Source organism: Labrus mixtus, chromosome 18 (genome assembly GCF_963584025.1).
Source record: "Labrus mixtus chromosome 18, fLabMix1.1, whole genome shotgun sequence".
Taxonomy (NCBI): Eukaryota; Metazoa; Chordata; class Actinopteri; order Labriformes; family Labridae; genus Labrus; species Labrus mixtus.
Window position 1 is genome coordinate 9,788,329 of NC_083629.1, and position 244,306 is coordinate 10,032,634.

The 244,306-nt window shown below is 40.9% G+C and overlaps 6 protein-coding genes and 2 long non-coding RNA genes across 12 annotated transcripts; 5 read left to right on the plus strand and 3 right to left on the minus strand.

The window, feature by feature from the left end:
- The first annotated feature begins 47,255 nt into the window (after positions 1-47,255).
- Positions 47,256-53,279, plus strand: LOC132993424 (uncharacterized). Its single transcript, XR_009676465.1, has 2 exons — positions 47,256-47,753; positions 52,369-53,279. It is a non-coding gene; the product is annotated as an uncharacterized LOC132993424 (long non-coding RNA).
- Positions 53,280-72,994: 19,715 nt separating this feature from the next.
- Positions 72,995-75,595, minus strand: foxa2 (forkhead box A2). The gene is made up of 2 exons (XM_061063028.1): positions 75,290-75,595; positions 72,995-74,587 (listed from the first exon to the last, which is right to left on the minus strand). Exons 1-2 carry the CDS (start codon positions 75,359-75,361, stop codon positions 73,412-73,414), a joined length of 1,248 nt encoding a protein of 415 aa, XP_060919011.1. The 5' UTR covers positions 75,362-75,595; the 3' UTR covers positions 72,995-73,411.
- An 11,070-nt stretch (positions 75,596-86,665) lies between these two features.
- prkd3 (protein kinase D3) lies at positions 86,666-129,855 on the minus strand. 3 transcript variants are annotated; one of them, XM_061062441.1, is made up of 19 exons: positions 128,857-129,855; positions 127,318-127,959; positions 105,365-105,503; positions 100,451-100,582; positions 99,838-99,995; positions 98,785-98,974; positions 98,624-98,701; positions 98,347-98,533; positions 97,868-97,991; positions 97,537-97,614; positions 93,688-93,964; positions 92,366-92,418; positions 91,869-91,941; positions 91,636-91,742; positions 91,300-91,461; positions 89,993-90,091; positions 89,638-89,905; positions 88,966-89,051; positions 86,666-88,316 (listed from the first exon to the last, which is right to left on the minus strand). In XM_061062441.1, the coding sequence occupies exons 2-19, from the start codon at positions 127,588-127,590 to the stop codon at positions 88,143-88,145; spliced, it is 2,658 nt and encodes an 885-aa protein (XP_060918424.1). In that variant the 5' UTR covers positions 127,591-127,959; positions 128,857-129,855; the 3' UTR covers positions 86,666-88,142. The 3 variants fall into 3 exon arrangements, with proteins under 3 accessions (XP_060918424.1, XP_060918425.1, XP_060918423.1); XM_061062442.1 differs by having other exon boundaries at positions 92,366-92,415; positions 98,785-98,977; XM_061062440.1 differs by having other exon boundaries at positions 98,785-98,977.
- A 54-nt stretch (positions 129,856-129,909) lies between these two features.
- On the minus strand, positions 129,910-136,000 carry mocs3 (molybdenum cofactor synthesis 3). 2 transcript variants are annotated; one of them, XM_061062444.1, is made up of 13 exons: positions 135,841-136,000; positions 134,835-134,967; positions 134,627-134,719; positions 133,824-133,944; positions 133,016-133,094; positions 132,746-132,859; positions 132,522-132,630; positions 132,380-132,442; positions 131,681-131,844; positions 131,485-131,532; positions 130,813-130,909; positions 130,615-130,704; positions 129,910-130,107 (listed from the first exon to the last, which is right to left on the minus strand). In XM_061062444.1, the coding sequence occupies exons 1-13, from the start codon at positions 135,931-135,933 to the stop codon at positions 129,950-129,952; spliced, it is 1,362 nt and encodes a 453-aa protein (XP_060918427.1). In that variant the 5' UTR covers positions 135,934-136,000; the 3' UTR covers positions 129,910-129,949. The 2 variants fall into 2 exon arrangements, with proteins under 2 accessions (XP_060918427.1, XP_060918426.1); XM_061062443.1 differs by having other exon boundaries at positions 130,597-130,704.
- Positions 136,001-136,783: 783 nt separating this feature from the next.
- On the plus strand, positions 136,784-144,817 carry qpct (glutaminyl-peptide cyclotransferase). The gene is made up of 7 exons (XM_061062912.1): positions 136,784-137,022; positions 138,942-139,088; positions 140,166-140,447; positions 141,821-141,988; positions 142,547-142,646; positions 143,408-143,524; positions 143,621-144,817. Exons 1-7 carry the CDS (start codon positions 136,858-136,860, stop codon positions 143,800-143,802), a joined length of 1,161 nt encoding a protein of 386 aa, XP_060918895.1. The 5' UTR covers positions 136,784-136,857; the 3' UTR covers positions 143,803-144,817.
- A 2,466-nt stretch (positions 144,818-147,283) lies between these two features.
- On the plus strand, positions 147,284-193,195 carry LOC132992840 (connector enhancer of kinase suppressor of ras 3-like). Its single transcript, XM_061062369.1, has 25 exons — positions 147,284-147,513; positions 162,685-162,848; positions 167,378-167,580; positions 168,726-168,813; positions 172,314-172,355; positions 173,242-173,361; positions 173,584-173,643; positions 174,389-174,457; positions 174,561-174,707; positions 176,115-176,239; positions 176,767-176,954; positions 177,068-177,154; positions 177,604-177,854; positions 180,169-180,206; positions 182,099-182,141; positions 186,746-186,799; positions 187,621-187,660; positions 188,168-188,337; positions 190,043-190,116; positions 190,425-190,496; positions 190,596-190,660; positions 190,775-190,899; positions 191,249-191,573; positions 191,954-192,144; positions 192,295-193,195. Exons 1-25 carry the CDS (start codon positions 147,462-147,464, stop codon positions 192,493-192,495), a joined length of 2,994 nt encoding a protein of 997 aa, XP_060918352.1. The 5' UTR covers positions 147,284-147,461; the 3' UTR covers positions 192,496-193,195.
- An 862-nt stretch (positions 193,196-194,057) lies between these two features.
- Positions 194,058-225,879, plus strand: scaf8 (SR-related CTD-associated factor 8). 2 transcript variants are annotated; one of them, XM_061062366.1, is made up of 20 exons: positions 194,058-194,205; positions 195,451-195,534; positions 214,923-214,967; positions 215,203-215,364; positions 215,726-215,882; positions 216,004-216,131; positions 216,292-216,468; positions 216,554-216,633; positions 216,721-216,841; positions 218,819-218,950; positions 219,044-219,153; positions 219,789-219,982; positions 220,068-220,168; positions 220,524-220,637; positions 220,822-220,978; positions 221,285-221,415; positions 221,625-221,766; positions 221,853-221,900; positions 222,066-222,287; positions 222,459-225,879. In XM_061062366.1, the coding sequence occupies exons 1-20, from the start codon at positions 194,176-194,178 to the stop codon at positions 224,498-224,500; spliced, it is 4,377 nt and encodes a 1,458-aa protein (XP_060918349.1). In that variant the 5' UTR covers positions 194,058-194,175; the 3' UTR covers positions 224,501-225,879. The 2 variants fall into 2 exon arrangements, with proteins under 2 accessions (XP_060918349.1, XP_060918350.1); XM_061062367.1 differs by lacking the exon at positions 194,058-194,205 and adding an exon at positions 199,863-199,957.
- Positions 225,880-233,723: 7,844 nt separating this feature from the next.
- LOC132992841 (uncharacterized) lies at positions 233,724-235,345 on the plus strand. The gene is made up of 2 exons (XR_009676385.1): positions 233,724-234,352; positions 234,409-235,345. It is a non-coding gene; the product is annotated as an uncharacterized LOC132992841 (long non-coding RNA).
- Positions 235,346-244,306: the final 8,961 nt, after the last annotated feature.

Genomic DNA, 244,306 nt, shown 5'->3' on the forward strand with positions numbered 1-244,306 from the left:
ACAACCTAGGAGTCAGGCTTAGTGGAGGTGAGACTGTCACTTCTACTGGCGCCTGGCCTCACCTGGCTGCATTATTGCACCAGCATCAGGCCAACAATTGCAATAACCAAGCACATATTGACTGCATACATAAATAAGCTGCACACTTTCTTATATTTGTCTGTCAGTCTGAGATTTATTTTTATATATACTTTTGCAAGTCTTTCATAACAAGGATGTTTGTTGTGCAGGTTTTAGAGTTAAGAAAATTATTAATATGATTATATTTTAGTGGATTTTAATATCTTCGTCACAACATTTCAGTGACATTGTACTGACATCAGAGCAGCTGAAATAATAATTTAATGTACGAAATGATATTTTGTTTGTCAGTTTGGTTGTTTTCTATCTTTTGGTTGTTTTTTATCTATAAAACATTTTGAAAATCCTCCAGGGATGTTTTTTTTTTAATTGTTTAGTTTTTAACTTAAAAAATTATAAACAAAATATTTGGTTTAGTGTGTGTTAATAGTATCCTTTATTTGAAAAAAAGGCTGACAGTGTGCTGAAATAATGCTTTAACCTAAATATATTTATGGTAATTATGTTTGTGTTTTGGCATGAATGGAGCTGGATGTGCGGCTATATGTTGTATATGCTTTCTTACGTATTGTTCAGTATGGGGGTGTGTGTGTGTGTGTGTGTACCATGAGGGAATGTGCCTGCGTTGGGTAACCCACAAAGAGAAAGAGAGCGGTGGGCCGTGGGCCACAGACTTTAGGCAGCTCTCGGATGAATTACACAGCTTGGTGAGATCCACTGAGGCCGACCTTACTTGCTGAAAGCAAAAACACAAATAAGATCTGGTTTCTGTGTGCTGTGAGTGCTGACACTGGCTGAAGTTCGGAAAATTCCTGATTCAAAATAATTTACCTCTTTCTCCCAAGTAAGACTTAATGTATTACATTATTGAAATGGTAAAATACAAAACTAGTGTCAATAAATTTAGTGATTTTTTTGTATTTTTTAAAGTGGACCAGGGTTTAAAACGATTGTTTCTTTATCACATTTTGTAAAAAGAAAAAAGAAAAAAAAAGAAAATTAAAGATGTTTGTTGGTTGTATCAAAACATTCCTCACTTTTTTTTTTTTTTTCTTTATTGCTTATCTATTTTAGTTGTTCCATTTCACAGATCCTTCACTTCACTGGAGCTGTATCACAAAGGCAAACCAACATCCAACATGCCCCGGCAAATATTTGAATTGATGTTTTTATATTTACCTCGCTGCAAATGAAGCATTGAAATGGAATAATGTCTTCCAGTTGTACCCTGGCTTGACCCTTAATGTCGGCAATTAAGCTATTAACTTGAAAGAAGAAAATATGCTGGGAGATGAACAGAAACAAAACCAAATTGGAACACACTTATCAAGCAAGATGGTAATCTCCATATTGACCTAACGTTCTGAGCACACCATGCACTTTTAGTTTAACTTTTACACAAAAAAAAATATTCTCAACACTTCTTTTACTTTGCATTTTGACACATGAAAAGGCTTAAAGACTAGCTACATCACATGGTTTGAATCGTGAACATAATGAAATAAGAAAAAAAAAGCAGCAATTATTTAGGGTCAGTGACATGTTAATGTTGCTTTTCCCTCTTTATTCCAAAAATGTCTGAGTACTTTCAATGATGGGTCTATTAAACCAGCATCAATACTCCCACCTACTGGCCAGTTCCCTTAAATGTGCAGCCCTCCAGTCCCTTTTCTCCCTCTTCCAACCTTTCACCGCACACATCGAGCTTCCCTTCCTGCTGCACGAATGGTAAAGTGATCTGTGGGTCCCTAAGTGCTTTTTGCTGTCAGCGGTGTTGACGTGGGATGCAATAGAAACCCAGCTGAGACCACCTCAATGAAGAAGACCTGTTGGACTGTGCAGACAGTGAACACATTCACTCTCAGACATGTTGGCTCTTTACTCATGTTTGTTGTCATCTATCCTATTTCACTCCATTTATTATAAATGATCAATTCATTATCATTCAACTTCAGCATATTCTTTTAATTGATTTTATGTCTCGTATTGAAGTTACAATTGTTGCAGCATTACTTTGTGCATACTTTGAAAAGTTGTTTGTTTTACAAAATCAATTAAACTTTTTTGACATCTGCTCTGTGACTTTTCCTGCAAGACTAAATGAAAATGATGAAAGATGGTATACGTACTGTAAATGTGTGTTTTTGTTTCCATCAAGCGCCATCCTGGAAAACAGACATATTCCAAGGCCCTGGAACGATAGACTGTATGGGAAAATCCCCCTGTACTGTTGGAGGAAGCCGTGGACACAAACAAAGGAGAGTTGGGGGACTACCTGCTGTTTAAACAGATAGCAGGGCCTGTGTGGCCATGGCTGCAAAGGCCCCTGAACTTCGCTCCACTTCAGATGTTTAAGAGTCCCAGCGAGGGCATTGCAGGTCTCCTGAGAAATAAGCAACTACTTGGCCAGAACAGCCTTTGGATCCCAGCGTGGACCGCCAGCAGCGATGCAGAAGCCTTTTGCTGATTGGTTAGCAGACATGGAGAATGTCCTCCAGGGAGCTGATGCTTGGGTGGTTCAGGAGATTGCTAAGTAGCCTCACAATTAGCCCAAATAAGCTTGTGGAGGATTATTTAATGGACGTCAAGCTCTTGCTGAGTATACAAATAATATAGAATATCAGCAATTGCATGATTTCACAAGCGATGCACATTGGTGAAATTTAACAAGCAAGCAAAAAAAAAATAATTCTCATGAAATCGAATATAATTAATGATAACAAACAAAACAAAATAACAAGGACACCAATGCTTATGGTTTGTTTAATATAATAGTATAGTAAATGTTGTAATAGCAAAGCACCTGTCCTGTAGGCAGGAGGTCTAGACTTTGTTGTGGGGGCTGGGGGCCATGACTCTTTCCACAGAGAGGCAATGGCTGTCCTGGGACCCTGAAGAGCAGTTGTAAAAATAGACGCAAAAGCAATACCTGCATAGTCATTGAACAATCCCATGTTGAGAGAGTAAGAAGAGCGTAGAGAGGATGAATTAATCTAATTTCGTATAAACAAATCACTGCAGACAAGCCATATTTTTTAAGGAATTTTGTAGCCTCACTTCACGAAGATCTGGTAGACAAGCCTCTCTTTATGAAACACTCGTTACTAAAATGAACAGAAAACTGCCATATTGATTTGTGGCCGCCTCATAGCTGCATGGCCACCTAGGCTAACTTTATTGCTCCCGTTTCTGGTTCACAGGAAATCTGCATTTATTTAGAGACACGTGTAAGTGTCAATATGCAAACATATTAATTTGGAGCCACCCAACCTCGCCTCAATAGCACCCTGTTGTTAATGTAAGCCCCTTACCCCTGCATTTCCTCTCACTGACCGTTCCACTGGGCTAATCATAATATATTAACCGACCATACAGGAAGCCATGTCCCACTGTGCACGTTTAGTTGCAATGTATGCCTTTCAGTTTTTAAAGGCCATTTAAGGATAAGGCTTTTTTTTTTCTTCTTTTTTTTTAACAGGTTCGTTTGTTTGTGGATGCTAGACACCCACGGCCACTGTTGAACACAGCTGCTTTCACCCTAAAACTCCACCTATAAAAGAAACAATTTTATAGAGATGCGGTGACATCATTTACACGAATATGTTGTTTAAAGTCCAAGAATTACCCTCTGTATATTTGATTTGGCCTCGGGCACCTCAGCTGACCAATACATCACATGTCCTGGGCTACGATTATTTAATGTAGAATCTCCAAAACTCACAAATGCAGTGTGACCAAATGTTCCAGAGATGTACCAGTCTACTAAACAGGCCATATATCTCGCTCTCCTCTCCAAACAGAATTTGTTGAATTGTTTGATAAATTTGGTCTAGGTTTTTCCAGCCATCCTTATTGGAGCTCCTACTGTTTTTCTGGCTGTTGGTGGCCTAAGCCCTAATCACCCTGCGTTCCCTCAGAGGCCATAAATTACTCCGATGAGATGGTGCTTTGTGTTCCTTCTGCTGGGGAGCGGGGCGAATTCACAGCGCTGTGTTTTGACAACCCGTTCTTTAAATCAATGTTTTATGACAGATGGGAAAACTTCTGCACTCTCACCGGCCTGATTTATGTTCATTTGGGTCTGGAGGACACTATAATTTGCAAGTAATGTGAAAACAGATGGATAGAGAGATACCAAAGAGTAACACTGACCTATACATTCTCAGTGCAGCTTACAAATGGCATCCATATGCGGCGAGAACTCTTCCAGTTACATCTCCATTACAGTGTGTCCGTGTGAGTGTGTGTGTGTGTGTGTGTGTGTGTGTGTGTGTCTTTGTGTGTTTGTTTTTTGTGTGTGTGTGCCTGTTCTGTTCAGGAGAAAAGATTAATGGAGAAGCCTGTGAAAATGTAGTGTAGAAGCAGTTTTATGTTGAAGGAAGTTGGATATTCTACAGAATTATCTAGAGCATTTATCAACACCCGAATCAGCTGTGTGCTTTTCAGCTCTTGTTTTACTGTCTATGCTGATTTCATATGAAGTGATAGTTAAACTCACACCTTGATAATACGACCTTGGTTTAAAGTGCAGCTTCCCATTTCCAGTGAGGCATGAAAAAATGGAAATGCAATAATTTAAACCATACTGAGCCAGATTTCCTCTCTGGTCAGATGTCAATTCCAAGAAATTACAAAGTTGGGCAGCTTCATTTCCACAGCCTCTGGTCATATAGCTAGGCCATGCACAGATCGCTCAACAAAGCGAATTTTCTGTTCTTATCCACACATCAAAATCACATCAGACACACTCTGTGGGGCAGGTCTCAGTATCATCACAAAGTCTAGGTTCAGATGGCCACTAAATGGAATAAGGACTGGCTTCCTTCAGGAAATAATTCTACTTGGACTTTCAAAACACCAATTATATTTCTTATATGTGACACAAAGTAGTTATTAAAGAAATATAATAATCACTTTGAACAGTCAGATCATATTTAGTTGCACATAAAATAGGAAAAATAAAGAGAGATTGATATATCTCATGCAGTCTCCTGGCAGAGAACCAGCAAATATAAGGTAACTTGTAAGAAAACAGAAATCTCAGAATACATCATGCACTGCCTGGGAGCCCTGGACGACTTGTGTTTTATGGCTTTTCCAATGAGGCAGGACAGTATGTGAGTGAGCAGTGTCTGGTGCAGCCATTGTATTCCAGCGAGAGGGGGACCACCCACATAAAGTCAGTGATGAAGTAAATACTGTTGCATGGCCACGTCCCCTTTTCCTTGCTCGCAGTGTAAACTGCGGGGCACTGCTATCTCAGCTTGCCTCCAGATCACAGTGCAGAGGGTTGAGACGGAGAGGATGATCACACCAGCCCCCCCCCCCCCCCCCCCCCCCCCCCCCCCATCCAGCTGGGAATCCCTCCCTCTCTGCCCTCCCCCTGCCCTGGTCAGGAAGCCGGTTAATAGTGGTTGATGTCTCTGGGTTGGGTTTGAACTTGGCAGAGCCCCATGTCTTTTAAGCTAGAGACAAACCGCTTACACCGCTCTGGAGCCTAAAGGCAAAGCGAGGCCCAGAGGGAATGAGGTGCCTACTGACGCCTGTGTCACAGGACGACGCCCTCAGTTTCCTCCCCTTTCAAACAGGACATCAAGCAAAGTGCACCATGATACTTACTGAAACGATTAGCCTTCCTCTGGTAGCAATGTTGCAATTAAATAGCTTAAACTATATCAAAGAATGAATTTAAACAACCAAATCTCTTGTGTGCTTCATACCAGAGACCCTTGATCATATCCTCTCTTTTTGTTTATTTGAGCTTTTTAAACATCAAACTTTTCAAGTGGGAATAAAATCCCAGAAGTACAGAAAATAGCCAGCCAATTTATTTTCACATTTGGATTCCACAAGCAGAAAAAAAGCCCCTTTTTTACTGAATGTAAAACAGATTACTTCCAACTTCGGCTGCACCTTTACATTTGTTTGGAACTAATTTTGTCACCCGTGTCTTGTGGGAACCGATATTAAAAATCAATCAGCTAAATCCCTGTCAATCAGCTCTGCAGGTGGGTCTGATTTAAGAAACAAGGGCTTCATTTCTGTGTCTTCTCCATGAGAGTTGCCTCAAACATGTTCCACCTTCATCCTTCTTCTCAAACACCAAATCCACGAAAGCCACAGGGGGGGAAATGTCTTCTGACATGACAGCTAGTGACAGTTATATGTGAGGAGGCTGTTCCTACAAATGGGCGCTTTATTGGTCTTAGATGATAGCATCAACCACAATGTCTTTTGCTTTCATAATGATTTACTGCTGCCTGGTGGGATGAGCTCAGTGAATATGTGGGGTTGGCTGCCAACTGCACTTTTTCCTCTGTTTCTTTTTGGTCTTTGTGGGCCCTGGAGGTTTCTTAACTGTTATAGAGCCATTCGAATTGGAGGCCAGGCAGTTTGAAGCTGTATTTGGCAAAGGACCCTACTGCGCCTCCAAAAATAAGAGAGAGCAGGGTGAACATATTTGTCTACGTCTGCGTGTGTGCATGTGCATGTGGGAGAAGGACAGACACACAGTGTAATACTGGTACAGTAAAGCTAGTACCTAAAAATACAAACAACCATTTTATAGTAAACCCAACCTGCAACTTACCAGAACATACAAATTTGAGTTGAGTAATCATGTCCGGGCACGGTTTAATTTGTGTATTCAGCCAAGCCTTTTTGAATGCTAAGAGAGGAGAATTTACAATATTACAAATGTTTAAGAACATTCACATCAAAGTGGTATTTTTTTTTCTCAACCAGCTGTTGTAAGTCATCTACCTGCAGCTGTTCCTGCTGGTAGCCATCTTGAGGAAATGTTGGTAAAAAACAGAGCCGTGACCCAGCCACCGCTGTTGTTTTAGAGGAAGAAAGGTGAAGACCTTCCTCCTGAGGGACCGGTGGTCTGACCCGAGGACCAACAGTCAGGGATGTGAACCACAAAGAGCAGCCGTAGGGCCTTTTCTTTATGGGGGGGGGGGGGGATCAGCTGGAAGGGAGGAAGAAACATGTGGCAGCAGGTGAAAGAAGTAGATTTTTCCCAGAAGAGGGAAAAAAAAATAGTCATGATCACATGTGTATTCTTATTTCACTACTAAAGCATTTCATTTGACTGAAATAGCTGAAATTAGCTTATCTAAATGGTATATTTTTCACTGACTTCATGGTTGAATGTGAAAAATGTTAAAGTTGTAGTTTTTGCATTGTGTGCACTAAGAAATACATTATGTCATGCAAGACAACTCTTAACACATACAAAAGAGTTGAGTGTGCAGGCTTGTCTGACGCAGGCTGATCAGGTCATCAGTGATGTGGCTGTTGCGACCTCTAGTGGTCTCTCTTTTTGCTTCACGTGACTGTGCCATATGGAACTAGTTTACATCAGCGGTTAAATATGCTGCACCACACGATATTGGGCATGCTGTGCAGAAGTTGTGGCAACCCCTACCTACAAATCATATGATCTAAAAAGTTAATGCACAAAGCCAACCCCACTGTTTGCTTATTGTAGGGAATCGTGTAGCAAGGGTCATATTCAAGGGACGGGAACTCGAGCCAAGTCTAAACATTGTATTTATTACCATCATATGCAAGCTGCTCTGTATTTTCCTGGCATGAGTCACCTCTATGAGAAAGGATCCAAACACATAAATTAGCTTGGTTATTGTTCTGTTTGGCTCCAAATGGCAACATGACATAATCGTAGAGGATGTGTTTCAGAGTTGTTCTGCAGCATACCGCAGTTACTTTAGCTTGACAGAAGTCTACTCCCCCTTATACCACCCTGACTGACCCCTTTAATCAGTAAGCAACGAAGAAAGCCGCAAAGCCACTTCTGACTTTCGCCTCACACTAAATTTTATGACGGATGTTCTGAACACAGAAAAGCTGCCCATGGCTGAGACCGCCTGCCTGGTCGGCAGACAAACAGAACCCTGTTCATCTCTGTTTTCTCTGGCTACCCTGAACACACTGCTGTTACCTCATCCATGAGTTCTCTTTCAACAGGAAAGTGCCATTTATGTTGTGTTCGCCCTCCCTTGCAGCACATCAGATAGTGATCACATCATGTAAAGCCATTTGTGTGGAGACTTTTTGTTGATGGCCACCCGTGTTCAAGCCGGGCCCTGGTTTTAGACCTGCTGATGACTTTTCCAATCCTCCCTCATAGGCTGGCAGGCGGACTGGAGCAGAGCAGATGGCCCCCAGTCCAGGAGCCCTTCGAGCCCCAGACCTAGACCTCAGACAGGGCCCAGTGTTCCAGTTTCCAGCTGTCATGTTTGTTCTTCTGCACCTTGATTCCTGTAAGAGTCTACCATCTGATGTACAGGTCAAAGGGAAAGGAAATGGCAATCCCAGCTGAAGACAAGGATATAACCTATTACATTTCTCATCTGTGGGAGGGAAAATGGATCACTCAGTGAGCCTTCTCCTCTAACTGGTGGCTGATTTCCTCTCCCAGAGGACATTAGCAGTTACTGTACTGGGAAGTGAGAAACCCTGCTCTATGTGTGTGGTGTGTTTGCACATGCATATGTTTCTAGAAAAAATAGAGATTGGATCTTGTTAAAGAGGGCAATAATATGCTGTCATTTGAGGGAATCTTTTCCTTCCACATTTGCATGTTTTATTGGTTGGGTAATTGCAGTGTATTCTGTTGAAAAGGAGATAATTATTATTATTATTATTACAATAAAGTGAACTTTTTCTTGTCTCGCTGTAAGTTTCCAACTGCAGATTTGAAAGCTTTTGCCTTCCAAATAAAAGCAGGAATTCAGTGGTGATTTATGATTATTTAGACAAGTGGTTAACAGAGAGATGTCAGATTATGGAAATACTGCTTTCATATGAAATACACAGAACACGTCATACAGGCTTCAGCAACCACTTAAATCAGTTGGCAGGTCAATCCCCCTCCCCCCCTTCAGTTGTCAGATCCACAAGGCTGCTTTTCACTCCTCACACTGAACATCTGACTTCCTTATGAACTTGACAGCTGCATATCTTGCTGCCTCACATGAGTGACACAAAGCCCCATATATCCACCAAGCACAGAAATATGGATGAAAATAGAGCCAGCAGAGGCATTGGTGGGCTAGTGGTTACTTCGCACACCCCTTATACAGAAGCTGTTCCCTAAGCAGGCGGCCTGGGTTCGAATCTGGCCTGTGTGTCCTTTACTGCATTTCCACTCTGTCCCGCTCTGCTTTTAGACTCTATCCACTTACTACTCAAACAAAATGCAATGAAGCCAAAAATAAATCAAAAGCCTAAATCTCAGAAGTAAACGTATAGCTAATATACAAGTAATGCATGATTGTATGAATACAATATAATATAATAAAAAAATCTATAATTATTATTTCTACTTGATTCATTATACTGTACACCTTTGATTGACAGCATCTGTTTTATTTTCTGATGTGATGAAAAGACGGCCATGGAGAGTCTGAGAGGAGGTCACGGGCTGAAGACAGACAGGCCCTCCTCCTCCTCCTCCTCCTCCTCCTCCTCCTCCTCTCTAACCCCCATCACTCAACAACACCGAGGGGCTTTTCTCATCCTGGAGGTGGAAGAGCCACGAGAATGACCAAGGGTCAGACTGACACACAGTCATGAATTTTTCACCACCATATTTTTTCTTTGGGTAAATAATCTGTCTGAGTGTTGCCCAGATGGTAGCTTGTAAATCTTGGATCTGAAAATAAATACTTCTCAAAACAGAAGATGGTTTGGGGGGTTTCCCTGCCAAGTGGTAACAATTGTTTACTTTTTGGGGACTTCACCGCAAATCTGCAAACCAGAAAGACTGTTTCAATGTTAGTTTTATTCCAGAAACGGAGTGAGTCAAAACAAGGCAGATTCTGAATTTGAGTTGTTTTTTAACACCAAAGCAGCACATGAACTCAGTTACAGTATACATTTAGCCTTTATCTGTCCTCTTTTTAAGTGAGTGAGTGCATCTTCTAGTTTGCTTTTAAAATGTTTCATTTTTACAGCTGTAATTGTTTTTAATGACTCAGCCTGCTTTTGCTGAACGGTTATTGTTCTACAATGTCAGTGTTACGGTTGGATATGTCAACAAAAGCTAACCTCATTTACATTCATTGAATCAATACTAGGACTACTAGCAATTAAACTGACAAGAGACTCACATGTTGAAGAGCAGTCACATTGTAAGAGAAGTGGTGCACAGACACATCTGCAACACAATGTGACATTGTTTTTTTTTTTTTGCATTAAATCATATCCATATGAACCCCTAAGGAACATCGGTCACAAATACTTCTAGTTGTTCAGCAAAGGTCACCTTAAAATCCTGAAGCCTATGAAATACTGGATGTAAGACTAGGAGTCTATTTATCCCTTATGAGGTTTTTTATACAGGTATCCTTACCTTTGATTGTGCATCTGCACCATGTCAGGCAGCCATGGCTCTGTGCCAGCCTCTCAGTGGGTTTGTTGGAGTGGCTTGGAGAGGCATTCCTCTTGTAATGAGTTCCTTTAGCAGGGCAGGACAGCCCTGTGGTAGATTCAAAGAGACTTTCATTTCTGCTGAGTTGTCCCCAAAAAATGTCCTGTAAAAAACTGCCCAGCTGACTGTACCTCCTTATTTCTGAAGTTTACAGCTTCTTAAAAGTCTATCTGAAGCTAAGAACCTCCTGAAATCATGCTGAAATCATATTTAGACCTTTTTGGCAAAACATCACACACATTCCTTCTGTGGTATACCATGCTGTTGTGTTTATTAGGTAACAGTAAATGTCAAACTTTGGACATGTCCTGCAGGGTTACAAGCACATGAGAAGAATTTGGATTTAGCTAATAAAAAGGTGTGATGTGTCCATTTCCAGTGAGATGGTTAACCTCTATTTACTTCAAGAACCGGATTGGTTCTCATTCATAATATTCCAATTTCTCAAAAACATCACATTTCCTTTCATTTCATGAGCAAACACACGGGTCTTGAGGATTCATGTGTTTTTGATGACCATATTCCATTTTAGAAACTCTGAAACATCCCGTGTTTGCTTGAAAAGGATAATCACCTTACCCATGAAATGTTGATGAGCAAAATGAGCGGAGCTGTATTTACCGTAGGGAGAGGCTCATTAGAGATCCAATCCCAGTGACGAGTTGCATGAGGTGGCAAGCACCTGCCTTCTGTCTGAGCCATGCCTCACTTATTGCTCTCGCCTTTATTTACTCTCTCACAAATTATTTTTGGCCCTTAGTTGACAAAGATAAATGGGGGGATTAATATATATTGGACTAATCTAGAGTTCTGCAGTGGGGGTTGCAGAGAGTCTGGATAGTATTTCCCTCAGGTAACCAAACGCAGGCCCACTGGATTAAGAGCCATTTGAGGTAAGGCTTAGCTGTGATCCAAAGCTATTAACAGAACATGGCTGGAGGGAAAAAAAATAAGGAGAGGAGAGCTGAGGAGCTTTTTAATTACCTCCTACTGATTGTAATTCAAGGATGGTCTTAAATGCATGATTTCTCATGTTTGAAAATACATGCTTTTAGTTAAATTCTGAATGAGATTCATGATCTGTTTTGATCTACCTCACATGACTTCTACCTCAAATTCATGTTTGAGCATCGACCTAAGATGCATTTTTCCCTATATGTAAGAAGTCAAGCAAAAAAAACAGCTTGCAGAAAAGTATAAATTACATATATTTACTTCATTGATCTGGCTTACCAGGTTTAAGCCAAACGGTTTTATCTGCAGAATATCTATGTTACAGTAGTTTGGTTAGATCATTGAATGCCATCATAATTTTGTCATACAGGGGAATGTCACATGGTGAAAGCACTATTCAGTGTTTTCCACACATAGACTCAAGACCATAGACTGTCAGTCCCAACAGTGTCTGGACATGCCCCTTCAACGAGGAGCCAATGATTGTCTATGTCAGATGTGTGCACATTTGTTTAGTGCATGTTGGCGCAATAGACTGATGTTCATGGATCATATGATTTTAAGGATCCAATTCGACTTGTTGGCCTGTAATTGGTCAGTTCCTCTTGGAAAGGCATTGTCAACACCAACCAATTCTTGAGCATGAATTGCGGCCATACAAATTTGCAATTACAGCAACATACTCAAAAACATGAAATTAAAACATTAATCCTTTCATGTTAAATGTGTCCACAGAGTGCCTCTTTCCATGTATTATTATGGAGACTTTGCAAAGCTTCATTAGCTAAATTTATATCACAAGCAACCAAATCTGTTAGCTGTATGCTTAAAATGATATCTATCATGTTAAATCATACTAATGCATAATGCTATTGATCATAGCATGTCACTTAATTTTTTATAATTTCTCACTTTAACTTTCCATTTTCAGCACAGAATGTCTAAATTGTCCAGTAAAGTTCAATCACTTTACCCCTTTGTTTAGGCTACCAGTTGTATATATCTCTTCTTTTATCTTATCTATTCTGTTTACATTTTTATTTTTATATCTTATCTTACCTTAAATTATCTTAACTTATAGTATCTTATCTTATCTAAAACAGGATGTATTAAAGGATTGAAAGTCTAAAATGTCAGTGCCTCCATTACAGCTATTGGTCTTACATAGTCACAAATACATATCTCACTACTATGCTTCCACTGGCATCAATTTCAGAACCAATTGGCTGTTGTCTGGCAATCTCTGGAAGATGGGAATCCTTTCAGGGTTTCAACTGAAGGCAGCGGTTAGTAATTCAGGACATCCAGTCATGACTTCCTTTTTTGTACATTGCCCTTATATAACGTATACAACAAGCAACCTGACAAGAAAGAATGGAGTTGGTGTTGAGAGACAACATCTGAGCAGATTGTTATTAGATTAAATTAGAAAACTTTACTGATCCCCAGCGGGGAAACTCATTTGTCACCTGGTCAGTTCATACACACAACAAACAATATCTACAGTACATCACAGTACACAACAAGTAAATAAATAACAAACACCACTGAAATCATTTGAATAATCATGTACAGCCATGAGTCAGAAACACAACTAAAAATGTTCATTAAAATATCGGACTGCTGCAGGAACAAAGGACCTCCTGAGCCGTTCAGTGGAACATTGTGGCATCACTAGTCGCTCACTGAAAGAGCTTCGGAGTCCGTTAAAACACTGTGTAAAGGATTGCCTTCAAAGATCAAAATAGTTTAAAGTTTGGTCCTCATTCTCTTATCAACAATGATCTCAAGTGAGTCTGGGCTAATGCCAATCACAGAGCCAGCTTTTTTAATCAGCTTATTGATCCTGTTTTTATCATCCACGCGGATGCTGCCACCCCAACACAGCACAGCATAAAAGAGGACACTAGCCAAGATTCCCTGATAAAAAACATAAAGAAGATTCTTGCTAATTTCAAAGGATCGCAGAATCCTTAAAGAGCCCATATTCTGCCCTTTTTGGGGTTCGTATATTTAATCTATGTACCTACTTTTGTACGTTCACAATAGCTAAAGTCCGAAAAAAGTGTCTGTTTTCATGTACTGCTCCTCCTTGCTCCCTCTACGCTCTGAGTCCGTCAGCTACGCTCTGCTGAGCCCCCACTGCAGAGCCCCACGTGGGCCAAGTCTGCTCTGATTGGTCTGCCGATCCGCTCTGTCGTTATTGGTCAGTTGCTCAGCACGTTTCTCGGAAATTTCAACATGAGCTGCTGGGCTTGCCACAATGAGCCAATGGGCTTAGATCAGTGATCTCACACTGACAAATTTTTATCGAGGGGGGCTAGAACCGAGCGTTACATGCAGCTAATGCTACAGCTAACAGGAGGACGTAGGAGAAGACTTTGAATTTTTGCACATAGATGTGCCTAAACATGCACAGGACACTTGAAAAATACACTAAAGGGCATATAAAACCAGAAAAAGCATAATATGGGACTTTTAAGAAGAAAAGTATTGACTGTGCCTTGAAAACAGCATCAGTATTCTTTTTCCAGTTTAATTTACTGTCCAGGAAGACACCAAGGTATTTATAAAACTGGACAGTCTCGATCTGCTGACCCTTAATGATCACTGGGGAGACCTCGTCCTTTTTTCTTCTAAAATTTATCATAAGTTCCTTTGTTTTTCCAACATTCAGTTTTAAGAAGTTTGCATCACACCAGCTAACAAAAGAGTCAATGTCTTTTTTGTAGGCAGTGTCATTGCCCACAGTAGACCCACAAGTGCAGTATCGTCCAAAATCTTTTGAACGTGACAGGAAGCCTGACCATGCCTATAGTCAGCAGTGTAGAGCGTGAATAAAAACGGAGATAACACGGTGCCCTGTGGAGCTCCTGTGTTAGTGAGGATAATGTCTGACTTTTTATTATCAAGCATGACAAACAAGAGGTAAGAGACAAGCGGTAATCTAAGACCCAAGAAATAGTTGTGTTGTGTAATTTAAAATCGATTAATTTGTTTGCTAAAACATGTGGTTGAATGGTGTTAAAAGCACTCGAAAAATCAAAGAACATAATGCTAATTTAGCTAGCTGTTTTTTCCAGGTGACTGTAGATGCTGTGTAGCATGTAAAGTAATGCATCATCAACTCCCAAACCTTTCCTGTAGGCAAACTGCAAGGGGTCTTGAAATACTGAAACCTGTCTAGTCAGGTGACCCAGGACAACCCTTTCAAAACATTTCATAATGTGTGAGGTCAGGGCTATGGGTCTAAGATTAGTAAGGCAGCTGCTTACATTAGATTTTTTGGGAATGGGCACAATGCAGGACGTTTTCCACATTAATGGAATTTTTGAAGAAGACAAAGACAAAGAAAAAATTGAATGAAGGACTGAACACAACTGGTCAGCACAGACCTTAACGGTGCGTGGATGAACACCATCTGGGCCTGCTGACTTGTTGGCATTAAGGCGCTTTAACTGTTGTCGAACCTCATCCTTATTAGTAACAATAGGTGAGCTACAGTCATCTGGGCTACTCTGTGCAAGAGTTGAGAGGACGTTCTCATGAGCAGAAGAGAAGTCAAATTCATCAAACCTGGCAAAGAACTGGTTTGACTTATTTACATTAATCTCTGACCCAAGGAAGCCAGAGTTACTGGTCCCATAGCCAGTGATAGATTGCATACCTTTCCAAAGGCCTGTTGTGTTACTATTAGACATCTGTCCCTCCACCCTCTCCTTATATTTACATTTACCTTGTTTGATCAGTATTTTCAGTTTCTATCTTCTCTTTGTCACCAGTATAAAATGCATATTTTTTCCTGTTAATAGCAGCTTTAACCTCCCTTGTCCCCCAAGGTTTATTATTGGGGTAAATTTTTACTTGCTTTCAGGGGATGACAGACTCAGCACAGTAATTAGTATAACAAGTGACCTTGTCCGAGATACTGTCCAGATCATTGTCATCATCAAAAAACACAGACCAATCGGTGCAATCAAAGCACCCTCTTAACATTTCACACGCGTCCTCTCCGACCACACACGAACAGATTTCATCGTAATCGGCTGTTTCCAAACCACAGGAGAATATCTCGACGTCAGAGATATGAAATTATGATCCGACTGTCCGAGTGGAGGAAGCGGCTTTGCAACAAAGCTCTCCTTAATGTTTGTGTAAAACAAGTCAATAGTTGTATCGCCCCTCGAAGGACATGACACCATTTGTTTAAAGGTGGGTAGCGTGGTGGAGAGAGAGCAGTGATTAAAATCCCCATTAATAATATACAGTGCGTCTGGGGATGACCGTTGCAAATCATGTGTGACTCTCGATATTGTGTCTGTGGCGAGCTTCGCATTACCCGATGAGGGAATGTACACCACTTGTACAATCACGAGAGAACTCCCTGGGCAGGTAGTAAGGTCGTCAACTCACCGCAAGAAGTTCGATTTTGGGGTCACAAACTTTCTCCTTCACCGTGACATGACCGGGATGACACCAACGATCGTTCACGTAGAGGCAAACGCCCCGCCCTGGTTTTGGTTGCTTTTTACCGGTCATTACTTGGTCTCTATCCATCCGATGTAAAGAAAAACTACCCATATTCACATGGGACTCGGATATCTGTCAGTCAGCCACGTCTCTGTAAAACACAGCAGGCTGCTCTGTCTGTATAGACGGTCGTACCGTAAACAAGCTGTCAACTCATCCGCCTTATTCACCAAGGAGCGGACATTTCCCATGATAACGGAGGGAAACACAGGTTTAAATCCCCGCCGTCTGTTTCTCACCCGGACACCTCCTCCTTCTCTGCTTGAATACTTCGGACCAGTCAGCATCAAGATCCAGTGCACTCGAGGCTGGAGGCCGTAGCAGCAGTAGCTCCTGTCGGCTGTAGGTGAAGAGGTGTGGGCCTGGATCGTTCCCGAATTGGATTGATTGGGTGACTCTCCAAACAATTAGAACCCAGAGCCACAGAAGGCAAACTAAAGTGCGATTCTTAAATGCAGCCATAATCGCGATTCCAGATTCTTGCTCAGGCTAATGGTCATGGATCAAGTGATGTATAAAAAGCTTAAAAACACACAAAAACACGAAAAACATAAACCACAGACACACAGGTGACAGAGTCGCCAGCAAGGGAGCGGCGTTTCAAAAAAAGAAAGTGTTAGCTGCATTTTTAATTAATTTTTTTAGGCCTGAATCACAGTCATGCACAAACAGGACCTGCGGACATGCATTGGTGGAGAGATGCGAGAGTGGGGCTGCTACACACCGCTAAATAAAGAGTGCACCAGAGCAGTTGGGGGTTCAGTGCCTTACTCAAGGGCATGTCGGCAGTGCTCCGGAAGTGCCCTGGCACCTCTCCAGCTACCAGACCAACTTCATATGATGGTTGAACTGGCAACTCTCTGGTTCCCACCCTAAGTCCCTACGGACTGAGCTACTGCGGCCCTCAAATTTGCATTCAGATATCTGTTTTTAAGACATTCATTAAAGCAAAAGCTGCATTTGGTGACTGCCAATCGGTTCCAGACTGCATTTACGCAGATTGTGTTCCTACCCATTGCTCGCAACACACAGAGTTTTCCTGAGTACAGCTGAAGCCTGCTTACATGTTAACAGCCTACATTCTACAAACTAAAACTTCCAATATCAGAATTGAGTCGTGCACCTTTGGATTAAGCATTTTTATGAAAGATATGTTATGAGAAATTATACTGAAATAAGATGCAATAATTACAATCGCCTGTCTTATTGACACTGTGTAAAACAGGAAACTTTTTCACATCACATTCATTATTCGACTTGGTGCTGCATGGAGCAGCAGACAGTCAGCAAGTATATATGTAGCCTACATGAAAGTCTTAATATAGACGCATTTAAATAGTGAAATCATTATTTAAATAGAGGGGGAAAGGTTTTATAATAATGCAGATATTTGTTATATTTTCTGTTGTAAATTAAAAGTAGTGATTTCAGACGGGACTTTAACTCTAGATTAAAAATTGATTCAATTAATCCACGCTTGTTTGTTTTGATTTGGAGGAGTACGTGAAGTGACGATTTACGTTTCATTTCGCACAGCATTGTGGGTGGTAAAATACAATTCATTTCCTGAAAGCACGCATCCGATCCATACTGCATAACACCCGGAAGTTAGTATCCATACTGAAATGTTCAGTCTACTGAGGTGGACCCAAAAAATGCATACTGAATGACCACAAAAGTTCAGTATACTGAAACTCCATACTGAATAGTACACACTGCCTACTGAACTGTGACAATTCGGAAAGGGCCTCTGTGTTTCTTCCCCTCTGTGTTAGATCATTGTTTGTTGTATGTCAGTGTCGAATGTCAGATGTAAGTTTTCCTTGTGCTCCTGTGTGTTTCCTTGTGACTCCCTGTTTTGGACTTTTTGCCTTTTGTTTAATTAAATCATTTTTTGCTTTACTGCAATTGGGTCCAGTTCCCTGTTTCCACCCGTGACAGAATAACAATAAGCGGGACAACAACATTCGGGCTTCCCACCCTGAGCGTGACGTCAAAACATGGCGAATATGGTCTGTTTTTGTTTAATTTTTTAAATCAAAAAGTGTATGCAAGTTACTGGTAATGTGCTGTGACAACAATGTGTCCCATTCATCGTTCAAGTTCCTGTGTGGACCAAAATATGGAAGTTGTTCTGGTAGCTGGAGAGGTGCCAGAGCCTTTCCTGAGTACTGCTGAGGTGGCCTTGAGCAAGGTACCAAACCCCCAACCACTCTGGTGCACTCCCTGCGTAGCAGCCCCACTCTGACATCTTTCCACTAATATACATCCACAGGTCCTGTTCTGTGCATCTGTGTGATTCAGGATTCAGGCCTATGTGTGTGAGAAGCGTGTCTCTCAATAACAGAGTGTGAAACCTAAATTTCCCTCATGGATTAATAAAGTATTTCAAAATCAAAAAAATCAAATATCAAATCATTCCTCATTTTGATACCGCCTCAAGTCCTCATATGCACTCATGTACTGCACAGGTCCTGGTGTTAGCATAAAGGCACAGGTTTTTCCTTGCAAGTCTTGCAGAAACCATGGAAGTCAGCCTTCGTTCATTTGATTTAGCTAACCTGTGTTTTTCTAAAAGTGATGAAAAAGATTATCTTCAGAGGACCTCATTTTTCACTGACAGTCACTGTGTGTTGGGTAATGGTTGTTGCAAATCATACATTGCTTTTCAGAGAAAGTATGTGTTATTTAATGATCTACCCAATCAAGGTTTAGGATCCATGTAATCCAATTATGAAAGTTTATAACTTAAAAACAATCAGGACAACATTAAGAGCTTGTGTGTTATGTTTGATGTTGTTCATGATAACAATTCAATAAGGATAGTTTTTTTTCATGTTTTATAGTCATATAAGTATGACAAAAACATTTTTGAGCCATCGTGCGTATCTAAATTATTAAATAAATTAATATTGACATTTCTTACAACGAATAAACCCAAGTTTGTCTTTGAGAGAGAATATAAAACATTAAAGAGAATATAAAGCACTGATGATGGAGTAAAATATCTTAAATGATCACAACATTAAATCAAATACCAGATAATACTTCAATGAAACAGCAGGGGGAGACAAAACAGAGCTTAAATTCTACATGACTATAAAACGCCTGATCTCTCATCCCTGTTTCAGAACACATTATTGACAGTTCTTTCAGTAATGAGGAAGCCTTAATGATGTGAGAAATTACTTAGTCTTCCAAAATATTGACTATTTTGATACATTATTTTTATGTTTGTAGGCGCCTAAATGCACTTCAAGATTTTATTAATAATCCTGTGTAAATTCTATTTTACACTCAGTTATTGAACACGCTACACACACATAGGCTGAAATACACACAGTTGCACAAACAAGATACTTTAGACATGTACTAATGGAGCGATCAGTCAGGAATACTCTCGTCATAGATTTATTTATTGCACATATGGTTTGTACAGTTGTATTTGGCTGTATTGGTTCTGCTCTTAGCTCTCGGCAGTATCAGTGCAGCATGCCACAGATATTGCTGAGAGCGCAAACCTTTAACTCCTCCCATGAGGACATTGCAAAGCAGAACCTGAATGTGCATGTAATGATACTGACATCTTGCAGACATAACAAGCAATTCATCCTAGAATATAAAATGTGCTGACTGAAGCTGGTAGAGGTTGGGGTGGTCGAAGGAGAATTTCACAGCAGTGTCTAGCAGCAGAATGGATGTGATAAAAGAGGAGTGAGAGGCAGAATGGTTTAACTAGACCGCCTTGTTGTCAGAGTGTGATAATGATTGGTTGGCATTGGGGCGGCTCTCAGATCAGCTGATGGCCGCTTGCGGGCAGGACTGCCGTATTTCGCCAGAACTAATGTAGGGCTCCATATGTCAGAGTGAGGGGGCTGCCCTAACAGCGAGCCCACCTCCTCCTCTCCTGAGCTGGTCGTGCCATTCTCAAGGGCACCTCTGCAGTGCTCAGGAAGTGAACTGGCACCTCTCCAGCTACCAGACCAAATTTCCAGATTTGTCCACACTGGGACTTGAACCGACCCTCTGGTTGTCCCTACAGAATCAGCTACTGACGCCCCTGATGTTTAAGGTTATGATGTTCATGATTTTGTAGAGTTTCTAATTTCTCTCAATCAAGCTGCAATTGTTTAAGCAAAATTTGAATATTTATTAATGCAATACTTTTCTGTGGTTGCATAAAGTGCAACTTCAATATAATGCATGTGCCGTATAACAGGCATGTTATTTAAGTGCTCATCAAAATGATTTGTATTTGCAAAATGTACTTTCTATTTGTTTCAAAATGTGACACGCACACACAAAATAAACATTTACTTGAGCTCGACAGTCAGCACAGTCGTTGACTTTACTTTAAATCAACATCATGTTGAGCTATGTGTCACTGACTGTAAGTTTGTCAGAGTTAGAAACACTTTATTCATTCATAGATGTCGTGGTCTGAGACCGAAAAAGAATGATTTCATGTAAAAGTTGCATATCTCATCATTTAAGAATTGTTTTTTTAAGTACATATTCATGTAATATGATATTTGAAAAACCGATGATTATAAAAATGTTACAGGTCCAGCAGTTTTTAATGTGGAACTATTGCAATACACCATATCAAACACAAGGTGGAGCCACATAATAAGGTGTGATGAGACGTGTTCCCCTCTGTCACTGGACGAAATGCTGAGAGACAGAATTAGCTCGTCCTTGATGTCATAAACAGACAGAGGCTTGACTGACATAATCTGAGTGTTTTAGCAGATATAAACTTGGTATCATACATCCAGACGATGACAGCTTCTCCATTTTTCTTCCTGACCTTTCCTGCTAATCAAAGCCACTGTGAAACAAGTGCTATAAAACATCGGCCAGCTGGTCATAAAGAGTCCTCACATCTAGCAGGTGGTGCTCTCCATGTAACGTCCCATCCATACAACCAGCTTGTTATGGCTTTATTGCCCCTACACATCCCCTTCATATCTGCCTGCTTCCCAGCCACAGCCAGGTAAGACCACCTGTCGGAACAATGATAACAGAATAAGAGGGATTGCATGCAGTGATGGCAAGCAATGGATAAGGCTGTGATAGTAATAAAGTGTGTGTGTGTGTGTGTGTGTGTGTGTGTGTGTGTGTGTGTGTGTGTGTTTGTGTGTGTGTGTGTGTGTGTGTGTGTGTGTGTTTGAATTACCAAGGTCATGTTGGATAGGTGCAGTGTGTGTTCATTTGGTTTGCTAAATAAAGTTTTAAACACATTTCTGAAAATATATTGTTTTATTTTATTCCACTGTGGTATAACAGTTTAAAACATCCACTAGATGGCAGTGTTACTCACTTACTCGCTAATACAACTTAGTTTTATTTCACATCTTTTATCATTTATTAATTTTTGTGTTTTATTCATCAGTGGTCATTTTTTTTGGTAAAATGAATTCAGAAATCTAATAAAATCTTAATTACCGTTATAGAAGGCAGTATTTCTTTTACATTTTCAGCAGATGAACAGATGCTCGTGGCTCAAAGGAAAATATGGCTTCTCTGGTGTCCATTTTTACCTGACTTACAAGTTATCACAGCTGGAGTTGCACACAGTGGTCGCTTACTTGCAGATGTTTGGTTGGCTTAGCAGTTGTACAAACAGGGCCGGCTGATTATTTTTTTTTCTGATTTACCAACATGCCTCAGAGATCAACAGATCAACAGCTAGCTTCTTGAGTGCTCTACCTTTCAGTGTGGTGTGCAGTAAGTCTGAGGATCTCTGTGCAAACAGCCTCTTTATGACAGAGAGCGAGGTGAGTGGCTTCAGACTCTACAAGCCAGACAACTCATCAAACAAACACACTAAAGGCACTGAGTACACTCACTCTCTACCATCTGATTTGTGTTATTAGAACATTTATTGACATTACTACAATATTACAACCTGCTTTCAATCAAACAGTGCTACATTAACACATGTGTGCATGTCTGTTGGGGTTCATTTTAGCCTTAGCACACTCAAATTTTACCTTGTTAGTATTTAGTGTGAGCATTCTTTCGCCATTTTTCCCACCTTCTCCCAGTCTTCATGCAAAGATCTGAAGCAGCCGACTTTATTTCTTTCTTGACACCTGTAGTATTAAGACACATGTTGTGTTTATACTGCACATATAGGGCGGTGCCATCTTTTCTACAAAGGCTTTAGCACCTTTCAGCACCTTGCTAGCTGGCTCGACTTGCTATCTGAATCTCACCTGATGAATCCGCACAACTCCCAGCTGCACAGCAGAGAGGCTTCTTTTCACCGACAAACCTGGCAACAGCTTTAGTGCTAATCTCCCTCCACTGATTTCTCTTTCAGTCATTTCTCTTTATTGTTTCTTGAATGGAAAAGTTGATGACTGATTATTTTAGTGTTCTGCCACCTCCCAAATCTCTTAGCGTGCCTTATCTCGAGATGAAACACGGTGCCTGTTAATGGTTGAAGTGAATGCAGGTGCACATAGTGTTCATTGCAAATCATAGCGAGGGGGAATAAAGCATGTTTTCTAAATCCTTACAACCACAGAGATATCAATCTAGAGCACAGTGTATATACTTCAAAAAAATGGGCTGCAAATGCTGCCTGACAAAAACAAACGGCTCAACATTAAGGCTGCCTGCTAATTTAACTGTAGTTGCTCTTAACATTCATTACATAGCTTAAACCTTTTAAAATTCTTCATGAAAACTGTTACAACTCATGGCTCAAAGCACAGAGCACAGAGTGTAGGCGATGTCAGTTAACTGTAGATGTGATGATTCTTCATAATTATCCTGCAAAACAAACGTTCTTTACTTTGTTTTTTATATATTGAAGTGTTTCAGAACACTTAGATATAAAAAAAACTAAAAAGCATCAGTCCCACACAGCCAATCACAGCACACAATTTGATGACGCTGGTTCCTCCGCAGCATTGTTTTCCTCATATCCATACACGGATGTTTCTAAGCTACATTTAAAGCGTTTACCCAAATTAGTAGTCAAATGAGCAACAACATCTGCCGAACGTTAACGTAACAACATTTTCCAAGGGCTAGATTTTTCAAAAATTGGGCCCGCAGATGTAAATGACTCTGTTCTTTTCAATTCCCGGATTTAAAATGCTTCCATCGCTCGGATGACTATTGTAAGGACTAGGAAAATATCATTCACGGAATAATTATCTATTTCCATACAGCATGAGAATGATAATAGGCCAAAGAGCTTGTGCAGATGGTCTTACAAGGAGCGGCGGTTAGGAGGTGTATCACTGGGTTGTGTCCATAAAAACACACCATACTCTGGTGAATCTTGTGGTCTACTGTTTTCAACAGAGAGAACTGCAGCAACTGCCACAACTGTCAGTCTGATGCCTATAAACCAACCTTGAGCAGCTTTTGAACCACCAGCATCTAATCCGTTCACATTCTTACAGACTTGAACGCTTGTGTTGAATCATTAATGCAGCTCGTTTTGTTCTTTTACAAAATGTCAGTTAATTGAAAATGATTTAAGTTGCAAAAGGGTCCACAATCTTTAAAACCAATCTCACTTGCATATTCACTGAATAACCCCTGAATGGCTTGATGGACAGCTCAGGCAGCACTTGGTGAAAACACTGCTATGGCCCTTTTTTGTTTGGGGTCTTTCCACAGTGCCAAAGTGGGTCTGCTTTGCAGCCATGTGTGACTGGGGCACTTACTGGCTCACACTAATGACCCTAATTGGGAAAGTGGGCTCCGTTTCAGGGTCAGTGACAGACCGACTGGCATGCGAAGAATGTGACCGGGTGGCACCCGCCTATTGTCTGAGCCATTCTATCTATTAGCTGCTTACTGCAATGGACACCTCTCACATTTGCTTGTCTCCACTTTTTCTTTCAAAGTCATGCGGACAAAAAACTGACCAAGCAACAAATTTTGTTTTTTCAGAAAGTTGCAGTAATGTGGCTTTTATCCCAGAATTGTTTTCCTTCTTTGAATAAATATTTAATAGTGGGGTCGGCAGGCCTTGCAGGTAGGTCGTGCACCCCATGTACAGAGGTTATATTCCTTGTCTCTGTGACTGTAGGTTCAAATCTGACCTCAGCCCTTTGCTGCACATCATCCCCCACTCTCTCCTTCCAATGTTGCTGTCTCTTTTCACCCATCCTTTACAATTAAGGCATAAATCACCCAAAGATATAACTTGAAAAAGGCATTAAAAGCACAAGAAAATGTAATCAAAAAGTATATACAACAGTTAAAGTATTCTTCCACTCGTGTCCTCAAAGACTTCTCTGTCATGGGAAACTGGAAAACTCGCCTGACTCCTCTGACTCCCGTCAGTACAGTGCAGACATGTTTTGTCCCTTTGTCACCCAGTGCTGCTACAGATAGACGTGCTTTGTTCCTAAAGGGAGTGGTGGGCTATTTGTTAGTGTTGAACTCTGAACTGCTGTTATTTCTGGCTGCTGCTCTGCGTGGGATGAAGCTTCAGGCAGATTTCAGAAGAAATAAAGTCACTGAGTGAGAAGTTTCACGGTAACAACCTATTTTGCACCTCTTTCAGTATCCACTGTGTCAATTAATCAACTGTTTGATGTGGTCGGATTGTGCTCCACTCCCTCAGAGCCTCCATGAATGAAAGCGTTGAAGCAATTTGTGTCAGACCTTTTTTTTTGTTTTCTGAGTAAGACATAGTATTTGCACTGCTATTTTAGATGTGACTGCATGCTTAAAATATGGATAAGCAGACGTGTTCTTTTCTGTTGGAATGCCTTTGATTGATGGTGACTATGTTTTTTAGATGTGTTAGAATCCATCATTTCAAGAGAACATTTTGACCCGCCAATTTTTAAGACAAGCAAAATGTACTTGTTAGGTTTCCTGAAAACAATCAATCAATCTTTAGTTGTATAGCGCCAATTCAAAACAAATGTTATCTCAAGACACTTAACAAAAGAGCAGGTAAAATACCTTACTCTTTGTTATATATTATCTACAAAGACCCAACATTGATCCATCATGAGCACAGCGCTTAGCAACATTTAGCAAAGTTACAGTGGCAAGAAAAAACTTCATTTAACAGGCAGAAACTTAAAGCAGAACCAGACTCATGCTGAACAACCATCTGCCCAAACTGTGTTGGGCCTGGAAAGTGTGATAGAGGGAGATGCAGAAAAAAAGATAGAGGCAAACAAAACAACAACAACAAATGAGATAGATCTGTAGCTGCAATGTCAAAATAATGGTGAAGTATGTGTAGAATTTGCAGTAACAACTAAGTATACTGATCAGTCTAATAATAACATTAGAAGCTGTATTGATGATGAAAAGGGGAGGACTGATTATGTCAAATATAGAGGTTAAAGTTGAGCAGCTCTAAGATTCACTTCAATATTTATAACAATGATATTAGATGTAAAGCTAATATTAATAGTTGTAGCTCTAAGAGATTGAATGAGACGCCATGTCTTATTTTACAAAACTTAACTTTTTTTGATTTTACTTACAAAACATTTAAAAAAACAAGCTATTCAGGCCTCTTTTGTGTAACATAAGAAAATATTTATTTCTAGACTTGCATGTGAAAGTGGCATTTATCCAGATATCAAACAAATTGAGATATTTTTATTTAGAAATTTGACGTACTTAAAGTCATCTTCGACCTTTTTTTTGTTTACAATCCTGAAGGCATAATGTGTTCAATAAGCAGACCGCTGTGTGAATGAGTGATCCTTCTTGGCTGTGGTATCCATTCAGCTCTCTTTCTGAGGGTAAAAACTGTCCACCACCTGCATCCCTGTTCCACCACTCAGATGTGGCTTATTCTAATACCTGCCCCATAGTCCTCTCATATAAGACTCAGACCAGACATGCCATACACTGGTAGGTTTGCATGAAATCAAAGCCCTCTTTGGAGCATGCAATGAGGACAATAAAACATATACCAGTCTCACCGCAATTCAGAGCGCAGATGGGCACATTGTAGCCAAATGTGGCTGAGGAAGAGAGACGCATACAAAACTGTGGTTTTGTGAATGTGTGTGAACCTGGTGGGAACATCTCTAAGCTTAAATGTGGTAATTTTCCCAAAGCTTGTGTAAGTAACATTCTTAGCACAAGAATCTTTAAAAGAAGTAATCAGCACCAAATTTTGATCGTAAAGAGTTGACATTCAATGATGATTTTTTTTTTTTTACTGCTGAACACAAGTCACTGACAGACATGGGTGTGAGCCACGCGCATTAAGGTATGTGTGTAAACATTGCTGGCCTGGAGGTGAACCCTTGGATACACCTTGTGAGGAGCGAGAAGAAAAGGGAAAGGCAGCGAGAAAGATGGAGGAAAGCTGGGTGTGGCCTGCTAAGTGACTGAGTCGGAGCCAGAGTCTCTGCTGAGTGACAAATCAAATGCCAACTGACAGAGCGCACTCTGGCTCCAAATGCTCCGGCTCCCTCCACTGCACAGGTGGTCTTTGTCTCACACACACACACAAACACACACATACAAATACACACACACACACACACACAAACACAGGACGACAAGCTATGCCGCATTGCAACCTCAATGGGTGATTGCTCTCTGCATTAAACAGGTTAATCTCTGCAGGAAAACAATACTATTTGAGTTTGACAAACATTCCTGATCACACATAGTGAATCAATATGCAACAGGAAAACAGCAACACAAATCACACCCTCTTTTTTTTCTCTTTTTTTTTTTTGCATTATTAAGATATTGTGGGTTTAATCCAGTGCCCTGTGTGTGACCTAGCTGTTGCAACACAACATGCCAGAATCTGACCTCATCCACACACAGCGGAGACACTTGATTAATGGGCTCTGAGGTGAACCCTGTGTGTCTGTCCCAGGTCAGTCTGTTTGTGCTGATCCGTGAAGGGAGTGGTGGAGTGGTAACCGCTAAATTGATGGTGCTTCCAGGAAGGAGAGAGGTAAAACAAGTGCCATATAGAGACACTTGCTGAACCTCCTTTATGTATGGCTTTTCTAGCTGACTCTGTATGTGTGTGTGTGTGTGTGTGTGTGTGTGTGTGTGTGTGTGTGTGTGTGTGTGTGTGTGTGTCTATCTCCCTTACACACACACTGGAACAAAGAGAAACCACTTTCAGTTGTCAGTCACAGTTCTAGTTTACCTTGATAACTTTGGCATATTGTCAAACTTTAATCCATAATAGGCGTGTTTGCAAAGTAAAGAATCCCTAAGAATGATCTATTTGCTCGTTTCTTAGGTCTTGTTTAAATGAACGCATTACATAAACTCTTTCTGTATTTGTTTGTAAACATCCAGGAGATGATGTGCTGAGCAAATTTACTCTCATGTGTGGTCACAAGGGTGCTAGAGTGGCTGCTATTCATAACGGTACCTTACATTTAGGGACTCAAGCATGTTTATATTTATCAAACTGACTTAAACGCACTTTTTTGGAATTTGGAGAAAAGTTTTTAAGTGTTATGAGCAAGCTTGTCCTTGGGTTCAAAAAATGTAATAAGAAAAAAAGTAATCTGATATAACTAGTTTGAAAAGTATATATTAATTGAAAATGTGTAATTGTTTCTTCAGCATGTATAACACAAAAAAATGACAATTTAGTTGTAAGATCAGAGTTGAATTCTAACCCTTAAACATGTTGCACCAGTATCATAGCAACTGCAAAGTCAGATCTGAAATCCAGTGCGTGCCCTTTTTCCTGCATTTTTTGACCTTGCACATTTGCACATCTTTGTATGAAGCAGGATTTCCACTTGCAGATAAAACCCGGCGCTCCACAGCCTCATGCTGATACCATTGCTGAAATTTTGTAAATGTGAAACGCTCTGTCATGCTCAGCGTGTTGAACATCTTCTGAACAGACTTGCCACCCGCCCTCCTGTCTGCTTCGCTGTCTGTACTCCACCTCGGGAGACGGGGATTAGAGGCCTTGGAGGACTGACTGTATGGATGGTGTATGAATAACTTGAGAGAGGTGACAGACGGGACAGATCGCGTCTCATCACCAGTAAAGCCTCAGGGCTCCCATAGGGGACCAGTGCATCACACAGAGAGCTACATAAAGGGCCGCCGCAGACGAAGGCCTGGTCAAGGCCTAAGCTATAGAAGCCCTGACATCTGGCTTTCTTCTATGCTTCACCGCCAACCTGCTACCCCAGTCTGGCAGCTATATGCACTTCATTATTGCGCCTTAATGCGCTCTTGAATCACAGTCAAAATTTAGTCTGGATATGTGTTTTTATTGCCAATATAAATTTATTTCATATGAAGTATCTGCCATGAGATATACAGTAAGTTATACATGCATACAGTATATGAAGCTTGCAGCATGAATATATTGCCCATTTAAGTACAAAATGTGCAATGTGTGTTGCATTTTGGCCAACAAAGTGTAAAGATAAAATTATGATGAAACAATAAAGGCAGGCTCAATCATTTTGAGGGGGAAGATACACAGCAGGTGGTACGAAAAGCTCTGACAGAACCCCTGATTTGTGCAGAATTGTGTTGCTTAAAGGATATGGCCACCAGATGCCCATTTGGATGAAAATCTAGGTTTCAGTCTAATCTGTCAATTTTGGAAGCCAAAAACGTGTCAGCTCCGAGAGCAATGCAAGAAACTTTGGTGTGAACACTGTTCCAAAACACTTTTTTACTTCACTACATTGAGAATTGTCAGGCGTGTGTTAACAATTTTATGATAACAATTATATTTTATTAATCTTATTTACAAATAACAAGCAGTGCAATTTTTTTTTTCTTGAGGAATAGTTGATTGCCTTTGTGCTGGGTGCAAAGGACCTCAGCAGTCCTAGGAACATAGCCATAGATGGCAGTGTTTTGCCTTATTTTTAACAGCCCACTCAGTTCTGAGGCAATGCTGAAATTAAGAAACGGTTGAGATGAATTTGGTTACTTCAGGGAGAGTATATTTAATATTTGTTATTGGACAGCTTTGTCCTCTCTTCTTTAAACTGCCTAAGAGAAATATCCTTATGATGATCAACATTTAATGAAATATAAAAGTCTAATTTGCATCTCCTACATCGGTATGACTTCCACATATGTTGTGTTTTTCTTTTAACATTTAAAATTCTGAGTCAGTTTATTCACTTAACTTGAACTTCATACTTTTTGCTTGTTTGTGCAGGAACCATGTTTATTATTTTATGTCTCATAAGGGGCACAAGGATTATAACACTCAGTTACACTTGCTGAATGTATGCAATAACAATGTGTAAAGATTTTTAAAAAGGGAGTTTTTACCTTTTTTTATATATTAATTTGCATTTAAATTGCGGAATTTATTCAGTAATGTGATTATAAAAATTGTGTTCACACATGGCAGTCTCACATTTCCTTGAAAATGTTTTTAACAGATAATAAATAAAAATGCTGCCTTATAGAACAACATTTTCAAAATTACTTAGGACCAAAAATCTGCAAATAGAGAAAAAATTAAGAGGTGAGCGGGACTTCAAAATCGGAGTTGCTGATGCATTTGAAGAAAAAACGTCCCATTTTGATTTGAGGTGTTATCTTAGATGTGTTGACGAGTTCTACTTGAATAAATTGTGTTTAAACAACAGTAAATTTCCTCAGTCTTTTGCTCCGAGCGGGCCAAGGTCGGTTTTATATTCGACTGAAATCATAAAATGACACTTGAGATAAACAGAATGTTTACCCTCCCCATGTGAGCTGAGGCTGATATGTAAATGCAGCCTTATTCTTTCATCAAATTTGCATTTACCCTCTTAACCAAACACTACAGGGCTCCAATTCAAACAGCACTAATGATGGCTGGCCTTTTATGACCGATTGCCGTATCGGCGAAAAAGGGGAAGAGCAATTTAGCCCGGACTGAAAGGAGTAAAGCATAGTAGCTATCTGTGAGTGGCTGACAATAATTGGATCAACTTTGCAGAGAAATGGATGTGTTTTGATGCTCTAGTGGCTGACTGGCAATCGGCTGGCTTTTCGCCTATTTATCATTCCCCTTTTATCTGCTGCTGCCAGACCTTACCACAGCCTCCATTCCAGGGCCGGCTAATCAAACAACTTTTTAATAAGACTAAACGGCATCTCCACAGCCGGAGAACAGAGCAGGGCTTCACGGCACAGGGACCAGAATCTTGGGATGAATATCAATTAACGCTCAGACAGGCTGTTTTTCTACCACGGGAAGTTTGACACAGTATCAAGAAGATTCAGCTGACTTTGTTTGCTGCTTTTAGATCTCACAGGCAAGCTTTGATTCAAAGGGCCACCGCCTCTTGATGTTGGTCCTGCTTCCAGCAGGAAAACACTCATTTGAGCAGGATTTGACTTTTCAGCTGGACGTCTTCAGAAGCTGCTCTGTTTTCTGCAGCTGAATTCACACCTTTGCTGCAGACATCTTTTAAATACTAATTTGCCTTTCTTTTGCATGTTTAAAATATTACTTTAACGCACCAGAACTTTCCGTGAACCCCTGCAGTAACTGCAAATAAACTAGCTTTTATATATTTTTACAATCAATTCAATAAAGTTTTAAAAAACGCCTTTTCTTCCCAGCACTGGAGTCAGTTTAAATAGTGCTACTTCTCCAATGAGATATGGTATTGCTTATTGTCCTCTAGCACCTTAACAGTACTCTCTGCCACTAATCTGTCCCCGACTCGTGCTGCCTGGCAACATGGACAGACTCCATTACAGTGCGAAGGTTCAAGGTGCTGTCAAAAGCAAGGTTGGCCTGTTTTCCCTCCTTGTCGCAGGACAAAATTGATGCCTCGCAGCCCACCACAAGCTAACCAGCTGCTGCTTGTCCATGCGGCTATAGAGTAGTTAACAAGGTCTAAACAAAACAAGTGACAAAATGCAACAAAGGGCAGAGGGGAGTAAACGGGGCCTAACGGGGCTGTCTTTTGGGAGGATCTCCCCAATGGTCCCCTACCACCAAAGGAGGCAGAAAGGGGACCTTGATTTGAGTCCTTGCTAGGTAACTGAGGGTCTGATGTTTGGAATGTGTCTCCCTACGCCTGTGATATCCCACCCTGCAAGTCCTCTGACCATAGGTCACACAATTTGTCTTTGTTCCCAACGCCTCAATTATGTATTTCCTTTTTGATAAAAAAAAGAAAAAAAAAAAAGAAAAAAGATGTGTTGCCCTTGGAAGAGAACAACAAACTCACATTTTGAGTGTGCCTGTCAAATTGCTATCTAATTGTTGCAGGGCTGCAGGGGGAGCTGATATCTGCTTTTCTCTCGCTGCCGGCTGCCGGCCCCGCCGTTCACAAAGCCCGTGGATGCCACACACATTCTGTTTGTTCTACATGAGCAAACAGATTGTAAACTGGCTGATAATTTTTGTACTGACAATGTCATTTACGGCTGTCAGCCTTTTGTCTGCTCTGTTTGCTTTATTCAAATATGAACCGAGTGGACCTCCCCTCCGCCGCTCACTTCTGCATTAAAATCACATCAATTCACTTCCATTTTGTCTTATCTGAAATTCATTGGAGGCAATCACTTGGTTGAATGCCCTGCCGTTGCTATGGAGACCAAAGGTCCCGTGTGGACTTCAGAAGGATTAGGAACTTGTAAGATTTAAGTCTTGAAGTACACAGTTGCTTTGTTGTGTCTCCCTTTGATATGATGGGGAGGAATTTGCCTTTTCCAACTTTGGACAGAGGTGAAATAAATCTGTATATATATTAGCATCCTATAGCAAGATTGATAAATATTCATCTGCTCGACGTTGCATTGATTCATCTCTACATTAGCAATCCCTTTAAAAGACACTCCTATAGTTATTTGCCTGACCCTGATCTGCATTCATATGGTGCTGTGATCCCAACAATGCACCGCTCTGAAAATGACATTTTATTCCTGCAGAGCTCTGCTTCATTTGTCATGCAGCCATCTTTGTGCTGAAACTATGACAGTCCAAGTGGCATGCAGTGCTGGGTGCCCTGGTGGCACCTCTCTGCCCCACTGGGGGACAATAACTCCAAGTCAGCGAAACGAGCAGGGGTGCACTCTGGGCGCTTGCCTCCCGGGGCATCCCGCTCCTCTCCTGAGGCATCTCCCCCCCCCTTTGTTCACCAAGGTCAGGGCACAAAGTGCTGAGTTATTCACATCAAACTGTCTGGCTGGAAGCGGCTGCAGATGTTACTGTTTTTGTGTTTGGTTTGGTCTCCCCACTCCATCTTTTCTCTCTCCCCTGCATCTTGTCAGCGCTGGCTGCCAGGGCGCTTGGCGTCTGAGTTTTTAAAAAACGTGGCCTGTGAAAGAGAAGTTGAGGCCTTGGCTCCTGCACCTCGTGAATTGGGTGTTTTTTTTTTTTTTTTCTTTGCCTTTACAGCCGAAAGTACAAAGTAAACAGTCTGAAGTAAATGGATTCATTTTTAGTTGAGCCAGGCAGTTTGAACAGAACAGAGAGCTGCTTCTTTTTGTCCTCTTTACCATCAATGCTAACATCTATTAGGCTTCCCTTTATTGTCGGCCATGACAGGCGGTTCTCAGAACTTAAAGCATTCCAAATATTTCCTCCACTTTCTTACAAAGCTAATGGACAAAATAAATCTTTTGAATAGTTTTTATATTTATCTGACAAAATGGTGATCCAAATTAAAACAGTGAGTAACCTTCCTTAAATATGCTGTCGATATATGGACTCATTTGCATCTCATTTCCTTATTGTATTGCAGAGTCGACGTGGGCCAGTTGGGATGTTGGTGAGACAAAGGAATAGTGATGAAGTTTTAATACATGCATATAAATGCAGTTACTTTAATACTTAAATAACATTTTGAGTGTAGCTTTGTGCGCTGTACTTTTTTACAACACAAAAGCATTCATTAATGATGTTGTAAACACTCGTTAAATCAACATTTCAAGAAGAACTGAAATGATCTTTAAACCTCACTCTGTCTTTTAGCACAGACACATCAGCAATATGTCAATAGCGTTTTAGTGCCACTTCAACATTCTGTGAAATTTGAGAGGTAAACAAAAGTTCTCTCTACTGGCATGGTGTAACCTGGAGCATCTAAACAATCAATGCACATTTGCAACTTGGTATTTACCTGCTGTTGACATCAATGGCAGCCCTTTAAATTAAGGTCATTTTGTCAGATATTGCATGACATTACACATGGCATTTTGAAAGGATAACTAGACACTGAATATAAAGTAATGGCATCTATTTCGGTTTCAAAAATTGTGTGTCCATGGAAATGAATTAGTAAAATACCTGAGTTGTTGTTGTTGTTGATAAAATGCATTCAGTAATACCAGATATATGATCCCAGTAAAGGAAGGCAATCATTACAAAGCAAACAAACTAAACATTGTACTACTATCCAAGCTTTAATTGTAAATTTCCTGACTCCAAAGCCAGGTGGCAAGTTTACATCACTTGTTTTGTCATTAACAAGTCTTCTTTTCTCAGCCTTGAACATTGTAGATCTCCCTGAGATTCGCCTCTGGAAAAGGTTTTGACAGAGTCTTGCCGCTGCCTGTCGAGACACTATTTCATCTATGGAAGGAGGATTATTCTCAAATACCAGTCCCTGTTTGAACAAAAGAAGCTGATGATGGCAAATTAGGCTCAGGCTTTTTCTGTTGGGAACAAGAAGAGAAACCTCTAAAGTCTAACTTGGTGGTCTCCATTTATTTATAATGATATATTCAACCACAGTTTATATGATTATAAAGGGGAACCCATCAAAGTAACATTAATGGATGGTTAAATCTGCATTTTATTCAATGGATCATTGCACCATCAACTATCCTTTTACTGGGTTAAAAGCTTTAAAGTAGACACGCTTAAACAGTGTGGGTTACACTTTGGTCAAGGACACATCTCAGTGGTTCGTTGACAGTCTTTATTGTGCCAAGAGGGAATGGGAAATCAATGCAACTGACCTGTCCAATCCAGTGTACCTATAGGCTGACTGAGGTCACTGTCAGGAAAGATCTGGCTCAGCAGAGTACACAGAAAACTTTGAAAGGTCCCCAGGGACATTTTCAACTAAATGGAGATATGGCACATCAATACTGCACCTCAGCTGCAGTTTCTGGCTCACAACATGGACCACAGAAAAGTTCTGTTTAAAGGCAAAGTGCACACAAGTAGATCAAAGATACAGATCTGACATTGTGTTGAGTCAGATCAGCTTTATCTCCTCGGTCTCGCAGCTCTGCGCCGCTTCTGCCGATGCCACTAGCTGCTGCACAGTTGGCCGTGCGCTATTGATCTCACTGAGGCTAAAGACACTTCATGTACCCTGAAAGACGGCTACACAAAGCGGTGACATTGATAGGGCCACACTGAGGTGGGTCTTTTTGTTCCTGCCTGTGTGTGGGACGTGGACTAAGGATGGGGGTGGGGGCCGTGCCTTAGAGCTGACCCACACAGGACAACACATAAACTTCAAGCAACTCAGAAGCTGCTTAGGGGTTAAACTGAAATGTTGAGCTGTCTTTTAATCTCTCCAACACTTTTTCTATTTGACTCATTTAACGTCATCAGATTTGTATGATGAGTAATCCAGATAATCTGCTTTATTGTCCAGACTTGCCATCCCCAAAATACCAAGCCTTAGATATTACTTTTGAAAAAGAAAATGCAGTATATATATATATATTCTATATTATCACACACATAAACAAAGCATCTATCTGAATTTCTGCCAAGTTCAATGGCAGTCGTGTTTTTTCATTTTGTTGGGAGTCTAAAGGGTTAAACCTTTCTTTGCACACTATCTGAAAGGGAAAGTCAGTTTGCAAAGCGATGGCTGTCGACAAGGCTGCCTTCCGTCGTCACATACAAGTAGCCTACATGTAGCCACATGAGACTCCTGCCTGCACATCTGGCCTTTATTTTCGTAGCTAAGAAGTATCTAAACAGTGCTGAATCCATAAACGGCTTTGTTTTTTTAGGCCCAGGTGGAAGGGATGTCTCTCGCTGCACGAGGATTTCTTATCGCATGCTGATTCTGCCTTCCTGCATTCCATGCGAAACATATAACTGTCATTAATGGGCTCTTCTTTTTTATTGTTTTTCTTATAGGAGTCCATTTTGATAGGATTAGCCATAGTCTAAAGCTCTTAGCTTGTAGACTTAGTTTATCCAAAAGTAGGAGCCGTGGCCACCCACATTTCTGGAGTTGCAGGGGATGACTGTGCAGGCAAGGCGTGACTGATACGCCTCCCAGAGGAGAACAACAACTTCCGAAAGGCAAATGGGTAATTGATCTGATGCTTTGTTAGAAGCACATGGCTAATTGGGCATACGGAGAGTGGCAAGATTAAGGAAATAAAAGAATGCACATCAAGACAAGCAAGAGGGCTCAAAGAAAATCACTTCGCCGCCTGATAGGGATAGCACTGTTCCTTTTCTTACTGCGGTTGGAGGATGAGAATATGACATGACACCTATTAACTTTTCATATTCCTTAATGTCAGGAGTGGCCTCTTTGTGCCATCAGTCTCCAAAAAAAAAGACTCTTATCAAGTACAGTCAATGAAAAGGAACATTCATTTATATATTTGAAGATATATAAAGCGGATACTATCGTGTAGGTTTCACATCTTATTCTAATTCAAATCAGCTTGTCTCATTTACCTCTGTGGTAGTACAGCTTTGAGTCAGGATTAAACCAAAGCATTACATTCAGCCTTTAGTTTTCCACTATCATTTGAATGCCAAGCTCTGCTGTTTACAATGCTCTGGCATTTCACTTCAGTAGTAGCTTCACAGGGTGTCCCTAATTAGATCATAATACTGATCTGTTGTCCTGATTAACATTGAATAGACTTTGATCAGCATGTATTATCAGATTACTGTGATAGCCCACCTTTGGATTAAGACAAGGCCCACGCGCATTGTGCTCTCTTACTGAGGAAGAATGAAGGGGGTGTGGGCTGGCTGAGGATTAAGCCTGATGCCGCCTTTGTATGCGGGAAATACCACTTTATCAGGGAGGGCTCTGTCGAGCCGCAGGGTCCGGCAATGAGAAGGGAGAAGCGGGCTGCTCTTTCAGGGAAAGCAGTCTTCTGTACCTTTTGCTTCCAGCCTCCTTTGTGGAGGCTCAGTGACCAGCGAGGCACACAAGGGATGACACACCCCAATCCGGCCTGTTTACTCAGGAAATAATCACTAATTTTGGAATAATCACGCCTCCCGCTGACCAAGACTAATTGAATGGTGGCATGCCATGGAGGCTATGGACCAGCTTTGCATTGCCTCTGCCTTGTCAATGGTGTTTGGCCAAGCAGCTCAGAGTGATTGATCCCCAGGGCCAGCAGCCACCATGGAGCTCTGAACACAGAAAGGCGGAGCAGGAAGATATAGAAACATAATTAGACATGAATATGCCTGCGTACCCCTGCTGTGATGATCCTGAGATTTTAGGAGTGTGGAATGTTGGATAACCCATCAGCACTATTTGGACAAGATGGCTGAATTGTGTCACACAGGAATAGTCCGAAGAAATACGTGACCCAATCGAACCCTCCCTCAAAATCCAAATTCATATGTAGAGGTTGCCTATTCAAAAAAGTTGAGAGCACTTGCATTCTTTATAATAATGTGATGCTCCAATCTTATTGCCAGCTTTAGAAAAGAAAGAACCATCCCTTGCCAATAAAATGGGTCATTCCTGTTGACATTTTTCCCAGCATGAGCCATTTTGATCACCCAAAACATCACTGAGTTCAGACTCAGAGAAAGAGGGAATTAAGGACTTCATTCTTTCATTCTACTGATAGACAAGGTATCATTTCATCCCCCCTTCAATTATTTCACCATCGGGGTAATTCACTGAAACTGAAAGGGAAGCTTTGAATGAAGTAATGGAAAATTACAATCCATCTTTTCTCACCGACAAGCCTTCCCTCTTTTAGACACAGCTTAATGCAACAAAAGAAGCTGATGCGTGTGTTTCATGCTATGTTCTGCTTTTGTGAGAGAGAAAAAAAATGCCTCTACTTTTGGATTATGATGAGAGGGAGGAAAAGTCCATTTGGAACAGAGTCAAAGAATTTCATATAAAATGTAAATCTCAAAGCTAGATGTGGGTTACTACTCCTGTATCCAGCTTATTTAGAAGCTTTTATCTTTTATCTTGTAAATGAGAGTGCCCAAAGGTTCATGGATTTTGCAGCTTTTGTGACCTAATATCAGGAATAGGGCTGAGAAAATACTAAAGCCTGCAGCAGTATGGAGGTACAAAAAAGAAAAAAGCTGGAATCAAGACCTAAAGAGTGCCCTATCTAATTAAAAAAAAACCTATGCAATATGTGTCTTTGGCTAAAGCACTTTGTATGTAAAATAATAATAATTATAATTGTTCGAAGGAAAATACTGTCAATGGCATGCAGTCATCTCTATTTCTAATGGGAGAATGGAGCATACCGTGGAATGCTAAAACTGAAATTGGATGTAGAATATTCCGGATTATCGTCAGGCAAAACAAACACGCAATATGTGCTTTTAAATATTTTCCCAAACACATTTGCCACAAATGTTCCAACACAAGCACACACATAAGAGTACACAGACACGGGGAAAAACTGAATGGCTGATATCAAGGTTCCCATCTGCTGTCAGATCAATATTTTGTGCAAGCCATGTAGGCCTGTCTGTTTACCCTAGGCATCTGTGCCTAGCATACCAACCCAGCGCAATGTTTGAGCATGTGACTGTGTAATAATGGCAGATAGGGGAACTAATAGCCACTGCAATATCTGTAGCTTGACCCAGTGTGCCTCTCCCTAATTGATCTATAGATTAACATCAGACACATCAGTCAGGGGTTAACCTTTTCTGTTAGCTGCACTGTCTTTGCTGTGGATTATCAAGCAATTGGAAGGCTGACAGTGACTGGCAAGAGGGAAGCCGACCAAAGTCTTCATTTTAATGCATATTAAAGAAGAGGTGAAAAGGAAAAAAAACTGGAATCATTATAACCTATATGGATAGTCAAAACACATTTTTTTAACCTTCAGCTGTTTTTATTTCACTTCATTATATTTTCCTTTTTTCTTATTTGTGTGGACGGAAAGTCTATCCTCAAATAATATCCCTCTTTGCGATGGTCTTTGAGTAATCTTCCTCCTCTGTGGCTTCTCTCACAAAGTGTCTATTTCACTGGCTAGACTCACTGAGGTCAGGCCAGAGCGGCTCCGCTCGGCCCCACAGTTCCCTCGCCCTATATGTACACTTGGTTCGGCTATGTAAACTTTGACATGTGGGTGTCAATCTCTCCCATATTTACCATGGGCTTTATCAGACCATGATTAGTTTTCCGAGCAAATTTGGAGGTAAAAAGAAAAACACCACTAGCAGTTTGTAAGCCAACAGTGCGTGTGCCACTGTTGGGCACTGCATATTTACAAGGGTCCTGCTTGTTTTACTAAGGCTTTCTCTGTAGGTACATGTCAACTGAGGGCTTTTGGAAGAAGCAGGGGTTTATCAACAAGCAAGAAAGGGTGCGTTCATGCACGCTGTCCAGCCCGGCAGGTTCATGTTTGTTAGTCGTGCTTTTCCTCTACTTCAACTGTAAATACTCAAAGTGAGGTGGATGTCAACTAATGAATATCAGTAAAACATCACAGTCACAATAACAGATGTTGGGGAAGTTCATGACTCTTTATTAAACAAGACAGATGTGATTATTTTCATTTATTGTATTAGGAAAACAGAGGCGCAGGACATCCTAAGATTGAACTTGATAGGATTATATTTGTGGACACTGGTCAATGACATACGAGGGCCCTAAGTGTTTGCCTCAAACAAATGGTCCCCACTAAACGTGTACTCAAGCCAGAGTAAATTTGATTGTGTTGAATGGAGAGAGGAGGGGTGGCTCGGCCATTCCTGTAAACACAGGAGAAAGAGAAACATTTGCTATGACACGGATAAAGCAAAGATGATAATAGCATGCAAATGTTGGCAGATGCAACAAAGCAGTTTGCTTTTATGGACCTTGAAGACTCCTCGTAGAATAATGATACTGACCTTAGTTTGTACACTTGAGTAGTGCTGCAGTCTGCTTGCAATGATTTCTGAATAATCCTGAAATAATTCTTATTTTAAAACATGTTTTATGTGCATAAACCTTGCAACTGTATTATTGCAAATCACACTGACCTACAGAACGGAAGGAAACTTGCAGCCCTATGAACACCCCCCGCCACTATGAATACTCCTCCCTGTGCTGAACTTAATCCACTGTCAACTTTACTTATCCATGTTCAATCTAATAACCATCGACACACTTCTCAAAACTTATTAATGTTCGACTTCCTGACTCCCATGTTACCTTCTAGTCTGGACCAATCCTATTCCACGCTGTATGGTGTCATGGTAACCGAGGGAACACTTGGTCTCTGTTTAATAAACGTGGTCGGACCGGTGCGATGGTCCCATATTGACCACTCAGGAAGAGATTAAACGCTGGTGACATTTCGGAGGTGGAATTTGCAATTTCCACAAATATGAGGGCGTCCTCCAGCCCGGCATGACAGCACATAAAATCAATACAAATAACCTGAATCCCTAATACCTTGATCCCTGTTAGTGGAGGGATGCATTACAACTAAGACACTGGGAAGTGGGAGACACAGCCCTCCATAGGCCCCCTACCACCTCCACCAGGCTCACTGCTGATTCCTATCGACTGTCTCCAGGCCAAACACAGACGCAATAACAATTAGGTGGGACACTGGCCCCATTCTCTCCCTTCACAAAAACACACACATATGTCATAAACACACACTCATACAACACTATATACATCTTTCAAACAGCACAAATAAGAGAAACCATGTATGCGGTCTGAATTAGCTGTTTTCTTCATCAATATAAACGTAAGGAAAGTGTTCTGCAACCATAAGAAACTATTAAATGCCACACAATATGCTTCCCAAAGCCAACATAAACATTCCTATTGATATTCAGACTGTGCAGGAGATATCTTTGGGAACACATTGGCCACACCCGTTGTGAGTCATCACACCAGGCAGGATTAGCGGGCTTACCCCAGATTTAGCCGAGGGGAGACACTGAAAAGAAAACAGCTCTCTGTCTTTATAGCCTCTTTTCTGTCTGTTGCAAGAGCCAAAATTGGGGGGATTTTGAAGGTGTGCTGCACTGTACAGTAGCTACTGGGCAGGGTCTATCGCTGACACTGGAACTTGTGAGTTTTTATTCTCTAATCCTTCACAGAAGGGCAGGTGAGGCGAGGCAGGTGGCTCTTTTACAGCTTGGAGAGCAGTTGGCTCCTCTTCAAAGCAGGGGCCCGTAAATGTCACACCACTTTGAGTCTACATGGAGCGCTCATAAACAAAAGGCACAGAAGTTGAGAAATTTTCCCTTATCATAAATCTTCTGTGATTGCTACAAAGAGTCAGAACGGAGAGACAGCTTCTATCACTCAGCGGGTCAGAGTCACATATTAGCGTTTTTACGTTTAAAATGTTGTGGCCTGTTGTAGAGTTAGCTTTCAAGCTGAGCTGTGCTGCTTCATTTCCTGCTGATTGTAATGTGGCTCCATTACCTTTCTATAGAGGTGATAACAGTGCACCTGCTGTCTCTGCTTCCTGTGTCTGACCACAGCCGGTCCTGCTCCTCCCAGACAGAGCTGCTGTCTGCCTACAGGTGGTGATGGAGCTACCAGCCCTGAGGCGCTGCCAGATGCAGACAAATAGTCTTATAACAACTGTGTTTTTATTTAGGATTAGCTGTTTATTTGACTATTTACCTATCTTACAATGGCCTTAAAGGGATACTCCAACTATTTTACACATTAACATACATCCACTCGTCTAGGAGGGAGCCTGTGGGAAAAAGAGTTATTTCTGAAGTGTAACTCTGACCATGTTGTAAACTTAAATCATATGCATAATTGGAAATGTTCACACACTTTTTTGGAGCTTGACTTATAACAGCTAAAAGGTCTGCCTCTGTTATTTTGATTCTGACTTAATACGTTACCTTAACCCTCTTCAACTTGAAGAAAAACTCACACGATGCAAATATCTAAACAGTTTGCATTTTTCCGATGAGTTATTTCTTATACATTTTCAATCATGCTACTTTTTTTCAATAAACTTACTGCAGGCATTATATGCCAATCACAATTAAGAATCAAGAAAGGATCATTTTAATCGAATTGAGGATTTCACCTGGTTAAATAAAGGATTTCTAATCATGTTTATGTCACTGCACTATAGATTGAGTCATTGATAGTCAACAAATAAGTTTTGCCGAAGGGACAGCCTTTGTCCTACTCAGGATGTATTTGTTTCTAGTCTGAAAGGCAAAAACACATACAAAGTGAAATGTAAATGTTGATATTATAACCATTAAACCTTCATTCATCCTGAGAGTCACACAAATGATATGAGTAGTGTTAAAACTCAAAACTGGTTTCACATATTTAGGACTAGACTAAAGCCTAGAGCAGTAATACTCAACCCGCAGCTCTCGAGCCACATGTGGCTCATTTGGGACTAGTTGTGGCTCTTTTAGGTCCTACTTGGGGAAAAAAATCCAATGTAATTATTTAAAAAATGGAAACATTGTCAGCAGACTTTATTCTTTGCAAGTCATGTCACTGTGTATTTTAGTGTGGCAATGTGGCTCTTAAGTCTAACAAGGCTGAGTACCACTGATCTAGAGGTTTTGATTCTACATGAAACATCTGCATGTTTAAATAAATATGTAGCTAGCAAATATGTAAAACAATATTTAAGTGCCACTAAGTTTGTTGCAGAAGTAAAAATACATGTACACGATAACACTTTGTATTTTTTGCTGTTTTTATTTTTAATGGGCGAACATGAAACATGTCGTGCTAAATAATAGCTTAAAGTGATACAGAAATTTAAAGGAACAAGGCAAAAATAAAAAATTCTCCTCAGCCTCTGTAACTCAACCAACTCCCATATTTTTTTAACAGACAAACACTTATGTGTCACATTTTAGGAGAGTGGTCCTTTATCCTTCCCCTGTGCACATCTACCTCATGTGTGCAGTGACGTCCACATATTTATGTGACTTGTTTCTTTTTCCGACTCCCTGAGATGAGGGATCACTGACGGATGTGAGAATCGCAGGCCTGGCTCTAAAGCTTGCCTGTCAGGAGGCATTACAGCTCCGCGCTGTGCAGGCGGACAGTTGGAATCCTTCAGCACTGATATCTTAATCTGCATCTTTCAGGAGTGTGACTCCCGATGAAGTGGTCACTGGAATAGGAGGAGGGGGTCTCTGGGAATCAGGTGACCTGTGACGTTCACTGGCAGGTAATACGGCAGGTAAAAAAAAAAAAAAAAAAAAAACATGCCCCAACACAGCACCTTTTTCCTTGTAGCCAGGAACCTTTGCTTCTTACCCTGCATTGGAGCAGAGTGTTTGCAGGAGAGGGGTTTTAAAAGCTGTGCCCCATGTAAAGCCACCATCATCATTACACTAAGGGGTTGAACTGTGGCGGCGTAATGTGTGTACCGAGTTACTCTGTCTGTTTGAAGGGCCCTCAGCAGAAGTGTGTCTGCTGTTGACACTCGCCATTTAATATTGTTTGAATTTTTCATCAAGATCCCAAGCCCTGTTACAAGAGCCCTTTGTTTTCAGACTTGTTTGTACATTCTTTGTGTGTGTATAAGGGTGTGTGTGCATGTGTTTGCAGAGACATTACAGACATTTATTTAGTTTGAAATGTAGCAAACTTAGTTTGGCTTAACATGTCTCTGCACACATTCTTGTGTCAATTATCAAATCGTTTATCTTCCATTTTAATAGTTGTCCATTGCAGAGTTCTGTGTTGGTCTTGTGGGGAGTTATGGACTGGATATCCAGCTGCAGACATCCCTGTAGCCCACTACTCCAGGATCTTTTGTGCAGGGGACCCTGACGCAGCCTTGAATACAGGTCACTGCAGGTTACTGACAAAGCTCGGTGAAAGGGGGGTTTTGTGTGTGCGCCTGAAAGCAGTGCACACGATTAAAAATAGCCTGCCCTCCTGTCAATGCATCGCCATTAAAAACAGCTGGGCCGGGCTCCTGCCTGCATTCAGCCACGTGAAAGTTGATTCTTTCTTTGTGCCGCTATCTTGTCACAACTCCCCCTTTACTGCCGCCCTTTGTTGGCTGCTTTGTGTGAGCGCCATCACGGAGGCAAAGTCAGCCTCATAAAAAGAGTTCATTTTGGATTCACTGGCCTCCGATGAACACTGGGAACTTTCTTTTTTGTGCCTTCATCCATAAATTGGTGCTCACTCACTGGGCCCTGTCAGTGTGTCTCAAAAGATTCTTTATGAAGCATTTCCTACTTCTTCCCTCGGACACGTTTTGTCAATTCACCCATGTAGGTAATCAGCCTAATCACACTCGGCTGATTTTGAGGCTGCCGGGACACCGACCATTCAGCCACCATGCAGCTGAAGATAATTTGATTAATGCAAATAGGGGGGAAAAAATATGGATTTTATTATTTTATTACCGTTTATCACAGTGTTTACAGTGACGTACTTAAATTAATTGAGCTCAATCTCATCAGGTACTCAGATGATCTCGTGGGCACATGACAGTGTTTTCATTCTGCTGTCACTTATGACACATTAGAGCTTTCATTGGCTTTAGAATGAGTCCTCTAAGTCTACAGGTAAAAGTAAACACACAGGATCCCACCCATGGAGCAGCTGTCAGAGCCGTCAGCTCTACCTGAGCAACCGAGCACTCCAGGGGTTAATGGAAGAGGAGGAGGACCGTCTTCTCTCCACAGCACAGCCTCCTCTGTTAGATGTGGTGCGTTCAGGAAGCCCTCCTTTGCCCGGCTTGTCATTTTCCACCACCCCTTATTGTTCCACCGCTTCTCTCCCTCTCCTTCCTCCTCCCCTAGGCCGTCTCTTCACTCCAGTCCAAGGCCTTTTCTGATGCCAATAGAAAACACATAAGCAAGCAGCAACATGCACCGTCACATCGACACAAACTCAGAGGAAAACCCAGACGAAGAACAGACACACACACACACACACACACACACACACACACATGTACACACAATCAGAAAGTCTCTAAAGGGCTTGCTTATCTTATCAGAAGTGTCATCGCTTTATACACAATATACAATCCTCTTGTCTGCTTGACCAGCAACTCCTAAAAAGAAGGTGCAGTTCATACTTGAGAGAAGAACAAGGATTAGAAAATTATACAGGAACCATGATTTACAATACACACATATATGCCAATTTAATTCACAGGAGGGCAGAGGTTAGTTGTGCTTATATAAAACAAACCAAAAAAAAACTTGTTTATCTGTGATACAAGTGTTGATGAATTGTATATTTAGTTGCCCCATGTAAAGTGACCTGGAGGGCCAACTTTCTAAAAAAAAATCAATTAAAGAATCCTGATTTGGTTTTTTTTGTCTTGAGGTTATATTTTAAGTGGATCTCCTTTTTTTAAATTAAGAAATAATACAAATCCGGAGGGCTTAATCTGAATACTGTACTATACAGCTGTTATTCAAATGGAACGTTTGCATAATGATAGAAATTTGCTGAACTTTTAAGCATGATTTGTCTTATTACCACTTTAGTTAATGCTGCCAAATATCTTTAAAGTCTATGGGATATGGGGGCGCAGGTGGCGGAGTGGTTAGTGCACACGGGCTGTACAGAGGCTTTAGTCCTCCACCTGTGGCTCCTTTCCTGCAGGTCGTTCCCATGTCTCTCTCCCTGATTGCTGACTCTTTCCACTGCACTATCTCTACAATCAAGACATCAAAAAGCCCCCCAAAACAATCTTTACAAAAAATAAAGGTGTGACACACCGAAATGTGTTGTCACATTTTGTTATTGTATTTGGTTATTTTGTATGAATATTATACAAACGTATCTGTGTTTTGGTTAAAGAAGTTATTTTGAAGCTGTTCCTGTATATGCCACAAGGGGGCAGCACCTCCCCTGCTGAGCGGGCTGTTTATTGTCTTTACTGCGCTCTGCTTCAGTCTGGCAGAAGCGAGAGAAGAGTGAACAACTACAGTCGACTCAGTGTGTTTTCTTTGTCTTTTACAGGTTAGTAATTGAAGTTTAAAACACAGAACTTTCACAATATGATGCAGATTTAATCCCACTTAAAGTTCTATTGGTTCTATAACACTTTGTGGGTCTTATGTTTGTAAAGAGAGTAAAAACGGTTTTGAGTGCTAGCATGCTAAGAAAAGTGCCTCGTGCATGACCGTAACTTTCAGTTTCAATTCCCTTCTGATTTTCAGTTGGTTAAAAACGCTCATGATACTGTGTAAAATAAATAAATAGGTCATTCATTCTGTTTATGTACAAAAGTAAGATTGTTGTATCAGTTAAATGTTATTTGCTTATCTGGTAGCTCTGTTAGTTAATATGGGTTTTTCCCATTGAAAATCTTGCTAAGAGGCAAAATGCTAGTTTAGGTAATTTTACCATAATGAGCTTGTATTTACATGGATGTTAATTCGAACAGTAAAATTAGATTTTGTATTTAGTGAATTAATCAGAGTGTCTGAAATGCACTTAAAGAAGTAACATATTTTGTATGTTTTGGTATTTAAACATTTGTTTAATAAAAGTCTGGCAGAAGCGAGAGAAGAGTGAACAACTACAGTCGACTCAGTGTGTTTTCTTTGTCTTTTACAGACATACTTTAAGCTGTAAGCAGGTTCCATCCCGTACCTGTTACAGTTTTATGGGGGCTCGTCCGGGATCACTTCTGCCCTGCGGCTAGAACTGATCTACTCATACCTGATACCTTGGGCTAGGAATGACCAGAGGATCCCATCTCATGGTTCCCTTGCTGTCGTCTGATGAAGATTTTGTCGTTGCTGCCTGCTTTATGATCATGCTGAGTGCAACAGATGAGAAGTAAGAACTGCACTGCACCTTAACACATAAAGAGGAAAGAGACTGGACAGAGACCTACATTTCGTGACTAAGAGTACGGAAGAGGGAAGCAGCCATGGCGGATGATGAAAGGAGAAGCTTGGTGTGGAGCATCAAGAAAAACCTGCTCAGTCTATCTGCTGATGAACTGTTCCAGATTGTCAAGGCTCTAGGTCCGATGGCAGGAGCGGACCAGTCTCGTCCCAAGTTGGGTGATGAGGACAGTTGCTTCGAGTACATCAGCAACTTCATGTGCAGTAAGCCCTTGTTAGAATCCGAGGATCAGGGTTTGTCACATTTAATGGATTTGAAAGATATTGTGCATGAAGTCATTCAGAGTCATGTTTCTGATTCACAATTACAGACAGCAGCCAAAGTCAATTCAAATGATCAGCTAAATGATGACAGTATTGAACAGAGTCAAGCTAATGGTAATGTCAAGTTAGCTTTACATGAAGATGATGATATTGAGCCTGCTTTTAGTAGTGTAACCAACCATGCAGATGCTAATGGTACGGTTTCAAATGACTCCGAACTGCAGAAAATACTTAAGAGTTATGAGGAGCTCAATCAGAAAATTATGCAGTATATGCCCACATCCACTGATCAGTCTACATCTCTGCCACCTGTAATGACACAGTCCAGGTCACAAAGTAGACAAGAATCACAACATTCAGCTAAAGGTCCTGTTGAACACTCAAAACATGTAACACATGACAATGTGTTTTCCTTAAGAGACTTATCTTACCTCCATCGTAGAGAGTTTAAGATTCAAGGGGGTCAGATTGGAGACCAGGGGTCAGACATCAGTTACAACAACATTTGTCGCCAGATCGAAGAAGCTTTCAAAGAACAGTTTAGCGATGCTGAGATTGTCAGAGCTGTCCTCAGAGTCATCAAGCCTGGTAATTTCAAGGACATGCTAATGAACAAAGATGAGCTAACAGTAGAGGAGCTTAAAGACTTTCTCCACTCCCACCTTGATGAACAAAACAACACCGAGCTTTTCCAAGAGCTAATGTGCACAAAACAAAGCGACAATGAGACACCCCAACAGTTCCTATATAGAGTCATAGGACTGAAACAGAAGATCTTACTTGCTTCAAAACACTCAGACTCAGATGTAAAGTACTCTGCCAGCACTGTTCAAGATGTTTTTCTCCACACTGTGTATCAAGGCATAGGGCACAGACATGGTGACATCCGTAGGGAGCTAAAACCACTGCTTGAAGATACTACAGTCACTGACGAAGCTATCCTGAAACAAATGAAAAAAGTGATGAGTGATGAAAGTGAAAGACAGCGTCGCCTTGGTCCTGTCACTCGCCAAAAGAACACAAATGTGCACAGTACCCAAGTTGAAATAAATGCAGCACAGTGTCCTAATGTGAAGGAGGAAAGCACAGGAAGAAAACCTAAACCAGACATGATACAGCAGTTGGCAGAGAAAGTTGAAAAGCTGGCAAGTATTGTTGAAGTAATGAAACAGTCACTACAAACACAAAAGCCAGAGCAAAACAGTCAATACAGAAAAAGCAGAGTAAACTATCAGAGAGATAAACCATATGGATGTGAACGGTGTGTTGAGTTAAATCGTCCCGAGTGTCCTCACTGTTTTCACTGCGGTGAAGAAGGACATAGAGCAGTTGGTTGTATGAAGAAGACAACGCGTCAGGGAAACTGGAACCGGTCTCTGCCAGGGGACAAACAGTGACCGGGTCCCATTCGCTGTCCCAATCTGAAACAAGTAACAGTCACAAACCTGTCAGTGAAAGTGCATCAACATGTAACATTCAAACGAACAACGATGTGACATCACACCAAAGACTGAAAAAGTCTGAGTTTTCCCCTCTTGACTTACCTAACAGTAAGAGTGAAAGACTAGCTCGTCTCATTGGAAAAAAAGCTCTCATGCAGTGCAACTTGAATGGCCTAGCAGTCAGTGCTTTGTTGGATACTGGTGCTCAAGTAAGCATTGTTGATCGTGAATGGAAAAACAAATACTTACCAGTCACAACTGTTAGACCTCTAAGTGAAATTATTCTTGATGAAGAAGAGTTAAGGATTTATGCTGTGAACGGTGACATTCTTCCTTTTGATGGGTGGGTGGCCATTACAGTAAACTTGATGGGAAATGAAGATCCTAACTTGTCAATCACTGTGCCTTTTCTAGTTAGCAGTTTCGCATTGGAGAGGCCACTTTTGGGTTTTAATGTGCTGGAGGAGTTGATACGAGAACAGCCACAGAAGTTCATCCCAGTCCTCATCAACCTACTCTGCAAAGCATTGTCACTACCTACAGAGAAGGCAGAGCTCCTGGTGAACTTCATTCAGTCTGACAAACCTTCAGTGCAGTGTGAACGCCTACGGACTGGCAGGTATGACACCATCATTCCAGCTGGTCAGGTTGTCTGGGTTAAGTGTGCCGTCTCACCTGATTTCAACCTGTCCGAGTCTGTCTTCCTTTTCGAGCCTGAGATGAACAACACACAACTTTCAGACCTAGATGTTTGCGAAGGTCTACTGGCGATACAGAACACAAAGAAACCATATGCAGAAGTACCTATGTGGAACAACACAAAACACACAATCATGATACCAAGGAAAACAGCCATTGGCAGCATTCATTGTGTTGAAAAAGTGATAAACATGGACCCAGTTGAAAAGTCAGAGCCCACAGTAACAGTCAGTAGTGCTGTTTCAACACCTACTGATACAGACTCATCTCCATGGCAACCCCCAGTTGACCTCAGTCATCTTAATGATGAACAACAGGCTAAAGTTAAAAAAATGCTCTATGAAGAAGCTGGAGCTTTTGCTCACGACAACACAGATATCGGATGCATTCCCAGCTTACAAATGTCGATCAACCTAAAAGACGATGTTCCTGTTCAGAGAAGCTACTCATCTATTCCAAAACCACTTTTTAAAGAGGTGAAGGAGTATATAGAGGAACTATTACTAAAAGGGTGGATAGTTAAGTCCAAATCGCCATACTCTGCTCCAGTAGTCTGCGTCAGAAAGAAAGACGGCAGCTTACGGCTATGCATTGACTACCGCCTCCTGAACAAAAAGACTGTTCCTGATCGACATCCCCTGCCCAGAATACAAGACCTGACTGACACTCTCGGTGGGTACACCTGGTTTAGTATTCTGGATCAAGGAAAAGCGTACCACCAGGGTTTTGTGGCTGAGGGCTCACGCCAGTTCACTGCCTTCATAACTCCTTGGGGTCTCTACGAATGGGTCCGTATCCCATTCGGACTCACAAATGCCCCTGCCACATTTCAACGGAGCATGGAGGAGATGCTAGGGCCCCTCAGAGATGAATGTTGCATCCCTTACCTTGATGATGTACTGTGTTATGCAAAAACTTTCGACGAACATGTTGATGCGATTCGGAAAGTTCTCCAGGCTCTCCAACAACACGGTGTAAAGCTAAGGCCAGAGAAATGTGAATTTTTCAGACAGGAAGTGAGGTACGTGGGCCGGATTGTATCAGCTGAAGGAGTCAAAATAGACCCACATGACCTAGAAGCTGTCAAAACTCTAGCATCTAAGACCCCACAGACGGTGGGTGAGGTAAGGAAGTTGACTGGGTTTCTGGGCTATTATCGCTCATATGTTCAGGATTTCTCCAGGATAGCAAAACCGATCTATGAGCTCCTCCAGTCAAAGCAAGGCCAAACGCAAAGTCCAGTGCAGAGTAAAAACAGTAAACGACAGCAGCTGCCTTCACGAGAACTTGTAAACTGGACAGCTGAACATCAAGAAGCTCTAGAACAGTTGATCACTCTCCTCACCAATCCCCCTGTTTTAGCTTATCCTGATTTTAGTTTGCCTTTCACACTCCACACAGATGCATCAGATCAGGGTTTGGGAGCAGTCCTTTATCAGAGTCAGAATGGCAAATTGAGAGTGATTGGATATGGTTCTAGAACGTTGACACAAGCTGAACGCAACTATCATCTACACAGTGGAAAGCTGGAGTTTCTCGCGCTGAAATGGGCTGTGTGTGAAAAATTTAGGGACTACCTTTATTATGCCCCCCATTTCACCATTTACACGGACAACAACCCATTGACTTATGTTATGAGTACAGCCAAGCTTAATGCAGTTGGTCATCGGTGGGTTGGAGAACTCTCAGACTTTCGGTTTGACATCAAATACAGGCCTGGAAAATTAAACATAGATGCAGACACTCTTTCTCGCCTTCCTTTGGATATGGAGAAGTATCAAAGAGTTTGCTCAGAGGAGTTTTCAGAAGAGGCAGTGCGTGCAACATGGGAGGGAAGTGAGGTAGCCAAAAAGAAAGATGTTGCTTGGGTGGCAGCACTCAACATCGCCTCCCCAGACTCTCACCAGCTACCTGTCTCCAACCAGTTTAGTATTAGCCATAATGATCTGATAAAAGCTCAAAGAGATGATCCAGCTATCAGCCCGATAGTTCAGTTAAAAACAATGGAAACAAAGTTGACAGATGAGACACGTAAGACATTAAATGGAACTGCAAGAAAGCTCTCCCATGAGTGGTGCAAGTTGTACCTTGAAAATGACCTCCTGTACAGAAAATCAAATGAACGAAGACAGTTGGTGCTCCCTGCAAAGTACAAGAACTTAGTTCTAAAACAGCTACATAATGACATGGGTCATATTGGCACAGAGAGAGTGTTATATCTTGCAAGGGAGAGATTCTTTTGGCCCTTCATGGCTAAAGATGTTGAGGCCTACGTCACTCAAAAATGTCCATGCATCATGTCGAAGAAACCAGTCTCACACAACAGAGCTCCCATGGGTAGCATCACATCCAACTTCCCTTTAGAGCTAGTGTGTATTGACTACCTACACTTGGAAGCTAGCCGTGGAGGCTATGAGTATATCTTAGTTGTAATTGACCATTTCACTAGATTCGCGCAGGCCTACCCTACAAAGAATAAGAGTGGAAAAACAGCTGCTGAGTGTATTTTCCAAGATTTCATTCCCCGCTTTGGATATCCATCCAAACTACATCACGATCAAGGTCGTGAATTTGAGAATGAACTGTTTAAAACCTTGCAAAGCCTGTCTGGAGTTGGCCACTCAAGAACATCGCCGTACCACCCTCAAAGTAACCCGGCAGAACGTTTTAATCGTACGATACTCCAGATGCTGAGAACATTAACAGACAATGACAAATTGCGGTGGAAGGATCATCTCCCGCATATTGTACACGCGTACAACTGTACACGACATGAGTCTGTTGGCTTTTCACCATTTTTCCTCCTTTATGGACGACATCCACGTCTACCAGTGGATTTGCTGTTTGGATTCACAGATGAAGAGGAGACACACTCACCTAGAGGATATGCTGAGAAATGGGCTAAAAGAATGTCAGAAGCATACAGGATTGCCAGTGAGAACAGTAAGAAGTCCAGTGCAAGGGGCAAAATAACATATGACAAAAAGGTGAAAGGAGTTGTACTCGCACCAGGAGACAGAGTTTTGGTAAGGAACCTCAGTGAACGTGGGGGACCTGGAAAGCTGAGATCGTATTGGGAGAAAAGGATTTACATCGTCAAAGAGCAAATTGCAGAGAGTCCAGTGTATATTGTGTATGCGGAAACTGGAGACCGGAGAAAAACAAGAACCTTGCACCGAAATCTCCTGTTGCTGGTAAACGACTTACCTGTGGAACTCACCCTAACTAATGTTACACCATCTCCTGCAAAGAAAACATGCAACAGACAAAGAAAAGAAAGAGCTGCATATAGACAGACACAAACCGACATGAGCGAAAGTGAAAGTGATGCGGATGAGGGATACAGTTACTGGTTGAGAATACCTACTGACAAAACAGTGGAAGGATGTTTTCATCCTAAGCAACAAGTACCCCATTCTAATACAGTCAGAGAACCTGTTGAAGAGACAACAGACTTGCAAAATGGACAATTACTGGAACAGACACGGAAAAGGAGAGGAACTGTACCTGAGTATCTACCTGGAGGAAAGGAACATGTAAGGGAAAACTCACCTGATGAAACTGCAACGCTTCTTCAAAAGGAAACAAAAGAGAGGGAAAATATTCCTGAAAACCAACTTGTCTTCACAGAAGAAGCGGACACAATCGAGGAACTGCAATCGGACTCAGATGTGCGACCCCTGACCCCCCCTGTAGAGCATGATGACGGCCAGGTTAGGAGGTCCACTCGTGACAGAAGGCCGCGTCAGTTTCTCACTTATGAATCATTGGGTGAGCCATCAGTCCAATCACATCCAACATGCAATTTAGTTGGAGGGTACCTAGCACCACACCTAACTATCACAGATGCATTGTCTCACACTCTACCTACACACCCACTAATGACATATGTCTCACCTATGAATATGCCATTTTCACAAGCAATCTATTACACTCAAACACCTTACACTTACCATGCACCTACATTGTTTGTTTCTTAGGTAGTGATTCAAATACAGAGGTTTACGGTCATTGACAAGAGTTTATAAGGGCAAAGGTTATAGATTATGGAAATGTCAGGAGCTATTCTTTATTTTTGTCGGGGAGTGTGTGACACACCGAAATGTGTTGTCACATTTTGTTATTGTATTTGGTTATTTTGTATGAATATTATACAAACGTATCTGTGTTTTGGTTAAAGAAGTTATTTTGAAGCTGTTCCTGTATATGCCACAAGGGGGCAGCACCTCCCCTGCTGAGCGGGCTGTTTATTGTCTTTACTGCGCTCTGCTTCAGTCTGGCAGAAGCGAGAGAAGAGTGAACAACTACAGTCGACTCAGTGTGTTTTCTTTGTCTTTTACAGGTTAGTAATTGAAGTTTAAAACACAGAACTTTCACAATATGATGCAGATTTAATCCCACTTAAAGTTCTATTGGTTCTATAACACTTTGTGGGTCTTATGTTTGTAAAGAGAGTAAAAACGGTTTTGAGTGCTAGCATGCTAAGAAAAGTGCCTCGTGCATGACCGTAACTTTCAGTTTCAATTCCCTTCTGATTTTCAGTTGGTTAAAAACGCTCATGATACTGTGTAAAATAAATAAATAGGTCATTCATTCTGTTTATGTACAAAAGTAAGATTGTTGTATCAGTTAAATGTTATTTGCTTATCTGGTAGCTCTGTTAGTTAATATGGGTTTTTCCCATTGAAAATCTTGCTAAGAGGCAAAATGCTAGTTTAGGTAATTTTACCATAATGAGCTTGTATTTACATGGATGTTAATTCGAACAGTAAAATTAGATTTTGTATTTAGTGAATTAATCAGAGTGTCTGAAATGCACTTAAAGAAGTAACATATTTTGTATGTTTTGGTATTTAAACATTTGTTTAATAAAAGTCTGGCAGAAGCGAGAGAAGAGTGAACAACTACAGTCGACTCAGTGTGTTTTCTTTGTCTTTTACAGACATACTTTAAGCTGTAAGCAGGTTCCATCCCGTACCTGTTACAAAGGCATAAAAAGTCCAAAATAGACCTGTTAAAAATTATACATGGGCTAGGCTCTCGTTTTTAACATAAATAAGCATTATGAAGGGTTACAGACCTTCTTGTATCTCTGGTATCACATTGTGGTATCAGTGTTCATAGAAAGTGTTACCAACTCCTCATCTCCCCATGCTCACATTTTCTCCCTCACGTCTCTCCGCCCCTGCGCTCTTTTGTTCTTTCTACTGTCTGCTCTCTGCCTCTGCTGCTGCTGTGCTGCTGCTGATTGAAGGGATTGTCTGGTTTTATTAATATGACAGGTGAGCCTGCCCAGCTGCTACCTGAGTGTGTCGGTGTGTGAGTGTGTGTGTGTGTGAGTGTGTGTGTGTGTGTGTGTGCGTGTGTGTGTGTGCGTGCGCGTGTGTGTGTGCTCTATGCATGCATGTGTGTGCCAAAAAGCAGCAGCTGTCTCATACACGCAATGCACACATGGTCTCATATGAACCCATTCACACACAGGCATTATTGTGACACATGGACTTTCATTTTTTATGACATATTTTAATTGTGCATTTAAAGATGCTATGATCATCTTCCTGTCAAACCGGCGTAAAGCAGCACTGGACAGATGCTCTGCACACTAGAACCATATTTGAGTGTTATTACTCTCATATATTACCACTTTGTTTACTTCCTGGCCTGCAATTCACCAGTGTAATTTTCACTGCCCCTCTCAGTTGGCCATAACATCCCTGCTCTTGTATATACACTTTATGATTTGACTCATATGTTGGGGTTCAATACATCCATATTGACTTAGATAATTGAACACAAGGGACGCGGGCAGTATTCATAAAAGCGGCAGAGAGACAATTCAGTGAATAGAGGGTTATTGGAACAGCGGGGAGAAGCTGTTTGGTCGACGCAGGTTTTTTGTGCTTCTGGAGAGGCGTCAGGCTATATGTCTGTCATTGACTGCAGTTCAGGCGTGGAGATGGCAGCACAGAGGTCTTCCACCTGAGCGGATTGTGTTCCCAGATGCTCCATTACCTGAGTGGACCACCTTTGTCTTATAGCTCCATGTGGAAAATGAACACACACTAGCAGGCAACAGAGGGAGTGTATGTTTGTGTGAGTCAAGAACAATGTTGAAGGTTTGTGAATATATGGATCTTTTACAAGCAGCAACACCTGCTCTTTGGGGTTTTTTTCTTCTCAAATCACAGAGAGATAAAAGCGTCATGAGGGTACCACCAAGCTGGGTAGCCAGCTTTAAATGTCTGTAAAGTTGTAGATTTTTAAAAAGCCTTTGTTGTATCATTCAGCTAAGTGACAGAAGTTAATAGAGGCCCGCTCGCCACAATAAACCAGCCTCTGAAAGTAGGAGACAGGTATATTTTATTAGCGTTATCCTTGGAGCCGACAGACTGGCTGGCTGATGGGCAGAGATAGTGCCGGCCCACTTAGTTAACAGAGTCTGGGGACAGAGTCGTCCCTGCACTGACCCGTGACAGACAGAGGTGGCTGCTGGGTAATCTGTCAGCTCCTGCACCCTGCCATTAACTTTTTTATCACTCTTCATAAAACAAAGGAGAGGGACTTTGAAGAACTGTTCAGTTTGTGGCATGAATCACTTTGTTAGACAAATCTAAAATGCATGACTCATTAAGGTGCTTTTCTGCATGGATAATAAAATCACATCTAATATAATATATACTTGAAGAAGTACCGATGTTATGAAAAAGGAGGAACATAAGGTAACCTTTGTAAGAATACACCAAAAAGGCTGCTGGCATGACTTTGAATACAGCTGCGTCTGTGACTTGATAAGCCGTTTTCGTAAAGAAAAGCAGGTAGATTTAGCACCCTTCAAGGAGGCCATTACTCATGATTCTATTTTCCATCCAGCAGAATATTACTTCTAGCTAGGTGTGCGCCTGTCAAAAGACAAGGTTAATGCAGTGCATTGCTGCTTAAAGCACACTTTGCTCTTTTCAAAATTTGACCATTGTGCCTGGCGAGATCAAAAGGGCCCTTTCAACGTGTCCCCTTGTTCAGTGAGCTTTCATGTCTTACCTCATTACTGGCAAACTTTTCTTTGATTGAGGCGAGGTCTGAGCCGAGTTTGGTCAGACAATGGGGCTGGACGACTTTCACCGGAACACAATGAGGAGGCAACAAAGATATGTTGTCTCCAATCCTTCTCAAGATGTTAGGCCCCCACTCTTTACTGCGGCCAACAGGCTTGTGAATTACAGTAAGACCCCTAAAAGTGAGGATTTGTAACTCCTCTGATCAGACTCAGCTCACGGCCAGTCGGGGCTAAATCCCTGCAGAAAAAGCAGCAGAAGCAGAACAGGGGATGAGATGAGCTGATGTGGATCCATGTCTGCACATTTAAAACCCGACAGTTCTTGTAAGAATGCTTTAAAGAATTATGTTCATGTTTAAAATATGCCCATTTAAAGAAGCTGAGTTAACTATGTGCATTCAAAGTAGTGTTGGCATTAAAATCATTGTGGAGAACAGTACATTTAAATAAGACAAAGGACACCTTCTCTTTTAAAAAATATATTTTATTCATGTTTTTTTGCACAGTAGCAATAACTTTTTAGTTCAGAGAAAGTTTTAACTTTTACTGCCAGAGCACCAATAAGTTTTCCAATCACTTTTTGGTGATAGAGCAAACAAAGCCTGAGTGAATCCTTGAGTATACACACTCCTCTCAGACTGTGAGAATTGGGCTGCAAAAGTCAAAAACCCAGACACAAGTAGTGTTTCACCAATCAGAAGCAGGTCTCTGACGAAGCAACTTTGACCTTTTTTTTTTCTCAATCTCCTCCTCTCTCACACAAACACCTTTTTTTTTTTTTAAATCCCTCACCCAGTATATATTTTTATTGTGTTGTTTTCTGAAACAGTCTCCCTCACTTTTACAACTTCATTTCCTCTCCTGCTGATTTAAATTGTTTGTTTTAAAACACTTTTATCATCTTTCCAGTGATAATAACAGCTTTATAGGCACAGGTAATTGCACACTGTGAAAGCAAAATGCCAACGAGAGACAATATAAATATTTGCTTGATCGGAAATAAAATCTGTTCCTGTGACCTGGGATAAGTACAAAATTGAAAAAGAAATAAACTGTGCTCATTGTGATTGTTCCATCCTGATAATTCTTCCTTTCTTCAGAGGAGGCAGCCAATACGTGCCAAGCTTTTGTTCCTGTTATCACACACTGTTCATTTGTCTCCCAGCCGGAAAGCCGTGTTAAGATAACGCCATCCTATCATCTGATTGTCTTATCAAAGTTGAGCGACACAGCAGCCTCAGTCACTGTGAACAATCAGTCAGCCTGGATTATGTGGAAAAGGTTAAGTGCTCCACACATCTCAAGTTTTTGCTCACAACGTTTTAACAGCAAAAATAAAACTTTGTACTAATTTCAAACAAACAATACCTTCAGGGTTATTTTGTCAAATCCCTTTGAGGTTGGAACATGTCAGGTTCATGTAGACCAATGCTCCAGTCCTGTTTCATTTCTTATGGCCTCCTCTCAGCATTTCAAGTGCAAGAGTGTGCAACCCTTATACAGCGTTTGACACCGGGGTCAGTGCAATTGCCCCACTTGAGCTAAAAGACATTTAGTTTGGTTTGGAAAGTGAAAACTGGAACACCATTAATTTGTTTGCTCTCCCACTAGTCATGACCACAGCAAATGCCATCACCTCAAAGAAGTGGTCGGCAGTCCTCACTTTTATTTGTTTACTTCTTGTGGAGAGTGTGAGAAGTCGTGGAGCGCGGCCGTGGTGGACGCTGGACTTGTGTAGGGGGGGACGTGGGGACTCTCCGGAAGGAAGGCTTTGCTGGGAGAATGCTATATGGCGCTAGCAAACAAGTTAGCTAACGACAGAGAGTAGAGAGGGGGGGCGGGGGGGGGGGGGGGGGGGTGATGGCGTTGGGTGGGGTGGGGATTCATTTAGCCAGGCATAGCTGCTCTTGTTTGTGGTTGTCCCTGACAGCGTCGGCAACGCTGCTCCAAAGCACCTGTGTTTGCTCACTAGCTTTCCCCCAATCTGCTCGAAAAACGCTGTGAGCATGTCACATGGTGGCCAGATAGCCCGGGCACCATGGGAATACAAAAGCCGGGGCTTTTAGAACAGTTAATCATTAATGGAGGCCTCTCTTTTGTTCCCATTCAGCTCCACGCTGACAGAGGCTTTGATATTACATATGGCAGACAGGTCAGACGGAGACATAGTCATCGATGGGGACAAGTTTTCAGCTTCCTTGATGCAGGATGATGATGGGACAGGTTGACAGCTTTTGGAAAGATGTGTCCTTCAAGTGGAAGCCATGTGATTCTGTAGAGGACAGGGAGAAAGCGCAGGTCAATCTCTAACATAATGATACGACTTCATGTTATTTTACATTTATTGTTGTTTTTACTGCTATTGATTATGAAGTGTGCTTAATAACACTGGAAATCCTGTACTGCAAAAATAGAAGAAAAAAAAAAGGACTTCAAATTCATGATTAAACTGATGTTCCTGACTAGCAGGACGGCAACAAAACAGATCAAGTCTTTCATGGGACTGGAGGCCACTTTACCAACCCCACAATTAATTAACATGCCCTAATCTGAGTTTGCTCTCCATCTTGAACTGTCAATGAAAAGTCCAGGACTCATTTCACGCCTGTCAAAGTGGGCTTTAGAGCCAAGAAAAAGGCAATGCATGAACTTGCCTTCAACAAAGCAGCTCCAAATTTATCTTGCGGGGAGATTAGGTTTGCACAGCCACATTCTTATAAAGCACTAAAGGGTCAGACACAAACTCTTATCTGCCATTTACCTCAGCATGCCAATAGTTCTTTATTGAAAGTTAGTGGTGACCCCACCTTCACCCCCACAGTGCTAATAATACTGTATGGGAGTTGGAGAGGAGAGTGGGATCACAAACATTTACGGCTGGAAACGCAGCACAAGAGCGGGCAAAGTGGCCACTCAACGCAGGATGCTGTGAGCGCTGAGAGTCAATCATTAACGTGGCACTTTTAGTGATATCTGTGCTCTCTCCGCTCCGAGGAGAAGTCGAAAGATAAATGAAGGTTGTGTTTCAGAGAGCAAAGTGAGGCTCTAACTTAGGTGCTTTAGCAAACATTCCAACCCACATGGTTGTTTTATTTCAGCCAGTTCTCAAGCTGGCCAAGAGCAGCGTAAACGATTCTTTTTGTTGATTTTTAAAACACAAGACAGCACTTCCTGAAATCCATGGAAACTTTACATCAAATACACTAACTTCTCAATTTGTTAAAGCCTTCCCTGTTTTTTTTAAATTAGCTGACATTTGTGTAACAAAATGGTTTTCATGATTTATAGTTTCACATCATGTTTTTTTGTCATAACCTACAAAGAATAGAATGATTTGGGACCAGAATAACTTAGTCCCAAATCATGTAAGTCAATCAATATTTCTCCACAAATATTAAAATAAGCAACATTTCCTTTATATTCTTTCTTAAGCATGATGCAGAGGCTCACACCATAGAATAAACATTTCATATCCTTGTCATCATGTGAGAGCGTCATACAGTCATAAATCTTATGCTTCCAACATGCAGCTTGACTTCACTGCAGTGTGTTTATTTGCTAACCCTGGTCACATATGATAAGGGCCCATTTGTGTCCCCAAACTGTAGCTTGCAATCGCTCTTTTGCAAAACACACGTCTATGTTTCCACCGACACGTTTGCACTGTGCAGCCCCTCAATAAGAGGAAAAGAAAGAACAAAACATAGGTGCTAATAAATTAGGGTTGAGCGGAGTCAAAGGATGGGCTTAACAAGTGTGTGCTTCAAACAAAAGTTCCTGTTTCAGGAGGGAAGGTGCATGGGTGATGGATGGCTTGGCAAACATAGCTGACATACCTGGCCAATGCCATGGGCCGGTCACAACCCAGGACTGAGAGGGACATTGTGTGAGTGTTTGACTGTGTGTGTGCAGCTCTTCTGCAGCTATCCTTCCTCCCTCTGAGGCTTCCTCTCCCTCCTCTCCTCCTCTCGGGCCGTGGGGATCACTTCAGTCAGCAGAGCCCTGTTTGACAGAGACTCAGCCTCCATATAAATCCCATCCTCCTATTTATTTGATGTGCAGTTCTACTAGGACGCCTTCGATCCGTCCTCAGGGAGGCCGCATCTCAAAACACTCAAATAGTCTGGGTGTGGCGATAAGCACGGGGCTGGAATTATACTCCCAAATTCCCAAATCCGTATAGAGCATTGTTCCAGAGCATTTTAAGTCACATACACAAGACGGAAACTGCCAGAAGTGGACCGAGAAGTCATTGCAATTTCTTCTTAGGACTGTGAAAAAAAAAAAATATATATATATATATATATGTAAAGGTAGTAAAATAAATGAATTTCAAAAATTCACAAAGGGAAAACCAAATGAGTGAGCGCAGTTCAGAGAGTGGGAAACGGGTCAGTGCAGTCTGCTGGATGAGTGCTGGACCTTTATGGGGAACACCCAGGAATGTTTAGTTAACTCGCCCGTCGCATTCAAGCATGTGTGTCAAAGGTGTTTACAGGGTGTTGACATTCACACATTGGCAGAGAGGTAATGGGAACGCTAAAACCATGTCTGGCTGGTTGCAGGGCCCTGAAAGTGTTCAAATAATTGGAAGTGTGCACCCATTCAAAATGTTTGAGTACACAGGGTGGCATTTGAATGAAGAAGTTTAAAACAATTCTGTAATTTACTTCTGTAATTCGTTTTTTCATGTCATGCATTAGTGATGTTTTTTCTTACAGCAGCATTTTCAGCCAAAAATCTCACAAATTATCTATTTCTTAAAGTAAATTATAAGTCATTTATAAATAAGTTATAGAACATAAATGACAAAGGGAATCTTAATTTCATAATATATTTGGTAATAAATGTTTTTTGTTAATACTTTTCTTAATAAATTACTTAACCATTTTATTGTATTTTAAAATGAGAGTGAAATATATGTCTGAATTATTAGTTAATTTTTTTGTTAAATGTTACATGATTCATTATACTGCTGCATTTAAAATGTGAAATATGATTTTATATATATATATATATATATATATATATATATATATATATAGGATTTTCTTTGTATTGTTGAATTATTAACCATAGAATTCTATAAACATAAATAACAAGTTCTATAAATAAAATAAACATAAAGATAAAAAAAATGAAAGAATAAAGCTTTTTTTCAAAATCAAATATATATTCTTTATTGTTTACAAAAATACATTCACATTTGTATGTTCTAATTTGAGCCATTTGATTTTTCAGAACTGTTTACCTTCTTCCAGAGTTTTTAATGCATATTTCTTTTATGTGGTTTTAATATAAACAAAGCATATTTGCTCTGATTGTAAACTTCATGATGCAGTAACATGTGGAGCTGCTAATAAAACTAACCTGATCATTTGCAGTTTAATTTCCCTTTATGCGTTGGCTTAGTAATAAAACATAATTATCCAGTCGTATATCCACTCATTGTAACACAGTGCACACAAAAGATATAAATGTTGATCTGTTCCACACAGCACCATGTTCCACATGTTTTTTTTATAATACAGTTTTTATAATGTGTTGATATAGTAAATCTGACCACTGAGCATAAATAGTAGTTAGGTTTTTTGTTGTTGTTGTTTTCTTTTTCTTAAAAAATTAAGACTTTGGAGTTCTAACAAAAACAGTTGTGATGAATATCAAAGATCTTTTTTCTTTTTTTAAAGTATCTAAAATATTTATATTAATTGTATTTTTATTTTAAAATCTAACTTTACCTCACAGCACAATTGTTAAATGCATCTCTACTTTAAAAAACAAAACACATGCCAAATGTGGACTTAATCTTTTACTCTACGTTTCAAATCCAAATGCCTGGAAACATCACAACAGTCACGTTTGAGGAGGCGACCTTTTCTTCTGCCGTGGGTTGCCAAAGAGGCAACCAGTGCCAGCAAGCACAAGTCAGCATGTCATTCTGTCTGTCTGACTGTCTGTCTGTTAACACGGCCACCCACTGAGAGCTGTGGGGCATGAAGAGAGCCGCTCTTACCACCTCCTGCAAGCTCTACACTGACCTGCAGGTGACAAAACACCTGACCAGTTAAAGTGCCTACATCCTACTATTACTTTAGGGTCACATCGCATTTAGAGCCTGAAGCACGCAGCAGAACACTGCAGGTATCTCTCAGACCGCCATTGTTTAAGGTAATTGGAGGGGTGTTGTAAGTTTCCTATGACTCACACGGCTCTTTTCTCCACCCATGAATGCTGAAGATTGTAGGTCATAGTGAACTTAAAAAACGAAGTCCTCTCAACTCATAAATTACACGGCCACGGACAACCTTAAGCGGTGTTGAAATGCCTGGAACAGAGCTTTATTTCAGCGTTGGCGGAGCGTGAAGCTGAGAGCACCACCCCACAAGGAGCTTGGCTCACACAGGCACAAATAAGACAGCTATTTATCTTGCCATACCTGAGGTCTCACATGCTGGCAAAACACTGGTGGTGCACCAAAGGTGGATGTGAAAACAAGCACTTACTGTTTCTTGATGTCGCTCTTTGAGTTATTGCTTCCGTAAAAGGCCGCAGCTTTTTTGTGATTAAGGCTCTTGTGAATAAAGTCTGGTCTTAAATTTAAAATTTTCTGCCCCAAACAAAAGGGTTTTCCTTCCTGGGACCTGTCTTGGCACAGCTCGCAGCACTTTGAAATCTGATCTGATAGATTAAGAGCTTAGCCATTAGAATAAACCATTGTGGAATCATCATGGGCTGTGTTTTCACTGCTGTGGAAAAAAACAGTTTTCCTTCAGTGCAGCGGTGTGTATCAAAGAGTAGTAGTAACCCTAAAGTCCCCTTTTTTAAAACAGCCTAAAAGAAAAGTTAAATACAACACGTTTATTTCTATCCCATTATTCAGATGCGGCATTTAAAAAAAAAAAAAAAAAAAAAACAGGACAAGAGAAGCTGTGTTCTTAAAGGTTTTCCTTCACGGCATCATATTGTGTTGAAATCATCCTCAGTCTGACCACCCAGGGGGTCTCTGACACCACAACCTTTACAGAGGGGGATGGGCATGTTTGTGTTTAGGCAAGTGTCCCCGCACATACATGAATATGCTCCTTCGTCCTGTGATATCCCAATAAGCATCTTTTTCTTTCTGTATTTGTTAGTTTGTCTCAGATACATTCACCATTGTTATTTTATTCCCAGCAGACTTCAGCAGGGAAGCATTCTGTTTTCCATTTCCTTCCATGCAGACAACATAACATGTATTGAGTGTGAATACACATTCGGCAGGGTACTGGTCAATGTAAATGCAAACACAAACCAACAAACCAAAACAAAAGAACACAATATGGATCCTTCTCACAGCCAGAGCCACTACACTCACTGTGTTTGCCCTCTCCTCTGGCTGGAGTTGCCATTAGGTCATATAATGACCGCATCTCATTTTTTCCCTCAAGAGCCCCCCGAGGCTTTCTTCCTTTGGCTGGAAAAGTACATCTTTGTCGGGCACTAGGAACTGGACACTTCACCAAAAATGTTGCGTCCCAAATATAGTTTTTTATTTTCATTTTCTAATACGAATGATCTCAACTGCTCTGAAGTGATAATTCAGTCTTGTTTGACAACCACTTGGATATCGTTATCGCACTTTGTGCTTGACTTGTGCTGCCTCCTCTAAGAAGAGAAGAGGGGTCAGCCGTTATCCCCCCTCCCTGGCGTCAGCCGGGCTTTTTATTGCAAAGTGAGCGCGATTCAACCCCTAAACGAGTACACATGCAAAGGTGAACAACGATACACACGCGATAACCCGTTCAATTAGAAAACAGCATCATGGCAGGCAGAATGTGCCCAGATAAATGACCATACAGTATGCCATACAATGGGAATTAAAAGTATAGGGCAGCTGGGCTCTTATCTGGCCGTGGAAGAAGAAACCAGGCAACAAAGGGAGGCCTAAGACTAAGAGGCTTGATGCATGGGAAAGCCATCGGCCGGCCATTGTGGCTGCCCTTCTGCTGAGCAAATAGTCCAAACTGTTCATTCCCCATCTCCCATTCTCTCGCCGGTACATTGTTTGTGTCCTTGCATTTCATTCTGACTGGGGAAGATTGCTCTCAGGGCCAGTGAGCAAACAGTCCAGAAAAGAGCCAGCTATCTCCTGCCGTTCCCAGGAGAACTAGCATTTTTATTTCAGCTCCAAGCTGTCAAAGGATTGGAGAGTTTATGTCAGGATCCTGAATTAATTGCTTTAAGCCTTGGGGCCGACGCCGGCGTTTTTATCACCAAATGTTCGGTAAAATGTTTCCTAGCAAATTATTCAGCCCCCGCCCCAACCACCGCCTTTCTCACTGGCCAAACATTTGGTATTGGATACATGCAGGATGAGTTTCTGCAACACAAATGATGTGTTTAGTTGTTGTGACAGCACAATGGTGTGAATAGTGATGGGCTATAGCACGGCTGTCAAGGATTTGGTGGAATGAGAGCAAACAGCAAACTTTTGTGTGGGTGATTTTTCTCTCCCTCTCTCCATGACGGTGGGCGCACGAGCCAAGCTTGGCAATAAAATGTGTAAGCTTACAGATGCCTCAATAAACCATAGCTGTTCAGACATTTGGTGGACCGAGCTTTAAAGGCTCCAAACTGTCCTCTGAACTGCCAAAGTGACTTCAGAACCGTCTGTCATCCTCACATCCGGCCCATACTTCTGCTTACTTAAGAACTATACACAGTAAATCATATATTTGGATCTGTAAAACTCATATGCATGCAAACTATATAGCTCCATATAGCAACTTCTGCATCATCTTAAATGACCGTTGACAATAAATATGTTAATATCTTAATTTCTAATAGTGAGAATCACTCATTTGTTACAGTCAAATAGTTTTTTGGCTCCTTACACACTTTTCCAACCAGTGTATCAAGCTCATAAATCCCATTTATTCTATACAGAGATACTTTTTAAGAAGAAAACTGCTCTGGTTTTTTTTTTTAAAAAAGCATAATGATGTTGGCATATCGGGATGTTGTGTTTTCATTCTCTGTTGGCTCCTGTAAGAAAGAGCCAAAAACAACACAGGAAAGGGCGCTCCAGCAGCTCCAGTCTTCAGAGCCACACACCAATAACTGAACCTGGAGCCACCATCTGGACTTTGCTTTTCTTCACACAAATGCATCTGACAACAGTGTGGGCCGTCATATTTGCATCTAAAAAGCATTAGCAATATTTCGACATGCTGCATGATACTGTGCTATTTGTATGAATAAGCCCTTTAACAAACTACCTGTCACTCACTCAACACCTTTGACAATGAACCATGGTGGTGGTTCTCAGATCTATATAATAATAGGGAAACATTTCCAAATAAGATGCAACCACTTTTCACAGGAAAGTTTTGCATATGAAAGGAAAGTCAGTGTGGAATTTGCATTACTACATACATGCAACTGTCTCTGACACTTTGACCTAAAGCTGAGTTTTTTTGTGTGACAAGTCTGAACTCACATCTTATTTAACTGTCACCAAAGCACCCACAAATGAATCATGACACGGCAGAGGCCCCTTTAATCAAAGATTATACTTCCAGAGAAGAGTATCTCAGCTCGAACCAATAAATCTGCCAGTTGACTCCTTGATGTGAAAGGATATAAAGTGTCACTCGTGGTGATGTTTCTGTCAGCGTCAAGCAGGCGAGGGTTAAATAGTGTGTATCAGGGGACTACTCTGCAGAGGGGGGAAACATACAGGCATCATCCTTCATCATAATCTGCTCAACAACCCTGTAGACACCCCCCAGATTTCCTCAATCCTTCGGCAGAGCATCCGCCTCTCCATGATAAATAACCCAGCCATTTATACGGGATTAGATTGGGGATTAATTTGATTCAAGTCAGGGTATGGGAATTCATTAGCAGGCTGACAGTGGCACTATACATGGGGGGAATTTAATTTGAATTCCCCCAAGGGAAGCACTATGGGGCACTGTTGAAATGGAGGTCTTAAAGACAAGGGGGGATATTGTTCCGCACTTTAGGTTCAGACACTTGTAAGGTGGGGATTTATTGCTGTTAACGGGTTGTTATCAAATTGAGGCAGCAATGCTATTAGGTGAGAGAGTCCTGAAATGAACAGACCAAGCTGTAGAGAGAGAGAGAGGGGAGCTAACACTCAGATCTGGTCTCCTCTATCTACATGGATCAAGAATTGTTCTTGACACTGGCATGACCATGAGGAAGTAAATACAGGGTTTTCACACAGATTTGTCTCCCACTCATATGGTATTAAAATGAGCACATTATTTGAATGTCAGTGATTCTCATGAATGTTGAAATGGCATCCACCGCCGCCATTCCTGACAAGCTGAATGGTGTAAAGTAAAGGCATTAAATTCAACTCAGACGCAGATTACAGAATTCACCCCTGCAGAACACCATCCTGCCATTCTCTAAATTGGACAAGTCCCATTGTAAGAGCCTATCACCGTGCACATGTCTGCATGGGTGAACATATGCAGGACAAAATATTCCGTAGTTTGTTATTCCGAGGACGGCACTGGGGGCACACGGGCTTGTTTGCCTTTGCTGGGAGAGGAGATTGGATTGGGGGTTTAAATGAATCGCTGGCGCACCACGTTTATAGGTTTCATTAACTTTTAATGAGTTGGGTGTCCTTCTGTGTGATTGGCTGGCAAGGGGCTGCTTTCACTTCCTGGATCTGGGGCTAAGGGGGGAAGTGAGGAGATGATTGCAGCATGTTGGCTTCTATGTTATGGCCATGTGCTGCTAAATGTGCCACGCTGGGGGAAATGGGTCAGAAAGGAGGAAAGAACGTGGTTCTGTTCCAAAGCAGAAGCCCCAGATATGTATCAGCATTGGCTACTTCTGAATCTAAAACCTGGAGGTATCCAGCCTCAAGGGGAATAAAGAAAGCCTTGGCAGATCAATCACAGTCCAAGCAGGCATCCGTTTACCACAGCTGACTGACATATCGTTTTATGGTTGCTTTGCCAACAAGGTTTGATCTCAAATACAGGCAGACCCATGGGAAAAAGCCTGTAGAATCACCAAAGAGGAGCTAAAGGAATGAGGACATGCATACAGAGAAATGTTTCCAGCCATCAACCCAAGCAAAACGCTAACTTCATACAGTATGGGGCATGCATCTTAATCTCCATCCAATACAATATGTTTCAGCATGGTTGGTCACACATCTTTTAACTTGCATGGAAGGTTTTTTCTGTACGCTTTCTCCTTGAGGAGCTAATCCCCTCCTCCAGTGTGCGCTGAGCCTCACTTCAGCACTCCCAAGAAACAAAGGCCTCTCTGCCTGTCATCTCCGTGTTATCTCCTTCAAACCAACACAAGATGGAAAGTCGCTCCTCAAAATATTTACAGTATCTCCATCGACCTTGATTTCCAGTCAAAATGGTGATTGGTTTGGTTAGATGAGGACTCTACTCCTCCATGTAAAAGCTCACAGACCTGTGTTGCAATACTTCACAATGATAAACAGCCACCATCCATCCACTTCCATGCGTATAAAAGCAGCAGGCTGGTGAGAGGCACCCTGTCCTGGCCTGAAAAGATTGCCTTTAGGTCACTGCACGTCCCACCAGCTGCTGCCTCACAGCCCTCAATGGGCATTGTTGGTGGACCTCTCTCTGTCTCTCTCCGTCTCTCTCTCTCTTTTTCAGGACATGAAGGAGTCTTAAACTGGAATGTCACATAGTCGTGTCAGAAGAGTGCGAACACATCACAGTCTGCGGCCGCATTCTCACCCTGTCCATCCTGCCATATCTGCCCCTCTCTCTCTCTCTCTGTGTTAAACACACACACACACACACACACACACACACACATACACTTTCCATCATAACAGAACCCCAGACTGACCTCCTTACAGCTAGACTTGCAAAACTTTTCTTCTTTACTTTATTTCAAAGTAAAGCATTTATAAGAGATGAACAGTAATAAATATCTACTGAGAGAAAGGAGAGAGGGGACGAGATGAGGACATAGAAGTATGTAAGGCTTTACACATCTGTTCATCCCTGATTCAACTCAAATGAAGAGAAGAAGACGGACTGTCATAGAGTAAGTGTTTTTTAAAAGCACGTGTAAAATATTTTCCGTACACCAAAGACGAGATAATAATTTAAATATGTGGTAAAAAAATATATATAAAAACAATGTGCAAATGCTGAAAATTGTAACTAATCAAAAATCTCATCCGAACATATTTTTTAACTCAAAGGACAGTGACGTAAAACAGCTCATTGAAAGCTTCAAAAATGTTAAGAGCATTGGAATTTATTCAATTGAAATAGTATTTTGCTTTGACTTGTATTACTGTCTTAATTTCTTTATCATAGAAAGAATATTACTCAGGGAGATTCAAGCTATAATAGCTAGTCAGGCTTTTATTTAAAGGCCCTTTTCAATGTAAACAATCAATCTGTGGGGGCAAAATCTCCAGCACACAGTAACAGTCAGTCTGAATTTCGTTGCTGTTTTTCCTGAAATATTTGAATAATATACAATTTATGTTTGGTTTATGTTTTGTTTTGGTTTATGTCTTCTCTTTTTAAAGTTAAAATCAGTAAGATGACGACACACATGTCTGAAAAATAGGCTATTAATAACATAGCTTTTAATCCTAATCTAATTGTATTTATATTGCAACAGGCTGAATGATGCATTTAGCTTTCAATAAGAAATAAACAACTCAGTTAATTAAAAGTTTGAATTATGGTGTAGGCCAATTCATTTCACATACTAGACTATATAAGCTGCTTTCTACTAGCTTAGTTTATTCACACATTTCTTTATTATGAGCCAGTTTATGCTAGACAAAATGATTGGCAATAACAACACAAAATGAATTCTGCAGAAATAGGCTGCATGTCAATAAAGCTGCAGTAAATACTGCACAAGAATGCATTTTAAGAATTCGAGTCAGACAAGTTTACCTTTTATATTAGGTTCACATCTGTGTCTTTAATAGACAATTTGTTTTATTACAGGCAGTATCACCCTTTAGGCTAATTCTGTAGCCTAAGTATTTTATTAAATCGCTTGCCTCAGCCATTCGTTTTTTCACACATTAATTGCAAATGTCTGCTCATAATGAACAAGTGTATAGGCCTAATGATCTGCTGTGGAAGAGAGCAGACAGCGGGAGGATGGAGCGTCACACCGGGCCGGGCCGTGCCGGGCCGGGCCTCCCGCTGAGAAATCATGGGTGGCTTTTGACTTTGTGGTCCTTTAATATACTGAGGGACGGCAGTTAGCCGTGCTAAGATATGGGATTAGGAGTATTTCTGCTGAAAGAGGAGTTAAGTCGGGCTACTGTGGACGGTCCCTCCCCTGCAAAAGGCTGAGACAGAATTACAGCTTGTTGGACCGGTGTCCCGCCGTCTCCATGGAGACAGATCTACTTGGGTGTTCCAGTCCGTGGGCTGCAGCGCGGAGCCCAAAGGTGCGGCAGGCGCGCTAACATCATCTTACTCCATGAAATAACTTTACACCCGATTCATATCATCCAGATTTAAAGCCCGCGGAGCTAATTAATGAAGAGCTCTTAGAAAACGAGTGGAGGAGTCATAAAGAAATGACGCAGAAGTGACTGATCCAGCTGCTGATCCCCTGGGATTTTTTTTTTTTATAGACTAGGCTATAGCCCATAATTTCTAACAAATTTATTATTTTCACATTTTCACACATAAAAATGTTATTGAGAAATCGTGGTGCCTTTACCTTATTGTGTTCAGCTGACGCCCATGGGTGGTTTTGCGTTCGGCTTATAGGATATTGAGTCATTCCCTGAAAATAGAGGCCCAAACTCGCCTCAGCATTTAAATGAACCGCTGTAGGGGAAATATCTCATTTTGTTAGTCTGGAACAATTAGATGCTACTTCAAGACATGACTGGAGTAAAAATAGGGAATTGTCATTTGCTGAATAGCAATAGATTTTATTTTTAACAAAATAATCTGAAGCAGTCTATTCGCCATAGGCTATTATTTTTTGTTATTTAAATTTTGTACATATTCTTTTTAAACATAGCCCATCTCATACTGTTTCTAGCCCGTTTGTGATTTATTGTAGATTTCTGACTACTAGCAGTGAGAGTCAGACTGGCGTCTGAAGTCTTGTGTCTAAGTTCTGACAGAAGAGGTCTGATTTCCAGGCCTTAAATCAAAGATTTATGCAAATACAAACAAAGAAAATGCAAAGAAATTAGGTTAGCGGAGTAAAAAGGATCAACAGGCTATACCATCCTTTATCCAGTTGCTATAACAACAGATGTGTAGGTCTGTGATGTCTCTTCCTCCATCATGGAAAGCCTGCACAAAGTTAGGAGGAGATTGGGAAGGTTCAGAGATGTGGCCTTTGCGCACTTTTGTCCGCCAGTACAGATTGAGGTTGGTTACCTTTGAACCGGTCGGGCTCCAAAAGGCCATTCCCATCTCAGAGCACGCTGGAGAGGTCTTGACTCGGGTTATCCCGCCTACAAAGGATCGGATGAGAGCCGCGTCGGGATGCAATTGTTTAATATTGGCTGATGGATATTTTGGAGAGCTCTCCATCTGCTTAAGATTTAGAAGAAGGCCTTTAAATAGTGCTTAAAAAGTATTTATGAATAATGATAATAATAATTATTATTATTATTATGATTATGATGATTATTATTATTATTATTATTAATATTATTATCAGACTTTTATTAGGCTATTATTATGATTATTATTATGATATCATTATTATTATTATTATATCATTCTTATTATTATTATTATTACTATTATTAATATTATTGTTGTTGTTGTTGTTGCAATCTTCTGTCTATAATCCATTTGTCTTAGATTTGCCTTAATGGCTCTCGATTTTATCTTCACTTATTAGGCTACAAGGTTGTAATCACAATCACAAGTTTCATATTTTTGTATATTTAATGATTACAGATTAAAATACAGCAAGGAAAACAAACAGATTGGTTTTAAACGATCATATTATAAAAGCGGTTGCAGGGTCATTGCTTCAGAAACAAACCTATCAATCAGACGCACACTGCAAAACATATCAAACTCGAAGAATTTAGCATCCATCCAATCCAACATTTCTCTCCACAAGTAAATTCAAGTCTTCTTCACCTGCGGTGCCGTTTCAAATCAACATGAAATGTATTACTTGTATTTTGCATTAGGAGCTCGTGCCTGCAAGCTGATGTTTTTGAAATATAACCATCCATCAAGACACAGTTTCTCTTCACTTTTTTACAAGTTAAAGGTGCACCTTAATGACAATGAAATTGGATCCCATTCGTGACTTCTTTTTTTTTTTTTTTTTTGCAGAGTATTAAAAACTCTCTCCACCACACAACTCAAAGACACAGAAACTTTCAGCAGCCTCCATCACACATCCTGCAGATCCCCTCAGCTTTGCACCACCCTGTCATGAAATCCAATACGTCTCCTTTCTCATGAATTTAGGATATCAGCCTCTGCTGCCACCACCAACACCACCACCACCACCACCACCACCACCACCACCACCACCACGACCCCCCCTCATGCAGCCCAGGAACATCGATCAAACCTCCTCTCCCTCCAATGCAGAATAAAGATTTTTAAAAGAAGAAGAGCGTTATAAAAATTAAAAGCTTCATACCTGTGCAAAATAGCCGGAGCTTGTTGTTGGCAAGCCGCACAGGAGCCCATTGTAGAAGCTCGCCTTCTGCCTTCTGCAAAGGGCTCCAGACATCACGGCATTTATTTGAGCTCAAACTCTGTCACTGTTGACTTTAGCACAAAGCAAAGATTTCACTGCCCCGCTAGTTAAAAAAATGATTATTTTACAGAGATATCGATCAGTGTGCTATAAAAAAAATCAGCTTAGCATTATATGTCTAAAATGAATAGAACGAAATTTAATGTCTGTGTAAATTTACAGAGCTGCAGCGTCCTATTCAAAGTTTACACTTGTGCAATTTGGTTTGTGTGTGTACTCTCCCTATATGTGGGCATAGCCTCCACTCTATTGTTTACTGCCTTTGTTTATTCGCAGATCACACTGTTTAAAGTACGATCTGTAAAGAGGGTCTGGAGAATAAACGCACACTTTAGGCCCTACGTGTTCAGAAGGCGAAGGGGTGTCGTTTGGTTCTGAAGGGAGCAAAAAAAAATGTCCCCTGGCCTTGGATTTGAGCTCAGCAGGGAATGAACAGGCAAGAATGAGATGGTTTTGGAGGGGGGGGTTCGATTCATTTGGGCGACAACTATAGCCTATCTTATCTAACAAGAGGGGAGGGTCCAACTACTTTAAAATAGGGGGTAGACAATGGACCCCCAGATTGAAGGGAGAGAAGTTAGAGCATCACATTCAGACGGCTCTGTTCCCAAATCAGCCCCCTTTTCCACCAACTATTCTCCTTCGCCGCGGGAGGCTGTTTTATGTGACAATGACACTTAATCTTATTCACTCATCTAAACTTTGCTGTGTGTGAGAGAGAGGGAGAGAGTATGTGTGTGCAGTGGTTGTGTGCGTCTGTGTGTAAGGGGAGATCAACCTGGGTGAGTGGCAGGCAGACATGGTGTTTTAATGACAGTGTAGATGGGATGGAATCATAATGTGTCTGACTGTGTGGGGGAATTTAAATGGCTGATTTAATGCATTCATTATTATTTGACCTGAACTCTTTCTACACCCGTTAGCATGCATCATCTAAAATGTTAGGGAAATAAATGTGTCAAGTGTGTGAAAATGTACTATTCCTTAGATAAAGTGAATGGAATAAATTGCTGAAATAAATCACATTTTTATTAGAAGCCTTTTTGGAAATGATTTTGTATTTCAGTAGCAGGTCCTACTTTCTGTTTAAAATGCTTCCGCGCTTCTGTAGAGGGTCTACTTCTTCATCACTTTACTCGTCAAATATTAATTCGTGGCTGAATTGTTAAAAAAAAAAAAAAAAAAACCTTTCCCCCATCAATATCCCAATTTGTGTTTGGGATTAATAAGCGTGTGTGTGTTTTGTTTGCATGTTGCCGCTGACAAATTGAGAGCATTGTGCACAATATTGTCCAGCAAAGCTATTAATCCCTGCTGAAAACATGCGCCTCATTATGAACAGCACGCGGGGATAAGGACCATTTTTTAAATAAAAAAAAACCTAGCCTACAGATATCGTGACACTTAGGTTATTTATGTTAAAATAAATATTTCTTAAACCCTCTGTTTCTTTAATAGCCAAAAGTAGAGCAATTGAAATGGTTGAACTTAACTGTTTGCATAAATTCCTCTTTGCAAATTATCGGGGTTTTTTTTTTTATTATACCTTATAGTCATAAATATTGCATTTTTATTCATCTTAAAATAACAGAGATTATCTTGTTTTTTTCCATTTGAATTTTTTTCCCTGTACTATCCTTTTTTGTTGTGTTCATTTGTATTATTTTTTTAATCACCCCTTTAAAGAACTGATGTTGCTGTAAAAATGTGTGAATGTATTGCTCGAGACGTTTGTTTCCTCAGTTGGGTTACTGTTGTTGCATAATAATCATAACAACAATAATAATAATGGTCAAACACTGATATTCAGAAAACAAACCCAATAACACTTTAATATAGATTCTGTTCTTGTCACTACAAGAATACACATATACAAGCCATAAATAGAATTACACAAATGATTGAAGAAATCCTGTGAGGCATTAAAATGCATTTAGGAATCCAGATATGCAGATGTGAAATATTTTACAGAAAGTTGTTGTTGGTCTTTGGGTCCTTTCCTGAAGCCGACTTCTGAACAGATCTCGTCACATTATCATTACTTTTAATTATTAATATCAACATCCTCTCAAAATAATTAGGCTACTAACAAACTCGACAACTAAAACGGTGGGAAACGTCAAAAATATTTGAAATACATATTGTACACAAACTCTATATTTTTTTTACAAATGTACAAATTGCAGGGGGAGAAAGTCCACATCGGATGGCGGGGAAAGAGTTTATGAGGAGTTCATGATTGGCCGGGAATAAACGCCTTGGTAGTAAGTCGTGTCAGGTATGGAGGAAGAATCCAGGCCGGCTTTTCCCGCCATGGAGCCCATGGAAAGAGCCCCGGCCATGGGGGAGCCATAGCCGGAGTAATGCATCACCTGCTCGTAAGTCTTTAGGTCCATTTTGTGGTGCTGCTGCTCCGAAGACATGAGGTTATTTATGGAGAACGGGTGGTTGAAGGAGTAGTGGTGCTCCGGCTTCAGGTGCGCTTCGTGCGCCAGGACTGAGTGATGCTGAGACATGAGGTGCTGCCCCTGCGACACCGGGGAGGCGGCGGCGTGCTCCGGGCTCAGGGCCTGACCCGGCTTCATGTCCGACAAGGATCTTTTGTGCTCGCCGGAGGACGAGTTAGAGTGCGGGGACTCGTTGCCGTTACAACTTTCTGAGCTGCTGTTGGAGGAGCCGCCGTCTCCGCCTTTACGGCCGGACTCCTTCATGGACTTCTTGTCGCACTTGAAGCGCTTCTGCCTCCGCAGGTAGCAGCCGTTCTCAAACATGTTCCCGGAGTCAGGGTGGAGAGTCCAAAATGAGCCTTTCCCTGGTTTATCCGGAGACCTGGGCACTTTGAGGAAACAGTCATTGAAGGACAGAGAGTGGCGGATGGAGTTCTGCCAGCGCTGCTGGTTCTGCCGGTAAAAAGGGAAGAGATCCATTATCCACTGGTAGATCTCAGCCAGTGTCAGCATCTTACTGGGGGACTGTTGGATGGCCATGGTGATCAGGGAGATGTAGGAGTATGGCGGCTTGGCGTGCGTATAGCTCCTGCGGTAGGTCTTGGGGTCTCTGGACCTGTTTATGTTAGACTGTCCGTAGATGGGGCTCATGGCATTCATATTGGTGTAAGATGTCAGCGCGTTCATAGACGCGGGCTGCGCCGTCATGGGGCTCATACTGGGGCTCAGCGCTGCGCTCATGGCTGTCATACCTGCTGCACCCATGCCGTTCATGGCTCCGGTGCCCGGTGACATGCCGGTCATAGAGGGGCTCATGCCCGTGTTGACGTATGACATGTTCATGGAGTTGGCGGTCATGTTGGCGGAGGTGTTCATGCCGGACATGCTCATGTAGGTGTTCATCGAGTTCATTCCCAGGCCGGTGTTCATGTTGCCAACGGAGGTGTAACACTGTCAGGGGGAAGAGAGGCGATCATCAGTGTCATGGCACAAAGTATTACAATGAGGAATTAAACCGACTGTAATAACTCAACACAGGGGTCAGATTTATTTAAATATTTTAAAATTCAAAATAATATTCATTTAGATAAGAGTAAGCTCACTTTTTGATTAAATTACGCACGGGCTTGTTTAAGTTAAAATAGACATGCAGACTTCTGCCCTAGAATGAATTAGTTCTAATGGAAAACAAACCCGATTTTAATTTATTTGATAATAGCCAACATTAAGTGTCACCAGTATTGTAAGGAAAATAAGTCGAACAATCCGCTAAAAATGTACAATGTCGATGCTGACACCTGTCACCTAAGGCTGTGCTCACACACAGCGACTGCAGCCCAAATATTTGAGTCCATCTCCCTAAAATCAAACAGCTCATGTGTTAACTGAGCAGAAACAAGACAAAAAAAACAATAATCTGATCAAGTAAAGATACGTATAGATTTATGAAATCATAATCCGAGTGAAAAGTTTCCACCCCGACATGTCAAGCAACTTTGTTAGGATAGTGCGCTGCGTGGAGATGGGGGAGGATTTGGAGGCGCCTCAAGTCAATATTTGATCACAAAGTTAATATTATCTCAGGGCTAATATTGAGTTGTATAAAATGGGATCGGCTTTAGACAGAAAAAAATATATATTTAAGGTACCCACCTCAGGCTCTCCGTAGTAGGTGCTCCAGTCGGTGTGTTCGTGTCCTTCCATTTTAACTGCTCCGAGCATCATGGAGGACTTTTACCAAGCGTCTCCCAGCAGAGGAAAAGCCGAAAGTGTCTCTAATAGCAGGTGACTGGGGACCACTAAGTATGCGGGTCGTCGGTGTGTCCCTTCGTCGAGAACTGGCGCATGTGTGTCTTGTGAAGGCAGCCGTGAGATGCGTCTGTCAGTGACTGGAGTTGAAATGACGCTCTGTGCTGCCTGTTAACGCTGTGATATAGCTCTGTGCGCTAGGCAAGCCTCCAATCCCTACTTCTACGCCTTGGGCCCTATTTGAATAATCTCCTCGCACCTAGGCGTGAGACTCCTCAGGCTCCCCCTCCCCCCAGCCCCAATTGTACACCTGCACTGAGTGAAAAGAACAGTTTCTAATGAAAAGCTTCATTATAAACATCTTATTGTATTTTGGCTGAGTCAAAAAAAGAGCCATAAAAGGAATGTTTGGCGCTCTTCCTTGGTGTGCTTTTCATTACGCACATCCTCCAACGTGCCCATTCTACTCCAGCTGAGCTAAAGTCATGATCCATTTTTATTGTGATGCTTTCAATGAATTTATTGCACTATCTCGAAGATTGTTGACATTCCTTTAAAAAAAAAAAAAACACTTTAGAACACGAACATATGATAAATAAAAAAATATAATAACGTTTGGTCTATGCGCTTACAGGAATGTATTCATGCATATGAAGCCATTAATTACTAGATGTAGATTACACTGTATAGCGAGGGGTTTGTTGCACAAAACAACACAAAACAATGTCAATGGATCACTCAAACAGTAACATTAATTTGCTTTTTAAATGACAGTCTTAACCTGCTGTGACCATTCATCATATTTGTTATGTGGGCCTGCGTGTCTATGTGCACATAGGATTCATGAAAATGAAATAAGTTAGATCAAAAATGGACATTTTAGAGAAATATAAAGACATTGCATCACTTTCCCCGAGCTGTTAAACAATGGTATTCCAGTTCAAATCAGCGAATCTACTTTACCAGTCAATTGCGCGCATTGTTTCTAAATAATTCCACCAATGCTTGCAAAATTCGAGATCCATTTATATTAACATGGATAGAAATAAAGAGCGTTTCTAAACGTTTTTAATCAGTGTTGCATATGCCTCGCACAGCTTTAGAGCGCCCTCTCTCGGTTATTTCCCTCATCTGGTTTTGTTGTTTGTTGCACATAAAGCAGCCATATTCATTCAAATTAAACGTCTGAGGAAAATGATCGATGGTATTTGTGAAGGTTTTCTTAATATTTGAGACAAAAATGATTCAAAATTGTTTACACAATAAACATTGGTGCTGTGTAGGATACCTAACCCTATTCTTAATAAAACACGTTTTTATTTCTTGAAATAAATGTGGGCTATTGACCATAACTCTTAATTGAGCTAAAACAGACTGAGCGTCGTGGTGTATTTATTTGTATTCAACCATACTGGCTTTTCCCAGAGTCTTTTTTAATAGAAGTGCACTCTCGTTTCTTCATTTATCCACTGTCTCAGAGTCAGACGGCCGATTTCTGGCCTGCAGAGGCCCTTTAATCCTCGCAGCACGTACAGTATTTGTATGACACAAACATCAAGGTGAGGCTGCAGTCCGGTGCCAGCCACGTGTCAGCAGTGGTACATCTATTTGACTCCATATTTACGCAAGAGCATAACTATCAGTATAGAGAGCCATTAGTAAAGGCGAGTAAACCTGTCGTGTTGACGAGGGACTAACAGAGTCTGCTTAACTTGGAAATGAGATCATGAGAAAAAGCTGTGTGTGTGTGTTTGAGGATTGGGGATTTCAGCACAGAGAGCTGGAGGTGGTCAAATCTGCGCTTTCCCGGCTTCTTTCGGTCAACACGAGATTTTCAGGCTTTCATTTTTTTTAATGATTTAGGCTATAATACGTTAATGATGGCAAAACAGTCCAGTCAAATTGCAGTGTGCACCAAATGAAAGATTCACATTTATAGGCATATTGTATTTGTTGTAGGCCCTCACGTAATTATTATTTAAAAAATAACGACGATAAAATCAAATGAGTTTCTCACACACATCTGTTGCACAAAAGGGAACAAACTGATGTCGGGCTGTTTGAATCTCGACGACATCTATAACAAAAGAAAGTTTGTGATTTGTGTTAAACAAGCATGTGTGGTATTGGCAAAGTCAAAAAGAAAATAGAAGACTTTTTACACAACAGTGTGAGATCTCCCAATGGATATTTCCAACGTTGCCTGTTTCTAACCAAACCAGTCGTATGTATGGAATGAAAAGTACATTTTCATGTTTTTCCCCAAATTACAGACACCCAATCCCCAGAGCTCGAAAATAGTCCTTGACCTGCATGACATTATGTTCCTGAATGAGACATGTTGCTAATTCCACAGTTAATCATCAACCTGCCACAGTCCTCTGACATGGGTGAAGGTCACTTTTTGGATTTAGTCAAAAACAAGAACTTTAACTAGGCCTTGTGCCACTGCTCTGTCACCCATATTTTGGATCCTTTTTTTAAAATCCTTGTGCAAGGTATGAGTTTAATGATTCATATCGGTGTAAAGGGGAGACACTCCAAGATAAGAACTGACCTAAAAAACTTATGACTGGCCTAAAACACTTTACACATACTCGAATGGGGTAGTGTGTCTTTAGAAGAATGTCACTGAAGGGCTAGTTTTACATGACTGGAGGATTTGAGACACACTTAAAATGGCAATTCAATTCAAATTATTTACTTGCATGAATGTTTAAGAAGGTAAATTAAGGTAAAAGCATCAAATAAAAAAAAATATCACACAATGCTGTAGGAGAAAAGACTGAAATAGAAAATTCAGTAATGTCCACAATTTTGAAAATTATTTTATTGTTTTTGTTTGATGTAAATGCAAAAACTCTGGATCAATCATTTATGCAATAATAAAGCCTAGGAATTAAAAACATCAGAATGTGGATCATTAGGAGTTTGTACAACACATGATATTAATATTTTGCCTCGTTAGTGAATGCCTTCGCAGAGTTAGAAAAATTGTACAGGTAATTTCTACAGCTTCAAGATATGTTGCAACATAAAAAAAGACCAAACTTGCAGCTTTTGGGGAGTGGTTGTTGTTGTTGAAGCTCAGATGCGTCGGCTTTGTTTGGCTGAATTTCAAACAATTCCTCAAATCATTGCTAGTGCATTACTTGGAATTTGCAGAAATGAAAAACAATCTAAGTAAGGCATGATGAATGTTGAAATATAAAGGTTGCATTTCAGCAACAACACAAGCTGAAATGGAAATGGGTGTCCGGTGAACAGCAACACCATTTGACCAGCATCAGTTATATTTTTGAATGTTCTTTTTTTTAGATAATTTGATCCCAAATGTTGAATCATAAGAATTTCAGTGTTCTTACGGTGCTTTGCTCAGGAAAATTAAAGGGTTTAAGGTGGGTGAGCAATGTGCCCCCCTTTTATAATGTAGGTGGAGAGTTAGCCAAACACTAACAATATGCTGTTTCATTTCATAAACATCCCCTTTTGATTGTACGCCTGTAATAGTAAGCTTAAAAATCTTTCTTTTATACCCAAAATGAAATAAAATGTGTTTCCTTCTACATGCTCAACAGCCATTACTGCAACATATAGGATAAAAGATGCACAACCCTGTGTGTACACTTTAGATGACAAGAGAAAGTATGAACTCTCTCTCACAAGGACGAGTCAAGAAAAACAAAACAGAAGGCTACACTGTGTTCTAGTAAAGATGACCTTTTCCTACTGAGTATTTTCAGTCCAGACAAGCGGTGTTCCCCATCTCTCCTCTTTCAGCGCTACTTTTGCCACTTTGCTGATCAATTAGCCCTCATGATGATCAGTGTTACAATTCACACTTCAGGTGTCATTCCTTCGCTGGTTATGACAAGAGCAAACACTAAATGATGAAAGTTTAAATAGTCAGTTAAAGAAGTGAAAGAAACACCTGCATGAGCAAGGCCCTAAAATCACACCACTATAAGGTTTTGCTGGTTCCAGATGCTGTTGGGTGTTGCGGGGGGGTTTCTTGGGTGCAAGGGCAGGGGTGCTGAGAACAGGGTGCTCTCTGCTCTGTGAGAGGAAGGCGGAACTCTCGAGCATTCCTTCAAACACCCAGGAGTTGTTGGCAGGAATGTGTTAACTTGAAGGGTTCAGCTTTCAAAGTGAGGATTCTTTTTCAGCCGAAACTTTAAGATTCACTTAAGAATGCCTCTTTTTGTGCTTTTGTATCTTTCCGTGAGGACAAAAGTCACACTGAACAGCACGGGGCAGGAGAGGTTAAGCATGTAATTCATCAAAATAAAATTAATAACAAGAAAGTCTTCCTCTTAGAAAGTGCTGGAAAAAAAATGTTTGCTGCCAACTTGCCTGTGGTGACAGTAAACATTCCAGAGCCGGGCTGGAGTTTGGACTTGCCATTATCTGCCACAGCTGTGACAACGCCTGTTGGCTGCAGGTTTGTGGCTGGCCACACTGTGTTTACCTGGAAATGAATCTGAAAAGCGGCTGGACTGGGAAGGCACACAAGGCAGCTAAATAAAAACTGAGAGTGGTCAGCAACGAGATGCAGGGTGGGAGGGAGTCCAAAGTTATTGCACTGGCCTCAGTGGGTCAGGGCGCAAACACAGGCGTAAACGCACTAAGGAAATCCTCAAATACGCACCTTTTGATATTGAGAGGAATGCGGGGAGGAATGCCATTCGATATGTTTTATGTTGACTGTATCCATGGCAGATTCAATACTTGTCTCTTGTCATGGTAAAGGAGCCTGTGTTGACCGCTGCCCTTCATTTATCAAACAAGGTGACAGTTTATCTATCAGACCACAGGAGGAGAAAGAGGACACTAGGATCCCAGGAGATGCACAGATCAGATGTCACACAATGCAGCAATATAAGGCTCTTTAGACAAGACTTTTTAATTTCAACCTTGTAAGAACACCTCCTATATAACAAGGTTTATGTTGTTACTGCAGTAGCTTTATCATTGATCAATAAAGCATTTTCTCATTCTTAATAAAGCTGTTGTAAGCATGAATAAGAACAATAAATATAATTTATGATTGGATAATCTTTATGATTATGGCAAACCTACTAGCTCTGGTATTGATAAAAACCATTCATCAAGATTAATTAAATCTGCACTAGACTTTTAAACATTTTAAGTTTCCACTTTGGATGAGACATCCTTAATAAAGTGTTGATTTTGTTGCTAATGGATTGTTTACTGAAGACTAAATTATTAAGGATATGTAGCATAAGGTTTGCAAGGTTGTGAAAATGACCTGAAAATGCATGAAATCCGGTTCATTAAAAATCATCAACAAGCAAAAGTGCAAACTGAAGCTGTTTTATTTGCAGGCAGGATATCATACAGAAGTGGTGACCAATTGGATGCACTTTGAGAAACATTTCACTGGTGGTGGATACTTAGTTCTATATTTAACAGCTGGATTAAAAAATGCAGATTAAAGACAATTTAAAAGAGGTTCTATGATGAATAAATGAAGTCAAAATAAAAGCTTCTCATAGTTCATGCGGATTGTGACATGTACTTAACCAAATTTAAATTCTGACATGGATTTGGTCAGATGCCGTGGCTCCTCGTAATGTCTGAACTTTCCAAGCAACGTGGCTGGGATGTGTATTAGGGCCAAAAGATTTAATATCACCAAATCAGCACATTGTTATTCATTAGTGGACCAACTGCAGAGTCAATACACATTTAATCACAGACTGAAGGCAATTAAAACGGGAGGGGGGCCACTAGTGCTATGTTAATTAAAGTGCCGGGCTCCCATGGGAAGCTCTGAGTCTAAATATCACTACCATCAAGCCCACGCCATAATCCACGATGAGCTATTGGCGTTCACACCCGCTTGACTGTCAGATCTGCGTCAGGCTGGACGAGAGGGCAAACCTGGCCTGCTGATTAAAAAGTTCTGTTTCTGTGTGATGGTCTTTCTAATCCTAGAACTGACTCGAGAAACATGGACGCAACCTTTGAGCATTCTGTCCATATTATGTGATATTAATTAATGGGTTTATAATACGGATATTGTAGAAATCTTTTATACAAATTTCCCTCTTGAGCACCAAAATCAACCATTTCTTCACATCCCTGAGAGACCTCATGAGAAAATACACACACATATATATTTACATACATCTCAGCTCTACCTCTGAGAGAGCTCGGCTTTCCCCACATTTCCCTTTCCCATCAGTCTCTCAGTCAGTCAGTGAGTGCAGCTCATATCTGCTCCTGTCTTATCTGTATTCCAGGCTGATGGGAAAATTCAAGTTTGGGATTACCTCTGACTGCTGACCCGAACCCATCTCACACAACTGGCCTGGCCTGCACTTTCATTATCCCCATGCTTCAAAGCGCCGTACAACAAAATCTCACACTCTCTTGAGCAGGCACACGTATCTGAAATCCCTCTGGCTGAATGTGCGATCCTTGTTTTGTATGCATGAGGGTAGAAATTAACAAAAGGCTGATAGTGGAGAATGTATATCTGGTCTACAGTGGAGGGGAGCCTATATCTTCTCCCTTCCACCGGGCGGTTGTCTCCTTCCTGTATGAGCTGAGGGCCCATCCATATGCAGATGGCTAATTTGTAGTGTTTACAGAGGAGCAAAGAGGGGGCCGACAGCTCATGAAGAGGGCTGAAAAGAGGCTGCCTACGTGTCACCCCAGGAGCCCGGTGGTAAAGCCTGCCCTACCAGAGCAACAACATAAGTGTCCAATCTGTGTTTGCTTACCCGTGGACACCGATGACTGTGTCCTGGCCGGGGGCCTGTAAATTGTGCTTTTTTTACAGGCCCTGACAGCTAACAGGCTATTGGGAACAGGGGCCCAATGACACAGCCACTCAACAGATTAGCACCTCATCAGCCTCCTGCAGCTACGAACAAATACAGTCCCTGCCTCCTTAAAGACACAAAGGGGTTGCCACCGCTAAACAGCCCCCCGCCAACAGAGCCCCCACCCTCCTGTAGCCACAAAACTTCCTGGTCTGGTCTTTCTCTGAGGCCACAGCTGCATCAAGGGATCCATCCCGAGTCCCTGAGCCCACCCCGACCCCAATTGGCAAGATGTGTGTATTTCAGGTGAGCAAATATTGCCACTTGCCTGAGAGTTCAATGGCCAGCCCTTTCAGGAGGGGGGGGGGGGGGGGGGGTTGCGTATTGCATAGGGTACATGTGGCCTCACACAGCAACCGGTGCACAGGATGGGTCAGGGGAATTCTCTAGGCACAGCTGGAGTCAGCAAATCAAACATACCTATGTAGCTCATCTGCATTTTCCCAGACAGGGAAACCATTTCCAGCTTTCATTTCCTCTCTACTCCACTTTTACAACAAAACAATGTCCCCACACACACACACAGCGTTGACCTTTTCATCTGAAATACACAACTTACAGAGACATCTGAGGTATAGAGACATCCATTACCTCACCTATCGTCTCTTCAACAAAACTAAAACATCCTGTAAAAAGATGAACATGACTGCACTGATAAAGGCTGTTAATATTATAATAAACAACGTTTCTAGTATATTTCTCCAATACACGCATTCCAATATATAAATGGTCAAATACGGCTCAACGATTTGTTCTATAACACAATGTGAAATACTGATTCTAAACTGGGTATCATGGTTTTTCATAGCACATCCTGCGCAATGTCTCTACTGTTTTTTGTGCACATTGTTGTATTTATTCAATGATCTGCAATATTTGTAAATAGCTCTACTTCAAAACTCTACATTTTGTATCAATTTCTGTATTTCTTAAATATATATTTATTATGTCATTCATATTTATATTTATATTCCTTTATTTTCCTACTGCTATGTTGAGTAAGAGAACAGCTGTAACATCAAAATTTCCCCCTGGGGAATATTTCTAATTGATGATTTCTGATGTACTGTAAAAAAAAAAAAAAAAAAAAGATGTGAGATGGCAGATTAAAGTCATCAAATAAATCCTTTTATTTGCTGGTCATGATTGAAGGACAGCATTGAAAGGATTAAAGGCCAGCAGCTGAATGCCACACCAGCAGGCTCCTCAGGTAAAGAATCCAGGGCCAGCTTAGGTAAAGGCCACAGGCCCATGTCCGCAGCCAGCTGTGTATTGGGTCGGAAGGTGATGTGTCAGCGAAGAGGACCACCTTGATCCTCCCCCCTGGAAGTCAAACAGAAGTGTGGGTCGCCGTGTCCTGGGAGGCCCTCTTTGCCGTCACAGTGAAATGGAACTGGCCCAGAAAGCAAACAAGATCTCTCCCCATCTCTCTCCCCTCACAAGCCCAGGCCGAGCTTGTCTGGGTGATGGGTTTTTCTGTTGTTCTGTTTGTTTGCTTGTTTGGTCTGGAACCCATGGATACCCAGCGTGGAGTAGAGAGGAGAAGCAGAGGAATGGAGGACATAGAAGAGAGGAGAGGAAAGGTGGGGATGATGTGGAGGAGAAGGTGGTGGTGGTGGTGGTGGGGGGGGGGGGGGGGGGGTGCAGGATGTGTAACACACAGACCTCCCCTTGAGGTGATGAGAGACCTGCAGTGATGCTACCGGGCAAAGCTGCTTGACAAATACACACAGACCGCAGGATCAGGGCAACAAAGATAGATCGCTGTCTCTGATCCTTCACCAGATGTTATTTCTGACGTGCTTCTGACACCACAGGCTTTGATTACTTCAATTCCAGAAGGATCTTTATAAGCTCACAATATATTGGATTTATATCACTTGTTTCCACTTGTTAGGGGTGAAACCCTTTTTTAAAGCTGTTTGTATTAGAAACTTCTATAAAATGAATCATTTTCCAGATCAAAAATGATTCCCCACATATCCTGTGTCAAAAGTTTCTCCACATAACTATTTCACCAGTTAATCTCACAGACAGTGACACCTCCTGGCAGCACAGAGAACTGCTTTCTTTTTTTACTGGATGAAGATAAAGGATAGGTACACTTTGTCCCCATATGACATTATAGGAACATCAACATGTACACAAATTCTAAGACTAATATTTCCTGTCTTGCAGAGCCTGAAAGTTTTCCTTGTCCTAACATTCAAAGTATCTTAGCATATTTTTAAACATGTGCAGAAAATGTTACGAATTTGTGTCATATTTGTTTGTCCACAAAAATGTTACGTTTCTTAAAATGTTGTATTTTTGTGCAAAAATGTATATTCTAAGTTGGCTACAAACCTTCTGTGTCCTACTTCAGTAACAAGTCTGTCATAACTGGCAACAATTGGCTTTTTTGTCATTCATTGCACTGTAAAAACAAAAAAGTCATGGTAACTTCATTAACTAGAAGTTGGTGTTAATGTGATAATTCCATCTCTCCACTAATGAGAAGATGATTCAATTGAAATTAATAATTGATGAGGCAAAAGGATATATTAAGTTGACCAAATGTAAATCTATAATAAAGAACACATGACAGCAAGTGGCTGCAAAGAGCAGAGGTTACCGCCGTTCACTGACATAGATGGTCCCTGGTTAACACAGCGGTTGGAAACATTGTGTGGTAAATACAAAAATGAGGATTTAATTTGACTACAAAAGTTATTTCATGTTGAATACAAATACAATCTCAACTTCTCATCACAAAATTAAATGTTAAAGCAGTCCTGAAACTACCTTTTTTAAGTTCAAACAACTTTTTGTTTTTTTACAGTTTGAGATGTCACAAACTAATGCTGGTATGATAAAATGTTATATTAAGATGTTAAGTTTCTCACAGACGGACTAACCTCCATAAAAGATGAATGTTAAAACAACCCCATCCTGCGACACTCTGTACATACATCCTTTCAAATTAATGTTTAACAAACCAGTCAACATAAACACATCACATTTGTGAATCAAGAGGGCCTCTAATATGGTCCTTAAAGTGTTCTTTTAACTTCCAATGTGCTACAAATAAAACGCACTGAGTGCACCCTGTCAATTTGACTACAAGTAAGTGTGTCATAGCTCAAACCTCCGTACATGCAAAAGCCAGCAAATGCCATCAACTGTAATTCAACAAAAGCCCCTACAGTACCTCTTTTTACAGAGCACATAATGGTCTGTTTTTGGAGACACTTTTATGTTTGTTTAGATTTTTGTTAAAAGTTTTGCTTAACATGACTTGATTTTATTGACACAATTTTTTCATGAGGGGCAGAATAAGGAGTTTTCTCTCAATCTAAAGAAGTTTAACCAGCATGTAGTCTTGTAACTTTTACACCTCAGTGCAGCCAGATGAGGGAGACATTGCACTTATTTTGCCTCTGCAGCTTTGCTAAAATCTCCTTCCTTTGAACTGACTGTAGCTTCTCTTCTTTCTCCATGACGTACAGTGTTTAAGAGCTGCGTTCCAATAAGAGACAAATTATGTTGAGTAATGACGTTTTATTTGTTCTCTGCTGCATGTGTGGGGACCAACTCAGTGAACTCCTTGATCGTGCTGTTGTATTTAAGTCTGTTCAGTTTCTACATGGCTCCCCTGCAGGAGAGGTTAATGGGGTCATCTGGCCTGCAGAGAGGATTCACATCTTGAAACCATTCAAACAAGCAGATACACGAGAGCGCTATTGAGTACCATTTAGAGGAAAGGGGATATCTTCAACTTCACATCTGTGGCCATTTGATAATAGCATAGCAATAATGCTAGTCATGACTGCTAGCAGTGGTCAGCAACATGAGCGAAGGGAATGTACATGAGAGATTTTGGGGAAATTTAAGGCAGCTGACCTTTTATACTATCTCAAACAATAGGCCCATTCTGACAGTCCAGGAATTAGACTTTATTTCATGTTTAATGCTAATCACACACTTGGTACTTGAAGAGAGTCTATGATAGAATTTTTATCTTAAACAATTTCAAAGTCTTCCACAAACCCCCCACATCAACACCACCCTCTTTAACTACGCCATTACTCTGTTGTGGTGAGCGACTGGCTCTGCGAGCTGCATGGTGTGGTGCAACAATCACATCCAGCTGCTGAAAAATGGGAACTGACATGCAAAACCACTACACACACATACTCACTCAGTCACACATCGTGACGCAACACACACACACACACACACACACACACACACACACACACACACACACACACACACACACACACACACACACACACACACACACACACACACACACACACACACACACACACACACACACACACACACACACACACCTTCAAGAAGTTGAATCTTTTATGTACAGTCTATGTGCTGCATTCAAGCTGAGAAAATAATATGGTTAAAGTCATTAAGTGAAGGAGAAAACTTGTTTTTATTTAAGAAGTTGACTTTTAATTCCATTGGTATGTACTGAAATATACAAAACACTGACACCTGCCAATCCAGCGGCAACAAAGACAGAGGAAGGACAACAGGGAACAGAACGTACTCCCAAAACACACCAATAGAAAAACTACAAATCTGTAGTAGTTTAAAGTAGTTTGGTAACCAAAACGTCTTCATACTGAGTTTTTTCTTTGTCTACTGTCTCGACAATCGGGTTGTTGAAAAAGTCCAGACAACACAATAATCAAGACATAAAAAATCATTTGTTCAATGTATCCAAAGTTCGGTCTCTGTGGGTGTTGTAGCACTTCAGAGAAGTGAAGAGCAACATTATTCCAGAACTGGAAAAAAATCACATTACTTCAAGAAAAACATGAGAAAGATACAAAGAAACATAATGCTCCAACATTGAGTCCTTGCTTGTTCAGCTTCACGATGAACAGAGGAAAAATTGGCTCCATTATTGCTTGTACTGAAGGATGAGAGGTTTGGTCTCGCAGCGTGTCCAGCATGTTCATTCAGAAAAAAAAGTAAAAACATTTCAAAAACAAAAAGTGTGGGAGAACAAAATCAGTAAAGGTCTGTAGGTCACTTTGTTGAACGGGAAATTTACACAAATTGCGCACTACTAGCATGATACTCAAGACACATGTTGATTAAAAATAATTGTTTGGGGTTTTGTTAACACTGCGTAACATTGCATGAAATTCACTCTCTCTGCTGAATATCACTGGTTGAAATTTTGCCCCTTCACTTGACATTAAAAGTGTTCTCTCTCTCTGTAGCAGCCAATAGTGTCTCTATTCAATTGCTGTTGTTTAATGGTAATATAGTGCAAAGATCTACCACATTTACAAAAATACAATACAATACAAATGTGTGTGTGTGTGTGTGTGTGTGATAGTTCCAGTTTCATGCCAAAGGACAGTCTCACAAATGTTTCAGAAATGAGATTCAAACTCATTGTTGAACTTCTCAGGCTGTATATCCCTTGTGAAAAGTGCCCTTTACTCCTTCACTAAGCTCTCTCTCTCTCTCTGACCCCTCTCTCTAAATTAAAGAAAAGAGTCATATCATAACCACATTTGTGCACACCATATCTGATCTATTAAGTTTGCTTTGCATATTTTGGTTTTGGATTGTTCTTAAAAATGAACCAAACTTAAGCAAATCCATGGAATGTTTTGATATTGTGCAAAAAGAGAAGATGATGAACACTCTTCTCCACTGACAGTTTCTCAATCTATCTCCACCTGCGTGCTGCTTGTAGCAGTGGATCATGCTACAATCTCTGTCTGGTTTCTCTCCTTTTAAAGCCTCCAGAGAGTCGTTCACCTGATCGGCTTCCCTCTCTGCTTCTAAAACAAACAGTCCGGGATGGAACATCCTCAGCTCTCGAAAGCTTCAGTGACAGTTCACGTCTTAAATACATGTGGTGTTGTTAGAACCCTGTGCCACTAGGGGTCCTCTTCCATGTCGTCCAGGTTGGGAGCCATGATGAAGTGTTTGGGGTAAAGGAGACTGTGCTCGTCTGCGAACTCCTCCCAGCGTGCATCGTCACTTTCATGTGTGATGTAGCGCTCGCCTCGCCGTGTCTCAAACTCCCTGAGGTCCAACCATGTCTGATAGTCCTGAAATAGACATGAGCACTGTCAGTACATTCTTCTTATCAGATGGGAGGTGTTGAAGACATACAGTTATTGAATTCTTTCGGCCTTTTATGCTTGTCAGCTTGTTTGAATAAAACATGACTTTAATTATTTTTTCTAAGATGGAAATGCTATTACACGAAATTTCATTTACATGAAAAGCTTTGTTTTGCAATTTGTTATGCTTTGAGTCTGTATGTTCACAGGTTTTCAATAACACCTTTATATGTATTTAGTGAGGAAAGTGTACGTTGCCGAGTGATACAAGAACTTTCTTGGACATTCTCAGATTTTCTAACATCAAAAACTTTACTGCAGCTAAATCAAAATTTGAATGGACTGGGGCAGATTCATATACCTTGAAATGAGAATGAAAAGGAAATGGGGTATTTTATGTCTCGTTTTGTTTGCCTTGTTTGGTTTCCCTTTTGTCTTTGTGTGTTATTGGTATGATTTTTTCTAGTGGTTGATTTGAGTTTTTTAATTGTTATATACTGTTTGAAAGTTTCAATAAAATAGTTTTTGAAAAAAAAAAAAGTACTGCAAACAGCAAGACAATATCCAAATCCTTTATTTACACTGATCAAGTCAACTGTGTCAAAGGTACAAAGAGAATAAGTTCATATGTCACCTGTAACCACGGATGGCTGAGACACTTGTCCACGCTGTACCTTTTCCTCATCTTGACTTGGAGAAGGTTGTTGATCAGATCTGTGGCTGTAAAAACATAACATTCACTTCATTAATAAAGTGAATTCTAAAGACAGATCATCTCAAACATCATACTAAAGGATGTGACTCATCTATATTTATGCAAGACTCTCTCAGCCAATCATAGTAAGATGAAGATCGTCAGCGTATAACAAGAGGAACACTGCTTCCTGTGGTTGGTTTTCTAAACCTTTCAGACTGTATGTGAGAGGAGCTGCAGTTTGGGCAGTTTTGAAAGTGATTCATCTCAACCACAGACACAGAAAAGTCAAAGCAAAGCTCAGATGACCCAGACGAGTAGGTGGTGGGGGGGGGGGGGGGGGGGGGGGGGACGACGCTTCTGGGGCTACAGGTCTGAGTATCAGTTTGAAAACAAGCTACAGCAGCAACCGGCACTAAGATCTGCCAGATAAGATCCAGTGTTGGTGATAATCTTCACATTGATTTATGTTGTAAAAATATTTCTTCCTAGTTTAATATTCCATCTTTATTGCTTGTACACAAAAGCAAAGTTAACTGGAGTGAAAGTCCTTGTATGTGCACACAAACCTGGATAAATAATAAAACTGAGTCTGATTCCTAGTCTTCTTACCCTCTGCAGAGATGTCCTTCCAGGGCGTAGGGGGGTACATGAAGGCAGCGTTCTGGATTTGGTCGTTAATGTCCTCGTCCTCATTGAAAGGAAATGTCCCACTCAGGCTTACGTACACGATGACTCCCACTGACCACATGTCTAAGGAGCGGTTGTAGCCTTTACTTCGCAGCACTTCTGGAGCCAAGTAAGCCGGGGTGCCCACTACAGACCGACGGAATGACTTCTCGCCGATGATGCGGGCAAAGCCAAAGTCACACAGCTTTACCTGGAAGAAGACAGAAAAACATGATTATTTTACAAACACTAATGCAAAACATATATACTGACATACGCAAACATAACTGCTGTTTACCTGAGGAAACGGTTCTGCAGAAGCCAGTAGAACATTCTCAGGCTTTAAGTCACAGTGAACAATGTTTTTGAAGTGCAGATGTCTCAAGGCCACCAGGATCTAGTGGAAGAGGAAAACAAAAAGCCCAGCGTTAGCCCAAAAAATCCAGATGAAATTAGCAGTGTATGGTATAAACAGGATAATGTTTGTATAATCTAGGCAGTAGAATTTATGGTGCTCCCATATGGAAAATGACACCAATAATATAAGCATGCACATGCCCTTAAATACTACCATCCTGACCAGCACCTTTACATAAAGAAATATGATCTCATCTCATCATCCCATCTATATTCACGAGGCTTGTGGCATAAACTCGCGCTGTACGCATGTCTGCCTATGGCCCTGAACCAAAACCACTGTGCGCCTGGCTCTCCTACCCTGACCCTGACTTTGACAGAAGTCCTCCGGGCCACATCAGAGCCAGGCCTGCCACAGCTAATGGGGCTCTTGTTAATGGCCCCGCTCCTGTTTGGGATGGGGGGGGGGGGGGGGGGGGAGGGGCTCAGAGTCCTGCTGCTCTTTCTAATCAAGCCACAAAGCCACCAGCACACTGCAGGCTGTAATCCACAGCCAGGGAGGAGGCTGTGATGCCATGCAGACGGTTCCAGTAAACAATTCCCCCCAATCAGCTGACCACAAGAATAAACAGGCCCTGGAGCTGGAAAAGAGGCGCATGCACACCACCCCAAAGAAACAGGAGGGAGGACAAGGGGGGGAAGGAAAGCTACTTTTTCTTTGGGTATCCAGAGTGAAAGGGATTACATCAAGCATTTTTTTTAAAGGTCATTTAAAATAAACGTATGTCCCCAATGAAAAAACGTTCAAAGCTGATTCAAAGTGAAAGTTCACAGTCACCAACCGAAAAAGACGTGATGGGCGGAGGTAGATTCCATCCCATAGTGTCTACATATATAAAGCTCATCAACTCAGTCAGCACCCAGGGGTCTTTCTGTCTTTGAAGTCAGGCCCACCCCGTGTCTCAGTGCCTGCACAAACGTGGTTCTCCTTTCTTTTTCCTCTTTAAAATGCTCCCTTTACAAAGTCTCTGCACTATCTTGTGAACATCCCACAGCCCATGAGGAACCTTATGAATGATGTTTTAATATAAAATTGCTTGAAATTACATTTATAATGCTTACTGAAAGGTAAAGTGATGCTTACATACACGCTGATGTAATTAGCAGATTTTAGCAGGTTAAAAATGGTAGAAAAGATGTCTTGGATGGACTGGAGGGAAGAGGGGGGGGGGTCTCTGCAACACCGACCTGTGTGACTAAGAACTTGGTGATCCGTTCGGGCAGTTTGCTCTTCTCGCTGGACAGAATCATCTCCAGCATGTCGCCGTGCAGCTTCTCCATGACAACAAACACCCGCTCCGGCGTCTCGAACATACACTCCAAGTTAACGATACCTGGGTGATGCAGATTCTGTAGAGAATAGTACCATCAAAACACAACAAGGAATAGTGAGACAGGTGCTGACATGTTTGTTCAAAAGCAGTTAAACATCCTGTAGGACGTGCAACCTCTCAGACAGAAAGCCCACGCTCTCATTTGGAACATATTATTTAAGGGATATGATGAAGAGATTCAGGTCATTACCTGTAAAATAGCTACTTCGTTCCGTAGCTGGCTCTCCTGCTTTGTAGGAAATCTCATCTTATCAATAACCTTGATGGCCACATCTCTGCCACTTTTTCTGTGTTTCCCTGGAACATCAAGGGGCACAAGAAAGTGAATAACATTACGTTAACTGTAACAAATTGAATACAATCCACAGTAAAGTTTTTGTTATATAAAATATAAGTGGTTCCATATGCATGAGCCAAACATACCTCCATACACGATGCCAAACTGGCCCGATCCCAGAACCTCATCAGAGAATATTTGGTAAACTGAGGCAATATCCTGCACAGAGATAATGTGCGCTGTTACTGTCGTGTTTAACTTTTACTGCTGTAACATTTGTGGAATTTTTCCATGTTGGCATTGGCAATGGATTGATATTTACAACATCAAAACCACAGAAAGAATAGTCCTCTCTCTAAATGTTTTCTGCTATTGCAAAAGGTTTTTTTTATATTTAACTTTCCCTCAATGCAGAAATGAAAGCGAGACAAACATCCCTTGACCCGAAAGAAATGAGTCTGCAGCTTCCCCATTTTTTGCAGCATGAAAGCTTCCACTGGAGTTTTTTGGTAAAGAAACAGTAGGATAAGTGTCTGACCTAACCACCACCGGTTCTTTAATAGCTTATGAATGCGTGCAATTTGAAGACCATTCTGGGAATTGATGCTCGAGTTTCTATTAGAAAAAATGAAGTACCACTCACCACGTTCTCCTGTATCTGGCTGTTGGACACAGATATGCTGATGGACAGCTCTGCTAAAGAGAAAAACACGCTTTAACATTCAGCAAGTGGACAAACGACACTTAACCAATGCATTTCATAGCCAGTAAAACTTATTAGTGCAAGAGTATCACTCAAATACTAATATTTGTTTTATTTACACAACCTTCTGGTTTATCCCAGCTGCATGTAATAAGTCACAGCCCCAATAATGAAGCATCTCATTACACAATCATCTGGCTATAAATTTGATCAGGGGAGCTATGCATGACTGAATGGTGCAAGTATTTAATGCATTTCATAACTGGAAACTGGGGCAGCCACTTGGGCCAATTCTGCATAGCCAACGGAGAAGAAAGCCAGAGATAAAAGCAAATAGCATGATGGGGTGATCAATGATGTAATGCTACACACAACAATGTCCTTTTCATCTTGGGTGAAGAAGAACAACAGCGCAATGATAATTAACCGCAAAATTGCCCCAAGTGTCTGTGGACTAAATTATTAATTAACTATTGGTTATCAATCAACCAAAATAAAATAATTGATGAGTTCAGATGTCAAAGTGACGAGGATTATTGTGAACAGCTTATTGGCATCTATGAGTGACAAACGAGTTTCAAAGGTGATGTAATGAGTCACGTCTTTCAGTTTCATGTCTTCTGTTGTGACCACTTGTGCGATCATGCCAACAACAAGTTATGATTTGTCGCAAGCAAGCAAGCATGACTCTCATGTGGAACTCGGATCTTTGTAACGATTAATTACCAAATAAAAGCCGACAGCTTCCAAATTAATTGCCTCTTCTAAAAGAAAGATAATATCACTCCTGTCCTGATACTGTGAGTTAGTCTCAGTTTGTTCCACAGTTAGGTCCGTTCATTTAGTGATCCCCAGACCTGCTTCACAGCTTCACTTCTTTCGACCCATAATCAAGAACACAAGATTTGTATTTTTTTCACTTTCAAAATTTGGCTGGCTGACAAACTGCTGTTTTTTGTTTTTTTAACCATGTGAGCCAAGAGAAGAGAACGCTTTTCTTTCTATTCAAACCCCAAACGTATAAGCCCACATAATAAAGGTTTCCATGGTTATATTTGATTATTCTATTTGCTTTTAAAAGGTTGGGGCCTAACTTGATAACAATTTAGTCCTGTGTTGTGTTAGGAAAATCTCTGTTATATCACAAGTCATTACCGTCAGGGGAAACCCAAACTCAGTGCCCGTCAGTACCTTTAACTACAAAGTCGGTCATCATCACAAAACTGATGTTTAATGCAGAATTAGTAATTGTTTTTACTCACTATGATCTTTGCCCTGTCCAGCAGCACTGGCCACGCTGGGCTGAGGGGTGACGGGCATCAAGGCCTGTCTGATGGCCTTCTCCCAGCCCTGAGCCACCTCCATGCCCACTCCTGAGGCAGCCAGAGCCGGGCTGTGGTAGTGACTGCAGTTGTTCTCTCCTACATAGTACACCATGGTGGCAGTGATGATCTCAAAGCAGTGTGGGTTGCTGCCCTGGGCGAGATTGCTGTAGTCTCTGGACTGTTCCACCTGGAGGATCTCGGACAGAGGGATTTCCTGTGGGAGGAGTCAAAGAAAGGGATTACAACCATTAACAAAAATATAAAGAACATCTCTGGGTTTCTAAAACAGAGATTCAGGAGATATTCATCACATGGGTGAAAGGGTTGTTTGCATTGTCAACCAAATTCACATGAGGCTTCACCAACAACCAAAACTTCTGAACAAAGCACAGAACGTTTATCAGTCCAACAGTGGACTGGACAAAAACATACAGTACCCATTTCTACAAGCATGCATTATTTATTAGATCAATCCTCAAATCTTAAAATGATACATAGGTAAAATAAAACAGAAAAAATACAGAAATATTATTGATGAAGAAATAGTTAAACTATGCCTAGAAAAAAAGGAGGTAAAAAAATACACAAAAATAAAACAATTTTATTTCTCTCTACAAATCCAACAAGTTTCCTTCTCCCCTGAAAAATTGCCTATTTTTTAAAATTGTTGATATTATCTAAAGACATGAAAACAGAAACACATGAGGCTTTGCATGAGGATAAACTGCACCTTCTAAAAAATATCATGGCAAAAAAGACAGATACAAGTGGTAACACTCACACTCCAAAAGTCTCCTCGCTGGTTTGAAATCACAGGGATGATTAAACAGTCCGAAATCTAACTTTCTCTTCTACTCTTCGCTCTCTTGTGAGCACGCACAGAGAGGACAGTCTGAGCGCACTTTAAAAATCCCCTTCTCCTTTACACTTACTGTCAAATCAAAGAGAGGAGGGAGGGTCGAACAATTTGAAAACACAAAGAAGTTCCAGCCAATGGGGGCTCACAGAGGCACACGCTGTCCCCTCCACGGGGCTCACCACAAGAGTATCAGATGAAGTGCTTGTGGTTAGCGGGGCCGGGTCACGTGAGCGGGTCCTGCGGCAGCTCAAGTGCTCCGGTTCCCTGATTACAAGGCAGGGCCAGCCAGAGGCCCCATCTGAGCACGAGCCGCTGGCGCTACCGCCAGCCACTGAGAAGAAAGACACGGCAACTACCGTTCCTCCGTAGGGTAGCAGTGTGTGTGTGTGTGCATGTGTGTGTCTGTGGGTGCAACGTTTGAGTGTGACAGGACTCAATCTGGAGGAGACAGAGAGAAGCCCCTTCACCCCATAAAAGGGTCTTCAGAGAAAGCCACAAGTACAGGGGTCTCGCTCTTCAAACGAGCAGCAGTTATGGCTTCCAAATGGTGAAAATGGCTGCCATGCCTGGCAAGCGGGCCACCACGCGACCACCACTAATCAGATTGGAGGTATAAAGAAAAAAGGCGAGGGGAGGACAGTGGCCACACACTGATGAGCAGCAGGCAAGAAATAAAAGAAACATGCCCAAGACAGACAGTTTCCCGGATACAGATTGAGCATATGGAGAATCTGTGGTTTTGGAGAAGAAACCCCTCTGAAGGAACCCTTTTCTACAGGAAACCATCTACGCTTCTCTGTCATGGGTAGAAATGTGCAACTATGAAGCAACAGGCATGGGGCAAAAAAACTCTGTATATTGAAAAGAAAGGCATTTACAGCAAGCCTTCAATTAGCCCTCTGAACGTCTTAACTGAGCCGAGTGCCAAGTTGATAATAAAGAACCACATAAAGCTGCCAGTAAACACACCCTGAGGAGTCGGTCCCTGCTGAGGTTTCTTTTGCAAGGCTTTAGTGGCAGGACATGCAGGGTGTGACAGAATAATTGGGAGAGAAGAGTGAGTGCATTAAGTCTTTTTTAAGATTGTGTAACAAGCAGCATAAAGAGAGAAGGTAAAAACAAAGGGGTTAAACAAAGAGCTGAGTATAAACCACCTGTTTGACACACACACACACACGCACACACGCACACACACACACACACACACAATCTCAGACGCACTCTGGAAACTCTGCTCCATCCTACACACCATCCCACTGCAGCACAACTCTGACCACAGCTCGAGGAGGTGTCAAAAGTCTCAAAACACACACAGCGACATGAACAATAAAAAGAATTATATCCCCCACCCTGCACACACAAACACACAACCGAGCGAAAAAACATGTGGAAGTCTTTACCTTGCAGGCTGTAGTTCCTTCCCTCTGTCCCCACTGTGTAATTACTGTGCTATTAAGCCCCTGCGGCAGTGTAATGACTGAGCACGATGCTGGAACTGAGGGGAAAGTGTCACACTCTCCAAAACGTATTTTACAAAACGAGCTCAAAGAAAATACACACTACTAAAGGAATTTCGATTGAAACGTGAATAATTCCTTTCAAATTTGAGAATTGAGCACCTCATTGCCAAATACTCCTTTTGAGTCCCTTCAAATCCCCCTAAAAGTCCGATCTGATCAACAATCGCTTAGGAAAGTGAGACAATCCTTTCACTTCAGAAACGGAAGAGACACAGATCGAGGGTAAAGAAACACGCCGGGGGAAATTTCAGTGGACTGAACTGACCTCAGCGTAAGTTTACAGTTGCAACACGGCAGCCCTCAGGCTGAGTCACACAGCTACCACCGGTTCAAGATGATTTACATACCTCTCATAAATGTGTCAGACAACCTGCATATGAAAATGACTTTGGCATTAACACTTGTTAACTATAACAAGGTAATGCAACAGTAACTTTTGATACTAAGGAGCTATCAGTACATATTAGTTCTTGTACATATCACTCTTTGCTTAATGTGTTTATTGTTGATATTTAATGTTATATTTGTACATAAGAGAGCACAGTTCACTCAAGTTAAATTCCTTGTGTGTGTATACCTGGTCAATAAAGCTGATTCTGATTACAGGAGCCTTGGACACTTATGAATCAAAATACATGAAGCTGCTCACTTTTCTGACAATCATCAACGACGTCTGTGGACAACTCCTGTAGTAATTTGGTGTTATTAGTGTGTTGTGCAAACTTGCTCAGTGTGTCATTCCTGATAGGTGAAGCAGCACTATTCTATTGTGGTTTTATTTACTTTTCATCTGATAAAATGATAACTGCGCAGAGCTGTGGAGTGTTGGTGTTTATGCTCAGTGCAGCTAGTCACAGACCAGTATATATTTCACCAAAGTGAAATATGTATGTTGACAAGGTCTCTTCCTGATTAGAATGGTCAGGAAGAGTGTAACATCTTTCAAATCTTGAAACAATAAAAAGATTTTTTAGGTCAAAGCTGGCAACAGAACTTTCTGACCTAGTAGCTACTATCGATGTTATACGGCTGAGATTAAACGCAAAATGACAGAGCGTGTGAAAGCAAAGCGAAGATTAGAGGAAAAGTACAAAAATATGGTATGGAATACTGTGCACTCTTTCAGTGACACACCTCCAACCCCTCTCCCCTCCTTCTAAACACCATGGAGTCGAATGGAACACACGGTAATTAAGTGACAATAAGCGCAAGCGGCGGACACAATTGTCCTTTACTCGAGCTGCTATTGCCTGTGGCCAGCAAACCTGTCGTTTGATTTTTACCTGAAACAACCCCACTTCAAAGAAAGACAAACAATTCCTCTGTTAATAAAAGTGCTACTACGTATTCGATTGCTGAGGACAAAATGATGATTTCCCTTCAGGAAGGCAGAGATGATTTGCTTACTTTATAGAACTTTGCCCCGGTGTCGTTCTGGAACAGACTCAGACTCTTGCTGTCCAGTCTCCAGTAATGTCTTTTCCGCTGTTAAACAAGGAAACAAACAACAAGTTAGTCCAAATGGTAGAGCGTGCAGGACCTAAAAAAAAATATATATATATTTTTATATATGTATCACCACACTTTAAAGTTTAGTTTCATGAGGAAAATACCTTCTGTGCTGAATTCAACACATGTGAACAGCTTTGGAGAAGGAGTTTTCCCCTGCATACAGGCTAAGCACTGCCCATTTCTGACTGGGCTCCTCTGTTGGACTTTTTGGGGTTATCAGTCTTACCAGGTTGTCCCTGCTCGTATAATGAACCATCCAGCCCTCCTTCACCACAGTGGAGCTCCGCCTCTTGGTGTGTTTGATGGACTGGACCACCCGCATCAGAGGGATGTTGCTGCTAGTGGAAGGACTAAGCACACACAGAAGAAGATAAATACATCGATTATTAAGACAAGTTGTAACTGCTTCAGAAAAAAATAATGTAACGAAACAGACTCCGTTCACCTACAGTGAACTTGTGAGATTTGCTTTCCCATCAACCTAGTTACTTCCAGAAATTCTGCACATGGCTTTCATAGAATTTGGTAGCAACTTTCAGCAGGGAACATTATAAGTGCTGGTACTAGAGTAAACAGTGCCCCCTACACCTCAAAACTGAAAATCTGCAGCAGCACATTACCAGCCATGAAACAAAAACAGCTGGAACTGGAACCAGAAATGAAAAGTGGAAACTGGATAACACTATTAAGCAAACATCCTCACACCTGATAGTCTTGATGGGCTCTTCATCTTTCTCTCTGTCCAACAAAGGGGAATCCATGTCGAACATCCTCTCGTCAGGGGTCGAGGATTCTTCTGAATCGTCCAGCCCTCTGCCTCCATCCATATCATTACTGTCCACCTCCATGGTATCCATGGTAGTGTCAGAGTCAGGGCCAGGGCTGGCTGGCTCTACAACAAGTGCGTTTAACATATTGTACATTTATTTTAAATTGCGAGTGACAGAGATGAAGCACGGTGAGTTGGGATGGCAGAACCTACCTCCATTAAAGTCCACCTCGCCCAAACAGTCTCTAGGTACCTTCGACGCACATCGCTTATGGCAGTTGAATCTGCAATCTAGAAGATGGAATTGAAAAGATGATGCAAACTTTACAGAATAGTGATAATTTCATATTCTGTATTGAACCCCAATCACCTACCTTTACACTGCATGCCTTGGCGAAAGAGGCCCTTGAGCAGACGCTTGCAGTACTGGCAGATCGTTGGACGAGTGTAGGTGTGAATGGCGAAGGTGTGTGGCACCTTGACCCGCCCCAGCACCATCTTCTCCATCCAGATGGGCCTACCGCTCCAGGACAGGATCCTCTTCCCTGCCTCCTGGTGAGACCTCTGCTGCAGGGGGGGTGGTAAAACAAAAAGAGAAGAATTAAAAAAGACAAAAAGTGGAAAAACAGCCCTGAAAGGAAGTCATTTAGCAGATAGGGAAAGGCAGAGGGAATAATGACAAAGCAATAGACAGAGAGAATGGAGGTAATAAGAAATCTGTCGTACAGAGTTAGATCAACAAGTGGTCAAAAAACGCTTATTGGATCTGTCACATTTGACCACACATGAGCATTAAGCTCTGGTTTACTTTGAATCAGTCAGGCAGTCTGGAAGCTCCTGAAAGGATCGAGAAGGAAGAATGTTCCATATTCTTTCTCCAAAAAAATGTGAGTAGCAGATACATAAACTTGGACGTTCAATGTCATTAGCATAATTACATTTTCCTGATGACCTTTGGTGGGGACACAGACAAGAGAGGAATATTCCAGCACGGGCTTATGCAAAAAGTGTTTCATAAGAGTCGCCGAGGGTCTCTCCACAGAGCAATGTGCCGCTCAATTCAATTTTCTGCATCAGTGCTATTCGACAACAGGGCCCAGGAGATTCAGCCGTGGAAAAGAGCCAAATATGATAAGTTTAGACACGTTTAGCTGTTGAGACAAAGCTTGTGAGCAGCATATAATTGACTGCCTCACATTCTTGGCAAATTCATCTTGCTTCAGTCTGAATTCTGACGACGTCTCAAACTCCAGCAAGCCCACTTTATCCATGAGGATAAGAAAAGTCATAACATTATCCCCCTTCATTCAGAGGATAAGCTGATACTGATGCCTTTCCTGCCTTTGACTGGTTACTTTGCATGCCTCGGGATTCTTTATTTCTATCCGGGCGAAAAAACCTTCGAGCCTCGACCAATCAGAACTCACCTCATCCAGGACCACCACGGCATTTTCTGCAGGTGCCGGTCGAGGGACAGAGAGGGAGGGTCCGGGCAGGGAGACATTGGACAGTCGCCTCTTCCTCACACCGGTACAGTTATTTGGGATCTTAAAGGCGCAGCGCTTGTGGTAGTTTAACCCACATCCTGAAAGCATGAAATCACAAACATCATCAGTTAAAGGCATTCAAAATAATTTAAGCTATAGCTATGAATGTTTCATTGATAAATAATCAAATAGTTGAGCTGAATCAAAAGTAAGAGAGGAATTCACTTGACAATGACATGAGGATGAAATTAGTATAATTCTAATCTGACCCAGCAGGGACGGAAGAAAGGCAAGCTGACAGGCCATAATTCCATTGCAATCGGATTGTCAAGCCTTTTACTCGCTACAGCCCCCCAGACAAATGTCCCACTGTGATTGTGTATGGGCACGGCAGGAAAAAAGCTGGATTTCATCCCTTAGATGTTACTAAAGTTCAATAAGTAGGTGGTAATGACACACATGTTTCTTTACTAGTCTACAAGGTGTGTGTGTGTGTGTGTGTGTGTGTGTGTGTGTGTGTGTGTGTGTGTGTGTGTGTGTGTGTGCATCAGACCTTCACATTTGAGCCCTTGCCGGACGAGACCCCACAGCATCTCCCCACAGTAGTCGCAGAAGGTGGGGGCCTTGTACGAGTGGACATACAGGGCATGGGGTCGGATCTGGAAGTCTTCAACGGTGGCTTGAGCTAAAAGAAAACACAAGGGGTAAAAGTTAAACTCAGTAAAAGCAACACAAAAGAAGAAAGGAGTTTGTGCGGTAAAAAAACAAAAAAAAGAATAAAATGATGAGCAAAGATGACAAAGGGAACAAAAACAAAAGAAGAGAGCAGCCATTCTTCAAATTTTTGGCAACTATTGCACTAATGTGTATGTAATTAAGAAAAACAACTGTGATTCTATCTGGGGTGCAAACAAATACATGTATGACTTTATGTAAGAGCTATGTCTGGATCACTACAGTAGAGGGCGCCAAATCTGCAGAAACAATGTCTTTAATCAGTCTCAAAGTGACCGGGCACACCCAAAAACACGATAGAGAAATTCAGAATGATACTGTAATATCACTTAATTGTATTAATATCACAAACATGACATCAAAGAGGATTCAGCTGTGCATGATCTTCTTTCCATTTCTCTCTTCTTGTTTCCAACATGGCTCTGTTGTTTTGAATCAAACGGACACAGTGAGCTCATTGTTGGAAGCCAGGGTTGGTTAATCACGGCTGTGAGTCACCAGAAGACGTGAAGATGAGTAAGATATGGGTATGATTGCCAGATCTGAGGCTCCTCGTCTCTGATTTGCATTGGAAGTGTGACCCCTGTGTGTGCAATCATTAATGCGGCCACAGCGACCAACAAGAGAAATTGGTTAATCTTCACACTGGAGGTTAAGCAACAAAACCTGTGTGTCGCCAATGGTAATGTCATAGTGTGTGTGTTACTGTGTTTTCTATGAAGTGATCCAATCATCAAACACATTTTTTTCTTTTGGATTACTGAGGACATTCTCAGCTGTTGTGGCTGTGATGAGATACAGAACCGTCACTATAACAAAAGCACATTCCCTCTCTTTCTCCCATCTTCACATGCTCCTTATAAAGAAATATGAAAACATCCTTAAAGCATGACAACATCAGATTTTTTTCATTTAGATTTCACAGGACTACTAACATTCAATAAAAAAAGCCTGTCTGAATCTATTCGGTGTTGTAAGTACTGGAAGCAGAAAATCTATTTTCCCTATTATTTGGACACTCACTGGGAAAACTGCTGTTAAATCCTCGGAAGGTATTCATATTAATTCAGACCACACTCAGGCAACTTTTTTTTTTCCCCCCCTCCATTTCAGAGGAATAGATAGCTTCGTTGATCAGTGTTTGGGTTTGAGAAGAAAGAACTCAAAGCAGATCACATGTCACAGAGTGAACATAGCTCCCTGGCAGCTACATATGAAAGGCAGCATTCAGGAGTTTTTGCATACACGTCTGCATAACAACTGGCTGCTTCTTAGCAGTCATAAGAGTTATGTAAGGCTTGCCGTGCTAATTATCTTCAAACAACACCAAACATTAAGCTGGAAGGGATGTTTTTCAGAGGCACTTCACACGAGCAGAGGAGAGCTCGCATGAATGCAGTATCTGTTTCAAAGGTGGTGAGTTTCCATTTCAAGGCCACAAGTTTCCATCTGACTCCAACATATTTATGACAAACAGAAGGTGAAATATCAATTTCCCTGAGCTTGTGACAGTGGGTGGGAATTTCAGGGAGTGAAAAACAGAACAAAGGGACAACCAGTCAGGTCAAACATCAAACCTCCTGGGCCGAGATGGCCCGCGCTGTGTTCCCTGTGTCCAGGGCCGCCCTGCACATCAGAGCGTGTTTACACTCCACGGGTTCTACTACAATCACTTACTGCAGGAAAAACAAGCTGACTTCTTTGAGTCAGCGGCCAAGAAAAAGCCACTTCTGCCTCCTTCTCGCAGCAAGACAGAAATTCAGAATCTTCTCTCTTCCGCAGCCACAGAATCCAACAACAGGTTGGTTAAGGAAAAACTGAGGGGAGGATGATAGGAGACAAATTGCCGGGGACGGAATAGCTTCATATTTTTTCAGCACCAAATGAAAGGCTTGGGAAGGTTGATCTTTCAGCTCATGTTTCTCAAAACAGTCATCAAGAGTCTGACATGCAAAGCTCACCTCAAGAAGAAGGCCAAGTTTATTGAGTGTACGATGAAGGAAAAGAGACTGCATGTGCTACATATGTAGCAAATCTAAGATCCTACTCTTCTTCTTTCTTGAGAGTATATCTCGGGCAGTAAACTGTCAGGCTTCACTGCTGAGGCTTACACCTGCAGATGGATTTGTTGTGGTAGGAGGGATTAGAAAAAGAGAAAGCGAGGAGGGAAAGAGAGCAACAGAGGCTGACACAAAAGAGAGCACAAGACAAACACAGACAGTGCAAAACAAAAAGAAGGAAGTTCTCCAGTCTTTAGTCTACATTCCTCAGCCCTGCTGCCTGAAGTATCCTCAGATCCTGAACCTATACAATCATCCCCTGCATAAATCCCTGCAAACAATGCTCCCAGCCCAGGAGAGAGGGGGAGATATTCAGCACAGGTGGTGTCAGGTGCTTCCCATTGGAGATGGAGCAGATGGAGCAGGAGAACGGATTACAGCAGAACAGATACTCTAAGCCATGTGAAGGTCTCAGCACCGCACAGGAAGCTGATTCATTCATGGCAGGAAGTGACAAAGAAAAAGACCAAACACCTGTGTAGCTGATAAAAAAAAAAAAAGTACAAATCTTCTGGAAACTTTGATGGTAGAAGAAAGAAATGTATCACAACATAGAAATGAGAGCTTGTATGAGGAGTGTGGGTTAATTTACGTGCACTCTTTCAACCATCTACTTAAAGTTGCTCAATAACATTTCATCTGAGCTGCTACACTTAAGTGAGTACACAGACACAGGACATTACAGGCTGTGTTTACTGGAATGGGTGTCAAGTATGACAAGGCACAAAAGGAAACATTTAGCACATTAAGTTTCCCCAAGTTTACAAGTTGAAGACCATTGTTTAGAGTTTAAAACTCTTGGTTTATAGTGCAGGGTGGAATTTATGACCTTTCTTCTCCTGTTTTGAAAGTCGAGGGAAGCCAAGAACTTTCATCTCTTTCTTTGGACAACTTTTTTCTTTTTTTTTTTCAGTTACAATAAGCTTTCAGATTAATAAAACACTGCCAAAGAGACAGCTTCTATACTCTAAGGGCCAGATTTACTAAGCTCCCAATTAAAGAGTACTAAATTCTGTGTTCACTCCAAAAGTTTGCACGTTTGGTTGGTGGGCGTTTTGCAGGTGATCTACTAAGAAAATTTGCGTGAATGACACCAGGTTCAAACCTTGTGGAGGCGGTACTATTTAAGTTAGTTTTTTGGGTGTTCTACTGGTTTACATCACGGAGAGTTTGGACGGAAAGCAGGACGACAGCAAGCGCAAAATAGGTATTAGTGGGAGAGGCAAATAAACGCACAATACTTTTGAGTTATAGGAGATAAATCTGAATATTACAAAGAACATTTTTGTTATAAGAAAACCTCGGCATTAAACAGGGCCTCTCCTTTCTTCCCTTAATCTTAAGAATGAAGTGTCATACATTGCGCAGGAGGTGCGAGCTGTGTCCTCTCGGGCCGTTGTTGCGCACCAGACAGCTGGCCAGCGCTGTGTCTGATCGGACATAAATGCTCTGGAAAACAGTATCGAAGACGGGGGTACAAACAGTGGTGAGGTCCCCCAATCCAAGCGTCCTACAGAGTAGCAGCAGCGGACTTTAGAGGGAGGAGACGAGCGCACTATGGAGAGGAGCGCACCAGAGGGGGCGAGCTGGGGGAGAGACGCGCGACCCGAGAAAAAGGAAATACCCAGTTTAAAATATAATGTCGGCGAAAAGAGGGAAATAGGAAGAAATAAATGTCAATGTTGAAATTCTATAGAATGCAGAGGGAGTGAATGTTCATTTTTGTTTGGATATATGGCAACAATAGCCTGTAGTTTAATCATGGTGTTCCTCTTCCTTAACGATTAGAATATTGAATCAAATTAAAAAATAAATGCATGCCATTTATTTTTCTGTCATTTGAAACATGTAAACACTTGTGGGGAAAAACACGATCTTTATGCCTTCTTTTGTTGTGTCTATGTCTCCTCCTAACTTCAATAACAGCAGTCTGTTGTGTGTAACACTGGTCTCCGGGGTTAGCACGTTCTTTTCAAAGGTGTTAAATACAGACACAGTCACAATCACCGCAGGTTTTGTCAGGCTTGGTAAATCACAATGCGTGTACTAACTTAACTTCTCCTCCCAGTATTTTGCACCTTAGGGCAGAAACGCCCCATATTGAATATTCATTAAGTCAAACGTACTAAATGAACAATGCGTGTTGTTTTGCTCATTTGAAAGACGCAATCCTCACTGCACGCCGTTAGTAGATCAGATAGCACCATTTTTGCTGGTGGTATCAAGTTTGCACACGTTTTAAGACACACAAACCTTTAGTAAATCTGGCCCTAAATTGTAGTACTGCACCACTGGGACTTCTACTGGGCTTCTGTCCCAGATACAAACAAAAACCTTTTATAAAAGTTATTCAACTGAAAAATTCTACTTGTAAGTGCATATTCCCCCCAGACGGCCTCCTGACAACAAACCTCCATGAAGAGTAAAAAAAGCTGCCTGACATGCATTTTAAAATATCCAAGAAGGTGATGGCAAAATCTTTTTCCATTCTGCAATGTTTTATTACCTAAAGCAGCAATTTCAACAGGTCTGTTGAGCCAATGTTTTCTATTTCCTGCACAAAGACTAAGTACAGTAGCAGTTCATATAAGTGCCTCTTTGTGTTTTACTGTGTCTGAGAACCGCTCAACATCTACAAGGTAAGACAAAACAAATCACCTCAGCTAACTTACCAGAGAGCACCACCTCAATAAGGTCTCCTTCATGGATGTCTTCTGCTGACGTCAGCCTCTGCAGGATGTTCTCGTCATTTAAGTCGTGGCGGAACAGCAGGATTTTGTCGTACATGCCGAAAAAGCCGCACTCTGGGAACTGGAGAGATGGGAAGATACAAAGTGAAGATGTAATGGAGTTAAGTAAAGCTATTAGCTAAGTTCCAAGCTCGATGACTCATGATAAAGAGTCATCTGTAAGCACAGTGTCAGACATTAATGATGAGAGCACTGTGGTGGGTCCACGTCTGATACCGCTACAGGGACAGAGAAAAACAAAGACATGCAGATAAAACTCATTACTTTGACTTACATTCACCATCACTTCTATAATCAATCTCACAGGAACACATACAAGCACACTCACTTATGTTATTTCCAAAGGCTTACATCACCCTGAGTATGGGTAATAATGTACTGTGAATGCAACCAATGACTCAAGAACATAGCTCTACATAGAGGACTCTCTGTAGAATGTAAAGGAGGAAACACCCTCCCAGCAGTGTTCTCAACTGGTCTAGCTTCAGCGTACACAAAATATTCAATGACAAAGAATTTCTGTAGATTTCAACCGCTCACAATTATTAAACGTAAATGGTGCCGTTCAGACCTAAGATGGAAAAAAAATGTCATCAGTTTGGCAACATCACAAACAACGACCGTACAAAAGTTGTATTTGAAAGTAGGCAACAGGTTTGTCTTCATTAGCGGGGTAATTTGGTTCTAAATGTCCTTCCGTTTTGATGGCTTTATGATTATCAAGGAAGAATGCAAACAGGTGCAGGACAAGAAATATACTAACTGCAGGAAAAAAAGTTAAAAGGTCCGCACACTGTTCATTTCCTAAAGGGCAACCCCATCCAAACAGGGCAACATCTCATCAATTTGATTTTCAAATAAACAAATGCACTTTTTATTATGTAGGTCTGTAAGTCATTCTCTGATTTTACACAGACTTTTACTGTACAACAAACAGACAAAAGTGGCAGCATGAAGTCCTTCAGGATAGTTGACGGACATCCCACAGCGATGTGACTATCATGCATGTGCACATTGCATTTGCAATGGTAAAAAGATATATCGTTCAGCCCTAGTTGAAGTCTTCATAATCTACAGGACGACCCACTGTCATAGGACAGTGGTTCCCAAAGTGGGGGTCAGGACCCCTAGGGGGGGTCGCGAGTCACCCAGAGGGGGGTCACCAAATACCTTTAAAAAAAACAAATTAAGATAATAATGATTTAAAGTAACATATTTTATCAATTACTGGTATGGCTCTTGTTTTTTTTTGCATTGCCTGTGTTTGTATAGGCCTCTGAGTGTGTGTGTGTGTGTGTGTGTGTGTGTGTGTGTGTGTGTGTGTGTGTGTGTGTGTGTGTGTGTGTGTGTGTGTGTGTGTGTGTGTGTGTGTGTAACATAACAAAGAGTAAGGTCTTTTATCTGTTTTTCTAAAGTGTCACGAGATAACGTTTGTTATGAACTGCCGCTATACAAATAAAGATTGATTGATAAATAAAGATTGGCTGTGCACAAAGTTATACTGTATGCTTTAACCATTTCCAGGGACTGTTGGGGTCCCAAGTCATCTTTATTAAGCTTGGGAACCCCTACATATCTCCTTTAAATTAAAAGCACAGCCACTGAAAATGGCTACACAACCCACGTTTGGGCCCCGACCCACCAGATCAGAACTATGGCCTTTTAGGTTCCTCCAGTGAAGAGTAAAATATCACCCATCACTACAAAAAACCAGATTCATCAAGTCATAAAGCCCAGATTTATTTTACTTTATTTTAATGAATACAGACATATCTGGATGCAAAGATGAAGTAATCTTGTTAAACTACTACAAAGTCCCATCGCAGCCAAGAACCTCAACTCAGCTGTCACAGACGATGTTTGGGCTCAAGCTGAACCTACACAGGCCAGGTCAGACTTTGAGCTTAGTGCACTGACATGAAGTCACATGACCAAGGAAGGGGGCTGTGAGGAGGGTGGTAGAGGGAGACCGAAAAAGGAGGAGGTAAACATCCTGAGAGGAGCAGAGGAGAGTCAGTTCACAGGAAGTGCAGCGCCAGTTAATATTTAGTCACTTCCTGTTCCGACGGCAACCTAGAGCCTCTTAAAGGGTGACAATCTTGACGCAATCAATGCAAGATATACACATACGCCCACAAATATGAACAAACAAAATGGAAATCCTACATGTTTTAAGCTCTCACTCTTGTTTTAAGAAGGTGACTCCACAGTATACAGTGCAACACTTTGTCAAACTGACAGTACTGAAGAAGCTGATTAGCAGTAGATGGAGTCTCATGTTATCCTTCATGGTTTGTATCAAAGGGAGATTTAGGACACAGAAGTTTTACACTCAGGATTGAGCTCAGTCTCAGTGCCAAGCAGGCTGGTACTGGAGGATCCACCAGCTGTTTCCCCCTGAACCAGGGTCACACACAATGGGTCACATAGAACAATGTTGCTACAGCCCAGGAGCACCAGAGTTGGCAAATCGTCTGGGCACGGGACACACAAGACACCTGGAGCTTTCCTACTGCCAAGAACCACAGATCCAGAGACAGCAAGACAGATTGATGGCTCAGGAAAACATGGGTGTATCAGATGACTCGTGTCGCCAAAGCCAGGAGAATGATCTGCGAGCAGGCGAAAATGTAATTCTGCACAGAAACTGATTACTAGCTGAGGGCTGTTCCGGCCTTGAGGCAGCAATGCGAACTAGTGGTTGGAGAAAGACAATCCAACAAAGGATTGTCCCCATGTCCCCATGATCCCCATGTCACCTCTCTGATCTGCCAGTGGAAGAGAACAATTTCCCTGGGATCAGAAAGCTACATCATAACACAAAGCATCACATTTTGCAGAGATCACAATGTTTTCCTCGGAACACCCGACGGGCACCGTGGGCTAAGAACAAAATTGGTGAACCGCCCTTAGGTCCATTTTAGAAATAAAAAACATTCAAACAAAGCATCAGTGTTCCTCTGTGTGCAATAAGCCAATAGAAGCAAAGGGATGCATAGTGAGTCACACTGGACCAAATCAGTAAGTAACCAGATCAGTTTCTGGGGGATGCACTGCTGTTCAGGACTCCTAAAGACACACAGTACTGATGAGCGGCGCACTGCAGAGTAAGGTAATGAGTACCTGAATATTGAAATTACTTAAAATGACCTTTTTTGTCCTGGGTTAAAATGCATTGGCAACCTTTCTACAGTGCACATAGTGACTGGATAAAGTCTCTTTAATCTTATGAGATTTAAGCAGGTGCTTCACTTACCACTCTTAGTTAAAAGAACTGCATGCAGGTCAATGTATGTGTGCATGTATTTGTCTACTGTCCACCAATGGATGACCTATTTGTTAAAATTGTTTTGGTAAGTGAATTTGAATTGGAAAAAGCTGCACACAGATCTGACATCTATAACCACAGAGACATCGTCCATCATGTCATGCATGAATGAATAATGCTAGGGAAGATACTAGATATAAGTAGGGGTGGGTAGCTCAGATACTTCACCCACGATACAGTAACAAACATGAAAAGGCGATTCTGAGACTTTCATGCAATGATACATCAGGATATCTAATTACCTAAGAATAAGAATTCTACCATAAGAATATAAAATGCAGGTAAAAAGGGTGAAGATTTAATGTGTTTTTTTCACTGCAATTTACTGTCTGTTCTCATGTTGACTCCACCCTTTACTTTTTTGAACTTCTTTTAACAGCTTCTTGCTGTACTCTTCTTCTTCTTTTATCCCGCTATTAACTTCTCCTTTGGACACTTTCCTTTGTTCTTGTTTACCTGCATTCATGTCAGGAGCTCACCCTTGAAGAGTCATGAAGTAGTGATGCAGTCAGTCAAACTGGCAGGGAAATCTGTTTATAACCCCATATTTCTTTTTATTACAATATCCATATTTGGAACTTACAATACGATAATCATAACACACAAGTCAGGACAACGATACAGTGCCATATCAATATTTTGTCCCAACACTAGATTTAATCCTTAGGAATAAAGTTGTGTTTCTTTGTTTGTATGTTTCTGCCTAATAAGGTTATTTTGTGGCAATAATTTATGATTTATTATAGATACATCCTCTCAATCAATATGTCACATAGGAGTCAACCATCAACCAATACTTGTATGGACAGCTTTTCAACTGCATTAAAACAACTGCCACACATGAGGCACTAATGTTTTGTAAGGCGCGTGCCAGTCTAATGGAACATTTCCAATTCGCCCCCTCCCTCTGACATAACGACATCCTAAACTCCGTCACCCTTTGAGGTGATTAATGTGACATGGATCAAACCAACACCACCACAGGCAGCGGGGGGCATCCTTCCTGCGCTGGGTGCAGTTTCAAAGTGAGGTTTTCCTCCACTTGCCTGCTTTGGAACCCTCGCGCACATACACATGAAAATTATACGGTGAAGTCCAAATCTAGCCAGCTGGAGTCACCTCCTCTTGGCAGGCCTGCTCAAACCTTTTCCACTGTACATACCGGGTCCCATTCCCGAGCAGCAGCATCTGCACGCCGGCACGCAAAGGCTGCAAGGGCAGAGGACACGTTTTTTTTTCCTTGCCCCATTAAAGCAGCAGGAAGCCAGGGATACAATAACAATAGATTGGCAGGTTGAGAGCATATTTTAACAGTATGTTGTTCAGATCACACAGATTAAGTGATAATTGATGGCTAACCTGTGAGACCATGCAGGCTTAAAGCAGAAATCTCTGCATACATGCAATACATACCTACATACCTCCCCTGCACTCCTGTACACTTAATGCACCCTCACACACCACATCCCACACATGCTACTGCATACATCCCAGAAGCCCGTAGTGACTTAGCATGTCTTTTGTCATCTTCAAACGCAGATCCATTCAGCCGAGCAGCCCCGACCACACACGCACACCAAAGACCCCGGTGCAGAGGAGCTGTGTGTGAGGTCCACAAGTCAGACTGCAAAGACGAGTGGAAAGCGGCTTTGCAGTAGTAAGCTTTTGTTAAACGAACTAATCCGCCATTGATATGCTAAATCCTGTTATAAGGACAGAAAGTTGGAGGAAAGAGAGAAGGGGGAAAAGAGGAGGGAGATGATAGGGGTAGAAGGCCAGGGTGCGGGGCAGACCTGAAATATTAGCCCATTTCATTTGGAGCCCAAAATCAAATGAGCTCAAGACAGCAATGAGAAAATCTCTGGTTTAAATAACAGAGTTTGCCGTTTGGCATTGAGCAATATTGATGATTTGTCTTGCACGATCAGTTGCATTGAGAAGCTCAAAATGATATATTAGGGTTATGAGTCATGAGTCACAACTTGTCCATGTTCTTCTAATGACGACTGTGACATTCAAACTGAAAACAAAGCAGCGGCTTGTGCTGAGTGTTCTGCTGAATTTCTTCAGCATCCCTGGTAAATGACACAAAACCAATGTGCGAGGGCCCTCAGTCATGTAGGAAAATAACTGTTTTTGTCGAACGAGGACAGTGTTCACATGATTATGTGGTTAGACATTTGAGTTTGTGTGCGTGTGCGATGAGTGGCAGAGGTGGGTGGCAAAAGGGAAGCAGTGTTGAGAGTGGTGCACAGGCTCTGACAGATGGCCGTGTGATTACAGTAAGGAAAAGTATGCTGCTTGACCTCATGCTGCCTCACACCTTTATTGGTCTGGCAGCAGGCCTGACAGACTGGGGCGGGGGGAGTTACAGTAAAGCATCCTTGTAGAGATAAGCCTTCATTAGAGAAAGACTTACATGCATGTGAAGTGAAGTTCACAAAGTTATATGTAAAAACAGCCCGCTCTTTGAAGATTCATGATAGATTATAGGTTAGTAAAATGGCTGCTAAATGTCTCCCTTTTAATCAATCATTCTAAAAAAAAAAAAGATCTACAAATAAACAGAAACCTAAAGTTTAATTGAATCATCACATAAGGGGAGAAAAGAAGGAAATGCTCATATTTGAAAAGCTATAAGTAATACAACTTCGGCGTAATTATTCCTTCAAAATATGTTGTCAAAGCATTTGAAGATTATATTTATCGAAATCATTAAATAGATGAACCTAATTGGCTGATTTGTTCATGTCATGAATGTCCTTTTAGTTTTTTCACAGTCAGCCTTTCATTCATACTTACATAGGGTTTTGGATTTGAACAATGGGTCTTTTCACAAACACTCCTCAAAGTGGATGCTTTTGAAAATGCCAGTTTTGTAAATCTGTATGATAGTCATGTGATTTCTGGCTACACATTGTCATGTGATTTGTTTTTTTATCATGCTGGCCTATGCATTCTTCAGTTTTCCTCTTTGAACAACTAATCCGAAATGGCTCTTGTTGTATGAACCTGGAATTCATCCTCAGATGTTTTTAGCTGCTGCTGGGCATTTTGAGGAGGAAGAGAGAAGAGCAGAAAGAAGACTAGAAGAAGTAGAAAGAAAAGAGGAACAGGAAGATGACAAACAAGAACAACAGGAGGGTTCAACAACAAAATCATGAAACCTGGAAGTTGTGTATCTATACATCATAAAGATGTAGTTGGAATAAGGTGTGCATTTTGTAATCAGGTCTTGACCTCACAACCTTTGCCACTAACAACATGTTTTGAACATCGTGAGCCACCCAAAGAAATTGGAAAACACAGATGTGGTTTCATAACAAGACTTCTGCAACCACAAGGGTTGCAATAATAGCTGGCTCTGCATGAAAACACAGATTTCTAAATCGTTTCAAGTATATAGATATGAAGACAAAACATATCTGCTTAATTTGGCATGCTTTTTGTAGTAGCGAGAATAACCCTTTACACATTGCGATTGTAGAAAAGCGCAGTACCACCAATCGTTACACCTTATTACTAATCCATTGCATATGCAACCAAACAATATTGGTGTCCGAGTGTTTTTTTAAGTGGGAGCTTCACATACAAACACAATCAGGCAGGCACACACACACACACACACACACACACACACACACACACACACACACACACAGTGCTCTTCCACCAAGCCGACATCTATGTCATACATTACCACCGCCCCTGTTACCACTCTGTCACCACCTCAGATGGTGTTACAGTGGCAGAACCACTTTGCCCCACCATTCTGCCTCTGTGTTACACAATGCAGTTAAGACATATTTCATTATCCCACCATCAACTGGCAACATGTTTAAGGGTCATAGCGCTCGTGTATTAGCTCATGTATTATTTGTTATAAATTATCAAATTGTTAAATTTATGACATACTGGGCATACCATCAGGACTAATAGTCAACAAGCAGAATGAATCCATGCCACAATTTAGTGGTAGAAAAAGGCACAAACACATAAATAATAACATATCAATAATTTAAATCAAGAAAACGACCAAATGTTGCTTTTTTTCACCAATTATCAGCCAATTAAAAACCAGTCAATCAAGTGAAAGGCCAGGATTTAAACTTTGCAGCATTTTGTTTATATTTGATAATATAACCCTTAAAAACACCGTAAATGCCACACTGTATGAGAGATTTGATATATATCTTTTCAATCAGACATTGCACCTGGAGAAATAAACTTGAAAAATGCCTGCATGGAGAGAAAACATGAGATAAGTTTTCATCATGATGCTATTGGGAAGAAAGGGCAAACCCTCTGCAAGGAATCTTTATCAAGGTATGCTGCGAATGAAACATTGAACCACAGTCAGGAGGTAGATGGCCGTTGTTCATTTAGCTTGAGGTGGCAAGATTAAGACTCTCACAAGATCAGAAGGATACAAGTTTCTTTGTCTTACCAAATAAATAACTCCACATACTGATCATGCTGTAATTATATAAAAGTGCCAGAAATGGGACCACACATCCTCAGAGACTCAAGCTTCTGATTTTGATGTGTTTTATGTTTTATATCTGAGGAGAATCCAAATAAAAAGAGGTTTGGATCAAATGGCATCAATTTTCGAACTTGGAAAATAACTCCAAACAAAGCTTGATGATTTTTGACGTACATCCAGTTTAAGAGAAGACATGTGCAACATCGACACACTCCAGTAAATACTTGAAACCATGACTTCTAATGAGCTATCTTGAAAGTTTCACAAATAGGAAAGTTTTTTTTTTTTTTTATGTTAAGCTAATGGTGAAGCCATTGTTTGCCTCTGAGGTGTATTTTTATGGCCACAACAGAGAAAATATACTTCAATTAATTGTCAAACGAATGCACTGGAAAATCCAATTATGTTCTCATGTGAACCTTCGGGGGGAAAATGTGTAATTACTTTGTTCAAATCACATCAAACAAGCTGTAGAAAACTGTTCAAGTCAACAGTGGAATTGTATTTGTTTTCGTTTGCTATTAAAGTAATACCAAGGTTTCCAACAGCATTTAAGAAAACCCCAAGTGCACCCACTGTGGGTAGGAGTTGTATTCATTTATCACTTGAAGACCGTCATCAAAAGTCATTTTCCAATGTTCAGTTCAACATCAAGTGTTTCTGCTTCTCCATTCACAGTTTCCATATAATTTGGATGCTTTGTTTTTCAAAAATGTACTTGTCCTCATTGAGCTTTAAGTGTGAAGTACATTCAACTTAAACATAATGTGACATATTCTTAGGCAATAATATCCAATTCAAGTGTTTTAATAACATCATTATTATTATTATTGTTTTCTGCTTTGAAGAGGAAATGTTCCAAGTGGAATGAACTGAGTGGAATCATTACATAAGAATTCATAAAAATAAACACCAGATTAATAACTCACCTGCATGGATGTCTAGAGATAAATTATAAATAAAAAGCAAAGCAAAGCTTCAAAATATTGCCTTATGGTGTCTTTGTTATATTAGGCACAAAAGAAGAATAGTTTGACTTTCAAGACAAAATGTATATCTTCTTGCTTGCCAAGAGTTAAATAATACTCTTGATATCTGTCTATTCAATTTATCTAGAGCAAAGAGACTGTTAGCTTAGCTTAGCTTAGCTAAAGGAAACTTGTTAATTTAATTCTGTGCAGTCATTTACATTTACAGGAGTTGGGTAGTATCACAGCATAAGTAAAATAAACTTGGATTCAATGGGTCCAGAGCATTAGGTCTTGATAACTGCCGAAAATGAAAACTTGACCAGACCTATGTAGCCGGTTTCACATCTCTACTTAAGGCTTAAGATGCTGCGGACCACATTAGCCATTACTTGCATAAAGTAGGCACTATATTAGGAATAAGTGGAATAGAAAAGAGCATTTTTGGTTCTGACGCTTTAGTTTTGACACTTTTGTAACTGCCTATTTTGAGTCAGACAGTGGAATGTGAAATGGTGTGCAATGATTAGCAAGTAGAAAAAGCTAGCCTCCAAAGCTAACAAATATGTCCACTTACATCCGGAAGCTCACCATTTAGACTTAGATCTTGGTTTCTTTGTTTTGCAATAAAAAAGGGGAGTATTCGTATAAAAAGTCGCTCTTTTAATATGGGTTATATGCGAGAGTGGTTCTTGGCTGGGAGCAGTCTGTGCTGGTTGTCTGGCAACTTCATGGTAACGCCCAGACTCCAGGAAGTCACTGTGCCTTGCCAAGAGAACAATTACTAATTTGGTAACATAATGAATAACAAAGTTTCCCAACATCTTTGGATATTCCCATATTACTCTACCAGACCAAATAAATCTTGGTTAAAGCCAATCTAAAACTGTCATTAATATTTATTTGATATTTGGATAATCTTCTAATCTCAATATCACAACATGTTGTTTTTACAGGTTTGTGACGAATGTACTGAATGGGACATTAAAACTTAAAATTAAAGCGGTACACAACAAACTGTTTCTAAAATGCATGTCTTACTTTTTTTCTTATGAGCCACACACCATTAAGCTGTTTATCAGTATAGCTCTAAATGTCATAAACTCATCTTACTTGCACTGTAGAGTTTCATTCTCTTGAAACAGTTCTTGAGTATTTTCACTCAGAAAGCTATCAGAGAACACTGTGATGCAAGCTGTCATCTACAGTCAACTACAAATTACTTTGCAGGTATTCTACCAGGTGCACAGAGTGTTACCCTAAATAGTAAATGGACTTGAGCTTGTTTAGCGCTTTTCTAGTCTTCTGACTACTCAAAGCACTTCTTACACCGCAGGTCACACCCACCGACTGACAACCATTTACACACTGATGGCAGAGGCTGCTATGTAAAGTGGCCATCAGTATTTACTAATCTCATTCATACACATTCATAATCTGCAGATGAAGCAGCGGGAGCAACTTGGGGTTAAGAGTCTTGCCAAAGGACACATTGGACTGTGTGGCTGCAGGAGCTGGGGGATCGAACCCCAAACCCTTCAGTTGAGAGACGACAGACTCTACCAACTGAGCCACAGCCGCATAAAATGTTTTTCCCCCCTGTGCATGAAAAAGAACGGCTGAGATGCTTTATTTCAATGATATATAACAAAAAAACAATTTGCTCCTCTGTTTGCAGGACTGGGTCAAGAAAAACACACTACAGCTGGAGGCAGAAAGAGAGAGGGGGGGGGGGGGGGGGGTCTCTGTGTAACTGACAGACAAAGTACTACCTCCATATGGTTTATATTCAAACAGGCATCTTTGTACACTATAGCAGGATCAAACAAACTCATCCTATCTCTCTCCACAATATACACACACATTCATAACATGTGCTCCTCCTGAAGTCAAGTGAGCTTCTTTTCCGCTGCAAAAGGAAGACTCCACTTAGAGTAACTGACTGAAGCAGCCACATGCAGCGGAAAGGAAACTCATTTGGTGTGAGTGTGGCAAGAGGAGCTGTGACTTTCTCACTCTAAGCGCTGACTAACCTGTTTCCTTCCATGTGGCAGGCAGAGTATGGCTCATTGTTCATTCATTGGTTTTTCTGTATGAGGCTGTATCAGTGTGGAACGTGGAATGCTATTCCAAACAGATCCAGCCGGAATGACATCTGACGCTTCTCAGGGCTTAAAACCTTTCAGCCAAGCGTGGAATACGGCTTTACTTGAAATACATCTGGCGTTACAGTCAGTTTCACTGTGCATCACAGCGTAACATTGCACTTTCAGAGCGGTAATACACAAGCTGTGAATCTTCACCATCACTCATCTGTTACCCTACCTCTTTTATAGAGCTGTTGTAAACAAGGCAGCATAAAGGCAAATACACTTGTTGTTTTTCAGCATCTCAGAGCCCTTCACTATATCTAACTTCTTGTCTTTTTCCTGCACATTTCAGAGGAGTACGGACACTGCATTGATTGATAGGTATAGCTTGTAAAATGAGAAACCCAAGGGTCTGAAAAATTGCTTATGCAATAAATACACTTTTGGTTTCCTTCTTACTGTAAGCTGAGAGCTGTGTATGTGTCTGTATGTGTGTGTTTCTGCATTTCTGGAATCACAACTTTGACCACTGAGCTCAGTTCCAGGTACTACCCAGATCACAGTGTGTTATTAGACTCTACACTTGTCACCCTAGATTCCTTTCAATAATCAGTAGACTAACGCAGCTATACATCTTACCCAGTTTAAACCACAATCACAAGCCGCGATATTTACGCCCCTGTGGCATTCCGCCTCTGATCTGAATGAATGGGGGATGGAATGAGGGGACAAAGTGATACCCCTTCTGTACCATCTTCAGAGGGAGTAACAGAGGAGAGGTGGTTTCAGCTGAGCCAGCGGCGGGGGGGAGAGCTCAGCGCTGTGTGTGCGTGCATATCTGACTGTGTGTCTATGTGGAGCTCCCGCTGTGCAGGGCTTCCGCAATGCCAGAACACAATGTGAATTCACAGAGAATATTACCCTGTAATGGTAAATTGATGGTAAATGGACTTGAGTTTGTATAGCGCTTTTCAAGTCTTCACTCTACTCAAAGCGCTTGTACATCGCATGTCACATTCACACAACCATGCACACACTGATGGCAGAGTGACCGTCAGAAATTAATCACGTTCATACACATGTACACACCGCTGACGAAGCAGCGGGAGCAATTTTGGGTTAAGCGTGTTGCACACACATCAGACAAGTTGCTGCAGGTGCTGGGGATCGAACCCCCAACCTTCCAGTTGAGAGACAACGGACTCTACCAATTGGCCGACAGCCGCCCTGTCCCCTTTCGCGGAATCAGTATGAATGAACAAAGAAGGGAGCTTAGTTACGACCCTTTTGCGAGAAAAAAAAAAAAACGCAGTCTGAAATGGGCTACTGTATGTGTGCATCTAAATCTCTTCCATGTTTTACAAAACTCACCAAAGAAAATTCACTCAACAATTTTACCACAAGTTTGATTATTTGTATAGAGAAAAAAACAAAACTCTTCTGTCATAATTTGGCCTAAAGTACAAAAAGGCCATGAAGAGGAGTGGAGATAATGGTGATGAGGTCACTGTTTGGTTTCTAGCCACTGTATCCCCGATGAGAGCCAGGTGGCTTTTGGCCTAATCACACAATTTTCTACATACATGACACAAACTGTCTCTACCTCCTATGATGACGATGTCCTGCACATCTGGGGGTGTTTGCTTGTGTGCATTTATGTATGAGTGTGTGTGTGTGTGTGTGTGTGTGTGTGTGTGTGTGTGTGTGTGTGTGTGTGTGTGTGTGTGTGTGTGTGTGTGTGTGTGTGTGTGTGTGTGTGTGCATCAGTATCACATGTATTAACAGTGTCCAGAACCGAAGCAGAGAAAAGGAAGGCTGAGTCACAGGATCTAAGGCCTCTCAGGAAGAGAGCAGTGTGATCTAAAACATGCTTGGTCTCGGCCCCCGCACGCTGCTGATGAGTTATAGCCCCGCTGCGATCCTCCACCAGCACCTCCGCCAAAAGACATATACTGCAGTACATACTCCATCTTCCCTTGCTGGCCAGGAGAGGCAAAGAACAGGCGCCGGTTTCACCTCCGCACGGGGCAAATAAACAGGTGAACCATGGTGGTGGTGCAGGGGGTTTACTTGAGATTGATGGTGACTGCATTGTCTCTTCGTTCTGTTGGAGCACGAGGTAATAAGGTGCACAGGATGCAGGAGCACGATGCTGTTGCTCAACAGAAACATTATTAACTGCTGAGGAGTTTTTCAGAACGTGAGCAGGCACTAACTGTTTGTGGTTTTCCCTTTCTCTGTTATAAATTATAAGGACTTACTTATATACAAGATAAATGTGTATTTTCACAAAAATAGTAAAGTTGTAAGTTACTGGGTGAAAGAACTTTACGTAACTAAAATGAATGCTTATTAAGACCCAAGCTGTGCTCTTTTTTCAAAACATAGACCTCAAAGGCAATTTCTCCACAGATGTAAATACAACGACTGGAATAATAGCAAGTGCAATGTATAAACAAAGTCATCTGAACACATCAAACTGAACAAGCTTTGCTGCTCTGCCGACCACAGCAGATTGAAGATCAGGAGCAGGGAGAATATGGAAACAGGGAGTGGCTCTGAGGGGAACTAACAGAACAGCCTGGAGAAAGACATACAACAACAAAAGGAGTCATGCTAAGAGGGTGACTGTTTCCCTTGAGTTGAAAAAAGCGCAAACAAACCAATCAAACAAAAGCAGGGTTGTAATAAAACTACTTATCTTCTCATTTTTCCTGTGGCGCTTTTCATTGGGGGCAAATTTAGCTTTTGAAATGAGCAGCATTCAAGCCCTTTTTCAGGCCTTTCCAAGACAACACAGTAGGTTTCTTGTTGTATTCTGGCTGTATCGACATGTAATTGCACTTCCCCAGCCACCTTCCTATCAGTTTGACGAATCACTCGCTACGATGAAAGGCAGGAAAGGAACACAGTGCTGAGAAAACAACTAAGAATAAGACATTCTGCAACCTGCTACTGCTGCAGGGATCAATAATGCCACACTGATATGACTGTAGCTACAACAGAAAGCATGTTGTTTTCACTGCAGGACACTGAAACATTGGGAGGAGAGAGTGGGGGGTGACATTCAGCAAAGGGCAGAGTCGGACTGGAACTCACTGCCGCTGCGACGAGGACCATAGCCTCTGTCCTTGGGGCCCACATCATTACTGACATGCTACAGCGCCCCTGTACCAACTTTTTTGTTCTTCCATTCAGAAAAAGGGACATAAGTGATTAACCAGGTCAAATACATAAAGGTTAATATCTTGAAGAGGGCCCGGTTAGTGTCATTGGACCCCTGCTCTTCAGCATTTGTTATGGTTGAGGTCCTTCAGTCTGCTGAGTTTGTCAACCCTGTGCAGCCCTTTGGAAAGAGTCTAAAGAGAGAATACACCCTGGTGGTTAATAAGTCAATTAATAAAGGAAATGTGATGTCCTGTTTCAGTTAACTGTTTTATGCAACAGTTAAAAATGTATGAATGGAAACTAGTGGAGACTCTTAGGAAGTAGCTCTTAAATCACTACTAAGTGGCTGGCTTCAAAAGGACAAAGTCACCAGGATTCCTGAGTATTAAATGATTCCAGTTTTCCATGTGTCTACCACTTCAATATAATCACAATCAAAGCCCATTCAGCCTGTAATAACAGAGATTGGAGTGATGCAAGATTATCTCCGGTCACCGACATAAGTCGAGTATGGTGACGGGCATTTCGACAATATAGAAGAGCAGAATATATCCAAAGCGGAGGCATACTTGGTGGCAGGAGTGGCCTGCTTTGGACGCTCTGGCACTGCCTTTACATCAGGGGTACATCAGCCACAACCTTAACTGTGCCCCATGTAAGGCCTGCCAAAGGGCCCGTCCCAGCCTCCCCTGCCCCCCGTCCCAAAGTAGGACCACACTCTTCTCCACTCTGTCATTGGCTCACTCTTGTGGCCAGGCCCTGTGTTCTGCCTTGCCACTTTACATTTAGAGGAGAGCAAGGCGGCAGAAATGTGCACTACAGATGGTAGAAATTACTTAGCTCACTTAACTTCAGAGATATTTTTTCCCCTTTTTCTTCTCTCTCCCTTTTCCACAAATTACTCCAAGACTGGGGAAATTGATAGATTCCTTGTGCAAGCGGGCTTTTGAGTTGTAAATGGAAGACTTCATACGACTACTATATGGCTTTTGAAAACATTGGTATGACTGCATTTGAACATTTAAAACCATCTTGAGTTGGAAAAAGGCAAAGGCCATGACAGTGTATTCAGAACCCATACTAGCACTGAATATTCTGACTCTAATGTGACCTGTATTTTCTTGAGAAAGAGCTGAATGTGCTTTCCAGGAAACGTCTGGCCTCATGTATATCACACATAAAGCCCTGTGCTGTTGAGACGTCCTCTGGGGTGAAATGTCTGCCAGCTCCATAAGGAACATGCAGATGTGGGCTTATACTGTTGAAGGGAGGGAGTGAGGGAGATGGTGGTGATTTATTTCTCGTGTGTTTCAGTTAGTTTTGGTTGATGTGAACTGCAGTCTCCATTTTCCATTTGCCTTTCTTGCTATTTAATCTTTCATTTGCTTGTCCTTGCAAGTCCATTTTCCATTACTCACTTCTAGATTTTTTTTTTTCTCAGACCAAACCGGCCTTTATTACAAACTTTGGGTCTTAATTGCAAAGTCAGCATTGATCTTATATTTTAAAGCTTAATCCCCAAAGCTCAAAATAATACCATTAGATACTTGAAAACCATAATGCAAACATATAAGTGTCTCTGCCTTTTGAACTCAAAGTAATGAATCTTGAAAAAGGAATGTTGACCTAATTTATATTCCCTGCCAAGTGTTACCTTGCAACCCAAAAGTGACATTACTCAACAGTTAAGAACAGTCCAAATTCCTCTGTTTTCATTATACTTTGCTATTCTACCGTATAGTGTCCATAGACTGTTTTCTGACTCAAAAAGGTCTTTGTCTCGCTAATTACAGAGGCAGCTGTACAGACCTCAACCAGAGGCCGGGAGTTAAAGCACTGTCAAAACCAATGGGGAAACCTGTGGCTGAGGCAGATGCTTTTCACCACATTTCCAGCTGGACTGAAAATGCAAAACTTTATAAAAGGACAATTGCTAAAAGTTAAGAATTCAAAAAACAAACATTTGAGGTAAAGTTTTTCACGTTTTGTTTTCCATTACCTATGCCAAAAGCACTTCAAATGTACTTCCTTCTGCAGAGCTTTTAGCATCATCTTTGATAGCTAGAGAAACTTTCAACTGATGCCAAGCCACACTGTAAATTCTTTGTTTATATTAAGCAGATTTGCCACAAACTTTTAAAAGACAGCACCCACAGTAAAAAATATCTTATATACTATACGGTACCATTAAGCCTGAAAGCTAAGCTTTATTATATCATTCCAATTACAGCATCCGTCATAATTTGTCAGACGTTCAACCCTAACCCTACCACCGAAGCAAGTGTTTAGCTTGAAATATTTCAGTTTCCTAGCCGTCTAATCCCACCCATCTCGAGCAACATCACATCATCCTCCAAAAATGCCTGGCTGAAGAGGAATGTTCTGTAGCAGGCTGCCTGGCTGGCTGTCCAGGCTGACCAGCTGGCTAACTGGGAGTCATTCTCAGGGAGTCGTGAACTTTTGTCCCGCCACTGCTCCCCTGCTTGCTGCACCCACCAGAGAACTTGGGCGACACCAAACAGGAAGCGCTCAACAAGTGGAAGCTATGGATGTTTATCTCACGCCATTCATCAAGCCCGAAAACCAGACAGAGAAGTCAGGACCCGACCAGTGAAACAAGGCTGGCCTGACTTGGAGTTGCATGAGGCTATGAGTGGCTGTCAATGGGCCATCATGGGTTAGATCTGGACTGGATGGTACCCGACTGGGAGGGCCTCCACCACCCACTGGCTGGCTCCATTCATCCTTTCTCACAGTCTTGAAGGAGCCTTGCTTTGACTTGATACCCTTGTGCCTAGTGGTGACACTAAAACAGTCATATTTTAGAGTATTCGGTAAATTGCAGCGCTCGAAACCACAATAACTTTTCTAAATGACTGAGACTGAACATGTCAAGATCAGGTTGCCCTGGACTATCGTTGACATTAACCACTACTGTTGCTGAATGTGGTCCAAAACCACTACTATCAAAACGCTCCCCAGATCAGCACAGAGTACAGAGAGAAAGCAAATCTATCCTTTGGATGCTGGCCAAGTCATGTGGTCGAATCTTGAGCAGGAAGAGGAATGAGCCATACAAAATCTATACAATATACAGCTATTATAACAGAGTGCATGACTCCCTGTCAAACAATGAGAGCGAGTCAAAAGTAAAGAGTTCAGGAATGATGTGAAATGTCAACTTTAAAGCTATTACACATTATATACTGTGAAAGGGAGCACATGCATCTTGAATTATTTTCCAGCTGTTCAACTGCATACAGAGTGCTTCTGCTATAACATAAGGGATTTGGGGGGTGGAGTGAATTTGTGTGTGTTTAAATGCTAAAGCAGTCATGATGCTGGTGTTAGTGGAACACCAATATAATTAGGGGTGCAAAGGAGTACTCGTTCATTAAATAATAATCGGTTACAAAAAAAACGTAATCGATAATCGTTTTGTAGTCCACATTTTTGTAAATGTTTCTTGTTGCATTGTGGGTTCTAGTATAGGCCTAATTCAAAACAGAAAAAAAGGAGCACGAGCGCAAAAAGAAACTAGATGACAAACAAAGTGCTGATAAAGGCTCTGTGCTGAAACGCGTCCGTTGCGTGCGTTGTTGATCCGTACGCTGCTACCCTAACAAAAATATCCCTTTAATTAACCCCCCTATGAATTCACAATGAACAAAAAGTCCCAAACAAACAAAATATGCAATATGATCTACAAAAGTTCAGTTCAAATTGTCTTTTTAGTCCACAGAAAAAGAAGGACTTTCACTTTGCGATTACCGCTTTACTCCGCTAAACCAATGATGTTTGATCATCCAGGACAGAGCAGCATAACTAGATGTTTTCCTATATTTTGGAATTTTAGATGATTATTCTTTTAATAACTACAAAATGGAACAACCTTATAGGGAGAAATAGCTCATAGTAGACGGACGAGCGAGATTGAGCGAGTGTGTCATTACAGAGGAGAAAGATGAAACAGACAGACACTTTAAATCGTTCACCTGTTCTATTGTAACTTAATTTACCAGAGTAAAGTGTGCTCTACACTGCAGACTGTAGTCTCTGTTAACAGAATGTTGCTGTCAAAACAGCTTCAGCGTGCGATGAGTGCGCACTGATGTCTGCTCGTCCGCTCGCCACACTCACTGCTCTAATTATAATGAAGTGTTAAAACGGTCAGAACACGCCTGTGTGAATTTTTATTTGAGGTTTGCTGTCTGTTGAAGTAAGAAATGTCATATTTGAATGTTAATACAAAGGCCTCTTTCTAACAATTATTAAAATCCTGAAGATTCAAATTAATCAATAGATACAGTCGGCATCGCGTCATAGTTGGGGGCGGAGCCTCCCGTGGGGGAAAAGAATCACAGAAAAAAAAAAGAACTACAAAACGATTACTCGAGTACTCGCTTTAACAATGGGAAGAGTAATCAATTAGAGAAAATTTTGCATTTCTGCACCCCTAAATATAATACTATATTATATTTGGACAAAAATATGTATGACTGGTAAGCGTGGGTTGCTTGTGTTTCTGCGACTATTAAAGGTGAAACTTCATAATGAAGTTCTCTTCAATATAACTGTAATCAATCTTGCAACCCATGGGCTTTCAACTGTTAACGACATAGCCTCTGGGAGTGATGGGCAACTATTTGGGGCTTCCAATGTTGCCATAATTCTGTTAACAGTCCAGCGAGAAACTTGAGAAGCAAGAATTGTGTTGGAGTTGGGAGTTCAAATCTGTTTGAAAATATCAAATAAAGCTAAATTGCAGTTAGATGACTGAGACTGGTGATTGGTGTCAGGATTGCGCCACGGTGGATTGAGCACCGCCCCTTTTGCTCTCTACATGAACTGCTTCTTGTGTACACAGCCAGTTCTTGCGTCTGCATTTCAATGCAGGATCTATAAATAGAGGCTAACTTGGTATCAGTGAATGAACAGAACAATCATCAACAATCAGAAATAAAAAATTAACTAAAGTGACATTACATTACAATACATTTTACAATCCAGTATTAGAAATGTGTATATTGATAAGTAACTATCAGTATCAGCAGTCAGTCTTAAAGAATGTTTAACAAAGTAAGCATGGAGAATACTGCCAAATTAGATGATTGTAGTGGAAATCTAGTATTTAACTTTGAACCTAGGCCTGGGCTGTGGTGTTTAAAGTGGATTTCCAATTAACCCCTTATGTCACCAATATATTAAGCGTTGCCATTTTCAAAGATTCCCAGACTGGTAGAAGTCGAGGTCATCTGGGTTCTTACAGGGAATAGCCCAGAGCAGTTAAAAGACGCAGTTGGGGAACTCCAACTTTTAAAATGCCGAAGAGAAATCTGAGCTGCCACAAAATAAGAAAAAGAAAAACTGAATTTGGGTCCTTGGCTTGCTTGCAGACTGACCTAGACCCAGATAATCTGCAATTTGATGAACTAACTGCTCAACCACAAGGTCGTATGCTTCCAAGATATCCATCTGGCTGATATCATGGTTTACATACAACGAAATCCCCTCTCTGAAAGTTCACTGACACAGCAGAAAAACATGACAATGACTGGACAGATTTAAAGTCAGGATAAGCATCCCTGTTTGTTGGATGGCTGAGTGGTGAGTCACTTTTTTTGTGAAACAGGCCAGCTCTCAGCGGAGGAAACAGCAGCACCAAGAGGGGGAATACACCATCCAAAATCTGTCTTCATGCAGATATCCCCCCATGAAGACAGAAACGTTTTCCTGTCTCCCCTCTGCTGACAGACACCTGAGGTTGTGCTGACTGGAGAGACATCCTGGGACGACTGTCAACGGCTAAGCCAGGGTCAGAGATCCTCAGCTGTAAAAGTTGGCCAGGATGAGCAGACTTTGTAAGAGGCTCACCATTGTCATGCATATTTTAGAGCAGGGATGGACTGGAGGGAGTAGAAGGCCCACAGTCATATTTTCCATTAATATTAAAGCCATATGGCTGAGTTTCATGGAATAGTTTAGGCAGTACACTATGTTTGGCAGTGTTTAATAGAAGAAATACACAATAATGAGGATGAACAGGCTGAATGTGTTCAGTGGTAATGATGTACAGTATAAAATGAGGAAAGGATGTATGATATGTTCAAATGTTTATTGTATACATCCCGCTTTTAAGCTCCCACGACTGTTGGCCATAAACCAGACAGTTACCTGCTTTCTATTATTTTATAAGAATACATGTGTTAAGATGAATGAATGTGATATGAAATGATATAAAGTAAGGGGATTCAACATAAGCAAATGGCAGATGGCAGATGATCAGAATCCACAATGAATGAACTGCACTAATTTTTTTTAAAAGGTTGTCTTCAAAGCTTTTTTGTTATTCCCACCCTTTCCTGTTACAGATTTTTGCCACTACGCCAATATGTTACAAGATCCATGTAAATATGCGCAGTGATGAGATTTTCTGCTCTGCGGACCAGAACTGCTCATAACTAGCAAGTGAGAATCAGCAGACCTCGTAAAGAACAACAACATTACCAAGCTCCTCTGGAATGTCAACTTGGACAACATGGAACCAAAGGACACAGGCGCAATACAAATAGCTCCCTCACTATCTTCCTCTTGTTTGTTTCCCATTTGTGGTTTTTTTTTTTTCCCCTTATTTCCATTAACTGCATCTCTCGCACAAATATAGCTCCGTCTGACCTCAATGTTCAGCTCCTGGTGGCTGATGAAAGTGCTCTGTGTAATCATCTTTGTGTTTAGTCAATGATAATTACTGACACAAATGGAGTAATCATCATTATACACAAGAGGTTTACAAAAAACAGCAAGTTGCAGATGCACACAGGAGCCATTTCATTATTCAAGCAGGCTTTGCTCACCATTAATCCCACACACTATGCTGAACACATCCACTGTATGTGCTTAAAGAAGTTCATTTCTGAGTAAACACTGGCATATGTCAACAATATTCTTAAGTAAATGAATAAAAACAGATTTGGTTAACTTTATCTGCATTGTAGTAATTTAATTACTTTCTTTTAAAATTAACAAATGATTATTGCCAGGCCCAGTGATTTACTTGTTTGGCTATTTTGCAGTTGTAGTTTTCTATCTACACTTTCTGACCTAGAAAACCATGAAATCTGTGGTCTTATTCTTTCAACAAAACCAAGCATGACCCGCTAAATTAAAGCTGGCGCCGTTGATTGGCACTGACATCATTCTCATGCAACATAATATGAGACAGCAAATGGCAGAGAATAATGCAGCCAATACTCGTGTGGAAAGCTACTTCTTTGTGCTGAGGCCACACTTCAGTGTCATTTTAACACATTAACAATGTCATGGAAAATAAAGTAGGATCCGACATCACACAGGCAGAGCAAAACCACCGAGTCATTTTTTTTGTGTGTGTGTGTGTGTGATCATAAAAGCTCATGCTCATGTGCGTGCACCGCGTTAGTCCAGCAACATTATACCACAATGTAAATAACTGGTGCTACTTGACGGTGCCCTGAAACTGGAGGAGCATCAGTGCTGTTGTGTGCATGCTTCTGCGGTGTTTGACTCATTTGAGGGCACGAGGCCCAGAACTTTGGAAAACAAAACCAAAACAGATGAATATGGTAGAAGATGGTGAAACACATGTTGGTGCATCATACTGGCCCTCTGCTACCTTTGGCATAACTGCTACAGTTTGAAAGCGAGCTAATGCAGTAGTGTGACGTGTTTGTGGAAAACATTTTCCTTCAAAAGGACACAAACAATTATGAGAGATATTCGTTTGAATTTAAAATCAATTAAAATGGAAATCAAACTTTAAAAAAAAAAAAAGTGCATGACAGAGACGAGACTCTTACCTTCTGATCCACGATGGAGCACACCAGGTCTTTGACAGAGGACAGCGACAAGTCACTGGGCTCCAGGTTCACAGTCTCTCTGGTCAGTCCTATCTGCAGCAGGAAGGACACCCCATGGAACGAGCTGCGGGAGTTTGTGGGGCTGGGGACGCTGTGACTGCCGTTGGACAGCCGTGTGTAAAGCGGTCCAGGCGGGCTCGTCGAGGATGGGTGGTGCGGATGGAGAGAGTGAAGGAAGGCTCGAGGTAAAGATGGGGGAGAGTAGGCAGACATTGGGTTTCTTCCAATGGCAACGTGAAATGCTGAATAGTGGAGGTTTTTTTTTAGTGAAGGCTGGTGGGGAGAAAATCAGATTGAGATCTCTGTAGATAAACGCTCCGAAGGGCGATCTTTGGTCCTCATCAGGCGTAGTGAGTCAGCAGTCTATTTGGATCAAATTAACATTGCTTTCATAAATTAGGAGGATAGCAGCCAATCCAGCTGACAAAACAAACACTGACTCTCAAGACTGGCAGGTGATGGATCGAAAGTCTCCAAACAATCCGCAGACTTCTGTTGAAAATCACTGCAACAAACTTCATATCCCAGATTGGTGCTTCTTCTCCTTTCTGAGGTCAGTAATCCACTCCGACCACAGGAAGCCTGTCACCACAAACACACACAAAGAAAAACACATAGTCTACTGCTTTTTTTGTTACAATGAAATAAGTAATACTATTCACCTTTGTGAGAAAATAAGCTCTGGTGGCTCTCATTTTGTCCTTTCTGAGGGGCATTTAAACAAGGCTGTATGAAGGAAACAGTTACCTTTCTTCTAGTTTTGAACATATTTTATATATTTGTTTTTCTTAAATGAAAAATCCTACTTTTGCAATAAACACACTGTTCAAACACCCACATACAGTAGACTATATTAAAAAAAAAAGAATGTTTTCAATTAAGACCATCACATCTTCGTCCTAATATATAGCATATACATTCCCTGAAACTTGAAATGAATGTCCACAGAGAAGTATCCCTTAGGTTTACACTTGAGTTGCCTTTGTTTTGTTTCTCTGAGTTAGCTTTAAGCTAACCCATGCAGCCTGTGACCGTACAGCAGGAGCCACAGCCTACAAGTTGGTGCACTGTGTCAGAGGTTTTCACTTTGTTTTGTACATTTTCTTGCCCCCCTTTTTTTTTTTTTTGACAACTTACACGTCACTTTTGCAACACCATTGGCCAAGTGTGGTCGTTCGGACAACATTAAAATAAAAGTCAAAAAACACAACAGTAAAAGTTGTTCAAGCGTATCACTTCTGTTTACAAGAATTCAACCTCCACAAACATCTGGAACCAGGGCTTCTGAACATCTGCACCCCTCCCACTTAAGACTGGCTTGCTGGCAGAATACAACCCGATTTAAGAATGCCAGCAAAACAAGTTATACAAGAGCCGAATTAATACATTCAGATGAGACTTTGCTGTACTTCAACTGCAGCTTCACATGATGCCTGTTTAATCCAAACGTGGCTGAAAACACTCTCTGTAATACTTTACCTTTACAGTCAGCGAAGGGCGCTTTTCTTTCCATTGTGAGCAGACTGGAGAAACTTTGCAACTCCATCAACTGAGGAAAGCGGAGTCTGAAGTTTATTATTCCGCACTTCGTTGCACAAAGACGTCCCGTCGTTTCCCTCATCGAACTTACAACTTCACTTTTACATACAGACTTACCCAGCGGTCCATTTATTTTCTGTTATCTTTTATTCCAGATTGTAAATTCATGCGCATCTTATTATCCTTCCAGCTGTGACTACTCCCCCTGCTCGTTGAGGAAAAAAGAGCAGCGACAGTGGCTGGGGCTTGGAGTCTTTTTATTATCTCTGCATAACTGAGTTTCCATGTGTGGAGAGCAAAAGTTGAACTACAGTCTGTGTGAGACAATGGCGCCTCCGATGGAGCCTAAACCAATGCGCATGTGCCTTTCTTTTCCGTTATTTCAACTTTACCATGCCAAGGTAAAAAAAAAAAAAAAAAAAAACTTTATTCAACAACACCAGGTTCGGTTGTACACTGGTGATCAAAGTCAGACCTGGGAGAGGGGGTCTTGAAGGGATCCTTATAAATCCCGGACAACATAAATAATTTCTAAAAGTACTCTATACTTAAAAAACAACAAAGTAGCAGCTTGCTTTCAGATTACTACTTCTCGACTATGTTGTTTCTCAATCCATAGACAGTTAATCAGAGATAATAAGTGTTTGCCAATGTGTGGTCTTAAGACCATTATATGGTAAATGGGTTAATTTAATGCCCAAGGAGAAACTATCTTTAACATAAACTTTAAGGGCTTGAAAGAAAGAAAAAAAAAAACAGGAAGAGAGACTTGATTTTGCCAGGATGCTTACATGTTATCTAACTGCCAGCTCATGTCCTTGACGAACTGATGCACTTTAGGTTGCACAACAGATTTAAGGAACTGCCCCCATTGTTATACTGACTGTGAGATTTTGCAACTCAGTCTTAATATTCATGACAATTGACCCAAAAGGAAGACGATCAGTACACAAATACATAAGAGCAAATTTACAAGGATGACTAACAGGTTGAAGAGTTTATTTATTGATTTATTTAAAAATGTAAAAATGTGTTAATACTGAGGAAATGTGGGATCTATTTTCTTTGCCCATGCCATGAGGCCTCCACTGATGTCTTTCACTGTGACACTGTCCATTTCTGAGCCGCTGATCTTCTCCAAAACCTGCACCGCCTTCTGAGAGTCGTTCCCCAGCTTACAGATCACATACACTGGAGGGAAAACAGCAGAGGAGGAGAGGGAACACTTTGAAATGATTGTAGTGACACCATGTATTCTTAATGACCAAATTGCATGAGACAGATCATTTTGATAAATTATATTACAATAAGTTAAAACATGTTTATGATCCTCATAGAGCCCATATAAACAACCAAGACTTCATGAAATGCTCAAGCTACAGCTCCAAAAAGCTAAATTTAGTTCATAGACAAAGGAAGCACAACACAGTGAATATCCAGAACATCACCAAAATAACATATTTAATATTCATCTCTCTGAACCAGGCCAGCTGCTCAGGTTGACCGGACTTGTTTTGGAAAAGGAGTCACTTAGCAACCCCATTACAATGTGCTACTAGCTGTCCAAAACAAGCCTCCATCCAGCAGTGTGAGTGTACACGGACGACTGTGAATATGCAGGAGTGGCTCTACGTGTCTGTTCATTTCAAACAGACCTCGGGTGGTGTTTTGACATGCTACCTGGAGGCTGGCAGTCACCTGCCATCTGCTGTTTCAATTGGCTGATTTTCTCCTGAAGTAATCGGACACCTTCACTCTTCCTCTCCTCTAAACTTGAGAGGGGAATGTCTGGTTATTAGATAAGGAATAGGATAAAGAAATGGGTGGAAATGAAAAGTCAGTATGGAATCATGACAAAATGAAGCAGATGCTGTGGCCTCATCACTGAAAGGATACTGAGAGAGAAAGGTAGGTGGCATATATCCACCTCCACACGAGGGCGCACATCCAACAGGAGATGGGGCTCTGCGTTGTCCATTAAGGATTTATAATCCTGGAATAACATCATAACAGTCTTAAATGCACGCATACTAATAGCTTAATAATTGAAGAGGTGTGGCTGTTATCCTTTGAAAGAAAAAAACATTGAGTTATATCTTTAGTTAAACAGGGAAACCAAAATGACCCTCAGCAAATGTTGAAATGATTCCTGTATTAGTATTTGGGGAGTAATATGAACATCTTAACTGCCTTTCCTGAAATCACAGGAAACAAAACTGTTTCTAACTGGAGCCCCTTTCACAATCTCCATTACAGCCCAATCAATCATGATCCCCATCTCTGTGCTTAATGACTCAGCGGGTTTGAAAGCGCCAATTCTGCAGAAACATAAACAGATGCAATCCACTGCAACTTCTCTGAGTGCCAAATAGAACATATTATTCTTTCCCATAGAAAATCTACAGGCACATTTTCTCTCATTTCCCATTTGGGGCCGGGTCAGCACTGAGATGTAATCAGTTTATGAATGCACAAGAAAACGGAGAAAATTGTGACTAATCATACAATAATCAGCACTAAACACAGGGAGTCACGCAAAGGCCAACTGTTGGAGCTTGAGTTGCCTACCTGTACAGTGATCCTCTGATCTCTGGAGAGCAGGTTGAGTTTGCGGCACTGGAAAATGTAAAAAAAATCAGGCAAGGACATTTCTGAACTGTCACATTAAACGATAAAATCCTCTCATAACCCTTTGAAAATGTCTTTGAAATTCCTGTGTATCCTCATAGTATGATCTGCAGTCAGCGCAATTTTTTTGACCAACCTTATCTGTGGCAGCAGACCCACAGAAAGCCTCATAGTCTACTAACTGGGTCACCCTGGGGTTCTCTCCACACACAGCACAGCCAGCTTGCTTGGGGCGCAACTTGATGGACCTGAATCTGGCGTCTTGGGCGTCATACATCATCAGCTGCTGTCTGCAGGAAGCTGTCGCACCGGGTCAAGGAAAGGCTGCTTTTTGAACTTTATCACCATGTTGCCATATTCAAAGAACAAGCTGGCACACCACCCCTTGGTGTATGGCAATCAAAGCTTTTTGTTTGGAAAAACAATAAAAAAAACTTTACAGGATGACATATTAGAGCCAGGTGTTAGCATGGGGATTACAATGTAAGACAGCGGGCAGGACTGGGCAGAACTACTCAATGAAGCGAGTCTCAATGTCAGCGTGAGAAACGTTGCTATTAGAGCAGCTTCATAATAGTTCTCATAGGAATAACAAATGCAGAGTCAGCAGAGTCCAGGCAGTGCAGACGGAAATATTGCTTTTTTGCTTAATTTTATCAGACAGCCACAAAAGCACCCTTACCATCCCTAACTTTGCTACTATGAAAATCATTTCAGCAGTTCTCTGTTGATTTATCCAAACGCTTTGGTGGAAAATTCTCATTGAAGAAACAAACTAGCAAAAAAGGGGGAACTGTATGTGATGTATGGTGAAGAGTGTACAATCGAAGGATACAGCCTTGTCCAGAAGCAATCTTGAGGACCTCCAGTGCCTGAAAGCAGCCCATTATCCCTGGAACTTAAAGAGAAGAAACCGGTTTTAGAACAGCTCAGTAGAAAGTTAATGGCGTCCGGGCAGGTGATGGGATAATACTTACCCACTCCTAACACCCCTCCATCAGAACAGTTGGTCACTGTCTCTGGGGGTGGAGGGACTGGGTACAGACATCTGTAGCAGGGGCCTCCACAGTAGTTATATACCGTCAACTACACAAAAACACAACCAAAGAAAGATTTGAACAGTAAGGTTACATGAAATTATCTAGAAAAGCTGATAAGACTCTTGCCACGTTGATGCAACAAATGGCTTTTCTAACCTTACCTGCCCCTCCATTCTCAGGGCACTTGCTGACACCAGAGGTTTGCCACTAAGCACACAGGCATCGTTCACCAGATAACGTGTAGGGACATTGTCTGAACAATCAGCCACAATGTCATACATGAGATCAGGAAAGTCAAGGTGTCATCACTATATGATTTCATGGGCACATTTACAAACTGTTTACAGTGGTTTTAATGCAAGAAAAGCATCAATGACACATAGAGGGTTTCAGCTGTAAGATTGATCCATGCTTTATCTCTTTGCAGAAGGATACTGCTGAATGAGTTGCAAGGCATTCTCCGGCGAGAGCTGCAGGTGGTAGGGGATGCACTCCACTGATGAGTTCAACCTGGAGAAATAAGTATTAATACATACCTTTAGTATGTACCTAATTTAAATGAATTGGTATTTGTAGTCACTGTTTCAAAACAAATATCATAGCTGGGGTTAGTAGTTGTTCAGTTAAAGAGTGAACACCACCTAAGATTAAAAGTGTGTTGCAACTACACAAGAAAAGTCCAAAACAACAAACAAATACTTTTACAAATGATTCTTGTAGGTTTAGTAGTAGCGTGTGTGTAGTTATACACCATTAATAAATGTTTATAAATGTGTCAGCAATTTTGTCTATGAGTGTCAGCATTTAATCACTGTCAAATTATTATTATTTATTATTTGTTGGTCAGAGAAATAGCGCCCTCATGTGGTCAAGGCTGTAAATATATACGTTAACCACAGTAGTCCCACTGTGAGGGGAAAGGCACCAAAAACAGCCGTCTCTGAAATAACATGTTTACACAATATTTGTAGACCAGGAGAAATGCACAACCAAATATAACCTGTGGTGAGACTGGAAAGCGCCAGCATCGTTATACAGCAACCAAAGGGTTACACACAAAACACACAGACACTAGTTATCATAGTCACAGAATATTTACTGATCATATCAAAATACTAACATCTGTTTAGGCAGGAATACATTTCTTAATTGCAGTCAATTACTGTTGTTGTTGCTTTTGACCTCGCTATATTAAGAGGAAAATGTTTTTAACCAATGTGTTCAGGCTCCAATCAGTACCTTGTAACTGCATTGGCAGCAGACAGAGCCTTAGCCTGGCCCTGGTTCTCCTCCCCATGAAGCACCTGTCTGTGCAGGTTACTGAGCTCCACCTCGTCATAGTCCAGCAGGCCCAGACGTCCTGCGGGGACACAAAGACAAACAGATTAGACACAATGACTTTTAAATGATTGTGATAACCTAATACTGGTGGCTAACACCAACAATTAAACTCTATAACCCTGTAAAAAGATTATTATGGGTTATTGATTGGTAAATGGTAAATGGACTAGAGCTTGTAAAGTGCTTTTCTAGTCTTCTGACTACTCAAAGCGCTTTTACACCGCAGGTCACACCTACCCATTCACAACCATACACACACTGATGGCAGAGGCTGCTATGTAGTGAGTCCATCAGAAGTAACTGATCCCATTCATACGCCGCCGATGAAGCAGAGGGAGCAGTTCGGGGTCAAGTGTCTTGCCCAAGGACACATCGGACATGTTGCTGCAGGAGCTTGGGATCGAAACCTCAAGCATACTGACTTCTAAAGACAAAAATACTCTAAATTCAAAAAAGTGGTTTATAAATCAGAGTTATATACCCCTGTCTCCTTTGCCAAGTTTGCCAGGTTTTATAAATTGAAAATCATTTTTAAAAAAATAGCTGAAGTAAAGTATTTTGGAGGGAATTTGAAATGACTAATCTTTGTTGCAAATCTCTACCTGACGTGTAAATTTTTTTGTATTTACTATTTTTAATATACCAAATACATAATTATTTTACTCATGGACACGCTGAGCATATGCAACAGGATTACCTACCAATTCCTGCGGCTGCAAGATACTGTGCCAAGGGGCATCCCAGTCCTCCACAGCCCACAACCAGTACTGAGGTTTTGGATAAGTTTAGCTGACCTATGGAGAATCAAGATGCACAAAATTGTCTTCAGTCAAGACATGAATCTCACTTGCTACAAGCATACTTTACTCAGCTGCATATCAGACTATCACTGTCTGTAGCCGTACATACCTTGTACACCAAGCTCAGGCAGTAGGAGCTGTCTACTGTACCGCATGATGTCCTCATTGCTGAGGGTTGCTTTGGCCTTCAGGGGGGTCAGGGGTATCACTTTGTCATGCAGTTCCAATACAGAGGTAAAGCTCTGTAACACAGCAAGAGGAAACATAACTAAATGTATAAAAAAACATGTTGCTTTATTAGGAAAAGACATCATTTAGACTTAAGTGTACTTTCAAATATCTTATTAAGCATTTACAGAAGTCCCAACTCAATTATGCTCTCGTTCTGACAAACTATTCAGATTTCATTTGGACTTTTATATATGCCTTTTTTAGGGGTTACTGTTTTTCTCCTTTTTCAGCAAAGAATGGATCTTTGTGTTTCTGCATGTTTGCAACTGATACGTTTTGTCTCAAACCATCGAAATCTGAAAATATCAATATACGTACTTTAAGATTAAATGCACGCATTTGTTGTAGTCTGTATCCATATACTGATGTTCTTCAAGTGCAGTGTTGAGGTGATTTTTGGATGCTTACTGTATTGGCATTTGGCCACTGGTATAAAGTTGAATTATCAGGCATGTTTTCTTCAGATTCATGTCATCAACTATCCAATTACTCTGTATACAGAACACAGATTATTTCAGCACATGAAGATGTAAATGTCTGCCAGCTTTTAGATGTGGTGTGTATGATCTTATTTATTTCATATCACAATGACTTTTTCCACATCAACACAGTATGTAGGTAGAGTTTGTTCGATAGTCTGTGAACTTCCCATCAAGTGGTCTGACTGGGATAATTAAAGATTGTGTAACCGATTTGTAAATTTCATGTTACCAAGATTCATAAATAAAATTATAGTGAGCTGTATAATAACTACTAGTTTAAAATATTGTAATGTTTTGAAATGTAAGCCTACTTCTCCCAAAGACACAGCCTGCAAATATGGCACAACCAAACTAATTTAACTTTTATTAATTGAAGGCTGTCATTTATGAAAACTTTCGTACCTTTTCCAGATGTGCCAGTTTATTTTTCAGAGCAGTAATCTCCTTTTCTCTCTCCTCTAGCTGTGCTTTCAAGCAGCACACGTCTTCAGCCATGGTTGATGACAGAAAGACGCACACGCACTGAAAATGTTTATTCAGATAGATCTTGAGACTACGGTGAAATATTAATAAATATTTACAGTCTATGTGTGTAACATGTCAAATACTTCCACGAGTAAGGCTACACTCGACTCGAGCACACGAACTTCCGCGTTGACCACGTGACAATGAGACCACGTGGTCGGTGACGTAGCGCTGGTGTTAGTTTCACAAAATAAATAAAGTTCACCAGTTGATAAATATTTACACCATGTGATGGATTCACTATTAGGAAAGCAGAAAAGCAACATTAAGGGTCTGCATCGTTATGACGTTTTCTGTACGCAAAACTGTTTGAAAAGCTTGTTATTTCCTACAGCCTGGTGACACGAAGAATATTTCCGAACAGTATTATACGTTATAGGCTAGTTATTTGAATGATTGTTTTTATTTATTAAAAAGAAAAAGAAAAAGGGTTAGGCTACAGACATTATATGACCGGTATTATGGGTATGGCTATGTCACGTGACCTTCATTCTATAGGTATGTGTAGTGACCAATTTTAACAAACCCAATATTGTTTAGAAAAGTCACTTGAGGGATGAATAAAAAAACTGTTTGCCTCCATTCAATCACCTGTCCCACCTCACCTGGAGCCTTGCCTTAACCACAGCATCCGCCCAGGCTACACATAGTGCCCAGTAGAGGGCCAACACACACAACCGCAAGGAAAATAGCATCACACAAAACAAACCTCCTCATTTGGCTCCAACAGTATGCATTAGATATGGTCGTCTGGGATTGATAATGACCATTCATCAATCTCAGATAAGGAGTCACTCTGTCTCCCATGGTAAACGCCACTTAACACACACCGCAACATACAAACCAGCATTGTGACGCGCTGGTCCTCCCAGGGTCCTCCCTCCTGCTCTTCACATGATCCGTAAGCCTCACCGAGGAGAGACAGGAATGTTGAGAGAAGCGTCAACACCGATGGCTGAGCGGAGCCACGATCTCTCCATAATGCGTTTACTTTACTCTGTGGCTATCTGGCTGACAATCATCCACTGCACCAGTGGAATTCCCTGGACACAAGAGAAGGTCAGTTAATCAAGATGATCTAATTACAGTACATGTTGTGAAAATATAACCAACCAGTCATAATTGCATGTTCACATACCACGACCAGTCTGTAGAAAGGAAGCGACTTACAAAACAAAAAAAAACCTTGCCACACGTTTGTATACAATTGTGTTGTCATGTTGCTTATTAATTAACCTACTGGGTTCAATTGAATGCTTGTAATAATGAATGTATCTTTACTGAAACTTATTCTATTGTTTCAAAGCACCTAACTTTGATTTTTTTTAGTTAGAATTTTTTTATTCGCATGAGAAAAACAATAATTTCAAATTAGTTCATACTGTGTCTTCTTTATGCACGTGTTTTCCTTTTAAATGATTATTGGTACTTCCAATGGTAGTGAATGAAAGGGAAACTATAAGCTCTCAAATTCAGTTTGGATATTCATAACCTTTTCAGTTCCTGTTCCTTGGCACTGTTGTGCAACTCTCTCTCGAGATGCACCTAGGTAAACCTGGCCATTTATGTCCCTCATCTATGTTGTTCTTCCCCTCTCCTCTTTGCCTAGTTGCTATGGCAGCACAGCCATCCTCATTGATCCTCCAATTGCAAGTCTTGGTATTTATAGACCTTAAATGGACCCCCCTTTTAACCCTCTGTGAGCCTGGTGCACCCCAGCTCTTTGGATGACTACTCAGTCTGGGTTACCACATGATTATACTTTTTGTGCTGTACACTGGCACGCTTTGATTACAGGGCTGACATACCAGTGACTCAGTGTGGGCCTGACCTATACTATGAACCGGTTTTTCGAGTTAACATTTTTTTGATTTAAACTACACAACAAGCAAAACATTACAAAAAGATGCACACTTATCAAATGATATGATTTGTTGACTGTGAAAGATGTTTGGGGTTTCGGATTCAAACAAAACTATGAAGAAGTAACCCTTGGATTACAAATCCATGGCCTATAATTGGAGAGCTTGATCAGTGTAATACATAGACTATGCAAATACAGTGCTCTGATATTCTCTTACACCCTGGTTACTTTCTCTCTGTTCAGTTTGTTACCAGGACAACCATGGTTCTCTGCAGGTGAACTTTGAGACCAAATGAAAAGGACACATGGGATCGGGGGGGATCAATATGTTTTCTTAACCCGTGACTGTAATTTAGCAAGCATGAATCAATGCTCATAGTCTGAAACCAGAATCCGAAACCATTCTGTCGTCCTTAAATTGTTAACTGGTTGATGTGCTATTTTACAACCGTTTATTTCCCAAAGTGCAAGGCATGTTAATGGACACACTAGATCCCTGCTTTTCTAAAGGAAAGCTTGTGTGTATTTGAATCCATTCAATCAATATCTATTCATACAGGTCTAATTGGCTCTTGTGTTTCTCTGAGGAGGCGTGACAGTGAAATTCACAGCTTGTCTGAAACACAATGTCTGATAATATGACACTTAAACAACCGTCACTTTCTGTGTTAGCATTTTCTATGGGGTTTTAGACATGGCTGGATATTACAGTAAGACACTTTAAAATTCCTTTAAGGGTGGATTTTCTGTTCTGATCTCATTAAGAACTTAATAAAAATTGGAATTTTTCCACTGTTGTAAGATTGAATGACTGTTTCCCCTTCTGCCATGTGTCATCCACAACATTGCTCAATTTACTAACATCATAGCAAGACTTCCCCTGCTGCGTCAGGGCCACCCTGACTGAAAGTAGGAGCAATTGACCTTATATAATATATAATATTCTATGTTTGCAACACTTCAGTTACTATTAGCCTCAGATCTGATCACTGACCTGATGTTTATTTGTGTTTATTTGATAGCAACTGATATATACTTGTCATTAAATTACCACATGATGCTATTTCCCATCTAAATTGTGTTATCTTGGTTTGCTTCCTCTGGTTCTGTTCAGCTCTATCACAGAGCTCTCACTCTAACACAAGATGAAGTCCGCACAGCCCTGTCTCACACTGACCTGGAGCAGATGTGGCAGAGGGACCTGAGGCCACTGCTGGTTACCAGGTACCCAGGCTCTACAGGCAGCCAGGCTGTGCAGGAGGTGAGTTTATATGCCAGGTAAAGTGTCATGGCAAGATGACTTTCAAATTTCAGAAACACTCTTTCAGAGATGATCCCACCCAGGGAAAATGCAATGTCATGATGCAAAACAATGTGAAAAATTATGCAATCAAAATGCCAAAATCCTCTTTCTTGTTGCTAATGGGAAATACTACTCTTGTGGCCACATTATAGCAATTAGATGCATGAAAATAAATCTCACTGGTTTACTTGTTAGGAAGTCCTTCACACTTTTTTTTTCTTTAGAAGTTTAATTGCCATAAACGTAGGTACGCTTATAATTAAGGATGATTAGGAAAGCTACATCATAAAAGCTCTTTATCAACTGTTTATCTTTGTGCCTAAAAAATCAGTCAGACAACTGCAGCTGATCCAGAACGCTGCTGCTAGAGTCCTCACCAAAACCAAGAAAATGGATCACATCAGTCCAGTTCTGAGGTCTTTACACTGGCTCCCAGTCTGTCAGAGAATAGACTTTAAAATCCTGCTGTTGGTTTATAAAGCACTTCATGGTTTAGGGCCAAAATACATTAGTGACCTCCTGATTAATTACGAACCATCCAGACCGCTCAGGTCGTCTGGGACAGGTCTGCTCTCTGTCCCCAGAGTCAGAACCAAGCAGCAGAGAAGCAGCGTTCAGTTTCTATGCTCCTTATATCTGGAACAAACTCCCAGAAAACTGCAGGTCTGCTGAAACTCTCAGCTCTTTTAAATCCAGGTTGAAGACACACCTGTTTACAGCTGCCTTTCATTAAACAGCTTTAATTAGATTTTAAACTTTTACTCTGCACTGTAATTATTATTATTGTTTAAACTCTTTTAATTTCTTTACTTTTATTTTTATTTCTTTATTTTTTATTTAAATTAATTTAATTTAAATTATTTTTATTTGAACATATTTTCAGTTTTAATAATTTCAGTGATTTTTAAATTTTCTATTTTAGTGTTTCTTTTCTTTCCTCTGTCATGATGCTTTTGATGTTTTGTGTGAAGCACTATGAATTGCCTTGTTGTTGAATTGTGCTATATAAATAAACTTGCCTTGTCTTGTTCACAGCATATCAAAACAACACTCAGTTCCCTCGGAGCAGGCTGGGAAGTAACGGAGGATAAGTTTATGTCACAGACACCCTATGGCCTCCTTCCCTTCACTAACATAATTGGCACCCTCAACCCATCAGCCAAGCGCCGGCTGGTCCTGGCCTGTCACTATGACTCCAAATATTACCCTCCACAGTGGCATGGGATGGAGTTCCAAGGTGCTACTGACTCGGCTGTACCCTGTGCCATGATGTTGGAGCTGGCACGAGCCCTGGATGAAGAACTGACAGCTCAGAAGGTGATGATCCAATTATAAAAAATATCATACTCTAAATCATCTGTTGTATTAACATAGAAAAAATGGTTGGGAACTACTGCTTTAAAGGGTAAATTGCGCAATACTGCTCAATCTGTAGGAGGTTGAAGTAAGCTTTTCAAGGATGACCGAGACTGTCGTAACATTGTATTTACCTTTTGTAGTTCTGGCTAGCACAGACGGGTTGTGATCATGAGTCACAGGGACGTCAAACAGCAACAACATCAATGGCAGTAAACCTCAGGAAGAATACGACAAAACAAAGAAAATACATAGTCATTAGTCCGTCTCTGAATATTTTATACTGTATTTCCTGTCCATGACACAGTGAAGATGCTGAACCTTTTTTTTGTCAGTGTGATTTTAACACATTTCTATGCCCCTTTAAGACGACAGTTAAGACATAGTGGTGCATTGATTACGGCCTACCTTTAGCTGCAGATTAAAACGTCTTTGTGGTATTTGCCCTACAATCAACTGTGTTCCCAAAGGTAACAGCAATGAAGGGTTGACCTGTTTTTAACAAACATAGGGCTCTATGGCAGGTAACTATTCTGTCTCAGGCATCAGCTTCACGTAAAACACGCAAGATTTTTTTGTTTTGCTAAAAGGGACACAAATGTTAAATTTGCAAAATATAAGTGGTTTTAATTATTTCTGTTCTAAGCACAAACTAAACACGAAATCATTGTCTCCTGCCCAGGGACTGCAGATGTAACTTAGCTCATCGCTAACTCTGGCACAGCTAATTTGCTGAACACTGCCCCTGTCAAAATAAACAAATAAAATAAAGTAATAAATCATTCTCAGAACAAATGCTATCAGTGTTGCTTCTATTTTATAAGAATTAACACAACTATGAAAACAACAATGGTGACTCTGTCCACCCTGGTTTATAAAAAAAAATAACATTTAGTATTCATGTAGCTTGCTCCTCTGGCCTTCTCCTGTTTCACAGTTGAGCTCAGACTCTTGTCTAGTGGGTAGACAACATCAATGCCTGTGACAGGGAGAGATCAGCCAGGGGACATGTTTATCAGACTCAGCTGTCTGTCACAAAGGTCATTGTGGGAATAGATGACACATTGAATACAAAAACATCAACTGCCAATGAGGCATATAGATTATCAGTATTGTAGTTGATACAATTGAGGATTTGTAGAAAATGTAATTCCCCCAAAACAGAATTGTATTTTTTTTTATAACTGTGTGAAACTAAATAATCAACTGATATGTTTTGTTAAAAACAAATGCATTTGTGTCAGTGTAATCTCAGAACCACTAGGTGGCAGCAGAACTCTGGAAACGCAAAACTGCTGTGGCACATAGCTGTGTTTTCTTTACCTCCCATGTAGAGCTCTAGTCCTGACCTGACGCTGCAGTTGCTCTTCTTTGATGGCGAGGAGGCTCTTTTCCAGTGGACAGACTCAGACTCCCTGTACGGCTCTCGCCACCTGGCCCAGAAGATGGAGAGCACCCCTCATCCCGCTGGCGCCACAGACACCAACCAACTCCACGGCATGGTACATCACAGTTCACTCATTCTTCTCTCCCTAAACCACCTGAGATTAGCATAGTCGCATGATGACAGTCAAGATCATCCCTTTGTTAGCCCGTATCATCTTCAGTACAATCTCCTTAACCCAGGTCTCTCTTACACACACAGACCACACAGAGACTGAAGCGAGGGAGATGAATGTCTTAAATAGTTTTGTATTTCAAATAAATCTTAAAGCCAAATATTTGATCATCTGGGAGGTTTGGGTGTCTTGATATCAAACATCATTTGTTATACCTCCTCGATAACAAGACACCACATTAATTGATGTAGGTTTGTATGTATCCTAGCTTTGGAGAGATAGTGTTACAGTTTAACAACAAATTCAGACATTCCTGAGTGGACAGTGAGAGATAAGGCAGGCTGTATCTTGAAGAACCTAGAGTGTGTGGTTGATGCTTTGATGTCAGTGGTTTGCACCACGACACCTCAGTGCAGTGGTTCTGGGTTTATTTTAAGGATTTAAAGTGAGTTTCTAATGAGACCCTCCTTACCCGTCCCCTGTTTTTTGTTTCTTCTCCAGGATCTGTTTGTGTTATTGGACCTGATCGGGGCCCCTAGCCCACGCTTTGGAAATCAGTTCCCCAACACAGTTCACTGGCTCACCAGACTGCAGAACATTGGTGAATAATCAAATGTTTTACTGACTCTGTTGACCTTTAATGGATGCCTGAGTGGTGTTCCAAACATTTGTTATTAGAGGTAAATTTGTATACTGTGTTAATACAACAGATATTATTATATATAAGATTATGTTTCTTCAAGCTACAGTATAGTGCTGTACAAAAATGGCCAAAAAACAATGTCTGAATAGCTTTTTCTCAATCTGCAAACATTGTTTTCCTCTCTTGATTAGAAACATTTTGGCTATTCATTCATTCATTCATTTTTTGATGATATATGTTCTAATCAATCCCTTTTTTCCCCTACTTTTTATTATATTTTTATATGTTTCTTATTTGAGGTAATATCACATGCTTTTGTGCAACAGTTAGGATTCGTGTCTGATGAAGGGCGAGGGCCCGAAACGTTTCATGTGATATTCCATTCAATTCTATTTAATTGGAGCAGCTTCTGGTGTGCGGACTCAGTACTTTTTTTAATGTTTGGAAGTTCTTTGTCCAGCACCCAGTACTTAAACTTTCCAGGAAGTGCGTGCCTTTTTGACATTTTTGTAGCAACAGTTAGGATTTACCATGATTGGATGATAGTTTTTGGGTTATTTGCTTATGTTGCCAGCACTTGCGTTAACCATTCATTGGACTAGGTGAAGAAGTAAATTAATATATTCGTAAATGATGAATTACTTAAACTTAAAGTTTTTTTTAGATCTGAAATAACAGATGTAGTTTTCCCGTCTTTGTCCTCTGCCTTACATCCTCAGAAAGGCGTTTACACTCCATGAACCAGCTTGTGGATCATCCTGACAGCGTGGAATATTTCTGGCCTAATCGACCTGTTGGCACCATACAAGATGACCATATACCATTCCTAAACAGAAGTATGCATGACAGGAAACACAGCTATGACACACATGATCGATTACATACCTTGCTTTGTACTATTAGATGATGCTCATCATGTGCCTTTCTGTCAGGTGTACATATCCTCCACCTTATCCCCTACCCCTTCCCATCCGTTTGGCACATGTTTGATGACAACGAGCAGAACCTGGACCGTTCCACCATTCTGAACCTCAACAAGATCCTGCAGGTTTTTGTTCTGGAGTACCTCAATGCCAGACCCACTGTTGCTTCAAACCCACAGAATGCCCCATAGAGGAAAAACAACAGCGTTGCTATTTCAAGGGAAATGATTCCAGTTCAAGTTTTATAGACTAAATGGATACGCTGTATTTGAAGCTTCCAAAACACACATATTTTCTTGACCTTATACCTGAGTTGTAAAGTTCAGATATCAGATTTATGCCAACTGTAGGGAAAAAGGTGTACATGTTTACAGTATGTTAATGCTTTGGTCATACAGGTTGCTTGCATAACTGAATGTTAAATTAATAAAAGACTTGGATACTCGGAGCCTTAGTCCTAAGTCTGCTGCAGCAAACATGGGCCACAGAATCGAATGTGTGTCTTTAGACTACACTGCTCTCTTTATGTCCGCCTTAAACCTTCATTTACACTGTGAGGAAGCATCTTAGTGTCCATACAAAAGTCTAGAATCCAGAGCCGCAAAGAGATGGTAGCATTGTGGAGATGAAAAATTAATGTGAGTCTTAAATGCCATGACATTTTATTTTTCACAGAATTCCAAGGCAACTTTAAAATACTTTTGTATCCAGTACAAGTTCAATGTTGCCAATAGTTTCATTATGTATTGCTCTGGGTACAGCTGTAGCCAACTCATGCTTACATACATGTTATGACATCCCTAATCTGTTTTAATGTGTGATACTATATGTATACAATAGATTGCTTTTCACATGAGGGTCCCAAGATAATGATGCAAAGTATACGGCTGAGATTTTTTTCCCCGCTGTGTGTTTTAATTACGAGTTAAGAGTATGCAATATTTCCTCCTCCGTAGAAAATCTGTTCAGTGTTTGTAGAGCAAACTTGTCAGCTACATGTAGTGAGTTTATTTGAACACTTACTACATCTTCATCCCTTCATATCCGGACATCTTAGAGAGTGAAGTGGATAACTTCCCGTGCTTGTGTGCCTGTCTTTGTTTGTATGACTTTGTAAGTCTGATATTTAAGGTAGATTCCAGAATAATATACAGTGCCAAAACTGGACTTCCTGTATTATGAGGCTAAAATAAATGATCATGCAGAGTTTGCTTATCGTCTCATTCTTTGTGTTACTGTGGATACACATGTTGGTCTTGCTCTAAAGCTTTGGCTTTGTGGTTATTGAAGTTGATGAGGAAGTGTGAACGATTTTCTGTTATTCTAACCTTTAAAATAAGCAACAAGAATACCCAATAACTTTCTTCCACTTTTGCCCCCCCTAGCCTCAGAGCTAGAACGCTCACTTCCTCAACAGACCAAACACCCCTTTCATCCCTCCGCCTCACCTCGACAACAATCCCATGATTCATTTAATCCTATCAGGGAGGACCTCCCCTGAATTCCTCACCACCCAAAATCCCTTTCAATTTAGCCCACTCCCATGAGAACTGAACGGGGCTCTGGCTCTCCCGTTAGCTGCAATCTGAAATGTTTGTGATGCCTGGCAACAAAGAACACCAACATTTGATGTATCTTATCTTGAAGAAGATTTAAAGTGTAAATTCTGGAGAGCTGTTTTTCACCAGAATCTGCAGTGGGTTGTATCAGTTGAAATCTGTGTTTCTAGCATTGATTTATTTGTAAAAGGGAATATTCTTTTGCCTTGTGTCATGCTGATCACAGTCATCCAATTTTTTGTGCTTGTTTTTGTCAGCTTGGTGTTAATTTCATTTCATTTTTTGTTATTCATCACCATAATTAGTTGACTGTGTAAAGAAAATATCTAACAACAATTCAGAATACAGTTTCACAAAGACAAAGAGACAACTCAAAAATGTCCTAAAGTCAGCATCTCTAAACATGCATGGAAGCCATTCTATTCCAGTGTCTGTTGATTTTCAACACAGGCACGACTCATTGTGCTTATTAAGGGAATTAATGTGGTGATCATCTGACATTGAACAGAGCCAAGCTTCTTGAACTTGTGTGCTGGGAGTAGCATAATGTCACCCAACATCAGTGTGAAAGAGTGGTTAAGAGCATACCAAAGCCCATTTAAGCTGCCATTAAAAATTAGGCTTATTCCACCAAACATCGATTTCTGAACACTTCCTTCATTTAAACATTAGCTTTCTGTGGTTTAAAAATGAACTTGAATTTGTTGCTAAAAAAACAAAAAATACTGCATCTTGTTTTTAAACTTCCTTTGCAGAGGTTTAATCATTTTTCAAGAATTGTCTGTCTTGTTTCAGTCCTTTGATAATTAATATTAGCATGTTATGGCAGGAAAAAAAATAAGTTGAGTACATTTTTGTAAAGCAACTCTATTTAGGCTTCCAGTATGTTTATCTGACAATACACTGATGCGTGTCAAACTTTAATAACAGCAGAGCTTTAATCTGCAGCTGATTACAGTGCAGTGAACAACACCTTCCAGCTGTGCAGTAATTGGTAAATTCGGGACTTTCCCATGCAAGGTGTGTTTCAGATTGTTTGGAAATAATAAGATAGAAAAGGTAATCTAATGTCAGAAACCATAAAACTACTTCAAAATTGAAGGCATACAGACAGATCAAGCTGGTGCTTATCTTTAGTGCCGTTCTACCACACAATAAGCAGCTCTCACTGCTCCGTTTCTATATCTTATAACATTATATCATTACAATTGGTAATGTGTTTAAAATTAGTGACGCACTGTTGTGAGCATGTATGTAGGGCAGACTGCTCGGCATAGCTTGTAAAGAAGCAAGTGACCAACAGAGAGCAGTAGTGAGTCACATTCAGTTTTAATAATGAGGAAAAAGTCCCTTCTGATTGAGATGGGGTTTTTTTCTGACAAATATTGTATCTTGATTCATTGAATACTTGTCTAAAAAAGTCAGCTTATCATAATTAATACGTTATGTCATGTCAGTCAGAAAGGATCAGTTTGCCATGACCCATTTTCATGGAAAAATAACATGTTTAAATTTTTACAAAAATATGTATACGAACAGACACCATAACAACTCATTAAAATCAAATGGACGGATTGAGACGTTATCCGTGTCCTTGTTAAGTTATCATTTTCATACAAAATGACATGCCTTCAATTTTAAAAGAGGGCGGTGAAAACACATCATGCGCTACGTTCATGTACACTCTGTAATATTCTACGTCACTATCTAAAACTGCATAGTTTATACAAAATTACGTTTGAGGGTCTTTTTCTAAATTAAAAAGCAATCCTGCAGGTACAAACAAACGAAAATAGACAAGAAAAAGATATGTTGGGGACGCCATTGTGAACTTACTCTTTAGGATTTCCCTTTTCTTATATGTCGATAAATAAGGATTCAAATTAAACAGAATGAAATAAAAACAATATATATAAAATGTATAATTCATGGAATATCAATAGAAAAAATGTATCTGGGTCTGAAATTAGCAAGTTATTCTAGTTATTCTTATTCTTTTTTAAAGTCTTATTTCGAAGCACCGACATTTCAGTTTTACCGGACTTCTCATTAGAGCTTGAACGCAGCATTGATCCCAGTCCGGGCGGGGAGGACCGGTGGGGGATTTCAGTCCTGCCTCCAGTCACGCGTGTAGAGAGTCGTGTAGTGGGTGAACACAAACAGACGAATTTCACCGACCTGTTGCGAAGAATGTGACCGCAAACTTCTTGTTTTCAAATCATAGAACCTCGTCTCCAAACTTTGGCACATTGTTTTGTGTGCGTGTCTTTAACTGTGTAGTTAAAGAAGTCATGGAGCCGATAACGAAGTGGACGCCAAAGCAAGTTTTAGACTGGATGAAAGGTAAGGGAGCACTTTGTGTGTTGCGTTAATTTACTTTTTTTGACAGAAACAATAGTCAATTAACGACATTGCTTCTCCTTAAAAGTTTTTGTGTCTGAACTCCGATTCGCTCCTCAGTTATCTCGGGTTGGTTTCATAGAAACTGCTCCTGTGTGTCAACATACCTCAAGCGACTCACCTAACAATAGGACTGCATTTCTTTTACTCTCACTAAACAGATGTTAGAAGTTGAGCTATATGTGATACCGCCTGCGTTACGGATAACCTTTGAATTATTTAATTTTTCGCTCTGAGTGACAGGCATAAGATGACTTCAGCACTGTGGCGTGGGTGACGAAATGTTGTTTCGCCCCAAATAGACTCGTCTAACATTAATATGTGGAAAAAACACGAAGTCACGAAACACTTTCCTATCTCGTGTTCCCCCCCTGGGTCTTTACCTAAAACCAGTTTTGTTGTGTAACCGAACAGGTGAGGAACAACAGTGAACAATTACAAAAAAAAAAAAAAACCACTGACTCATAGTAGGCTTCCCTTTAATTAAGTAACACTGATGTGTAACCAGCAGCCTACTCATTACAATGTAAGTTTACATTCACTGCCGTGGTTTTTTTTTTTCTAAAGGAATGAATCCCATCAATCATTTTGCAGCCTGGTGTTTTTGTGCTTTGTAGTTTCTGACACCCATAAAAGCAATACCAGTTTCAGACCCTGAGAGGAATGCTCACTATGGTAATGCCATCATTAGCTATCTTTGAATCAGTCACAGCATTGGTATTTCCAGTGAGGGACACCAAATGGTATGTGAAGTATGGCTGGACATATTTAGAGTGTTGTCGTTTCCAACACTTAAAAAAAACTAAAGTGTGTGTGTATATTGTACGGCTTAAAAGAGTAATGGGTTGTTTATGTGGCCGGCAAAGAGACAAAGTTGTTTATCAATACTGTCAAGGAAGATTTGGAAACTTCCCCAAGCTTAATGTAGGTGACTTCCTTCCACAGTTAGTGTCCGGGGTCAAGTTGCTTTTTGAAAAATATTTGGCTCCATAACAGTGATGTAGTGCCATATCTGCTGATTGAGGCATGCCTGCCAGTGCTCATTCATAGCGGGGAGCTACCGGGGATTGTGGAGGGGTTAGTTTCAGTGTGTCCAGTGAAAAGGGCTCAGCCAGGGCACGCATGCATAGAGGATTAGTTGTCTACACAGGCCCCCCGTTGCTGTCAGTCTTGTTCAAATCTGACTCAGCAGTTGTCTCTGTAGGTTTTAACCAATGGATTTGCAGACCTTCCTACAAACATTGTAGAGGTGAACTGACTAACTGAAATGACAACAGGCCATTCAAAAGGATATTTCATAAATCCCTTTACACATACAAACCCAGGTCATGAGCAAGGGGTGACATCAAAAACATGTCATCTATTTATTGCTGGACAGCATTACGATGTATTTTAACTTTAAAAGTGGAGACTGCAAAAACAGATGACGCAGCCTTTTAAAGTAACCTACTGAAGGTAACTTTCCTTATTGTGGTTTTGCAAGGCTAAATAGTCATTTGCTTTGGTCAGAGGCGTTTCACAGGGGAATAAACTTATCAATAATTTGCAAGAAGTTTGTGCTGCCTTTCAACAGCAAGAGCCACAACACAAATAGAGCTCTTAACTTAAAATGCAAACTACAGCGTTGCTTGGTGTCATCATTGCAACTCTTCGCTAACCATTTCACATAGTCCTGACTTCCACAGGTTTGTCTAACTTCCAAGTACTGAGTTGGTTAAGTCTTAATGAATGTTTTAATGTGTAATATCTTGAGGTAAACCTAATATGTGCAAGTCAACCTAAATGTAATATATTTGCCCTTAACAGAGGAAACGTTCTGTATTCGGTAAACGTTTAGTCTCAGCCTATGTTCCACTATCAGGTCTAACATGTTTGTGTTTAACTACAACAGAGTACCATTACATTGCCAAGAAGGGGCTGAATTTCTTATCAGTGTCCATTACAAAGAAAACACATTGTGCTGTCTTCATACACAGTAAACAGCAACAATGTACTCACTGATGGCTGAAGAACCACCTGTTTAATCCTTTCATACCAACGACAAGCAGCATCAAAGCAAAGTAGAACCCATGCCAGGAGCAGGGTCATGGCCTAATGTTGACCTGTTTACACCGGTGGCAAACACGGTTGTTTCCAGAGTTGTTGCGCCTGCATGACAAAAGTGAAATTAAACTCCCAGAAAGCACCCCAAGGCCTGCGACCTCATTTGGCTCAGGTTGTTGTCCTCAGAAGCACAGGGACTGTTTTTGTGTATTGAGGCAGTTGTTAATGACTTGCATCCATTGTTCAAGGGGATCAAGCAGTGGTTGGTGGATGTTTATTGCCAGGGAAAGGGCATTTGGTTCTTTCAATTTAAACACTGTTTTTTTGTTTGAGGACTTAAAGATACCCTGAGGCATATTTCCTTCACCACAAACTCTGATCCTCCAGCTGGACCAGTGTTCATGTGATTAGTATTCCATATGTCACGTGCGGGACTACTTAACCTGGGGGACACATGCACTCTTCTAATAACAGTGCAGATGTCACTGTTCTGCAAGTAAATTGATTACACAATTTAATTAAGGGTATATTTGAAGACCTCTATCCAGTGATGTTAATTAGTGACCCACATGTTAGCAAAGTCAAAGAATGAAGTCATATGCTGCAAGTCATTTGCCAAATGTGGTCCTGAATCCACATGGGCAATGCTTCAGCTGAGAAGGGGCTTGCACTATCTAAGAATGTTTCTCTCTCTTACTCAGCTGTTTCTTTCTCTTATTGTCCATCCTACTGCCAGGTTTAAACAAGACATCCCAGACATGCAAACCTGCACTGCTACTGTCTTACTAGGTGCCTTTTTTTCCTCATTTCTTTTACTAGTCCGGACTGCAGTTCCCGACACACCGCCTGTCCTCCAGCAGCAACTTTCTATACTTGAATACTGGCTCATCATGTTTCAAGGTTCCTAATACGGACATATATGTGGTGTTTGTATTTTTGATGATGGGTTTATTTTGAGCAAGAGTTATACTTATGTAGGTATTTTCATCAATCTCACACCCCTTATTGACAAAAGGGCCAGTTTGGCACACATCTATTCATAGAATGCCTCTATTAGCTTATCTGTGATGCTATGGAGGTACAGGAGCACATGTGTGCTTAAGTGTGACCATTTCCCATAACAACATATCTGATATGAACAGTCAGATATAGGTCACTTTATCCTACAGCTGTTTAGATGGAAACTTAAGAATTGTAATAAATGTGTGTGACTTCATCCTAGTTCTCAGATTGCAGACTCAGAGTGTCAAGATGATAATTAGCGTGTCAGAGAAGTGTCACACCTGTGCTTAATGTGCTTTTATGTGTGGGCAATGATGGTCCATGATCCTTATCAGGCTAAAACAGAGACTTCCTTAACTGGAGTGTGAACAGACGTGCAGACCCTTATTAAGGCATCCAACGCCCATGCTAAGTGTTGCTCAATCGGAACTAGTGGAGTTCTATGTTTGGATTGATACCACAGGCCTGATTAATCCATTTCAGCTAACCTACGATTGTAGACTGTGTGGATATGCATCAGAGAGGACAGGTGTTAAATGAATCCAAATACAATCTTTAGGAACAGCGAAAATCTGTTTACCCTATCTAGTGGCCTCATGTATAGGGAAGTAACAAATTGGAATCATTAGTCAATTCTTTCTTTGTCCTCCCTTAGAGTGAAAACTCCTGTTTTTGCCATTTACCAGTTTCCAGTTATTTAGCTTTTAAAAGCAACCCTTTGTGTTCAATTGATTAAACAGATAACCATTTTACCTTTCCATAGAAAAGGACCTCTAGAGTTCAGGGGAAGTGCTGTAAGAGGATTCTCTCTGGGGAGAGGTGACTGAAAGGGATTGGCGTGGTGTTGTTCCTGTCGGCCCCTCCATGGCCTGTTTCTCACACGGCCTGGTGTCCAAGTCTCATAGCCTGCAGGAGCCGTACCATATGGAGGCTTCTGGAGAAATAATCAATAGTTAATGTAACTGTTTTAAAATTATAATGAGGAGACAAAGACAAAACTAGATTATGTGTTTTAATAAATGTAAAGGTCTTCACATTGCGCTTGAAAGTTGTCCCTCATTTCAGGCTGCGAGACAGGGCTTCAGCTTTGATATAGTGTGTTGCTAGTTCCAGCTAATAATCTGTTTTGTGTTCATAGCTTTACAGGGGGGAGGATTTTAATCAGTAATCCAAAATCAGTTTGCATTTGCATGAATATCCAACGGTTCATCTCTTAGTGCCATGAGAGGAGAGTGTCCCCTCATATGCCTGCCAGCCTGCATTAGACCAGTTTGCTTTTCATTCAAATCTAAAATGTACATTGCAAATCTCCCAGATGATCTCAGCTTAGCAGGACCTGCAAGCTATTTGGCTCCGCTCCCAAAGAGACTTGGCTTGTAAGGTGCTATGCTTAAGCCATGGGAATAAAAGCTCAGACCTTAGGTGGTACAGCGGATACAGCGGCCAACTTGGATCACATGCTGACTGACCTCTCGTGCAGGGATGTCAAGTGCGTGTCCTTAGCTACTCTCACTGCTTTATTGAGCCTGAAGGCTCACACTTGCAGTCATGCAATTTGAGTCTTACCAATATATTAACGTCTCAAATCGCTACCATGCCAGAGTGTGTGATGATTCTTACTGGTGGAGGGGAGAAATAAAGCAGTCAATGGCTCGGTTGGCATTGCTATCTAAGCACTGCTAACACATTAATGCTCAGATAACCCCAGAACATGACAAGAATGCAGTCAACTGTTTTTTCCCCTACCAAACCCGAGCACCTCTGGGAATGGGTAGTAAAAACAGGTCACACATGTCCTTTGTCGAATTTGGATCCAGCAGTTTCTTTTAACAGATCTAAAACGTCTAACTGTGTGGATATGGTCACCTCAATGACCACATACATACAAAGCTGTTTAATCCTGCCACCAGCTTATACTTCAATGTAGTGTAATGTCATTATGATTATGAAGGGATCTTTAGTTGTACTGTCACCCACTTTTGGTTTAAGCAGGAACTTGGGCAGATGCCAGATCAGAGCTTGTTCATGTTCAGACTAGTCCAGATTTTCCCAGTCCTCCACACTCAGTGACTGAATTCCTTTCAAGTTATTCACACAGTTTACAATGACTGTCCCCATAGGAAACGCAGACTCAAGTTAAATTTTAAGAGAATATCCTGACCCCCCTTTTTCCCCTGTCCATTCCATTTAGATTTGCGGGATAGCATTATTAAGCTAACACATTAGGAATTCATGTTACTGTATGTAGGCCTGCCTCAATGCAAATGTTCTTGTTTTGACTTGCTGTGACGTGCCCGAGTCAGTCAACACTCTTGTTGTCTTGTTACATTAGAGAGTGCTGAAAGACAAGGCAGCTGTCATGTGTTAGCCTTTGTTTGCACAGCATTGATGGTGCATTGATGAACCCTGAGATGCTATCAGCATGGCTCTGTGAACCCTTGAATGGATAGACGGGTGAAAAGTGTCGTACCAGGAAACAAAAGGACACCTGTATAATTAAAGGGAAGTCCAACCCTTTCTTTGTGGTTATTTTCAGCTGTAATTTTCCATGCCGCTCTACAGAACACAAAACTGCAAACGAATCTATTATGGAAAGTTCATAATACTGATACAAGGACACAACTCTCACAATCACATGATTTTTAGTTTATTTTTTTACTGAATGTCTAGTTAAGATCCCACAAGCTCAGAGCAGTAAGGTCATTTAAACTGGGCCTTACTGATGTATCTATTTCTCTTATTTATCTTCACCTGGAAATCCCAACCACAGGGCCATACATGAGAAGAACAATCCAATTTATTGCTTTCATTCCTGTTCTCTCCCAACAGTAACATACATTGCAGATTACTCCTGACTACAGGCCAAGCATGAAAGATCCAACCTGACCTGCTTTGTCATTTTGGAATCGGTTGGCAATCTCTGAGCCTACTAAAACTAAAAATTGTCTAGCTTTGTCGTCGATGCTGGATCTAGCATTTTTTCCCTTACCAAATCTTGAGTCTCAACTCAGGGCTTAAAGCACCAGAAAGCTGACAAAACAAATGTGTTCCATTGAACTTGATTCAGTAGGTTTCAACAAAGGATATTAGAGCAAACCCAGGGTTTCAATTTGTTGAAGCAGGGAGTGGTACCTCCTGTTTGAGGATATTCCAGACCAGAGAAACAATCATGGGAGATTCTGTTGATCCTTCCTTTTGTTCCCATTAGTACAACCACCTGGGAAAATCCTCTCACGTGCTCTTCATCTCTGTTTGTATGTGGCTCACTTTCCAGAGAACAAGCACATTCATTATTTATAGGATCATGACTGTCCCTTTTACGATATGCAACGTTGGTCAGGGAGACCCAGCTAACAGGTGCCTGCAGGAGGATGAACAAATATCACCTGCAGATGTGAGGAGACTTTTTTTTTTTTGTCTCGTGTTCTTTGTTAGCCTAACTTTGTGTGTTCATGATGCATCTGTCACTGGTTTGGAGCATTAAGATCAAATGAGAGGAGTCAGTAAAGTAACGGCACAACAACATGCTGCGTGTGAATGTGTGTCTCAATAAATGTGTCATATGTCCCATGTCATGATCTGCAGGTGACACACTGCCTTCCATTGAAAATGACTCACCCTCAACTATCCGCACCCATCTCTGCAGGGCGAACGCTATCACTTGCCCAAGGCCTGTAGGCTGCCTAGTGATGTCTTCTACTACATAATTAATCCAAGTGTTTGTCATTTTCACTCCATACTGTCATATTACAAGAATTTAGTCATTGGGAATTTTAAGGGACAGCTAATGATCTATGTTTTTTTATTGAGTATGGAGCATGTGCATTTTTGTGGTTTGTTCTTCTTCTATAAAGAGATATATGATGTTCATTTCGGCTTGTGTCCTCCTCTTCTGACCCTCAACACAAGCCACTTGTAAATCCTTGGATTTTGACAGTCGGCGTCTCCTCTTTCTCTCCCTAATTCACCCTCCTCCAACTGCCTCTAACCCCAATCCTCCCCATCATCCCCCAACCCTTTCCCTATGTCCCGTCACCATAGAAACCTCCCTTTTATTTACAGAGTCGGCCGTTGCTGCAGCTCTTCATTGTGAAGAGGGGGTTAACACCAGTTGCACTTAGCGCTACCACAACGAAGTGCTCTTGCTGGCTTTAGCCTTGGATGAAATCAGGCAACAAGCTCAGATTTGTATATGGAAACCAAGCTAGGGAATTGGCCCTGCAGGGACCTGCTGTTGGATGTGATCTGGAAATCATCTGCTTGGCTACGCAGTAACTTGATTTAAGAGGTGTTGCTCTAGATTTAATCTAGCTGGCTCTTATCAAGAGATGCTCATGGTAATCCACGTTGGAGCAAGTACTACACTCAACCATACAGTTATCAAAGACAAGAAAATCATTATAATTCAACATGGTAGCATATGCAAAGATAAGTTTCAACTCTGCAAGAAAACTATGGTCACATGCAAAGTTTCTATAAGAGCACATTTTTCCCACGGCACTAAATGAGTGGGGCACGTTTCCTCCCAAAACCTTGTTCATCTTTATTGTGGTTTCCATAGGCAACTATTATGTTGCTAGTAAACTGCTCTGTAATCAGTACGCTGGGCCACCCTGATCATACAACGTACAAGTGGATGGGTAAGGGCAGTAAACAGAATTCCCTGTGCCTTCTATAACCTGTTTATGTCTCAGTGGTTTTGACTTTGAACTAGGGGCTGGGGCTAAGAAGGGAACTTCACTTCTTAAAAGTGGTAATTTTCTTCTTTGTCTCTCCTTGTATTTTTCTGTCACTGCCCTTTGTTCCCAAGCTTTTAGCCTCTCTCCCTCTATCTCTTTGTCTTTGCAAAGAACAACAGTCTTAAATTATAGTTCTCCTGTGGAAATAATGTATACATTGTAACAAAGTGAGTATTTTAGAAATCCTGTTGATACACAAACACCAGAGTCTGTTGAGCAACATCCCATCTGACTCCTGGGCCACACAGAGTTTTGGCCCTTGCTTTTCTTTATGCTTTTTTTTTTTTTTGTAGTTATTTGATTTAAACTGGGAAGAACAAAGACAATTCCCATCCCAGAACTCCCACTCTATGGCATTGTGCAGTTTCAAGACACAAAAGACTAAAAGACTGTGACGATCCTGGAAAACTTGTCAACAGGCGGATCCACAACGATACGACCTGGAGGGGCCAGAAAAGACAAAGATTGTGGTGGGTGAGATAGCAGATAAGTGAAGGAGGAGTGGAGATTCAGACTTTTTTGGCCCTTGTCCTTTCTTTAGTGGGTGTTTATGCTAGTGGTAACAAGCTGCAGCGTGGCTGGGCGGCCCAGTGGCTGGAGACCTATGAGTGTTTGTGTTGGCCTGAGAGGGTTGCTCTAGTCACAACCCCTGTCCCTGTCAAACACTCAAGAGCCATGCAGCTACACTACCTGCGCATACTGTTCCTGATACTGTCTCAGGTCTTTTGCAGGAATGATAAGCTGCTTTTCACACATGCACTCCTTGAAAATTTCAAGACAGCCTGCCCCTGAAATCTTCCCGATTTGCTTATTCACGTATATCCGAAACAGTAGTTTTCCCTGTCAGACTGGAGGGGGAAGAGGGGCTCAGGAGGCAAGACATGACATAAAAAGCTGTGCCGAAATCCACTCGCTAGGAGGGAATTTTCCTGAATATGTCCTGCTGCTTTCACACATCGGCCATACAGACTCAGCCAGACTTCACACGGAAATTTTACTTTAGGGGGCTCGAATGAAAGTCAGCAGTTTTGTGCATGAATGAAAACATCAATTGCCTGACACAAGCAGCTTTACAAACCTTCTCTTGATTATTCCTCTTCTGATATACCACTGAATAAATCAAACATCTGCATATACTACCAGCAGTTATAAATACAAGAGACTGAATACTCTAGGAACATGTTTATGCAGTTCCGTATCCGTGACTATTTCGGATTGAGCATGTCTCTGGTTTACAGGATAAGAGCTGTGTGTTCTATTGGCATTTGTTGGGCTAACTCAGGCTAGCCGAGAAGCCTTGAATTGAAGGCAGAACAATTTCAAAAAGACACAGACCCGGAGGAAGGACTGTTTCTTTTGTTGAACTGAACTACAGAGAAGGTGGTTGTAGATTATGATCCACGTTTCTGTCTTGAGAAATTGTCGTTGAAGGCATTTTGACAAGAGACAACTGATATTTGGTGCAAACTCATTGACCCAGACGATCCTACCCGCCTGAGCTCAAACTTTAAAATCTGACAATGTGTTTGGGATTGAAAGCTGCTGAGGTGAGGATTAACTGAGCCCAGGGGCTAGCACTAGTTGCTGATGTGCTTCAACCAATGACAGCCCTGTGAACTTTGACCTATCTGCCATCATCAGTCATCATCCATCACCCCTTAAGAGACAGAGATGCTTTTGTCTGTATGGGGACAGAATAGCCTCAGCTGCTTTTTCTCACTTTAGCAAGTCCTCTTGGGACATGTCAGTGCCATTTTGTAGTTGTCTGTATTTAAGATTAGGATACATGGTGTGAAACACTCTTTGTTAGCTGGAGGAAGCAGTGATAACCTTAAAACATGCATGGGACGCACAGGGTCAGAGCCAGTTTAGCTGTCAGAAAATCATAGGACTAAAAAAAACAGCTTTTCCTCTGTATTACCAGTCCTTTTCTTTTTACAGTTGTAAACATTTCAAGACATCTCAAATCCAATTCTGAATCATGGCACACAGATCATTACCTCACTAGGAGTGATATTCAGAGAAAGCCCTAACATTGTAAACTGTTCTCCGATGAGGACACTACATGCTTAATAAAGAGATGTAGCACCATTGTGTTACTCCAATCCCCAGTTCCCATTGGAAGGGCCAGCCCAGTTTGTGTGTGTGTATACAGTCTTTGTTGTTGTCCTGTGAAGTCATGCATTAGAAGATAGCTTAGCAGTAGCCGAGAGGAGCTTTTTCTTTTTTTCTTTCTAATTACAGCACAGCCTGGTCTGACCAGAGACCATTGTGCCCAAGTGCTGTGAATTCCCACAATGGAGCTGCTCAACGGAGAACAATGAGTCAAATTCCTGACCGTTCCCTGCAGGTTCGGAGGCCTGCCTGACGAATAAAGACAGCAGAGTTACAGTGGCTCTGCTATTCTACACCCAGTAGCTTTCCCACTGGCCATCTCACTGGGGATGTTGGTTTGTGTGGTCTGTGCATGTTTGTGTGTGTCCCCGTTCATGTGTGTGTTACAGTGTGGCTTATCTCCCACTGGGAGCACAGGGAGGGGTTGGAAGTTGGTGGAGGTGAAGAGGAGGGAGCTTGTTTCGTTCTTTCTGTAGGAGGTGAAAGACTGTTCACTCGTTTCTGGTGTAATCAAACCCCTGAGAACAAAAAGTTGGCAACCAAAAGCTGCATTGAAAGTTTTGTTGGTCACAATTGATCAACATTTTTCAGAACTTTTTTAAGATGTCATATTCAAACGTGTTTGCTGTTCCCATGACCTTTTCAACACACTACCAAAAACGGGTCCTGAGCTCTCTTGTGCTTGGCAACATCAAACACAATCTGCTGTTTTTTCGCGTCTATGAGGATGGGCTGAGTTTATGACAAGAATAGCTCAGCCATTTGCAAGCGGAAGGGTTCTGTTGTTTACGTTGCCAAAAATGTGTGCTTACACAGCCTTTAAGTAGGCTGTAGAGCTCTTAGGCCTCCAACTGGGTCTAGTTCCACTTGTTGCATCCAGACTGGAGTATCAGGGGTTCTTGCTTTCCCAGCTGTCCAAAAATATGCCTGTGTGTATGAGCATGCATCAATACACTCACAACATTGTGTTGATAACCTGTTCTACGTACATTCTGTGTGTACTGAGGAAGAGATGGTGGGTGGTAAGACCCCACATGGAACAGCAGGTGACATACAAACTGGCATTTACTGTGTGCCTACTGTTCAGTCTGTTTGTTGGTCAGAGACCTTGACGGATTACATTCAGATACCCTCTGCTTCTTCCTAGTGCAGAGAATGTTTTTGATCTGTATTTAATATATATGTGATAATAGTTTTTTTTATTGCATTACCTACAAAAATGCATTGATGTTTGAATGGCATACTGTCTACAAAGAGTATGAACAGCTTTCTGTAAAATGGGCATAGGGTCAAATTTAAAATTTTAGGTAATAATTTCTTCAAGGGAGTACGTAATACCGTTTTTTTTTTCTTTTTGACTTTAATAAGGAACACAAACATTGGATGTGAATTTATGAATGAGGTTTTCATTGTTTAAACCAGTGGTTCCCAACTGATGGGTATAGACCCAAAAGTGGGTTACATGTTACATTACATATGGCATTGGTGCTGGGTGTCTGTGCCTCTACAACAACACAGTAACAACCAGCAGCTTGGGTTTGAGGACGTTTGCCAAGTGGTTCACAGAGGCCATAAAACTCCAAAGCGTTTCATCCTGCACAGCTTTTGAAAAGCATTCACACAGTCCTCCCTTGTGCCTCCCCTTTCGCTCAATTCACAGGAACCTGACACTCTATCTCCTTTTACTGGTTACTCTAGCTTTAATGAAAATTGATAGTCCCACACACACCAGCAGCCATTGATTGAGGCCTAATAAATGTTTTATAAGCTACACTGTAAGATCACCCCCCCTTTCGTGCAAAAGGTGTCAACAGTTGGGTCCAGCCCACCCATTCACGCCCGTTCACACTCTGATGGCAGAGGTTGCTATGTAGTGAGACCATCACAAGTAACTAATCCCATTCATACGCCGCAGACGAAGCAGCAGGAACAATTTGGGTTTATGTATCTTGCCCAAGGACACATCAGTCATGTTGGGGCCAGAGCTGGGGATCGAATCCCTCGACCTTCTGGTTTAAAGCTAACCTCAGATCAGAATACCCTTTGAACTCTCTTAAGTGTGTCTTGTAGGATCAGGAGTCCATTCAGCATTTCACCATTTCCACTTAGACCATTTCTTGGTTGGAAGATGATATGTTTTTTTAAGACCTGAGCTAAAAAAGCACAACAAAAGCTTAAGCAAGTTTAGTAACGGAACCACAAGTTTCCCCTTGTGCACTTTCTTCTTCTGGATGATGAGGAGAGTGGCACCATTCCACAGGAAATGCCTTTTTAACCCAGCAGGAAGGGAAACTTTCCTCCTTCTTTATCATTGTTTTCATCTGATTGTATTTAGTGATCGGCCTGCTGTTTGTGGTTGGCTTGTGTTTTTTTCTGTTTTGGGTAAAGGCCATATAAGTCCCTCAAAGTCTTACAACACGGAGTGGATTTCTTGGCAGACTGTCGGCCAGTCAAGGGTTAAGCTTAAAATTCTCTGAAGCCATGCCTGGGAATTAGCATGCTGAGGAATGAGAAAAATCTAATCAGGCTAACTGGACCTGACTTGTGTGAAGGCTAATGGTTAACAAGTTCTGATAGAATTTCCTTTTGATTCAGTGGAGATGACTTGAGCTCTCACAGATATTTTCTTATGGATTAAAAAGTAAACTTTGATGCTATGATGGAATTTTAATGGCCCTGAAGGTCCTCTGGTGGTAGGGTGAGCCAAGGGGCGACACATATAGAGCACATTTTAATGTGTTGTGTTATTGTGATCGTTTTAAATGGTATATTTTACCACTTATTGTAAAAATATAACATAAAATGTGTTCAATCAAAGATTAAGCCATGGTCATGAGAGATTTATGCTGAAAGGAAAGTAATGTGTTAGAGATCCTTAAAATGTAAGTTTGCACAACAGCAACAATGTAGGTGTCTGCCGCCCTTCACACATAACGATGCACAAAAACACACAGACATCACCACTGCATTATTAAATATTGTATCCAGTCAGTGCTACAGTCTTAACATAGAGAACACTCTTATTCTGCTTCTAGCCTTTCTTATGAATTAATTACTATACACAATAATATTGTGGTTTTTAGGCTGTTGTATTCTTAAACCAGTGTCAGGAAAGGCCAATTACTGCATTTGTGTACAATTTTATGTTTCAACCCCCTTCAGGGTCAGTCGGGGTCCCCCTTCTCCAGCCCTGTCGTTTTGGGGGTCATAGGCTGAAAAGTTTGGGAAGCCCTGCATTAGAGGGTATGATTACATACTGTAGGTCATCAGATAAGTAAAGCATCAGGAACAAAGATAAGAACATGAATAGAGAAGTTGCCTGGCTGACATTTGTTCTGCTCATCAGCTTTTTTGTTGTTGTTCCTATTATTGTTCCTATTGATTTGGAGCTACAAATCTGAGATCTGTAGCATGTGAGTTAAAAAAAATAATGTTTTCTAAACGAGCATAAGTAGCAGAATGTACAGCCATATTGACTGAACTCATGCATTGTAAAAGTAAAACAATGTTTTAAGATTAAAAAAAAAAATGTAAGTAGATTGAATGCTTAAGTCTTACTGAGCAACTTAGACTTTCTTTATTGTCATTCAAATTGCGCCCTACAGTGCAGTTAAGAACAAAATTTCTTTGCAGTTGGCTCATCATAGTGCAGGATAAAAACAGCAGCAAGTATTTACATAAAAATGAAAGGTGCAAACATAAATAGGTATAAAAGAAACTTTGTATAAAATACAATAAAAGATATCAAATATATTGCACGTGTAATGATGCATTATGTTGCACAGTCTGTTGAGGCAGTCCTGTGTGGGGGTTTGAGGGGGGATTATTATTTTGTGTTCAACAGTCTTTCAGAAATATTCGACCAGGAGTATCTATACTTTGACCCAAGGAATAAAGTTGCGTACTTTTTCCACCCCTGGTTAGCAGCATTATAATGAAACCCGTTCACACTTTGCATTATTTCAGTTTTCACCACTAGCAAACTCGACTTAATTAAAGTGAGCTCAAACTGTACAAAATAAAATGTTAGAATTCCACGTTAACTGAAAGAAAATGTGTTTTTGTGCGGCAGTATGCGTAGTCATGCTCTGTGTAACATGATGCTCTGATAAATGTTATCTTATCCAGTTGTGTCAGAAAGTAACTACCATGATATACACACGTACACAGTATCAAGTTCCCCATGTATACTCATGCACAGCCTGAGTATCACACAGCCATAAAGATATGAGGTGCCATTCACAAAAAGGACTTAGTGAGCACAGCACACACCCAGTGGGTCTTCACTCCTGAGTACATGCCCTGCATTTTAAATACTGTATATGCAGTTATCTGAGGTTAAGTTACACGATGTGCCTAAAAACGGTAAAGCTTTTTTGACTTGAATGTTTGACATGAAATTCATCCTTAAGAATATCATTAGTGTGGGAGTGTATATGTGTGTGTGGCACTGATATGGTTAGAGTGAGAGAGTGTCTTTCAGCAGACAGGTCTCTCAGAAAAAAAAGAAAAACAGGGCGCAGGGCCACGTATCTGCAGCTGCCCCGTTTCTGTGAGCTCTTTGATGGCGAAAAAGATGGCGTTCACTTCTACACCCATAGCAAGACACACAAACACCCACATACAAAGGCTTGTTCTTCTCTATGTTGTATATCAACACTACTTGAAACTGAGGGACACGTTGTGTGTATTGCGAGGGGAGAAGTACTGTATTTCAATCCATATAGAATAACAGAAGCACACAGTAATAGTATACCTATGTGAGTTATATGCTGATGTACTTTATAGACCAAAGCAGCCGGTTGAGTAACGGTCCATCAAATTAGTTTTCTGTGTTTTGAATTGTAGTAAGGGGACATCCCTAAAACCGTCTACACCCACTTAGCCACATACTCACAAAAATAGCCCTCTGTTGTTTAACCTTTCCAACAGACTTAAAGGTCTCAACCGTTTCCCTGTTTATGGTGTGTTTGTCTAGCAAAGATAGCAGTCACACCTGTTCTTTATCTGCACTGTACACACACAAAACACCCACACCCACACTAATAGGAGTCATCAAAACGTGACACATAAAGAAGTTCATCTGAATTCGGCAATAATTGGGGTTTTGCATTCATACCATAAACGCTTGCAAATTAAAAACAATGTAAGTAAATTGCCTTGTGTTTCAATGTTCAATTTATGAATCCCCGCTTTTTACTTCTTGTGTGTCCAGGATTGGATGACAGCCTGCAGCAGTATGTGAGCAACTTTGAGCGGGAGAAGATCAGTGGGGAGCAGTTACTAAAGATCACACATCAAGACCTGGAGGAGCTCGGCGTCACCAGGATTGGACATCAAGAACTGGTGCTGGAGGCTGTCGATCTACTATGTGCTCTGGTCAGTAGGTCTTGGCTGCATGGTTATTATGATGCATGTCTTCATACAGTAACATGTATACATGTTATATGGACTCAGGCTCATCTTTAAAAAAATAATATTTACAAAGCAGAGGCTCTCTTTTGGTCATTTTGTCCCCCTCCCCCTTTTGCTCCTAGTGTCCACATTCACAGTGCAGAAAAGATCATTTCTTAAACAGCCCATCAGGATGCTGAGGCATCACAGCACATGATGAAGCCTTAGGACATTAGGGAATAGCTATGTCCCTCAGAAATCCGGAGAGATCAGTCAGAGAGGCCTTGGGCTTGTTTTTGGCAGTTTAAAATAGTTTGAGATTACAAGGGGTAGCTGATGGTTATCGTATAGCAACGAGAAATAGTTTGATCTGTTTGATGGATAAGAGGAAAGCTCCTTCTTATAAATTCTTTATACACAAAATACATAAAAGGTCCAACTAGATTTGTGTTTTTTTTCTCTTACAAAAAGCTGTAAATGTCAGGTCATTCCCATTATTGAATCTGTCCACTGCCCTTAGCCATCTTGGTACTGTTTCAATCATAGTTTGGGAGCAAACCAGCTGACCCTCTGTCCATCATCACAGCTCCAAGCTGATCTGCCAACAAAAATGTCTCTTCCTTCAGCTAGTGAGCATGAAAGAGCAATGAAAACCATCCATGCTCCAGCTGAAAGAGAACCAGGTTTTCAGGCAGATGGGATCTATTTGGAGTTTTATCACTTCCTGTGTCATAAAAAGCCCAGATTGTGGTCCCTGCGTTTCGATCAGTGTCAGCATTTCAGACTTCATACATCTCTTAAAAGGTGTTTTACAGTAATCGTTTATGGCTTGGTTATTTTTGTCCTGATGTAACTTACATTTGTAATCTTCTCCTACATGAGGCTGCATCATGTATTGAGGCTGTAGCTCAAAAGGGTTTTGGATTAACACATTTTATGGCTAAAACTTTTGATTTGTAAGTGATCTGCCACCTCAGCACAGTAAAGCTACTATTTAGATGTTTTTCTAGCACAATGTGTGAAGCAGACACATGATTAACGTAGCTTTGGATCTGCCAAAAACACTCATAATTGAGATTACATCTCACTTTCTGGCCCATTTTGTATGTTTGGGGTCACAATGAATCTATTATTATCTTGAGTCTAAATGGGAGCTTCAAGCTTCAACCTTAAAACTATACTGGGACATCTTTGATAAAAAAAAGTCGAACCAGAATGTTTTCAGGTTCAACTGGGAGAATGATATTAATAATAGGACCATCTTTTCCTAAAGGTGGGGGTTTTCACTGACCATCTGATGATGTACTGACGTAAAAGTATCCTGCATAATTTTCACTCAGTATTTCTTCTAAATATGCATAAAGCATAGGTAGTGTTTCATGTATCTTTTAGCAGTGTGTCCTCTACCTGGTAGTTGACGCCTTGAAGCAGTTGGCACGTATTGGCCCTTTTGGTTTTGATAGATTTACTCATCATGGGATATGTACCATTCTGTACATCCTGTGGTTCATAACCTTTCTTTTACCACCACAGTAATCAGGACCAGATTTTTGTTCACCCCAGAACCTCAACATCAAGGCAGTGAAATCTCGAGTAGTTTTCTTGTTGAGCGCCTTCATAAATTTGGCCTCAAGATTGATTTCTCGGCATGGTTCTGTTGTTTTAAGTGAACCCCTTTTCCTGCATGGGAACTTTGTTCTTCCCTAAAACGGGCTGTGATACTCTGTGTTTGTATGCCCTGTATAGTCTAGTATAGTATGACTCTATATTCAGTAAATTAATATTTGGCACACTGTATTTATGGTTAATGGTAAAAGGACTTAGTTTGTAAAGTGCTTTTCTAGTATTCTAACTACTCAAAAGCTCTTTTACACCGCAGGCCACACCTACACATTCACACCCTGAGGCAGAGGCTGCCTTGCAAAGTGTCCATCAGTATTAACTGATCTCATTCACACATTCATATGTTGCTGCAGACAACCTGGGGCTAAGTGTCTTACCCAAGGACACATCGGACATGTAGCTGGGGATCAAACCCCCCCACCTTCCAGTTGAGAGGCGATCGACTCTACATCTGAGTCACAGCCCTCCCTCTCTATTCTATGTAACTTAGGGCCAGGAGTGCTCGGCTTTTACGGTAGCAACCATTCTCCTCTGTCTGAAGCAGTCCAGCCAAATGTTTCTTGTCTGGTAGGGGCTTTCTTATTAAGAATGAGACTGTGGTCTTCCGCAGGCCCCGTGGGAGGAAGTGAGGCCCCCCTTCAATTAGCTTTGACTGAGCCAAGGTCACTGCTACCGACAGGAACACAGGCCACCAGCACCCAGAACCCCCACAAGCTCTCACACTCCCCCCCCCCACTCTTCTCCCTTTTTTGTTTACTGTTAGGTTAGACACTTCCTGTTGATGCAGAAACATTTCTCTTTGTGACACTTTGCTTCAAAAGCATGTGCACATACAGTACATTTGTGCTGATTGTGCCTGATAATTGTACCATATTTATTTCATGGACCTGAGCTTTTGTAGTTTCAGAGCTAAATCAGGAAGAATGATGGCCTGACATACAACCCCACAGCCCTGTAGGAAACTCATTCCTCTCCTTCACCCAAAGCTATCAAGAGCCAAATACTGTCTGGGGACAAAAGGGGAACATTTCAATTAATTTTATTGGACTTCTCTCAGACATGATGTCTTCTGCAGAGTCCAAGTTGAGTTGAAACCCAACTCTTCTCTGGTTTTTCGAAGACCCAAGTGACCCACACAAAAAATCAGCACCACATGATATTCACACTCACACAAGCACACAAACATGCACGCTAACACACACACACACACGTACACTCACACACACATGCTGTTTGCAGCTGCTAGAGAACATACAGAATATGATGGATGGTCAGGCATCATCATGAGCCAAAGAGATACTGAAAATGTGTTTTAGCATTGCCCAGGGAGGAATCTGTCCCAAGATATTGTTAAACTTAACCTCAGATGGCACATTAAAGGGACTGAGACACACACACAGTCACACACACAGTCATACACCCTATGCCTACAGGCATATGTATCTTTTATAGCCAAGTTAGATCCATGTAATGCCTGTGGCGAGGACAGGAAGTGCTTTGTTGTGATAGCCGCTCTCCATTTCTCCCCAGGATGCTTATACCAGAATTTAGTCCCCTCACGAGCCTCTGCTCGAGCTTACACATCTTGATTCTAGATTAACTGAATGTCTATAAAAAGGCACTGAAAGAAAGAAAGAAGATTTGGCTCCAAGTGCTGTTATGAGAATGAAAAATTGCATTTGACTGGAACCACAGGTTTTGGCCTCAGACATGGCTTTTAGCTCAGCTGCAGTGTGGGACAGAGGCTCTCTGGACATCTGCGAGCCAGTTAGAGCTGCTGTGACTGTGTGATTAGCCTGCTAATGAAAAAGCCAGGCGAGACGTGTGATCTGCAAAGTGCTCACACTGCTTTCAAGTTCCACTGAAGGAGAAGCGGAACCATTAAATGGTTAATTTATTTTTGTTCTGTATATCCTCTGTGTATTTAAACATGATAAGAGGTATATAAACAATCCATTTCATGTCAAGTGCGTGAGAGTGCGGCTTCCTAGAGCTACTGTTGGAGTAGTTCAGATATTTCAGGTTATTTCTACGGGAACTGAAACAAGTGAAATACATTTTTTTCTTAAGCTCATGTTGGACAGAGGCAGTGGAATAAAAGCACACTAACCACTTGCAGATTTCCTTCGTAGTGTCCCAAACACGTGCTGTTTTACTCCTTGCAAAGCATATTTAGCAACTGGTACGTCACACGTGCAGAAACACTACTGGCAGCGATGCAACACCATGTAAGCTGATATTTACTAGGGAAGGAGCCAGGCTACTCTTTTTCTGTTTACCCTCAACCAACACATTATTCAATCAAAACATTGCACAGATGTTAAAAACAGCCCTTGGTCAGGTGGTCATGCTCAGTCTCAGACACTCATTTTTACCAGCCAAGGAAAAACACATGCATTGTGTTGCTGCTCTGCAGACTGCGGTTAAGTGCACAGCTGGTCTGTACTGTACTTAGTGACCTTTTGAGACACAATGCTCAACTGCCTTGTGCACATCAATAACCTATAAATCTGAGGAATGCAAAAGCAGGAAACTACCCAGGCTAAAGAATGCAGACTTTGCTCCGCTTGATCGGAGTCAGGTGATGGCATGTGCATGCACACCCTTCCTGCACACGCTGGGACAAACATGGAGACGGGTGGGAAATTTCATGCACCAGCCATCCTCACAGACAAGTGCACTTCAATCATATCTGTCAAAGAAATTATTGCAGACTCTTATTGTGCAGGAATCAACTTGTTTTCCTGGTAATGACACTCCCCACTCTGATAAAAGTACCTTCCATGTCTAGACTATGCAGTAGGGTTGCTTGACTTGATCTGAGGTTCAAGTTTTTTTGCTTTTCATCTTCATTTGATCTTGTTACAATGGTGTTTTAATTCTCTTTTCAGAACTATGGTGTAGAGACAGACAACTTGAAGAATCTTGTTGTGAGGATGAGAGCTGCCACCAACAGTCTGCACATGGCCACATCCGACCGCAGGAATAGCCCTGCATATGATGACAGCACCTCACGAAAGCCCCCCAACGACTTCCTTACGTCTGTGGTGGAGCTGATTGGTGCTGCAAAAAGCCTCCTGGCTTGGCTTGACAGGTAGCAACATTTACATCGCTACCATTTACCTGTGCACTCAGAATTGTTGAATAGTTTTGAACATACAGTATCCATGCCCCTGGCCAAGAAAAGCAGGTCATCTGGGGTTGCATACAGAGTCCACCGTGCTCTTCCAATGACCTGCTCCAAATCACACCACAACATAAAAGCAGGGCATGTTAAGCAGGTTGTCTGGATTATGTGTTAGCTTTCTGAAATTAAGCTTCAGTTTTTTTTGCAGGCTTGGCTAAAGCTGTTGAAATGACATCATGATTTAAATGTTTTTATGTTGAGATGGTAGAAATAAAACAGCTTTTCAAATTGTATGGCTTGAAATTAAAATTTTGGTTAGATTACATCTGCAGAGTTCACAGTAATAACTGTTTTTTTGCAGATGGTTTCATTTAGGGTTCTCTGTTAATACTGTGTGTCATTTAACTCAATCTGAACATTATACATGTTCTTTTAAAATAAAATAATCATCTGATTTAGGATTATGCCAGCTGATGGTCTCTGCTCAGACTGCCTGAACACAATAGTTAGACTAAAAAAAAAAATACTATGGTTGATTTATTGTGTTTTTCTCAACTTCTGCTGTCATATCCGAATGAAATAATAAGATATGGATAAGATTGATGATACAGGACATCATCAAGGTGATGCATCCTTTTCGATGTAACTGCTCTCCACCACAGTGCTGCCCTCAAGACAGCCTCAATGCTCTGTGGACATTATTTGAGACAATGACATTTTTTCACAGATATACAGTGCTGCAGTTTATTGAAATGTGTTAATGGGGTAAGGAAAGTATTTGAAAAGGGCCTCTCGTTAAACAATCCCACTTTTATACTGCTAAAAAAAATTAAAATTATAACCCTGATAATAAAATGGTTACCACACATTTTAAATATAACTAAATGTGGTTAAAGTTTTCCATGGCCAAGCTCTTATGTATAACATTTTACAGTTGAGCCTCATGATGTGGTCATTGTCTAGTGTTTCTGTTTGAATCATATACATTGTTATAAAATGCTTTATTTTCAGAGTTCTGCAGGGTGCATGTACACTGTGCGTATGTGACTCTGCTGCTCTGTTGCCCGTTGCTGCTTCTAATCTTCTCCTTTTCCTTCTTTGTCTGCTCACAGGACACCTCTTACAGGGATCAGTGACTTCACAGCCACCAAGAACAAGATCATTCAGCTGTGCCTGGAGCTCACCACCACAGTTCAACAGGTCTGCACGCTAGTTCGCTCAACAGCACACGTGTATCCAGCCTCTGGCAAACCTACACACACAGATGCATACACATTCAATGGCTTTTTCCACTGAGTACAAACCAACCTGGGGGCACAGACATTCAGTATAAAGTGCAGAAGGAGAGAGTTATGGGAAATGTGGTCTGGCAGCCATGACATAACCCTGAAGCCAGCAGTCTGAGCATATTATTGCAAATACTGATGTTTTTCTTGAGCTATTTTTTTCCCCTTCTGTAGCCTAATGAGGAGACCCCCTTTCGTGTGGGGACCTTTAATGGTAAACGCTGCTTTTGTGTTTCCAGTTTCATAAAACCCGCTGGCGCTCTCTTAAAGGTGGCTGCCAACATTCCGCATGCTGCTGTACTCCCTCAGCCATGTGGTTCCTGTTTTTGCTTCTCTAAGATGCTCGCAGCAGGACACCAAACGGTCTGAAAACACTTCCTGCGTTAAGGTTTAATGCAAGGATGAGGAGGAGGTCCATGAGACTGCCAGATAGACCTTTGACTGTTAAACAGAGATGGAGAAACCCATACACTGTTTTTGCCAGAGAGTTGCTCTTGCATTGCATCAGGACACAGTAGGGTGTCTGCTTTTGTCAGTTTCATACAACCAATGGTAAATGATTCTAAACGTTTAAAACAGAGGCAGCTGGTGAGTTGCCTTTTGCTCAGTATCAAAGGCGTTAGCTTTTATTATTTGTTCTCCTCAAATTGTTTTGACTTGAACATAGGAAGTAACTAATTTAACACTGCCAGTGAAAGTGGCCACTGAGACTGCAGGTGTCATTTTTTTTTTTTTAAAGGTTATTGCATCAAAATAAATGTCTTTCCCAGAGTGCCTGTTTCACCACCAGTGTCTGGGATTTCAGCGCCTCTGGTGATTTACTGTGGGTGTCTTGGTCATGGTCATCTAGCAGAAGTGGGGGTATAGATTTCCCACACTGCCATGTGAAGTGGAGAGGCTATGGTGTAGAAGAAAAAAAAACCTCCTGAAAGGTGCTGAAAGAGTCTTTTAAGGCTGCAGCCATTCTGTTCCCTCTAATGACTTGAGCAGAGAATAGCTTCAAAGTGGTGGATGCGATGCTTATTTCAAGCATCATCTCATAACTTAAGTAACTCAATTTGCAGAAGATTTTGTGATACTCTCTTTGTAACATGCAGGCCAGAGTAAGAGCCACTGGTTAATAAAGTGGGTTGCACAGCAGTCCGCCACCGTGATTAGTTTTATGATGGGGGAGGATGCCGGAGGTTTGCCCAGCTTGTTCATGAACTTCAGCCAAGAATTAGGGCTTTTCAGATCACACAATTTATATGTTCTGCCTGAATGAATCCTGTGTGTACACACACAATAGGGCCACAGCCATAAAACTGTGAACGCATCACCCATCTTGGCTGACCCCTCAGCATGGAGGTCATTCGCTTTCAACAAACGCATTTTTCATCGATCCCCCATGTCTTTTTTTTTCTGTGCTTCACACTCCTGCGTTGTTGGGAGAGATATAAGGTTTATTTTCATTTTAAGCAACATAAAACACAGATTCCATTATGTAGGCAAAACACTGAACTCAACAGTTTTATACATCACATGTGAATAATACCTCATGAAAAACGGAGTCAGAAGAACATGTCTCGTACTTTTTAGTCCAAAGACTTAATGTCACTCCGGTGTAAAGGCTGCTACCCTCCAGGTTTCTGCACTGTGCCAGCACTCCTCTCTCTCTCTCTCTCTCTGCCACTTCATTGCTCGACCATGCAAATCCACTCTGGTGGCAGATCAAAGGCCCAGAGAGCAGCGTACAGAGAGTCATCTGATCCACACAGTTTGTGGGATCAAGTCTGTAATGTGAGGGATCAGTACACCCAGGGAATTGTCCCTCAACTTCTCTCAGCGCTACGTTTTGATTTCTTGTGTTATTCACATGATGTGATGGAGCTATGAAACAAGAGAAATGTTCCATGAATGTTAAAGCTTGATTTGAGATGTGCCAAGCCATGTCTGCAGCATAAAATGATACTGTTTTGTTTCACAACCTCTAAACATTAAAGTTTGTATTTTTAGCTCTCCCATCTTGGCTGTTTACTGTGCAGTCATCCAAACAAGGGACAGTCTCTAAGAGAAATATGCAGTTGCATGTTTATGCAAGCATAGCCAAATTCTCCATATAAGCCTCCATATATTCTCAACTGGCCTGAGAGAATGAATGTATAGAAACATAGTTTTGGGACAAATAAAAGTCAAATGAAACCGTTAAGTTTTTATTACTTATTGTTTACACTGGCTTGTTATTTTCCTCCCCTAAAAAATGGAAACGTGGCAAAGTCACATGTATCTGACTTCACCAAACCAGCTCAGTCAAACAGGCTCTGAAGCATGGAAACAAAATAATTTTAGCGAGCAAAGGATCCCTTCTTCTTTGATGTGAAGCCATCACTCTCGGCTGTAGACAGCCATGCAAATCTCGTCTGTGCAAACAAACCAACACTATGTCAAGCAAAGTGCATTTGAAAACACACGCTCCCCTTTAGCCCAGTGGAATGTGCAAGCTATGGAAATATGGAAAAACTTGCTCGACCCCCATTGGCTGTCTGCACAATGGATTTACAAAGAGTAACAGAGCTGGCTTTGTACATGGCACATGCCTATGCATGTCTCTAATACTGTGAGGACCCAAACACTATTTTCTCTTTATTTAACACTGACAAAGGTTTGTGGCCTGCGAGAACTCTCATGAAATAAGAGACATGTAGGAGGAGATTTTCTGTGCTCTTAAGTTTTGACAGAAGCATTTCACCTGTGTTTTGATGAACGAGTTGCCTTTGGGCATTACGAGCAAAGAGCCATTCTATAAACAAGCAGGGCCCCCCTACAAGCACAGTGAACCCCCACCCCTCACCCCCACTTAACCAGAGGCCCTTTCACCGCCAACAACACAGTTGTTGCAGGAGGCTGTTGCCTCAGCTGTGTTTAGTCCAGCTGCAGTCTATGAGTGCTGTGTTGGGAGACTTGGAAGTGAACGGTGGTCAGTCTCCCGGCTGACTTTGCAGATTCTATCATTGGTTCATCCCCCAGACAACAAGGGTCACAGCTACTGTGTCTTCCCACAAGCCCACCCACTTTCAACTGCGGGAAGCAGTGATGCAAGAAAACAAACGCATTATTTGGATGAGGGCTTTCTGAACACCATTATATTTTTTAACTTGGGTTGTTCCACACCATGTCATCTGCACATTGTTACTATATGTATGTTAGTATGGCATTTATGTTCCAGTACAGTTTACTGAACCACACAGAACATTATGCACTTACAGCTTCCCCAGAATTTAGGCAGAGAAGTAATCTGAGTCTAAAGCTGTTTATTTGTGGCTGTTCTCCTTTTTTCTCTCAGTTCTATATCTGGAATGCTGATTATATCTTATTTACCTAACCCCTCTTTACTTCTCAGAAGCCTAATCTGTCCTCACTTCTTCTCTATAACAGGACTGCAGTGTTTACGAGATGGAGGAGAAGATCCTGGAAGTTGTAAGTGTACTGCTTCTCTTCACTTTGTTACCCATAATGTATGCTAAATGAGTCCCTAGGGTTTCTTTATTGGAGGCACAGGTCTGCTGGTTGTTTAGGTAAATGCCTTTTTTAAAATAGCGACTGTGACATGCTCTCAGCAGAAAGGTCAGTTTTCTGAGTGAATGGAGCAGACGGGTCCGTAGGATTGCCAGCAAAGGAGGCGGCTCTAATACACCCCCACCATCAATCAATGTTTCCTGTTGCTGACACTCTCCAGACCCTTTGGGCTAACACTGGGCTTCCTCTAGCACTCTGTCTCTCTCTTATACATCCTGAAGTACAGTCCACATTAGAGCAGAGTATCTTTGTCCAGCTCTTTGTTTCATGCAACTGTGCATTGTCTTGTTCTGGTCTTTGTTCTCATATTTTGTTCCCAACATTGCATCACCTCCTTTTGCTTGTTCTGCAATTTATTTGCCTCCTGTGAGTCTTTATCACACTCACACTTCTTTATGTTGTCTGTCACTATAAGATCAACTCTACATCACTATGTGTTCAACCAATACAGTATGCATGCCCCAGAACAGTTTGCATTAACTCATTCATTTTCTGCAACAAGCAGAGTAGTGTGTACACGACTTATTGCAGTGTTGTTCATGCACTGGTATGTCCAGTTACAACCTACTAATGGTCCCTTCTAGCTCATTGAGCTTTGCAATGTACAGCAAGCAGGTACACAGGGAGTACAACAAACTGAACGTACCATATCTCAGATGGTTCTTATAAATAATACTAGTATTAGAGGATCTTGCACAACAATTGAAATCATAATTAGTTGTTTGTTTGAGCTAAGTGTTTCTTAAATAATGTATTGTTGCATTCTATTGTGTATTTTCCTCTGCAGTCAAAGATTTTGAACAGCATCTGTGATCAGACTGTGAGAACCACCTCTGACCCTCTGATGAGCCAGTCGGCCTGCTTGGATGAAGTCCAGCTGAACAATATCAAACCAGGAGAGGGGCTGGTAAGGAATGCTGGGAACTTTCTTTTTTATTATTCTCTCTCTCTTTTTAAAAAAAAAATCAGTCTACAACCCGATGCCTGCCTTACAGTTCAAGGCCAGGAATCCATGCAATGTGTGTCAAATTGTGACCCCAAGATCTCTGTCATACATTCCTCTCCCCCTACGAGTATCGTTTTTTTTTTTTTTACTCAGACCATTAATAATGTGTTTCTTTCCGCATAGGGAATGTACATCAAGTCTACCTACGATGGGTTACATGTCATCACAGGGACCACAGAACATGTGAGTATGACAATATAATAAACACAAGACACTCGGCCCCCTTCTCATGCTGCAATAACTTCAGTGATTGAAGAAATGAGAAGGACTGGTTGTGGTTGAGATTGACATATGATCAGCATTGTAAATAGCCAACTAGTTGCAATGCCAATCATATGTTTGATTTCATCACTTAGAATTTTGTTATTTCTTATGAAAAACCTTTTGAGGATTTTTTTTTTATCTACTGTGGGTTTTGCATCAAAGTTGTCGAAACAATGCGCTGTGTCTTGTTAAAAAAACCCACATCTCATCCTCCTCATCATCTTCCTCTTCCTCCTCCTCTACTGAGGGCACACAGAGTTATCTGAAGGAGTGAAGAATTGCTCATCTGTAATGGGAATTGTTTGTTTCTGAGCTCCAGTACCCAGTAAAATATCACAAACAGCCTCCACAAAACAGACGTCCTACCTTTCCCGACACGGAGACAAACAGCCGGTGACTAATACACCAGCATCACTGCCACGGTCGTGTCCTCGCCTCCGGTCCTTAATTGTGAATCAGGACTTGAATCATCACCGATAGTGACGAGTTAATCCTGTTCGACATCCGTGTGACGCAAAAAAACAATTAAACTGATATTCATACACGCAGAGAGTGTTTGTGTTTTCTCACGATTTGAACTTGCACTGCTTTCCTTTTTCAACTGATTTTTCCTTTTGAATGGAGAATTGTGGTTTATCCGGCTTTTACTCTGTTTGTTCTGTAGTCACCTGCAGACCTGAGCAGGAAGATCCATGCTGGTGATGAGGTGATCCAGGTTAACCAGCAGACAGTTGTAAGAATAAGTCTACTCACTTGATCATACATGGTGTCAATATAAGTACATGCTATAAATATGAATGCAATATCAATGGTGTTTTTCTCCTCCCGTTAAACAGGTGGGCTGGCAACTGAAATACCTGGTTGTCAAACTGAGGGAGGACCCTAAAGGTGTGGTTCTGCTCCTTAAGAAGAGGCCCTCGGGCACAACAGGTTTCACCCCCGCCCCACTCAAGAACATGCGCTGGAAGCCCCCAGTACCACAGGTACATATTCACCCGCACGCAACCTGCCACACATCCTCCTTAATTATGAAAGATCAACAACAGCCTGAGCGTCTAGTCATTGTCAAACAATTATCAGCTTTTTAGGGAGTTGGTTCCAAAGCTGCATGTTCAGACAAGTGTCAAAAGCCACCCTGAAAGTGCCGCTTGGCTGAACCAAAAAACAACATTGTCTTCTTGGGCAACATCTGAGGCAAATAAACTCCCATGACGTCATTCAGTTTGAGAGATAAAGCTGACAGCCTATTTCACCTGTGCCTGGTTAGATTGAATCTGGTTTATTAGAAGGAAAGTGACCAGATGCTGCAATAAACATACAACAAAGGGACTTAAAATAATTCATTGTATTTGCAACGGCTTTTTTTTTTGCGAAGAGGAAACACCCTAAATGACTATTGTTCAAAGAGAGGTCAGGGTTAGATCATATAGATTGTGCTAATAAGGTTATTCGACTGTAATCCAATTTGTTATTCTCCCTCATGTGAACACATTAGGCTGAACTTCGCTTTTAACCATGTCACCCCACCTGAGTCCCCTTCAACAGACAGGCAGACAATAAGCACTGTGTAAACCAAGACAACCAAATTTCAGGCTCTGGCACCGTCTTATCATGTGTAGCCCGTTTTATAGCCGGAGAAGGCAAGATGAGATGCTATCAGGTTAGAGTGGGTTTTTTAAAACAACAAAGCCTCCCTCTGCACAAAGCTGGCCCATGTCAATATGTCCACCAGCATCTTGTTTTAACAAGTAGTAAGAGGTATCAGAGTGAGACATCTCAGTTTATCTTTGATAATAAGGCTCCAGAGGGCAAAACAGACACAAATCACACACCCTGATTCAGGAAGGAATGACACAGGCTTTGTAATACAGTATAATTTGTACTCATGGGAGGACTTTAGAGAAGGAAAGAAAGGGAATGATTCATGAGATCCTAAATCTGATGTAGTTTTTCATGAATGTATCACATTTTACTGCACTATATCATCAGACATGTCATTTTCGGTTTGATTAGACTGGCAGCGTACATTTAGTGAAGGGCACAATGTTGTTGAGTGTTGGGAAACAAAACTGTGCTAAATGAGTACATCTATAAGTACACGTCTAAAGAGCTATTCTGGACTTCACTAACAATCTTTCCGTACCTCAAACAAGACGGTTTATTCGCAGGGAGACACACAAGCACTTAAACGTCTCACCACATGCGGTAAACTCCTCCCAGTTAGCAGCAAGTCATATTTAGTCGGATTTTGGGGGGAAAACAGTGAGCAGCTAACATTTCTAAATACTTGCAAGAGAAGAATTAGTGAGAAAAAGGAACATTCATTAACTGATTAATAAATGTATGTTGAGGTGATATTATCGACCTGATAACTGTGTGGTGTCTTTCAGAACAATTCCTCCATGATCAGAACCCAGTCACCCTGCAGCTCAGCTAACGGATCAACCAAAAAGGAGAAGCCAGCTATCATGGACTTATACATCCCGCCTCCTCCTCCAATGCCTTACACTCCACGGTGAGCTGTCTTATTTCACATGCAAAGCTTCTGTTTTTAGGAAATCTAGTTTAGGTCCTAAAAGTTGGATCACACTTAACACACCATGAATTAACTTTTCAAAACTGTTAGAAAAACAAATAGAGGGAATAAGTGTCACTGCAAATTGAGTGATCCAGTCACTTGTAGTCCACCTTTGCCAAATTTCCTCCTCCTTAATGATGGAGGAGTCGCCTAACCTTCCTCCCATCCTAGTGCACTTTCTGTTCTGCATTTCACCAGCCCACTAACCTCCCACCAGTCCTACCATAGACCTTATGCAACAGCTGTTTCATCCTCCACCTCCAGGAAGATGACAGAACATCTTCATATTGATTTAAAAAGCTAGCTACATTTCTAGATAGTTTGTAGCTGCGTGTCTTCTATATTTCACTTGAAATCACACACACATACATTACTAGCATACAAATCCCTCTTATTGTGGTACACTTCACTGTACTATCAAATATGGAAACTAATGAGTAATGAACATTTGTTTCTCCAAGCAGAGAAGAAAGAACTGACTCCTTCTCCAGCATTAGTAAAAGACCAAAGGGCTCTGAGTCACCCAACTCCTTCCTGGACCAGGAGAGCAGAAGGCGCTGCACCATCACAGATTATCACAAGCTAAACGTCGGCTGCCCCATCGAGGCCAACGTGATTCAGCCCAGAATGAGGGAGCACAAGTCCTCTCGTGGTCAGTATATTCTCATGTATTCAGGGAATCTTAGAATCAGTCCACCAATGGAAATACAATAAAAATGATCTTCAAATAGTGCAGCTAATACATGTTTTAACTCTTGTCTCTAGGGAAGCCTCGGCCTCTTTCCATGCCAGTGGACACCTGTGTTGGAATTGTAGATCCATATGCTAAGCCCTGGGCACAGGGAAGGAAAGGTATGAACAAGCATGCTTTCACTCTCAGGTGGAAACCTCTGTTTCATGTTTATCCCTTAGTAAGAGAGGATTACAACTTCATGGTTTGACAACGATGCATACAAATGAGAAACAAAACGACGAGCAACAAATCCACTAACTAGTTACTAGTAATATCTCATTTTAATGAACACTAAACTTTACAGTGACAACCCCCATCAAGACTGTTCTTTTCAAAATAGATTAAAGACAACGCCAACACATGACTGCACAAAACCTCAAAACATGTTCACATGACTTAAGTACGAGTCATAGGACAGGGGTTAAAGCTGTGGTCTAAACAAATGTCTTACTTACCACAATGTCAATGTCATGAGATTTTTTGCATGTTTATGTAAATTGGTATAAACCATTGGTTCCTCCTTTTTTTTAAAGCAATTTGAATACTTCTCATCATCACTCTGCTTTAGGTGAAGACCTCCTGTACAGATACCTGAGCAATGAGAGGATCCCCACCATTGCAGAGGAGGTCCCCTCAGTGTCCCCGCCCTACAGGCCAGCTGGCGAACGCCAACTAGTCAGAGTTGACCACATCAGGGGAAGCCGCTACTACTCCAACTCAGACCTCCACAACAGCGCCACAATCCCCTACCAGGAGGACTTGAGAAAGGCTCCTGTGGCCCCTGTCTCCAAGCGCACAACGGCAGAGCGCTCACTACTGGTCAGTTGGATCACGCGGCTTAAGCTATTGACTCACTGATGATGCGCTTCCTGTTCGGGCTTCCTGTTCCTGTCTTTGTGTCCTTCCTCAGTGCCTTTGATTTTTTTTAAACGTCCAGCTGTTTTTTTGGCAGCTTGGGCTTTCTCACACTTCTCTTTCCCCAACCTCCATTCTTCCCTGGTGTTACTACTACTACCAACTACTACTCCTCAACCAAACTTGCTTTTGTAGTGCTCACTACAGTGCGTCATCATCCATTTAACACTGCCTACAACCCACCTCATCCCTGACTACAAGAACCATCTCTGCCTCAAGAGGATACACGTTGGCCTTGTGTGCTGTTTATGGACTCTCTGTATATATTAAGTTATGTTGTGTTTCAGTTGAATGCTCTCTGGTACTTTTATTTAAAACTGAAGAAAACTTGCCTGTTATCCCTGCAGACATTTGCTTTCTTTGCTTTTCTTTGCATTTTTAAGTTAAAAAGAAACGACTAAGTGAAACAAATGGCATCGTTAATCAGTAAGACTGCTTTGATTATACATGTTACTGTTTCTTTTGTGATCAGTTAGTTACATTTCCCTTTACCAAAGGTTGCCTCCTGTAAGCTATGCATCTCCTGCAGAAAGATTTTTTATAGTCTCTTGAAGAGACAATGCTGCATTGGTTGGTTAAAGGATGTTTATATATTATCACTTGTAAATATTTGTGCTGGTTTTAAAGCTATGCACTCAGGTCAGTAAACATTTTTACATCCTGTTTCAGTCGACTCTTTAATTACCTTCTTAAATGGCCTATACATACATCAAGTTGACGGTAACATATGGTCTATATAAGCCGGAGATATAAACAAATCTTTGAAGACACACAGGTCAAACAGCCTTCAAATAGTCGATGTTGTGGAACAGATCACAAGGGACAGAATGACAGTATTATTTAAGTAAATGAGGAAGTAGTGTCTGATGTTGCTTTACCTGCCTTTTGTAAGTTTTGCATAGTGTTTTATTAAAAAGTTCGGTTTATTTCAGTGATATTTTGTGTTGTCTTCATTTGACTGTTGGTTGTTGAATAATATGTTCCATAGCATGCTGGCCGTTTCTTTCTGAAACTACATTTCTACACCATGTTGTTCTACAATTCTCAAAATGAAATATACTTTTCACAACAATGTGTCAGTGAAGGGGTCGCTTTAGTCATTATTCACTTCCACTGTTGAGCCTGCTGGCTTTCTAACCTGCTTTGACCTTTGAGGTGAACACTGCCTCTGTTTTTGAAGCATGTGGTGAAACAGGATAGCTAACGTCAACTTACCTTTCCTCTGCGTCTCAGGTGTTGATGCTTATGTAACTACTTCCCTCTTTGATGATTTTTAAATTCCAGCTGGGGGGACCATATGGTCAAAGCAGGTTTTTCCATCAGGGGCTCTTATTCCTGCACATATGTTGCCGTTTAAACATTTAAAGGGCGAGGCTAGGATTACTTTGCCTGACAGCTTCTGCCTTTTTTTTTTTTATTGATTTTGAAGAAGTGTTTTCCTGGGAAGGATCATCAGCTTGCATCATGGGACTGAAGATCTATGAAGGATGACCCACCTCTCTCACCTCTTTGACCTTTTCCTTCATTTCTCTGTGCATGACTTAAATAATGGAGACGGCCCTCTTTCCTTATCTCTCCTGCTCTTCTTTTTTTTCTCTTCGTCTTGCTCTGCCCCAGCTTGCCGAACTGTTGCGCCTGCAGTCTTTACTAATTTGCACCCTCTGGAACCTGTGGTCTACTTAAATACAACCTGCTCTTACTTTAACCCACTGCAAGGTTTGCTAACAACTAACACGGCGTGCCTGCACATTACAAATGGTTGGATGAAAATAATAGTCTGAATTATTGGTAAATTGTGCACGTTGAGCAGAGTCCAATTATCCAATCACAAATCACATACAGACGCATATGATTGTGGAGTGACTAGTTCTCCATTCCCTTTTTCATATTCTGGGGGGGATCAGCTCAATTTGGCTACAACTCAAAATAAGACAAAAAAAGAGCGTATCAACTTTCACATCAGCAGAATATAAGATCTTAAGCTAATGGGACTGAATTAAATTGACTGTAAGACAAGGTGCTGCAGTTTTACATTGAGGGTTCAAAATTCACCACAAAGTTGTGCATTGGGTGTTTCTATAAACATAAAAGAAATCAAATGAGCATCAGTGATGCTAGCAAATCTACATAAATCAAACCTGAGACTTTCAAAACAACTATTTCAAAACTGCTGATTCCACCTCAGACATGTTAACACATTAATCTTTATGTATCACAGGGACCTGACTGGCACTCTAGCAGTGACTTCCTCAACCGGTGAGTGCCTCTTCCTCTCACACAAATATATATATCCACACAGATATCAACCCATACACCATGTTACATAGTGTAACAGAAAAAGACACTTAAATCCGTGGTGTGTATACATTTCATACAGGGAGTGACAGTGAGCCTGCTGCAGATTTTAAAAAAAAACAAAAAAAAAAACAGTTGATCAGTGGGTGGGCTGTTTTTATGAAGAGGGAAAATATGCCACGGATATGGAGGCTGAAATACAGAGAGAGTCAGACAAACAGATGGTGACAGCTGAGGGATAAAAAAAACAAGAGTTGTTTTCCAGGCGTAATGGTATAGAAATCATTTAATAGAAGAGTTTGAAGTAATTACAATTTGTGCCTGTGGATATCATGAAGTGCAACAACATGGTTAGAAGAAATGATACCCTCCTGCACAGATTGAGTTAAAGTAGAGCAGCTCTGATTTAGCTTGACAATAAAAAACAACTGAACAGTTATATACTTTATGTTCCTATCTAGTAACATCAAAGACTCCTGATCACATGCTCAAAACTTTGTACATAGGTGTATATGCAAGTCCCTAAGTTTTGAAATTGAGAAATCCCAGCCTTATTAAACTCCTTAAGATAATGTATGATCATTTTTTTTGGAACAGTACTCACCATTCTATTCAGTTTAAAAGTCAAACAAATTAAGAGCTTAAAGGGTTGGATAAGTTTCTTTCATTTGGAGACACTACTGTCTCCCAGGACCTCCAGCATCCAAGTGTTTGAATGTTGCCCACACACTAGTGTGTATTCTCTGCCATCCACCCCCAAGACACCTTCACATGCTGAAGCATCTGTAGAAATGTCACTGTGATGACAAATCCTCATTCTTTTGCGCTTCCAACTTATAAATAACCCCTTCCCACTGCGAAAATATGACGACATCCCAGGATTGCTTCTCCTCCAGCTCGTCATCCGTGGCCCCTGCGTCTCCTCTGGTCTTGGATTCGGGGGCCTGAGGGGGTGTGACTCCCCACATTAACACCGGGATCGATGACTAAATGCCTCGCACAAAACACAGACCCTCGGTGGCAGTTCTATTCTGAGAGCCGCGCACAAAAACACTCTGCATCCGGTTGGTTGCACGCTCAATCAAAACTCATTACTCACATTTAGTACACATAGAGAGATGCTTTCGTAAATCAGCCAAGCAGGTGACTCATAGTCAGTCGAGATTAAGAAACGTGTGACACTGATGAAGGAAATGGAATTTGATTGATGCTGGGTATAATCAGATGTCATATGAATTTTAATCAGTAAAACGTGATGGTGAATCAATTCTATTTCTAGTCCATTTCTCAAAATAATCTCATTTGATTTTAAAAAAATAAAGTGGAGGTCAATCTGTGGAGGCTGGAGAACAGAGCTAACTACATGAGCAACTTGTTACTTTGAGGAGGAGACAAAGACGTGAAGGTTTATGGATGACAGCAAAAACTAGCCAGAGATAATTTTGTACCCTAAAATTGCAGGGTGAGGCCCAGCTGAGGTAAATGGAGTATTTTAAGCATTGGGAACTTTCTCGTCTACCCATGCTGCTGTGGCTGGTTGCCAAATGTATTATCAGAACTGCTCTCTCACACAAACTACATACCAGTCCTCAAACAGACTCTATGGGATCTGTGCTGTTCAGGCTCTATCAAAGTATAAACTGGATTGCAACATAGATGACGATAATGATTGCTTACCATTGAGCTGGGATGCAATAAGTATGTGTTGGGAATTTTCACGAGCCACTTCTGTCGGATCTAAAGTATGAAGATTAAATCAAGTTTTTGTTGTTTTTCAACTTCACTGCTAAGAACTAAAGCTTTACTGGACTATTTCAAACTATTAAGGGTTTGCTTCTTATCGTCTGTTGCAGGTATAATCAACCACAGATACGATCCTGGTCCTTCTCTCAAGCAGTAAGTATACAGTGTTTGTTCAGTACGCCTCAAAGAAAAGGCGATCAATCCTAACAGTTTATTAGCAAACATCAACGAGTTTGTAAGTCGTGAAGGATGAAAGTGGTTTGAGCTTAGTGGAAGGAGGTGAAATATAAAGCCTTAATTATAGACTTGTTACACTTCACACAGATAAAACAACATTCCTACTCAGCCATAGCTCTGTATCGGCAACAGACAGAGCAGAACAACAACAATCCAACATGAAGAACATGTGAAAGTCTGCTTGACTACAGAAATTAACCCCTTTCACCCATGGTAGCAGTACACTAGAGAGGCACAACTTCCTCCCCATATAAAATATCTCAAGAACTAAGGTATACAATGTAACATATAAGGTACTGAGATGTTAATGCATTCCTCAGAGTGAAATCTATTTCACTTTTCTCTAGTAGTATCACCAGGTCCATTTTTTTGTTAGCTGAAAGTTTAGCACCTAATCACTACTAGAGGACCATTGACTACCCAAAGTTGTTGAACATGATAAAAAAAAATACGCTAAAAAATGACATCTCAAAATGTAAGCATTTGCATTCAGCTGAATCATTGCCTCAAAAAGTGGCTGATATGGCTGTGGACTTGGTCGTAATCCGAATCGAGTGTGCTTCAAATGAAAACGGATTCATTGGCTGCAGCGGAGGTGGAAATGAAATGCCCACAGCGGTAAACTGAGGACTCTTTGCTGTAAATACAAAATACATATGGAGGCCATGCACCACAGTACCATGAGTTACTGTCAACTCCTCAGTGGCACAAAGACCAATGCAGTGGGTGAGATGGATTCGGCTCACAGTCAGTATTGACATGGGAACAAATCATATGTGTGCAGATTTATGGTCCAATGGTGACTTTGTTTCCCCACACAAGGAAACCTTGACCCTGCATTCAGCTTACATATATATGATAAAAGGGGCAATAGAGGGATAGATGAAGTATTTTACTGCTTATGTTTCTGTTACTGGCTTCACTTTGATTGTATGTGTGCGTATCTGTACTGATGCATATGCTGCACAAGAGATATCTATTTTAATTTAAACCCAACCCTTGTTTAATTACATTTAGTGATTCAGTCAGAGCTATGGATACTCGATTAACACACAGTGAGCTCTAAACTTATGTGCTGACCATCGCAGAGCAACCAGGCAGTTACTACCCCAAACAAGTGAGTGGCAGGCAGTGCAATCAAACCTAGCAAGCTTGAGTTTGATATCATTTCCAGCCCCTGCACCCTTCCCCCTATACACTGTGTGAGATTCCCCTGCTGAATAATAGCCACTCTGTTTGCCCCCTCTCTCATGTGTCTCCCTCACACACAGACACACACTGGTTCTGGTTGGGAGGGGAGGGGAGGGGAGGCATTATCTAAGTGCCGTGACAATTCTCAGCATGGATCATGATGGGAGATTGAGTGCTACAATAGTGTGACCAATCTGCATTCCCACGAGTCCTTCGGGCCTTTGACACGAGTCGCCGGCTAGATTACCTCACTTCCACCCTAACATAGCTTCAGCAAAGTGCCCCTTAAAATTACCCTAAAGTGACACGCTGTGATTTTTCAACCCATCACAGAAATTAGAAGAATGTGAATTGTGTTGAGATCTTTTATTTCATTCAAAGCCTTTAATTGAAATGTTGATAGGGGGATCTTTCCCTGGGGGTAGGGGGTAACACAGGGACGTTATTCGATATGGATGATAAAGATAGGGTGACAAATGGGAGGGAAAGGGCAGGAGGAGGAAGCTACAGTGTGAGAATGTGGGAGATATAAAAAGAGGGGTCTCTTCATAGTCACTTCATTCCACTCGCTGCAGTACAATAGCAAGTGGAAAAAAACAAGAGGCCCCTGTCCATTTAAGCAGAAATGAAATGGAGACTATAATAACGCAGGACTCAGGAATGTGTCTGCTGGTTTACCGCCATCCCAACACAGGCCAACACAGACCAGAACATCCAAGTGTCTGCAGAGATAAAGCTCGTGCAGTGATGTTATGGCTACAAATTTAGCTCCTCAATATATAAGACTGTGAAGGTTATGGATAGCAAGACCACACTCTCACTGAGCCATGGCTGTAATTATTTAACACTCATGTTTGTCATTTTTTTTAGTAGGAAACCACTGTGAATTGTGTGTATATCTCTGAAAGCATGAAAGGGAAAGATGTTGTGTAGCTCTCATCTAGTCATGTCCTGACCCTGACACTTATTCATTATGAACTTCTCTCATTAAGTTTTAACAAATATTATCAGCTGTGAGTAAGTTGCTTGAACACAAGTAAATAGTAGAATAAAAGTAAACCCTTAAATTATTAGCCAGTAAACGTCATTTGTTTTTGTGTACCTCGAAATACGTGATTGTTTTGGAGGCTGCTAAAAAGTGGTAACTTGGCGACGCCTAGTGGCCATATGTGAAAACTGCGGGGGAGTTTCTGGTATCAGTATGCATGTTTTACCTGAGTTGCATAGCCTACCCTACCTCAACCATGAAACTACATCACAAAAGTTGTTGATGCTTTTAACAACAACAACAAAAAAGTGCCCCATATATGTGTTACTTCAGGTAGAGTTCTGGGTGTCGAGGGGGGAGAAAGCGAGTAACACCAAAACAGGACGTGGACTCACCTGAAAGCAGCCGAGCAGTCTCTGTTCCCTCTCAGTCTTTTTGCGACATGCTCGCCGAGGTTTGGTCAGACTTTGAGCGCAGCTGTCGGGCAAAACTATTTTCACTGACGCTGTGGTGGCAGGTACAGTAAGGTTTTATTCGCCAAGGCTGTGTGGAAACTATAATTTTCTTCGCAGGCCATGTTTTTGTCTCTGCTACAAATGACAACATGCTGCAATTAACATTAGGTCCACAAGCCAAACAGGACATTTTACACTAAGGAGTTTTTCAAACGTTTACATGCTCTGGTAAAACTTGCTCGAGTCGTTTAAAACACCGATAGAGATGATATTGACTGTTGTTTTAATTTCCTTAGTTTCTGTGAAACTTTTTTACACCTTTTAAACGTGGCTTTTCAGTCTACAGAAAATGAACAGACAACACAATTAAGTTTTGGTTACGTCCTGTTTTGCAAACGTCGACCACCCTTTTTACATGATTATTTCCATGACTCCGTTTTGATAGGATGAATAGGCTATTGTTCGCTTCTCATAGGTTTCTTGCCTTTACTTGTCATGTTTGGTTCAACTAAGCTACTCAAATCAGGATGTTATGCCTTGGTTGCTGCCTCTTGATTGTGTCAAGCAGCAAGCAGGTGATGCATGAATGTTATCTAGCAAAGTGAACTGATTTTTTGTTTTTTTTGTTACTGCTCATGGGAAATTAAATGTAAAACTGCAGATACGTCTATTCTATATGAATCTCAGAACTTGATTCACACTTCAACCTTTAACATCTGCATTTAAAAAAAAAAAAAATCCTACAGGAACTTGGTTAACACACACACCTACAGTCAGGCTTGCGCTGTGGTTTCTGTGGTGATCATCACATCTCAGACTCGCAGGCAGTTCATTCGTAAACCCGGAAAGCAAGAAATGATGCATTTGTGTTGTGCAAGACAAAGACACACACATATACACAGGATTTTAGTGAAGATAAGCACTGTTAGGTTGGCTGTCACTGTGTGAGCTTTGGTGTAACAGAGGATACATAAGCTACGCTGTTTTTAAATCGATTAAGTTTTAGAGTATATCAGGTATGTGACTATTTGTTTTTTATGTTCTTTTTTTAAGGGACTGTTGTAGATTGAGTTTGTGGGGAGTGGTTAAATGGGAGTGACTGCAACAGGACTGATGACCATACGACCACCCATAGGCTTTTACATTTCCTGATTTTCAATTTCTGTAAAGTCGTTTCTTAGATTTGACTGTATTCAATCTGAAAAGGCTTCTCAACAGAGAAAGGTTATTGAAAGTCTGGCAAATTTTTTTTAATGATATTTCCTGTCTCCCTTAGGCAGTTCAAAAACTTTGCATAAAAGGAACCTAACTGAAGGGGAAGTTGGTCAATATTGGCGACTTGGATGTCTCAAAATCTCTCATGTCAACGTTCCTTTGGGTTGATGATGAATTGCAAAACAGACTTTTTTTGTACCCATGCTCAACATTGCTTTACAGCTAACTTTTTTGGTGTGTTACCTTAAAGGGGACTTTGAATCATCAAAGGTTTCAGGTAGTGTAGGCAGGCATGTGTCATATGCAGAACTGCTGACAGGGACAAATGTGAGCAGTGAGTCAGTGTGATGAATGCTAATTAAGTTTTTTTCAACTTTCTACTTGCAAGCTCACAAAGCTTGCATTTCCATAGAAAGGAGAAGCTTGACTTCCTCGAGGTGCTTGTGCTGTTTTTCACAAAAAGACAAAAAAAAGCAGAAAGACAAAATGTCAAGTTGAGAAAGATTTACTTTCTTTTTATCTTTACTTGTTATCTGCCCATGACGTCACTTCCTCTTGTCATGCTAAAGCAAAAACATTTTTTAATTTTCAACCCAATGTTTTCTTTGCATAGTAGACCAGTACCATCAATCTTTGTATCACGAGATGCATCTTCTGCTATCCTTCAACAGGCTGCCTTCCCCATATCTGTGCCCCCTTCCATGGCTGCCGATGACTACAACCCCGTGAGTCTTCCTTCCCTTTTTTTGTATATGACATTTACAACGGCTGAGTTTGCCTTGTTTTTGCAACTAATGAAACAGACACCTTTCTCTTCTTTTAATGGTTGATCTACTTCTGCTTCTCCTATTTTATGATGACAAAGTTAAATACCATTATTACTGACATTGTAGATATTATTCTATCTTATTCTCTGTAGTTGTTGTTGTTGTTGTTGTTGCTCTATTTGTCTTCCTGCACCTCCCTCTATTCCACTCTCCAAGCCCACCACAGTCTCAGCAGATATCTGTCCATCATGACTCTGGTTCGGCTGTTTTTTTTCTGGCCACTGTAACTTTGCTAAATGTTGCTCAGTGCTGTGTTCATGGTGGATTAATGTTGGGTTTTTGTAATGTAATATAACAAAGCGTTAGGTGTTTTACCTGCTCTTTTGTTAAATGTCTTGAGATAATATTTGTTATGAATTGGTGCTATACAAACAAAGATTGGCTGATTGATTGATATATATACAAACAAGGGCATATACTCCATATAAGGGCACGCTTGGTTTCCCTTTGCATTTCAGTTTAATTTATAAAGTAAAACAGCGACAGAGACCGAAGAACAAAGAGAGACAAAGCTCAAGACAGAGAGTCAGGTCACAGAGGAAGATGTTTGTTGGGGGGGTTAATGTGTGAGTGGGGAGATGGAAAGAAAAAAAAAATGCATGTGACATGTGTGAGAAACAGGATGTTTCACGCAGCCGCATCACCTCAGCTGTGGGGACAGAGCCTGTCAAAGTTGTCTCTCTAGCCTAACATTTTCCTCCACTGCTTTCCTCCCGAAGGTATCCCTCCGACATAAATCCAAGAAGAAGAGCCGAGGAGGTAAGTAACACCGTCAAGCTCTCATCACTTTGTCTCTTTGTGTGCTCTCCTCAACTGTAATTTGGACCCTCTGTGGGTGTGTGCAAAGTGTCATGGCAATTGGTGTGTGCAGAGGGCTTTTAGCCTACACTGCTACTTTCACTTCAGTTTGTCTCTATTTTAGTTCTCTGTACCAGTGTCTCGGGTTTCTCTCAGACTAATTTCATTCATTTCAGATTGTTGGTGCTGTTATTGTTAGCTCTGTTTGATTTCTAACTGGAAGAGGTAGGCTGAATGTAGCTGTGGCACTTTGCAAATGACTGTAGTGGATGCTGTCCATGTTTGTTCCGTGTGATTTTTAGAGTTCAATAAGTTATTGACGGAACGCAGTGGCCTGTTTCTACTCTAATGGAAATGTTTTGGCTGTTCACTTCAGGATTTCAATCTCTGCAACTTCTTGCTTCCTCTATTGCTTTAATTGGGTTTTGCCGTGGCTTCATGTTCTTGCCTTTTTTCGTCTTTGCACAGGCAATGGTACAATGAGCAGGAGACGGATCTCAGTCAAAGAGCTCGGTAAGCCAGACCACCAGGGCTGGCTGTACAGGAAGAAAGAGAGCAAAGGCTTCCTCGGTATGAAATGGAAGAAGTACTGGTTTGTGCTAAAGAGGACATCTCTCTACTGGTACGCTAACCAGCTGGTGAGTAAAAAAGAACAAGCTTTAGTTCAGGTGAACCATTTCTAATACAAACATGTTCAGTTGGTAAAATCAGCAGCTCAAGCTTCATTCTCCATGAGCTAAAAAAAATGTTCAGATTCTGGATTTCTCTCAGATCTTCTTACATGTTGTTCACTCGCCGTCTCTCACAAATTGCTTTATTGGTATAACTACGTACACAAATGTATTATGGGATATAATTAACAAGTATTAGGATTAACTAGTTGTTGGTACAAGACTAGGTATTTTATAATAATGTCAAACAAACAAAAAATATATTAAATAAATATTTTGAGGTAATTGAATGCTGTGGCCGGAAAAAAAAAAGAAGCTTTTTCCTGGTTGTTAAATGTTTTTACAATAAATGAGCTGATCAAATAAAAGAATAAAATATAGCTCTGTGGCTTCCCTCATTCTATGGATGGTTGCAAAAGAGTTGAGCAAGTTTAGTGCATTTAAAAAAAAGAAAAAATTCAGCAGGAAATATAAACACATTTAGTGCTCGAGTGAGTTTTAAAGCAGCTTTTTGGTAACAATGGAACATGTCACCCAGTGTGATCCTGACTCTATGCATTGAGTTATTATTTGTGGTGATTAATGGAGATTAGTGCAGAAGTAGAATATAGATTCATTGTTATTTTGATCTCTTCATTCTATTGTTTAACAGTTTGACAAATAAATATCAGTTAATATTCTCCTGCTACATGATCAGAGTGTGAAAGTTTAAAGATTTTTGAATCTCACTAACTTTAAACCATAAGTGTACATCAGCTCCCTGAAGGCAGACACTGTATCAGGCTGCTGTGGTTAAAAGTTAACACCTTCTTTTTGCCAAGTGATGAAGTTAACAGTTTCATTTCAACTTGTTATGTTTTCGATGAGTAGAAGTGGTCTTACTATGTCTATTTTCAGTTTTAGAGCTGCCTCTAAACGTCAGCTTGACTTTACGTAATACTTTATTTCAGACTCATAGGTTCATAGAAGTGTTAGAAGTATAGAAGAAGTATAAATACAGGACAGCAACGAAGGGATAAAATCACTACAGTTCACAATTTGTCAGTGATTAAAAAGAAAGAGACATTTGCATCAGTGTGGGCTCAGTGAGAGACATTATTTCATTTTCTGAATCAAATTAATCGACACATACATGTCTACATAACATTTCTCAATACGGCCTGAAATGTGCAGAAATGATTGGCAACATACACTTGACCTGCACTCACCCATCTTGGTAATTTGAGAAATATTCTAAAGCTTTGATAAGAAGTGGCACACACAATAAGTCTTTTACAGTTCATACAGCGGTGATATTGTGATCACACACACATGTACTCATTGAGTCAAAGATGCAGCGTGTGGCACCACAGGCTGCAGATGAGTCATTCTTGTTTCTGCCACAGCTGTGTCTCACTGCCAGCATGTCACTGCAGAGATTGCCGAGCATTGTCACCGTGTTTCCTGAATGTGACAGTGTCACTAATAGCCGGTCTGACTTCTACACAGACATTAGTACTGACGCGTTTGCTTTCCCCGCATTAAGTTTTCCATCACATTTACTGAATGTCACCATCCCATGACAAGAAATAGAAGAAGTAGCCTACTACAATTCAACGGCGGGCGTCATTGTCAGAAAGTAGTGTGTTTTTTTTTTACCCTCATTGTTGTTCCATGTGTGTGTGTGTTGCAGGCAGAAAAGGCTGAAGGATACATTGACCTCACCAACTTCATGATTGACATAGCCATCGAGTGCAAAAAGAAACAGTAAGCTCTTTACTTTCCGTTTACTTTCTGTTTGAACTGATTCAGACAGCGTATTAAACCACCCACAACCAACTGTAAGATGGAACTCTGTCATATCTGTATCTGTTAAGGGACCTCGATGACGTAGAAAGTATTCCCATGCAGGGTGATAGGAAGAGTTTACTCTTGAAACAATCTCTGAATGAAGCAACAATGCGGTAGAATAAACAAAGTGTTCAAAAAGTCCAGTAGAACTTTGTCTTCACCCTGCTTCTCTTGCTGTGCTGATCCTGTCCTAACTGATTCTTTTTGGGTTTTTTCTCACACAGTGCGTTCAAAGCTTGCCACCCACAGGTCATGATGTTTTTCTTTGCTGCTGAGAGCCATGATGAGATGAATGTGTAAGTCATATAGAAGTACAACATTGTTTCTATTCTCCAAGAGTTTTCTTTAAAAGTGGTGCATATTAAGTTGAATGCACTTGTTGTTGTTGTTTTTAGGTGGTTGAATAAGCTTGGGTTAGCCTCCATTCAGTATGAGCCAACAGAACCAAACCCTACTGCTGGTGAGCACCTATGAAAGTCACACATGTTTTTCTGTCACCTGTAAAGTTATTGAATACAATGCTGAGGTTTGTTAGGGATTTCCTGAGTTGTTGTACATGTGTGTGTCCCTGCAGAGTGTTACAGTGAAGCCAGTGACCATGAAGAAGCTGAAAGCACCGAGATTCCCCCGCCGCCTTACTCTGAACAAACCCTGCGGGACTCTGTGGATGCGTCTGATCCACCTGGGAGCACACATCAGGTCAGTCATGTCTCTTGCTTAAAATTTCCAACAGCCATTTGCACAAAACTCCTGAAATATCCGAGGCTGAGCTGCATGTGTAAATACCAATAGCCACAGTTTTCACCACAATTTAATCCAGAGTTTTTCCAGCCATCCTCATGGCAAAATTCCTGCAATAAGTCGCTGTGTGAATGCAGCATGTAATATTCAGGAAAAGTGGGCAAGGGGGAAGATGTTTGTATCCTCTGTGTGACCGGCTTGTTCTTCTTGCATGTAGTGAAGCTTCATTATACTCTTTTCTGCTGGCCAGCCTTCTTTCCCTTTCTTATGTTGTCTAACATTTGATGTAAATATGTTTATCTTTCAGGGTACCCTTCCTCCCCCTTACAGCTCTGCAGTCCCCAGTGAAGCCAACGGTTCACTCTCATCCCCCGTCAGTACGATGACATCACAGAGCTCTTCCTCCTCGCTGGCCAAGCACAGGCAGTCCTGGATGGACCTGGTCTCACAGGCGACCCCTCCAACAAGTGAAACGGCAGTGGTGTGCTCAGTTCAAGTACACTCACATCAGCCTCCGCCAGCAGAGACAAAAGTAGAGGATTCTGAGGGGTTGGAGAGCTCGTCTCACCAGGAAGAAAGTCCTGGTGCGGAGGGGGAAGGACAGAGAGTTGTGTCAGAGGTTGAAGAGGAAGGTGAGACTTGCTTTTTTTGAGTGTGGTAATATGAGATACTTGTCAATAGTAAGTGTATTTCCCTGAAGGAGATGCTGGTCAGTTCTGCCACTTTGTTATGAAACTGGTCTGAGGGCTGGCATGGAAGTTAGGCTATAAGGCTGAAACATACCAACAGAGAACATTTGGTTAACATCAATGCTCAAAGGAAGATTTAATATTATTGTTGGCACATTTTTCTTCTGCTTTAGATTTTATATATACAGTATAAATTATAATGTTTTGTAGAAGCAGCGGTGTTGAATTGTATTGATCTGTGAGTGATTTCAAGTTTTAGAGCCTTTAAACGTCATGAACTTGTAGTAAGTCGGTGTAAACATTTTTGATTTCACTTGTTGCAGGTCATCATGGAAACAGCTCAGATGAGATGGAGAAGTTATATATTCATCTAAAAGAGGCAAGCCTCTCGCCAATAGGAGATCGTAAACCATCAACCAAAAGGGAGTTCAGGGCCTCTTTTATAAAACGCTCTAAAAACCAGACTGTCAATAACCGACTGCATCTTATAAGGACTCTCAACAGCACATTAAAGGTACATTTTTCAAATTGTAAAATTGTATAGTCTATTTCTAACTCTTCCTGCTGTTTTTACATCTTTTATCTTATCCCAGAACGTTACATTACAGCTAACAGACTTCATTAACTTTCTCTATTTTCTCTGCGTTCTTCTTCTATGGCACAGGCGAAAGAGGCAGACCTACAGGCAATAGAGCAGGTGCTGACGGACCCAGAGCTGACATCAGGCAGGTTCAGAGAATGGAAGGAGGCCAATGCACCCTTGGTGCAGGAGATCTGTGTTAATGTTCACCAGCAGGTGGCACCAGAGTCCACAAACGCTGCAGCATCGGATATTGCTGCTCCAGTAGCTGAGACCAGTTTATAAAGACTATTTTAATATTATTACTGTGCTCTGCACTTAAAGGACTTCATTTTAAACATTCTGTGGACACACACTCACGGAAGCACACACACAGACACACAGACACACAGACACACACACAGACACACAGACACACACACAGACACACAGACACACACACAGACACACACACAGACAGTGGTCTTAACATTTTGTTCAATATGTAATTTGGATCAATGAAGAGTGTTTTACATTCCTTAGTGAAGATGGCACAAACATGTTATGATAGGCAGATCACATTAAAATGTGAAATGTGTCGTAGTATTCCTTTAACTGTTGCAGGTGTAGGATTAGCCAATCGTACACACAATTGTTTTTATGTTGTAATGCTGTGAACCTGTGCATAAGTTGTTTTATATTTGTAATGATGGAGCATGATGAAATAATAGATACATTGTTCTCTGCATGGAGACACTTGTTTTTACAGTATGTTTTGTCTACTTGTGTTTTATCAGATGTTAAATTTTTAACTGTTTTTGGTCAATTATTGGTGCCATGCACCCTCACTGACTGGTACATTTGCTTACAGTAACTTTTTGAATAATTTGTGTTCATTGTGCAGTTGAGAAATTACATGGTTATACTTACCATTAAGCCTTTCCCGACTGAACACCAGGGCCTGCACTAACAGAATAAATGTTGGACACAAGTCATGATATTTAAAGATTGTACATTTAAATCAATTCCATTGCTGTGTAATTTTAACTAAGATCAAACTGAATAATCTACCTTATTTCTTTTTTAAGCTTAAATTATGTATTTAACCTAATCAAACCATTATTTTTAAGTGAAGAATGGATAACTTGAGAATTTACTGCAGATGTTGTAAAGACATTAATACTAACCAGTTTCCAGGTGGAATGGTATATAACTTCTACTTGACTCCAGGCAAGTTGTAGTAGTATTATTTAGCATAACACAGGATGCATGGTGAATCATTCTCAGGAAAAACTCTAATAATGTTCTTTAAGGCAAAGCCTCCCTGGGCACTAAGTAATTTGACAGAAACACTTTGCTCGTTATATACAAACTTGTGATGAAGAGGTAACGCACAGATCCCAGGCATGACTGTATGTGCCCACCTATACACAGCCACAGCTCCAGATAAAGTAAATTTACCCCAAGCATGGAGCCCTGAATTACAAATTGTACTAGTACCATGCTCAGTGCACAAAATATATATAAACACATATTTCTGAATTGCATTTCATCTGTTTCACATGTAATTAAAAGGTCATGTAAATACTACTACATGGATGTGTAATGTAATGTGTTTGTTGATCTCAATTCTGGCATGAGAGACAGTTTGCTTGTTGTGTACAGGATAATAAAATCTTGTAATAAATAACGCTGCATATTGAATTTATTTATGGGGGTCAGAGTCACCATTGGTGATTTGTCCATCTGGGTAAAGCAACCACTGTACATTTTGATTAAAAAGCAGATGAGAACATTTTGGTACACTTGTAGTTCCCTGATGCTGCCGCTGGGGGTCGCCGGTCTCTGCAGCGCTTCCACTGAGGTTATGCGCCATATTGGCAGTCTCCTCCATCTCACCAGCCCGTCGAGCATGCATGTCTCGAACCGGTTATTGAGGAGATATCTATAAATATTCACAGTATCCCGTGAGCCGAATACAACACAATGGAGGCCGTCAAAGCATTTAACAACGAGGTTTGTTTTGAACCCTAGCAAAAATGTGAACATATTAAGTGTAGAAAATGTATTATTGCACATTTGCGGTTGCTAGCTGGCTAACGCTAGCATCAAGTTTCACAAGGCCGCTGTCTGTTCACAACAATACAACGATAATGTTAAGTCGTTTGCTGCCTAATTCATGTTAACTATCTGGGCTATGGGTGCGAATTGAACATCTCTTTCTATACATACCTTGTTTTGTTGCCAATCTATGGGCAATAATGTCCATTGTCCGGTGCTAATAATGACTAGCTATAGAAAACCCGCCGCAGCTGCGTGATAACTTGTTTAGCTATCTAACTCTTATAGACGTGACTAAAATACTTAGCGCTTACCACCGCTTTGCCATAATTATATTGCCACGTAATACGAACTGGGTTGGTGATACGGTATTGATGAATAGCGGCACTTCATATCAAACACATGAGGTAACCTAAAACAATTGCATTGTTAGGCTAGGGTAAGTGTTAGCTGTGGGAGGGCTCAGTTTGCATTGACACTGTCCTTTAACATCATTGCTGCAAATGCTGAAAACATGCAGACACAATAAGTAGATTACAAGAAATGCACAGAACATTTTAAATCAGTTTAAATATGCATTGTTTAATTGTTCTGGTGATATTTGATTGTGTAAACGAGGGCCGATACTCCTAAACAATTACTCATAATCTGTATTTTAATGAGCTGAGATTCGATGTTTATAAACTGGTGCTAGTGGAGCATGTCTTATAATCTGCATACTTTGACCATGAAAACAAATCAGTTTGTCCTATAGGTGTCTTTTTCTACCCAATGCCAAACCTCCTTTCTTAATCATAATTAAGGTATACCTGCTTACCAGCTTTAAATTGATGCAACATAACAGATAAACATCCGCTGACATGTGTGTGTGCCACATTCTCAGCCTATTTCTGGATATCTGAATATACCTGTTTAACCGATGCATCCCTGGATCCTAAATATTATCTAAACAAAAAACCTGTCACCTCTTAACATCGTCTATAATAAATCCAAACGACACTTTGTCCCTGACTAAACACATTTCCAAGATTTTGGTTTGACTAATTGTAAACAAAGCTTGCAGGCAAAAGGGGTTAATCATTTAGATTACTGCTTGTTCACAAAACGCAAACTAAAGTCGTCAAATGATGCTCAATGTTATGTTTTAGTAGTTATATCGAATGATTTAAGATGTTCTGTCTTGTCTCGTTTTTTTTTCAGCTGTACTCGTTGAATGAGTACAAGCCACCCATCTCCAAGGCCAAGATGACACAGATCACCAAGTCTGGAATCAAGGCTATAAAAGTAAGTATGTAGTGTTTAAGGTAGGGCAGGTAAAGGCGAAAAGCCAATAGTCTTGAAACTGGAATGGTCCGTAGTTCTTATGATAAGACGTTGTTCAATGGGGAAATATGTTTTTAAACACGTAGATGGTTACAATGTCAGACCTCGGCACATTCAAGGAATTACAGTATGGCACTTGAATGTTCAAAGTAGCTTCTTAAACATTGTTAAATCACGGCAATTATGTTGTTACTTAGTTATTAAACACTTAATTCAACAAACAACCATTAATGAAAGAGAATAAGGAAAATGCAAATAAAGTAAAGGTTTAAAGATTTACCCATCCGTACATGTTGTATCAGGCGTACACTGTACAATTTACGCACGATTACGTTCCCGATTTTCTTAGTACGATTACATTTGACGTCAGGCAGAATTTCAGCCTGATGGCAGGTTGTCAGTTCTGCAGTTTACGCTGGAGCACGAAGGCTGATGACGGCCCGATCAGGTGCTCCCGAACGGATGATTTTCTGACCTGTTCGATATTTTGGTCACACAACTCCTCATAACAGCACACTGAGAGTGGAGCCCAAGCAGATTCCCACACTTCCGGACTTTTTTCCCCCCTGATTGTGCTTACACAAACTGTCAGACAGCATCAGATATCACCATGGCAACAGCAGGCTTGTCTGTTAAATCTGTCCTGCCCCTTAGATCATGAAAGAAACATTAGATGGAAATATCTGCAGACCTTTACCTATTTGTAAAGATGTAGCTGCAAGTAAGTGTGTGTGTGTGTGTGTGTGTGTGTGTGTGTGTGTGTGTGTGTGTGTGTGTGTGTGTGTGTGTGTGTGTGTGTGTGTGTGTGTGTGTGTGTGTGTGTGTGTGTGTGTGTGTGTGTGTGAGGTGTGTGCATTTGAGTCGCGCATGAGACAACTTAAATACACCTATAACTCGTACAGTGTTAGTGCTCCGGTGGTGCCCGGGAATCAGGTCGTAAAGTGTTTGCACATAAATAGTAAGCTTGTTGGGTGTTGTAAACGATTCAGTCATACACTGTGAGCTGAAATTCTAACATGAATTTTATACAATCTGACTTCGAAGTTATAAACCAGTTTACTGAGCTTCTGCTGCTTATTCTCCATTCTGTGCTCAGCGTCTAAAATCTAACAAGACTTGATTTTGACGCTTTGCCCATCCCGAGAATCCGGTTAGCACGGCATAGCTCACAAGAAGAAAACAACCTGCAATCGCACAAGCAGTTTAAATATTTTTTTACCTCTGAAATCAAGTCATGTTTACTTAAGGAAGGAAGGAAGGAATATGAAGGAAGGAAATATTTGTTTGCACAGCAGACCTAGACACTTGTCCATTGGAAAGTAAATAAGATACGGACATGTTATTTTGATATGACACACTGTCTTTCATTTTTCCTCCTTTTGTTGATTATTTGTTTAAACATTTTTTATATCCCTACTGCAATCTGTTTTAGTATTTTATTTTTATATAATTTTTATCCTAAACATGCCACACCTTCCCCTATTACGTCCCTTCTGTTAATGCACTGATACGTTTACCTCCTGTGTGATGTATGCCTACTTACGACATTGTATCTTTGAAGTGCCCCTGGTAGGGCTGTGCTCAAAAAATCGATATGGCAATATATCGTCATGTGCTCCTTGCAGATACATTTATTGATGCAGATGTCACAGAATTGACATGGCTGCAGTTGATCTATGGTGCAGTTCACAATAACACCCTAACCATAGCTCTGGGATAGTAGTGTGCGATAAGGCGATCTTCGCTCGTGGAGGATTAGAATGTGTTGACGATCGGCCAAAGCAGAGCGATCATAGAACTGGGCTTCAGTGTTCATTCTATCGTGATTCAGTTTATGCTCCTACACAGACGCCTCTCCCCCTTCCCTTTTTGCGTGGCAAGATTCATCGCTGACAATGAAACTTAAAGGGATACTTCACCAGTTGAAACATGAATCTGTATTGAAATTGGGTCGTATATGTAGTAGAAATGTGAAATACATTTTGAAGTTGGTGCCTTCTTGACCGAGAAAAGGCAGAAAGTGGATTATTGGCTCTTTATTAATGTAGATGAAAGACAACAACTCCCACAATGCACAGCAGGTCTTGTGCCTCGGCTGCAGCCGCCGCCTCCTGTTCCTCCATCAGCATCAACTGCTTGTCGCTATATTGCGGCTCGTAGAGATAGCCACGAACATCCGATATGAGCATAAGACCTTCAAAATATATTGCCGGTAATGGCTACGGCTCCCTATGTGGACTGGTAGATCTTGGCAGACTGGCAACTTTAAAAGTAGATCTTGGTTCAAAAAAGGTTGGACACCCCTGGTCTACTGAGAGGCTATCAGAGCGGAGCTCAGACAAACAGACAGCGTTGGGAGATATAATCCTGTTTAATCTGTAGCTGCCGGTGATTTTCTGCTCTCTCTTGTTTTTTACAAGTTACAATCCTCTCCACTTGAAGCTCACCTGTTGTCATAACGGAAACAAGAGTTAAAAGACGTTATCAAACGGAGGGAGGCATTGATGTCAGCGAGGTCCAGACCTCGGTTGTTAAAATAAAAATGTTGATTGGTACAATCATTTATTTCCATGCATGCTGCTTGAAGTGATGTCAGTCAGCAGCTTTTTCTCCTCTCGTTCAGTGTGTAGTAGGCAGGTGAGAGTGAGTAAACATGGTGGCTGTCTGTCCATTAACGATGTCCCGCCCACTCCATGAATAAAACTATTCTTTCAGTAAAACTTACTTTGACCATGTGTCACAGAATAAACACACTCTTGATAAAGTTTGTTTACACATTTTTGCATGACATATCCTATAAACAAAGGCTACAGAAGCTATGAAGCTACAGTTGTATGAATTCTGGCGGGCTACAATAGTACAGAAATACGAGACCTTGGCGTCTACCTGTTTTCAAATGAATGCATCACTGTATAAAAATGTACCTGATGAACACTAAAAGATTTAAGGAGACAAAAGGGGACACAATACTGAATCATAATCTCAAAGTGGTGCAGAAAACCTCAAATTGTGCATACAAATTGATCCAAAAGAAGGGAAAGACGTTTCTGGTGCTAAATTTTTTTAGAGGAGACCTCCAGACCCCTATAAAGATTTTTTAAAACAGATTTTACTTACCAGTGCAGTTTTTGTGCATTTAAAAACATTGGCCAGTAACTTGCAAATTAGTCTTTAAGATCAATTGGGAAAAAAATCGTGATCTAGATCCTGCCATAAAAAAATAGTGACATAATGTCTTTTCCATATAGCCCACCACTACTCTGGGATTCAAATATTTTAATATATTTCTTTTAGGATCTCTTAGGACCTGAATTGAAGTGTTTTAAGTTGTAGTATCCTTATGCCTCTGCTGTAGTTCTCAACAATAAAGAACAACTTTTGTATTGAATTCTGTGTAGGACATGGCTCTTATCTAAAATCAGTGTATATCGCGATATATATCATATCAGGGCCTCTGTATCGTGATCCGTATGGTGTTGTGGGACATAGTCCCTGGTTGGTTTTTAGTCCACATCAAATGCAAGTTTTTTAGTTTTGAAAGTTTAAAAAAGACACAGCTGCTGACAAAAAGCCCTTTCATTGTGCAGCCCTGCAACATTGCTGTAACTCAGCCCTGCTGTCATTACACCCTAAGACATTCATATATATTACGCAGCAGCCTAATATGAGTGTCCCAGTCTGTGATTTCACATTACGTTTTGGCGTTGCAGAACCCTAACCCTATCCTGTCTCATGCCAGACACAGTTGCAATAAACCAGAAACTAAACTCACCGTTATGTATGAGCAGAAACATGGTCATTGTAGGCAAACAGAAACTTTGACAACATGTACAACATTTAAAAAAAAATGTTTTAATAGGCTTGATTTCATGCACTTGTGTTCAATATTAACTATTTGATTTAATCAATTCTGCCACCTTAACTTTCATGTATATGACTTTAAAAAGATGTCTTTTCTTTACTTAACCTTCATAATAATAATAATATCTGGTTTGAAGCCTGACAGAAAACTATGACCAAGTCCCAATGACCATCTATTGTTATAGTTCACTAAGTTGAAAAACAGCTAAGCTAAAAAAGGTTTAAAGGCCAAAGTATTATTATGGGTTTTTGTATCACATCATGTTTATTAATTCAAGATTTCTTGGCCTGACAACACAAGTCCTTAACATTAACTGATAATGTCTCCTTGCTCTGTTGTTACTCTTGTTTATTAAGGAACTGCTGTGCTATTGGTGTTGCTGTGCCTCATGTTTCTTGTGAATAACACCCGTTTCCCCTTCCCTCAGCAGCTCTCCCAGCTCCCCCAAAGCACTGAAAGTGAAGCAGGAGGATGGGGTGGAGAGAGTTACAAAGAGATAAAGAGAGTCCCTAACCAGCTTAGGTAGGAGTATGGGTTGTTTCAAAAGGAAGATGGAAGAAGACTGAAATCTCTTGAACTTAATTTGCTCCCACACACTCAGAGAAGTGTGGATTTTGCTGTTGGCACGTTGATTCCAGTCACTCTCTGGTTGTCATCAGCAGGCTGATGTCGGTTGTGAGCTCTTGTTGTCTTGAAATTGTCTGGTGACATCATTTTAATTGAAATCTGGTTATGGCATAGTTATTTCTTGGTTGTACAGCAAGAACATTTCAATGTTGCTTAATGAGGCGAATCAATGCAGCGTGAGCAAACACTAGTGATGCAAATTAGTGCTCCCTTGATTTGGTAAAATTGTGCCATTAGGATTTTAGTGGACAAAATTGCGAGAGGGTAGACTAAAACATTTACTGATCAAAATAATGCATTGTGTTTTTGTTGTGTACATTTGTAAGGCATTATGAGCTGCGGATCATTTTATCAGATGAGGAAATTGAGAAATTATAGAAAAATATAATTTTGGGATTTCATTTTTTTTTTTTTTGAAAGGTAGTAGTGCCCAGACCACCCCTGTAACCGCCCCTTTATTACAACATTACAAACTCAAAACAGAAGTCCATATGTCAATAATATATTTGCTTTTAAATCTACAAAAACACTTTTATTTGCTCGATGTAGCTTAGACAAAGTTGAGCAGACCTTTCAGTGAGAAGATGTGTGTGGATCTCTGGCTGCTCCTGTGATGCACATTTGGCTCTTGGTGTTTTATTTATGACCCTGATCGGAACGTTTACACATGCACACATTTATTTAAATCACATCATCGTCATGTAACTGCTCATTCTCATATTTAGATTGCAATTATATTAATCGTGCAGAACTAATGCAAGTAGATATTTAATTTTATAAAATGTTTCTTAAAGACAGTCAGTTTTTCAGCTTTTACTCTCAATTTAATGGGCATCACATATACCGTTTACATATCACAAGGCTTAGGCTGGTAATGTTTGAGATGCTTTAAGGTTGATATTATTTTAGGATGTAAAACAGTTTGTTCAGAGTTGTCTTGAGTTGTAAATGATTCAACAGTAAGACATAGTCAGTATAGTTTAAAAGACAGTATTCATAAACATTGTTAATTCATACATTCCAGAGGGATGTCTTTCATGGTGCAAGGGTACTGAATTTGTTTTGTTTTGACAGAGCAACAGAGTTGTCTTCTGCAAACACTGTGTGCTATGATTATCAATTTAGTCAGCCTAGCTAGCTCCCTCCTTTGTATTAGTTATTAGTTACGCAACAGATCACAAACCTCCTGGATCGGATCACATTTTTCTCAGGGATCGAATCGTTTGTTCAGATAGGCCAAGACATTTGTAATATAACCTTTCTTCTAATCATGTAGCCATGAATTAAACTGTGCATTTTAACAGCACTACAAATGAAAATGCATCTCCAAAAATATATCCAGCCTCAATTTTCTTCAGTAAACACATTGCAGTGATTTCTAAAGTTACGATACAAGCAGTTAGATATACCTGAACTCAATTTCAATTTTAAAAATCTAACTTAGAGATGCATCATTTCAGTAACAGTAATCTTTATCCTAAATCAGGGACATCCACTTTACAAATGATAGAAATATTTCTGTGAATAGCTCTATTGCAGTAAACGACAGAAATCCTTTTTTTGTTATCTTTTTTCTTGTATGAGCATTGACAACATTGAACACAACATATACACACCTGTCATGGAGTGGATTTGTGTCAGAGCACTGGCTGCACCTGCAGCCTTTGCTGTGCGAGTCAGACAATACAAACAGGATGGAACAGCTCCTTTTATATCATAAGAATTACAATTCTTACACTTCAGTTTAAAATGTTTAATCTGAAAACCTTGCAGTTGTTGTTGTTAGCTGTTTATGTGAAGCCAGCACAATTCAATGCAATGCAGGGTTTGCAACAGCTTTGTATATCCTCACACTTAATACCAACAATAACAACATTATGAATTATGATAAAGAAATATCTGTATCAGTACATGTATCAGAATCGGATCGGAACTGAAAATAAGAGGATCAGTGCATCTCTAGTTTCTCATGTAAAATTTCTGTTTGATGCCACCAATTGACACCTGCATGACAACATGAGAGATGAAGTGGAGTAATGTCGTAGCAGTATTAGACATAAAGTAACTATACGCAATATAGTATCACCGCTTTGCGACTCGTTTTCTGTGTGGAAAATCCACAAAAAATCTGCAAAATAATATTTAAAAACACTGAGTTGTCTTCCCGTTTGTACAGTGGATCTCCATGGCGCCTACATGCACCATGTAAACAATACCTTCTTTTCAATGAGGCTCTGCTCAGGGATTTAGCAGCAGTGTATTTATATTACACCATGTTGATAAAAAAATGTCAAACCACGGATCACATGCAGTATGAAATGGTGATCAACTGTGATCTGTTTCACCACTACAAGTTATCAATGAAATCAATACTCGTGTTTTCTGATGGGATATCTTGGCATTCTGTAGGCAAGATTGATAGTTTTTTTCATGTAGACATAATATTTTCTGTGCCCTGCTTTATAATATCAGTTTAAAATTTGAATTGATGATTCTCTGGCAGCTGTTACACCAACATTTCTTGGGATATAAGCATACATGCAAATGATAAATTAAGTACTGTTGAAATATGTAACCATAGAGGGAGTGCTTTACAAATCAAGTTGGTTTTGTCCTTTCTTTTTGTGTGGTGTTTGACTTGTCCGTTGTTTTTAGGTATTGGTTTTTCTTTTTATCCTCAGCCAAAACAAGGAGGGCTTTGATAAGAACACCTCTCCCTCAAGTCTTGCATGTGATGCAGTTATCAAAGCCTGTGCTGTAACTTGTGGTTTGTGCACTAAGGACTGATTATGACCTTTGAAAGACTGCTGTATTTCTTTTTCTCGGTGTACACGATTATTAAAGGTGCACTTTGTAGTTTTGGTAGATAAATGTACAGATTATGTGGTATGTTCATACCTCTATACACAAACTGTCTTTAGAGGGAACATTTGGTCCCTGGGACACTGTCCGACGAAAAAAATTCTACAACAGAAGTACTGGTGTATAAGACACACTTTTAATACCTATTTTTTTGTCTTAAAAGTTGGCTGCGTCTTATACACCAGTGCGACCAATATACCAGTATAAAATACTGAAACACATGCCATCATTACAGCGGGTGCAGCAGCCCCTATCAATGCGACCTGACGTGATTAAAAACCCATCCCCATTCATTGTGTATTGAAAGCTGAGTGCACGCTGTGCTGGGAAAGACGGCACAGCGAGAATCAATTTTTTCCTTTGAATAAAGTTTGTGTATTTAGTTCAGAAAATATAGCATAGAATTGTTTCACTTCTCCAACTTTCAAATTTCACTACCAAATCTACATAGTGCACCTTTAAAGTGTGGTATAAATTAGAGCTCCAGTTATCTGCTGTGATAACAGCATTTACATCCTTAAGCGTTCTAAGACATTCTTGTAGAGGTCACGCTCACAGAAAAAAAAATATTGTCATGGCAAAGAGCACCAAGGTTCCAACTTCCAAGTGTTTTGGCACTTTGAAACCATCACTGGGAAGTTTCTAGCATCCTTGCAAGCAGCAGACAAAGATAACTGCTGCGTTTTGTTTCATCTGTCCTCTTTGTTTAAAACACCACCGCTCAAAACATTAACTGCAGAAATTGCAAGTAGTCGCAGAGTTGGCGTAACGTGTGAAAAAAAACCTCCAAACTGCTTAGCGGTTGGTGTTATCTCCCTCCATGCTATGTTTGCTCCGCCGAAAAAAAAAAATTCTACCAGCGCACTGGTGACAGTGACGTTGTGTGTACACATGCTTGCTGTAAACACAGAATAGCGTAGAAATGAATGAAATAGATTGGCCTGATGGATTGGACCCTTGGATTGGACCATTGTCACTGATACCTGATCTGGCTATTTGAGTCAGTATCGGACGGATAGACCAGGCTCGAATCTGTGCATCCCTTGTTTTTAGTACTTTGTGCTTTTGTCTAAAGACAGTTTTCCACTAACATGCAGTTACATGCAAGAATCATTTTTACCCATTCAGTCTGTTGTTTTTTACATTTAGCTTGAAATCTCGAATAGGAAAAAAAGACATGTAGTGATTAGCATTCATCTTGTGTAATAGTGTTGAATATTTGGTTAAATGGACCTGGTCAGTAATTTCAAGATATGCTGTTTTTTGCTTGTTACTTGAGAAATGCAAACCAAGGTAAAACTCTAAAAATTTATCTTTTTGTCAATTTTAAAATGATGTCCCCAAATCACAGTTCTTGAAAGATAAGATTATAATTTAAGATTATCAGATAATTGCTTCAGCAGTTTAACGGGGTAGCTATATTATATGGATTCTTGGGACAACGATATCATGTTTGCCAATATCAAAGAGTTGGCCACAATCCTGTATTGATTCGATATCATGTACACATCTAACATTATCAGTTACATTTCACCTTAAGAAAAAAAAAACTCTGTCTGTACATATCATGGATCATCAATGGTTCTGTTGCACTGAAAGTGAACAGGTGGCTAGCATTCCCATGTGTACCCACATGACTCATGAGTGTTTCTGTGTCAAATTTTGAGATTCCGTCTGTGTTCTATGTATTGCAAACAATGTAAGGGCCCTAGTGTCTGCACTACTTTAGCCCTTCATACTTTCTCTAGCTGTATAAAAGTGGCATATGTACAGTTCATATGTAGTTTTAAAAGACATGGGGGATACTAATGAGATTAAATCTGTTAACACATGGTCATGCAGTTAAGAATTAACCTTACTTTTGTTCTACTCATTCATTTTGATAACTTGATGAATAAAGGGGTTTGGGCAAACTTTTGTCTTGACAGACACAGAATGGCCTCATAAAGAGAGGTAGAGGAAGCTGCTGTCCTGCTTAGATCACTTCTAGAAGCTTTTATTTACATGATATATTTTATATCAAGTTGCACTACACAATCTATGAATTCTAGAAGGTCGGTAACAGCTTATGTTTACGTACAGCGCCTGTATCAGACATTACTTGCACTTCTCCAGTGATGAGTAAGATGACAAAAAGAGATTGTTTTTTCCAGATCTTCGATGGCGATCATAAACTGAAAAATACAAACAATGCAGATAAAAAGAGCTGGGTGGCCCACCAGGATGCAGCCTATGTCCAATATATTTCCACTTAACTGTTTTGTCCCTGGAGAGGAGTTATTATCTTCTTTCCTTATCTCATCTGCTGGCCATTGTCCACTTGCCGATTGCTTGTTTGATAGTTCAGAATGATGCATATCTGGGTGGAAACTGTCAAACAGGCATACAGATGGAATTTCAAAATAAAAGCTACTCTTAAAGATGACAATGTAGGTGGATGTCTTTACATTTGATCAATTTGATTGGATCATTGTTTAATCCATTTCCTGCATCGTCACATTCCTATTATTTATAGTTCCTCATCTTGATGAATTTTGATTACATTTAATCAGATTTTAGGGCTAAATCTATCTTTGCACAGTTTGGTGACTGACACCACCTGCAGTAGTTTATTGACATCTACTGTCAATACGGGTGAGGAGGCCCAATAAACCCCTTGGGATCAATACAATATTTCTCATTCCCATGTAGTGCTGGTGATTTGTTGGCATACTCAAAAAACCATGTGCACCGTTGACAGAATTTTGAGTACGACCCATGTATCGTCTGGCTGGCATTATCATTGTTTCTTGGACTTCCACACTAACCTCTTACTGTATTCACCTTTCGTAATGCACTCAAATGATACTTTTTTGAATAGAACATAAAGTGCTGAACACCATGCAGACAAATTGACATTGCAATATCTTTTCTCTCTGCAATGTATTTTTCAATGTTAAAAAAAGGAAAATAAACCAGATAAATTCTGCACAATCAACAGCCCACATTTGAAGCCCCAATATATTCAAGCATTTAGCCAAAGTGCCACTGATAACGGTAATATACCCAGTCAAAGGCTGCCTCTCATAAACGTCTGCCTCAACCATACAGCAGAGCGCTCTCTCTCTCTAGTTTTATACTCTAAGCACTGTCTGCAATATTTATAGCAGAGTATCTCAGATGAATAGTTTTGCACCAAAACTAGTTGACAAGATAATGTAAATATTCTGTTAACGCTATTTTTGAAATCTTGCAGCCAGATGAGTACCTTTTTTTAAATCATGTTAGTGCAAGTGTATGTTGTGCAACCCACATGGAAAAGGTCTTTTATTCATGCACCGTATTTCACTGTATAGACTGCTGTGTTGGCAATCAGTGATTTCTCCTCTCTCTAATGTGGTTGTCTTATTCTTTATCTGTAATAATAACTTAATAGTTCTGTGTATCCATTGCACAACCAAAAGTATTTTAATTTATTTGACCTGATTAGGGTCCAGGGTGTTTCCCGGCTCAGAATGAGGGCGTGGTACCTTTCCTAACTTGTATATGTGCATAATGTATCATGCGTACTGGCAAAATTAGAAATTCTAATAATTTTCAAATGTAAGAAAGGATCTCACATTAAAACGGAATATATCACAAATGAGCATGCCCAGTCCAAAATGAAAAACAATACAAAATAAAAGCTCTGTGTTTATTTCCACACAAAATTCTGAGCATCAAACACTGTAATTCCTCTTTTGTGGTATATTTTGGCAAAAACTTTTTTTAAAAACCTCTGGTACTTTCAGCATGGATGTCAAATTCCCTATTCAAGCAGATTTAAAGTGTAATCATTCACATGGAGTCTGATATTGAACATGAAAGACACAGAGAGGAGTTTACTTCATCACCTTAGCTATATTCTTAACACACAGAATTATACATTTTTAACATAACTCAATTCATATATTTTTACTGCAGTAAGGAACTATTTTTTTCAAGTTTCTCCACTATAGACATATGCCTTTTTTAAACCATGGCCAGAAGGGTAAATGTTATTTGTGGCAATAATGAGTTTTAACTTTTAAAAATTAGTTTATCATTGTCTTTTCTTCAGTGGTACTTCTTTAATACGTCAGTGACTCATCATGTTGAAGCTTTTAATCACACGCCACACCACTGTTACCAAGATGCGACTGTGCTGAATATTCAATAAATAATATTTGCATGTATTATACTCTTGCAGTTCCAGAGATAGAGAGTCAGAAAGCATTCGGACAGAAGTGAAGACACAATAAGACGGCACATTTAACCATGAAGCCTTGTGTTACTCTGTGTGACTTTCAGGTCTATCAGAGAAGTTTATGAAATCTGCAGTCTGGACTTTTAACTGTCAGAGCTGTCTCAAATGAACGATCCCTCAGCAGCTGAACGCATGTTTGGAGATCAGTGCATGTGTACAATTTTAGGACAAAATCATTGATAGGGATGATAGAAGAATTGCAGTTAGAAATGACAAAAACAGGTGCTTTACTTGGAAAACTCTGATATCCATTAAAAGACCCATCAGACTTTGACGAGGGCCAGTGCGGTACAAAATTAGGCGGAGGCGGCCCAGCAAAGCAGGTGGTAACTTATGGGGTAATTTATTCAGAATCTGTGATGTGAAAGTGGTTCTGCCAACTTCACTGGACGTCATCAGCTGAGCAGAGACTGTCAAGTAATGGTGTTGCTCTTGGAACACGTAGTTCAGAATACAATCTTGTTGCTTTACTCTGATGCTGCATTGAACATCCATTCTGTTGTCACAGTATTGTTAGTGTTTAGCCAGAGTGGCTCTTTTTTTCCAAGATTTATTTTTGGGATTTTTGGGCCTTTAATGGAGAGATAGGACAGTTGATAGAGTTGGAAATCAGGGAGAGAGAGAGTAAAAAAGGAAATGAGCCACAGGCTGGATTAGAACCTGGGCCGCCCGTGTTGAGGACATTAGCCTCCATACATGAGGCACGCGCACTAACCACTGTGCCACCAGCGCCCCAGAGTGGCTCTTTTTTTTTTTCTTGTGTATCTCTTAGTGCAACATGGCATGGAAAAAATTACAAGTTATTGAGAGATTATTAGCCTGATAAAGATTGAAAGATTCTGTACCAGAAGATTGCATGTTCCACTGACCCTTCTTAGGCCAGTTAAAATACATAACAAATAATTCAGAATTAAACATGATTTCCTGTGATACCGGTGTTTTGTTAATGCTTCTTGGGAGATCATCTTGTTAATAACTGCTGAAGCTTCAGCGTTTAATAGGCGCCCACATGTATGTGTCATAGTTGAAAAACAGCCACTGCCTACAGCTTCACTGCTGTCCCTCTCACAAGTCCACTCACTACACTCAGACTGTACATTTGGACACAGATTGTAGCCCAGGTTTTCTGTTATAAATTAGAATAATGAAATGTTTTAAGACCACCAGTTCCCTGCCAAAGCAGAATCCATGACAAACTATGTGGGCTTCACAACATTCTACAAAACACCAAAAACAAAATTATAAATTCCCCCAAGATACAAATTTAACGAGATGAAAAAAACCTCACTATGGTCTGGTTGGACAGGACAGTCATGCTGTTGTGGTAGTAGAAGAATAATGAAAACAGACATATCTTTATCATAAATGAATTGCAGGCATCATTCAGGCATCGTTTGTGATTGACACTAGCTCTACTTTAAACAGTATTTGTTATACTAAGTTTTTAATTTGATAATATTTTTTGTTAGGCTCTGAAAAATGGATGTATTTGAAATCTTGTAATCCAGCTCAAATGTATTAAAACATGTCAAGACGGACTTCACTCCCAACTTCAAATTTATACCAATTTGAAAGCCCCTTAGCTCCCCTTAACATTTTTATTTGAGCACGAGAGAGAGAAAGAGAGCGTGCGTACATGCGCAAGCGAGGAGCCTTCTGCAGCTCGGTGCAACATAATAAAACTCCTGTTTAAAAAAAAAAAAAAAGAAATTCCTCTTGACTCCTGCAGTGAGACATGCCGCAGCAAAGCCAATAGAGCAGAATCCCAGCAGCTTCAGAGAGGGAGACAACAGGTCCACTGTCCGTAAATGCACTGATTGAGATGCCTTGCTCCTATCATAACTGAAGCTTCTCATGGCTTTAATTCTAAAGTACAGATGCTTGCTGCTGATGCTGTGCTGAACTCCAAAAATTAACAGAATATCAAGTGGAACTTTTCAAAACACAAGGTGTTTGTGTTTGTGTCTGTGCATGGATAAGATGAGTAGGTTAAAGTTGTTTGTCACAAAATTGAAATAGAGGGAAAAAACACATTTGATGTAAATACAAACTAATATTAGAATATACCCTAAGATAAGAGTAAAAAAATAAACATGTCGACCCCTGAAAATGTTGATACTGTTACATCCCTAGTTTGTCATTAAATTAAGTGAGCTTTGGCAGAGATACTTACAATAACACTGTTGGGAGCGATAGTATTTACAGTCGCTCCTTAGACCTTGAGTCACAGTCCAATTCATTTAATCATCTTGGACTCAAGACAAGCAAGTCATCATTTTAACACCCCTTCAGCAGGTAGACCTCTTGAAATGGAGATCCAATTCTAATCTAGTGCATAGTCAATGTCAAAGCCCCACGCAGACAGAAAGTGATGTGCTGCAAGCTAGTACACTTAGTGTATCTTGCTGTTATTTGCTGAAACTTGTAGAGGGGGGAATACCAGTTTACCTGATGTTTTCAATGTTAAAGGTCCCATATTATGCTTTTTCTGGTTTTATATGCCCTTTAGTGTGTTTTCCAAGTGTCCTGTGCATGTTTAGGCACATCTATGTGCAAAAATTCAAAGTCTGCGGAAACGCGGCTTCTCCTACGTCCTCCTGTTAGCTGTAGCATTAGCTGCATGTAACGCTCTGTTCTAGCCCCCCTCGATAAAAAATTGTCAGTCCGACGTCTTTGTCAGTGTGAGATCACTGATCTAAGCCCATTGGCTCGTTGTGGCAAGCCCTGCAGCTTATGTTGAAATTTCCGAGAAGCGTGCAGAGCAACTGACCAATAACGACAGAGCGGATCGGCAGACCAATCAGAGCAGACTTGGCCCACGTGGGGTCTAACAGTGTGGGCTCAACAGAGTGCAGCTGACGGACTCACAGCATAGAGGGAGCAAGGAGGAGCAGTACATGAAAACAGACACTTTTTTAGAACTTTAGCTATTGTGAACGTACAAAAGTAGGTACATAGATTAAATATACGAACCTCAAAAATGGCAGAATATGGGCTCTTTAAACATCTTGTTGATTGAACTAAAAGTGCTTTTTTCAAATGAGTCTGATCTTTTAGATTGATTTTAGAGACTCCCAGTTGTTTAACTGGAGTCTAAGGCATTGCTTGAAGTGAGCTGTTTTCTGTAGTGTCATTAACTGTCTGTCGTCTTTCTTTCCGTTTGCTGTTTTCCTGCTTAATCAATAAAGGAGTCACTCAGATGTACTAGTCAGAAGTTCTTAAAGGGGATTTTTTTGTGACAAAAATAGAGAGCTGGCAGAGCTATCAGCTAAGCTGCTGCCAATGCTGCTGCAGCCTCTGCCACCTCCAAGCAGAAACTACATTTTCAAAATCCTTAAGCAACACCTAATGGCGTCCCTCTGTCAGTTGATGCAAACTTTTTGAGGGATCCTGTCTGTAAAACTCTGCTGTATATGTTCACTGTAAAAAATCATGCAAGTGTTTAACAAACAACCCCAGGGTGAAGCAATAGGTGCCATACTCAAGTATGTCATGCATATGATGTTCAGGAAGTTATTTATCAAGTATAAAAAATAAATCAGGATTTTGAAATGCACATTAATGTTACTGCAGCGCCCCCTGTGGGTTATATGGTATGACTTCTTTAACAGAATGACTTAATAAGTATTCAAATATTTAGCTATTAAACTTGAAATGCTTCCTTTTCAAAATTTTAATCATACAATTCTAGGGAAAAAATCTTAGAAAGTAGGGGTATACATGTTTACTGTCACTGTGTGGGAACACAGTTTGAAAAGGCTGAACAAAAACTGATGTGTGATATTGAGTATCAAAACGATGTCTGACGATTTTGATATCATCTGAATTGACCTGAAGGTTGCAGCACAGCAAACTATCAGCATCATCCAATGTTTTGGTTTCAATTCAAAATCTTAAACAGGGATGTGATTCTCCCAGATTCATCTGGTATTAAGGGGTTTCTGACCTGAAGAGCAATTAACTTAACTATTAGTGTTTCTCACACATAGACTACTTGGGTAGGTAGCCAGGTTTTGACCTCCTATGTATATTCTCTCACCATTTTTGCATTTTTCTTTTTTTATCAGTGAACGATCACCATCTGAGATCATTGCTTGTCCACCTGTTACCTTTGTGTTCTGAGTAGTGTGTTTATGCTCTGCAGGTGATCAGAGCGATAGAGAGAGGTCCCCTTTAACGTCTCTTTTTGCTGTAATGCTTGTGACACTGCTGTGTTGATGGTACTCTGCACTTTCTTAGTATTGCTGCCTCATTAACAACTCTCCTCCTTAGATAAGGCTCTCCTGTTGTGAAAGTGGCATCACAAGTGAAACTTTCAAACATGAGTGTGTTATTTGGACGACTTCATGGAACATACTGCTGGGTAGAAATTCTGCAGGGCTGAAATGTGTAGAAACACAAAAACTCTTACAGTCTATGTTCGCATAATGCATTTATCATTGTGTGAAAATGTTCCTGATGAACACTAGAGAAGAAAAGATACAAAAGAGGACACAAGAACACTTCATCATTTGAAACCATTTTCAACTTTTAGCCACTTAGTTAATAAGTATAAATGTTTCAATACCTATTTCTCCAATGAGTAAATTTGACAAGGAAATGTCTGGGAGGAATGATTTCATTGTTGTTGTTTGTTATAAGCCAAATGATCTTAAGATTCCAGCTAGAAGCTAGACTTCAAGTGGTTTTTATGTTTAACTCTACCCTTGGTCATTCATTCCCTTGTTCTTTCACTCCATCTACTGGCTGATTGAAGAACTTTTGTAGGACACTTTTATAAAGAGTCAGATATTTATACAGTTCTGTTCCACTGCTATCAGTGCATGGATGATCTTTTGAATTTGGAGATCTGAGCCTTTTCTTTTGTCTCTCTTTTAAGTGGCTGTTGTTGTCAGGAGTAACAGCGTGGTTTCGGTATTGTAGTCATGCTGAAATAAAACTCCAAATCATAAGACCAAATTCTTGCTGTGGTATTAGTGGTATACATTTTGTGAATTAAAAAAAAAATATATGCACAACAGTGCAATGACTGCACTGATTTCATATATTAAAGCTGCAAGGAAACATGTCTGGACAATTAAAAAAAAAAAAGCTCCATTACAATTTTCTATTTTGTTATTTCTAAGTTAAGTTGGTGCTGTTTTTCCTTCTTACTTTGTTATGCCCTTTACCATTTAATATACGTGATTTCTAAGTAGGTCATTGACATTTTAGTAACTAGTCTGTCTTCAACTACTACTTTGCCTGGTCTTTTTTATTATAGCTTATCCCTATAGTTAGTGGTTTATTAATAATTTAACCAGACACAACCAGTATCTGAAGAGTTCCCAACATGTCAGCTGTCACTTAATAGCTGTATACTCCTCTTTTTCTGGCTGGCTACTTTTAATGTTGTATTTGACAAAAAAAAACACATGTACTGAATCATGCAAGGCTGATGACTGAAAGCTGAGAGTTTGTTAAGCGTCTTGCAACAATGACCAGATATAAACATTAGGTGGTGTTTTTAGCAACTCTCAAATAGCAGAATACTTTTGCTATAAAACTCGCAACTGAGAAGTTTGAAGAACTGCCCCACTGAGCTCTGAAGCCCGTCATATCCAATGGCTTTGACTGTGCCACACTTTTGTCAAGTTAAACTGACTTGCACACGGCGTAGCAAGCTTGTGTTCATAGTTAAACCAGCAAACTGTGACAGAAATCTATGACAAAATTAGTCCCTGGAGAATTAAATTATTGATCATTAGTTGTTTAATGTGCATGTTTTTGTGTTCCGGATCTGTGTTGCTGAGCGGAGTGAGTCATCTTGCCTCCTTACTATCTCTGCTGAGAGTTATGTATGCAAAACAGTGATAGGGAAGCGACAGAAAAACAAAACATAACATAATGGGGGCTGCAGATGTAACACCATCAGGTTCTCAAACTTCTAAACTCAGAGATCATTTCACCCTCGACACTGCAAATGAAAGTGTTCTTCCTTTCTTACATCAGAGTCCTGACCATAGTGACAAAGCATAGGAGAGACTTCTTGGTCTGCTACTTGTGATAACCCCCAATTTTAACTTGTCAGCTGCAAGCGGTATGCAACACACAGGAGCCAGGTAGAAGTTGTGGCGTTTATTGTTGGACACAGCTTAAACTGTAGGCTGCATTCGTCCTGCTATTTCTAGCAGCTACCAATGGCTCTTCCTCAGCTGCTCCGGTCATGACCACAACGTAACTCACACACACGCACTCGCTGACTTTCGGTCCCTTTCTTCACTCGCTCTACTACCCACATAATTTATCCCCTATATAAGAGAAGATCATCATTGGGATTTTTAAAGCAGACCTTGCTTGTCAAGTGAGCATGTTGGTAATGTGAAATTATTTGAAGGGAAGACACCCTGGATTCATCTTCACAATCCAAAGTTTCAGCTGTGCAGCGATTTTTGTCGTATTTACATTTTCAGTCACTATCCTGCAAACCTTTCCCTTAGAATGCTTTATCTTCTTCTCTCCCCCTCATTTGTTTCTCATTTCGGAGCAAACTCTGACCGTGGTGTTATAATCATATGGATTTAAACTAAATTATCAGTCTTGCATTAACATTAGTTACGTTAAAATCCAAGACAAAAATAAAGCTGAATTAAGATTTGTAATGGCATAGTTTGAGTGTGAATGAGTAATGTTAAAGCTAATTGCTGATAGATAAATTAGTAAGCATTTGCCCAAAACATTATCCAATGAGTCAATTAATCATTTAAATAATCAATGACTCGTCAACTGTCAAAAAGGCCTATGCTGAATACCTGTGTGGTCACACAGAAACTTTCATTCTTGCATTCCTGATATTTTCAGAAGGAGCTGCATATGCGAACACAAATAGCCAAATGTTTTCACTTGGACTTTATCCAGAGTTTTTTCCTGCAACCCCCCTAGTATTTTTTTCAACAGAAAGTCATGAATGACCTGATGTAGCAGGATAGAATCAGGAGACTTCACTTGGAGTGAGAGTGAGGGGGTGGTGACGTTTATTCCCTTCACCAGTATCAGTATCTTCTTAGCTATTTGTTGATATTGTGTTTCAGTCAAACTACACAGAGCATTGATGTAAAGGCAAATATTCCCATTATAGCATCGTAAAGCGGACTCTATGTTTAGCCTATAATGTGAAATTAGTTTAGGGTTTATTAGGATGACAGACCAAATTATCATCCAAAACAAAATTGTCATATTTCTAAGAGCAGTTAGATGACCTCTCCCTTTAATCTGGCTTTTGGAGAACTAGGAACAATGTACTTTGAGTTGTTGAACACATGGGCTAATGTGGTACAGGTTACTGCCATATATTTAAATGTGTAACAGCAACATTATAAGGTGTACCAAAACGCAGACAAGTGGAAATATACTTAAGTCTAAATTCATGTGTCTTTTGCAACTCTTTTCTTATCATTGCACCTGCAACAGACATAAAGCCACGACCATGATTCTGTATATTTTGTTGCTGTGTGTCGTGTTGGAGAAACCCCACCTCAAGTTTTGAGGTTCATATGAAAACTCTACAGTGGCCGTTGACCAGGACCTCTACAGTGTCAATGTTTCTGCTGAACCTAGCTGCTAGCATAGCGTAAATTACCTTAAGGCTAGCCCTGCCATTATTGACCATGTCAGCCATGTGTTTCTCCAAACATAATGTAAAATACTGTTGTTCAAGTGACTCAAAATTCTTCTTGTTCCTTTTTTGTCTTTCAGTTTTACAAGCACGTTGTCCAGAGCGTGGAGAAGTTCATACAAAAGGTGAGCTGTTTAAAGAGGGAATTTGGGGGTTAAATTTACTGAATGTTTTATTTATTTATTTTTAAGGAAACCTTAACTGTTAATTAAGAATGATTATGAGGTGTACACTCTGAATACATGTGAATAAAGATGGATCTCCCCAATAGTTTATATATCATGCCGCTGCCATAATTTATCAAATATTTCCCCGTTATTAAAATGTACTAACTCCAGCTGTACATCTCTGTGTCTACAGTGCAAACCAGAATACAAGGTCCCAGGGCTGTATGTCATCGACTCCATCGTCAGACAGTCGCGACACCAGTTTGGAACAGAGAAGGATGTTTTTGCTCCGCGCTTCAGCAAGAACATCATTCCAACGTTTCAGCACCTCTACCGGTGCCCTTCAGATGACAAGGTCAGACAGTTTATAATGGGGTCTTTTTGTAGCTCGTAATGGTGTCATGATAATTGATATCAGACCCCTTTAATATAGAGTATGCCTAAATTTTACAGGAATGTGTCTAAAGGATTAAATCAAGGAGTGGCAAAGGGCTCACATTTTTTGCATTATTCTGATTTCTCGAGTTAGTGATCAGTCATTTAATGTGTTTAGAAAAATGAAAATAAAATGATTTAACCTCCATGATAAAGGAAATAAACATATGTTTCAATGTCTTATATTTATAGACATATTTGAAAAATCAGAGATCTCAAAGGTTGCAAGTCCACTTTTTTTTTTTAACTGTTGTTACCGTCTTCCTTCTTGGTGTTTCCAGAGCAAGATAGTGCGAGTTTTGAACCTGTGGCAAAAGAATGCGGTATTCAAAAGTGACATCATCCAGCCTCTGTTGGACATGGCTGCAGGGATTCTACCTCCCAGTGTCACACCTGTCATGCCCAGCAGTGCTGCTCCTGTCAATAACACTACACCTGGTAGGTTACACAGTTGTGAAACGCACACACACACACACACACACACACACACACACACACACACACACACCGTGATTATTGTAATACATTTACTTCATCACCGCTGTCTCTGTGTGTCTAGGCACACCACCTACCCCGGCAACCCCTGCTAACATAGTCCAGGGTCTGCCTGATTGGGCTTCCCAGATTACCAACACAGACACTGTTGCTGCAGTGGCACAGATCCTACAGAGTCCCCAGGGACAACAGGTTAGTCAACATTTATAACCAACATCTGACTTAATGAGCTGTTGATTAAAACATTTTTGTTATGGAAGAACAGTCATTTTGCTTGAGTAACCTGTGTAGTTTGTTTATCTATTGGTGTAAAAGATGAATTAAAAATACTATGTTTTATGGTCTGTTGTAGCTGCAGCAGCTGGTACAGAGTCTACAGTTGCAGCAGCAGAAGCCCCAGCCCTCCCTGCTGCAGGCCTTGGATGCTGGCCTGGTGGTGCAGTTGCAAGCTCTGACAGCTCAACTTACTGCTGCTGCTACTGCAAATAGCCTCAACCCCCTGGAGCAGCGGGTCTCCTCTTTTAATAAGGTAATGCTCCAGTCAGCAGTCAAAATGTATGTAGTTGTTCCTTTCCCTGATGCCTCTTAATGACAATTTGATTTGTGTCTTGCAGAAGCTCCTGGGCCCTTTCGATTTTGGAAATGATTCTGAACGTGGTGAAGAATCTAAAAAGGACGCATCCTCATCTCAAATGTGAGTTCAGTGTCTTTATTGATGAAGGTGTTATTTTTCTAAAACTAAAACTAAATTGTGATCCATTGTGCTGCTGACCTCTTTCAGGCCCATGGTGTCAGAGCCCATCAACAGCTCTCTCTTCCATCAGCTGGCGGAACAGCTTCAACAGCAGAATCTGGAGCAGTTTCAGAAGCAGCTTTTAGAGCACCAGCAGCACCAGCAGAAGGTAGACACACACAATGCACACACACAGATCAATAATCCTGAGGAATGTTATTCAGGACTGATGATGTGCTCAAGCTTTCTTTTTAATAGATATATATTTGCTTCCCATGTTGCAGCTTTAACCACATTAGATAGTAAATAGCTTTAAGTCAGTTGACAAATTTGGTGTATAAATAGTTGAAAAACGTATCCACAATCAAATCAACTTGTTTGGTTACCTGCACATCCTGTAGGCTCCACATTTCACCCGCAGGGTCTGCACATATAGACATAAACAGCTTATACTGTTAGTAATAACTCCTTATCACCAGGCATAGAGTATGTTCCTAATATCATAGTACTTGCAAGCTACTCAAATGCCTCAGTTTAGTAATTCAAATGAAAAAAGACTACAGTTGTTGGGTTGCGCCCCATATGCAGAGGCTGTAGTCCTCCCAAGCAAGTGGCCCAGGTTCGAATCTGAACCACAGCCCCTTCCCCACATGTCATTCCCCACTCTCTCTAGATTCCCTTCTTATAAAAAGCAAACATGATTTGTGTAAATACGCTCCACTTGCCTGCATTGATTTATCATAAACTACACAAAATATACAGGGATTAAAGTTCTCCGTTGCTACGACGGATTTCCGTCAGTTTAAAAATTTTAGTCAGTGTCAATCAGACAAAAAAAGTCGAGCAGAATGTGGGTTAATGACAAACGTACAAACTGCTGTTTTTAATGTCAGGCATTTATTTGAACCCTGTAACACAAGTGTAGTTTTGCGTCTGTGTGGCAACCACAATGTAGGTTACAGTCAGAACTTGTATCTGCTACGTGAAGACTGCTCTGTGTAGGAGGCTTTTATTGTGGTAGCGAACATCAGCATGCACCGCTCGTCATGTCCAGACTTTTTTTTTAGGCTTCGGTGTGCAATTTATTTACCAGACCAAAGAAGAAAACACCAGGGAAATAACAATCCGTAACATGACGGGGTTTACCGTTAAAGTATAATTACGTGCAGGCAGAGCAGAGAGTGGCAGAGTGCTCTGCTACCGGACACACTCCTTTAGGAACGCGCGTCAAGACAACAGGTGACACAGTACCCACACAGAGCACCGCGCGACATGAATCACCTTTAAAGTTGACCGTTTGATGACACAATTCTTATGTTACATTGGCTTAACAAGCTATCACTAGTTAACTTTTTTACCCACAACGACTGATTAATAAGTTCTGTGCAAATTTTAAAAAGCATAATTGTACTTGAAAAAAAAAAATTCTTACTCCACTGAATTTATAGAAACTCTTAAATTTGTTTCCTAGTTACCTCTCAGATTCAGATTTATAATTTAAAATAGGATGAATACACTATTTGTCAAAATATCTTTATTATATGCCCTGGGAATTCACAAGGTACCCAGCTACAGTATTTAAATAACTCAAGTAGGATTAGCAGCAGCTGTAGCAATGACAACAAAATGAGGAACACATTAATGCATTAAAAACATGTATAAATAATATTCTGTAAAAGGTACATTTTTGCAAAGTAACTATTTTTCCTTTGTACTCTAACTAACTTCTGTAACTTGTTTGAAGGTATGTCTGTGTTGTTACTACTTTAGGCTGCTTAAGGTTAAGAACAGAGTAGGTTAGAATAGTTAGATTTTTCCTCTGGGGGAGAATCCCACCTGACCCCCCTAACTTCATTTACTTTTCAGACTTTCACTTCTTTAAAGTTTTGTATAGAACACCTGCTGCACCTGTTAATCTATATAAGCATAAAATTTGCCTGGCTGTAGGTCGAATTTGTTAAAAAGAAGCAAGCTCATATCTGTCAGCCTAGATGTTTAGCTTCAAAAAAGAAAAATGTGTCAGTTTTATTCCTTAGATAGAAAACACCTATTCAAATATTTATAACTTGTTTTATACGTTGAGAATTTTCAGTCAAACATTTTTTTTCTGCTTTAATCCCTGAATTATATATTTTTAATCTTCCAGGCATTAAGTTTGGAAGGGCAGGACTCAATCTTTGGGCAAGAGAACTCTGTTTCATCTGCTCAGGGTAGCAGTCAGCAGCAGCTTTCTGAGCAAGAGAACAAGGTGGATGACTCGATAGACAACCAGCAGCAGGTAAGTTTGAGCAGTGGGACAACAACAGAAATGATTAATCATAGTCCTATTTGTTTCTGTGTAAACAGCTGTTGTTTGCTCTGTTGTTTGTAGGACATGGATCTTGATGAGGGCCCTGATGGTATGGAGGAAGAGATTTTTGATGCAGATGAGAAGAAGATTGGAAGCACACGTTCCAGAACACGCTCAAGGTCGCGCTCCAGGTCAGTTTTGTCATCGTGTGGAATTCTAAATCTGTCTGGAATGTTGCTGAAATATCTTTTACTTTCATCTGAAGACGCTGGAATCTTTTAACCTTGTTAGAAAATGGCTGGCTGCTCTGAAGGCCATGGGAAGCAGTTCTGTCCCAAAGTCACTGGAATTAGTTATAATAGGAAAAGTTTATGTAAAATAACCAAAGCATGCTAACACTTTCCCTTCCTTTTGCCTTATGTTTCTGTGTGACTTGCAGTGTTTAAAAGTGTCACATACTTAACTGTGTTTCCTCCATGGGCCCCATAAATAAATATACTAAAAAGAGATCAGAACCTGACCAGAGAGTATTTTTATTCATCACTTATATAAGGAGGTGATATTGGCTTCAAATACATTATAAAATAAGAGCTGTGTTGTAAGACTTTCAAAGCTTAAAATATGATGTTGTTGAATTCCTTTCTTTCTAATCACTGGCTTGACTCTTAAAATAAGTGAATTTGTAAAGTGAACATATGTTACATGTAATAATGAACTCTGAAAAAAAGGGTTTATGTTTAAAAGGAGCAAGTCTGTGGTGTTATGGTAAACCTGTCAAAAGTCAAACTGGCAAGTATTTTCAAAAGTTTTGTGTTTCTTTCTATAGGTCTCCCAAGAGGAGACGGTCCAGGTCCCGCTCTGGCTCACGCAAACGTAAACACCGCAAGAGGTCACGCTCGCGCTCCAGAGACCGCAAGAGAAAGTCGTCTCGTTCTTACTCAAGTGAAAGACGTGCTCGAGAGCGGGAGAAGGAGCGGCAGAAGAAGGGACTGCCTCCCATCAGATCCAAGACTCTAAGCGGTAAGTTGATGTCCTTGTCCTATGAATAAATGTTGTTAGCTGCTGCTCTAATGAATAATCATATACTTCAACTGTACCCACACAGTGTGCAGCACAACTCTGTGGGTGGGCCAGGTGGACAAAAAGGCCACTCAGCAGGACCTCACCAACTTATTTGAAGAGTTTGGTCAGATTGAGTCTATCAATGTAAGTCAACTTTTCTCTCTCCTAACCCTGTAATGTGGTAAAAGCAGTTTGAGCCAGTACTTTGATTTACAAAATATGATATCTTTCTGGTGAACTTCTGTTTGTCATTAACACACAGTGACCTGAAGCTACTGTTAACTGTCTGCCACATTCCTTTACTGCAGTCTCCCATCTTTTTTTTAAATTTTTACTCACTTTCATTCCTCTTGGCAACACATTCCCGCTTTCTCCTTTTCTCATTAACTCGTTTCTCATCCATCACACACTTAAGTCATTTTCATTATCCACTGTGCAGTCATGTCTTGTTTAACCTTCCTATGTCCCAGTTTAATGTAATCTGTGCATGTGTCTGCAGATGATCCCTCCTAGAGGCTGTGCCTACATCTGTATGGTCCACAGACAGGATGCATACCGTGCCCGCCAGAAGCTCAGCACCGGCTCCTTTAAGATTGGCTCCAAAATCATCAAAGTATGCATTACCTTTATAATTTGATTGACTGTGTTCTCATTCTCCTTGTGGGTTTATGTAATGTAATTTTCCATTGACCTCTAACTGTAAAACCTCAGTTTAGCTTTCCAGGCACATGTGTGCCCCCAGAAGTGTCTTTGAAAAACTCCTTGTGTCATTTACGTGTTTTTTTTTCGCCCACCAGATTGCATGGGCTCTGAACAAGGGGGTAAAGCAAGAGTACAAGCAGTTTTGGGATGTAGATCTTGGCGTCACCTACATACCGTGGGAGAAGGTGAAGCTGGATGACCTTGATGGCTTTGCTGAAGGAGGGATCATTGACCAGGAGACAGTTAATGATGGTGAAAAGATTAACATCAGCTTATCTTCTTTCTTTGGCACTATCACTTGTTAGCAATGCTTTTTTAAATCTAAATAACATACGCAGACAAGTATGTACACAGACACCTGGAATTTAATCATCTTGTTTTCTACTCAGTTTACTTGTTTTTTCTTCTGGTTATATGAAATCCTTTGATGGGTTTCCCAACCCTGATAGGAAATGAATTCAAAGATTGAATTAGAAAAAACATACCTCTGGACTTCGAAATATTAACACGTTCTGGTTTTTCGTTCTTATTTTTAAAAAATATATATTTTCTTCACAGAATGGGAAGCAGCGAAGAACGCTGAGCCAGTTAAGGAAGTTGTTAGTCTGCCAGTAAGCGCTGAGACTACGGCAGCATCTAACACCCAGACTGAGACCTACAACCAGCAGGTCACCATGATGCCTGTGCAGGTACTGGAGAGGGTCTGCCTCAATCTTTGGGTGGAATGCAAACATGTCTTGTTTGTTGTTATTTTTTAATGACAATAATAAAATTGCATTTAGCTATAAGCAGGAGAGCAGTGACAAAGTTATCAGACGTGGTCAGGAATTTATGTATCATGTAATTTAGCCAATACCCTATAATCCTCTAATTAGTTTCTATTTTCTCTCCCATCCAGCTGCCAGTAGCCCAAGCTGTTCCCAGTGCTGTAGGTTTGGTACCTCCGAACTTTTCTGTCGCCATGGGCATACCTCCGCCAGGCTATGGGCCCCCACCACCCTTCATAAGAGCCGGCTTTAATACTTCGCAGCCTCCACCAGGTAGCTGACACAAACAGTCATATATATATATACATAGATTTAAAGAAATGTACTTGCTTACACAAAGTTTGTTTGCTGTTGTGCAGGTTTCATGCAGGCAGCACAGGCAGGAGGAATGGCCACAGCAGCTACTTGTGAGTATTTATTACCCACAACACTATAATTCATTTATCCATATACATTTTAGAATTTGTCAGTAAATCTATATAGTTATTTAAAAAATGGCATTTCTTTTCAGGTGTTTTGTTGGAGTTTATTAGCTTTGATTAAATATGTTCTTCTACTGTACCCATCTTTAGCTCTTGTGCAGCCCTCAGTGGCAACCAGCCAAGAATCTATGAAGGATTCACCATTTGGCGCTATGATTCCTCCGACCAACACTATTCCTGGTGGCTTCATGGCCTCAGCCATCACTGGAAGTGTTTTCAACCCATTGGGAGTCCAAACTCAGCAAGCCACTAATGACAAGACAGTCCAGTCTGTAGACGGTATGGATGCTGCTGCAGAGCTTACACTGCAAGGTGAGGAAATGATAAAGCATACTGAAATGAAAGACTATACATTTGTTTTTGGGTGTCACTCTGATCATATCTTACTTTTTGTTGTCCTTTAAGTTTTTAATAACGGCCATAGTTACTCTTGTTTGTCCTAAAATGTAAACATTAATTCATGTTACTGTGTTATGTCCCCAGGCATGCAGAATGCAGTCCGAAGTGGGATGGGTCTCCTTGGCATGCATCCTACATCCCTCACACACCCGCTGCATCACTCTGGTCTGGCTGGCCATAGGATGCCTGGCCTGCTGCCTCTTGATGTGCGGCCTAACCTCCTCCAACCTGGGGCTGCTGCCCGCTTCCCGCTTCTAATGCAGCAGGGACAAGCCCAGCAGGCCGCTAGCCTCCTCGAGAGTTCCCTCCAGGCCCAAGCCCGTGCCAGGGCTCCTTTCTCTCAGCTGGACCCATTCAACAGGGCCCCCAATTTACCCAATGAAAATGTATCCAAAACAGAAGATGAGTCATCTGGAGCTGATGAGGGCAAGGACCAGGACTACCGCTTCCCTCCAATGGAGAAACAGAGCACTGGCCTGCTGAGGACCCCTCCACCTGAGCACAGGGAGCCTCTTGCAGGTGGTGGTGGAGGACCAGGAGGTGGTGGAGGAGGCAGGCCTCCATTGCTCCAGACTCCAGGGACTCAGCCTGCAAGAACCAGCTTAGTTGGACGTCTTCAAGCTCTTGCAGGCTTCACCCCTGATAACCGCTGGAGCCAGACCAGGGGAGACTTTGATGAACGGGATAGTATGCGAGGGGGGCCACAGGCCCCAGGTGGCCCAAAGGGCTTCCAGGAAGAGCGTCCCACACCGGGGCAGAACTTCTCCAACCGCTTTGAGAGCCGTCCTGGGACAGCCGGAGGAGCAGCTGTGGTTCCAGGAAATGCTGGGGCTACTGGAGGGCCACAGGCCTGGAACCGGGGTGGTGCTGCTGCTGCTGCTGCAGCGCCGTTCGACAATGAATTACATCAAGACCTAGATGAACGAAGGCGCCCATGGGACAGGCAAAGAGACAGAGATGAGAGAGATTTTGACTTCAGAAGGGAGATGAATGGAAACCGCCACAGCCGAGAGAGAGAACGGGAGCGTGAGAGGGACAGAGACAGAGACAGAGAGCGAGCCCGAGATCGCGTCAGAGAGCAGGAACGTGACAGAGATCGTGACAAAGAAAGAGATCGTGAGAGAGAACATGAACGAGGGGGCTGGACTCCTCTCCTCCCTCTTCCAACACCTCTGCTCCCAACTCCACCTCTCAATCCTAACTTGTCCCTGAGTCAAGGCAAACTGCTTGCACCTCTTAAATTAAACCCCCAGATTCAGCCCAGATTTCAGTCCCCACTTCTGCCTCAAGCTCAGACAAAGCCCTCTCTCTTAGGCCTAAATCAGCCACTGCCTCAGGCCCAGATTAAGTCTCCTCCATCACAGAGCCAAGCAGCTGTGGCAGAACCAGAGTCGGAAACCCCAGCTCTGTCTGAGACGCCTCCAACACAGTCACCAACCCCTGCCCAATCACCTGACCTTTCATCAGACAGCAAGGGTCAGAGCCCAGAGACTGAGGCTCCCATCCAGGCTGAGTCATCTCCGCCACCCGAAATCCCTCCACAATCCCCAACCCAGCCTATACCTCAGTCCCCTTCCAAAACCTCCAATTCTCCAGACAGTGAGACCCCATGCCAAGACTCCCCGCTGATTGAGGCCTCATCCCACGACTCTCCTGTGGCCTTCACTCAAGCTGCCAGCCCCCCTGAAGAGATGACCCACTCTCTGGAGGAGCAGGAAAGCCCACAGAAGGATGAGGAGGAGTCACAAGATAGACCTTCCTCACCACAGTGGGTCAATGGATCTGGTACAGACAATAGCACTGTGGCTGAACTTACACCTGAGGCCTCCCTTGAGCCCTCACCTGAGGCATCTCCTAAACCCTCTCCTGAGCCCACTCAAGAACCCTCTCCTGGTTCTGTGCTCCCTGAAAGAGAGGAGGAAGAGGAGGAGGAGGAGGAGGAGGAGGAGCAGCAGCAGCAGCAGCAGCAGGAGGAGGATGAGGAGGATGAGGAGCTGGAGGATGAGGAGGAGGAGGAGGAGCAGCTTGGCTCTCCTGAGGACTTAGACAATGAACAGAGTGAGCCCATGGAGGAAACTGCGAGTCAGCCTGTGGTAGACACTGTCACAGACACTGAGGGGACATAATCATCACTCAGTAGGTAAAAGATCATTTTGTAAAGTTGTCTCTTCTTCTCTGTACTCATGTCAGCAATCCACCACCACCACACGGGACATGGTGAATACAGACTCACATCAGTTATCGTCTGATAACCAATAACAAATGATTTTATCTCTCACAAATACCAGTGTACTTAATAGAGGACTCATTAGCTGATTTATTGATAGACTATTTTCTTTGTTTTATTTCCTTTTTCCTTTTTTTAAGTTGTATTGCCGCCCACCCGTTTTAATTAATCTAAGCTTGACGAATTTTATTGAATTGCCTACCAAAATGTTTCAATTGTATATGGGGTAAATTAGCTTTGACCTTCCTATGGAAGAGAGTAAGAAATCCTGGGTGTTTGACAATGGATACAGACCTTGAAAACAGCAGCTGCTGGCTCCATTTCTGTCTACTCTTCTTTTAAAATGCTGCTGCAAAGTTTTCAATGAACACTTTTGTGGTGACCTACAATGCTTTCTGTTTCGAAGAAGAACATATAGCCTGCATACAGGGAGACCAGTATGGCTGCTATAATTGGAATAAAGGAACATTTTTAAACTGAAAACATGGAAATGTGCTCCCAAAATAAATGTCTGTAATTTGTTTCCAATTATACAGTAAACATGAACAGAAAATGCCAGGGGGGAAAAAAAAGAAAATCAACAGAGGGATATGCTTATGTTGAGTACCTATTGTTTTAGTTTGAAATAAACATGCTTTGTCTGTTTAAAAAAAAATGTTGCTTTAGGACTGTTTTCTGACCCAGGACCAGCGGAAACTCAGACTGCTATACAGACTCGTACACATTGTGTGCTGTCTCTTCAGTCGATTTGATGTTCTCGTAACTCAAGTTGCTGCTATACTTTCCATCCACAGAGCACTTTGGTGGATGCAACAGTGGGATTTGTAGTTTTTAGTTTGTGATGACCTCTGACTATGTTTCTTTAAGCTTTTGTTGTGTGACTGTTGAGGATGGGATTGTGCCTTTTTGAACGGATTTGACTTTCATGATGCTACCCAACACTACCGTGCGATACACCAGACTGTGCTTGCAACTCAGTATCTGATAGCTCTATAAACACAATGCTATCAGCGCAGAAATTGACTGGCCTACCGTTTGAATAGTAGCTAGGCAGTTTGTACAGCACTCACCTAGAGCAGAACACGTCTATTTACTCCATCGTTCTGTGCATGCAGGCCTGTAGCCACGTTTTAACTCTCCTGTCTCTCTTGTTCATTTCATACTTGTAGTGCTTTTCTGTTGAGACATACTGCTAGAAATCCATAGTCTGCTGTTCTCTCAGACCAAATGTCTACTACAGGAGTTGTGATGTTGAATAAAAGTTGAAGGTGCATCAGATTTTTTCCCTTCTTATTGTCATGAATCCTGGCTTAAGCCAATCAGATGAACTCTAGCACTCACATCCACACTGGATCGTCAAACTGACCTTAATCCAGAAACATGATTAGTTTGAATTAATGAAAATGTAGAAATACTTCAGGACATGCAAATCAATGATATAAGGCTATGTACTGAGATTAGTGTCACATATCCTTATTTCTATGAGAATAAAAACTAAATACAGAGACTCTTTTAGTTTGATTATTTTTAAGCGTTAGGCCATAACTTGACTCAGCTGAAACCTGAGATATTGAACAAAATGAATCCCACATTGACAAAACAATGTGGAGAAAGTCATCTAGCATATACCTCAATTGGGCACATAAATTAGCTGAACAAAAAGGGAGCATACATAAGGAAGACATTGCACAATATAGGAGGGGTAGAAGAAGATGCTTGCTGCCCCGCACACACACCCCCTACCCCCCCCCCCCCCCCCCCCCCCAACCTAGCATTGCCAGAGACCGAACTGCAACATCTGGAGGAAGCGCTAACTCAGCACAAAGCTCCTCTGTGCGCATTTATGACCCAGCTAGTGTCAGAATACACAAGCCAGAGGATTTATTTAAACAATCGTGTACATCGCAGCTTGTACGGAAGCTGTTTCAACGCTTTCATTTTAATGGAGCTGAAAAGTCAGAGTAGAGCGGCTCAATGAGCTGCGTAATAATGCCTTTACCTACAATTACACCTGAGCTTAGCCTGCTAATCCAAACATTAATACACCGGAAAACATGCTTCATAGTTTGGCTAGATTTAGCATCGTGAGACCTTACAAGGGGGGAAAGCCATGCCAAAAATATCTGCTAGTGTCTCCTAGTGTGACTCAGAGCCTGGGTGCTCGGCAAGGTCTGACCTTCTGACAGAAAGATTTGACAGGCTGAGACTCTGAATCAACCACTTTCCACCCTGAAACTCAAATAATAAATCCTCGTGCTAGGGAAGCCCATCATCCTTTAGCTATGTATATATTACAGAATAAAGGGTATGTCGTCTCCCCCCCCCCCCCCCCCCCCCCCCCGGGACTCGTGATAAATGAATCTTCATCTTGCTTTCAGATAGGGCTCAGGACAGGATTAGGGTCCACTGTATACATTTCTTTCCCTACAAACCTTACTTGTTAGCCAAATACATACACCAACATAGTCCTTATTGTCTGGGTCTATTGGTGATCTCATGCCAAGTATTATGCACAGCATTGCTATTTAAAACTCCATATAAGCCCATGAGAGCAAAAAAAGAAGTAGGCTTGACCTTTATTTCAGGCTAACCCTCGGCACAGGCAACTAATGAGAACACCAAAACTGTAATGGAATTGAATAATGATATAGTGCTATGTCATGACCGGATGGTACTGCTTTTACTGCAGGTCAGAGGCAGAAACTCCCTGCTGTGATTTCACTTGATTGGATTAGGTGACAACGGTTAAGATTCATCTTGTAAATAGACTTGAATATGACATATGGGGAAATCATAAATCTTTGACTCTGATTAGACTACAGGTGTACATTAGTGCATAATGTGCTTTGTTGGGAGCTGTTTAATTAGTTTTGGTTAAATTGAAGACTAGTGGTTCATTACCACCACATATATTGTTCTCCTGTTGCCATTTAAAGCCCCACAGTCTGTTTGTGTAGTGTCAGTACCACTTCTGACCATTGGAGGTCAGTGTGGTACTGCAGCTCTCACTATTAGGCACTCACATGTTTTTTGGCAGACTAGGTTCTTGGAGTGTGACAGCTCAAAATCTGCAGTGCACAGCTCTCTTACCTTCTGTTCTTTACTCGCAGTGAGACAAATGAAAGCCCTCCGGTGCCATGGAGAAAAATATCTACACATGAAATTCCCTCCTTTAAAGCAACAACAGGCATGACACAAGAAGAAGGTCACAGAAAATTGCTGCTATGCAGAATTCGCATATTTCCACCGGCTGAAATTAATTCATCAGATGCCTCTTACTATACCTTTTTCAGATCGATATAGGAGAGGTGTGATATATGGAATAAGCTCCTCAGTGTGTGACTTGGAGCAGCTTCTCACTTGCTGCATTCTTAATTGATTCAAGCAATTGATTAGGCCTCCTAAAGTCTCCACACTAAAATCTGCCTCTATATCTGCCTTGGCCAGATACCCCGATATGATATCCTTAAGAGAAGTGTGTGCCAAGATGAGAAAGACAGAGTCTGTGCTGGTGCGGCTGCTCAAACATATAAAAGAGCAAGAGAGATTGATTTAGAGCAAAACACAGAGTCATCTATCTTAAGTCCAGCTAGTTATGCAGGAGAGGAATCCCCTATCTCGGCTTACACTCTGCAGTCACAGTAATTACTCACCACTGTGAGAGTGTGTGTACGTTTCCGCTGCCCTCAAGACGCCTCTGCCCTCCTGGCTCCCTGTTATCAGAGCCAGCAGACTTTTCGAGACATGGCAGAGGTGTCCAAAGTTCCCTTCACCCGAGAACTTTTGGCCTCGTCGTGAGCTCAGCTCTGCTGCAGGCCACGCCCTGCTGAAAATTGGTTGAGGGAGGCACCAAGGTCACAAAGTTGTCCACCCACACCACAGGAGAGAGTAAGTGCAGCAGCAGCAGCCCTGGGGCTGGTTCTCTGTCAGTGGTTTGCTCAAGGGCCCTCTAGCAAGGTGTGTACTTGTCATTGTTAAGGCTTAACAAAACTTTCAGGCTCAATATTTAAAGCTTAGAGTTTTCAATAGTTGTTTGAAAAAGAGACAAAAAGAAGACATAACGTTATTCCATAGTCTGTATGAAACTTGGACGTATTCTCGGTGATGTCACATATTGGTTTCTGAAACTGATTTTTGAAGCCCATCAATGGCAGACGCCATATTGGAAATGCTGTCCCCAATTAGCTTTCAGTCAACCTAGTATCAGGCAAAGAGCTGGAGCTGAGGAGGGCCTTCAGCCTCCTAGCAAACAGCTACAACATGGTTGGTCAGATCAGTTACTCACCTTGTGATAGTGAACTCTGATACTTCTTCAAATCAAAACAAATGGGTGATTAAAGAAATAAAGTCACAGCATACAGATTTCTTCTTTTTGATAGTAACTGCACTTTCATGACAATGTACCTCCTCTTTGGTTTTCAGAATTCTACTCTGAATGATGATGATGATGATGGTGGTGCTTTCTTTCTTTACAAGTGTTGAGTCTGTTGCCATTTATTGGGTACAGGTATCAGTGCTCAGAGTAATAAGTCGAGGGTGGTTCTAAATGAGATGATTAATCCCAAACTTGCATGCTATTTTGTCCCTTTAGGCGCACCGTGAATAAGCCTCCTCAGTGTCTCCCTGTAGTAACAGTAATGAAAAAGAGCAACACTGCTTCATCTTTGAATGTCTCAACGCTCAGACAGTCAAAAGTATTATCCACCTTATGACATCACACATCTCACTTTTGTCACCGTTCCTTTTGAGCTTTTTTTATTTAGTTTTTAATCTGTATCAGTTTTCTTCTTCCATGGATCCAATACAATCCAGAGGATAACTTAATGATGTAACCTTCAACCTACCAGAAGGTCCTTACTTCATTTCAAAATAGTAAAAGCAGGTTTGAATTTAAACAGCGATTAAAGTACTCACATCTCAAGACAGTACAAAAATAGCCAAACTATTTGTTTATTTATTTTTAAATGGGATATGATGGAATTTCAAACGTGATTAAAAATGCAATTAATCTCGGTTAACTATTGAAATGAACTCTGTACCTGAAGTTTCTATCACTCTGACAGTTTAGTTTGATTTACAGACTTTTCAGATTCACACTGTGGCTATAGATTCTTGGTCTTGTTAGCGTACGTGTGGATGACTTTTCTCTGTACAATCATAATAGGAAGAGGTTCATCATCCCCAGACTTAGTTAATTCTGGTGAATGTTCTCCTCTACAAAGACAGTGTTGCTCCACTTTTGTTTTTTGAAGGTGGGCACTTGTCTCTATTTGTTCTCAACTTACATCATCATATTTCATTTCATCCTCTCTTGAGGCTGGCAAGTTTTTTTTTTTTTTTTTTTTTTTTTGTAATGCACGCCAGGAGCAGTGGGAGGGTGAGCCTGTGTTTGCCAAGTCAGTGCGTATTTGCATTCTGAGGAGGTTGCTGTCTGTGTGTGTGTGTGTGTGTGTGTGTGTGTGTGTGTGTGTGTGTGTGTGTGTGTGTGTGTGTGTGTGTGTGTGTGTGTGTGTGTGTGTGTGTGTGTGTGTGTGTGTGTGTGTGTGTGTGTGTGTGTGTGTGTGTGTGTGTGTGTGTGTGTGTGTGTTATCAGTGGTCTACATGCCTGTCACTGAATACCTTTCACTACACACACATAACAAACAGTGTGTGTATTGGCAGTGTGTCAGTGGTGAAGCAATGCAACTACAATTAAACCCATTGGTGCAAACATGGTTTACACAGTAGCGACAGTAAATTCACATTTTAGGACTAATGTGTTCCACTGTAACATTGTTTGTCCCTTAATCCTTCCTGTTAGTGGCCCCATTTCAAAACACAAAAATCAGTAAACATGTTTCATCTGATTTCATGGGACTATCTGCCCCAAAAAAACGTGTGTTTCTCTGGTTCTGCCTCTGCTTCTCCTCTCAAACGACTGGGCGTTATGGCAGGGCGAGTGTGGGGTCATTGGGGCGTAAGGGGTTAAAGGTCCCGACTGATGAAGATACAGAAAGTGGACATAAAAGTGCTTTAGAAGTTTGTCAAAGAAGACAACAGAGAGCATCTCTCCTGATTTTCAGAGAGGACCCAGTCATTAATCATTGGAAGGTGGGGTGAGGGGGGGTGCTGTGTGTTTGTGTGTAATCTAGGTGACAGGGGAGCTTATTAAATCTGCCAACACAAACTAGCAGTATGTGTGTGCTCGGTAGAAAGGAGGGGAGAAATGCAGGGGGGGGGGGGGAGCTGAAATGCTGAGCAAGCGATTGACAGCACAGCACATTGTGCCTGGAAGTTTGGAAAACTTGGAAATATGATATGTATCAGCTAAGACAGGCAGGTACGAGCTGCAGCTTCCTGCTGTCAGACTAACATCAGTGCTGCTCTCATTAGAGTGGCTGCATGCAAACGTTGCAGTTATACTAACGCTCAAACGCATTTCCATACAGTTACTGATTATAATCATCCTTCTGCACCTTGAAAAAGTGTTTGATTAAAGCCTTTTACACAGCATTTGATACTCTCTTTGTTCTCATGCAGTCATGTCACGTTCACGTCTGTCATCACTTGAGAAGAAGACCTTATAAACGTGTGTTATTAAAGGCTGACTCAGCGTCTTCCTGCAGATGTGACACCTGGTCCATCAACCGGCAAAACAAGCCTCATTGTTTCCACTAAGTACTCCACATAGTGTGTGTGTGTGTGTAGAGTGTGTGTGTGTGTGTGTGTGTGTGTGTGTGTGTGTGTGTGTGTGTGTGTGTGTGTGTGTGTGTGTGTGTGTGTGTGTGTGTGTGTGTGTGTGTGTGTGTGTGTGTGTGTGTGTGTGTGTGTATATATATATATATATATACACATGCCCACACGTGAGTGTTTGTTTGGCCCCAGGTCTGCCCTGATCCCCCTGTGCTGTTTGTTAGCACGGCGCGGCAACTAGCTGGTAATTAGTCCTGAAGACCTCCTTGTTGTCTGCCAGTTTGTTTACGATGGTGAGAAGCAGAATCCCTCCCCCGAGTCTGAGGCGTCCCTCAGAAGTGTGCGCAGCAGACGAGGCAGACGATGTCAAATTAAAAAGATAGGAAATTCCTGACTCACCAGAATCATTCTGGAGAGGGGGGAGGAGGAGGAGGAGGGGCGGGGGGAGTATGGCAGGAAGTTGACAGATTTGTAGGGATCAAGCTTCTGTGATCAAACATACCGGTGTCCTTTACTGATGTTTGAGCAAACACTTACATCCACATGAAGTCATATCAGATGTTTGAAACGCAGTGTGACTGTCTGGTTTGGAAGGAGGATAGTGAAGTTCTTTTGAAGACTTCTGCCTGAGTTTTTTTTGTAGAGATATTGAAATATTATGTTGTGTCATATGTACGATGAGAGGTGCATTTCAATGGTGATGAATGTGAAGCAATGTATTCTTTTCTGCAGCTTTAATAGACTGTGAGAGTGGAAGTTTGTTCTAATGAATTAATGATGAAGTGATCGTTAAAATTCTCAACTATTATGAATCATAAGCCTCTGAAGCATAATCAATACTTTTATATTAAACCTGTTTCAATCTGAAGAAAATACAATTCAATCTCCTCTGACATGAATCGTAATACACACAACGTTAAAACAAATTGTACTAACTTGCTGCAAAGCTGTAATTATGGAGTCGGAACAATAAGTTGTTGAAGTGGCTGAATTTGGTCCAGATAAGAATCTTTAGAGAACCTTTAGACCAGTGGTTCTCAACTTGTCTAGCCTCAGGACCCAGCACCAACTTCTCCATGAAAAATTGCGACCCAAACGTCTGACATTTTTCAACCAGTCGGATTTATTTATTGCAAAAGTTTGCGGCTTCAGTCAAATGTTTTGTACCTCAGATGGTGCGAAACATCTGATGGACGAAAACAAACTGGAAAAAAGAAAACAGGTTTAAAAAAAGCGCTTGACAGACTGTTTGACACCAGGTTTTTTCCAGACACATCCGCGACCCACTTCCACCAGTTGAGAACCGCTGCTTTAGACCTTTTCCTCTCCTGTTAGATCAGCTTGATCTAGTCATCAGTAGAAACATTAGCAGCCTTGCTCGAAATAGTGTAATTTTGAAGAAAACAAATCCTCAGCAGAACTTTGTTATTCCAATTTGCTAGAGGGTCGAGAGTTGTTTTCTTTTTCCAATATAGATTCAATTATTTCAAATTGTTTCTTTAATCAAAAGTCTTTTCTTAATTGAAGCTTCAATAACTACTTTGTTGCACATTCAAACAAAACTCCTGAAATGATGTGAGCTGTGACAGTGAATTTATTTGACAACAGTTATATTGACTCAGCTTCATGGATCTGTTTTGTATGACTGGACAGCACTGTATTTATTACAGGAAGTACTTTATATTGAGATTTATTTCAAGGTTTGTGTATAAAATCTCATCTGTAAACACACAAAAAAGCCAATGTCCTACTCACGAACTGAGCGCCTCAAACCTCCCTCCTGCCAATCCTCCAATCTGTTGAGTGTGTGTGTGTGTGTGTAGGTGTGTGCGCGCGCGCGCATGTGTGTGTAGGTGTGTGTGTGTGTGTGTGTGTGTGTGTGTGTGTGTGTGTGTGTGTGTGTGTGTGTGTGTGTGTGTGTGTGTGTGTGTGTGTGTGTGTGAGTGAGAGAGACTTTGTCAATATCTCCCACAAGGGTTCCCCTGATACCCTGCTGATGGGGATTAAACATTCATGATCATGTTTATTAATGACCAGCAGGCATCAGGATCTCAGTGCTGTCTCACAGACACACACACACACACACACACACACACACACACACACACACACACACACACACACTGACACACTCACACAAAAAGCACACACATGCACTTTTTTCCACATTTTTCCACAACACACACTCCCACAGATTTGCACTTTTCTCATACACCTACACAATCTTCCTCTTCTTAGCACTCTCTTTTATGCACACAAACACATACATATCACAGTTTCCTACTGCACCTAAACATACCACATACCAAGAAACCCATTTTCTGTTAATATTATGCACCTACACATACACACACACACACACACACACACACACACACACATACACACACACACACACACACACACACACACACACACACACACACACACACACACACACACACCACCAGAGTGGAAAAGAACAAACATTCCTATCTGTGAAAATGTTTCTGTGCACCAAAACACACACTCACTATCTCACAGTCTTCTTCCTCTGTCTTTATGTTAGTGGTAGTAAGCTCTAGATTGTGTGTGTGTGTGTGTGTGTGTGTGTGTGATTGTGTGTGTGTGTCAGTGAGTGTAGTATGGATCCACTGGCCTGTTAAATAGAAAAAGAACAGATTTCCTGTCTCCTTGTCTCTCTGGACCCCCTTTCTAAACTCTCCCAGGGGTGGAAGGGATGGACTGAGGACCTCGCTGAGAACATCTGTGACGGCCGGCCCCTGCAGAGACTGCAGTGTGACAGGGCCTATCCACAGCAGATGTCACACCAGTGTGTGTGTGTGTGTGTGTGAGAGAGAGAGAGAGAGAGAGAGAGAGAGAGAGAGAGAAAGAGAGAGTGTGTGTGTGTAAGTGTGTGTCTGTAATCAGGGTTGAAAAGTCCATGACCTAGTGAAAATGTAGAGGAAATGTTCTCACAGTGACTTCCTTCCTGTCCCTCTTTTCCATTCTTCTTTCTTGTTCAGTCTTGTGTGTGTGTGTGTGTGTGTGTGTGTGTGTGTGTGTGTGTGTGTGTGTGTGTGTGTGTGTGTGTGTGTGTGTGTGTGTGTGTGTGTGTGTGTGTGTGTGTGTGTGTGTGTGTGTCTGTTTCTGCAGAAACAGAACAGTAAAAAGCCAATATCATCCCTACATTTCTAACCTTTTGTCTTTCTTTCTTTCTCCATTTTCCTTCCATTCTTCCCTTTTACCCAGAAACCATTTGTCCTCTTTTCATTGGCTATAATAAAAACTACAACATGCCTTGCCCCGCAGCCTCTGCATGTGAAATGACAAATGAGTGATGAGAGTGCTGATGCAGCATTTCTCACATTGTCCCCTCTGATTCCCCATCCATTCTCTCTTCCCTCTGCTGTTTCATTGTTAGACATTTTCCGTTTTCTCCCCATGCTCTCCCATCTTTATTCTTCTCTCTGCCTTCTCCCTCTCTGTTTTCTCATATATCTGACCATTTGCCTCTCGTCTCATCCCCTCGCCTTCCTCTCTCTCTCGGTCGCTTTTACTTCTCTGCGGGTCGCAGTCTGGTCACACTCCCTGGTAACTGAAACTCTCAGTGGGGGCTACACTGAAACTGACCTAAAATGCAGTTTAAAAAAAGAAGTGAAAAGCTATTTTTAGGTTTCATTTCCTTCAGGTCCAGAGAGAATAGAGGGCAGCAAATTATCCTTTATTCACCTTGCATGAATTCCCTCTTCTCGAGGGGGGGGGGGGGGGGTCATCAGTTCTCTGAGACCTTGTATCCTTGGCCTCACCTTTGAAAATTCAACGTTTTCTGAATTAAAGCAAAAAAACAACCAAAAAAAAAAAGAGTCTCTAATAGCTGTACCGAAAAATCCACGTCATTTCAGCTTTTTTTAAAGATGTGATTAAATTAGCTTAAAATTAACTGATTTTTAAATCTGTTTTTTCCTCGTTTTTTGTTGACTTACAGTATATGTGTTTGCATGTCAGACAGCCTGACAACCTGAATACATGTAGAAAATTGTTTATCAAGGTTACTTTAATTCACCTTAATAAAAGTGCTGCTAAAATGCCAGACGTGCTTCCTTTGCATTTGGTTGCTTTTTCTGCACGATGCATGCTAACAAGAAGATAAGCTCCAGAAATAGTGATACTGCCTGTAAAAAATAATTCAGTAACATCTTGCAATGAATGCTGCCTTTGCAAAAAAATATTGAGTCAGAGGAGAAATAATAAAATATTGAAATTCTAATAAGACGTCAAACCCAAAGAAGTGGGGCAGAGTAAGAGTTGAAATAGTAACTAAATTCAGTCGTGGCCTCAGTGGGGAAGGCAGAGGGGGGTCAGGGGTACACGAAAAAGGATTTGACATAGGAAAGTAGTTGACCCTATAGTGTCTAGGGGAAGTTGTAATGAATAGGTATGCAGACAATTTGCCCTCCTGCAACCTGTTTGGCCTCCACCCTTTCTGTCTTTCTCCGTTTTTTTTTTACAGCCACCTATTATCCTTCCACCCACGCCCTCAGCGTCACACGGGACACCAGAGAGAAAATGAGATACATGAACATAGCAACCATCTAATCTATTCAAAGATACTTCCCTGGGAAGATGGCCAGGTCATACTGTACCAGGCCAGGGCAGGAGGGGGGGGGGGGGGGGGGGGGGGTATAGAGGCATAAGTTATAGAGGCATAGGTGATGACAGGGAGTGTGTCCATTAGTCACACTGCCAGTGGACTGTGGATGTGGAGGAGTGAGTGGGGCAGCACGTAAAATAAATGTTTCATCCAGTGTACTGGGTTTCACGTCAACCAGTTAAACAATACTTCCACTGTATCAAAACTTGGAACAAAAAAACATCTCATTTTCTTTGTTTCTTTACAATGCCGACGATCACTTGGCTAGGAACAAGTGTACCGGTAAATATGTTTAACACAAATACAGGAGGTGAAAAAATAACAGAAACATTATCAAACAGGAAACTTTCCTCTTGTGCATTACATGATTATAATTTAAGGTAAAAGAAGCCAAATGAGTGATTAGTGCCAGCTGTAAAATAGTTTTGACCATCACTTTTTAAATGAATGCTTTAATATTTATATTATAAGGGATTTAGATTCATATGATTTTTTTAAGTTAGCCTCATGAATTAAATTAAGATATGTTTAACTCCAATTACAATCATATGTGAATCCCTTCAGCGTCTAAGAAAACAGGGCAGAGATTTTCTAAAATACACACTATCTGCATATAAACAAAAGTACAAGACCTGTCTGCATGCAATTTGAATCCTTTCACTGTGGAGATGAATCCTGTAAAGCACAATTTTATATATTATAATATTTGTCTAAGTTTACATAGACCACTGTGCTTGAAACATGTTATATGACTGGTAAAGGATTCATTGTTAAAAAAAAAAAGATTCACTGACAAAAGCCTCAGTAACAGGAGTAAATCACTTAAAGCTCCAGTGAGGATCTTTAAGTTTGTGTTGATTCTGGCGCCCCCTGTGGACAAAGCGTTACCCCTTATCTCTTGTCCTGTAAATGTGTATGTGGTGTTTTCTAAAGAATAATCTCATCCTGCTACATTTCGACATTCAAACATATTGCACTTAGTAAATCTTTTCCGTGGAAAGTGAATGTTTAGGCAGCGAGCCGTGAATTGCCTCGCCTGGCACCTACCTGGCAGATGTTACAGATTTTTAAAAAGTAACTATAAACATAATCGGCATCGTCCCTGCACCATCAGTGCCCCAGGTCTCATTTACTTTTGCAGGTCACATTGAGGCGTCCATATTCATTTCAGTCTGTTGCACCGCCTGAGAAAAACTCCTCACAGGAGCTTTAAGAAGTACAACGTGTGATTTATGGAGAATTATTGGATGGGTTATTAGTTCACACAAATGCAGGTTAAGCCTGGATCCCTGACAAGAAAAAAAGACTGTTGTTAATCTGTAATAAACGTGACCAGATTAACCTAAAAGAAGGCCTCAGGGAAACAACAACAAAAATAGTTCTGCCCTGATAAACCCTGCCTTTCTTTAATTCTCTGTGATGTTTGTATCGTTTTTATTTGCTACAAAACCGGTGGATTGTTGATCAGATTACATTATTTTACAAGTATGCTAAACCACTAGTGTAACACTGAAATAATAAGGGTTTGAAACAAGAGTTTTGCAGGTATCAGGATAAGCTGTACTTGACCAACAGGAAGTCTGGAGGTTTGAGAGCTCCTGTAGATCCTAAACCCTGCAGTACCCTGTTTTTCTGAGTTGGTAGTGTCAGTAAGAACTCAAATGCTTCCCATGACCTCCCAAATCGGCAGACCTAAACAACATTAAACCTCTTTAGGAAGTGAAGACCTGGAGGCTTTCCTTCTTATATAGAGAGATCCAATATCCTGTTATCCACAGTCCAGGATTTGTCCAACAGCCGCACAAGATGATATAAAGCCATTTTAAAGTGAAATAATACACAAAATGCAGTGTTAGTCATTGCACTACCTGTACCAGTAAACACACAATCTAAGTTGTCTCCTGAATAGTGGATGCTCTGAGTGAGTGGTTACCCATAAACACACTCTTTGCTGTCAAATTGAAAACGCATGCGCACTTACACACATCACAGCACACAGGAGAACTAATCCGATTTCCCCAGACCAAGCATCCCAAAGACTCCCACATGCACACATCCATTAGCTATTATTAGCTAAATAGGCTAATAGGTAGACACACACAACACAAAGGGCTGCTGTAGAAAAACAAACAGCAGGGGAGACCTGCTGCTGCAAACTGAAAAAGTGTTTTCCCTTTGTTCTCCGCCTGTGAGCACACGGTCCAAAGAGTAAGCTTTTTTTAAATAGACCTTTATTACTGAAAAATAATCCCACCTTCACTTAGTGCATTGTGACATTTCAAGTAGGCCATATAATTTTCATTGTGCTTTGTTTTCCCAGCCGTGGTTTCTCAAAGGTCAGCAGTTGGTGTCATTGTGTAACTGACGTTCTCCGGTTGCCACACCTGTCAAGTTCCCTGTTCTCATGGGCAAATGTACAGATGTGCAGATTTGCTACATGAAATGCATAGTGATGCTATTGTACAGCATTTTCCTGTGTTGTCATTGGTAATATGTGGGCCTTCTTGGAAGTTGTATTGTGATCAAGATACAAAATTCAGTCCTGGTTAGTCAGTGTTGAGGTAAAATCTAAGACATTTATTCGTATCTTCAAATAGTAAGGTTTCATTTTTAATGTTCACAATCTGAGGCTTGAGGGATGAGGACAGGCCGTTTTTTTTTTTTGTTTTTTTTTAGCAGTGTCATCTTCACATAACACTAGCCGCTAAGGCTGGTGTGTAAACTTAGCAAGTCCATTCAAGCAATTAATGTTAGCATCTACTTTGATAACATCTGGGACTTAACATCACAGGCAGGGAATGTCCTGAATCTGCATCCAAGCAAGCTAATGTAGTCGGCTAATGAAGTCCCCACGTGACTTTGTTACCGCCCAGAGATGTTAAGCTAGTTAGCCAAACAGCTAATAGCTGTAGCCTGCATAACAGGAGTTACACAGCTTAATTTGTTTTTCTACATTTCTGTTTTCTTTTGCAAATGCTTAAGAAAAGACACCACTCTTCACTTGACCGTGTTGCTATGCTATATTTTGATTGTTGTTCAGGAAAGAAGTTTAGTAAAAAGTTAATTAGTAAATGGGTAACCATTTGAAGAACCAGTTCCCTTTTGGAGTGACAGAAGTTTGTTCCCGGGGGGGGGGGGGGGGGGGGCATTAAAGCCCTGCTTATGAGCCTAAAACACTGACACAAACATGAAAATGTGAGCTTACAATTAGCTTAGCATTCAGTCTCCACATGGCCTGTAAACAAAACCAGTCCAGACAGTTTAGGGAGGAAGTATCAGCTTTCCATTTACAGCTCCAGGGTTATTCATTTCCTACTTTGTTTAAAACCTGAGCTGCCAGACGGACAACCTCCGTGCTTGGGTTTGGTGCTTTCTGCCGCTCGGCGTTGTAATTGTGGGTGATGATTTTGTGGGAAAGGCTGAGAACAGCCTGCGTGTTTCTAATTAAGAAAGTGAAATGAGCAGATTTTAACAAGGCAATTTTAACTGCCCTGTGCTTGGCTCCTGTCACACAGGTGTGAAAGTGTCTCTCAGCGGGGAGCTGCGGAGATAATGGGTGTGGGAATGTTACCTCAGTGGGCTAGAGGAGGGACTACACCACTCGTAATGGCGCAATAAGAGCCAATTTGTTTCTAACACTTTGGATACTATGCTAGGTGACCCAGAGAGGCCAGCAATATCACACCCAGGGCTACATTAATTAGTGGAAAAGTAATTGTGTTTTTGAATACTGTTGCAGTTGGAAAATGTTATGAACGCGTTTTTTATTCCCACCTTGAACTTTGCGCTCCGAGTTGTTTATGTCGGGATTGTTTTTCCTGTTCTTTGTTTTTCTGTTGACCTTATTGAATTAGAATGAGCAGTATTTAGCTCAAGCTGCAGCCCAGTTTAAATCACATTACACTTCAGAGTCAATGATTGTATTTGGCTTATTGGAATCAGCATTTGCCATTCATTACTGGAAAGAGCTTTTGATTTGTCATGGATGCTTGTTGGCTTCTAATATGTTGTTCACATTACACTCAGTTTGAGCTTATGATAACTCAATAAAGTGTCCTTACTGGATTCCCCTCCACTGGCTGTGAGGCTGTGCTTGTAGTTATTTGACCAGGAGTAAAGAGATTTGAAGCAGCTTAAATTGTCACTCCATCCTACAGCTACAGACGTGCTACTTTATTCTCTCACTGTGAGTCTACAAAAGATGAAACTTCAACGGTCCTGATCTTTTCTTATAAAGTAATCTCCTCACAGTCTCTCAATCATGTATACCAGTTCCTCTCTCCTGTGCCACATATTTGGCCTTTTACACACTCTAAACTTTGTCATTGTCATATCTGCCCTACATTCAGCCAAAGAAAGATATTAAAGATGAGCACTGGAGTGCTTTCTTTGGTGGAGTTTATGGATGTCTGATGTTGTGCTGACCGCACACTGAGCTGGCCAACATCAGTCCATCAGTCATATTTTCTCTCTCCATGTTTGGACATGGTACGGTGCCACCATGTGCCTGTCTGGCACGGCCTGATGGGAAGACAAACATGTTTTTTTTTTTTTTTTAGGTTTAGCAATTTTCTTGTCAGCCTCTGCAGATTCCCTCCTTGTAAAAAGCCAAAGAGAAAATCCAGGCAGCTGGATGTTTTGGAGCTATTGTAAGTGGGCAATGTTTCCTGGCATGGTTGCAAGCAAGATATTCAGTGCAGAGCAAACATAATGGCCTAAAAGAAGGAAAGTGTTGATCAGATTTTATTATTTCAAATGAACAGATGCTCACATGTGTCCATGAAGCTTATCAAAGGTAGCAAACATTGAGTTACAACATGAATCGTACGTACGCATGTTGCATTTGTAGCTTTTAAAAAAATAATAATAATAATTTCACACAAGGACACTAAATCAATCAAAAATGATCTCAAAGTATATATACATGTTTTTCTTTATTTATTTTAGAAAGAAGGAAATGATGTGCAGGCATTAAAGGTAAAATATTAACCTATCAGGGAGCATATATATAAATACAACAATACACTTTGTAGTATTACACTGTGGGGATTTATTCTCTTTCTTTCTGTTGGCATTTGAAATAAAAAAGTGTGAATTGTTCAAGTGTAAATATTGTCTACAAGGTGATCATTTAAAGTGTCATAATAGGGCGATAATCACATTCACACCCACACATTGTTCTCACCCATGTAACATAGCGTAGTATGCTAAACTTTTACCTTGCAGTAGTTTGGAGACACTGGGGGTTTGTGACCTCTTGACACTGGTGGAATATTTCTTTGGGATGCTACTACTTCAGCAAAAACTGAGGCCCAACAAATCACAATATCGTGCCTTGAAAAAAGCCATTTCATCATCTCCCATACTATTGTCTAATGTATCAAATAGTGTGTCACTTAGGTAATACTGCTGTACATTACATTTTTAATGGATAAACTACATATTGATTTATTCTTCACAGTTTACAAAACATTTAGGCTTTTAATCTTTTAACTCGTATCTCACTTTCTCATGTTTGTTGTGTGAGCTTTTTTAAAACCGTTCCAGCATAATAAGGGATAAGCTCAATGTACTTGTTTGCTATTCTCTAAGAAATGACAGCGATGTCTAATTTGTACCATGACGTCGTGCCATGGATATTTGCACCTTGTCAGAATGGTGCTCATGGCCTCTAACAACCTCTTCGAGCTTACCTTGAAGTCATTTCTTTTGAGAGAATAATGAGTATGAGTAGATGAAAACAGGCAATCCATCAGAGATAGAAAATAGATGTGTCTTTGGATCAGCTCCATGTGATGGTGCACAAACATCTTTTTAGGATGACAACAACATTTTCCACACTGCTCTCTGACACATTGGCCTCAGGTGCAAATTCTGTCCTCTATTTACCGGAGCCAGACTTTTTTTTTTCACAGGTTATTTTTTATTTTTTGTTTAACAGTCCCATCCTCCCGTTCATCAAATGGCCATCTCAAATCATTCCTCCACCTACGGGGACACAAAACCCGAATTCAACTCTTCAGTCTGTCACACCCCTGTGATAGTTTTGTCACCTAGAGCTCAAGTAATCAACAGCCCCCCCCCCCCCCCCCCACACACACACACACACACATGCTGCTTTCTCCTCTCAGCAACATTTCCATGCGGCTGACAGGCAGTCAGACAGACTGATGATGCAAAGGGTGGGGGACATCCATACCTATTTAAATATCCTCACAGAGCAGACACAGGATGCACGATCAATCACTTACATTTTCGTCATCTTTAGCTCCTAATGCTGAATTTATTTGTGCACAAAGACAAATAAATGAAAGGTCAATATTGCATTGAAAAGTCTTTATCTAATACTTGTGAAAAGAGTTTATCTAATGCTTGTGAAATCATATATGCAGTCATGTAAATCAGAGGCCATAAGTGCGCCGCCCCCCCCTTGTCCTTTAAAGATCCCTAAAGCGGGGACACACATTTTTTCAGTAGTTGTCATCATTGATTTCTCATTAGCTCGTCCCCTTGGGAGTCTGTTAGCTATCACTTCTATCTATCTATCCGATCGGTTGACTTCAATTAAAAGAATTATTCTAGGATAGGTCTGGCCTTTTCATACCTTATCTCCCGCCCTGACACTCTAATGCCTCTTGTGTGTACAGACTCCATTGTCTATTGTGGGAGGCACTGCTGCTTTGTGTTTGTGGATGCTGTATTTACTAACAGGTAGAGAGTTGTCTGAGGGTGTGGTGTGAGATTACAGTATGTGACCACAGCCCTCCCTCCGCCTCACACAACACACCAAATGACAAAAAACTCCCTTGTACAGTATTCCTGGATGCTGTTTCACACCCAATCTTTTCTTTCAAATTACCACAGAAAACATTCCGCGCAAGCCTTTCAAGCAACTGTATGAGACAATTTTCTCCCAGCCACAGCGAGTCATTAAAAAGCTACATGACAGATGAGCGTGGTAATAGCACATGGACTTGGATCAGGCTTGCCCTCATGATAGTGGTAATAATGTCTGGATCAGGTTATACAAGGGGCAGCAGTGAGAAGAATGAGAAAATCACTTAGCAGGGGATCTGCCATCCCCTTTCCTTTGCTCACACATGCAGTATCACACACGTAGAACTACTATGAGGACCCTATTAAAGGGGACATAATGCAGAACAAAGTGTTGATATGGGGTTGGCTGGACATGGGCTGTCGAGAAGCCTCATTTAAAAGAAGGAGAAGGCGCTGAGGCGTTGATAGGTGTGTGACTTTGTGTGCATGTTTGTGCGGTCAAACCTGTCAGCCTATCTGTGGAATATTTGTGTTGTGTCAGCAGAAAAAAAATATATAATTCAACTGAGCTTACTGTTTTGTTTTTGCCCCATGTTGTGTTTTAAACTGGCAACACCAATATTTCAGCCACCTCTGTTCTTTGAACAGCTTTCTGTGGGTTCATGGGAAATGCGGTCCCTGGTTGGGGTCTGCTGTCAGATTAACGGACAGACAAACAGGAAGTGATGATGGGTTTCAGGATGTCTGTCACAGCCAATTATTTTTAATTAGATGCAGAGTGACCAGAGAGCTACCAAGCTGCCAGATGACACAAAGCTTGATCCAATCCAGAGTGCTGCGCTGAAAAGCACGAGATACTGGGCTGGTCACTGACCAACTGAAAAGACAATGGATTGTAAACGTCTAGAGGGACATCCGGCCATATTTCAAGTTGAATCAATGTATAATCAATAATCAATTCATTAGCATTGGACAACAGGGGCTCAGGGAAGCCTATAGCAGTAATGTGCACAGTGTAAAGAGGCTATAGTCCTCGTCGCTTTATCATTAGTTAAAGCCCCTCCTAGCCAATATCACTTCATGGTGTTCTCACACATGCATAAAATGCATCGGCAAATGCATGTGTGAACTCAAGAAGCCAAAAATCTGGACCCAGACCATTCCCAGACTTTGTGTACATCATATTATCGGACTCCGTCATCCTAAATTTCTGCAGGATTTCTTTTATGCACCTCAGAAAGTGTCCCTACATTTTCTAGAAATGATGAGGAGTGCATGTGTAAAACAGCCACTGTTAACTCAAGGCTAACATTAGAGTGTAACACTGTTATATCAGAAAAGGTACGAGTGGATGAACTGGGGTCTTGTGAAAGGTTATCAAATGAGTTTCTTTAACCTAGAATATTGGCTTATTTTCCATCAAATTACACTACATATTGTTATTTCAGTTCCTGCAGTCAAATTAAAAATGATTGTATTGAACTTGCATTCTAGAACACAGCAGTACAGAATTGATACAGATTTTGAGAGTCCTACTCTGAGCGTGGTGTCAGAGGAAGATGGCCAAACAGATCAAATTTTGTCATTAGTAGATACTGGTTAACATACTGGTTCTTCAGAGCT

What these genes read in the sequence shown, in the direction of transcription:
- qpct (XM_061062912.1), top strand. Translation starts at nt 136,858, where the DNA reads ATGATCCGTAAGCCTCACCGAGGAGAGACAGGAATGTTGAGAGAAGCG. An exon ending in AAGAACTGACAGCTCAGAAG is followed by an intron (nt 140,448 to 141,820) that starts GTGATGATCCAA and finishes CCTCCCATGTAG; the next exon opens with AGCTCTAGTCCTGACCTGAC. An exon ending in CACCAGACTGCAGAACATTG is followed by an intron (nt 142,647 to 143,407) that starts GTGAATAATCAA and finishes TTACATCCTCAG; the next exon opens with AAAGGCGTTTACACTCCATG.
- LOC132992840 (XM_061062369.1), top strand. Translation starts at nt 147,462, where the DNA reads ATGGAGCCGATAACGAAGTGGACGCCAAAGCAAGTTTTAGACTGGATG. An exon ending in CAAGAAGAAGAGCCGAGGAG is followed by an intron (nt 187,661 to 188,167) that starts GTAAGTAACACC and finishes GTCTTTGCACAG; the next exon opens with GCAATGGTACAATGAGCAGG. An exon ending in GTCAGAGGTTGAAGAGGAAG is followed by an intron (nt 191,574 to 191,953) that starts GTGAGACTTGCT and finishes CACTTGTTGCAG; the next exon opens with GTCATCATGGAAACAGCTCA.
- scaf8 (XM_061062366.1), top strand. Translation starts at nt 194,176, where the DNA reads ATGGAGGCCGTCAAAGCATTTAACAACGAG. An exon ending in AGAGTCCCCAGGGACAACAG is followed by an intron (nt 216,132 to 216,291) that starts GTTAGTCAACAT and finishes GGTCTGTTGTAG; the next exon opens with CTGCAGCAGCTGGTACAGAG. An exon ending in GGGTCTCCTCTTTTAATAAG is followed by an intron (nt 216,469 to 216,553) that starts GTAATGCTCCAG and finishes TGTGTCTTGCAG; the next exon opens with AAGCTCCTGGGCCCTTTCGA.
- prkd3 (XM_061062440.1), bottom strand. Translation starts at nt 127,590, where the DNA reads ATGTCTGCCTACTCTCCCCCATCTTTACCTCGAGCCTTCCTTCACTCT. An exon ending in TGGACAGGGCAAAGATCATA is followed by an intron (nt 92,419 to 93,687) that starts GTGAGTAAAAAC and finishes TTTTCTCTTTAG; the next exon opens with CAGAGCTGTCCATCAGCATA. An exon ending in GAAGGACATCTCTGCAGAGG is followed by an intron (nt 89,052 to 89,637) that starts GTAAGAAGACTA and finishes ATGTTTTTACAG; the next exon opens with CCACAGATCTGATCAACAAC.
- mocs3 (XM_061062443.1), bottom strand. Translation starts at nt 135,933, where the DNA reads ATGGCTGAAGACGTGTGCTGCTTGAAAGCACAGCTAGAGGAGAGAGAA. An exon ending in CCCTGAGAATGGAGGGGCAG is followed by an intron (nt 132,631 to 132,745) that starts GTAAGGTTAGAA and finishes GTTTTTGTGTAG; the next exon opens with TTGACGGTATATAACTACTG. An exon ending in GATTGCTTCTGGACAAGGCT is followed by an intron (nt 131,845 to 132,379) that starts GTATCCTTCGAT and finishes CCGGTGCGACAG; the next exon opens with CTTCCTGCAGACAGCAGCTG.
- foxa2 (XM_061063028.1), bottom strand. Translation starts at nt 75,361, where the DNA reads ATGATGCTCGGAGCAGTTAAAATGGAAGGACACGAACACACCGACTGG. An exon ending in CCTACTACGGAGAGCCTGAG is followed by an intron (nt 74,588 to 75,289) that starts GTGGGTACCTTA and finishes TCCCCCTGACAG; the next exon opens with TGTTACACCTCCGTTGGCAA.